The 288,358-nt window shown below is 38.8% G+C and overlaps 1 protein-coding gene across 1 annotated transcript; it reads right to left on the bottom strand.

Annotated features, from left to right (window-relative positions):
* Positions 1–124,131: 124,131 nt before the first annotated feature.
* Positions 124,132–243,259, bottom strand: LOC149141982 (uncharacterized). Its single transcript, XM_089448500.1, has 3 exons — positions 242,420–243,259; positions 242,182–242,311; positions 124,132–124,554 (listed from the first exon to the last, which is right to left on the bottom strand). The coding sequence occupies exons 1-3, from the start codon at positions 242,810–242,812 to the stop codon at positions 124,328–124,330; spliced, it is 750 nt and encodes a 249-aa protein (XP_089304626.1). The 5' UTR covers positions 242,813–243,259; the 3' UTR covers positions 124,132–124,327.
* Positions 243,260–288,358: the final 45,099 nt, after the last annotated feature.

Genomic DNA, 288,358 nt, shown 5'->3' with positions numbered 1-288,358 from the left:
CATAGAATATACAACTCCTGGTTGTTGAGGCAGTATTGGTACCCAACTGTTGGATGTAATTCCAGTTTGACCTGAACTTTGTTGTGAACTCACGGATGGGCATCCTCCTGGAGGAGGTAATGAAAAGGCATACTGCCCCCCATATGGTATCAATCCGGAACTCAAGGGGATCGATTGCCCAGGTTGACCTCCAAATGGATCAATTTGGCGAGTTTCAACATAAGAAATACCAGATGATAATCCGGACGAAGAAATAGGAACTAACCATGTCATCGTCCCTGATGGGAATCCGGCTTGTTGTTGACAACTTGCCGGGACAGATGGTATACCAGCGAACATCGTTGGAGTAGCAGTAGAAGCCTCTGCTGCTACTGTGTCGGACGACACAATCCTAGATGTCGACGGTTGTTCAGACATATCTAGTCTATCCAAAAGATTTCTTAGAGATTCTACAGGAACTTCCACTCGTGGTGGACTAACTTCGAAGATCAACGCGGGAAGGGTGATGATTATTCCACTTAAAATAAATTTTATTAACGACGCTTTTAGACACAAACTTGCTTTTTCATGTTTTAAGAGTCGAGAAAAAGCTAAAGATGACTCTAGTCGCCTTCGATGTATTAACGAGCCCGAAGTGACAAATGCTCGGTTGGACTTTTTCAGTTATAGAGTTTGAAAAAGACCAAAAGAAACTGCTCTGGAGATCTAGGCAGAGGGTGTGCCAAACCTTTCGCGAAACCACAGAATACGTTTTACGGTACGGGTGGTCGATCTTCGTGAATGCTGTGTTCACTGCATCGCGATCAGTAGGGCGGCCGACACGGTTTCCTAAGGATAAAGGATAAATGCCTATAGGGGTCTCCCAATATATACACGACGGTACGTGGGAGCACAAGTCCGTATTAGTGCCACCGACTCTCAGGAGGAATCACCCACCTTCGTAGAGATCGACAGTCACGACGTTTAACGACACCGGAACACGTCTCTACCTAGACCTCTAGATGTTTGCGTTATGTTACAAAGCGTTGTTATGTAAATTGAGTTTATTTTAATGTTGATCTTGCTTAACAGTTTGTCTTTCAGGATCACCACGAGATGTATTGGTACAAATTCCTAAATGCAGCTAAAATGATAAGCAAGCTTTACAATCTTTTTAGCTTTGAAAATCCTAGCTACTGAGGGGAGAGAAAAACAATATCTTTCCACACAGAGCATAAAGCACAAACTAATGCACTTTCTCCTAGATCAAACACACAAACTTATCAAAAATGCAAATGCAAGATGCATGTATTTCTTTTCTTTTCCCTTAATGTTGATGTAAGACAGAAAGGAAACTGTTGTATAATTTTGAATCCGATTCGAAGCGTAAACAAACAAGTTTCGTCTAAAATGAAAAGACACCTTACAGGTACTTGTTTCAACACTAAAAATATATGAATTCAAACCATAATATGAAAAACAAACAAACTCAAACAGCCATGAACAGTAATAAAACTAGCTCTTAAGATCACACAAAAAAAACTTTTACAGTTCAGGATCTAAGAGGCCACAGCTATACTGGTTTGCTTTTCACAATGGGGAACTGTAACTGAAACAAGAAATACTGAAAGAACATTCACAGTTTCATCACACAACTGAGGCGGAATAATGTCAAGGAAAGTGGTCTACAGCAAGTACAATGACCAGCAAGCAATCAGCAAGAAAATCAGTGAAAACAGGGCCAAGACACAATGGGAAAGCTGAGCAAGACAATGGCTAACTGGACCAGCGCAGGTTCTAGTCTGCCAGTTTGACTCTCAGTGCAGTTCCCGAAGGGAGTACCTGCGCTGTAATGCAGACTGCCTGTGGACAGCCTGCACTGACACACGAGAGTTGCGTCTGCAAAGAATTCCGGGTCATAAAAAGCTCAAAAATGCATTGTTTTTGCTAAAATAAAAAGCTATAGGTCAAGTACAGGCTAAGGGATGATCAAGAGGATGAAGATCTATCACAAAGAGTAAAGAGTATTTTGTAGATTAGCTCTTTAAATCTTGAATTTGCTCAGCAAATGAGCAAGAGTAGCAGACCCTCTACTTCGCTTTTGATATAGTCAAAAGCTTTTCGATTTGGTACTCTTTTCTTCAAGCAAAATACTACAAACACCAACAAGATACTAGGTTCCCCAGTGGAGTCGCCAGTTTGTTGTGGGGAAAAGTATCCGATGCGGATGACCCTATCCCTACTCTAAAGGTGACAGTCTTTAGCAACAACTGAAAGTAAAGTTTTGATGATTTCCTTTATGAAAGTACAGAGAGAATGAAGAAAGATTAACCAACCTGGTGTCTTTCGCTTAGTCGATCCTTGTCCTCTCTCTTTGTCTCTTGTTCCCAGCTCTTTGCTCTCTTTGCCGGTCCAGGTACACTTAGATCCTGCACAAAACAAGAGAGCAAACTACAAGATACATGTACTCATAACTGAAGCATGGATTAGGATGAATCAAATATACATGTAAATACAATACATCAATGCAATACAAGTATATAGGAGAACATGCAAAACTTTATTGATAGAAGTAACAGGGTTCTGAGAAGGTTACAACCAATGATGGCTCCAATCCAGCAGCACCTCCCCAGCAGCAAGAACTCTCCTCTTCACCTCTAGTAAAACAATCACCCAATAGCTCTAACTGTAAACCAACAGCACCTCCTTGCTTTACACAAAATTCCAGCCCCCTTAGACCTCATAGAAGAGCTCTATATATAGGAGAGAAGAAGAGAGGATGAGTCAGCTTGAGGCTGGCATAGAGCTGACTAGTGTCCTCTCCCTCTTCAGTTAAACTTCAGTCCTTGAGTCCACTTGGAGATCCTTGCTTACACATGGTGATCAAGTACCTCTTACTCATCACAGGGCGAATCTCATGAACCAAGTGTCAGTTTGGAAGCTTCCTGGGCAGTTGACACCTTGCAGGATGACTGTGCCACTTGGCCAATCTCGCCCAGCGCAGGTAGCCTTCATTAATCTTGACTTCCAGCGCAGGTACAAGGAGGGACAGTTGCATTCCAGCGCAGAAGCTCAGTGGAGCAGCTGACATGATCCAAAATAAGCCTGTTTTGAAGTGTTTTCAGGTGGAGAACTGATTGGAAGTGCTGTTGTTTGATGACCTTGTCCTTTTAGGGGTAAGAACAACATGTTTAGGGACTGAGGATCCCTATGATTATTGACATTTCATGCTCCATGATGCGAGGCACAAAAATGTCTATAACAATTGTCCATAAATTAAATGACATCATGCCATCACATCAGTCAAGTCATCTTGAAATTCAGTCCTTCAAGGTCTCATTAGGTCTTTTAATGTTTTTCAAGGTTTCATTAGGTCATTAGGATTTCCAAGGTTCCAATAAAACTCCATTCCATTGTATAAGACCAGCAAGTAAAGGGTGATCAAATAACCTCTCTTCACCATGTGAAGATGATTTGTAAAGAGAAATGCTTATTTCATCATGTAATTTTGAGTTCAAATGTAATATTTTTAATTTTCATTTTGTAATTTTATGTCATTTAAATGTAATAAGTACAAGGTTCCCAAATTTTTAACACAGTGTTCTGAAGATGCCAGACCATCAAAAGATCAATTTGTCAAAGAAAATAGTCAAGTGAAAGGGTAAAGTTTCAAAGGGTTAAGTGAAGGCCTAAGGGAGGTCATTTCAGCAAGAATGAGACCATTCCAACTCATAAACATCATGTCTCCATAATTTTTCAAGAAGTCTTTCCAAGGGCCAAATCATTTGCCACACATAGGGCCAGTTTTGCTTCCAAGTATGTTTCCAACCAAACAGAGATGAATTTTACAAAAGTGAGGGAGGTTTTTTCCATCATAGGCCAGCGATGAAAAACCTCCTTCAGTTTTTACACAGGTGTTATGGTTTTGGAGAAATGTCAAAACTACATTTGGATCACGCGTTTGACACAGAGAGGGTGCATTTGACAAAGAGAGGGAACTTGTTAAGAGAGGGCACGTTTGGCCATATTGCTGCGCATTTGCCCAAAAACGCCCAAAGATCACCCAAAGAGCACTACATTGTCTCCAAGCTTCAAAATGTGCCACCATCATGCTCGAGCAAGCAAGTAGGTTGAAATCATATCACTCCTCTCTTCCACAGTTGAATTATATGGTGGTTCATTGTGTTTTGGTGTCCTACTAGATTCAAAACCCTAGTAACATAATCTCATTCCTAAATTCCATTTCCTAGCTTCCCACTACCATTCCTACATTTCAAAACTACCCCCTGTTACCTCCCTCATATCACACATCCCATTTTTTCATCTCCTCAATTTCCTCACACCATTCCATACTCTCTACACCTACATTCCATTTCATCACCTCCATAGGGTTTGACTCTAATAACTCATGGCAAAAGAAGAGAATAGAAGTCATAGTGAGGAAGAAAGACAGGAGAGGAGGCTATCTAAGAAAGGAGGGAGAATCATTAGACATGAGCCAACCAACACCAGAGAACTCATGGCATCTCCCATCATTGTGACAAGCTTTAAAAATATGGGTTGTTTTTAGTTTTGTGAGAAAGTGGAAAGGATCTAGCATCATCCTGTGTTTACCATATTATTCATCACGAACCTCCATAACAACCAGGCAACCCTTGCTGGTGTCACCTTCACTATATCTCCTGTTGTCATATCAGAAGCCTCTGGGATCCCAAACGTTGGGAAAAATGGTTTAAACAAGGAGAATTGGATCATTTTAATTATGAGCCATATATTTAACCAAGGTACAAGAATGAGAGAAATAGGATTTTTCCTTTCTCTTACCTCCTAGAGAGATATGTTCCCATGATGAAAACCATCATGAAGTACTTCACATGTGAGGGTAGGTTTTCTAGGATTTATTCCTATCATATTCGGCTACTCGTGCATTTCACAATAGTCAAAATGCTCAATATGCCCTACTATCTTTACCGGGACATTGACAAGATGTCATTCATTGCTCAAAGGAATGATTATGATCATCAAATGCAAAGCATCTTTCACCATTTCCTCATCAAGATGATAGTCCTACACCACCTTGATCAGCTTGACATTGCATGGGACACTTTCATATCCAATGAAATTTTCACAGTCCCACCTATTCAGCATGGCCAAGAAGCACCTTCATCTTCTCATCCATCCACCTCCATTCCTTCACCACAGCCCATACATCATCCATATTCATATGATGAGTCTGCCACACCATCACCATCTCATGAGCCTATTCATTTAGCTGGCAGAGATGAAGCCAGTGACCAAGAACACATTGAGCATGGTGAGAGCAGCAAGCCTAAAGGTGCTGGTCTAGGTACCTTTACACATACCTATCAAAGAGGGCATAGGCAAGTGTTTGCCCCATAGATTGTGGGAGGGGCCTTTCCTTCTTCATCGGAAAAGTAGGTACAGAAGGGTAAGGCAAAAGGTTATAGAGACAGAGATCCAGCAGCAGGAGGAAGACCTCCATGAGACAGAACATGGTTTTCAGTTAGTTGATCCAAATGAACATGATGACAGTGAGATCATAGCCATTGTCATAAAGGAGAAGAATACACTCATAGGAGGGCTCTAGGTCAACTTGCAAAGTGCCAAATACATTATTTCATAATATGAGCAGGAGAACAAATAGTTTGAGGTCAAACATGAGCTCATGAAAATTCATCTCATCAAGGCAAAGATAGAGGCCGAAAAGGCTAAGGCCTTACTTGATGATGCATATGGAAAATATGGTGAAAAGCTTGATGAACAGGTGCCAAGGTGAGCATTGCATGATTTGGATTTGGATATAATTTAGGACTAGAGGCCTAAAGAGAGATTTGGAGCTAGAAAAGCAAAGGGAGGCAGAACTAGCCAATGAGCTCACCCTAAATGAGAAATTTGCCAAAATGGTAAATGAGAACCAGGAACATTGGCTCGAGAGGGTGAACACCCATTTTGAGGGCCTATTAGACAAGGCCAAAAGGGATATTGATATTTAGAGAAGGATGGCTAAGTACTATGCCATGAGAAACAAAATTGCAAGAGCCAAGCTCAAAAGAGCTCATGCAAAAATTGAAGCCTTGACCAAGAAAGAGGAGAAAATAAGGCTAGATATTCTTGCCAAGGCATCACTCCATGCCTCAAACATATAAAAAGCCATCAGCCCACCAATTTTGACAATTTTTCAACAAATTTTGCAAGTTATAATTTTCTGTGTTTTTTAAAGCATTTTCAACAAAGTCAAAATGTCAAACGCGCAGCACCTAGGGTGTTGCGCTCTTTTTTGAGGCATCTGGTGGAAAATGGCCAGTATTTTTGGATTCAGAGTGATGAGGACATGCACCCTATGCATTTTCTGAGTAGTTGGAGGAAAACTGGTCAGCCAAAAAGGTCAAAACCATCAAAAAAATACCTTTTTGCCTCTTTTTTGGCATGGGTGTTGCACGTTTACTAGTCTTGGAAGATTGAGCTTTTGACAGAGAAAATGACATTGAAACTGAAAAGTGAAAGAATATCTGGAAATTAGACTTGAAGGGCTTTCCAACAAGATATATTTGAGCAAATTTGGACACCAGGAAGGCACTCAAAAGCAGCCCTGAAGTTGGAGGGTGCTTTTGACACTGAGAGGGCGTATTTGACAAAGAGAGGGCGCATTTGACAGTCTTCTCCAATTTTCATTGTTTCTCTCCAAATTGATTTTCACCTATGGGAAATTGATGTTTTACTGATGTAATTGATAAGTATGATGTAATTATTATGTTTTTTAATATTATCTAGGGTAAATACATTAGTTAAATGGCCTACATGACTTGTAATGAATCAGTTTGCTTAAGTTAGGGATGAGTCACTTTGACCACCCTATACTCTAGCTATCAGTTCAGTCTTTCTTGCAATTGCTCCTCCTCTCATGGATTCGACCCCTGAGGCTAGGATGAGTTGGTTTGAGGCCTATATTATGTATTTTCTTAGTCATTTTACAAGTTGGACTCTCTTGGATGTTGTAATAGCTTTCAGACTTTGGCATGGAATATATTGGATGAAGTTGTAGCTACTTTGGTGGGATTCCTGTGGCATGGTATTTCGATCTTGTTTCTTCTTCAGTATCATATGTGTGAATGTTTTGTTCCTTTCATGATCCATTTCACTCTAATTATGTTTGATTTTCAAAGTGTAATAAGCAGAATTTATCTTTATATGCTTTATTTTGGGAAAATCATCATAGATTGTTTCATTTCTTCAGTTTAAAAAGAATTCATGACCCTCATTATCTTTTTAGCATCTCACTAGTCTAAACCATCTCTTCACTATACTACTTAGTTTAAATTACCTTTCCTACCTTGCCCCATCAGATGTCTGCAATTCTGATTCACTTTGCCCTAACCTAGTTCATTCTTCTTTCCCAATTCACTCATCCTTGTGACTACCTAACCAAATCAAATTAAACAACCCTCTGCACTTTCCATCTAGCCTAAAACCCTAATCTATCCATCCCTCTTGGTTGTGATCCTTTGGATAGAGCCCTCTCCAGCTTGGTAGGGCTAGCTACCAAGTCAAAAGATTCGTTTGTGGTTACCTCAGCTGGACTCTTCCTCAGCCTTGGAGATCCGGAGGAGTGATAACACCACCTTGCTAGCCATCTGATTTATTTCCTGCAAAAAATATTATGTCAGCTAAACCAAATCACAATAAACCAACATACCTTAGCATAATTCGAGGAGAATACCTTGTCTGCAAGATCATCAAATCAGCGTGATACATGTATAACATAATCATAACAGCATATAGACATATATCAAATAAGTGTATCAATGCATAAACACCATTCTAGCTAGGATCTAGTCATCAATGCAAGGCCATATCAACAATGCATGTTGTGACCTCATGCATGACAACAACCATTACTCCATTGCACACATTTCCACATGCAATTATCAACATGCATAAGAAATGCCTAATCAACTATGCATACGTATGAACGCATATAGTCGAGCATAAGTGATCAATTCTTGTAATCAACCTACAAGACTGATACATGTAATCAAAACATTCAAGAATGCACCTAACATACAAGGATGTAGTCAAGTGACATGTAATCAACATGTAAGCGACATATAACCATATGAAACCAGTCATATACTTCTGACAATGCATCCCACAAAATCAAATCAAGCTCCTAATGACAACTTTACTACAATCATGATCAACATGATGCAATGCAACAAGCACATGGAATGCAATAGTAAGAGACATGCATGAAACTAATATGCATGCATGACCAAGCACCTTCACCCAAGGAGAGTGCAATGACACTCTGATACCAATATGTAATGCCCCCTCCTCCCAGGTCCACCTAAGTAGCCAACCAGTCGGGCAAACATGTGATGAGAGAGGTTACTATAAGGGATTCAATCTCCTTCGTGACCTTAAGGAAATGGAATCGACAGAACTCATCAAACAAACCCATCCACATCAGCAATTACACATCCAGGAGATATGTCAGCCACTCAGACATCATGTCCCTATGTCGCACTGATGTTTTAAGCCTCTTAACCCAAATTCACTCTCATGTTATAGGTAATACAACGACCAGCAACTCAAATTCGCTCTCATAGACCTATGTGCCAAATATTGTGGACTTTTCTCAGCAGACCTATGCTAGTGACCCCAATATTTGAGCCACTTTTCTAGCCCAGAATCCCGGCCTCTGCCCAGAACTTGCTACAACCTTTAGAATCCATCAAAGACATGATAACAATGCTAATAAATAAAAAACCAACCTCAAGACTAGGCCTGAGCATCCCCAACCAGGACTAACATTTTTTCAAACACTTGGCATGAATGCAACCTATAGGTCTAAGATACAAGACAAATCATAAATGACTGAAAGAACTTATTAAACATAACCAGAGGGATCACCACCTTCTCCATTGAACTATTAAACCATCAATTAGGTCTTGCCTCCATCCATTTAACAATTACAAGTAAATACATGAAATATCCATGATATGAACCAATCATATGACCATGTTTATAACCAGCATTAAACCATATAAATATCAGAGATATGACAGACATAAAATCCACATATAAAAAAGTACAAAAGTAAGAGAACTTAGCTTTTATTAATCATAGGAAAATCCAACCAGGTTCGAGACTTCCACGTACCACCCAACCATAGACATGGCTGAACCAAATCCTCTTTTAGCCAATCACCCTCGTGCCATATTCCAAGCATGAATGTGGGATCTCATAGAAAAACCAATCCAAGAAAAAATAATGGAATCCAAAGCTTAAACCACCTCCACCCTCACCAAATCATGATCACACCAAAACTAGTGCTTTGATCACAACTGAATTGAACTTGGAATTTCATCCGAAATCCATCACTATCCTTGAGAAATTTTTTGTCTCCTTGTCTCTCAGGCCTTACCGCAACCCAATCCCAGATCACTAGGCCTTAAACTGATACTAGACTCTCAGGCTTTACCACAATCCAAACCCGGATCACTAGGCCCTAAACCGAGACTTCTCCCTTAGGCTTTACTGTGTATCCATACAAAACCGGTCAAGGGATTCCTAGGCCTTTGGGAATTAACCTTGAGACCACCTCCACCATGGATTCTTAAATCCATCTGGCAAACCAAAGCTCAAAATGGAAATAAACATACCAACACCATGGAATCCGGAAAAAGGCAAGGTTAGGCTCAAAACCACTATCATAACCCAGCAAAACCATGCCACCGACAACAAGAGAACCATACATGCAAAGCCACGCATGTTCAAACCAGGTAGGAAATCACACATGCAAAAGGTTACTTGTAAGTATTCCTGTTGAATTTGCTTGATCCTGCCCTTCTTCCTTGATCCTTGCTTTCCTTCCTTTCCCTTTTCTTTCTTTTCCTTCCATAATCCAAAGCTAGAGTGCTCCAAGAAAACTATAAGTGACCAAGAGTGAGAGAGAGAGAGAATAATGAGAGAGCTCCAAACTTGAACTGACAAAAGGTTAGCAAAAAGCTTTCCCACTAATCCTCATAAGCCTTTTTATTAATGAGGCCTCTATTTTCTTCATTTTCCATTATTTTCCTTCAATTTCCTCCTCATATGAAACCTGTGACATTTTACCTTCCTTTTCTCCTATTTTCCTTTATTTTCATTAATAAATGTGCCAAAACTATCTTTTTTCCATTTAATGCCTTTTCCTTAGCCTTTGCCAATTTTCCTTATCCAAAACACATATCTACTGATGCCCACTAGGATATATTTTCCCAACATTCAGCTTGGAATAAGTATCCCTTAACCATGGTCTTATTTTGCCTAAATTTTAGTACATGAACTTTTCACCACGGTTGTTACAAACAACCTTAGGCCATCTTCCCTCTTCCATTTACTCAATTTTTTTTGAATACCTTCTGACTCGCACCATAGAAATTACTTCACTAGGAGAATCCCCTATTTCACTTAACAAGATAACATAAGGAACTACACTTTTAATTTTGAATTTGTTTGTAATCAAACGCTACTGAATTTTCTCAATTTGTTTCCACTGCATGTCGGATGTACTGTTGGCCCACAGTTCACAACCATAGAAAATCATTGTAATCACTAGTTTCCCAAAAAGAGTTTGAGTAGTTTTCTAGTCCCATAAATCTACCTCTCTACACCTATTTTTAAAAGCATAAAATGCTTTCCAACCCCACAAAGTTCTTTTCTTTCTACAGCCATCACATCTTAGATTTTTGTTGAAGCCAATTATGAGGTATTTGTCATCTGAAAATTCTTTCATAATGTTTCCTTCAAAGTAGAACTTATGTTGTTTATGTTTTCTTTTTTTAGATAAAACCACTACTTTTGTTTTGCTAATATTGACTTGCATCCCCACCCTTCTACAAAAATGCTCACGGGATAGTAAGTGCTCTTGCCAACCAATAGCACATTTAGCAATCAGAATAAGGTCATTTGCATACAAAATAAGTCTTATAACAAACTTTCCCAAATGGATAGCACCACCCCCTTGCGAATTTAACAACTCTTCAAGCTTGTCGATATGTAAATAAAAAGGGGTAGGAGACAATGGGCAACCCTTCTTGACCCCAATATCGCTTCTAAAACTTTAATAAATTCCTGTTGAAGTTATAATTTTGACTTTCACCTCTTCATACAGCCTATGCACAATGGCTCTCAAATGTTTATTAACTCCAAGTTCCTCCATTTTGTGCCACAACTTATCCCTAGGAACTGTGTCAAACACTTTTCTTAAATCAACAAAGAAAAAAAAGGCTTCTTCCTTCTTATCCTAAACTTTTTCAATGATGTGCCTTAAATTTATACAATAATCAATTGTCGAATGTTTAGGTCTAAAACCTAATTTCCCTTTAAAACACTTATCTCTTTCTTCTGCCCACTTGTTGATTTTATTTTCTAGCATGCTTCCAAATAACTTTGCAAACAAGGGGTTTATCATTATGGTCCTATAATTGGAGGGATTATTGACATCACCACTCTTGAAAAGAGGTATTTCCAGACTAGTTGTCCAATTTGTGGGGAACCCCTGTTGTATGATGTTGTTGAAAATTTTTGTAATGTGAGGTGCAAGAATCTTTAAGCCCCACTTTAGATATGTTTCTTGGAGTTTAGCTAAGTCTTTTGCTTTTCCAACACCCAACTTCTTGATACCCATATCTACCTCTTGCACCGTGAAGAGTTAAGTTTCAGTGTTGACCAAGGGGGGAGGGTCAACCTTGGGATCCTACTCATAGAGTTTTCTTGCATAGTCAAACCATTTAGAAGTTGTAATACTATTTTTAGTTTGCATCTTTCTCAGTTGGAGCTCCTTCCAAAATAATTTTGGGTTATTTTTCCCAAGGAAGATTAGTTCTTCCCTCCTTGAAACCATGAAATCGGCCTTTTTCTTTCTTAATACCTACTTGTAAGCTTTTTTAGATTTATGTTATCCTTGTTTGACTCTTTCCACATTCTCCTTGCCTTTTTGCATTCCTTGTCAAACCAAGCAATAAATGGAAAGCAATTTGTTTCAGACTTCTTAATTTTTTTCTCTTTTGCACTCTGCAAGTGTGCTTTGAATTAAATGTGTTAATTCGTGACTATGAAAGCCATGAATTGGGATTTTCTCCTTCTCTAAGAGCCTCTCTAGCGTAATTTTGAAGGTATCACAATTTTCTAGAGTCAAAAGAATTCTTCCCTTTGGGAGATTTTGTTGAACACACTGATTTTTTGACTCTAATTGATTCTTTCCAATCCAAGAGAAACTTAAATAAATAGGCTTGTGATTTTATTTTAAGTCCCAAAGTTGATCTCCAATCGAAACTTCCTCCATTTTCTCACACAAACCATGCGATAAAATTGCATAATATACTACACTTTCTCCATTGTAAGTATTGCAAGTGAAATTACCGGACTTTTTCCACCTAGTCAAACCATTACAAATGACTAAATGGAAGGCCCCACATAGAGTAAGAAATTGTTCACCAAAGAGATTGCATCCCTTGTCCGATGCATTTTTTTCCAACTAATGATTACTCTCTTCTGTAAGCCAAATAGGCTCGCAGTCTTCTTTACAACAAAGAATGCTATCTTGCTCACTTGCAGTCCTAACATTGAAATCACCCACTATAAGGACTTCACCTAGCCAAGAATATGTTGCAATATCTTATTTTAACGTTGCAAAGATATCTTTGTGGTAAAGCCCTCTACTTTTGTATATTTTTGAAACTTGCAGCGCAAAATAGCAAGTTGCACTACTAATGTGATTTCCATTTTCTAATATTTTAAACCAAATGAATTGTTTATTTGAGTCTTCTTTTTCTAACTGGATGAGATGGCCTTATTTTTCCTTCACTAATACCATGATACCCCTGTGTCCTTTTCCATTCCCTGCTGCCTTATTCCACACGGCCATCTTCCTGTATCCTTCAAACAAAGGTGTCTTTCACCCTTTATGCTCATGTGTTTCTATGAGGAAAATTATGTCTCTATATTCTGCAATAGACCCTAACCCGGGTCCTCGTCTCCATGGGTAACCTCTGCAGTTCCAAAAAACTAAACTTAAGGAAACTTGGGTATGACTTGATTGTTATCTATTTTGACATGAAATACTCATAGTTGATTCTTTGTCCCTGCTTTCCCATATTGACCTTGCTTTATGATTTTTTGTTGAAGAATTTGTTGCCTCTTCTTTATTACCATCTTGTTGCTCTGTTTTGGAAGGAAGTCCAAATCGCGCTATCATAGCTTTACCTTTATAAATACATGCTCTCTTTCCTTCATCTCTTTCTTCCCTAACCTTTGACATTTCCTCCCTCCTTTCCTCTTGTTGTCTTACAGTTAAATCCTCTTCTAGAAAAAAGAGAGAACCCCTCAAGAGATTCTTCTTGCTTAGAATGATATATTTATCACGCAAGATAGGCATGATGACTATTATGGGCTTGGCTCTCTCACCATTAAACTTACCCACCCTCCATGCTTGGCATATTTTTCCTTTCCATAACAACTTGTCTTTCAAGAATTCCCTTGTAAGGTCAAGAGTACATCATTTTTCCCATAGTCTTTCACCCCTTTAATAATTATGTTTGCTGCTCTATTTTATATTTCCCTGCTTTCTCTATCTTGCATGTTGTCAACCCGAATTTTTGTTTCTCCTTCCGTATTAGCAGAATTTCTAATAACTTGATCCCAAGTTTTGGAAACTTTTGTGGAGTCTCCTTTCTTTTCTTCTCTTGAATTCTCTTCATGGTTGTCTATTCGGGCAACTACTTTCCCTTTATCCTGGGATGGTTTCACATTCACCACCTTTATACTTTCCACTGCATATTTATTTATGTTTTTCACATCCGCCTTCATGCGTTTCCATTCTGTCTTCCCTATCCTGAGAGCTTCCTGTAGCAATACCACTTGTTCTTTCAAAACTTTATTGATTTCTGCTAAAGCCTTGTTTTCAGCTATTATTATATGAATTTTATGATCTCTTTCCTGCTCTTTAGCTTCTAAAACCTCCAACCTTTGTTTTGCATTTAACAATTCTTTCACATAAAGATCAGATGACCAGGTGAGAGGTGTGGATGTGGGACTATAGAAGGTAGAATCATCAATGACTTTTCCTCTGGGCTTGTTGTTGCCACATGCTTGCAGAGGGGACTTGTTTGAATGTTTATTGCGAAGGGCCTGAGTACTTTCCCTTTGAGACCATTTTTTCCTTGTCTGCTCCCATTTTAGATGGGCTAGTCTTCATTTTAAAATGCCCCGATATTGTTTGGCATTGACCCAAACCAACTTCCCAACTTTAGCGAATGAGGCAATTTTCACTTGTCCTAGATTATTTGTTTCCATAGGTTCTGAAATTTCTTGTCTTGTTGTCATGTTTGAATGCATTTCTAGCTGATTCGATTCATCAGTGCTTGAAACAACGAATTTTAAAATTTTCCCCAAAAAAATTGTTGAATGCATAAGCTTGGTAGTCAACTGCTCATTGCACTAGTAATTAATGGCCCACCACATTGGTAATCAATACACCTTCTGGCTCACTGCACTGGTAATTAACCCTCACGTTATTTTGCTCACGCCTCATGTTATTCTGCTCACGCTCAGGCTCACGGCTCACTAAACGAAACTCAGAGTTTATTCCTCTCACGCCTCACATTATTCTGCTCACGCTCACGACTCACGGCTCACTGAACGAAACTCACGATCACGACTCACGACTCACTGAACGAAACTCACACTCACGACTCAAGGTGGACTAGATTGATCATTGAACCAACTCAATTCTAGTAGTGAATCTACCAAGAGTTTTGTAACTCAGTCATCGCCTTTAGATTTCCTCCACAGATTTTGTACCTAGCACCTTCCAGCAGAAACATAGGGTAAGGTTGCGACCATCGATGACAATGCCCACAATGTTAATATTTAATAGATTTTCAACGAATAAAAATTGAGAATTCTCCCAACTATACCTTGTGTATAATTGGAGTTGATGCATTGTAAATCTCATTGCACAATAGAAAGCTATTAAGAGGTACAACCCTGGATATGATTAAGACAACAAATTTGTGACTGCAAAAAAAGGGTAATCTGTCTTCGAAGATCTAACTAGACATATATCCATGCAAACCATCATTACTCATGTATTCAACTTAAAAGGTTTTTGTAACAACTCGAAAATATATATATATATATATAGATAATAAATAAAATAAAAATAAAAATAAATACATACATATATATATATAAAAGATGTAAAATATAAAAAATAAAATAAAATAAAATAAATATAAATATAAATAAAAAATAAATATAAATATAAATAAAAAATAATAATAATAAAAATAAAAAATAAAAAATAAAAATAAAAATAATGGAAGAGTTACAAAATAATTCTTCGAGATGGGTACATTGAAATTTATAGCTAGACATGAACCAGATCAGCATTGAAGGGTTTGGATGTATCCTGAGTGTCATTCGGAGCATGATGTAAAAGCTCTTAGTTTTCTTCCTCATATTGTAGCAAGTATCCACACAATTCTTCCACTTAACTTGTCTTCTATACATGTAGCACGAGAATATAAATCAAGACTAACCAGACCTGGAGAAAGAATCCTGGCAAAGTTCTAGTACTGGTGGGATTATGAGTGCAATAAATGTGAGAAGAGAGTTTGATACCAAGATATTTCGTTCAAAAATTGACTAGTAAAACAATACACACAGTACTTCAAAATCTTAGAAATATCCTTTATGTAAAATAGGTCAGGACTATGTGCAACTGTAAGATAAAGATGATTATGACTCACAGACATATGAATGATGATATTTTAATAGGGTGAAGCTTGTGATTTTTTGCAGATTGTGTATTTGTGCTTCCCCTATCAAAATGATAATTATATAATGGTAAAAGACTAAACCAATCCTCTCCACAATGCAAAACAATGGTTTGATTATTCGGCTGAGGAAGAGTAGTGATAAAAATGGTATTTTCTTTCCAAACCATTTGTTGTTTCTATGTTCAAGAGTTGTTCTGTTTTTTTTTGGGGGGGAAGCCTTGCATTGATAATGTTCTCCTCAGTTTAGCCTATCTTACATCTTGGAAATTGCTAGGCCTTTCTTGATTCAATATAATCAACATTTTCCTATTCTAGAATATGGTTGATATGACGTATCTAGAGTTTAACAGTTGAAGTTGTTGAATTTGTATTTCTTTCTTTTGGTTTTTCCATAATTATATCGAGAAGGTGCCTAAATTTTCCTGCAAATACAGTTCTAGTTTGGGCTTGCTCATCATGCCTCTATTTTGAGTTTCAATCTCTTATTTCTATGTGAAGACATTGTATTGCTTTTGGTAGACTGCCTTCCTTCACACAATCCCATTGTTTCCTTAAACCAAAAGTTCCTTGAGAGTTCCATCTCATTTTTATTTATTTATATCTAATTATTATTTTTTATTTTATTTTTATTTTTGTTTGTTACTAGAACCTTAGAGATGTTAGGCTTGGTGTTTATGCACTCAATCTGTTTTCTTTTTATACTTAACATATGGTTGTGTGACTTCAATCTTTCTGCAATATCTTGTACTTGATGATCTTGGTTTCCTATTTCAAAATTTTGTATCACAAAATGATAAATTTTCTTAAGTGAATGTCCTAAATGTGCATTTTTCAGTTTCATCTAAGTCTAGCTAGTTTTGTGTCCAAATCGGTCTAAACCATGACTTGGTTGAGTCAGAAAAAATTGGTGACTCGGCAGACTCATACCACAAAATAGTGATTTGGTTGAGTCAGACAGTTTGAGGTCCAAATTAGTCTAAACTGATCGTTGACTCATCTGAGGCAGACAAGGTCTATGACTCCACCAAGTGAGGTAAAAACAGTAACTTGGCTGAGACAAACTTAACTTCTTGAATAAAGTAAGTGGTAAACAACTTGTTTTATATTTTTTACAACAAACATTGGAAATCATTTGTGTTTTGAAGTTTTAAAGAAGGGATCTTAAGGATTGCCCTTTTGTGCATGCTCTCACAACCTTTCCTTTTCTATTTTTTTCGCTTTATTCTTTCTTTTTTTCAAGTGGTGTGAAAGGTTACATTGTATGTATGCTAGTTGTAGTTTTTTTTTCACATGTCATTATAACAGTGGTCTAAATGAGAGCTTATTGTGGCAGTTAAGGAAATTAAACTTCAAAGGGTTCATACGTCCTAGCGACTGAACCTAGTCTCTGATACCGAATGTAGGGACCTTCCCTATGATGTTATTCACACATGTAAGCTCTTTTTTTTTTAATTTTTATAAATCAAACAAAATATAATAGCAACAAGTTATTAGATGCAAGAAATCATGCTCACATTTTAATAACAAATAATTGATGCAATCTAAGTTACTGTACTACAAATAATAAGCAAATAAAGGTTTCCTTTTAAAACTAATCACCCATTAGCAACATCTCAGATAAGAATCACATAATAATTAAAGGCGCATACATCAACGGCGCATAAATTTACAATTATATGTTATATCATTCACTTTTACAATCTCATAATTATATACAGTAAATAATTATGTAGGAGAACTTTACAGAAACCCAAGATATCGTGCACCAAAGGGTTGGAGTCTCGATCTTATCTTTGTTGAATCTTGCGCTCCTTTGATGTTTTCCGCGTACACATGAGAAGGATATTGCATCATGATTGAACGTTGTCGACTCACCAATTGACCTCCCAACCTCCTCCGTGGGTATTCTTCTTCCCCATGGACTCTCGAGTTGCAATGGGGCTACAAGTAGAGGAAGAATACTAGCAAGTGGAGGAGAACATTGTTAGTTTTTGGTAGAAATGGACAATTGTTCTAGTCTCTATGGTGTCTATGAGGCTAAGGAACGCATTTTCTCCAATACCCAAAAAAGGTTTCACAAGAAACACCTCAATTAGATTAATTAGCCAATTATTAAATATTTTCTTACCTCTAACATAGGAAAATTGGTTAATTAAATCAAATTAATCGAGGAAAATTGATTTTGCTCTAGAGATTTCTGGAAAAGTCACTTGATGGGGTCAATATGATCTTAGTCATCGACTATGATTAGATCATGGTCATTGGTTGATTATAAGAGAAAAATGATGGGGCCTTTGGAGACACACTTGAGAAGTTTGATTTACCCTGTTGCAGTGATTAGCAAGGGCACAATTGAAGCAGGGGAGATTTCCATAGAACATTTCCACATATTTTCCAGTGTTCCAGTGACTGGAAGGGAGGCTAATTTTATCTGTAGAGAAGGCATACCAACAGGTGGGAATTAGCTAGTGCACACTGCCAGTTTATCCAGTGCAAGTTGCAGAGGCTATAGATTGTGTTCCACTGTCGGGATTAGTTACCAGAGGAGGTGCGAGTGGATTCAATGAGTAGCAGGAGGCAATGTGGTTGTCAGAATAAATTTCTGGAGGTTGATCGAATTTTCTAGGGCCAGTGATGTCCATTTCCAGTCACTAGTGTGAGCAGCAGCAGGAAGTGTGAGTAAGTTGGGAAGAGACCGAGTTATTTTTGCAAAGGAAACTTCAGTTTCCAGATTATTTTGTCAGTGGAGAAAATTGTATGTTGGATATTTGACAGTATCATGCAAGAAGTTGTATTTCTCAAATTTCTAAAGAATCAATAATATAAACCCTCATCTACCGAACTGGTTTTCCCCACATTGGGGTTTTTCCAAGGACTATTGTCCAAAAATATTGGTGTCCATAATTTTCTGTGTGTATTATTTTCTCAATTCTTGAATTTTATTTGTGAATATTCTAGTAGTGAACTAATCGTTATTTGTCGTAATAATTTCTGAAGACAAATAAATTGCATAAGTTAGAAGATTAATTTTTGGTTGCTACTATTAAGGAAATTTCACATGGTATCAGATTTGATCTAGGCGTGGAGAGTTTGTAGTGGTAAATCACCGCAGGGCACAGGAAGAGAAGAGCGCAGGGGTTTTACCCAATTCAATTTCTCCAGTTTATTTCAGTTCGCATATTTCTAAATATGGCGACAGCAGGATTGAGAGATCAAGATAGGTTGGCTGGAGCCTCAATTTTTTGCGTTTAGAAGGCTATGATGTCATTCCTTTTGGATGGGTATGGTCTAAAGTAGTATGCATAGAATGTAATTATTGTACCAACAGATCAACAACAAATGGAAACCTTCAAAAAGGAAAATGCCAAAATGAAGAGGATGATTCTTGATGGATTCAAGGATCACAATGTTCCACATATCGCAAAAAAGGGGAGAGTGAAGGAAATATGGGATGCCATAGTCAAACTATACCAGGATCCTTCAGAAAATAGGAAAATTATTCTCAAGGAAAGGTTAAGGACCATCAAGATGCATAAGGGTGAGTATGTTACTTCATATCTCGCCAAAGTTCAGTCTATCATAGATGAATTAGTTGCATTTGGAGACAAGCCAAGTGATGACGAGCTAGTGCGCATAGCACTCAATGGCTTTTCCAAGGAATGGCACAAGTTCGTCCAAGTGGTTTTTGGGCAAGGCAAACTTCCAAATTGGGATCGCCTACAAAGTGATTTCACTCAGGAGGATCATAGGCTCAACATAGTTATTGGCACCAATGGCAGCAGCAAGGCACTGAAGGTGAAAGAGGAGAAACAGAATGTGACCCTAGAAAGAAAGGGAAAAGCGAAGGGTCTTAGTAAGGGACAAGGCTCAAAATGAGAGAAGAAGAAGAAGGACTTTTCAAAAGTCAAATGTTTTGGTTGTTGTCAACATGGTCAAGGGCGAGTATGTTACTTCATATCTCGCTAGAGTTCAGTCTATCATAGATGAATTAGTTGCATTTGGAGACAAGCCAAGTGATGATGAGCTAGTGCGCATAGTACTCAATGGCTTTTCCAAGGAATGGCACAAGTTCGTCCAAGTGGTTTTTGGGCGAGGCAAACTTCCAAATTGGGATCGCCTATAAAGTGATTTCACTCAGGAGGATCATAGGCTCAACATAGTTATTGGCACCAATGGCAGCAGCAAGGCACTGAAGGTGAAAGAGGAGAAACAGAATGTGACCCTAGAAAGAAAGGGAAAAGCGAAGAAGGGTCTCAGTAAGGGACAAGGCTCAAAATGAGAGAAGAAGAAGAATGAATTTTCAAAGGTCAAATGTTTTGGTTGTTGTCAACATGGTCACTATCTTAGCTAATGTCCTAACGAGAAGAATGACAAGAAGGGAAAGTAGACAACAGCTTCAGTGAACATTTAGGATTTGTCTTCTAGGATAGAAGATGAATTCACTCTCTTAACTTACCTCTAGCTCCACGTCCACAAGTGTATAGGATATAGACAATGGAGCGTCAAAACGTATGATGGGGGTTAGAGACCACTTCTCAAGTTACAAGGAGGAGGAGATTGACTTCCATATACATATGGGAAATAAGATAATGTGTACTCTAGTTGGGAGAGGCACCATCAACATTTAGAAGGAATCAGGAAAGAACACTAGTGTTACAGATGTGTTGCATGTGTGAGGTTTGGCATGAACCTAATTTCAGTATCTACACTACAGGATAAGGGGTATGATGTTTACCTCGTGAGGTAGAAGGCGTTCATCAAACACGGGAGCTAGAAGAATTTCAAACGGGTTGGGTTTCGAAGAAACAATCTATACAGGTTACAGTTCAATTCTCCAAAGGCACTAGTTAGCAGTAGTAGTAGCAGTGGTAGAGAGTTGGGAGAGGTGTGACATAGGAGGATGGGACACTTACACCATGCATCACTCAGGTTGCTCAGAGAGACTATAACAGGGGTTCCATAATTGAGCACGACATGTGTAGAAGGTGCATACTTGGGAAGTTCGCAAGGACAACGTTCCCAAGAAGTAACAGTAGATCCAGTGGTGTGTTTCAGTTAGTACACTCACACATTTATGACTTGGTGTCCACTAGATCTCTCAAAGGTTACAAGTACTTTGTGACCTTCATAAATGACTTCTCCAAGAAAACTTGGATCTATTATATGAAGACAAAGGATTAGGTCTTTAGTCACTTCCAAGAGTTCATGGCTCTTGTGGAAAACATGACAGGCAAAAGGATCAAGGTGCTTCATACGGATAATGGAGGAAAGTATACAAACAAAGACTTCACATGTTTTTGTGCGAAGCAGGGCATTAGGAGAGATTGGACAACTCTATACAATCCACAGTATAATGGAGTAGTGGAGCGGAAGAAAAGGATTATTCTTGGGGTAGCAAAGGCAATGTTGTATGACCAGGTTATACCCAAGTTCCTATGGGCATAGACATGTCGCACAGTAGTGTACATACAGAATAGGGTTCCTCATATAGCGTTAGGGAAGATAACACCAGAGGATATCTTCACTGGGAAGAAACCAGAGGTTAGGCACTTCAAGATCTTTGGTAGAATAGCATATTGTCATGTGTCAGATGATAAACGCACCAAATTAGATCAGTCTGCAAAGAAGTGATATTTCGTTGGTTACAGTGAAACATCCAAGGCATATAAGATCCAAATTATTGATAGAATGAGGATCATCGTGAGATAGTGCGTGATGTTCCAGGAGGAGAATGCCTTAAGGAGATCTCGCGAGTTACCAGCAGACGATCAATGTGGGCTAGCAGAACCTCCAAAGGTTGAGAAACAGCCACATAGACAGTTGCATGGACAACAAAGTACTAGTACATTTACCAACATGAGCACTAGCTTAGGCAAAGGAGGTCATGCAAGTTCACAACAGAAGAAGTAGTAGGCACAAGATGAGGAGCATGAAGATCCAACCACCACTAGCAGAAGAAAAAGTAGAGAGGTGCTTCAAATGTTGAGAGATGCGCAGGAGTTCATGGGACCTCCTAGATTGAGCATCAAAGAGCACAAACATCTAGACAAGTACAAGGTGTTGGTGACAAAGGTCGTCGACAGGGAGCCTTCCAGTTATCAGGAGGTTTCATAGAAGGCAAGATGCCATGGTGGAGGAGTATAACTTTTTCATGATCAACGGTGTATGGGAGGTCATGCCTAGACCAAAGTACAGGGAAGTGGTCAGCTCCAGATGGATGTATAAGATCAAGGATGTTGCAAATGTCAGCATGGAGAAGCATAAGAAAACATTCATGGCCAAGGGGTATGCACGAAAGGAAAGCATGGATTATGAGGAGACCTTCGCTCCAGTGACCAGATATAGCTCTATCCGGGCAATGATATTTCTAGAAGCACATATGGGATGGCTAATTCACCTGACAGGGTGATATGGGATATGTAGGACATAGGGATACAATAGTCTGACATGTGACATGGAGACCCCTGGAACAGGACCCGTGATATATATATATATATATATATATATATATATATATAGATAGATAGATAGATAGATATTAAAAAAAATTAATAGATGCATCATATTATGATATTACATGTATTCTCAATGATACAAGTAACAAATTCAATCATAGATTCATACATGCACATTGTAAGTTTGTAACATTATGCATACAATCATGATTCATTAATGATACAAGCTTACAATTGGAAATTAACCATAAAAAAATAAATTAACCATAAACTACAACTTTCTCATTAATTCATCAAAATCCAAATGTATTACATAGGAACTTGGTCTTGAGAACTCTTGATTAGGAATGCCAATGGAAAATAGCAAATACAAAACAAGGTAGACACTAGAACATGAAACCAAAGAATCTCATAGGCAATTGGTTGTTACAGTGTTTCTTGTAGCTCAAAGTCATCAACATCGGTACCACCACTTTTCTCTTCTGCATCCTCCTCTTTTATATTCAATGTAATCTTTGCATCTACTGGTGTGGAGGATGACCTCTCAAGAGTATCGTCACCATCAAAAGTGACAGACTCTAGTACTAGGTCATTAAGATCCAAGTTGTCCAATTCCAACTCAACATTGTTGTCCAAAGCCATGTCATCAGGAAAGACATCCCACATAATTTTCTTTCCCTTCAACCACTCCTCCATTTGCCTATAAAAAGACAAAGGCTGGTGTGCACATACACTATTGTCTTTCTCCTGGACTGCTCAAGCCTGCTCTTCTTCGAACTATACAAATTCTCATATGTGTTCCAATTCCTATCGCAACAAGAGGATGAAGTAACCTGAGAGAGGAACCTCATGGCTAACTGTTGTAGAGGAGGGCATGTTTTCCCATGAGTTTCCCACAAAGAATGGGGTTTTGTATCCCTCTGTCTCTAATAACATCATAGCCTGCAAATCACTCAATGCTAGTGAAAAATTCTGCAAATGCATCCTCCACCTCATCAAGGGATGCTCTATATTGAAATATTTGTTATAGACATTTTTGTGCCTAACAGCATGGAGCATGAAATGTCAATAATCTGAGGGATCCAAAGTCCCTAAACATGTTTTTCTTACCCTTAGAAGAACAAGGTCAGCAAACCACAGCACTGAAAATCAGTTCTCCACCTGAATACACTCAAAAACAGGCTATTTCTGGATCATGTCAGCTGCTCCACTGAGCATATGCGCTGAATGTCAGCTGCTCCACTCTGTACCTGCACTGAATGTCAAAACTAATGAAGGCTACCTGCGCTGGGCGAGATTGGCCAAGTGGCACAGTCATTCTGCAAGGTGTCAATTGCCCAGGAAGCTTCCAAACTGACACTTGGGTCAAGGAATTCGCCTTGTGATGAGTCAGAGGGTCTTGATCTCCAAGTGGAAGCAAGAATCTCCAAGTGGACTCAAGAACTGAAGATTAACTAAAGTGGGAGAGGACACTAGTCAGCTTCATGCCAGCCTCAAGCTGACTCATCCTTTCTCCAAATCTCCTATATATAGAGCTCTCTCATGAGGTCTAAAGAGGCTGGAATTTTGTGCAAGGAAGGAAGTGTTGTTGGTTTGTGTATAGAACTATTGGGTGATTGCTTTGAAGGAGGTGAAGAGGAGATTTCTTTCTGCTGGGAGGTGTTGCTGGATTGGGCCTATTATGGTTGTAACACTCTCAGAACTTTACTTCTTCTATTAATAAAGTATTTGAGGTTCTTCTATATGCATGTGTCTCTATGGCGAATCGATGCTTGTATATTTGATTTATTCTAATCCTTGAATCAGTTATGGATGTATGCTTCTTGTAGTTTCCTTTCTTTGTGCTTTTACAGGATCTTGGTGTAACTGGGCCGGTGAAAGAGCAAGGAGCTAGGAGCAAGCAGCACGGAGTGAGGATTGGATCGACTATTAGCGCAAGATAACGGTTAGTAGATCATCCTTCTTTTCTCTCTCTCATCTCATAAAGAAGTAATCTTGAATAGCTTTGTTTTCAGTTGTTGCTGAGGTACTATCACCCTTAGAGTGGGATAGGGTCATTCCGTATTGGATACTTTTCCCAACAACAAATTGGCGACTCCGCTGGGGAACGTATCTTGTTGGTTACTTGTGTTTTTGCTATTCATTTTATAAACAAAGGGAGTGCCGAATCGAACTGTGTTTGAATCTTTCAAATACAAAGTAGAGGGAAGCTACTCTAGCTCAGTTTCTGGGCAAGTTTATAATTTGAAGAGCTGATCCACAAGGACTCTTATAAGCTCTTAGTGATAGCTTTTCATCCTCCTTATCATTCCTTAGTGTGTCCTTGACTGATAGCTTCTGATTTGAGCAAAAACTATGAATTTTTTAGCAATCTGTGACCCGGAAACCACCAGAAACGAAAGTTTCGTTCTTCAGTGCAGGCTGTACAAAGGTTGTTTGCATTTCAGCGCAGTTCCTGAAGGGGCTACCTGCGCTGAAGGTCAAACAGGCAGTGTTCCACCTGCGCTGGACCAGTCTTGCCTAGAGCTGCTGGGGTTTCCTGTTGTGTCTTGCCCTGTTTTCACTCTTGTTTTGCTGTTTGTTACCAGTAAGTAGGCCTATCTGAAACCAACTTTCTTTATCATTATTATGCCTCAGTTGTATAAAGAAACTGTGTTTGTTCTTTGTGTATTTCTTGTACATTTACAGTTTCCCATAACGAAAGTGAACTAGTCTTGTTGTGGCCTCTTAGATCTAGACCTGTGATAAAGTGTCGTTTTGATCTTAAGAGTTAGTTTATTTGTTGTTCATGGCTGATTGACCTTTTGCTTTCGTCATTTGGTTTGAGTTTATATATTTCTAGTGTCGAAACAAGTAAATCTTAAGGTGTCGTTTGATTTTGGACAAACTTGTTTGCTTTCACTTGAAATTGAATTCAAAATTATACAATAGCTTTCTTTTTGCATTTCGCCAACATTAAGAAAGAGAAAAGAAATACTTGCATTGTGCATGTGCATTATGACAGCTTGCATGTTGATTTAGGAAAAAGTGCATTAGTGTGTGTTTTATGATCTGTGTGAAAAGGTGTTATCTTTCTTTTCCCTCAGTAGTTAAGGTTTTCAAAGTTGAAAGATTGAAAAGCTTGCTTATCATCTTAGACTGCATTTAGGAGTGTTATCATACATCTCGTGGTGATCCATAAAGGCAAACTGCTAAACAAGATCAACCTTAAAATAAATTGAATTTACATAACAACGCATTGAAACATAACACAAACATCTAGAGGTCTAAGCTAGAGACGTGTTCCGGCGTTGTTAAACGTGATATCTTAGCGTTGAGTGGTTGGGTGATTCCTCCACGGTGAAGCGATAAGTATCAATACGGACTTGTGCTCCCACATACCGTCGCGTATATATTGGGAGACCCCTATAGGAATAAAGCCTTTATCCAATAGGAAACCGTGTCGGCCGCCCTACTGATCGCAATGCAGTGAACACAGCATTCACGAAGATCGACCACTCGTACCGTAAAACGTATTCTGTGGTTTTGCGAAAAGTTTGGCACACCCTCTGCCTAGAACTCCAGAGCAGTTTCTTTTGGCCTTTTTCAAATTCTATAACTAAAAAAGTCCATCCGAGCATTTGTCACTTCGGGCTCGTTAAAACATCGAAGGAGACTAGAGTCATCTTTAGCTTTTTCTCGACTCTTAAAAAGTGAAAAAGCAAGTTGTGTCTAAGCGTCGTTATAAAATTTATTTTAAACGAAACATAATCACCTCTTATTCCCGCGTTGATCTTAAGTTGAGAACATGGAACGCCCCAACCAAGGAACTCCACATGATGGAAATCCTAGTACATTCTCCTCTTGGGGAGAAGTTGGTGCGCCCCACATGGCCACATTGTTGCTTCCAGGACTGACAATTGGCCTGCCTATTTGGCTTTTCTCAACTAATGTAGTTCAGACCACCATGGTTCCTGATCAGTCGAGTCAACAGTTAGATTAGTCTAGAGCTGCCCACCAGCCTTCCACTTCTTATAACTCTTCCTCTAATCCTCCATCTTCGCAAGGTGAGGCTGGCAAAAGCCAAGCTCCCATGGAGAAGAAGGAAAAGAAGAAGAAAGAGAAGAAGAAGAAGGAGCCTAAGCCGACTGGGGGCAAGCAAAAGACATCTGACAAAAACCCACACACAGCACAGACCGGGCCTAAATCGCCATGTGTCATATGTAGAGGAGACCACTTCCATAGAGATTGTCCCTGTATTCCCTGGATAATAAGGGACTGGTCCCCTCGGTTGCACAATTCGGGAGCATCAACCTCTGATAGCCATGTTGATTGCTTACCGTCAACCAGCGAAAGTGAAGGTTCAAGACGAAGAGGGGGATCAAGATCTCCCTGCAGACTATGTGAAGGCGGTCACGCCATCCACCGTTGTCCCTTCTTAGACGAAGCGAAGAGAGTTTTGGAAGATCGTCCGGTTTCACCGGTAATACTTCCTCTTGGATACAAAAAACTCGTGCCAAGTCCTTCGTTGGTTGAAAATACAGCTGGCCCACTCAAGTGGTCAGCTAAAACGTCAGTCATTGAAAATGAACCTACTGAATCCAGACCAGACGAGAGTCTAAAGGTCGATACGGCAGTTGACCCGGTTCTTCCTTCAGAGGTTTCATCCTCAAATGACACCGTCACTGAAGATTCATCTTCAAATGACACCCTCACTGAAGAGAAAAAGGATGACACCATCCAGATTCTTTTCATCAACACAGATTCTGATGAGCATCAGGGCAATGCGCCCATTCCTTTATCGCAGGAAGGAACATCGTCAGGATCGTATCCGGCCGTGTATTCGGTCCCACCACCAAGCAACCTGGTCGTATCCTTTGATTGGAACCAACTAGGCAGACCCCGGTTACCAGCCAATATACCGTTCAGAATCATAGTCCAAATCTACAGAATGGTAATGGCTGGAACTATCATTGATGAAGGGGCATCTGTGAGTATCCTTTCCTCTATTGCTTGGAAAGCACTGGGTTCCCCGGCGCTTTTGCCTGAGATAAGAAATCTCTCGGGTTTTGATAAAGGAACCAGTCGACCATTAGGGATCCTCCCCAATGTACCTGTTACATTGAAAGAGAAGACCATTCAATTGAATGTGATGGTCGTTCAAGGACCCTTGGATTATAACCTACTCCCTGGACGAGACTATATATATTGCATGGGAGCTATAGTCTCCTCACTCTTTAGAGTAATGTGTTTTCCACACGAAGGAAGAATGGTCAATCTCGTAGACCAAATTTCATTTCCGGGATCACGCATCGCAAATAGTCAAATACCAACCCTGAATGGTCTATTCACCCAAGAAATGTCTCCACCCCCAGTCCTCCTTCCCGATGAGTGCAAGTGATTCGGAAAGATAGGGCTGGAACCCAGGGGGCATGCATCCTGGTCTGCTTCGGGCAGAGGAAACCTTGGGTATAAGGTAGAATTTCCGCGAAAAAGTATGACTGGTCCGTACCCCATCCGTGGATGGAAGAGGGGTTGTTCTAGAACAGGACTCTTTTGTCAAAGTTATGTGTTTGATGATTTTAGTCATTCACCTTTGTCTAAATAGGTAGGCTACCAAGGAAAGAGATTCTATTGCGACAGCAAATGGTAACCATCTTTGGGTAAAAGGCAAGCCTCACCCATTAAAACTAATGTTTTAGAGGATAAGTAGGGGCAGCCTCCAAAGAAAGGGATTCCTTTGCTGCAACAAGTAGTAACCATCTTTGGATAACCTAATGATAGACATCGCCAAAGAAAGAGTTTCATTTGCGGCAGCAAATAAAACCATTTTTTGGATAACCTGAAAGAGGCAAGCCTCACCCATCAAAACAAATGTTTTGGAGGATAAGTAGGGGCAGCCTTGAAATTGTACCTTATACCTGGGGGCATGCAAACCTTTTGGAGTGTAAGCAAAGAGCGGTCATTGATCGTTTCCTAACTTACATAAAGAAAGGATGGGGGGGCAAAGGTCAAAAATTGCCAAATTTAGAGCATAGCTTATGTGAGGTGCAAGCTCTATAAAAATTGGAATCTTGCAGGAAGACATTTCTTATCCTATGACTGGTATATCGAGCAGTTTTACCGCGGAACTTATGCTCGTTAAAAAATAGAAAAGCGAGATCCGAGCAGTTTTAGCGTCATAGTTCATGCTCGTTAAAAAATAAACATAAGCTTTTGAGCAAGAGTTTCCTCCAGAGTTCAAGCTCATTAAAAAATGAACCTATTCCGGTAAATAACCATTGTGATCGTATATTTATTAGCCATAAAAGCCTTGGTCGTGTTTGCACCCGCCACCTCCATTTCATTTGGCCAATCGTTCACCTCCATATGATTGTTTACCCATTTTGAGGAACAGCTGCGAAGAGTGATTTCACTTAGCCATCCTTGTGACACTGCCGTGATTGGAAAATTCCAACCTGTACCTGGAATCTGCTGCTATCCCTGTTTATCACTCGTTCCTCAAAAGACGAGTCTTCTTTGAGCTCTTTTCATTTGACTCGTAAAATATGAAAAGTTTGCCGAGTTTTGGCCTTCCAGCTCGTTAAAGTGACCGGAAGAGCTATCCCTCCTCTAGATTTTAATCTTTTTGGACCTGAGGGATTATTACACAAAAAGGTCGAGCGCTTGTTTTATTCGGCTCGTTAAAATTATCGAAAAATCATCCCTTCTGTATTGTTTTATACTTTTTCGGACTTAAGGGATTAGATGACGAAAAAGGAATTTTGGAGTTAACTTTCTGTACCTTTTCAGACTCTCTAAAAATGAAAAGGACCGAGTTTTCCTTGTCGTTAGACTCGTTAAAATGATTAAATAGCGACAAACTTGTCTTTAGACGAGAACGAGTTTCCCTATCGCTAGGCTCGTTAAAACATAGTGATGGGCTTTCCCGAAGGGCAGGTTATAGAACAAGCATATGTTATCCTCCTCAAGCTTGACAAAAATAAAGAGGTACTGGTCAGAAATGACTGGGGAAAAATTGGGAGAACCTCAAAACTTTAATGGTAGCAAGTCGCTCTTGAACATGACACTTTGTCCTCCGTATCACATCGGGTTGGGTTGTTTCATTCACCGGTCTCATCACCATGGTCCTCGCCAAACCATCCACATTTGGGGTAATGCTACCGATCCATCACATCAGTGTCGTTATATGTTCAAGAGATGTTGTTCAGAAAGAGTCAACCGTGTCCCATCCACTGCCATACATTATCTTTCATCCACCCATGATCGCCACCCTGAATCATATTTCACAGATTGTTTCCACCTCCACTAAAATCATTAGCTCCGTTCCGTGTCACTGATGTGGGATTCATTAAGGCCCTCCTTTGACGGATCGCTTCTTGTCGACTTCAGCTCATTATCCAAGAAGTTGATCTAGGAACAAAACCCCCAGTACTTTGAAGCTTGCATGCCTCAATGGCAAGTTTCTCACTTCCGGCGACAGGTATACATCAATGACCTTCGACCAGAAGATTTTGCGTGGTGTTCGACGCCAAGTCCTTTATTCACATCACGTGAATTGTACTGCAGTACCTTGAGGGTCATTGTCATTATTGGTGATTCCTCTCGCGCTTGTTAACGGTTTACATTATTGACCGGTAATCAAGCGATGTCTTTCCATGTTCGACTTCAGCGTAATTCTCACATGGATCGACTTGTACTTAGAGTGAAGATCGAACGAGATTGAAGACCCCGGATCTAGTTTCATCCATCCGGGCTGCGATATATATTCAGGATATAAAGACATTTGTTATGTACATCATTGCAACAGATGATCATCCTACTCAAAGGATGATAATTTCAGCAGAGAATTATTAGTCTACCATCAGACGATCGTCTGTTCTATGTACCAAAATGAATTTATAAAGCTGAGCATGGGAATGCCCGCCTCAGCTAGATCATGAAAGCAGAATGAAAAATAATGTATTGTATTGTATTTTATTACAGGGCACCTCTCAGCGATTGAATGAACTTCGGATCCTCCTGATAAAGCATTTCACCCGATAAACGACCTCATACTTTAGGGGGCAACTGTTATAGACATTTTTGTGCCTAACAGCATGGAGCATGAAATGTCAATAATCTGAGGGATCCAAAGTCCCTAAACATGTTGTCCTTACCCTTAGAAGAACAAGGTCAGCAAACCACAGCACTGAAAATCAGTTCTCCACCTGAATACACTAAAAAACAGGCTATTTCTGGATCATGTCAGCTGCTCCACTGAGCATCTGCGCTGAATGTCAGCTGCTCCACTCTGTACCTGCGCTGAATGTCAAAACTAATGAAGGCTACCTGCGCTGGGCGAGATTGGCCAAGTGGCACAGTCATTCTGCAAGGTGTCAATTGCCCAGGAAGCTTCCAAACTGACACTTGGGTCAAGGAATTCGCCTTGTGATGAGTCAGAGGGTCTTGATCTCCAAGTGGAAGCAAGAATCTCCAAGTGGACTCAAGAACTGAAGATTAACTAAAGTGGGAGAGGACACTAGTCAGCTTCATGCCAGCCTCAATCTGACTCATCCTTTCTCCAAATCTCCTATATATAGAGCTCTCTCATGAGGTCTAAAGAGGCTGGAATTTTGTGCAAGGAAGGAAGTGCTGTTGGTTTGTGTATAGAACTATTGGGTGATTGCTTTGAAGGAGGTGAAGAGGAGATTTCTTTCTGCTGGGAGGTGTTGCTGGATTGGGCCTATTATGGTTGTAACACTCTCAGAACTTTACTTCTTCTATTAATAAAGTATTTGAGGTTCTTCTATATGCATGTGTCTCTATGGCGAATTGATGCTTGTATATTTGATTTATTCTAATCCTTGAATCAGTTATGGATGTATGCTTCTTGTAGTTTCCTTTCTTTGTGCTTTTACAGGATCTTGGTGTAACTGGGCTGGTGAAAGAGCAAGGAGCTAGGAGCAAGCAGCACGGAGTGAGGATTGGATCGAATATTAGCGCAAGATAACGGTTAGTAGATCATCCTTATTTTCTCTCTCTCATCTCATAAAGAAGTAATCTTGAATAGCTTTGCTTTCAGTTGTTGCTGAGGTACTATCACCCTTAGAGTGGGATAGGGTCATTCCGTATTGGATACTTTTCCCAACAACAATATTTGTCTCAATGCATCCTTCCTCCCCTTTGAAATCTCACCATCCATGTGATGAGGGAATTTGTGTGAAGTTCCACCATTTAGCCATTCATGGTTGTAGTATTTTGGATTCAATGAGTGAGCCAAGAAATGCAAATGTGTGAAATTCTTATCCCACCTACTAACAATAATATCTTGTATGGTGATGAAGAAGGCCTCTGTTGATGTCTCATACTTAGGGCACTCACTCTAAAAAATAATGGTCCTCATGGACTCAATCATGGAATCCCATCCCTCATAAACGTCTCCTAGGATGGGTTGGTCTATATCTGTAAATCACAACAAAGCAATGATAGGGTCCATGATCTTAATAGTAAGATCTACCCTCTCCCACCAAGCCTCATCTAATGCTATGTCCTTGACTCTTGTTTAGGCTACTTGATCTATCTTTCTTAACAAAAGACCAAAACTCTTAGATAACCGTGGACCCAAAAGCAGTCTTGACTTCCCTCAACCTCTTCATCATGATGAATTCAAAGACAAATCGTGTATCTAAAATCTTCAACAATGATAGATGTGTGTACTCTTTTTAGATTGTGATGGAATTGGTATGATTTTGTACAAAGTTGCAGATATGTCATGCATTCTCAATAAGTATTCCAATCCAAGGTACATCAGAAGCAATAGATTTGAGTACTAAATTCAAGGAATGGACAATGGAAAGTGTCTAAAATACTTGTGTATATTTATCTTCCAAACTCATTGATATGGATTTAAATAGGAATGCAACAAATTACAGATATAACCAGAAATACAGAGATGCAGCAAAAATAATATTTCATTTCATTAATGTAAAATATTGAAATATGATTACAAATAGAATGGAAATAAGACTAGCTCGAGCGGTGGTAGCTTATCTCTGAGAAGAGATGTGGCGGCTACATGCCTCCGAAATACATTACAATGAGGCTCGAAGGCCTATTTATTGTTGAGAAACAATGGAAAACCCTAAACATCAAAAAACCCAACCCCAAGAGATGAAGCGCCAAACTATGGGCCCTGTTTTGGGTAAATTGGTACATCAACTTCCCAGGGTCGTAACTTTGGCATATGATCTCTATTTGACACGCACAATACCTCGTTAGAAAGATCTATCCGAGGACTACAACTTTGGGATAAGCAACATCAATCTTTGGACCCATGTTGCTCCTAGTTTTCCCAAAAAATGTCATTTAGGGCCTCAAAATGGCTCCGGAAGTTCACGACCCGAAAAATTGCTAAAAATAGTAAACTGTGCTACAATTAAGGAAACTGAAAAACTGAAAGAGACAGTTGTGGGGGTCCAAGTGGGATAGGTGGGTGGCCACCAACATCCACCTAGATCACTCATGCCAACAGCCTTGCAAACAAGTGCATTGTCTGTAATGATTTGCACACAAGAATCAACACCTACATCTTCAATAACTTTAATGAAAAACTCAGCCATATATTGTGAATCCTTGTATTTTCCAAGAGCATCCACTACTTCCAAGAAAAAATTTCCATTCAAGGAAGACACTATGAAGTTGACGAGTGGATGGTGTGTTACAATTGTCCATCCATAAAAAACAATATTAACCCTAGATGTTGGCCATGCTGATTTGGTAGGCTCAAGCATTTTATCCACCTCCTTCTTTGTCATACTCAACAATGTAGTTCTAAGCTTCTCTAACCGAGGAGGCACATACCCCGATGGAGCCCCTTGAGTTAAAGCTCAGCACATATCAATAAATAAAGTTGATTTTGCAAAATTAAATGATATGAAGTTGAGATAGAAAAAGAAGGAAATGGTGAAATCAATCTCTTCTCGCCTCTCTTGATGAAATATCTCGTCCATTGCACCAAGTGATATTTATGTTTGGAAATTACTGAGAGGGGGGTGAATCAGTAATTTTAAAACTTCAATTTTTGCTCAACTTAAATTTCTTCTTATGCAGCTCATGATTTATGTATATACTCAATTATTTATGGTTTCCTTTTGCAGTTACCAGAGAGAGAAATTTGCAGATATACTTATTCAGAATTCAAGAGAATTCACACAATATTCAAGAAACAACACATGAAGACACCAGATATAAGTGGAAAACCATAAGGGAGAAAACCATGAATTTTTGGCTAAAAGTGATGTGAAGGCAAGCTCCTACTTCCTCATTACATTAGATTTTTGTAGGCTCCTACCTCAAAGGAAGCTCCAACTCCCACAGCATTTATGTAGGCTACAACCCACAGGAGGCTCCTACCTCAACATGCTACAACCCACAGGAGGCTCCTACCTCAACAGGCTACAACATGTTCTTTATCAAGCTGCAACTTGAAAAGAGATTGCAATCTCTCAATCACAATACCAAGTCAATAATTATGGTTACCTTATATAAATTTATGCAATCAAGTCTATTAATATGCTTCTCCTCTTCAATTTTGTTCCTCTTTTGCTATTTCTCATGAACCCTCTCATACAAAATGCATAACACCAAAAAGTTCATTTTCCATTCAACAATGTATATTTTATAAGCATGGCTTATTGGTTGTTTGTATTCTCTGCATGAATATGAAATGAGCCATTGTCTCTTTGTTGCAGGAGCATTCGGCTCAAAAATATCATTGTATTTTAGTAGACATAGGGGGTCTTGTGTTTCACGGAAGTTGGTTTCCTATGCATCAAATTAATGTAATTCTAATGTTTTTGAGTGATTTTATGAGAGTAGGATCTAATTAAGTATTGAGAGGCATATTGTAAATGTTCTCGAATGAAGGGGAACATGAGAGAATCAGGATAGTTGAGAGTTCATAGGGATTGATAGATTTGGAAATTAATTATAGATCTTAGATTAGGAATTGGTTTCATGATTTTGGGGATTAAAGGGAATCCTTAGGATTTAGTTGAGTTGTTGAGATCCCCAAGGGATCATTGAAATATTTTAGGACTTGATGAGCAGATGAAGGATCTGAACCGAAATGGGTTACAAAACCTTTTGTATAAATGTAAGCCTAAAAGGCATAGAGAGAGTTAGTTAGAGAGTTAGTTAGAGTTTTAGGAATTAGAGGAGTTTTATTGTAAGCCTACAGGAAGATAGGGAAACAAAGACCACTGATATTGGAAATCAGGCCTGAGAGAAGAAACTATGTAAATACTTGTTTAGGAATATAGAAATTCGATTTCAAACCTGTGTAGAGTACATATGTGATTAAATTGTAATTATTTATAAACGAATTGTTTTTGCATAAGATATGTGCGTGCAAACGAAATCGAGAAGGATAGAGCATCGAGATAGTGTACATAGAAAATTGGAGATTAAATAGTTCCAATGATGGACTGTAATTAAGCTCAGGAAGGAGTCAAACAGAAGATCAACGACGTAGAAAGTATCAAACAGCAAAGCACAGGAACCGTCGAATCGGCCATATCGATGGATAAAAACAACGGAAGAGGAATAGCGGAGAGTAAACTACGTGTTAGAATTAAGGGTTAATACTGAGATTAAGCGCTAAACCTTTGGTTAAGCGTCTCCCTTAAAGGATTTGATTTGAGCACATGGGCAGTTTTCCAAAGGCAAAAGTGGTATCTTGCGCGGCCTAAAGGTTGTAAGTGGTATTTCAAAATTCTACATGATAAAATGTGGAGGCACCATGTAGCACAGAAAAACAAATTTTCTCGTGTGCTTCTGAAAATTTTATCGGTTGTGCTAGTTGGAGCGCGAGATTGCGTGATATCCGTTGGATCAAGCAGGATTGATCTACGATGGAGATTTGGCCATGCAAAAGTTGAGCAAGTGACGCGACAATCATTGGATCGGATGGAGCAGATCAATGGTAGAGATCGTCTGGGTTAGTTGATGATCGGACGATGCGATAGCCGTTGGATCTGAAGGAAGAAATCAACAGTGCAGGTTGAGCATCGGTAAATGTGCAAATTCATGTGAATCGGCAGAATGGTAAAGTAATGAAGGGTTAAATGGTTTATGTGTAATTTCTATTATACAAGAGTTATAATAGAAATAAAGCGGAATAAATATATTATGGTTAATATGCACGGGTAATAAGAGTTAACCAAAGATATTGAAGGGTCGTATAGTTTCTGCTCAAAGGTTTATTAAGGTTTAGACCTTGGATAGCTAAATCAAACGTTTCCGCTTAAGCATTTAATTAAGAACATTAAACCTTGATTTAAGAGATTTTTTCCTAAGTATGAGATGGAAATTCCTGGGACATGAATATGACATGCATTTGTATGCATACTGTGGATATTTGCGGCTAAGGCTGCATCATTTGGTATCAGAGCTGGTCAAAGCTCTTTTTAATTAAAGCAGAATTGTGCAGAATGCAAGTGTGATTGCGAAAGAAAGAGGAGATCAGGTTATTTGAATCTGATAAGTAGAAGGCATGACATAAGATGAGAGTAAGTGATACTCTTAAGAAGATATTGTAGAAGCATAAAGAAAGCACAGTGATGTTTGTTTTCTTGAGGAAAATGGAGATTCACTCGAATGTGAAGAGTGGATGGAGACTGCTTGTGAAATCATACAGGTATTGTTTTATTTAACTCTGGTTTGAGTTTTGCAGGTTAAAGATAGAGTAAAGATTGATAGAAGCAGACAGACAAGGAAATTTGTATGTGTTCTAAAGAACAAAGTGAATGAAAGACTGGAAAACAAAAGTGGCAGTGAACCTGAAGAATCTGACTGAAGGTTGGACAGAGAGGACAAGAGTGTTCTTAGAAGGAAGCTGAGCAGAAGCATTTTAAAGTGGCCATAGAAATTTGGCAGCAGCAAGCTTTTGAAAGCTTGGAATGATCTTTGTTTTAAATATCATTGATATGCAGGTAACAGTAATTAGTGAAGCATCTCAGCAAGAAGATCACAGCCTGAAGAGCAGTGATGAAGGAAGTCAGTAAGGGTTTCTGAGAGAGAGTGGCCAGAACCTAGTATTTCATTTGTGTTTGAAATACAAGAGGACAGTTGTGTTCTCAAAAGTGCAGATGAGTTGAAGTCTAGAGCATGGAGTGCTCATATGGTTCCAAAGGAGAGAACCAGAGAGATGCCAAAAGACTAAGCTCAGAGGAGAGAAGCTTAGTGAGGTATCATGCAGCAGGGAGGACTTGTTGTTGCAGAGACTTGTGCAGCTCATAGTGAGTGGGTGAAGAACTCATAGAGATGGAGAAGAATATGACTACTAATAGTCATTGTAGAGGTTCGGATAAAAGCCACAAATTGAAGATGCCAAAGAAAATGGCATATGGAGACAGATGAATGATGAAGAATATGAGAGGGAGAAGGCTGAGATAATAGTCCATCTTGAAGTACTGATGGAACTGTTACAGAGGAATGAGAAAGACCAGAGGTGTGGTTTTCTTATGAGAAGAAAGATAAGGTGGCATAAACTACAGAAGAGGAAAGAGCAAATGATGAATGCTTGACTGAAGGAAGAATTACTCAGAATAAATGAGTATTTGGAGGAAGACTTGAAGACTGAAGCTTCAAGTGAGGCCAAAAGGTCACATGATTTTAAATCTGATAATTTGTGTATGTTTGCAGGTGAAACATGTGAAAAAGGACAATTTGTTGATATTGTCGTAAAGGAGGAAGAAGACAGGCAGAATCTAAATTTTGTTCTGAAAGAAGATGAGATAGATAGGTCTCATGTAAATGCCCATACACAGTTGGGGAAAAGTTTTACTTTTCAACATATTGCAAGGACTGAAAGCAGAGGAAGTTTGACTCATGATGATGGCCAAAAGTAGGAAGAAGTGGAGAAGGATATCAAGCAACCAAGTGAAGGACTTGAGGAGATTGAAGAGAAGACCATCAAAATATTTCTGAGTCATGTAGAGGACTTGGAACAGCAGGAGGACTTGATGATTGAATCATCAAGTGAGATCATGAGGTCTTGTGGTTTTAAAACTGACAAGTTGTGTGTGAATGCAGGTATTGCAGAAGACAAACCATCCTATGGAACTGTCTTGAGTGAAGCTGAAAGTTGCCAAGCAAAGTATGATGATGATTGTCTTTCAAATGAATATCAAGTTGAGTTATTACAACAAAAGGAGTTCATAAATTCCTTGCTTAGTGAAGGAAATATCTTCAATAGAGATGAGACAGTTATGTCTTATGATAAGGAATTTGTTATTGGTAAGGACAAAGAGAAATTGATTTTCTTAAATGGCCAAAGGAAGAGTGATGGACAGACATCTAAAAATATCACAAAGATGGAGGTTCAGAATTTTATTCTAATCGAAAAATGAAGTAGTTTCACCAAGAAATTATACTTGTGACAAAGAAGAAGATAGTGAGGATTGTATGGAGCTTTTAGGAGAAATCCCAAGTGAGATGGCAAATTTATGGCATGAGATAAGTCTTTTAGAGAAAAGGCTAGAAAACCAAAGAGTAAGTGTTCAGGTTGTAAAATCATAGCTAAATGAGAATGAAGAAGTTCACTACAGTGGACAAGAGTAGGAAGACATCATTGAAGCAGATGGTGTGGAAGAGAGACTAGCTGACAATCTCGTGAATTCTTTTGAGAATTTAAATCAGCATACTTATGTGCTGACAAAAGAGTTAGAGGAAAACTCAGAACATCAAATTGAGATGTTTCCAGAGAAGGAAAAGGCAATGAGGCCTTATATTTTTAATTCCGATAATTGGTGTATTATTGTAGGTTGTGATGAAGATATTGCTATAAAGACAAAAAAATATTTGGCACAGGAGAACAGTCAAATCAAGGAGGAAAACGAAGATTCCATGATAGTACTTAGCCCATGGAACAAAAACATTAAATCATTGGAAAGTAAATTTGCAGACAAGGAGCAGAAATTAGATGTTGCAGAGGGAGATATCTTCAAGGATATTCAGGAAGTTTGGGTGGAAGAAATATCTACAGCAGTATCTGGAGCAATCTCAAGAGTAATAGCAGAAGCTGAAGTAGAAAAAGCTGAAGAAAGTAATCAACAATTTAAATATGAATGGACAACGTGCAGTGAGATGCAATGGCAGAGTATGTACCAACCCAAGGATGTGCTGGAGATGGAGATTGAAGAATTATGGCAGTTGATGATGAAACAATCCAGATTGAGGAAAATGACAGCAGGAGGAGTGATCAATCAGAATTTGAAACTAATTGAAGAGAGGAAGATGAACCAAAAGACAATAGATATACAGTAGCAGCAAAGGTGCAAGGCATTTGGGCAGTTACAAACTAAGGTTTGGGACCCTGGAGGTTTTTCTATCAACATATGAGAACACATGATCTGGAGATCATGAATGTTTTCAACCTTGGGAGTCTGATGCAAGAGCATTCGGCTCAGAAATATCATTGTATTTTAGTAGACATAGGGGGTCTTGTGTTTCAAGGAATTTGGTTTCCTATGCATCAAATTAATGTAATTCTAATGTTTTTGAGTGATTTTATGAGAGTAGGATCTAATTAAGTATTGAGAGGCATATTGTAAATGTTCTAGAATGAAGGGGAACATGAGAGAATCAGGATAGTTGAGAGTTCATAGGGATTGATAGATTTGGAAATTAATTGTAGATCTTAGATTAGGAATTGGTTTCATGATTTTGGGAATTAAAGAGAATCCTTAGGATTTAGTTGAGTTGTTGAGATCCCCAAGGGATCATTGAAAGATTCTAGGACTTGATGAGCAGATTAAGGATCTGAACCGAAATGGGTTACAGAACCTTTTGTATAAATGTAAGCCTAAAAGGCATAGAGAGAGTTATTTAGTTAGTTAGTTAGGAATTAGAGGAGTTTGATTGTAAGCCTATGGGCAGATAGGGAATCAAAGGCCACTAATATTGGAAATCAGGCATGAGAGAAGAAACTGTGTAAATACTTGTTTATGAATATAGAAATTTGATTTCAAACCTGTGTAGAGTACATATGTGATTAAATTGTAATTATTTATAAACGAAGTGTTTTTGCATAAGATATGTGTGTGCAAACGAAATCGAGAAGGACAGAGCACCGAGACAACGTACATAGAAAATTGGAGGTTAAATAGTTCCAATGATGGACTGTAATTAAGCTCAGGAAGGAGTCAAACAGAAGATCAACGATGTAGAAAGTATCAAACAGCAAAGCACGGGAACCGTCAGATTGGCCAGATCGATGGATAACAACGATGGAAGAGGAATGGCGAAGAGTAAACTATGTGTTAGCATTAAGGGTTAATACTGAGATTAAGCGCTAAACCTTTGGTTAAGCATCTTCCTTAAAGGTTTTGATTTGAGCACATGGGCAGTTTTCCAAAGGCGGAAGTGGTATCTCACGCGGCCTAAAGGTTGTAAGTGGTATTTCAAAATTCTACGCGATAAAACATGGAGGCGCCACGTAGCACAGCAAAACAACTTTTCTCGCATGCTTCCGAAATTTTATCGGTCGTGCTAGTTGGAGCGTGAGATTGCGCGATATCCGTTGGATCAAGTAGGATTGATCTACGATGGAGATTTGGCTGCACAAAAGTTGAGCGGGTGACGCAACAGCCGTTGGATCGGATGGAGCAGATCAACGGTAGAGATCGTCCGGGTTAGTTGATGAGCGGACGACGCGATAGCCGTTGGATCTGAAGGAAGAAATCAACGGTGCAGATTTGAAGCGCAAGTTGAGCATCGGTAAATGTGCAAAGTCGTGTGAATCGGCAGAATGGTAAAGTAATGAAGGGTTAAATGGTTTATGTGTAATTTCTATTATACAAGAGTTATAATAGAAATAAAGCGGAATAAATATATTATGGTTAATATGCGCGGGTAATAAGAGTTAACCAAAGATATTGAAGGGTCATATAGTTTCCACTCAAAGATTTATTAAGGTTTAGACCTTGGATAGCTAAATCAAACGTTTCCGCGTAAGCATTTAATTAAGAGAGTTTTTCCTAAGTATGAGATGGAAATTCCTGGGACATGAATATGACATGCATTTGTATGCATACTGTGGATATTTGCGGCTAAGGCTGCATCACTCTTGGTCTTCTAAAAAATTTCACTACCTTTCTCTTCATTTTCAATTCTGAAAATTTTAATTTTGTAATATAAAATAGAACAAAAATAATATAGCTCAACAATAATTATTGCAAGAGATAAATTAGATTTGTATTGGCTACACTTTCCGACCTTGTACCATATAGTTTTCTAGTTTAATAAAATCATATGTTTTTGAAACTTGTGTTTCAATATATCATGTCTCATTTTTCATGAATGACAACTGACAACTAGTCAGCAATGTTCAACCTTCACACTAAGTATCATAGCCTTTGCACTTGAGGTCACTTTCAGCTTTTTCATTCCAATAAATTTTGTAACAATGGCATTCAATATAAATTAATGTTAACATAATCAGCACCAATCAATTATGACCATTTGACATCAACGCCAACATTACCAACATTCCCCCCCTTTGGCATTGATGGCAACACAACAATTCCTTATCTTGCTTGTCTTGCTTGTCTTGGAATACCTTTGTTTATACCTCTACCTCGATATAAAAAAATACCATTGTTACCTCCCCCTTTGACATCAATGGAAAGGGGTTGAGTGAAAAGGGTAATTCATAAAAACACTCAAGGCCTCAATCCATAAAAGCATATCCATTATTAATGTCAAGTATTAATGCATTGTCAATGTTGGGCAATGTGGTGTTATGTAATTGCAAAATTTAGTCCAAACCCTTCAAATGTAATATATTGAAAATGCTACTATGTTTCTCAGTGCTCTCCAATAGGGATGTCACTATTGTCCATTGTATGAATAATATTGTTTCAAATAATAATTAAGAGAAATAATATGTTGCATTCCAATAACTTTTGGAAAGAGAGAGATAATACATTGCATTCCAATAAATTAATAAATAATGCATTGCTCCATAATATTGAACACACATGAGTGTGATAGACTTCACTGCTCCAGGTAGTGATGTAGTGAAGGTTTTCCATATGGAGATATTATGTATTTTTTGTGCTTGCTTGTTTGTTTAGATGTGTAGGTTTGTTACAACACTGCTTGCAGGCTACTTGTAATTTTAGTTCAATGTTGCCTTGTAGTATGGCTACCAGAATCAACTCAAGGCTATTACCAAATTTTGTCAGCAATATTAACTCCTTGAGAATCAACTCAACGCTGCAGAATCAACTCAACGTTGCCTTGTAATATTGCTACCAAATTGGTGCTATCAAAACGCTACTACCAACACAATATCAATGCTACAATCTTGAGGCTGCTAAGTCACAAAACCCTAAAACAAAATTGTGTGTGATTCCATCACTGCCTCACCACCTACTCATGTTTGGTTCATCAATGCTTTGGCTCAATACTTTTTTCATGCCATTAACACTTCGTGCCAAAGGTTTTTATCAACACTATCATCAACGCTTTGTTCCAAAGCTTTTGAGATGCCACTAACACTTCGTTCCAACGCTTTGTGCCAAAGCTATCGTCAATGCTTTGTTCCAACGATGTATGTCCAATTCTCTAAACATTAACGTTGTATAATGCCAACGATTTATTCATATGACAACGTTGTATAGTATCAACACTCTTAAACATATATATATGCTCATTATTGTTTTAATAAGTGCTCTCCTCATTGTATGTGCATATGCTTTTGTATGCTCAAAATTTGGCCTCAACACATTTACCAATGACATTCAACGTTGTTTTGATTTACCAATAAAGCATTCACACATTCAGTGCTGGAGGATTTGTATTAATGTTGGAGCATTTTATCAACATTTCATGCTATCGTTTTGCCTCTTTAAAAATGGTTGTCCAAGCATGAAGGGGTATGTATTTTCCATTCAACCATATGTTGTGCATTCAAACAATTCTTTGTCCATTAGGGCATAAAACCCTAAAAATTATTCCATTTACAAATATGTGGTTCTAGTGCTAAACGTATTGCATGTTCATGATTAATACATTAATGCTCTCCTAAGTTACAAATAACGTTTCCAATAAACCAATAAACTTTGTGGCTGCCAATATATAGATGTATTAAGGAGAATAATGTTGATACATGATTACAATAACACTGATATCATCATTATAATAGCCCCCTTGTAATAATAACACTATGCCAAGTGCTTCCAAGAATAATGTTGAGCCAAACTTTGAACCAATAATTTTGTGCCAGTGCGTTGAAATATGATAATAAATAGGGTTATTAAATGGAATAATTTTGGAGTAATGATAAATATTAGAGTCAATGCAAATATGTAGAGCCAATGCATAGTTATTCATAAATTTGTCAATAGTTATTCACAAGAATGCCAGTGTTATTCATAAATATGTGTCATGAGTGTTGCTGCAATGTTCATAAGAAGATGCCAATTGTATTAAGAATGCCTCAATATATATGTCATTTACAATGTGTAGAATTAGGGTACACAACCCTAATTATAATATAGTTCATTATATATTCAAATATACTTATCATGAGCCATATTATGATTGACCATTTGCAACAATAACATATTTATGTTGGGTTGTCCATATTCATTATTCTTATGTCTCTCATCTTGCTCTTATTCTTCCTTATATAATGACCATATAGTTGTTATTTCTTCCTTATGTTACCTTTCTTTCAACAATTCATTCTTTCCATTACATATGAGAATTACTTTGAGCACTCAATTCTCTTTGGGCTACCATTTCTTTCCTTGACATGTGAGCTTACTCTCTAAGTTTTCTTAATCTTTTAAGGATATTTTCTTGATATTTTAAGTTTTTCAATGTGTGCAATGAGTCAATTATAGTGGTGCTTCTTTCAATGGCATGCACTAGTGGTTTCTTATTCAATTATTTGATGTTCTTGAAGTTATCTTCAGTATAGAATTCCCTTGCAAAATGTATTTAGCTTTTTCATTTTAGAATGTTGTGACATGACTATTTATTTCAGTGATTGTTGAGAATATAGTTTGCACCATAGTGGATGTGCTTACTATGTGATGGATGAGTGATATTTTGTCTTCTTCCAGGGATATGAAGAATGTTCTCTTCATATGATGTTTTTTCTTCTTCTGCAAATGAATTCTATGATGCATAAGATCTTCAAGGAATTTCTGCTTTGATACTTCAAGCATTCATCTTTTGTATTCGTTCAAATTCCTGCATTCTAATATAGTACAGCATATGAATCTTTTCTTTTACTTCAATCATTCATCTTTTATATTCATTCAAATTCCTGCATTCTAATATAGTACAACATATGAATCTTTTACTTCAAGCATTCATCTTTTGTATTCATTCAAATTCTTGCATTCTAATATAGTACAACATATGAATCTTTTCTTTCATGATACACAACTCAAGGATTTAGAGGAGTCCCGGTGATGCTATGGAATGTAGCATTGTAACTTAATTACTTGTTTGCCTTTTGATTGGAAATCATAAAAGATATATGCATGTGATTATCTTTTACATCAATACAATATTTGATTACTTGCATAAATAATTATCTTCACATATAGGTTGCAAGTACTATGGTTTAGATGTAGATATCATGATGCTTCATGATGAATGCTTCTATAGACCAAACATAAAAATATAGAATCTTCTCCTCTACTTGATGGAAATACATTTTCTTTTGCTTGCATGTATATATATTTGAATGGAGTAGAATTTTCTCCTCCCCTTGATGGCAATACCTTTTCTTTTGTTTGTATATATATATATATTTGAATTTATCTCAGTTTTGTTTTTTTTTCATAGATCAAATGTTAGTTGAATACATGAACTATACATTGATGCATTCCATATACATATTTAAATTCAACTGAAGCAGGAGAATTTTGAGGAAATTTTGTTAATGCCAATATATAATGAGTTAGACTCATATTTCAACATGGTTTGACTAAATATGCTAATGTCTAATTGGACTATGTACATTTGAGAATGTTTATTTACATGCTTATATACATAATATACTTATATATGTACAATTTTGGATAAGAATCCCTTGAATCAAAGAACCTGATTGATGTGGCTAGTTTATGAAGAAGATGATTTGATTAATTTGATGATGATCCTTTGTTCTTGATGCTTCTTAACTGCTTCAAATTCTATACACAATCATATGATTATTGTTCCTTTTCTTTACTCCTTCCTGCTCATGTAGTCTCCCCCTTAGATAGTGCACTCAATTTCATATTTTCTATAATGTTTTAGGTTCTCCTTTTGAAGTCACATTAGTGAGAAAACTCTGCAGGAACTATCCCTAATTTTCTTATCAGATATTCAAATGGTTCTCTAGCAAGTGGTTTGTTCTTTTGTGGGTATGTACTCCATATTTAGTTTTTGTTGAGCCACTTGTTCTTTGAGGAAGTGATACTTTATAGGGATATGTTTAGTTTTTGAATGAAGCACAAGATTTTTTGAAATGCTTATTGCACTTGTATTGTTGCACTTAATAGATATAGGTTCACTGAAATTTACCTTCATATCTTGTAGAGTTTGTTTCATCCACAACACTTGTGTGCAACAAGCAGCAGTTTCTATGTATTCATCTTCTGTTGTAGATAGAGAAACTGATGATTATTTATTGCTTAACCATGCAACCAGAGACTCTCATAAGTAGAATGCACGGCCACTGGTACATTTTCTGTCATCCAAACAACTGGCTTAGTCTGCATCTGTGTATGTTGTCAATGTAAATTCTTTCCCTTTTGGGTACCATAGTCCATAGTCTATAGTCCCTTTCAAGTATCTGAATATCCTCTTTATTGCTAATAGATGACTTTATTTAGGTGTTGATTGATATCTTGCCACTAATCTGACTACCAACATTATATCTAGTCTAGAAGTTGTTAGGTATAACAAACTTCCTATCATAGATTTGTAAAGCTTCTGATCAACATGAGGTGATTCATCATCTACACATAACTTACATCTGGTTGCCATGGGGGTTGAGACAAGTTTACAGTGGTCCATTTGGAACTTTTTCAACATATCTCTTAGTTATTTCTCTTGAGAAATGAATATGCCTCCAGAATTTTTTAGGATTTGCAACCCTAGATAAAAGATAAGTTCTCCAATCATTGACATCTCGAACTCAGACTTCATCTCTTCAGAAAACCATTTTACTAGATGATATTTATTGTTTCCAAACATAATATCATCCACATACACAACCATAATTAGTAATTCATCTCCATCAGCCAAGATTACTATCAACTCCTCCTTTCTTGAAACCAATTTTTTGAAGGTACTTCTCCAGTCTAGAGTACCATGCACTTGGTGCTTGTTTAAGACCATACAGTGCCTTCTTTAACCTGCAAACATAGTTAGTCTTATCTGATAATAAAAACCCTTCAGGTTGTTCCATATATACCTCTTTCTCAAGTTCTCCATTTAGAAAAGAAGACTTCATGTCCATTTGGTATAAGTTGAAATCCTTGTAGCAAGCAAATGCCAAAAACATCATGATTTCCTCCAATATCACAACTGCTACAAAAGTTTCTTCATAATCAAGTCCTTCTACTTGTGAGTACCCCTTGCACACTAGTCTTGTTGTTAGTTCCCAAGTCTTGTTCTTTTAGATTTGGTATAACTCCTCGTTCATAGCGTATCGAGCTTTTCTCTTTACGTGCTTCATCAAAGTTCTTTGGTTCAATTTGTTAGGTCCCTATACTACTAGTGTAATCCCTTATTGTTATTAGTACAACCCCCTTATTATATTGTTGTGCCCATGTAGTCCCTGTATTGTTATTATTGTGCCCCATAGAAGCTCGCTATTGTTATTATTGTGTCCTTAGATTATTATTGTTATGTCGGCTCTGATTATATTATGACCCCTTAGACTCTTATATATAGAAAGGAGGTATTTTCATTTGTATCATATAAGAATTGTTCAGTTGTGTAATGTAAAGGAGGTCGCCCCCTCGAAGAGGCTTATTTCTAAGGCGTTGATCTATCTTTTCTATCTTTTTGTGAGCTGGTTTCATAACATTTGGTATCAAAGCTTTGGATTCTAGGGTTTTCGCTGCTCCAAACAGGTCATCGTGGCATTTTCACTATAAATTTTGTTCTGCGATGTTTCAGAAGCTAAAAAAACCCATTTGAGACGAAATCGCAGTGAAGCTGGCACCTAAATTTCAAATCTTGCGTCACTATATTTTCGGAGATACGTTCTGAGTAATTTAGGGTTACGACATGCTCCCGAATTGCATCCCAAACAGGTGTCCTGGGGAAAATCGTCATAACTGTCTCTCTGAGCATCAGATTGAAATTTTGTAAGAATTTACAGAAAGAGGACGGACTTTGGTTTCATGTGTATATTTTTCAGATCTGAAGGTCAAAACAATGACATGTGGCACTTCCAACAAGTTTTTTCTTCTGAAAAGGTATATAATCTGGTCATGTTGGGATATTGTGCATAACGCTTTCTTGGAGAATCTAATTTCGATCAGACTAGTGGCATTGGAAAGAGGACGCAGAGGGCTACTACAAGTCGCAATTTCAAAACTGGAAGATCCGAAATTACATAGTTATAGTTGTTTCAAGATCGAGCTCCTAAAATCAAGAAAAGGCGATATGAGGAAGTTTGATGGCAAGGATCCGGTAAATTGGATACTACAGATGGAGAAATATTTTGATCTACATGATGTACCACTGTTACAAAAGGTACGTATTGCATCTAATTATTTAGAAATGAATCAATGTTTATGGTATAAAGGGCTTTGTTCTCGTAAACCACTTGTCACGTGGTCAATTTTCACGAAGGAAATGATAGCACATTATGAGGATACCAAGAGCAACACCTTCTTTAACCAATTGATAAATCTCAAACAAAAGGGTTCAATGGAAAAGCACACTGAGGACTTTTAAAAATTGACTATAAGGTTAAATGATATTATAGAGAAGAAAAATAGAAATAGTATTATCTATGCCATGGAAGCTAATATCAATGGTATGAAAGCATATTGGAAGAAAGGCATGGAAGATTTGAAGAAAGACATGGAAGGTTTGAAGGAAGGTGGGACAAAGCTTGTTGACGAGGTAAATCCCCTCTGCGGACAGAGGTGATCCCAGTAGCCCAGAATGGGTCTAGCAACAATCAAACAATGCTAACACGCAGGTTCCTAATTACAAATTAAAGGTAAATGATGAGAGCCTACTTGGATTCCAACGCTAGTGTTGTAGAAGAGTCGACACTCCCGTTCCTTTGCTCCGGCCGGTCACGATCCTCACGATCTCCGTGAATGGACACCTGCACATGCAAAGAACGACACAAATACAAGCATAAAATCCAATAGATGCAATTATATATCGGTCAGAAAAGATATAACTCAAACATCATTACAATGAACAACAAGAGTGGAACCATAATGATAGTCATCTATTATTGATAAACAACAAAGAAGAATACAACCATAGTTCTGACGTCAAATCCTCCTTTGGCTGGGTGATCAGCTACATATGCCTTGCAAAGCTTGTTGGGATTGGGAACAAGCCTCTCTCTCTTTGATTATGAATGCAAAGAAGACTCTTACAGCAATCTCTTAGACTTCTGAAAGTATAATTCTCCCTATGCTCGAACTAGCTTGTCAAAGGCAACAGAACAAGCTTTTATAGATGGAGGAGAAGGAGATAAGATCAATCACACCATCTATGGGATTGGGTTTATCCTCCAAAAGCGATTATGGATAGAGGAAAGGGAGATAAGATTAATCACGTCATCCATGGGATTGGCATTATCTTTAAAAAGCTTCATGAGTCGAAAGGAAAGAACCTTCGTGCGTGCGTTTGTTAAAAAGCTTTCCCAAACTCGGTTGGCGCGAGTATATCTCTGAGACAGAGCGCCAACTGGCACGTCCTCTTTGGAGGATTTCCCCTATTGGCGCGAGTAGTACACTGTGGATCCGCGCTAATGGAAAAAGGGAACTTTTTAAGGATATTCTGCAGGAGATGTCTTCAGGGCATATGAAGTCCATACTTAGAGGAATATAATGCAAGTGTTTTCAAGTTATGTCACTTCTCACAGGTCCCGGAATGAGTCCTTCAAAGTGCGGGAGAGGGGTGACAGGGACGGTGACAAATTACTGTGTAACAGATGCCCCCTAAAGCATGAGGCCCGAGAGAGAGAGGTGTGAAATGCTTTACAAGAACACATGCAACTGAAAATGTTGCCGCCGAAGAATCTGCATAGAGAGGTACAACTGATATCTCAAGTACATGATATATTTGGTATGGCCACAGCCATCCATAATAGAGTACATAATAATCTAGATCCAAGGTATGGGCACAGCCATCCGGTGAGGATCGATGAATAGACTCAGGCATGGTCGCAACCATCCAGTGAATGAGTCATGTAATAATCACAATAATCCACAAAATCGCAGCCTGGATTCCAACAGACAAAATCCAGGGTCTTGCGCTCCAAGTCGGGGCTTCCAAGAGTGCCACTCCGGGTGGAAGGGTAACATCTCGGAAGTCAGGACCCAATGCCCCCAGGACACTGATGAGCCCCAATTTTTGGTACAATTTGGGCTCATATTGGCCTACTTACCTTGCTCAACCATTCATCTTTTATCACTTATGCATTCATTTCTTAGTATATTCGTGTTGTTTGTAGGAAGAAGGGCAGGCATTATATCTATGTGACTAATACATGATGATTTCAGGTTTTTGGCATTAAAGAGAGCAAAAGACCACGTAAATGGAGACAAGGAGACAACAAAGGTGACATTGCGGGTTCATAGGGAGGTTGTCCACAGTCTTGATGACCTTCCTCGTGATTTTCACCTTAACTCCGAGCTCCAACAGCTCTCCCCACCGAGCTTAAAGGCAGCCAACACGTTCTACAGGATCAGCAGTTTTACAGCAGTTTGACTTTCAGTTGGACAGCCAAGCTCCACGAATGGAGGAAGCCAGCTTGATCTTCATTTTGTATAAATATGAAGGTCGTAGCCTTTGTTAGGAGCTTTTTGAACTTTTGGACTCATATTGTAATTTCTGAGCACAGCTCGGTGTTTGTTTTTGTAAGCCAGTTTTGGCATGACATTAGACTTTTGATTATGAATAAAGGCAAGCAGATTTGGATCTAATTCTGAGCTTTTAAGGGAGCTATAGCTCTCAGGTTAGGGCCCAACCTGAGAGCAATAGATCTCCTCTTCTTGTAGTGTTATTTGCCTTTCTTTCCAGCACTTTGTTTCCTTGTTTGATATGCATTTCAAGAACACAGTCTGCTGATTTGATTTCTTTAATAAGATTGAGTAGGATTAGCTTATGGTTAAATCACTTTCAGTTGCTTAGATCAGGATAGGAGGTTTGTAATTCACTGGAGCTCCAAGAAAAGGTTGTTAGTGCCTTCACTGCCATCTCTGTTTAGGGATTGGGGTGCAGTCTATACCAACCACCAAAAAACGCAGTCTTTTCTACTTTTATGCAAGTTGCAACACAGTCGTTTTAATCGTGGATCCTTCCATGCATTTTTCTCTTGAGCCATACTTCTTCCTTACAATTCCATGCACGACTTTTCATCATGATTTACATTGCTGTTCATAGGTTTAATAGCACAGGTAGCACTGGTTAATGGATTCTCATTTTGGTGCAAGACATAAGAAATTTGTTTTATTTACATTGCTCAATATCATTCCACTTCCTTCTTCTTCTTCTTAACCACGCCTAAAGCCACCTACTCGACCTCTGTTCAGCTCGTTCACCTTCCAACTCTTCCATTGCCACGTAGTTTCATTTTTTTTTTACCTTTCGTTGTTTCCATTCTTCTATTCACCAACCAACTCCGTGCTCTCTCTCTCCATCTTATTTCTCTGCCCCTGAGTCATCAAAAGCTCCATCTCCACCTTACCTATCCACCCATACCGCTCCATCACTTCGCCATCACCCAAAACTTCCACTTACAGCACATCCTGTAGAAGGTAGCAGACTTCCTGTAGAATTCCTTAGTTTCCTGTAGGATCCCCTGCAGACATCCTGTAGAAGCCTGCAAACTTGGTTGCCGAGCATCTGAATGTTGTATACTTCTGTGGACTGATGCTAGGGACCCTCTGGGACCTCTCCTAGCCCTCCTGACCTTTCCCAAGCTTTCTCTCCCTTCGCACCACCTCTGCACAGCCAAACCCTAATAAGAAACAAATTCATAATCACTCCATCCACTTAAGCAAAAATACAAAACAATGTTCTTTTTCATGGAAGTAGTTTGAGTTCATGCATTTCACATCATTAGAAGTAATGGCATCATTTTTAGACATTTTCACTCTCACTATTGCACCATAGAGGTTAAACTAGTCAGATTAGGGTTTACTAGGGTTTCCATGCTTTGGTTGGCTTTCAGTTCATTTTTGCAAAGTAGATCAATTTCCCTTGAGATAGCCTTCGTCCATCATTTAGAAAGCTTCTTCTGAGAGCATATAGAAGTTGGCTTGAGCCCTAGCGGACTTGTGCCAGCTGACCAAGTGACAGCTGCGACAAGAGCTAGTACTTGTGCATACAGCACCGTCGCTTCCAAGTTTGTACGAACTACCGGGTTGATAAAATTAGAGATAGGAAGCCCCAGGAGTTGTATCATTATTGCTACAATACTGGAGCCCACCATCTTTTTGGCGCCGTTGCCGGGGAAGCGTCAGAGTATTAGTAATTGTTGCTTTTCTTCTATTTTCTTACTCTTGCCTTCTTCTAAGTAGCTTATTTCATTTCCATTCTGCAAAAGTAGCATAGACATTTCCTGCTTTCATAGATTAGCATTTCCTACTTTCATAGATTATCATTTCCTGCTTTCATAGATTAGCATTTCCTGCTTTCGTAGATTAGCCTTTCATTTCTGCAAGCGTAGACTAGTGTTTCAATTCTGCAAGCGTAGACTAGCATTTCCATTCCTGCAATTTCATTTGAGCAAAGTAGATTAGTTCTTTCCTGCTTTCAGTTTAATTCTGCATCTTTATAGTTAGTTGTAGATCAATCTGTTTCAGTTTTGCAGGTACCAAAGGAAAAAAAAAGCAAAAACAATCAAAAAAGAAAGTCTTTTCCATTTCATGCCTCGTAGGAACCGAGATAAATTAGGCAAATTCCTACCCAACACCCCCACCACATCACTGAGTCACCCTTCTCTCTTCTTTGGTGACAGTGATCCAGAAGAACCTATAGGTGAAAATCCCGAGATATACGAAGATCCTATAGTAGAAGAAGAGTTAGAGACCACTCCATCTGAAACTATGGCTGACAATAGAAGAGAAGATGAGAGAATAGAAGGTGCCTTCCCCATCCGAGAGACCAATGGAGAGATGAAAATTAAGAACATTAGTCCCTCCGCCTTACCTCACTTCCATGGGCTGACTACTGAAGATCCTGATACCTTCCTGTTTGAGTTTTCTATCCTTTGTAGAACCTATGACTATACTGAATGAGCAAAAGCTGAAACTCTTCCCTTCAACTCTTAAGGATGCAGCATTACGCTGGTTCATGGGCTTACCTGGGAATAGTATCACAACTTGGGCTCAGATGTAGCAAGCTTTCAATACCAAGTACAGGGATTATTGTAGGTCTAAGGAAACCAAGGGAGAAATCTTTCGGATGACCATGGGAAATGATGAGTCCTTAGAGGATTATGAGGAGAGGTTCCAACTTAGCTATAAGCGGGCCAGGTGCACACTTGACCCTGAATCCCTCAAGTTGGTCCTGCTCCGAGGAGTCCTTGAAGACCTCTTAGATACCCTTCACATGTTAGCTGGGGGGGGCATTTACCAACTGCCTTATGAGGACATCAAGACTGTGTTTAGAAACCACTCCAGGGCAGCTCGGAAACGAGGTAGAGGAAACCTCCTCTCAACTAGTGTCCCTTTCTCCAAACATGAGCTTGCAAAACAATTAGAAGATCTCAAGAGTGAGGTGAGACAGACCATTTCCATGCAGCTGGACACATTCAAGATCCAGCAGAAGAAAGAAGAAGCTGAGAGAGCCTTGGCTGTCTTCTGCCCTAGGTGCACAAGGAGACACCCTAAGAACGAATGCCCATTGCATTCGGTTGAAGTATGTTTCGTTTGTGAGGAGGACCATCCCACAAATCAGTGTCCAACCTTACCTGGGTTTAAAGCCATGTACCAAGGGACAGAAGCTCCCACTGAACCTCTCTATTACCTCAACCAAAGGAGACCACAAGGATCTAGACCTTATCAGCAGGGGATGCAAGGGGCACCTCAAGCTTATTACAGCCCCAGCCAATCGACTCCTATGCCTTCCTGGGGTCCCCCTGCTCATCCTTCCTAGTCCATGCCTCCTCCATGGTCTTATCCACCTCAGTACCCTACTCAACCTACTTCTCATTCATATCATTCACATGCCCAGCCACAGCCTCAGTGGAATGCACCTCAGTCGGGGTGGAGGCCCCAGTACAATACTCCTCCCGCCATTTTGCCTCCACCACCAGTTCAACCTCAGCCATTACCTCCTGCTCCTCCAAGGCAACCTCAAATGCCTGCTCAACCGAACCCGAACCCCAACAATAGACAGGCCCAGCAGGTATACACTGGGGAAACCTCATGCCCTACCTATGCTGTGGAGATCTAGGAGATCAATCTTCGATCTGGAAAGACTCTACCAGATCGCCAACCTCCTCCCCCAGAGGATGAGGAAGATAAACAAGAAAGTGAACCAAAGGCTATTCCACCCTTTCCTGAGAGACTAACAGCCACCACACAACCCAACCCAGAAGAGGATGAGCTTCTGGGTGAGCTCAAGCAGTTGTGTGTAAAAATACCGCTTCTCCAAGCCATCAAGGATGTGCCAATATACAACAAACTGGTTAAGGAAAAGTGTTTCAAACACCCAGGCAGGCGGAAGAAAGATGCTTCAACCATCAATGTCGTAGGACAACTGTCTGACCTTATGTTAGGACAAGTCATCTGCCCAAAGTACCTAGATCCTGGAAGTCTTGTAGTAGATGTCCACATCAATGGCACCATCATACCTCACACCTTGATTGATCTGGGGGCTGCCATTAATGTGATGACCAGGGACACCATGCTCAAACTCAATCTCCAGGGTTCCTTGAGGAAGACCTCGACAGTACTGCAATTAGCAGATCGCTCCACTGTGACTCTCGAAGGGATTGTGGAGGATGTCTTGGTCTCTATCGACTCTTGGGAATATCCTGCAGATTTCTTGGTTCTGCAACCCAAGGCAAAGCTTACTGGATACCCTCTCATTTTGGGAAGGCCTTGGTTAGCCACTACAGATGCTTACATAAGTTGTCGTGTAGGAAATATGACCATCAAAAATGGTCCTATGTCCAAACAGCTAGTCCTATACCCTCCTGCCCAACCCTCCTTAGAGCATGACTTACCACTCTGGTTAGAAGAAGGAGAGGAAGACGAGGTGTACTCAGCACCTCTATGCACCCTAGATACCACCAGAAGAGACCCCCCAACCGAGGATGACTTGATTGAGACCTTGATCCAGAATCCACCTTCCAGTGCACTATCTTTAGAGAAATTGGTGGAGGATGCCCAAGCTAGCACCTTAGTGGATCTTTGTACAACCAACCCTGTCACTCCCAGAGTCAAGAATGTGGAGTTCGGCCCTGAGAGAACGCTGAAGATCAGCTCCTCCCTATCTCCTTCCTAGGAAAAGGAGCTGTGTATCCTGTTGGCTAGTCACCTAGATGCTTTTGCTTGGAGCTATAAGGAAATGAAAGGAGTCCATCCTTTGGTTTGTACCCATCACATATACATCAAAGAGGATTGTAAGCCGGTTAGGCAACCCCAGAGGAGAATGAATCCAGCCCTTAAGGACATTGTCAAGGAAGAATTGCAAAAATTGTTGGATGTCGGATTCATCTACCCCATCTCAGATAGTGAATGGGTGTCCCCTCTGGTGTTGGTTCCCAAGAAAAATGGGAAATGGAGAATCTGTGTGGACTACCGAGAACTGAACAAAGCTACCAAGAAAGACCATTTCCCTCTACCTTTCATAGATCAAGTGTTGGATGGACTGGCAGGAAAGAAGTTCTTCTCTTTCCTGGATGGGTTTAGCGGGTACAACCAAATCCAAATCAGCCCAGAAGACCAAGATAAGACCACCTTCACTTGCCCTTGGGGTACCTTTGCCTACCGAGTCCTTCCCTTTGGGCTATGCAATGCTCCTGCTACCTTCCAGAGATCTGTTTTGAGCATCTTCTCGGAGCTGGTCCATGATGCAGTGGAAATCTATATGGATGACTTCACTCCTTATGGGGCCAACTTCCAGGAAGCATTGTCCAATCTGGGAAAAGTCCTAACTAAATGCATTGAGATGAACTTGTCCATTAGTCCTAAAAAATGCGAATTCCTAATGACTGAAGGGACCGTGCTAGGCCATACCATTTCTTGCCAAGGGTTGCAAGTGGATCCTAACAAAATTGCTCTCATCAAGAAGGTTCCACCTCCTCAAAAGGTAAGGGATGTTCGGAGTTTCTTAGGATTAGCAGGATATTACCAGAGATTCATTAAAGACTTCAGCAAGCTAGCCTTGCCATTGTTTGGCCTGTTGGCAAAAGATGTGGAGTTTAAATGGACTGACGATTGTTAGAGGGCTTTAAATGAATTGAAGGACAAGTTGGTGTCAGCCCCAATCCTAAGAGGTCCAAACTGGGCCCTACCTTTCCACATCCACACTGATGCCTCGAACAAAGCCATAGGTGTAGCTTTAGGACAAGTTGAGCAAAAACTTCCATATGCCATTTACTTTGTTAGCAAAAACTTGTCCAAAGCTGAGCTGAATTACACTGTAACCGAGAAAGAATTCTTGGCTGTGGTCCATGCACTGAACAAGTTCCGACATTATATTACTGGCTATCAAACCTTTGTACATACAGACCATGCTGCAATTAGATATTTAATGAATAAACCAGATGTGAATGCTCGTATTATTAGATGGTTACTTTTATTGCAGCAGTTTGATTTGACCATTGTTGACAAACCAGGTAGAGAAAATGTTGTTGCTGACTTTTTATCTAGATTGGATTCGTCTGCAGATGAGGATGGAACGGTGGATGACCAGATGCCCGATGAACATCTGTTTGCTATTTCAGTATTCTCTCCATGGTTTGCTGATATAGCAAACTACCTTGTTTCAGCACAGTTCCCTCTGCACCTATCTTCAAGAGAGAAGAGCAGAATCATCAGAAAAAGTGCCTCATTTACTTGGATCGGGGGCAATCTATTCAAGCTTGGCCCCGATCAGATCTTAAGGCGTTGTGTAAGGGAGGAGGAAGTCTTTGATATCCTCCTCACTTGTCATGATGGGCCTTGTGGAGGACATTTTGCAGCAAAGAGAACTGCCTTCAAGATCCTGCAGGCAGGCTACTATTGGCCCACACTTCATCAAGATGTCAGAAGATATGTCAGCCAGTGTGACCAATGCCAAAGAATGGGGAAACCGACCCAAAGGGATGAGATGCCTCTCCAACCTCAGGTGACTCTTGAGCCATTTGAGAAGTGGGGTATGGACTTTGTGGGCCCAATCAAACCTCCTTCGAGGCAAAGGTCTTACATCATTGTGTGCACTGACTACCTGACAAAGTGGGCAGAGACCAAAGCAATCAAAGTAGCAACAGAAGAAAAGGTGGCCGAGTTCCTAAGAGAAAACATCTTCTATAAGTTTGGCTATCCAAGAGAGCTGGTCACTGATCAAGGGAGCCAGTTCACCTCCAACCTGGTTGAAGATCTACTAGCTCATCACAAGATCAAGCATAGGACTTCCACCCCCTATCACCCTCAAGCAAATGGGCAGGTGGAAGTCACCAATAGAGCATTAGAAGGGATCTTGACTAAGGTGGTGAGCAGCAGCAGAAAGGACTGGGCAGATCGCCTGGTTGAAGCCACATGGGCTTACAACACCACTTGGAAGACCACCACCGGCTTCACACCTTATGAGCTGGTCTATGGGCAGAAAGCTTTGCTGTCCATTGAGTTTGAATACAACACTTTGAGGATGGCAGCTCAGCTGGACCTAGATCTCAGCCATGCACAACAAGAAAGGCTATTACAGCTGAATGGCCTGGATGAGCACCGAATGCAGGCCCTCCTTCACTCAGAAGTGGTTCAACTTCAGAAAAAGGTGTGGCATGACCAACATCTCCATGACAAGCAATTTCAGCCGGGATATTGGGCTTTGTTGTCTGACTCCAGATACAAATATTTCAAGGGAAAGCTGAGAACCAGATGGCTAGGGCCATATTCAGTGGAAAAATGTCATGACAATGGATCTGTTCTTATTCGGACCATTGATGAGGAAGCCATCCCCATGCTTGTCAATGGGCATCGATTGAAGATCTACAGGAAGCCTCCCTCAAGACAAGAGTTCATCAAAACTATGGAGAAGGCAGTGTTGGTCATAGAGAAGGGTTCTGCCTCTGCTTTGGGCATACCCTGAAGAATCTAAAAAAAAAAAAAAAATAATAAAGATCCTTGGGTGAAAACCTTTCTGAGGCGCCCAAGTCAGGTGGTAGGGGTGAAAACCTCATTGAGGCACCCCTATTGTCTTTTCAAAAAAAAAAAAAAAAAAGAGATTGGAAAAAAGATCCTTGAGTGAAAACCTCTTTGAGGCGCTTAAGGCAGATGGCAAGGGTGAAAACCTCATTGAGGCGCCCCTGTTATCTTTCAAAAAAAAAAAAAAGAGAGAGAAAAAAAGAAGAAAAAACACAAGAAAAAACAAGGTCAGCAGATTCATTATGTAAAATTGCATGCAGGTGTTCTATGGAGGAGAGGAAGCCTCTCAACTCAAAGCCAAGGTTCCTCATCATGCAGTCAGGACACCTCACCAGCACCTCCTCCAAGAATACTCATTTTCTCCAAGGTATGTGCAATTTTATTACAGCTTGAGTCTTCTACAGGAAGACGCAGATTTTCTACAGGAAGATGCAGAGTTTCTACAGGACGATGCAGATTTTCTACAGGAAGGTGCAGACTCTCTACAGGAACGCAACCTTTCTACAAGAAGCTCTGTATTTCTACAGGAAACTTCCTGTAGAAGCTCAGAACGGGCCAGAATTCATTTCATGAGGAGATCTAACGGCTAAGGATCGGTTTGGACACATGCAAGCCACTGTTGTCACCCTTGCACATTGCTGTTATCTTGTTCCACCATCCTTGTCGACATGCAACAAAGTTACCTGCACCAGCAAAGCAGATCGATGAGTCTCGAGAAAAAGCAAATTGTAAATGAAAAACGCTAGAGATATCACACCATATTCATCACAGTCAGCCAGAAGCTCCGGGAGCATGATCGTGAGGCCATCCATCGTCGTGCAGCATGCACCCAAGGAGGAAGAACTGTTCCAAGACATCCCGCAGGAGTCCTGTAACAGTTAAGCCTGCTAGAGTGGATACCATTCACAGCGCAGGCCATATGCAATGAAACGTGGGCGCATGCAACTGAAGCATCCCATCCATCATCGGCAGCTTGTGAACATGGACCTCCGGGCCTGTGTAAGTTCGCTAGCAGCAGGTAAATCGACTCATCAGCGTCCAAAGAGCCGAAACATCGTGTGCAGCCGCGCAGGTAAGTGTCTCGACCCTTCCTTCCATCAGATTGAATGAATGTTACTTTGATTGATTGCTAAGTGTAAAGGTGAATGGGTTGAGCGACCGTATGGCCATTTGGTCGGCCACGTCGGCCAGTTAATGGTCTAGTTGGATGCGAGGGTGGCGGCCATGACAAAAAGAATGGGCAGCACGCACGTGAGAGCAATCCCGTCGAAAAGAACGAGTTTAATCGAAGAGGCGGCGGCAGATCTGTGGGAATTGATGCGGCAGCAAGTGAACGCGCAGTTGAATGATGGGGTGACGTCACCCAACGGTCCGGCAGGGACAGCTCACCCCCGCGCCACGGATTCCGCCGAATTCAAAATCTAATCGGCTAGATTGCACTCATGCATGTATCAACCACCGTTTTGAACTCGAGCGGCTATCCTGATCCTTCTGCAGTTTGATATGCCGAGCCTTTGGTTATCAGAACGATTGAACGCACGCTGCATTCTACAGGAACGCTGTCATTCTACAGGAACGCTGTCATTCTACAGGAACACTGTCATCCTACAGGAACGCAGTTTCTACAGGAAAGCGGGTGCCTCACATAAAAAGGTGGCCAATTAAAAAGGTAACCCTGAACTCTTCATGCACTGGTTATTAAAGGTGGCAGGATTGTCGTCCACAGTCTGGTCATAGAAAAACGGTGAAATTGTTGTCTGCTATGCCTATACTGTCATTCTACAGGATGTCGAGTAATTAAACTGTGTTAAGTTCCTCAGGGATAAGTTTTGTGGATTATGTGTGTTATCACTTAAGAATTCTAATTTCAAAACCACTCACATTAGTTTGATGGTAAAAAAAAAAAAATTGGTGCTAGTCTAAGTTTGATTTTTGTTTTTAGAATCTTGAGTCAACTAGGTATTCTCATTCATCACCGGTCATTCTCATTCATCCCCGTCTCATAGCCATGTGTCAGTTTTGTTCAAAAATTACTATGTGTCACAAAGCTCCGTAAGTAATTTCGTAGCGTATAAGTCAGTTTTAGGTGTTTTTGCAGCGCAGCATGTTTCTGGTGATTTCGTAGCAAAGCAACACAACCATAGCTCACCCATATCACCTCTGTCTCCTATGGATTCTGTGGGAATATCTGACTCAACATGTCACAGTGCTGGATCTTATCATCAACATACAAATAATACTGTTGTGTTTCATTCTCAAGGTTTTTCCTATAATCCCGCTACATTGGCCGAAGTTCTGGTATCCAGTGGAGGTCAAAATCCTAGCATGCCTATTGTACAGAGTTCTGCTTCCCTCCAAAAATCTGCAACTAGTGAGAATCTCACAGGGGAATATACATCAGGTTACCTAAATTTTCCGTCATCAGATTGCCAAAGAGGAGCTATACATGGTAGTATCTTTGATGAAAATCCAGAATACATCAGGCAATGGCTGCAAGAGTTGGAGAGAGAACTTTTTAGTGATATTGATGAAGCAAGTATCATTAGCCCCGCTCAAAGCACATATATAGACAGGGAATGGGCAGACACAATAGAAAACCTCTGTATGAGGATTCCCCTATGCATTCTCCGATGGAGAGCACAACCTTGAAGGATTATTCTAATGGAAGCATAGATTATCCCAGTGTTGCAAATATCTCTGATTCATGTTCTGTTTCACAAACTAATTCTTTGCAACAAGAAGCATATGCATCAACTGGTCACCGGCAAGATAATGTTCATACAGGGAGCTCTTCCAAGCAGCGGTTAGTTCAATGTGCAACTGCAATATCTGAAGGTAAAGAAGAAATGGTATCACAAATAATCACTGCAGGTTAAAAGAGATAGTTCTGCAAAACATGTAGCATCATCTTCTGCAAATAACGAGGATCAAGGATCACAATCTAGAAGAGGAGTTACGGGGAATTGTTCAAAGGTTAAGGAAGATGAAGGAAGCTCAAGTCACTGCAAGGAAAAAATATATAGTTTGCATTCATGGAGAGAATCTTTGAAGTGTTCAATGGGTACATTGGAAGATGCAAACCGAAAGATAAAAGTAGAAAAGCTGGTTAGATCTTCAGTACCAAGGACTGGTTCATGTGGTAGGAATATTCCCATGGATAATGTTGTTATTATAGATGATGAGGATGATGACACTGGGACAAGTACTTGTGATGTAAGTTCAGATAATGAACAAGATGACCATGATTCATGTATAGAAATTAATTCTGGGAATGTAATTTCTGATACAGAACTAGATGGTGATGATGAAAGCATAGAAAGTGATTCTAGTTCTAATGAAAGTACAAGTTCCTTATCCAAGCAAACTGTAGAGCAGAATCCTAATGCTTGGCCACCTAGTTCTCAATCTACAGATCTTTCTGAGGACGATGATGATTGTCAAGTTGTGTTTGAATATGGCAGCCAACCATCGTTTACTTCAATGAGAGGTACTCAAATACATCGCAAGCAAAGTTCTTCAGGATATTATAGAAATGTTCAAGTTTTGAATACTGATAGTTCTGATTGCGAAATTCTGGAAGCAACTCATGGGGAAATACGCCAAAAGTGGGAAATTTCATGAACAAAGCTTGTATTTGGCTTATGTAGAAACTCACTTTCAGTAATATAATTTGGTTTTACTTCTCAGGATTCATGAAGGATTTCTATGTTCAGAATGTATGATCTTGTCCTTTCCTTAATTTTTACAGTTGTATAGATGTACAATCACTCAGAATTCACTGATTGTGCTCTGATTTCCTGTGTGCATTTATAAACTGTGGTTCCATATGAGTTGTGTTCTGAATATTCAAATGCTAAGTGCCCTGACTTCTATGTAAAGTCAAGATCATTGTTTATTAAGGTGTTGTTGACTCCATAGGCCCAATGGATACTTGTTTAATGTATTTCCAGCAGTCATATTTGTCATAGTTATTCTACAAGAGTTAGCCATCTTATCTTAATCAAAATCATTAACCCATCTAGAGAGAGCCCTCTCAGGTTGAGGAGGCTAAGCCTCAGCCTAAAGTAGGTTTGAAATAGTTACTTGAAGTCTTCCTGGTTTGCAGCCTTCCAGGGCCTGATTTTGAGATAACAATGTGCATGACATTCTACACTCTATCTCAGTAAACCAAATTTCCTCCACAATCACCACCTCTGGTTAAGGAAACTGTTTTATCATGCCTGGTGTGTTTATAAGACGAGAACCCACTGATTCAACCAAGTTGAGGGAAAACCAGGAGGTGGTGGAGCTCTTCACACGGGTTCAATGGATATCTTTTTGTGACAAATTGCAGGGTTACGATGATGAAGTGGCAGAAGAATTTTTGCAGGCTCTGAAGCCAAAATCCAAGACACTGGCCACAGTGAACTTCAGGGGTCTAAGCCTCAAGCTCACCCCGCAATATATCAGTCGAATTACTGGACTTCCGATGGGTTTGCCATGGGATAAGGAAGAAAGGAAGTTGAGCCAGCAAGCCAAGAAAGAATTCTTTCCACCTGAAGAGGAATTCTCGGAGGACAAAAATGGGGTGCGAAGAACCAGCTTGCTGCCACCATGGAATGAAGTCAACCTGCAAATCATGAAGTATATAACCTGTGAAGGCCGTTTTAGCATCATGTACACATATCACTTTCGGTTGCTCACTGAATTGAGGCACCAGATTGATCTTCCTGTAGAACAGAAACTGAGCATCCCTTATTTCCTGTTACAGTCCTTAATTGAGTGTGCCACAAAGTTAAAAGAGGGCATACCAGATCAGGTAGCCCACCATGGGTTGATCAAACTTCTTGTGGAGGATGCGCTTCATTCATATAAGGTTCCCCTCTCATGGGAATCATTCCGGAATTTGACAAGAGATGGAGATATAAAAATGTTGATTGAAGAAACGGGTTCCTCCAGCAGTGAGGAAAAAGAAGCAGTGGCCGAGGGAAAGAAATAAAAAGGCCAGAAGACCCCGACCACAGTGCAGAAGAAAGAACAAAAGAAGAAGCATGAGGAAAAGGATGACAAAGAAAAAGGTGACACACCCATCTTGTCAGCAAGAGAAAAGAGGTTGAAGAGCAGAACGGACAAAGCTGAGGTGGTCCACATCAGCCCAAGTACCTCATCAGCACCTGCAACCAAACCAAAAAGCAAAACCCATGCAGCAAAGCAAGCAAAGGTGGTGACACCCGTGTCTACAGGAAAGCAGAAACAGGCTTCTACAGGAAGCCCGAAAACAGAGAAAGGGTCTTCTACAGGAAGCCCGAAATTGGCAAAAGGGTCTTCTACAGGAAGCCCGAAAATTACCAAAACAGGGGCTTCTACAGGAAGCCCTGAAAAGGTGAAACCCAAAGAGAAGAAGGTGGATATTCTGGCAAGGGAGGCAGCACCTGTATTAGCTGGCCTCAGCACGCCACCTAAGCCAAAAGAAAAGAGGAAGAGGGAGACCCCTCTATACTTTAAAGCTCGAAGAAGTGTTAGGATAAAGACGGGCAAGCCACAGCCTCCGTCCAGCAGCCCGATTGTCATCGAAGATACCCCTGCTTCTCCCAAGAAAAAGTCCCCCTCAAGGATAACAGTCACCTACGAGAAGGGGAGTCCAAAGAAAAATACGTGGCAAGAAAGGTTAGACCTGTTGACTGAAAAAACTCAGCTACAGGAAGCTGAAAATGTTCTACAGGACACTCTGGCCCGGCTACAGGAAACGGAGAAGAGGGAAGGAGAAGGACCCTCATCACCACCAAAGGAGGGTGAGGTAGAGCCACCTGAAGAGGCAGAAGAAGTACATATACCAGAACCCAACCCTCAGCCTAGTCTGAGTTCATACTACACCTTCTTAGAGGCGGGCAAAATCATACCGCAGAAATTTACTGTACCCCTATTTTTTGCATTGGAGGAAGAAAGAGTCCGTACCCACACATGGATGCAGATCGCCAAGTCAAAGGGTGTGGCGGACATAGGCCCTTTACAAGAGCAACTCAAGGAGGTCAGGAGCGAATTCACCATGGCTAAACATGTGGCTAATTGCCAACATGTGCTTCTACAGGAAGAAAATCGGAAGCTGAGATTGCAGCTACAGGAACTAAGGGCAGGGGCAGGAACATCCTCCAAAGACATCACAAAAGAACAACAAGGCAAAAAGGAGCTGACCACCGGTCTCGAAGAGCCAATGACACTTCTACAGGAAGCAGAACAGCAAACAAAAATTGAAGTGCAAGCTCTAAAATAACAGCTGCAGCAAAAGGAAACACAATTGGCCTACATGGCCAGTTGGGCCATGGAGGCAATACAGTGCAGACAACCTGCAAAATCCTATGGTTTGTACTTGAAAGATCAATGGCTGCAGTTCCAAATAAATACCTTGGCACAAAGAGGTATTTCACATATCCAAAACCCACAACAATTTTATGAATTGTGCAGTACTAGTTCATCAGAAGACAAAGCCAAATTAGCAGAGTTCTACCTCCACAATTTGGCTTTGCCTAATGAAGTCTCCTGGGATCCCAATATTGCCTTGGGTGATATGCAATTGATGGCGTTCGCTTCATGGTTGAACCATGAGGATCAAAGAGCAGCTGAAGCAAAATCGGTCATGAACCGAGAAGTGAGCGAGCCACTGTTCATTCGAGCAGAACCAGAGGATCCGGTTGCACTCATCTCAGCCCACCAACAGTTGTCTACTGATCCCACAGCTTCCTTGAGATTTATGGACCAACAGGCCCAAGCCATAGCTCATTTTGAAGACATGGAAAGATTGTTAGGAGAAAGTGCTGCCCAAGCATGTACACGCAGATGGAATACCTTGGCACACAGCTTGAAAATCTGAGAGTACCATACCCCAATTCGGATGAGGGAAGCTTTGGCAAGGGTAGACCTTTACAAGAAATCCATGCAAAGCCTCCAGGCCAGCTGGATTGGCCTTAAACTCAGCCCACCACTACTGTTAGGGTTGACTGAAGGCAATACAGAGGAGGATGACAGTGAACAATGGGAAGAGGTGAACAGGAAAGTAGGGTTTCATATCAGCAAAGAGGACACTACCACAGAGCCTTGGGATGTAAGGGAAGCAGTAAAAGCAATGAAGGATGAAGATTTGGACTAAGTTGCTCAAGGATGAGCAAATATTTTAGCTGGGGGGTGATGATGAGCCCCAATTTTTGGTACAATTTGGGCTCATATTGGCCTACTTACCTTGCTCAACCATTCATCTTTTATCACTTATGCATTCATTTCTTAGCATATTTGTGTTGTTTGTAGGAAGAAGGGCAGGCATTATATCTATGTGACTAATACATGATGATTTCAGGTTTTTGGCATTAAAGAGAGCAAAAGACCACGTAAATGGAGACAAGGAGACAACAAAGGTGACATTGCGGGTTCATAGGGAGGTTGTCCACAGTTTTGATGACCTTCCTCGTGATTTTCACCTTAACTCCGAGCTCCAACAGCTCTCCCCACCGAGCTTAAAGGCAGCCAACACGTTCTACAGGATCAGCAGTTTTACAACAGTTTGACTTTCAGTTGGACAGCCAAGCTCCACGAATGGAGGAAGCCAACTTGATCTTCATTTTGTATAAATATGAAGGCCATAGCCTTTGTTAGGAGCTTTTTGAACTTTTGGACTGATATTGTAATTTCTGAGCACAGCTCGGTGTTTGTTTTTGTAAGCCAGTTTTGGCATGACATTAGACTTTTGATTATGAATAAAGGCAAGTAGATTTGGATCTAATTCTGAGCTTTTAAGGGAGCTATAGCTCTCAGGTTAGGGCCCAACCTGAGAGCAATAGATCTCCTCTTCTTGTAGTGTTATTAGCCTTTCTTTCCAGCACTTTGTTTCCTTGTTTGATATGCATTTCAAGAACACAGTCTGCTAATTTGATTTCTTTAATAAGATTTAGTAGGATTAGCTTATGGTTAAATCACTTTTAGTTGCTTAGATCAGGATAGGAGGTTTGTAATTCACTGGAGCTCCAAGAAAAGGTTGTTAGTGCCTTCACTGCCATCTATGTTTAGGGATTGGGGTGCAGTCTATACCAACCACCAAAAAACGTAGTCTTTTCTACTTTTATGCAAGCTGCAACACAGTCGTTTTAATCGTGGATCCTTCCATGCATTTTGCTCTTGAGCCATCCTTCTTCTTTACAATTCCATGCACGACTTTTCTTCATGATTTACATTGTTGTTCATAGGTTTAATAGCACAGGTAGCACTGGTTAATGGATTCTCGTTTTGGTGCAAGACATAAGCAATTTGTTTTATTTACACTGCTCAATATCATTCCACTTCCTTCTTCTTCTTCTTAACCACGCCTAAAGCCACCTACTCGACCTCTGTTCAGCTCGTTCACCTTCCAACTCTTCCATTGCCACGTAGTTTCATTTTTTTTTTACCTTTCGTTGTTTCCATTCTTCTATTCACCAACCAACTCCGTGCTCTCTCTCTCCATCTTATTTCTCTGCCCCTGAGTCATCAAAAGCTCCATCTCCACCTTACCTATCCACCCATACCGCTCCATCACTTCGCCATCACCCAAAACTTCCACTTACAGCACATCCTGTAGAAGGTAGCAGACTTCCTGTAGAATTCCTTAGTTTCCTGTAGGATCCCCTGCAGACATCTTGTAGAAGCCTGCAAACTTGGTTGCCGAGCATCTGAACGTTGTAGACTTCTGTGGACTGATGCTAGGGACCCTCTGGGACCTCTCCTAGCCCTCCTGACCTTTCCCAAGCTTTCTCTCCCTTCGCACCACCTCTGCACAGCCAAACCCTAATAAGAAACAAATTCATAATCACTCCATCCACTTAAGCAAAAATACAAAACAATGTTCTTTTTCATGGAAGTAGTTTGAGTTCATGTATTTCACATCATTAGAAGTAATGGCATCATTTTTAGACATTTGCACTCTCACTATTGCACCATAGAGGTTAAACTAGTCAGATTAGGGTTTACTAGGGTTTCCATGCTTTGGTTGGCTTTCAGTTCATTTTTGCAAAGTAGATCAATTTCCATTGAGATAGCCTTCGTCCATCATTTAGAAAGCTTCTTCTGAGAGCATATAGAAGTTGGCTTGAGCCCTAGCGGACTTGTGCCAGCTGACCAAGTGACAGCTGCGACAAGAGCTAGTACTTGTGCATACAGCACCGTCGCTTCCAAGTTTGTACGAACTACCGGGTTGATAAAATTAGAGATAGGAAGCCACAGGAGTTGTAGCATTATTGCTACAATACTGGAGCCCACCAGACACTATGCACGACGGCTGCATCACTGGATATAGGCACGGGATAAGTGGCCACGTAGTTGATCTATGGTGGGGCAAATGCAACTGGTGGATGAAAACCAGGAGGGGATGACGACTGCGCAGGAGGGACCCGGGGACGAACGAACGATAATTGATCTATAGTCATGATTCTTCCATCGTGTGGAAAGCAAATCACACGGAAAAGTGAAGAGACCAGGGCCCCCATGGCATATACATAGTCATGGCCAAGGAGAAGACAGAAATCTAAAGCACCTTGGGTAACCGATATGTCTATATAGACGGTTTTGCCTCCCAAAGTAATAGGGAACTTTGGAAGGATCCCTAATGGTTGACTAGTTCCTCTGTCAAAAGCCGTCAGATTCGGTGCGACTGGCACAAGCTGTGGGGAACCCAAAGATTGCCAAGTAGTGGCAGGCATAAGACTAACAGATGCACCTTCATCCAAAACAGTGCCAGGTATCGCCTTATTATAGGCATGTACCGTGACCCAGAAAGGCACATGGGATGGAAGGCGGGAGGTGGTCAAACGACTCCAGTCGAAGGAAACGACTAAACTACTTGGTGGGGGAATCGTATGATTGCCCCCCTGCTCTAAAGGGACCAAAGCAGGACTCTCGGGAGCAGCTGGGATAGGAGAGTCATTTCTGGACTCAGGAGAATCTGAGGAGACGAGAAGAACATGGGAATTATGCTCTTCCGACACAGAGTGATCGACGGGAGGGAAACCCGAGTCGACACTCTTTCCGACCAATGGTTGGTCTGGAACAGGCTTGGCACAGCCAGGTTCGGGAAGAGGGGCCTGGACAAGAGAAGAATTTGAATCAATCTCTTTGTCAACAGGGGGACGATCTCCGGCTGCAGAGAGACGTTGATATCCAACGGGAAGTTGGGGTGAGGGAACTGCGAGACTTTCCAAGACAACGGAGGCTTTATCCATGAGCGGACAAAGGTGAAGGGGATGATTGCCTTCACAAAGTCTACAGGGGATTCGAATCTTCCCTTTTCCCTTACCATTTCCAGCTGATAAGGTAACATCGCCGTGAGCTTCAGAGGACGATGAGGGGCGGGTCGGATCGCGAGACCATACCCCTAAGACCCTGGGAATGCCAGGACAATCGCGAAGAAGGTGGTCATCCTTGCACAATCTACAAGGAAACTTGACCTTCCGCAGAGGAGCAGAAGGTGGCCCGACTTGAGGTGGACTCGGAGGAGTAGCGGCACTTTTAGCCTCTCCCTTCGGAGACTTCTTCTTCTTCGTCTTCTTCTTCTTCTTCTTAGCCACCTGGTTACTCGAATCGAGACTTTCACTAGGCGAAGTAGAAGATGAGGACGTAGAAGCAGGCGAAGAAGGGGAGAGGTCCACCTTAGAATCAACATGATGTTGTTCAGGTGGAGGGACTGATTGACCAGAAGTTGAGACGGCAGGGACCAAAGAGGTTGGGAACAACCAAACAGGCAACCCAACGGTTAACCCTGGGAGGGACAACGTTGCCATGTAAGGAGCACCAACATTCCCAAAAGGAGCGAAATGACCAGGGTTTCCGTTAGAGGGGATCCCTGGGTTGGTGAACCCCGAAAAAGTTGCCATCGAAAAAGAAGCCTACTCAAGCTAACGCAAACAAGATCTAACCGGGTAAATGTGAATCGCGGCCGAATAAATTTTAAGACAAAGGAATTGAACTTGACCTTTTCATGTTTTAAGAGTCGAGAAAAGGACGAAAAGGTGACTCTAGTCGCCTTCGAATGTTTAGTGAGCCCGAAGTGAAAAATGCTCAGGTGAGCCTTTTCTTTTAGGGAGTCCGAAAAGGATCAAAAGTGACTACTCTGGAGAAACTAGGCAAAGGGTTTACCAAACAAATCTGTAAAACTGCATGTACACCTTGGCAATCATATGAAAACCAAGTACTTTCCGTACGGCAGTAAATCTTCCCGAATGCTGTGTTCAGTGCATTATGGCTTGTAAGGCGGCAGACACGGCGTCCTGTGGATAAAGGATGATAACCTAGTGGGGTCTCCCCATATACTCGACGGTATGTGGGAGCACAAATCCGTGCTAGACCACTATTGAGTCACAAAAGGAGGAATCACCCAACCTTAATGTGAAATAACAGTGACTAGGTTTAACGACGCCGAAACACGTCTCTAGCCTAGACCTCTAAATATATGTGTTAAGTTCCAATGCGTTGTTAAGTTTATTCAGTTCATTTTACGGTTGATCTTACCGTATGTAATCTCTCACAATTCCCTAAATGCAAGCTATATGCCAAAATGTATCATTTCATTCGATGAACACTAACTACGAGAGAGTTGAGATCTTTCAATCAAACAAAATGACCATAAAACAATCAACAATAACTCTAATGCAGCTAATGGCAATAAACAAAACTTTTCTTTAAAGTCACTAATCGCTAACAACAACGAAAAGCTCGAATTTCCATTAACTAATTCAAAGCAAAAGAGATTATTCGTTTTCTTTTCAATGGCAAAGTGCACTAAACAAATTTTGAGAGATAATAACAAAGAGTAAAAGAAACAAATTTCACTCAATAAAAACACAATCAAGTCCCTGAAACACCAAGGCAATCTTTCAAACCAAGAAAAATCACAAAAACCTCAATGAGCTATGTGATCTAAGCCCAAAACGAAGCCAAGCAGAATCCAAGTGAAAAAGAAGTGAATCACTTGAATAACGCAATAAAAAGCTTGACAATCACTGAACAAGTGCAAGAGAGTAACCAAAAAGTCGACTGGACCGACAAAAGACCAAAACTCCTAAGGAAGGCTCAATGCACAAAGCCACTAGATGCCCTAGGGCTGAAAATGTGAAATCGGTGGAAAAAAGCAAACATCCAAAGGGTAAAGGCCAAAAACCAATCAAACAAGACTCTAACACATTCAAGTGATTGAAAAATAGTATCCAGACACAAAAAACAAGCTTGGAAGGCTCAAAACAAGCAAACTCTAAAAGTTTCCCTGAGCTGGCGCGAATTTCAGGCTAAAAGTAGCGCCAATTGAGGATTGGCGCGGGCTGTACATTGACAAGCGGCGCCAATGGCACGACTATCATGCAAAAAAGAGCGCCAATTAAATTTTCTATGTTAAAATAAAAAACAAGCAATCCAAGACTAGGCCAGCAGTACCGAGACAGACCAAGAAGCAAGAGACAACCAAAGAATCAACCCAGAAAGCTGACCAAGCAAGCAAAACAAGAGAAACCAAAGAGACAAGACAAACTCCAAGTTGTTTAGTTCGTAAACCAAACCGGAGATTGACTGAAGCGGCGTTGATCTACTTCGCTAATGCATAGCAATAGTGTTTCAAAGGCTATCTGGCCGTACTTCAGGCTCTGTCTAAAGTTTACAAATCAAACAACAAGCTAACTCCCCAGTGGACTCGCCAAATTGTTGACGAGGTAAATCCCCTCTGCGGACAGAGGCGATCCCTACTAGCCCAGAATGGGTCTAGCAACAATCAAACAATGCTAACACGCAGGTTCCTAATTACAAATTAAAGGTAAATGATGAGAGCCTACTTGGATTCCAACGCTAGTGTTGTAGAAGAGTCGACACTCCCGTTCCTTTGCTCCGACCGGTCACGATCCTCACGATCTCCGTGAATGGACACCTGCACATGCAAAGAACGACACAAATACAAGCATAAAATCCAATAGATGCAATTATATATCGGTCAGAAAAGATATAACTCAAACATCATTACAATGAACAACAAGAGTGGAACCATAATGATAGTCATCTATTATTGATAAACAACAAAGAAGAATACAACCATAGTTCTGACGTCAAATCCTCCTTTGGCTGGGTGATCAGCTACATATGCCTTGCAAAGCTTGTTGGGATTGGGAACAAGCCTCTCTCTCTTTGATTATGAATGCAAAGAAGACTCTTACAGCAATCTCTTAGACTTCTGAAAGTATAATTCTCCCTATGCTCGAACTATCTTGTCAAAGGCAACAGAACAAGCTTTTATAGATGGAGGAGAAGGAGATAAGATCAATCACACCATCTATGGGATTGGGTTTATCCTCAAAAAGCGATTATGGATAGAGGAAAGGGAGATAAGATTAATCATGACATCCATGGGATTGGCATTATCCTTAAAAAGCTTCATGAGTCGAAAGGAAAGAACCTTCGCGCGTGCGTTTGTTAAAAAGCTTTCCCAAACTCGGTTGGCGCGAGTATATCTCTAAGACAAAGCGCCAACTGGCGCATCCTCTTTGGAGGATTTCCTCTATTGGCGCGAGTAGTACACTGTGGATCCGCGCTAATGGAAAAAGGGAACTTTTTAAGGATATTCTACAGGAGATGTCTTCAGGGCATATGAATTCCATACTTAGAGGAATATAATGCAAGTGTTTTCAAGTTATGTCACTTCTCACAGGTCCCGGAATGAGTCCTCCAAAGTGCGGGAGAGGGGTGACAGGGACGGTGACAAATGGTGACAAATTACTGTGTAACAAAGCTGCTACAAGAAAGGCCTCCTAATGATGAAAAGGATCAAGGAACGTCAAAAGAAGAGGATATACACCGGGAACCAACCCTAGAGAAAGAACAAATGAATCCAACCATATCTTGTATTGCAATGGCAGGAATTACCACTCCTCAAACTCTCAAGATAGAAGGACATATCAAGAAGAAGAAGGTTACAGCCATGAAATATCAGGAAGAAAAGTATCAAGAAACATCAAAAGAAAAGGATACTCACCAGGAGCCAACCCCAGAGAAACAAGAAATGAATCCGACCATATCTTGTAATGCATTGGCAAGAATTACCACTCCTCAAACTCTCAAGATAGAAGGACACATCAAGAAGAAAAAGGTTCAAGAAGTGAAATATCACATCGAGAAAGAAGAAATGAATCTGATCATATCTTGTAATTCATTGGCCGGAATTACCACTCCTCAAACTATCAGGATAGAAGGACATATCAAGAAGAAAAATGTTGAAGAAGTGAAATATTACATCGAACATCAAGAAATGAATCCAACCATATCTTGTAATGCATTGGAAGAAATTACCACTCCTCAAACTCTCAAGATAGAAGGACATATCAAGAAGAAAAATATTCAAGCAGTGAAAGATCACATCGAGCATCAACAACAAGTTCTCCAACTTTTAAAGGATAACGCCACTTTGGTGTAGAATCGAATGAAACAACAGATAGATCAACATCACAGTGAAAAAAATACACTAAAGGTCATAAGTGTGCTGAGAAGAAATTATTTTACATAGATTATGAAGAGGAGGAAGTAAAGGACAATGCCACTTTGGTGCAGAATCAAATGAAACAACAGGCAAATCAACATCACAATGAAAGAAGTTTTGATGTAGGCGATTGGGTATTTTTACAGCTACATCTCAAGCAAGCAATTTATGAGAAGGAAATGTTGGCAATATTACATGCACTTAAGAAATGGTGACCTTACCTAATGGGAAGACACTTCAAGGTAAAAATGGATCATGATAGCCGTAAATACTTCTTAGAAAAAAGATTATCTTTAGAAGAACAAAAAAAATGGGTCACAAATATGTTGGGTTATGACTTTGAAATCATCTACAAAAAAAGGAAGCAAAATGTTGCTGCAAATGCACTCTCAAGAAAGGATGAGGATGTGGAAGCATTGTTTTGTGCTATTTCTATTATCCAACCAAATTGGATACACGAAGCAAGGGATGAATGGAAAAGGGACGAAGAAGTGTGGCCACTCATTCAAAAGTTGCAGAAGATCCCAGTTCAAACAATATTTCCAGAACTTTACAAGGAAGGAAAAATCATATTGGAACCTGGAGTATTCACATAAACAAGAACCCGACATATAAGGAATCGATCAATTTCAGAGTATCTCATCAAATGGAAGAACTTACCCGCTGAAGATTCCACATGGGAGGAAAAAAAATTTGTACAAAAGCGACAAAAATTTTGTACAGAAGCATCAAGAACTACTCAAGCGTTGAGGACAACACTTTTTGAAGGAGAGGGGCATGTTAGGTCCCTATACTACTAGTGTAACCCCTTATTATTATTATTACAACCCCCTTATTATATTGTTGTGCCCATGTAGTCCCCGTATTGTTATTATTGTTCCCCATAGAATCCCACTATTGTTATTATTGTGCCCTTAGATTATTATTGTTATGTCGGCTCTGATTATATTATGACCCCTTAGACTCCTATATATAGAAAGGAGGTCTTGTCATTTGTATCATCTAAGAATTGTTCATTTTTGTAATGTAAAGGAGGTTGCCCCCTTGAAGAGGATTATTTCTAAGGCGTTGATCTATCTTTTCTATCTTTTTGTGAGCTGGTTTCATAACACAATTTGTGACAACATAGAAATATGAACTATCTGATTTTTTTGCAAGTTGTCTCCTTGTTTGCACTCCTTCACTTTTATCTCCAATAATTTCACTTTCAGGATGATTCTTTTGTGTGTGTCTTAAGGGACCTTTTGAATGAGTCTCTGTATTTTCTAATTATTCATATTGTACTTCATTTTCTTTACTGTCATGATGATGATGATATGGAGGATTGATAAAAACATGTGCTCTTGTTCTTATCAGGTAGCTCTTCATCAAACTTTACATCTATGCATTCCACAATCTTATGAATTATTTTATTATAACTTATGTATCCCTTTATTTTTGATAAATATCCCAAAAATATTCCCTCATTTGATCGAGCATCAAACTTTCCTAGCTTTTCATCATTATTTTTTATATAGAATTTACTCCCAAATACTTTAAAATGTTTGATTGAAGTTGGCTTACCGTGCCACAGTTCATAAGGTGTCTTATCACAGTTTGGTCTGAGATGTGCCTTATTGAGAATATGTATTGTTGTATGTACCGTTTTTTCCCAATAGGTTTGAGGAATGTTTCTTTCTTTCATCATGGCTCTGCCCATTTGTTGAACAGATTTTTTTTGTCTCTCCACAACTCCATTTTGTTGAGGTGTGTCTGCAATAGTATATTGTCATTTTATGCCAAGTTCATCACACAATTCTGTAAACTCATCTAAAGTAAATTCACCTCCTCTATATGACATTATGCATTTTATCTTGCACCCTGTTTGATTTTATGCTAGTGCCTTAAATATTTTGAACTTCTCAAATGCTTCTAACTTATTTTTTATAAATGTCGCCCATGTAAATCTAGAATAGTCATCAATTATCAACATAAAATATTTTTCTCTGCCTAGTGCTTTTGTTTTGGAAGGCCCGAACAAATCCATATGAACTATCCGCAAAGGCTTACTACTTGACAATTTATCTTTGACTTTGAATGATGTTAGTGTTTGTTTTCCCATTTGACATGACTTTAAAGTAGTGTTTTGAGGCTTCCTTATTATTGGTAGATCTCTAATTTCTCTCTTCTTACTAAGCTTGATGATGTGATCAAAATTAGGATTCCCCAATCTCCTATGCCATAGCCAAGATTCATCTTGTTTGCTGACGTAGCATTCTTCAGTCTCTTCCTTCAAGATATATACATTATTCTCTATTTGAACTCCTTTAGCTAGAATCTTCCTAGTAGTTGTTGATCCGATTTCACATTCTTGAGCTCTGAAGAGAAAATCACAACCTTTCTCACACATCTGACTTACACTCAACAAATTATGTTTTAGACCATCTACAAATAGTAGACCCTGAGCCTTTCCTCTTCCATTATTCAGACTAATTGTGCCCTTTCCTCTAATTCTTCCTACTTCATCATTGTCAAATGTGAAATTTCCGTTGTTTTTTCTTTCTTTTTTTAACTAAAATGGTTAATATATTTATAGATCAATGGTTGGGTCGTAGCCTAATTAACCGATATTACAAGGAGGCTTGATTTCACAAATCCATACAACACCTAACAGTCTTTCCTTGTTAAGTCAAGTGAAGTCAGAGTATAGCAGGGTCCGCTGGATTTCATAGACCAACGGACAAGATCGAACCCTGAAGGAATATCGCATCGGTGAATGTTGATTACAAAGTGGCGGCCTTAAGACTTAAAAGGGTGCGATTTGCGATCCCCGAAAAATCGCATCAGAGAAGAGCTGTCTGTGATGTCGGATCATAGACCATACCAATTAGCAATGCGATCGGCGGAACAAATCGCATTGGAGCAAGTCAAGCGGAAAGGCCAGAACTAATGGACAGTCGATATGCCAATTTGCCGATATGCCGATTTCCAATTTGCTGATTTTCCGATTTGCCGATTTGCCAATTTTCCGATTTGCTGATATGCCGATTTGTGATGAGCCGATCAAGCGATGCACCGATAGTCGATGGGTCGGAGATCGGCGATCGGGGCAAATTTTGATCGGCGCATCACTGCTATGTTTACAAAGGGGCGGCCTCAAGACTTGAAGTGTTACGATTTGCGATCACCGAAAAATCGCATCGGGGAAAGGTTTTCGGCGACGTTGGATCATAGACCATACCATATAGTGAAGCAATCAGTGGAACAATTCACATCAGAGCAAGTCAAGCAGAGCGGCCTTAACCAATGGACAACCGAAATGCCGATTTGCGATTAAGGGGTGAGCCGATCGAGCGATGCGCCGATATTCGATGGGCAAATTTTGATCGACGTAGCACTGTTGAGCTATGGTATGGCAATCCACACGGGCTCTTCTGAGTTTTTTTTTAAAAACCCTTGAGTCAGACAGCATCCCTCATTGGCTTTGATATCTGCCTCCTTGTTTGAGCTGCGGAGGATGTGAAAAAAGGAGGAGGAGGTAAAAAAAACCAGCAGGCCCCGCAGCCTTTGGAGAGTATTATTGAGAGTCGGATTGCTAAAGTGCTCCTCTGAGTTTAATGTCTTTATCAAGAGCTCTGAGTCCCTGAAGACCTGAAGAGCTTTGTGTCCATGCTCCTGAGCGATCTGGCAGCCTTTAAGAAGCCCGAGAATTTCGGCTTGATTGTTTGTGCTCTGTCATAGTCCCTAGTTGTAGCTATCTATTCTGGAGTCGTCTGAGAGTAGACCACTCCACCTGCACCAGAGATCCCTGGGTTGCCTTTAGAGGCGCCATCGAAGAAAACAGTTACCTTTCCCTGCTTCCTCCACCATGTTTGGAACTCTGCATCCAATGTTCTAATGTGCCAAGCAGGATTGAATGTGGGGCGAGCAGGTACTTTCTTACTGTCCTAAATGAGAAGAGTTCCCAGCCAACTTCATTCTTTAGTTATGAGGGTATCATCTAAGTTGCTGGAATAGTTTCCTAGAGCTTCCATCAAGGACGCCTTAGCTCTGACTACGACTGACAAGGGAGAGGACATTACATTGTTGAATATCCAGTTATTTTAGGCGAGCCAGAGCTTCTAGCAAATGAACTTGGGAATGGAGTGCCAGATCTAATTCCACAGTGATTATGCACTGAGAGTCCTAGGGTACCTTGCAGTCCAGGTGGAGAAGAGATCCACGACTGTACATTGGAGAGGGCGGGTGCATTGAGACCGTGAAGGATGAGAGCCCATACCGATTGGAAAAAGGTGCAGCTTACAAAGAGGTGGTCCACGTTTTCAGATGCCGATCTACACAAAATGCACCAATGCGGCCCTATAATGCCTCTGTGGGAAAGATTTTCACCTGTCAACACTTTCCTGTGAATAAGTAGCTAAGTGAAAAAATTCACCTTGGGGATTCCATATGCATCCCATGTGCGCTGCCAGATGGAAGGGTTGAGAACTTGATTTTGCATGGATTGTAAGGCTGCAAAGCCAAGCACAGGGGTGTAGACTCCTGTCTTCCCCCATCTCCAAAGATCCGATGCATGTAAGTTAACAGGTGTCGAGCCCTTCAACTTATCCAAGAGAAGGTGCTTTTGGTGAAGTAAATGTGCTGGCAGGTTGGGGAAGACCTAGTCCTCCCAATTCCCTTGACTGTCCCAAGCAGAGATGTCGGCAAGACTGTGCAAGCCGTGCTGGGAGAGCCAGTCATGAAGATCAGCTAAATCCACTGTATGTTCTAGTGGGGAATTGCCCATGATTTTATCTTGCCATATCGAAATATTTGCTCCATTTCCAGGCACCCTGTAAAGCTGGTTTTGGAAGGTGGCAAGCCCTTTTCTACATAGGTTCCAAAGCGGCGTGCCTTTGGGAACACTGTCTGCTTGGAGGTTTCTCAATGAGGCTCCTTTGAAGTATTTATTCCAAAGTAATTGGCTGACTGGATGGTGTTTATTGGAGTAGAGTTGCCAAAGGATTTTTCCACCTAAGGCAATGTTGGCCAGGCCAGGGTCTCTAATCTGAAGACCTCCTTCCAGCTTTGGCCTTTTCACTGTATCCCAACTAACTAAGTGAAATTTATTCTCATTTCCTTTTCCTCCTTGCCATAGGAATTTTCTGAGTAGCTGTGAAATCTGATCCGTGATTGTCTTTGGATCCAGGAGGAAGGAGGCATGATAGATAGGGAGAGAGGAAAGGACAGACTTTATGAGGATTAGCTTGCCAGCATAGTTGAGCCACTACCCACCCCAAGCAACTATCTTGTTTCTGGTCTTGCTGATGACTTCAGTCCAGAGTGAGCCTCAGTTAGCCCCCAGGGTTAAAGGCAGTCCCAGGTATTGTATTTTGTCCTAGGAAGCATAGCCTAGAAAGTCTAGGATTCTAGCAATTCGAAGTATGGTTTTCTCCTCTATATTCCAACTGTACACTGCACTTTTTATTTTATTAATAAGCGCTCCTAAAATGATACAGACGCTTTGCAGGGTCCCATTGAATTCCTTTGTTATTCTTGTGGAGGCTCCTCCCAACAGTAGAGAATCATCTGCGAACAAGGCATGATTGATTGGTTCTAATCCAGTCGTCGGTCGGATGCCCGGGAGAGTACCTTTGTTTCTTTCTGCTATCATTTTCCTGCTCAAGGTGTCTGCCATTATTATGTACAGAAAGGGAGATAGCGAGCATCCTTGCCTTATCCCCCTTGAAGCTTAGAAATAAGAGGTAGGTCGGCCATTTACCAGTGGGGTGATCCAAGGTTTGTCAGTGCAGGCCTTGATCAGGTTCACAAAAGCTGGGCTGAAACCAAAGGAGAGAAGAACTTTGTAAAGAAATGATAATTTTATCTTATCAAAGGCATTGGTCATATCCAACTTGATCAAAATCCCTTGCTCCTTCCTCTGGTGACTGGAGTGCATGGATTCCTATACAAGTATCACATTATCCAATATATGTCTTCCTACTACGAACCCTCCTTGACTGGGAGAAATAAGCTTACTTAGCAGGGGCTTAATTCTGTTTGCGAGCAATTTAGCAAGAATTTTGTAAGAGACATTACATAACGAAATGGGTCTAAATCTGTCAAAGGTAGTTGGATTCACTTCTTTGGGTATTAAGGCAAGAAAGGTGGATTTGGTGATGCCTCCCACTTCTGCCTTATTCTGAGAATCCTTTGCCATTCTTAGAAGGTTAGATTTGATGATTGTCCAACAAGCTCTATAGAAGTGTGCTGAGAAGCCATCTGGGCCTGGGGCTTTGTCAGGCTCCATGTCCCATATTACATTACTGATTTCTTCCTCAGTGAAGGGCTTCATAAGATTTGAGTTATTCTCCTCATTAACCAAGGAAGGGATCTGGAGAGGAAGTCATTGGAGATCGCCTCATCTCCTGTTCCATCCTCTGTATATAACCGCTAAAAGTGAGTTTCAGAAACTTCTTTAACTTGGGAAAATCCTTTGGCAACTGTCCCATCTGCTGAGGTGATTTCTGAAATGTGATTCCGGGAGAGGCGGGCTCTGAACTACCTGTGGAAGAAGGCTGTGTTTCGGTCACCTGCTTTCAACCATAGGCTTCGGGACTTAAGCCACCAAAATTCTTCTTCTTTTCTGAAGGAGCTGAAAGAAGTAAGTTGGGCAACTTGTTCTTTCTCCAATTCTTGCATGGTTATTTCTTTGCCCTCCAACTCCAACTGTAATTCTACTAACTATTGGACAATTTCTTTTCTACATGTGGTGAAGGTGTTGGGAAGCGTTTTGACCCACTCTTTCAGAGCTGCTTTGGTTTGTTTCAATTTTTTCTCCCATACATAACTGGGTGACCCAGTGACCGTGATAGACCAAGCCTTGGCAACAACTTCCATAAACCCTTCCTGCTCTATCCACAAAGGGCTGAAGCAGAACGGTATAGGCCCCAGGTTTTCTTCCTCATCTAGTTGTAAGAGGATGGGTTTATGTTCTGAGGTGAGCTTTGGTAGGATTCTCGATGATACTATTCTCTTATCCATCAAAATAGAGCTTTGCACTAGGAATCTGTCGAGCCAGGTTGAGATGTGTGCTGCCCCTATTCTGTTGTTGGTCCAAGTGTATCTCCCCTTCTTGGGTTTAAGATCAAGAAGATCCCACTGCTGAATTATATCCTCCACAAGGGGTAGCAATGGATCTCTGCTATTGTTACCCCCTATTTTTTCTTTTGGGTCAAGAACGATGTTTAGATCTCATGTGATTACAATGTTCATGGGAGAATAGCTATCTACAAAATCGAGAAGTGTTTGCCAACACTCTTTTTTCTCAAGGTAAAGAACAGGAACATAAAGATTAAACAGGGTGAAAGTGAGCTTACTTGCTTTATGTCGAAGCTCGGTGTAAATCCAATGTTGAGTCTTGAAGGAGTTCTCTAGCTGGAACAATTCCTCCATCCAGACCGTGGCAAGTCCTCCTGAGGTTCCCCTTGCACTTACGGCCATCCCAGCTTTGGTCTTCCAGTTCGTTCTGCTTAAATCTAGAAGGGCTTCCCCTTCAATTTTTGTCTCTTGGAGCATGAGGATCTCTGGGGTTTCTATTTTCATGAGATCTTTAACAGTTGCAGCCTTCATGGGATTCCCCAAGCCTCTACAGTTCCAAGAGACTATACGCATTATTTAATTGGGGTAGTGGAGGAGAGGCCTCCCTTTGGTGGTCGTGCTCTGGTATTTCGACTTATGGACATTTCTAGAGTGGACTGACTTCCTTGCATTTTTTGCCTCTCTGCTTCTTCCTCTCTTGCTTCCTTGAGGGATTTCCTCCCTGCCCGCTTCGAGGGCCTTTCAAATGTCTCCTCTTCCGATGAGCCTGTCAATTCCGAGGGCTTCTTTCTTATCATGTCTGCATAAGAGGATGGCGAAGAGCCTCTTTCTGGGGAGTCGGTTTGGGCGGGGGGAACCCCTGCGTTTCCTTCCTCATTTAATGGGGCATTGACCTATTGTTCTGCATCACTTGCTATAACAGGGGTTTCTTCCTATGTGCTAAGAGCTGCGAAGGAATTTGAGGGAAGATCTGTTCTAGGGGGTATTGCCCCTTCCAGCTGTAGCTCTGTGGATGGCACAATGGGTCCCGCTTGAGCTACTTTCCCTCTCAGTTTGCTGGGCTGCTTTGATGAGGTCGTCTTCTGCATCGTTGTCCATTGATCTCCTTTCATTTTCTCTACTTCTTCCTCAATTTTCTTTTTACAGTTTCTTGCAAAGTGCTCGTACCCATGGAAATGCCTGCACTTGAAAGGAAGTTGCTCATAATCCATTTCTTGCACATGAGACCATTCTGCCGCTGTTAGTTTTATGGCTTCTGGAAGCCAAACTTCCATATCAACCTCGACACATATTCTGGCACAGGAGTATTGTCCCTTCCTGTCTGCTCTATCAATGTATTTTCCAAGGGTGTTTCCGATGGATTCTAAAGTCTTCGGACTCCAACAGTGCAAGGGTAAATGAGGGAGGCGCACCTAGACAGGGACAGCCGAGGGCACATCTTGGGCTGGGTCAAAGTCCAGTGTCCATTTGTTCAGGTACAGACCCTGGGGACCCATGAAGTATGGCCCGTTTCTAAAGATGAGGTTCCTATCTTCAATGCAGTCAAAAATGAAAACGAAATAACCCTTACCGATGAAGTGGCATTTTATTCCTTCTGAAACCAGTGGTCTCCAGTTGTGTTGCACCCACGATTCGATGGCTCTTGGTGATGGCCATAACCCAGTGAACTGGCCGATGAGTCCTCTTTCTGCGATATTCAGTGCAGCTCGACAGGGTTCTTCAGCTGGGAGAGTGACGGTCGGGATTGCTTCCATCTTCTTGACGAACTTCTGCTGGGAGGCTGAAATAGGACGCTTGTTGCAGTCGCCCACCAGCTTCTTGAAGGCCAGGAGCTCAGGAGGAAGGGAGGAAGGAGGCTCAGAGCCTCCCTCTGAAGCCATGGCTGTGAGGAGGGGTCATAGAGGGGCGCTCGCAGAGGTAGCTGCGGCGCGCGAGAGTAGGTCTTTCCATTTTTATTTTCATCTAGGGATACAAACTTGCTTTTATTTCCTATCATATGTCTAGAGCAGCCACTATCCATGTACCATTTACTGTTTTGATCTTGAGCATATAAAACTAGGTCACACTTATCAAATTTATTTTCTTCCTTCTTCTTTCTCCATTGCATGCATCCATCTATTCTATAATTATTCTGAGATGATAATCTATTGTATTTAAGTTGACATTCATATGACTTGTGCCCAAATTTGTGACAATAGAAACATTCAATGATATCAAGGAGAGGGGAAAATGCATTTTTTTCTAGATTCATGTTTGTTTTGATGTTTGTGAATCCATTATTAGCCTTACTTCTCTTAGAATTTCCCAGATAATTTTTTTCTGACATAAGCTCTACAATATATGGATTTATGTCCAAAATTTTTACAGCAGTAACAATATCCATAGAAAAAATATGTGTACTTGGTAGTGGATGTCGTTTAAGGATATAGCCATCTTGACATTTGATAATATTGTCTCCTGAAGAAGTATGGTCTTTGATAGTTTGTTGTTTGATTGTCCATTCCTTTTGTATTTTGTACTTTTATGGCAGTGTTTCTTTGCAGTTGTTCATTTGATGTTGAAGTGTTGCTCAAAAAAATTTTCTCATATTGACGTGAACTATCATTGTCTCCCTTGACAGCTTTTACAAAAGTGATTGTCTTTTTTCCTCTACCTTGGATTCACTGAATTCTCCTTCATAGCCTAACCCAACATTTATGAGTGGAGACCTCTGAGAATTTAATATCACATTCAGTTTTTTAGATCCTTTTATATGTTGAATATTCATGTTTAATTCAATTTCTGTCTTTTCTAACCTCTTTTTAAGACTTACCTCCTCTTCTTCCAATATTTCACACTCCTGGATTTTCTCCTTTATTTTCTACATCAAAATATCTTCCACCTTATTTTCTTCTTCAAGTTCAACTTTCAACTTGATAATTTCTTCTGAATTTGATTATTATTTTACATATTTCAATAAGATCTCTTTCTGCTTTCTATTCTTTTGTTTAAGCCTGTCTATTTCATCTAGGGCACTGATCAACTCCCCCTCAAGATCTACCTCACCTTCCTCTTCTTCTTCATATTCCTCACAATATTTTTCAATTTATTCCAAGGCCATCAACATGAATTCATTAGTTCCATCTTCACTAGAGAATTCATTGGAACTTTCAGATACACTGCTATCTTCTTGAGCATAGAAAATTTTCCTTTTAAATTTTTTCTCTTTCTGCATTTTATTAGACTTGTTATTTTCTTTCCCTTTAGGTTGATTTTCTTCTTTCTTATAAGGACATTTGGAGGCATAATGTCCCACTCTTCCACAATTAAAACACTTAAATGGAAGTTTTCCTTTGTACTTACTTGTACCTTTCTTCAACCTTCTGACAAATTTTTCTTCTTCTTCATTAGAATCTAAGCATGAACATTCATTTTCTTCTATGGACTTCTCTACCTTGAAATCCCCCTCTAGTGACTAGCTTCCCTTTTGGAATTCTCATCCCATATGTTGTTAAGGAACCAACTAGTTGATCCCTATTCAAAGTATCAATTTTTTTTGTCTCTAATATAGTTGAAACCTTAGGATTGAATTTAGAAGGTAATGACCTCAATATTTTCTAAAACTATTACACTTCGTTTGATTGTTTTTCCTAGACCCATCATGACATTTACGACTTCATCAACTCTTAAAAAGAACTTAGTTATATCTTCATCTTCGTTCGTTTTTAAAGTCGCAAACTGCTACTTGTAATTTGGCCATCTTTACCTTTTTATATCCTTCATGAATATTTTCTAATTTAACCCAAATATCTTTAGTTGTTTGAAATGCATTACTTTAATAAATTCAGACTCAAAAATTCGACTCAGAACTGCATTCATAACTTTTGTATTAGCTATAAAATCCAGTTTGGCATCTTTGTCACTAGTTGTTTCCTTTGGTTCTACATAACCTACCATCACAGCAGCCCAAACTTCTACTCCAAGAGACAATAAATATGTCTTCATTCTCACTTGCCAGAAGGCATAGTTTGTACCAGTAAACAAGGGGGCTTTATTTTTTGAGCATCCTTCCTGACTAGCCGTTATACTGACTCAGGAACTCCTTTCATTTTTTAGACTACTACTGAAGGAATCTGCTTTGATACCAATTGATATTTATGTTTGGAAATCACTGAGAGGGGGTTGAATTAGTAATTTTAAAACTTCAATTTTTGCTCAACTTAAATTTCTTCTTATGCAGCTCATGATTTATGTATATACTCAATTATTAATAGTTTCCTTTTGCAGTTACCAGAGAGAGAAATTTGTAGATATACTTATTCATAATTCAAGAGCATTCACACAATATTCAAGAAACAACACATGAAGACACTAGATATAAGTGGAAACACATAAGGGAGAAAACAACGAATTTTTAGTTGAAAGTGATGTGAAGGCAAGCTCCTACTTCCTCATTACATCATATTTTTGTAGGCTACAACCTACAAGAGGCTCCTACCTCAAAGGAAGTTCCAACTCCCAAAAAAAATTGTAGGCTACAAACCACAGGAGGTTCCTACCTCAACGGGCTACAACATGTTATTTATCAAGTTGCAACTTGAAAATAGACTGCAATCTCTCAATCACAATACTAAGTCAAGGATTCTAGTTACCTGATATAAATTTATGCTATCAATTCTACTGCACATATTCTATGCTTCTCCTCTTTAATTTTGTTCATCTTTTGCTACTTCTCATGAACCCTCTCATACAAACTGCTTAACACCAAAAAGTTCTTTTTCCATTCAACAATGTATATTTTATAAGCATGGCTTATTGGTTGTTTGTATTCTCTGCAGGAATATGAAATGAGGAATTGTCTCTTGGTCTTCTAAAATTGTTCACTACTTGTCTCTTCATTTTCAATCGTGAAAAAAAAAAAAACAAAACAAAACAAAATTTTGTAATATAAAATAGAGAAGAAATAATATAGCTCAACAATAATGATTAAAAGAGAAAAACCATAGTTGTATTGGCTACACTTTCCAACCTTGTACCATATAGTTTTCTAGTTTAATGAAAGCATATGTTTTTCAACTTGTGTTTCAATATATCATGTATCATTTTTCATCAATGGCAACTAGTCAACAATGTTCAACCTTGATGCTAATTATCATATCCTTTGCACTTCACTTCACTTTCAGCCTTTGCATTCCAATCAATTTTGTAACAAAGAAATTCAACATAAATTAATGTTAACACAATCAACACCAATCAATTATGACCATTTGACATCAATGCCAACATTACCAACACCAAGTTCCCTTCTTTTTGTTGCTTGACCTACACCCCCATCGAAACTCCCAAATGGATAACTAGCACTGCTTTTCCTCAAGAATGGAAGGGGATCTTCATCCTTGTTTTTCTTAGATGATGCAGCCACCATTGCGACACCAAAATTGACCTCTTTTTCTAATTCTTTCCTCTTAGATGTAGTCACTCCTAAACATGCTCCAATTCCACAAGATGGTAAGCCCAACAAATGCGCTTTCACATGAAAATAGTTTCTCTTGAATTGTGTGTTGTAAAAGTTTCATTTAAAAAGAACATTACCTCATCCCTTTAACTTGTTGTCTGACACTTCATCTCTTGTAACATACTTCCGTAAGGGATATTTACTTTCTTGAGCTTGTTGTCTTGCTAAATTGATGTTTCTCTCAACATTTGAAGTTGTTGTTGCAACCCCACTTCCAACAGATGGAACACTAGCAGACCCTGATGAAATTTAAAGAGGTGGGGGGGCATCACCAATGGGTATATTCCTCCCATTTTTTACCTCTTCCCTATTTCCATTGATTGAGCCATGAATATTGTAAAAAAACATAAATAAATGTAAACAAAATGACAGGCACAAAAAATGGAAGATGAATCCACATACATATTGCTTGATTCACCTCCAAAACACGCCCATCTCCTTTGTTAGCTGCTCCCACAGTCCCACAGCTCTAAAACCACAAATACAAGTGAATAAAAATGGCCCAAATTATCCTTTTATCAAGCACGTGAGTCCCTTTTTAGTAGACGCGTGTTTGAAAATCAAGATTCGCTATGGGAGCGAATCTAATTCTTGTGGGACACAAATCCCAATTTCCAGACATGCAGTTGCCTCAAATCGAACACGAGTCCCTTGAGAATCATGTCTGATTCACTCAATTCATGACATGTGGGGGGGTCTGAATCCAGTTACTTAGTCGGATGGTAGATTCACCTGATGGACATCAAGACTGCATTCTTGAACAGAGTGATAGAGGAGGAGGTGTATATCAAATGGCCAGGGGGTTTCAAGACACATGAGAAACACATATGTGTGAAGGTGGAAGAGGGTAATCTACAGGCTCGAACAAGTTATTAGGGCATGGTATGATTAGATAGACAGCTACTTGCAGCATATGGGCTTAGTGAAGAGTGAGGTAGATTCCAACCTCTATTTTCTGATGGTAGGAGGTGAGCCACTCATCCTAGTTATATATGTGTATTATTTCTTCTTAACAGGGTCATCATGGCTCATATAAGACTACAAGACAGACTTGGCAGCAAATTTCAAGGTGAAGGATTTGGAACTGATGCATTACTTCCTAGGATTGAAGGTATGGCAGATGAACTATGAGATCTTCCTTGGGTAAGGGAGATATGCTATGGAGATTCTGAAGAGATTCAGGATGCAAGACTATAAACCCATGTCCACACCTATGATTACCAACCAGAGGAGATAGATGCATCAGAGGACGCAGATGTGGACCCAACCTTATATAGGCATCTCATCAGATCTCTTATGTATTTAGTCAACATAAGGCTAGACATTTGTTTTGCAATAAACACTCTCAGTCAGTTTATGGTGGAGCCAAAGAGGGTGCATTGAATAGAAGCGATACATGTTTTGAGGCATTTGTGCAGCACATTTGAGTATGTTTTGTGATAAACTCAAGTTGATGGTGTCAGTTTGTGTCGATATACAAACTCAGACTGGTTAGGCAGTTAAGTGGATCAGAAAAGCACCTGAGGGTGTTGCTAGAGTATTGGATCAAGGGTTGTCTCTTGGTGCAGTAGGGAGCAAAATTTCATGGCATTGAGTTCTATAGAGGAGTAATACATGGAATTTAGCATGGCCACATGAAAATATATTTGCCTTCGAAAGCTTCAAGTGGGTTTGTTTGGTTAGCGGATGGATTCAACCAATATCTACTATGATAATCAGAGTTGCATTAGGCTCTCTAAGAATCTAGTCTTTCATGATAAGTTGAAGCATATTGATATAATATACCACTTCATCAGAGAATTTGTACAATGTGGATCAGTACAGCTACAACATATTCCCACAGATTAGCAGATTGCACATATTCTCACAAAGGCCTTGGGTAAGGCAAAGTTTGTCTACTATAGGAATAAAATGGGAGTAGTGGAGAACTCATTCCTCTCTAAGAGGAGTGTTATTTTTTGGTACCAGTGGATAGGTGTTCTAGTCTCTATGGTGTCTATAAGGCTAAGGAACACATTTTCTCTAATATCCAAAAAATGTTTTGCAAGAAACGCCTCAATTAGATTAATCAGCCAATTATTAAATAATATCCTAAGTCTAAATTAGGAAAATTGGTTAATAAAATCAGATTAATTGAGGAAAATCAATTTTTCTCTAGGAACTTCTGGAAAAGTCACGTGATGGGGTCAATATGATCTTAGCAATCGATTATGATTAGATCATGTTCGCTAGTTTCCCAATGAGAGATTATAAGAGAAAATCAATGGGGTTTGTGGAGACACACTTGAGATGTTTGACTTACCCAGTTGCAGTGATTTTCAAGGGCATAGATAAAGTAGAGGGAGACACGAGCAGCAAGGATTTCAAAAGATAATTTGGGAGGAAATTTACCGAGAAAAATTCCATAGATTTTCTAGTGTTTCAGTGACAGGAAGGGAGGTTGATTTTTTTATGTAAATAGGTCATACCAGGAGGTGCAAATTAGCTATTGTGCACTGACAATTTATCTAGTGCAAGTTGCAGAAGCTACATATTGAGTTCCAGTGTCGAGATTAATTACCAGAGGAGCTACGAGTGGCTTCAGTGAGTAGCAGGAGGCAATGTGGTTGTTGGAACAAATTTCCGGAGGCTGGTCAAATTTTCCAGAGCCAGTGGTGCACATTTCTAGTCAACAGCCCGAGCAGCGGGAAGGGGTGCAAGTAGGTTGGGAAGAGGTTGAGTTATTTTTGTAGAGGAAACCTGTGTTTCCAAATTATTTTTCCAATGGAGAAAATTGTATGTCAGAGCTTTTCCAATATCAGGAAAGCATTTGTATTTCTCAAATTGCTGAAGAATTAATAATATAAAACCTCATCTACTGAACGGGTTTCCCAAATTGGGAATTTTCCAGGGACTATTGTCTAAAAATATTTGTGTCCATAATTTTGTGTGTGCATTATTTTCTCAATTCCTAAATTTTATTTGTGAATATTGCAGTAATGAATTAATCATTATTTGTCGTAATAATTTTTGAAGACAAATAAACTGCATAAGTTAGAAGATTAATTTTTGGTTGTTGCAATTAAGGAAATTTCACAAGCACTCCTCGCTCAAGAGTTCCCTCTCCGATGGCCTCCACTTCACCAAAATCACCATAGAATCAGCATTCACTATTGCAATAGCATTATGAAATTCATCCAACGGTAGGGAAAAAGTGATCCTCTCCCATAGCTTTCTCCTTCTTTTATAGGAGTCTTCATATGTGACACTTGTCACTTCATGCACAAGCAATTATTTTTATCAATTTAAAATTTTGATTATTCACCCATCCATCTATCAGTCTCTCACCAAGGCTATCCTAAATTATTTACTTAAATTCTTATTAAAAAGCATAATTTCACTTATCCCAACATGACTCCCTAATTCTTCTCCTAATCTCTTGATACCCCTTTTATACTCTTTATTTTGTGTTCATTACTAAAATCAACTGATATGTCTCAAATTTGGTTCTCCAACTTCACCCTAGTTTATCATAGGTTAAACTCTTAGATGGAGATCTTTGTGTTGTTCTCTTTCCACATGGAGATTCTCTCGTGGAACTAAATTAATATAATTTTAAAATATTATTATTTAATCTCATACACCACCATCTTTTCTTAAGAGGTTAAACTACCCTTGGATTAATGTTAACTCCATGTCCTCTTCCCCTTTTACTATTAGAACACTTATGTACTTGGGAGTTATTTTTAATTCACATTATTTAGCCAATATTTTTTCAAACATGAGAAGGACAGAGTTACTTAAATGTCCCAATTTTTATAATTCTTCCTATTTTCCGTTTATCCCAAGGTTTACTCTTGATTTATTTAATTTGACTCTAAAACCTCTCTTACTACATGGTGTGAATTAGTGTTCATCATTGTATGATTATCAGTTCTTAATTATCTTTCAGTTTTTTCTTCTTGATGTCAAGGGTGCCAAGTCGATCGTTCCCTTCAAGAACTTCACTTTAGATTTCCAAAGATACCACATTGCTTTCCCTTCAAGCATCCTATGACTACGAAGAAAAATCGGGCATGATGATGAAGACCATTATCCTCTCTTGTGTTTCCCTTTATAGTAAAACTAATAGTGTGAGGGATCAAGGAATCTGCCTTGATGTGCATCGCCTAGTAAATCCACGTAAGCAACCTAATCGGGGGTCTGCCATCATGGCATCATGATTTCAAGGTGAAGGTATCCCAACACCTTCCAACCCAATTTATGGCAGGAGTTCTAGCAAATGAAATCAAGGACATTTCCCCACCCCTACCATGAAGTTCCATCTATTTGTACAACCTCGTCACCTATGTGTGAATCATTCGACCAAGAACTTAACTTGTGCATGCAACCACTAATATGTCTCCTATAATTAGAACAATGTATTATTTACAAATCAAATTCTAACATTACTCTACTCAAATGACCAAACTAGAAATTTTCCAACTCATCACACTCATGTTTGTGAAGGTGATCTCCTGCCACACTCAAACAACTATCAGTAATATCTGGTCCCAAAAATAGTCATCCAAGTATATAAACATGATAGAACATCATTGAATTCATCAACAACCATATGTAACATAAGCATCAACGCAATGCAAATTGAAATCAAAATAAATACATCATAATCATCATCACATGGGTTTATAATAGTAAAAATAATCATCGAATCATCAACCCTGATGTCCTCAAATAAAGTAGAAGCCATAGAATTTGTATCAAAATTCCAAGTAAGATAGAAGTGTTAGTCTCATAGTCAAGGTAAAACAAGGCATTACAATAGAGAGAAAAAAAACAATGCTTTAATCACACAAGTTGCTCATGATGAAAAAGTGACTAGTTGGCTTACTCAATTACACTGTCCAGAATAAAGAAACCAACCAAGCACACAATATTCGATAATCCCACAAATGATTACACTATGCAACCAATTAATCAGTAAACTATTTATTATTCCCACCATTTACAAAAATTTGAAAGTGTCATGTAAATCGTGGGAATCGACACAAATAAAGAATAAACTTGTTGATTAGCCACACAAATTGTATGGAGAAAGATGCAACGACAAAGAAGAAGAAGTGTTCATTAGAGAAACCCATCGATATAAATAATGCCTTATGTAGCCTACATAAACTTGGCATATTGGTCGTTGGTCGATGAGGCTTTGGGTGGAATATGATTATTGATCAACTAGTCTTTTTTGTCGGCAAAGGAATAAACTTTCTTTTTTGAGTAGTGGCCACAAATCCTTAATGCGTTTTTCCTTTGAGTGATCGAATTTTGTTGCTTTAAAATCTGTTGAAAGGGAGTCGAATTGGACTATCAGTTTCGCTTATTTTGGGTGATACACTCCAGCATCAAATTCATGACATACAAAAACATCCAACTTTCTTGTACGATCAAATCAATGCCAAGTACCCTAGTCACCATTGCAATATGTTCTATGTTGGCTAAGATTGGAAGTGTACTGAGAAGTTCTACATGGACTGAGTCGATTGGTTGATTTGTTCGACCTTGTCGGCTCGGTCAGTTGACTAGCAGATTCAATCGTGGGAGGACACTTGATGTTAGTCAACTACTAGATACATCTCTTCAATTGTTTGACTACCATAAAAATAGATAATGAATTTTGAATGTGGATAAACCAAAGCGCGGTTATTGGCATTGTCAACCTTGATACACAGCCTATTGGTGTATTAAATATTTTGACAAATAGACAACCATGGAATGGCTAACTTATATTGGAATTCAATGAATGATCCAGTTGACGATAACTTTCTGATGCATGAGCATTTAGCTAAGAAGAATCATTGTATTTTAGTAGACATAGGGGGTCTTGTATTTTAAGGAAGTTGGTTTCCTAAGCGTTGAATTAATGTATTTACTTAGGTTTTGAGTGATTTTAATGAAAATAGGACTTAATTAAGTATTGTGAAGCATATTGTAAATGTTCTCGAATGAAGAGGAACATGAGAGAATCAGGATAGTTAAGAGTTCATAGGAATTGATAGCTTTGGAAATTAATTGTAGATCTTGAATTAGGAATTAGTTCATGATTTATAGGATTGAGAGGCTTCTTATGTTTTAGTTGAAATTATTAAGGATCTGAACCAGAAATTGGTTATAGACTCCTTTTGTATAAATGTAAGCCAAAAAGGCATAAAAAGAGTTCATCAAGTTAGATAGTTAGTTAGTTAGGGAGTTAGAGTGTGAAGAGGTTGACTGTAAGCCTATGGGTAGATTATGAAACAGGGGCCACCGATATTGGAAATCAAGCCTGAGAGAAGAAATTGTGTAAATACTTGTTTATTAATACAAACAACTCGATTCTGAGTTTATGGTGTGCATGGAGTTATGAGTTTTATGTAATTAGTGTAATTCTGCATAGTATATATATGCAGGTGAAGTTCGAGCAGAACACAGAGAAGAAGGGGAGTATGTAGGATCGGGGTTTGATCGATGAATCCGATCAAAGGATCCAAGTGAAGTTCAAGGATGGCAGTGAATAAGAATACACGGAGTTAAGCTCAGGAGGAAGTTGTGATGCAGAACAACTAAAGACCAGAACCCTGGAAGAAACCCGAAACCACAGGAACACTAAGAAATGGCCTAAATGCGAAGTAGGCAGAAAAGAACGAGAACCGTCAGATCATTTAGATCGACGGATATTAATGGCAGAAGAAGAATGGCGGAGGAATGGATCTGGATCGTCAGATCGACAGATCCATTAGATCGACGATGATCAGCAACCGCGGCGGGGGTAGGAGAGCACGGAAACTCTTGATCGTGGTTGGAGACCCGCACTAAATCCTAGTCATCGATCTCAATTTCAAACGCTTACGTCACAGTCAACGGTGGGGGTTAGGCCTATTTTTAACCCGTGTGCTAATTGAAGACCCACAAGTCATAGATTTGATGACCTCGTATATCCAACGGATATCGGGTCATAAAGTGATCGAACGTTAATCTCAAAACTGACCCGAACATTTATAGATTAAGGATTTATAATCCTTATCGGCTCCGTAAGGCCGGGTAAACGTCATGTAAGATTCCTGTGTGATATCGCTGCTGACTGTCGGATCAAGTGTGCCTTGATCAAACGGTGGAGGATCAGCGATTAGTTTCATTGATCGGGTGAACCATCAACTGTCGGATTGGGTAGAAGATCAACGGTAGAGATTGAAGTGATATGACTTGGGCTTGATTGGACCCGAAAAGTTTATGGACATGAGTTTAAGTTTGTTTAAGTTCCGGAAGATGAATGGAAATCGCGCAGCAGCCGTTGATCTGAGGAAGTGAAATCGACGGTGGAAGTTTGAATGGATAAAGGTGAGCGTCGAAAATGTGCAAAGGTCGTGGATTGGCAAAAAGGTAAGGTTAAGTGCGGTTTGTGTTATATTTCTATTATAGGAGAATTATAATAGAAATAAAGCAGATTAAGGGCAATTAACCATGGTATGATTAGTGTTGAGTAAATCCAAGACCAGAGTAAGAGGGTATGGTTAATATGCGTGGGTTTAAGAATTAACCAAAGTTTATGAGGGTTGAATAAGATTCCACTGGAGAGGTTAATTAAGGTTTAGACTATTGAATAGTCTTTGAAACATTTCCGCATGAGATTTTATTAAGGGGCCTTAAACCTTAATTTATGAAGGTTTGACTAGGCAGGGTAAAAGAAATTCCTGGGATGAATGAGATTATGCATTTTAGATGAATACTGTGGGTATTGTCAGCTTAGGCTGGCATCATTTTGGTATCAGAGCAAAATTGTGGTTGAGACATTTGGTAAAGCAACACAAAGAAATATTGTGCGAAATTTTTTTTGAGAAAATTTAGAACAGAGTTATGTGTTAAGATGTGTATGCAAGCAAGAGGAGATCAGATTTTAATCTGACAAACAGTAGGCACATAGGGATAAAGAATAGAAGAACTTGCAGATGCAAGGAAACAAAGGACAATCCATTCAAAGTACAGGTGAATGGTAGAACAAGATCATGCAGAGGTCTTGAAGGTGAGATGTTATGTTTTGTTTTAATTTGATTTGAAGATTGGAGAGTGTGTGGTATTTATATTGATGCACAGGTAGCAGCATAAGAAGGTGAGAAGATTGCAGCAACCTAGAGCAAGGAGTGCTCAATTGGTTCCAGAGGAAAGAACCAGAGAAATGCTAAAAGACTGAGCTCAGAGGAGAGAAGCTTAGTGAGGCATATGTAGCAAGAAGGAGACTTGTTACTACAAAGGTATTGTTGCAGCTCACAAAGGCAATTCCACAGAGGATGTGGGTAGAATTGCTAAGGGATAAAAGAAGCTGGTAAAAGTTTCTGAATGAAAGCAGAATGTGGCAGAACCTTGAGGAATTTCAACAGAGGTTGGATAAAGAGGACAGTTGTGTTCTTAGAAGATGCAGATGAGTTGAAGCCTAGAAGGAGCAGAGAGAAGTGCTCAAAAGAGGTTCCAGAGATAGAGAACCAAGGACTTGCCAAAAGACCAAGTACAAAGGGGATCTTGGTGAGGTAAGTGGCAAAAGGGAGGACTTGATTTTGCAGAGGCTTTAATGCAGCTCATAGTGAGTGAGTGAGGAGCTCATGAAGATAGAGAAGGAGAAAATGACTACTAATAGTCATAGCAGAGGTTCTGAGGAAGACCACAACAGAAGAAAAGTGAAGAAGGAGAATGCCAAGGCAAATGGCAAGAGAATGAGTCAAGAGGAAATTGACAAAGAGATTGTTGAGATGAAAGAACAACTCAATGTATTAATGATGATACTTGAGGAAAGCCAAAGACTAGGTTGGGTCTTGAAGAAAAAGCCAGTGAAGTGGCATAAGTTACAGAGAAGGCTACAACAGAAGCAAGTAAAGTGGCTGATGGGAAAACTCAGAGAAGCTGAGTTGGAAATGGAAGTGTCCATTTGTGAACCAGAGCAGGGTGAAGTTCTGGGTGAAGATGAAGACTTGAAGACTGAAACTTCAAGTGAGACCAAAGGGTCACATGATTTTAAATCTGATAATTTGTGTATGTTTGCAGGTGAAACATGTGAAGAAGGACAATTTGCTGATATTGACATAAAGGAGGAAGAAGACAGGCAGAATCTAAATTCTGTTCTGAAAGAAGATGAGATAGATAGGTCTCATGTAAATACCTGTACATAGTTGGGAAAAGGTTTTACTTTTCAACATATTGCAAGGACTGAAAGTAGAGGAAGTTGGACTCATGAGGATGGCCAAAAGCAAGAAGAAGTAGAGAAGGATATCAAGCAATCAAGTGAAGGACTTGATGAGATTGAAGGGAAGACCATTGAAATATTTCTGAGTCATGTAAAGGACTTGGAACAGCAGGAGGACTTGGTGATTGAATCATCAAATGAGATCATGAGGTCTTGTGGTTTTACAACTGACAAGTTGTGTGTGAATGCAGGTTTTGCAGAAGACAAACCATCTTATGGAACTGTCTTGAATGAAGTTGAAAGTTTCCAAGTAAAGTATGATGATGACTGTCTTTCAAATGAAGATCAAGTTGAGTTATTACAACAGAAGGAGTTCATAAATTCCTTGCTTAGTGGAGGAAATATCTTCAGTAGAGATGAGACAGTTATGTCTTATGATAAGGAATTTGCTATTGATGAGGACAAAGAGGAATTGATTTTCTTAAATGGCCAAAGGGAGAGTGATGGACAGACATCTAAAACTATCACAGAGATGGAGGATCAAAATTTTATTCTAATCAAGAATGAAGAAGTAGTGTCAACAAGAAGTTATACTTGTGACAAAGAAGAAGATAGTGGGAATTGTACAGAGCTTTTAGGAGAAATTTCAAGTGAGATGGCAAATTTATGGCATGAGTTAAGTCTTTTGGAGAAAAGGCTAGAAACAAATGGTGTGGAGGAGAGACTAGCTGACAGTCGTGTGAATTCTATTGAGAATTTAAATTAGCATACTGATGTGCTAACAGAGGAGGAAGAATCAGAGCAGCATACTAATGTGTTGCCAAAGGAATAAAAGGCACAGAAGCCTTATGATTTTTATTTTAACAATTGTTTTATGATTACAGGTTTAGTTGCAGATGCTGGAGAAAATTTGGCACAGATGAGCAGCCAAATAAAAATGAAAGAGGAAGATTTTGTGGAAGTATTTAATCCATGGAATAGAGATGTTCAATTGCTGGAAAGAATGTTGGACAGTCAGGATTCAATACAGAAAGAGATAATCATGAAAGAGGGTAAGGATGAAAGGGAGGTAGTAAAAATAAGCGAAGAAAAAGTAAGCGTAGGAAAAAGAGTAAGTGATAGAATTCGACAACTTCAAAGAGAAGAACAGCAGTTTGAAGAGTTAGTAGACAGCAACAACAACCTGAAACAAAGAGAAAGAGGTAACAGTAAGTGGCAGAGTATGGACCAGCCCAAGGATGTGTTGGAGATGGAGATTGAAGAACTATGGCAGTTGATGATGAAACAGTCTAGGCTGAGGAAAATGACAGCAGGAAGTGTCATCAATCAGAATTTGAAATTGATTGAAGAGAGGAAGATGAACCAGAAGACAACAGATATACAGCAGCAGCAAAGGTGCAAGGCATTTGGGCAGTTACAAAATAAAGTTTGGGACCCTGGAGGTTTTCTATCAACATATGAAGGCACATGATCAGGAGATCATGAATGTTTTCTACTTTGGGAGTCTGATGCAGGAGCATTCAGCTCAGAAGAATCATTGTATTTTAGTAGACATAGGGGGTCTTGTATTTTAAGGAAGTTGGTTTCCTAAGTGTTGAATTAATGTAATTACTTAGGTTTTGAGTGATTTTAATGAAAATAGGAATTAATTAAGTATTGTGAAGCATATTGTAAATGTTCTCGAATGAAGGGGAACATGAGAGAATCAGGATAGTTAAGAGTTCATAGGAATTGATAGCTTTGGAAATTAATTGTAGATCTTGAATTAGGAATTAGTTCATGATTTATAGGATTGAGAGGATTCTTAGGTTTTAGTTGAAATTATTAAGGATCTGAACTAGAAATTGGTTATAGACTCCTTTTGTATAAATGTAAGCCAAAAAGGCATAAAAAGAGTTAGTCAAGTTAGATAGTTAGTTAGTTAGGGAGTTAGAGTGTGAAGAGGTTGACTGTAAGCCTACGGGTAGATTATGAAACAGGGGCCACCGATATTGGAAATCAAGCCTGAGAGAAGAAATTGTGTAAATACTTGTTTATTAGTACAAACAACTCAATTCTGAGTTTATGGTGTGCATGGAGTTATGAGTTTTATGTAATTAGTGTAATTATGCATAGTATATATATGCAGGTGAAGTTCGAGCAGAACACAGAGAAGAAGGGGAGTATGTAGGATCGGGGTTTGATCGATGAATCTAATCAAAGGATCCAAGTGAAGTTCAAGGATGGCAGTGAATAAGAATACACGGAGTTAAGCTCAGGAGGAAGTTTTAATGCAGAACAACTAAAGACTAGAACCCTGGAAGAAACCCGAAACCACAGGAACACTAAGAAATGGCCTAAACACGAAGTAGGAAGAAAAGAACGAGAACCGTCATATCATTTAGATCGACGGATATTAATGGCAAAAGAAGAATGGCGGAGGAATGGATCTGGATCGTCAGATCGATAGATCCGTTAGATCGACGGTGATCAGCAACCGCGATGGGGGTAGGAGAGCGTGGAAACTCTTGATCGTGGTTGGAGACCCGCACTATATCCTAGTCGTCGATCTCAATTTCAAACGCTTATGTCATAGTCAACGGCAGGGGTTAGGCATGTTTTTAACCCGTGTGCTAGTTGAAGACCCGCAGTCCGTAGATTTGATGACCTCGTATATCCAACGGATATCGAGTCATAAAGTGATCGGACGTTAATCTCAGAATGGATCCGAACATTTATAGATTAAGGATTTATAATCCTTATCATCTCCGTAAGGCCGGGTAAATGTCGTGTAATATTCCTGTGTGATATTGCTGCTGACCGTCGGATCAAGTGTGCCTTGATCAAATGGTGGAGGATCAGCGATTAGTTTCGTTGATCGGGTGAACCATCAACCGTCGGATTGGGTAGAAGATCAACGACGGAGATTGAAGCGATATGACTTGGGCCTGAGTGGACCCAAGAAGTTTATGGACGTGAGTTTAAGTTTGTTTGAGTTTCGGAAGATGAATGGAAATCGCGCAGCAGCCGTTGATCTGAGGAAGTGAAATCGACGGTGGAAGTTTGAACGGATAAAGGTGAGCGTCAGAAAATGTGCAAAGGCCGTGGATTGGCAAAAAGGTAAGGTTAAGTGTGGTTTATGTTATATTTATATTATAGGAGAATTATAATAGAAATAAAGCGGATTAAGGGCAATTAACCATGGTATGATTAGTGTTGAGTAAATTCGATACCAGAGTAAGAGGGTATGGTTAATATGTGCGGGTTTAAGAATTAACCGAAGTTTATGAGGGTTGAATAAGATTTCGCTGGAGAGGTTATCAATTAAGGTTTAGACTATTGAATAGACTTTGAAACATTTCCGCATGAGATTTCATTAAGGGGCCTTAAACCTTAATTTATGAAGGTTTGACTAGGCAGGGTAAAGAAGGGGCCTTAAACCTTAATTTATGAAGGTTTGACTAGGCACGGTAAAGAAGGGGCCTTAAACCTTAATTTATGAAGGTTTGACTAAGCAGGGTAAAATAAATTCCTGGGACGAATGAGATTATGCATTTTAGATGCATACTGTGGGTATTGTCAGCTTAGGCTGGCATCACTTTCACCAGGAACGAAGTTCGACTTGCAGCAAGATATATCAGAGGATTTCATCTACCCTAGTGTAGTGGATCTATTTATGTTTTGAATGTAACAATCAACTTGGACGAAAAACAATACAAGACCACACGTAAGCTCGACTATGTGGTACATAATGTATATGCCTATGCCATATTGAGATGGATGGTATCATTGTCATGGTAGTTGACACAAATGATTTGGCCAACTTAGTGGATTGTTCAACGGGTTTTATCTGGGTCAGTTGTTCTAATAGTAACAAAGGAAGTCATAGACAAGGAGAATTTTGACTTGAGCATAATGTGTCATGGTTGAACAACTTGCCTCATCGAGAAAGTGAATGTGGTTGCCTCCATGAGTTTTTTTAATCAATTATGGAAGTTATTATTAATTGAAGCTCGATATCCTAATGTGGCCATGTTCTTTTTCAACGGTAACTATATACAAATATGGTGTACATAAAGCAAGTTATGATACCGAATAAGGTCGAGTCAAATTTGTTGCTCAGATCAACTTGTATTGGCTCAAATGGAAAGAATATGGAGTTAATGTTTTATTGTTATTTTTTTGAAACTAGATCTTTTGAATTATTGTAATGTAATGGAGTCTCGTATAGAAAGAGAAGTTACATGTTGAGTCTATAATTATGATTTTTGACTAAGTTTTTCAGTTACATTAAGCCCTCAAAATTCATATAAGCACTATGAATTTTCCATTAAATGAAACGTTTTTCCTTGCAAATTTTTTCACTTGTCTTAAGAGGTATGTGTGTTAGTCTAAAATGTGTAATTTTTAAAAAAATTATATATGAGCATAGTCTACATAGAGAGAAGTAAGTTTTTCATATTAAAAAATTATTTTTTTATGCAAAATTTTATTTTTTATTATTTTTCGAAGTTGGCGAAGTAATATTTCAATTGCATTTTGTAGACACATGTTCACGTAAGGTTTTTTCAACTATTTAAATAAATTGAAAAACTAAGAGTACCCTTTTGAAGAGGACTCATAAACGAAGATAGTGGTATTTTTTAAATTTTTTCGTTGTGTATATTTTATGATATTTATTTTTTATTCAACCTCTTTAAAATTTTTCAAAAAAAATTCAAACATTATGTTTAAAATAAATTAGATAAAAAAATATTATATGGAATCAAAAATGTCAAACTCATATGCCATTTGATAGAGGGTTCCTTCCCGAATCCAACATGATCAACTCCACCAAAGACAAATTACTCCTCCACTTACAAATTTTGTAAATTTTGCTTGGAGTTTGCTAGGGTACAAAATGGTGTTGCACAAGAGTATGAACTAAAAATCTGTTTTTTAGGACCTCAACAACTCGATCAAGTGCTTAAAACGCTTGATCGAGTGTTTGAAATTCAAATTTCAAACAACTCGATCGAGTATTTCTTAAACCCTTGATCGTGGTTAAACAAAGTCTCGATCAAGCTATCATAATTATCTTTAAAAAATAAAAAATAAAAAAACGAAGCCTCCCAATACTTGTCTACAAGCGAATCATAAAATTTGTTTATTCCACAATTTTTTTTTTATAAATATTCAAATATATTCCAATCTCTAATTTTCCTTAATTGTAAGAAAAAAATCATTATAAGAATATATAGATAACTTTTTTCAATTTTGAAATTCTTAAAAATAATAATTTTTTATTGTTTTGATTTTAAATATAACATATTTTTATACTTAATCATTATATATATATATATATATATCTGTAGAAATTTTCAATAAAAATAAATCAAATTATAATAAATAAATAAACAACAAACTAAACTAAATTAAATTTTATAATATTATTATTTTAAAAATAATTTTATACACACATTTAAATCTAAATTACTCAAATTCAAATTAGTCAAATAATATTTTAAAATTTATGATTTCCTTGTGTTTTTATTATTTTAAAAATATATATTACAAACATAAGTCAGGAGTAAAAATTTCTATATATAATTCACACTTGTGCAGACTGATGACAGAATTGAATTCAATCACATTTTACATGTTGAGAGAGATTTATAACCCCATATACCATTGCATCCATTACAACTATATTAATTATAACTTACAACTATTACAACTACATTAATTATTATTGCACTCTTTTCTTTTCATGAACAAGTGGATATTACTGCATTATATGTGTGTGTGTGTGAGAGAGAGAGAGAGAGAGAGAAAGAGAGATTTTAATAGATATGATTAAATATATATTTCCAGCAACGTCAAATTCACATTTTTGAGATACACTTATTCATATAAAAAAATTATAATATTTATTAAATCAAATTGATAAATTTTCTTATGTTTAATCAATTTATTATTTAAATTGTATTTATAATAAATTTATTATTTAAATTATAACATTGAAAATTTAAATCATATTAAAAACTAATTTTTAAGTTACCAAATTATAAATATAAGAATATTACAATTTCAATTGCAAGTGGGATAGAATCATTTTTCAAATTTATACACCAAAACACTAGAAATGCAATGAGAAATTAATCCACACCATTGTTAATTACCTATTCAAATGTAATTAATAATTAAATTTGTTTTTCTTTTAAACTATGAGTACTTAAAATTTTAAAGTTTGCATATCATTATTGATGTTTACATAAATTTTAAATTTTCCAGCTTTAAGGCTTGATGGAGCTTTAGGGCTCGATTGAGCTCCTAACCTGGGGTTACATAGGAGCTTGATCGAGATTTGGTTTTAATACTTGATTGAGATATTTTTTTAGCGCTCAAGGAGCTCGATCGAGCGCTTAAAAAAGGATCGATCGAGAGCTTAAATGTCTTGATCTAGCCATCATTTTTTCTACCCAAACGCGCCCTCTCTCGCCAAAAAGTGTAACCCAACTCTATGTTTTCACCCTTATGTTATTTAAAAATTCAAGAACGGGTGAAAAGTGGGCATTTTTTAAGGAAAGAAATCCTCTCCACCTTTGTAACTTAAATCAATTTCTAGTTGATAAGATCGGCTTCCTGCCCACACCCATCAATATCAAGTCGATACTTATTGTAAAAATATCAGCAAGCAACAAAATTAGTTTGTCTTAAGTTAATGTTATCCTTCATGTAAATTGAATTGCAAATTCTAAGGCACAAAAAAACAGGAAAAAAAAACTAGCAATGACAAGCAGCAGAACATTTAGTCCACATATAAAGCATATTTGATAGTGCAAAAGAACATGAGATTGATTGACAACCTAAGAAAGAAAGAAGAACCCATACATACCCAAAAAATCCATTGCCACAAAAGTACATATGAATAAGAGAATAATAGACAGAAATTGAAAAAATAGCTAAGCATCAAAGAAGAGAGCATGAATGATCAAGTAAGCATATGAAAAATATTGAAGAAGTAACATTGATTGATAATATTGTAGGAGTATAAGACAGAGGTTCCAAGAAGAATAGCAAAAATTATTCGATTAAGCACTTAAAGCAGGTGATGAGCAATGAAAGTAGTCAAAAACATGATGAGATGAACACAAACATAATGAGCATAAATGAAATGATGATGACACAAGAATAATTGAACTGCTTGAGCCCCCCAATATGAAAGTTTCAGAATTATTACTTGGTTTGTGGGAATGGAAAAGAGTTGGTACGTTGATGTTGTAGACCTTCACTAATTTTATGCAAAAGAACTCACAAGAACAATAGTCATGTGTTGAACTCATTTGTAAAGAGGAAAGGGACCTCCAAATTGGAGAGGAGTTGCCTGATAATTCCTGGTTAGAGTAGTAGTATGTATAATAGAGGAAGCTAAGCACCCTAAGACTGCAGAGAATAATTTAGGAGTCAAGATTTTCAATAAGTAGTCACCTAGCAATTAGAATTCACAATACACCTTGTATATGTACATCTTCCTATCCAGATGGCGGTTGTTGTGGCTGAGTTACCTATGCAGACCAATATGCTTGGTTGATATACATTAAGGATACTTCTGCAAGAGTAGAGGTCCAAGACATTGTTGCACCCTTGCTCAGGATGAGCAAAGCATTGATGGTGGGGGAGATGTTGTAGGGGGCTCTTAGGCCTATGTAAGTCATCATACATAATTGACTAAGTAAATGCGAGTTACAAACAATAAATGTATGAGGTAAAATGAATTATTGGTTGGAGTGAATACAATCGCTCCAACCACATCTCTTATGTATAAATACATATCAAGGATGAATACAAACTCGGCTGGAATTCCTTCCCAAAACTGCATTCTTCTTGTGTAATGTGCATGTTTTCTCTTCTTTCATAATGTAACGTATTCTTTCCTACATGTTGAAGTTAAGCCTTCAACATCAATAAAGAAAAGGCACGCTACTTTTGTCATTATGGTGAAAATAGTCACAATCAATATTATAATACAAGGCTCTAGCATTGCACTTGTGCGTCATAGAGCCCTATCAAAAATGTTTGACAACACAAACAACACAATATCAACACAAATGCATAAGAAAAAAAAACACAAGCAAACAAACGATTAAGTTTTGTGTCATTATGTCCCTGTATTTTGGTTTGAAGTGATTTTCATGTAAGTTTTTCAATTCGTTTTGGAATTTCCTGTTTGGAGCTTGTGAATATATGTTGTTTGAAGATTGTGAGATCATTTGAGTTTAGTAGAGGCTTCTTGGGACCCCTATTAGATCAAAGATAAGAATATTCTGACATTTTTAGTTTTCCTCCAACTCTTTCTTCCAATTTTTATTGTTTACTATGTTTGGTCTAGTATTTACTTTTGGAGGTTTGAGATTCACTGGGGGAATGTTATTTGAGGGTATGGTTCGATCCACCATCACCTCCCTTGGTAGGTCATGCATGTCACGCAAGTGATCATTTTTCCATGACCACATATTTGTGGCAATTCATTGCAGCATGAAGGAACACTTCTTGAACGTGACAGGGAATAGAGATTTGCATTGGATGTAGTCTCCTTTCCCATAGAAAAAATACTTTCTTTTTCCTTTTTTATTAATATTATAATGTGCCTTGTATTTATAGAAAAACATCTACAAACTTCAATACAAAAAGTGGAAGATTATATATAATGAACATCATAATCTCTTCAAAGAACAACTAACATTAAAATATAATTAGAGTAGATAGTGGAGTTAAGAGATTGGGAATCCCTGAACAATATGGTCCCCTTAGCTAGGTGTTGATGGTGTATCTCATCCCACCACCTGTGTCAAAGGGGAAAAAATGAGCTACATTCATTCTCAAAAACAAACTTACACCGTACTTTTTAAAGGATGAACAAAGTTAAGATTCGTACATAGTACCATTTCCTCACGAAAGTAGCACACATAAGAAAAAAACCATCTCCAAAAACTACAACATGCAAATGCAACTTTCCTTGAAAGAGAATTGAATATTAATCCTCAACATGGCTCTAACGATGCCTAGGAAATGGACAATCCCAAAATATAAGCTTTGTTGTCTCCAAGGGATGAAAAATTGGACATAACCCATCTAAAATCACGCTCTTGGCTTAAGGAATCCCCTAACATATCACCAACCGAGCAAAACCTCTCAACTATAATAAATCTGAATAGACCACACGCTATAAAGTGGGCACACCAAGTTATCATCAAATTCAATGGACACCCACCTTTCATTAAGAACTAAGGATAATAGATGTCACTGATGAAAAACTAAATAGAACTACCATGAGTCATACTCGAAAAGAAAGCAACCAAAACTCCAACCCCAATCTCTCCCAAAAGGCCTCGACGTCATGTTTATTTTAAAGATCTAAAGCAAGGCTCCTCAAATCCGTAATAGAAGAATGGTTAGGGGAAATCAAATGAAGGTTTTGAGCAATAAAATACCACTATTTCTAGCCACTAGAAGAAGAAACCCACAAATCTCTCCAAAATACAAATCCTTTCTTACTAACCTGTGAACCTGAAAATGGGCCACCTCTATAAAGCAAGTCCCCAAAACATGCATGCTCCAAATGGACCTACTAGATATATCCCACCTAGCTATAATTCCCTCTAAATGCCAATGGAATAAATTTGCAGTATCCCTCCATGTTGCCCAAGAAATAAGGGAACTAAAGCCCTGAAACAAGAGAGGAGAAAACCAAAAATCCTTTTTGACCCAACAAAAATGTTGACCAGTAATCACCCCATGTTGAAACAGAATCTACAAAGCAATGAAACCCTCCAAATTTCTCACCACCCACTTGGTTACAAGGATGCTATCTTGAGTCACACATTATCAAACCATGTCCCCCCATTGTCCTTAGGCATAGTACAAATGTCCCAAGGCACCAATGTCAAACCTCTTTGGTCACCATACTTAGACCACATGTAAGACTATAGAATATTTTATAACCACCAAAACTAAGTCCTACTAGGGAACCAAAATTTATCATAATAAACTTAGGAAGTCTAAAGAAGATGTTGAATAACAATCAACTTTCCAGTAAAGGGGAGGTCCCTATGATGTCAAACATTAATATTACTCTAAAGCCTCTACAGACACCAATCCTACACTGGTACAAATGATAAACAAACCCCAATTGGGATACTTAGATGCCTCACAATAACACCAATTTGGATGTGTATCCAAGCTACAAGGATCTAATCCATTAATGCATCCATCCTAACCGACCACTAGTTTGTCTTATGGGTATTGACCATTAAACCAAAAACCAAACAAAATGCGTCCAAGCAAGCAAGGGATCCATACACTACCCACCAAAAAACACTCACAAACATAATGAAATCATCGAAAAAGTGGCTTTTAACCATCTCAAAACCATTTTATATCTAGATGTTGTGAACATGTCTTGTAATGCACACAGACTACAACAAGTATCCCATAACATCTCTCATTAATACATATAGATAATGAGACAATGGCCATCGTTATAAAATGGGGCAATGTCACAAAATATATGGGGAGAAAGAATTATTCATTGAGACAAAGGAAAAGGCACTGGTGAAGAGGGTATTCACCACAGCTAAACAAGGGAAACCAAAACCCAAGCAAGTCAGCATCTCGAAGATGAATGACTAGTCCACCCAATAATAAGTTTTGTCAAAGTCAATTTTGAGGAAAAAAAGCTATTGACCAAACTCCTAGGCCCACTCCATACCTTCCCATGTTGAAACCATGGTGTCAAGTATAAATATCCCTTTAGCAAATCCAATCTACTGATGATACACCACATATTGTGCAACTAAATAATTCTGCAAAGCCAAAATCTTGGCCATGATTTAATATGCCACAATGAGAAAAGTAATAATCCATCATCCCCTAATGGAGTCCTCAAAGCATTCTTTGAAATGAGCTTGTTTAGTTCCTGCTTAAGAACCATTGAGAATATACCTAAAGCAAAGTCTTCAAATCCCAAGCAATGAAAATCACCCTAGTGGAATTCCACATGGCCTTATAGAACTCATAAAGAAGGTCATCCATGCCCAATAACCTACTATTCTTCATGGAAATAAAATCAACAAGTAACTCTTCCCACAAAATATCAATATGTCCCAATCACCACTATAGACCTTGTCGGAACCACCCTACTACAAGCATCTTTAGTGGCCACCACCCCATTTGTGAGTGTATAAGGAGAAAAAATATGCTAGAAATGAGAACTTATCATACCTCTACATGAGAAGGGTCCTCTACAAGAGAGGAATATTTGATATCAAGATGAAGCGCCCTATCAACAACCACATTCTATTTGAGGAAGTCAAAATATAATTTGGACCCTTCATCCTCCCCGCCCCTCCAAATCCAATGAAGATGAGAGTGAACCATGATTCCCATGGCAATAATCTCTATGCACTATCATTTCCAATCATATAACCTCTTCCTAAAGGGTATTATTATGAATATATTCCTCCAAAAATATGTGAATCTCCTCAAGCCTAAGTCGAGCCACATGCAACTCCTTGTTCTACTTGTGAACCATCATCCAACCCCAACCATGCATAAAATTAATCATGCAACAAGTCGTTGCCTCACACCAAATTATTCATCCTATAGCTCTCATTAGTTGAGGAGAAAGTCCAAACTATATGAATCAGGTCATAGAAATCTATTAAGTCCAAATAGGAAACATCATTAATTTGTCACCTCCATCAACACATCCATGGAGTGATGTCTAAAAAAAGACATGTCCTCCTAGACTCCATAGAATCAAACCAATCTAGTCTAAACCTAATCACATCCATTTCTAAAGTTTGATTCAAGCAAGCACACTACCATAGATGAACCCCTTTTTTCCAATTGATGGAAAATACATGGAAGGATTCCTTACACATACACCATGTCTGATTTCCAACTCTATAAATCATTATACCTAAGCCACCACATTTGTCACCCTTCCACTCCACCATATTAAAATCATTGCCAATTATCCACTATGCAACTAGAAGAGAAGAAGTCATCCAATGCCAAAGTGTACCACATTATGCATTAAGATTAGAAGCATATCCCACACGCAATCCAATCTATCAATTCTAGATCAAAGGAGTGACACACACTAATCATTTAGACTCGAACCAAATTCAACCACAAAGTTATGCAAATAGGATAGAATGCCAACAACCACCCCTCCATTCCATTAACAATGCTCTACAATCCAAAAAGGGCCATTTCGACAATGCTTCATCCAATTTCAAAGCTCAATATCTACAAACTTGAATCATAGTAAGAAAACCACTCCTGACAAGAAATACTCTAACACTCTTCATACAATCTACATGTCATTAGGAATTGTAGAGAGAGCTTCATTCCAAAGGAAGATGAAGGTCTAAATTATTGAACCTATTATCTATCTCAAAAGCAAGCTAACGATGATCAAGTATGTGAATCATCGTATCCCTATATAACTTCACCCAAGTGTTTCTTCCTTGTTATTGACTTGCATGATTTTAGTAACAAGGGATAACATAAACAAAAAACATAAGTGTAGCAAGTTTTTCAATATTCTCGAGTCCTATGGTGCCCCAAAATAGATAAATAATTGTAAGAGGAAACATCCTTATTCTTGTTGGATTTCACCTCCCAACCTAGCTCAATCTCCATCTCATTAGAGCCAAACAAAGTTGAGCCTCCTTGATGCACGAGACAAGACTAGAGTGACTGGGGGTTGTCCCATCGCAACAAAAAAATTGTTGCTCATAGGCTAATCCACCAATCCACTCACTTTTATTAACTCTATACCCCTTGTTGCAGTACCATTTATATCTAAACTTGAACCACCAAAAACGAAACAACCTGCTCTTACTCTCATACCACCTAAATAGGGACCATCCATGTCTACACCAACAACCACAAAGGTACAACTCACCCCTACTACTCAGTATAATACCATATGTGTTATTGATCCCTATACTATAAGGAGAAATAACACCAACACCAACATCCACATCTACAAAAACACCCTAGCATAAATCATCAAAGAGGGAAATCCCTAATCAAATTATCTTAATCCTAAAGAGAGAAGCAAGCATTCAAAAAAACTAAGATGCAGAACTTTCTACTAATTTATGCCACCAATAGTGCCAACATAAATAAAAGGGGGAAGGATTTTACAATCAAGAATATGAACTTTATGAAACGATTTTGCAAATAAGTTCACAAAAGGGTGTAGGGAATTCTAGCCAAAGCAAGTAGTCAACATGACCATGATCCTCAGTAATAAAATTTTACCTCCAATATTCCACATAAGCAAAGGAACCCATAATTTTCTTGGTACCACACTAAAGCATGTGACATGCAATGGAATCTAAATTAAATAAGAGGAATACATATTTCAATCCCAAGCCACAATAGGAATTCAAGGAAATTCACTTAGCATTTCAAATCAAAATTCACCATTTGTTAAAAGCATCATCATCTGACATATGGTGAAAAAATATAGTATCACACCTCTCATCTCTAAGTGCACCATCCCTCAAAATACTTCTTGGTATCAGTAAGGAAGAAGTTGAAATTCTCTATATATAAACCCATAAAGGAACCAACATTGACTATAGGTTGTACAAACAGTTCTACCTATCACTCCAATTTAGGTTGCAGGAGTGACATTAAAGCAAAGAGCTCCTCACCCATCACCTCACCCAAAGACACAAGAACAAGAGAAGACTCACCAACATGTGAGTTTCGTGGAGGGACCACACCTTTAATACCCAAAGTTCCCACTATCTCCTCCTTTTTTATGTCCATTTCCTCAATAGTAAGGCTTAAACTCACCACAAGCTCCTTGTTATTGGTGACAACAATACACTTTAAAGGAAGAAGGGGGCACTCTTTCCTGTTCTTTCTCACACTAGAAACCCCAACACCCAACTATTTTTCATTCAAATAAAAAACTATTGCCTTGACATATCTATCACTCTTAGCACTAATAAGCACAATGTAGTTAGGAATAGTTCCACCCTAATATTGACCTCACCTATGATAGACATTGTCCCTTCCATATCACCACCAACTCGACCTCTAAAGGATACAATAGATTGATTTCAAGCACAATAAGAAAGAAACATGAAAGGTCGGCATAGGAAGCTACAACAAATAAAGGTACATACATAAGCTTAGAAGTCCATAACTATACAAAGACATAGATTGGTGGTGAGATAGCTTGTAAGGATGCCCATATGGACAAGAATGATAGTAGAAATAATGGTGTCGAGGGTTGTACAACTACAAAGGATAAGCAAGTAGATACAAGTATAGCTATAAGGATGATCCGGATTGGATAATTATATTTTTTGTCATCCATCTCGATGCATTTGGAGTGGAAAAAGTGGAGGAATCATCTCACGAGACCGTTTTTACCGATGGGACCTAGTTTGGCAAAACGGGGTCTGAAACCTTCCAGGATTTTTTTGAGGCATCAAACGAAATTATTTGGGGCTAAAATTTGTTTCTTTAGTGCAGCACTTTTTCATGCTATTCTACACACATAGATCTTTCCAACTGTGCAAGAATCACGTCAATCGGAGTCTGTATGCAAAAGTTATGCCACTCAAACCTTCCTGTTTTCACACCTATAGTTCAAGAGGATCCCACGTCAGCCCCCATTATTTATGGAAAAGGGGCTAGCCATGTGTTTTTTATTTAAAAGACTCTAGAAGAGTCTATTTTGTAACTCTATTTAAGAGTTGATGTAGTCAAACTTAACCACTAATAGGTTATCGGGTTGTGTTATAACCAGGCCACTACACCTATAGTTCGAGAGGATGCCACGTCAGCCCCCATTATTTATGGAAAGGGGCTAGCCACGTGTTTTTTATTTAAAAAACTCTAGAAGAGTCTATTTTGTAACTCTAGTTAAGAGTTGATGTAGTCAAACTTAACCACTAGTAGGCTATCGGGTTGTGTTATAACCAGGCCACTAGGAGGAAGAGGCATTCCATTCTTTCGAGAGAATTTTGTTCCATAGCTGAGCAAAGATAGCCAGGAGAGATAGGAGGTAGAGCACACAGAGAGGATTTGTGCACTATAGCAGCCCACAGGCCACAGGCATTACTTCTTTGTACCTGCAGCCATATTTCCAGACAAAGAAAGAGAGTGAAGCAGCCTCACCTTCTAGTTAGGTTTTCTCCCGAAAGGGTTTCCCATAGAGCATATATTGTATCTTATGTGTGTGTGAGTTTATTTTGTCGTTCTCTACTTTTCTGCATAATTTCCATTCACGTGCATGCACTAATTACAGTAAAATCTACAGATCTACAATTAAATAAAATTGTATATTTTAAAATTTGAGCATTTTAATATATTATTATCATATTTGTTGGGATGAACTGTCCAGTGAAATATCCACAGTAGTTTACGGATCAAAAGAAAGATACAATCACAAGGGGGGATTTTGGTGATGCTACAACCATGACAATTCAACTAGGCATTGGTACAAGTGGATTTGCAAATATCTATTTACTTAAGAATGTGATGGTGACGAAGGTATGCTTGTAAATGGTACATCTTCTAAGAAATATAACAAGATTTGTTCCATGGGGAATGGATTTAGATTTACTAGGTGGTATTATGGCATTGGGGAGCAAAAATATGGTGTTTATATTGCTCTATGGAATTTTCCTTCTTTGAAAGTTTTCACACATAAATCTTGTTGTCTCTACCTTTTCTCCATGTGAGTTATTTTGTGGAGTGCGCTCCTTTGATTGTTTGAATGTGATTTAGTGAAAGTTAGAGATAGAAAATTGCATTGTAAAAAGATGAGTGGAATTACAGACTTGCATCTGTAAAGAAGTCAAATAAAAATTCACACAAGCAATGCCCAGTGTAACATATGCCCTACTATCCCTAGCCCTTAGTAAGGGTAGAAGAAGGCAGTTCCTATGTTGACCCAATCTCCAATGTCCCATTATGAAAATGGGGTCTAAATTTTTTTTTCTTTGGAAACTATCTCAGAACATAAAAAGGATAGCATTGTTGCATTCATCTCGTCAAGACCTTTCAAACGATATAATTTTTTCTCCAATCTGACTTTCAAATCAAAAGATATGGCTAATTAAGGTCTCGGTCAATCAGACAATGCCACATCATTAGGTTTGTTGTTTGGACCCCACATGGTCCCCATGTGGCTTTCCAAGTCACAGGCCTCATGGACACTACTAACCCGTTCATACTCATTAGACCCCTTTACGAGGTCCAACATAAAATGGACATAATATATACATACAAAATATATATATATAACACACAGGCAAGAGCCCTTCTATGGCCATGACACCACCCACATGGTAGAATTTAACAAGTTACGGACTCACTCATACGTAAGACCCATCCAAACAATGAACGAGCACACATATGAGTTTACAAGATAGGTAGGTGTGGGCCCTCTATGGCCATGTCACCCCAGGAAATAATTCCCGACAGGGATCAACCCTACTCCCCATTGGAACTACCAAGGAAATAATCTTACGAGATATATGGCATATGCATCGGTGATAAGCTTCAGTAACTCCACCTTGACTCATACATAGAGCATAAGGCACGCGGCACATGTTCCCACTAAACAGGCCCTACAAGCCAAGTCACCCTGGGACTTCAATCCCCGGCATTCAGCTATGAACTCCATCCAAAATATTCAGGGTCCAGGGTCCGAGGTGACATCACTACTCCTAAACATCGATGCAATTTCATCCCTTGTCACATCCTCCATGTCGTGTTCCACGTAACTGTGGATCCCACCGCAGAGTTATCCCATATTATTTAACTAGGTGGTCTACCTTTCATCGTTTTGTGTTGTACATTCAACTAGCCCCACTACCACATCATCCCAGGGATCTGATCCTAGGAATTTCCCTTAGTGCTCCACTTGAAACCTCTAAGGTACCAAACCTTTGGGGTCATCCAACAGCCATGGTGCTCAACCATCGACAGTCCAAATTTCTTTTGCTTAAGCGCTTGGTCACTGCACCTGGTCACAAGGTCGAAGGGTTGGGTTAAGCCATTTCCTTCTTAAGTATTGTGCTTTGGAATCAAATATAATTCTTTCCCCGCACTTAGAAACTGCTATTAAATGTATAAGGGCCTTCACTCGTGCCTCTGATACATAGTCTATAAATGTACAAAGGTTATTCCTTCAAAGCTTCTCAAGGCCTTGGCCCAATGTACGAATATAGAGATATTGAGATATATACCTATGTATCGAAAACGTTATCCTTCCTGAGCTTATAAATAAACACCAAGGAGATATACAGGCTAATTATGCAGATCATTAAAAAACAGAGAGAGCATTTTAACAGCAAGGATTTTCTCATCCTTCATGCTCATATAATTAGAGTAAATTCAAGCTCAAAGTAAACACAAGAATTGAACCATTCCTTCAACAACGCAACAAAATGATAAATATTACAAAGATCTACCCATCTCTCAATACGCATACCATTTAGAACAATTTGCAGGCTCGGGATGGATACAGGAATAAAACATTCCTAAGAATATATTATAGGCATCTAGAATACATTTCCATGTTAGATGGACCTCCCTGGTCATTAACTTGAGTAAATTAACAGTTTGATGCCAACGTATAATCATCAATACATGAAAACATAAGCAATCATAAATATATCAGTCCTTCAGGGATGAACCATTCCTCATCCATGGCACAGAGCTTAGCATTATATAGGAATTCATTTCCTCAACATATCAATGTATTAAACCAGCACAATGAACCAATATCATCACAGGCATTAAACCCAACACATTAAACATATGCATAACATTCAGAGTGCAAGAGCTTGAGTATACTTAGTTAATTTTGGAAACTGCAATAAAATTCCACCTTGGATAGCTCAAATGACCGAGATAATGATTGCATTGGTTTCCTCTTTTGAAAGGATCAAAATCGACCTAAATATCACCCAATTTGGTTAAGAGGAAGTTGAGTTATGAATTATTTTATTCATACATAGATTATGGAATGGGTCGGCCCTAAGCACATGAGTAACTGCTTAGGTCAGTCTTAACCCCAAGTGATCCCTTAGGAAAGCCCATAAATAGAAGAGACCTCAAGATCATTTGGACACATCTTCTCTTCTCCTTTGTCTTGGTTCGCACAGGTTTGATGAAAGGAGTTCGCTCAAGGGTCTGAAATCACAGGCGAAAGGTTCGCTCTAGGTTAGGGTCTTGTGGATCTCGGTGACTGGCATAGAATAGGGCATTTTGGTCCCTGTTGTAGGAACATAAGCCTATGAGAGCAACTATAGACCCTTGGACGCTGCCACAGAAGCTTATGGGAGTGACTCTAGGTTCAGAGGCAAATTGGAAGGTTCTTGTCCCCGGTCGCTCGCACAGAATAGTCCTAGGAGCGACCAGGACATCAAGGTCGCTCGCACAACAATAGTAAGGGAGTGACTCTGGGTTTTAGTAGTATTATGCCATAGTCACACGCATGAAGGCTTCCTGAGAGTGACTCTATAGTCACAGTCGCTTGCATACAGTATTCGAGAGAGCGACCCAGGAGTTTCGATCACACACAGACAGTTTGGATGAAAGCGATCCAAGTTCAGATCTAGGGTTTGACATCTTGGCTTCAGTTGACTTCAGTGATCTGATAGATCTGGATTTCTCTCTACTATTGTACACATTTGTATATCTGTATATATGATTTGTTAGTTTCTGTTGCAAACATATGTATTGGGCTCATTGACAGTGACAGCAGTGCTCAACAGTATTCAGCATAGTGACAACATTATACAGCAGTTGACATCAATTTGTGACAACACATTACATCCATCAGTATGAGGGTTCTGATTTCTAGTATGATTAGATTTGTTTCATAGATATCATTATTTTTTGATGCATATACAAAGTTATGGATCATTGTACTCTCTTTTGTTGCATCATTTGATGACGATCTAAGAAGAAGAAGAAGATTTGCAAGGGTTTCCCCATAGTGGGTTTTTCCCTAGTCTTGGACCAATCCTAGTGTCTCTATATGTGTGGATGCTTTTCTTCTAATGTTCCTTTTATGTTTCGTTGCATTGATGATGTTGGTGATATTGCATTAGTGGAATTTTGAGGTCTAAAATGGGCCTCCTAAAAAAAATGTACAACAAAAATAAACTTTATAAGAACCAATAGGATTTAAGATGATGATGTCAACCATGGGGGATGATTCACCATTTTTGGAGTAAAAAAGTACAAAGATTAAAAAATAATAAAACTACTTTTTCAACTTATCTCCCTAAGTTTTTACTCAAATTTTGAGCAGGAGTACTCGTTGGATGAAAAATTAATTTCTCATCCAAGGATTACTCATGTTGCATACTTTTGATGGACCATACTACACAAAAAATGAGAAATACATGAAAAATCATGATTGCAAACACGTTTTTCATGTATTTCTCATATTTCATGTAGCAAGGTCCATCGAAAGTATGCAACATGGGTACTCTTTGGATGAGGAATCAAATTCTGCATCCAACGAGTGTTTCCGCTCGAAATTTGAGTAAACCCATAGGGAGATAAGTTGAAAATACGAGTTGAAAAAATAGTTTTGTCTTTTTTCCCTCTAAAATTTGATGATGTAATCTAATCTTATTTTATATTTCCACTATTATTTTATAATTTCCTTAGGAGGCCCATTTTAGACCTCAAAATTCCCCTAATGTTTATTTCTATGTAATTGCATATGTTGATGTATAATGGTGTAGATCTAAATGATGCAATGATGATATGGGGTGAACTTAATGTATTAATGATGAAATGTAACTAGCATATCAAAGAACAATGTTGCCCTATGAAAAATTAACATGGTATCAGAGCTAGGCTGAAGAAAAGTCATGGAGATCACCCCGATGATGACACCTTTGATGGAAGCAAGAAGAGGATGGTGGAGACCTAAAAGAATTATAGGGTTTGAAGATAACCCTAGGCATCTTGATTATTAGGGTTTGATGGATTCTATGAGGTTAGGGTTGAAGAGAAAACCTTGGTTTATGGAAACCATATGAGATATGGAACCTAGTTGGTCAATGTGAATATGCTCAAGCCCTAGATGGGATAATCCCTCGCAGATGTGGTTGGATACTTGAAGACAACATTGGTATATGGACCATGGACAATGATGGCTCTTGAATATTGGTTCAAGAGGGAGAGGATCGCCTCTCATTGAAGATAAGTATTTCTTGACTTATGATGCATCTTATTTTTTATACTTATGGATCTGATGATTATGTTTGTTACTTCCTGCATATGTATTTGAGTATATGGATGTGTCTAACTTCCTTGATGAAATGTGATGAGTAGATCATTCTTGAGGATCATTTTGAGATGCAGATCTGGAAAGAGACAAAGAGGTACTTGATGAAAAGATGACAAAGTGCTTTAAGTGGCCTATGTCTAATGAAAAGGTCCACAGGTAATACCACAAGGTATGCATGGTATGTTTCAGCTATTGGCTCGGTAAGCCCTAAGGTATGATGAGAATGTCTCTTTCTTTAATGGCTCATACATGTATATGAAAGTGACTTGGATCTATGTCTCCTATAATGAAATGTTGCTCCTAGTGATGAACATTTCTGATCTTCTTGAATTCTATAAGGCTATCTAATGTTGATGCATTGGTACACTTGATGTTTGGATAACATCTATGATCTATCTATTGGATATCTTGATCCTATAAAGAAGGCTAGCACCTTGGCTCTAGAAAATTATACTCTTGATACTTGTCATGATGAATTTCATAGAGGAGTATAGTTCATTGACTCCTATACATGAGTTTGTTGGTAATGCTTATGATAAGCATGATCAAATCATATGGAAAGAGCGATTGACACTCTTGTTGTTTTGATAAAGCGTTATTGAATGACCTAACTTGATCATATTGGTCTTGAGGAACTTAGTAACCTTGATGTGAGAAGTATAAGTGTAATATTGATAAGTAGATCTCTTACTAACTATGGTCGTGATGGAGTGACTTGATAGAAAGTGTTATTGTGTTCATAATATTTGAGATATGATATTGCATCTATCTAGTGCTTTGAGTCTAACCTTTGACGAAAGATTGATGTCATGATGTTGATAGCCACATGGTTATGATCTAACAGATCTATTGTTGCATGACTCAAGTAGAGACAAGTTTCTTACATGAATGAAGATGAATGATGCAGATCCCCAGTCAGAGGGATAATCTCTTCTAAATATTATTAGCCTTACTACTATTTGTATTCTATGTTGCTGAAGTATGATTTATATGCATCTAACAATATTGATCTACAACAGAGTCTCAGCCCATACAAAAATTAAGGTTTCTTCTCTGGACACAGTCACAGATCTACGAGGTCTCATCCCTGGACACATGCATGCTAAGGCCTAGATAGCGTCCAGGCATCTAAAGTTGCTCTCATGCTATCTTGAAGGGAGTGACCAGAGGTTTGACTGTTGTTGACCATCATCTGAAGCTTTCTGAAGGTGTTTGAATTCTGAATCAAAGTATCTCTAACATATTTTACCATTGTTAATTGATTTCTGAATTTGTTAGGTTAAATTGTTGATCACATAATGAAGTATTGTCACCTGGAAGATATATGTGTTGCAGATAGCAAGATATGCAAGTAGGAAAAGCTTGAATGTTTGCCATAACATAAACATGTAGACTGAACTTGTGTTTGCAAGTGACCAGGACATACATATAGATATGTCACTATGTTTGTGCTATAAGAGGATGGCATGATTTGGCATTACTGGTATATATGAAAAGTGTTTTGACATGATGTTTGAAAATAACTTTGAATTAATGATTGAGATGTGCTTTGACTATAGATCTCTCTACAATAGTAATTTGGACTAGACCTGGTGTCTAGTGATCCGATTTGACGATTGTTAATTGGTCGTGATATCAGCACTATGTGGGCATGATGACTTATGTGGGTATTTGGATATTGGCCTCCTTGTTCATAGCACAATGGTTGAAACAATGATAGTTGTGATTCGGCATGAAAGTGGAACTTTCATGACTAATCCTTGGTGTATTCATTTGCACCCACTGACAGAAATGACTGGTTTTATGATTATGAGAATAACTTAATAAAGTTTGGATTGATAATGCATGGTTGATGACAACTTGTTGGAGTCATGATTTGATATGAGCTCCACCTGTCTCCTGGTTGAAAGAATTGATAATGTGATATTGATGACTTTGATAATGGTCGTGATCTGGCTTCTAAACTCTAATGAGTTGACTTTGTTGTTGATGGTACAACATTGAGTTATGTAAGGATGATTATGTTGGCTTAGCAAGGCATTATGCTTAGAGAATTGCAATCCAGATATGTCTAGATTTGACAGTTATCTGATGAAGTCAAGATGATGAGTTCCAAGGTATGGCTTTGATATTGATTATGGTTTTGGTTTTATCCTGATGTTTTACTTATGACAGGTGATGAGCCTCTGATGATCTAAATCAGAGGGAGATGGCTTATGAAGCCCAAAATGATGTATCATGGCATGATGAATCGATTTCTGGAATTTGGGAAAGAAATTCCATATTGCAAAGCTATTGGAAAATGTTTTTGAATAATGAAAATTACAAATCCTTGGATACTCTAATTTGAAGTTCAAGATGTTGTTGAACTTGACATGGCATCTCATAATTGAAGCATTGATGTTCTATTTTGAACATCCATATGTATAAGGATGATGTGCATAGAACCTAAATAAATTCATGAGTGAGTTGATTCACTTACATAGATTTTCCGTCGAGCATGCTTTGAAATATCTGCATGAGGTATTCTATTTTTAGAATGAGATATTTCTCCTATGATATGTATTTGCATAGATGTATTACTGATATTTGAGATTGTTTGAATGTTTCTTTAGTATGTGATCTGCCATGATGTCTTGGATGAGAGGTCCATAGCGTGATCGAGGTTGATCATGATGTTGCTAACATGGCTAGTTGTGAGGCAGGATATGGAAGCTCCTTAGAGAGTTGTTTGAGCATGATCTGGATATGACATGGATACGTTGTGATGATCCAATTAGCAGTATGTCCCATATTTATAGTTGGGACCGAGATACTCTCATATATTGAGATAGTGCAATTGTTAGAAAAAAGCTCAGGCTTGTGGTTGGAACCTCCTTAAGAGGGAGGATGATTATGGTATCCTTTTGTGATTTATGTGATTATATATGATTTGACATGATATTTGATTTAGTGTTCTGTATGAACAGGAAACAACTGCTATTGAGACAAGCAGATGGAAGATATTCTCTCAAAGGCATCTTGGTTTTCAGAGAGCATCCCCTCCGGATGAGGGGCAGCATTGATCGAGGACACTGAGCCAACTCTTCCTACCCTGTTTGAGCTCCCAGGGTGAGGAATTGAGATGGAGGGCTCCTGGGGTTGAGGGAACTCTGGACAATAGGTTGTTACCCTATCTATACAAGGAGTTACCCCTATTTTTTACCCACAGGGTTGGAGTTGTAGCTCGCCCTACCTTGGTCTTAGAAAATTATACCCCAGTTGGCATCCTACCCACAAGTAGGGCTTGTTGAGAATATTACTCCTCGTTTGGCCAACAAGTTGAGGGTATCCTTAGGGGTGTACAACCAAAGGCGATTTTGATGCAGGTGTTCTACCACATTACTATTATGGAGCATTGATGAGAAGATCAGTAGGCAATAGGATGGGATGAGATGACCCGATATGATTTCGCGTTGAGGGTATAACTCCCCGATGAAATTCCATGGTTGAGCATTTACTCCCCTGTGTGATGAGGTATCCTATTGCTCAATATGGGTGGAAGCTATTTCTCCCCAATGTGGTTCCAGGTTGAGATATTATCCCTAATGGTATGCTCTCTGATGAAAACATTCCAGATAGCAACCCACCGATAGAGATTCCAGATATCATCCTAATGGATAGAGGGTGGTAGCTTGAGCTCCCCTCTCGGTATCAAATTCTTCTTCTTCTAGATCCGAGAATGTTCAGCATATGAGTAGGAACAATCAAGAGATAAGAAGAAATATGCAAAGGATAGATCAAGATGTACAATGATGATTTTTTATGATGATACACTCGAGATGGACATGGCACAATGACTACATGATAGAGATGATCCGTGATGATACGTGACGACACTCGAAGATTCCATAATGGCATATTGTTCGATGGACAAATATTGGCAGGTGGAATTCTCCCTAGTTGAGAGGGAGTGTTAATTTTGGCAACTGTGGTAAAATTCCACCTTGGACAACTCAAATGACCGAGATAATGATTGCATTTGATTCCTCTTTTCAGAAGATCACCCAATTTGGTTAAGCGGAAGTTGAGTTATGAATTATTTTATTCATACATACATTATGGAATGGGTCAACCTTAACTGCTTAGGTCAGTCTTAACCCCAAGTGATCGCTCAGGAAATCCTATAAATAGAAGAGACCTCAAGATCATTTGGACACATCTTCTCTTCTCTTTTGTCTTGGTTCGCACAGGTTCGACAAAAGGAGTTTGCTCAAGGGTCTGAAATCATAGGCAAAAGGTTCGCTCTGGGTTAAGGTATTCTGGATCTCGGTCGTTGGCACAGAACAGGGCATTCTGGTCCCTAGTCGCAGGCACATAAGCCTATGAGAGCAACTATAGACCCTTGGACACTGGCACAGAGGCTTATGAGAGAAAATATGGGTTTAGAGGCAGATCGGAAGGTTCCAGTCACCAGTCGCTTGCACAAAATAGTCTTGGGAGCGACCAGGACATCAGGGTCGCTCGCACAGCAATAGTAAGGGAGTGACTCTAGGTTTTAGTAGTATTATGCCACAGTCACACGCATGAAGGCTTCCTAAGAGAGACTCTACAGTCATAGTCGCTTGCATACATTATTCAAGAGAGCGACCCAAGAGTTTTGGTCGCATACAGACAATTTGGATGAGAGCAACCTGAGTTCAGATCTAGGGTTTGACATCTTAGCTTCAGTGGACTTTAGTGATCTGATATATCTGCGTTTCTCTCTATTGTTGTACACATCTGTAGATCGATAGACATGATTTGTTAGTTTCTGTTGCAAACATATGTATTGGGCTCATTGACAATGACAGCAGTGCTCAATAGTGTTCGTCACAATGGCAGCAGTATACAGCAGTTGACATCAGTTTGTGATACCACACTATAGCCATCAGTATGAGGGTTCTGATTCCTAGCATGATTAGATATGTTTCATAGATATCATTATTATTTTGCTGCATAGACAAAGTTATGGATCATTATACTCTCTCTCGTTGCATCATTTGATGACGATCTAAGAAGAAGAAGATTTGCAAGGTTTTTCCCCATAGTGGGTTTTTCCCTGGTCTTGGACCAATCTTGGTGTCTCTATATGTGTGGATGCTTTTCTTCTACTATTCCTTTTATGTTTCGTTGCATTGATGATGTTGGTGATGTTGTTTCTTTCGATGTAATTGCATATGCTAATGTATAATGGTGTTGATCTGAATAATGCAATGATGATATGGGGTGTACTTAATGTATTAATGATGAAATGCAATTATCATAGCAAAGAACAATGTCGCCCTATGAAAAATTAACATACTTATCTTATTAAATTTCTCAACAACTGAGATTGGGACTTCAACTCGCCACCCAAACATAGACAAGTTGCAGCCAAGTCTTTCTTACAGTTGTCACCCCTTATCCAGATTCCAAAGCTTGAGGTAGAGTGCTTTCATATGAGTTTAAAACCAATAGTATCAACTGAAACAAGGTGTCTCGAGGCTACCTCACCTCCACCCACCAATTATCAAACAAATAAACACAATAAACCACTTTACTCGCATATAGCCATCATCCACTCGGGGAATTAAACCAATATCATCCACTAAAACAGGTTGTCTCAAGGCCACACAACCTTCACCCACCAGTTATTCAATGATTTCACATCAAACATGGAACACTATCCTTTATACAGAGGGACTTGCAGCATCCCAACATCTCTAGTGATTTAGACATGGAGACTCAATTCAGATGTGGAGATAGATATATAGTTAATAACGTGGAGGTTTTATAAGCTATGTTACCTTGGGAGGAATAAGAGTGCACTTTCCAGCAGCTTCTCAATGGAAATCCCACCTGTGCCAACCCAATCTCATGGAACTACCATCATGTGTTATCATCCCACTAGTCATGGGTGCCTTCACCTCTCAGAAGTTATCACCAGCACAATCTCTAGTGGGTTTATCAACCCTGTAAGGCACAACCATTGCTCAGTGATTATCAGTCAGCAAGCCCTCGTGGATTTCTCAATTGGACTATCATCTAAGCTCACTTTGTGATTATCAACCAGCAAGTTCTCATGAGTTTCTCAGTTGTGTTATTGTCAGAGTTCACTCTACTTCTTGAATTCTCTTAGTCCTCTTATCTTTCCTTCCCTCTCGGCAATTCAGCTTGCTCATCAAGGGCTTCTCGATCTCCTCTTTTCCGTGTTCCCCTCTTCGTTTGTGCACATGAATCGTGTAGCATTTCACAAACCTTCTTGACCTCCTTTCTATATACAACAGAAGCCTCTCATGGCCGTTCTTTCTTTTTGTGCATCGCCTCCATCTCCTTAGCACGTGAGAACATGTCCCTCTAGAATGCTCCCCTCTCCTCCACTTGTTTTCATGCTTTCCTAACAGACCAACCATATGTCATTTTTCCAAAGCTTCACATGTTCAACCTTTGAATAGCACAGCCCATGCTACCTTTAAATTTTTGTCCTCTTCTTGCTTATGGTTGGGGCTATAGGACACTTGGGCTTGTCCTCTTCTTTTCAGTCAAATTTATTGCCCAAACATCCCATTTAAAACCACTCAGCCAACCAAGACTGATATTTAAAACAACCCATTCCTCAAGAAATATATTTCCTCAAGCAACTGGAATTTGTGTCCCCCTTCTCTCAGCCTTTTAAATTATAATTACATAATTACAAGGGGGAATCAACCCGCAGGGGATGTCACACCTAGTCTAAGGTTGGATAATTACTTTGATCTATATTATTCCATGACAAGTGGTGGGTATCCTTGTATTTGACTATCAAGCATTTATGTAAAGTGACAAACCTTACATTTTGAGTGTGTGTGTACAAATTTTTGTATTAATTACAAAAATAGCATTGCTCATTTACTATAGCATTGCTACAACTTATTTCCACGACTGTGGTCATACAAATAGAAGATAAGTGACATAATCAAATGGAAACAAGCACATCATTTCCCTCTTGAAGAACGTTTCCTGACTAGGGGGATCCATATGTTTGAATGATATTTTCCTAACCCATGTAATTGTTATAGTGTAATTATTTCAATAGCATCTCACACAAATATATCTTGATATATTACTTAAAATAATCTCAATTAATGAAAATATTGCTCCTAAATTCATTTGTTGTTATTAGACTTGATGATTCAACATCTAAAAATGATTCAACAGCTAAAAATGCAAGTTATGATAGTTATTTTGGTTGAACATAACTAAAACATTTACAACGAACAATTAACAAGTGTTAGATCAATCAATATTTTTGTTTGGTTTATGTATAAATTATTGCAATACGACAATAATGAACAATCTCCGTGGTGGAATTTTCCACAATTAATTTTAGACCCACAAAATTGAGTATGAAAGTTATATATATATGATGGAAAAACTTATGTATGTTGAAATACGCAACATTCTTTAGAAGTGGATGAAGAATTGAGTGAAAAACATCTTTGCGATTTTTTTTGGAGGAATAAATATATTTAATTCTACCCATATATGGTTTTGTTTCAAAGTGTAAAAGGCATTCCTATTTCTTTGTTATGAATGAGAAATATAGAACTCATTACAATCATTGCTATGTTTAGTTGTGAGCAAGAAAAATCATGTTTATTGTACCATCGAACATAGAGGTATTTAAGTGCAAGGGGTGTGACTAACCGTGACATTGTTATATGTTAGCATGTACGAGCACTATAATGCTAACATGGCAATATGATCAAAATCAATGTGTCATTGCAGTGTTAAAACACATCTTGTTCACGAGATAATGCACCTTGTAGATATATAGTATATGAAGTGGGATTGAGGTTTCCAATTAAATAATGGAAAAGAACTCAATTTATATAACTTAACAAATATTAGTCAAATGTAATACTTGTAAGTACCAATGATCACAACAATTAGTAGTTGTAGTCATAAGTTTTGTTATGTATCTTAGAAGTATGAATGTCACTAAAGGGTAACCAATATAGATCCATGTTAATCCCAGAAATATCAATTGTCAAGAGGGTACAAATCTTTTAGGTGCAAATCTCTTTTACAATGCAAAACTTAAAAAAAGGTTTGCACTTTGAGATATTTGATCCCTCTTGACACTTGATCTGAATCAATGTGTCATTGCAGCGTTAAAATACATCTTGTTCACAAGTTAGTGTACCTTGTAGATATATAGTATACGAAGTGGGATAAGAACCTATAGGTTCAAGGATTAGAATCATCGTCGAGGTCTCCAATTAAATAATGGAAAAGAACTCAATTCATATAATTTAACAAATATTAGTGAAATATAATACTTGTAAGTGCAAATGATCACAGCGATTAGTAGTTGTAGTCATAAGTTTTGTTATGTAACTTAGAGTATGAATGTCACTAAAAGGTAACCAATATAGATCCATGTTAATCCCAAACATATCAAGCGTCGAGAGGGATCAAATTCTTTAAGGTGCAAATCTCTTTTACAATGCAAAACTTAAAAAAAGGTTTGCACTTGGAGATATTTGATCCCTCTTGACACTTGATAGATTCAAGGTTAACATATATATATATATATATATACCATGTGTCAAGTCCATGCTAAGCATGGAATGAATTATGCATCTCCTTCATCTTGACCAACACACCAATAAATGTTTTAACCATAAGAAATTTTTCATCTTCATTTGTTTTATATAACATATATAATATATGGTAGACATTGAAATATCTTACTCAACATCACCATTGATCTATTTTATTCATGATCCACATTGTCCACATTAAAATGTTTTTTTTATTATTAATATATTTTTAAATACATGTCTCCCTAATATTGGGAAGTATAAAGCATATATTTGGGATCCTCTCTCTCTCTCTCTCTCTCTCTCTCTCTCTCTCTCTCTCTCTATATATATATATATATATAAGCTACATTGAATTTCTTTCCGTTATTGGTTTTTTTAATGCAACATACTAACTTTGTACTAAAAATTGAATAAATTACATATTTCTCTCATAATGTAAAGTGAAAATATCATACAAATTTTCATTTCAATTACTTTATCTCTATAGAAAATTATGTTATTTGAAATGAATATTGAAATATTTTTTTTGGACACTAAAATATTTTTTTGGTCATATATACACACCTTATGTCGACAAAATAAGTTACACATTTTCTTCATACTAAATTTTAATATCAATATTATTTTTTAAATACCACATGTTAACTCCATATTGTATTGAATAGTGAGAATTACACATCTCCCTCATATTACTGAATATGAAGTAATTATAGATGAAGCTAGAAATATGTTTCCTTTCAATTATTTAATTTTTCTATATAAAGTTAATATAAAATTAAGATGAAAATTAAAATATTTTGTTTATGATTGAGATATTTTTTTTTTTTATCACAGCCTTTTACATTGTTAATATAAGTATTATTTTATTATTTTTAAATAGATCATCATAAAACAATATCTCCCTGTACTAAATTGTAAAATAACTCTAAACACAATTTATAAAAATAAAAATAAAAATAAAAAATTCAAAAAAAAATACCCATCAAGACAGAGCCTTGAATTTACACTTTTTTGTGCCAAAGTTGAACAACGATTCAATAGAGGTACCGAAATATGGTGTCGCATGGTAATTGGGTAGTAAGGATATGGAATTAGAACTAGTCACGAGATTTAAAAAAATTAATTAGCATAACTAGCTTTTGAATAAAAACTTGAAATGAACTTTATGCGCCTTCTTTCTGGAAATTCTTGAAACATTTCACTTGGGAGGCATGTTCAAAGTGATAAGAAGCATCCCAGTTCATTGACAGTTGTGTGTCTAATGTCTCCCGGCTGATTTTTACACTTCCGTATAAATATATATCTCACGCAAACAAGATTTGCACGCTGCTCAGAGCTTCGAATGATCTCACATCCAAGAGTACTTTATTAAGAAATTTTGCACGCCTAATTAACTTGCAAAATATCATGGCACCACAGAAAATCTTTCCAAAAAATTACAATGCAGAACTAACGCAATCTAGAGTATCAGCTTTCAGCTAGCAAGTATAACAGTAGTTCAGTAGTTCTCAAGACAAATATTGGTAACCACCAAATGAATGATAGATTGTGCTGTAGCGATTTTATTTGCATATAACAGAATTAGTTTTCACAATGCTCATGACCTATGGCTATCATAAATGGGAAAATAAATGATCTTGTACACTTTCTACTCTCTAGTCATCTAATCATCTGTAACAAGATTTTGAGGGCAGAAACAATTCTGAAGATTTCCACTGCTTCAAGAAAGATTCAGATGTATTTATATAATGCATGTCAGTAATTCATCATGGGCCAATCTGTTGTTCTGAGGGAATATATTTTCCACCATTCAGGTAATATTTTTTTATATTCTACTTATTTTTAGTCCACTCATAGTTTTTCCCTTTTATTATTTGGTCTATTTCCATCTTGGGGCCTCAATGCCAATTAAATTGTTACCATTTTAAAAAGGCTATTATCCCAGAGTATCATTATTCTAATGTTTATAAGCTATTATTATTTCTCTAATAACATGTCTGGTTTATCAAACCAATCTATTAAAACATTCCAAAACATCTCATTGATAAAGATCGACTCTGACACTAGTAATTAGTCCAAAAGTAAATTGCTATAGAAGTTGAGACATAAACATTGACCATCCCACAAAAAACTCAGGTGAAACTACTAATCAGAAGACATCTCTCATAAATAAGTTAATAACCCATTGTTTAGAAATTAATCTTGTTATCTTCAGATTGAATGCAATTCAAATTAAGAGACAGTTAAAGTTTCAAATTTTAATCTCTCCAAACTGCTCCTCCACTCAATTAAAACAAGATTATGAATATCAAAATCCAAAGCTGACTAGCTAATGAAAACACAAAAAGGCATACTTGCACCTTTAAGACTGGGTTATTGCAGCTTCCAAAGGTCTAGTTCCCATTATTATACATATAGGAAAACTGTCATCTCCACTAAGAAGCTTTAATGAAGGATGCACATTAATATCCCGTACAAGCAGTTCTTCACCAATGTCCAAATTGCTCAAGTCAATATCGATATAAGGAGGGATAAGATCCGCAGGGCAAAGATATTCAATGGTTTTCTTTATCGTATTGAGATAGCCACCTGCCAGAGAGAGATCAGAACAGAGACCCATTAAATAAAAATATTATTTAGATAAAATTATGGTTTGTTGGAAACTGTCAAACTATATATTCCACAAAATTAATAGTCTTTGAACAGCCATTAAATTCTAAAAGCATATAATGGAACTTTTGTTGCAAAGAATCACCGGAGCTGAGATGATGTCATTCCTTGATGGATTCCCTGGTTACAACCGGGTCATAGTAAAAAGTGATGATAAGCACAAGACAGCCTTTGTTACACCCTGGGGTACTTATGAATATCGAAGAATGCAATTGGACTAATCAATGCAGATGCTACATTCCAAAGCGCCATGGATTATGCTTTCAAAGACATCATGAGAAAGATTATTGAAATTTACCAAGATGATTTGACGGTGTACTCCAAGCAGAGGGCACCCCACATATCTCATCTTAAACAGATTTTTGAGAGGTGCAGGCAATACCATATATCACTCAAACCAAAGAAGACGATTTTCGGTACTACCTAGGGAAAGCTGCTTGGTCAGATTGTTTCCAAAGAAGTTGTAAGAGTGGATCCCAAGCAAATCAAAGGAATCAAAGAAATTGCTCCACCAAGGCACCAAAAATCTCTCCAATCTTTCTTTGGGAAGATCAATTTCATTAGAAGGTCCATTCCCAACTTTGCAGAAATTACCAAACCATTGACTAGGTTATTAAAGAAAAATGCTCCTTTCAAATGGGATGAAGATGCCAAATCAGCATTCAGTAACATCAAAGAAGCCATAATAAGGTCACCGGTAATTGTAAGTCCTGGTGATTCTAGAGATTTCATTGTATTTTCTTTTGCTTCTAATGAAACTATTGCAGGTATCCTTCTCCAAAAGAATGAACAAGGTGAAAAACAACCTCTAGCCTTTATGAGCAACACACCTAGAGACTAAGAACTAAATTGTGCTATTATGGAAAAGTAGGCATATGCCTTGGTCAAATCACTTAAGCATTTCAGAACATATATTGGATACAATAAAATGATTTGCTAAGTTCCACATCCGGCAGTCTCCCGAAGGATCTCTCTCTCAGCAAGATTGTTTGGGAACCCTAGGCAAGTGGGTGTCAAAGATACAGGAATATGATTTGGAAATTAAACCCACTAAGCTCATAAAAGGCCAATGGTTAGCTCAACTTATGAGAAAAGGAAATGTATAAGCATTGGGAATGAAGGATGACGCATGTACCTCAGTGTGTGCCACAACCAACGAATTAGAAGGATGTGGTTGGTACAGCGACATCATTTCTATCTCAAGAACCTTTCATCACCAAAACATCTTCCTCTACATAAGAAAAGGTCATTGAGATTGAGAGCAGCAAAGTATTGTTTGATTGAGCTGGGACTTGGTTGGAAGAATCCCAATGGATTGGTCGTGAAATGTGTCAGTCCAGATGAAATCACCAAGTTGACAAAAGAAATGCATGAAGGCTTATGCAGAGGACATTATTCGGAAAAGAACACCACGCAAAAAATTCTTAGAACGAGTTATTATTGGCCTACAATGTTTACAGATGTCCACAAGTTCATTAGAGAGTGTGTCGCCCATGTCAGTTTTTCACAGGAAAGAAGTTGGTAGCACTCCCTCTTCAACCAGTTGTAGTGAAAGCTCCTTTCCAACAATGGGGCCTAGACTTCATAGGAGAATTCAAGGAAAAATCAAGTAATGGTCACTGACGGATCTTAACCGCTATAGATTATTGCACCAGGTGGGTAGAAGCAATCCCCACAAAAAAAGCAACCGATTCAGTGGTAATGGATTTAGTAGGAGACAGAATTTTCACAAGATTCAGGTTCCAAGTAAGATTACTATTGACAATGTCGTAGTATTCAGTTCAGCAGAAATAACTACATTAAGTTTTGATTATGGCACTGTTCTATCTCATTCTTCCAATTATTACCCCCAAGGTAATGTATTAGTAGACTCAAGCAACAAGAATCTCATGACAATCATCAAAGGAACAGTTGGCGACAATAAGAAGTGTTGGGATAGTAATATTGAAAATGCTTTATGGCTTGATAGAATTACAAAGAAAGACTCCACTGGCTAAAGCCCATTTAAGCTAGCTAGTCTATGGGATGGATGTTACATTTCCCATTCACTTCAAGCTTCCCATATTCAAATTATGCAGTAGCACTTCATTGATTGGGATGGCTTGTAGCAAAGGATCAATCAAATTATGGAACTTGATGAAAGGCAAAGGCATGCTTGTGATCACCTATGGAAAAGTCAAACCAACACGAAGAAGTTCGATAAGAAGGCTCGCCAACATAACTTTCAAAAGGGGGATTTGGTCCTCTTGTGGAACAAGAAAAAAGTGAAAAACCAGGTAAACATGGTAAGTTTGAAAGTTTATGGTTATGACCTTATATGATTGATGAGATTGTAGGTACAAATTCTTTCCATCTATGACATCCGGACAGTGAGAAGCTCCCCTTGCCCATGAATGGATTTGCATCTCCTTAGGCTACATGCTACGTGTCTTGAGGAAAAGAAGGTGTCCATTTGATTCTCTATGCCAAGATGGAGCATTTGTCTGATGCAGTCAAAAAAGCCCTCATAGATATCTAGTTATAGTAGTGGACCCATTTTGGGGACAAGGGGGCTTTCCATGCAGCTTTACACCAACAACATTAGAAGGCAAGTGATGAAGTGGACAAGGAAGATATAGCAAGTAGGTGATATGTACAAGCCAAACCAGCCCAACATTCAAGTCGAGGTGACATATTCAAGCATTTATTCCACACGTGGGCATGATGTCATCATCTTTGGGGCTATTCGATGGAGTAAAGAAGGAATATGAGGGCAAATGATGGAATGTTGAAGCTTAATTGTGCAAATTGGAGCCCCCAAGGGCTAATTGTCAAGTATCAAGTCCAAATTACTCAAAGAAAGGGTCAAGATCCTTCAAGTCAAGTTGGCCACTAGCATTCCAAGGAAGATAAGGAAGCTGAATTCTTCAAGGAAGCGAGAAAGGTCCCTCCAAGGTAGACATTGAGGCATAAAATGAGCAAGTTAGCCCCAAAGGCTAAAATAAGCAAAATAAAGTCAATTCAAAGGTCACGTACAAGCATTATCACTCAAAGAAGGCAGTCTTTAGAGGATTAAGGGCACATTAAGGGAGGACGAGTCCTCTTGGGACAAGGAGAAGCCCTTCTCAAGCAAAGATAATGAAGCATATTGGCGAAGGAAAGCCCCCAAGGGCAATTCAAGCATTCTAAAGTCAAATTCAAGCCTATTTTCAAGCATTTTTTTCTACATCAGCTAGTTGTTTGCAAGAAAGGGAGGTTGAGCCCTCATTTTATGTGCCAAAGGGTCAAAGAAGCCACATGTTGCAAGGTTGAAGCCTTCTACAAGTCAAGTGTGAGGTCCAAAGCAAGGAAAGGTTGCATTTCAAGCAAAATTAATTGAAATTCAAGCAAAGAAGGCTAGCCCAAGGAAATCATCCTCTCAAGCATAGTGGCCAACCCTAGCCCCATCTGTTTGAACTTTGAAGGTCAAATGAGGGTCAAATGCAATCGTTGCACCATCATAGTGGAGCTAATTTTACAAGCAAGCCATCCATGAAAAAACAAGTGGAACGTTTGGTCATTAAGAGTCAAAACGTCCCTTCTTGGCCTCTTTTTATAGCACATTGCCTCTTTTGGGGTTTACTCCGTGTAAGAATTTTAAAATTTTATTTGTTGACTTAGCTTCCAAACATTTTATGGATGGCAAGTTAATTATTTTGAGGTAGACCATAGGTCTTCTCCTTGGCAAATCATTGTGAATTTGTTGAGCTATCTAATACAATGTGATTTTTTTCATGAGAAAAAAGGGTTTACACGTGAATTCTCTTTTTTTGTTTGGTTGATCAATTATTTTTTCAAAGGCAATTTTTGGAGCAACACAAAGTTACTACAAGGCTAAGCTAATCGATCTAAGAAGACTTGGAAGAGGTCTAGGATTCATCTCACACTTTCTCTTAATTCATACAAGGTATTGTTGTTCTCTTTTGGGACATGATTCGCTCTCCCCTCTAGAGGTAAATAACCTTATCTTCTATAATTGTTGGTTGCTTGGTTGGAGGATTTGCTTCTTGGAAGGCCCTCCTAGTAGGATTTTGGTTTTATTACTTGTCTTGTCTTGAATCTTGATGCTGAGGTTGTATCCTCACTGTTCCACTTAACATTCCAAAACCTCAAGCATTAAGATACCAAATCAAGAGAGGACACAATTCCTTGTCCTTGACAATTGTGGAAGAAGGATCATATCCTTGATCCAATAATTTACAATAAATCTCTTTACAAAATCATATCTCAAAATTTATTGTATTTTTGTAAATTTGCAGTTAGCATTAAATATATAAAACCCTAAAAATTTATATTTCATAAAATCAAAATGATTTCTTATAAAAATCCCAAAAGTATTTCAATAGTGAATATCTTCACTAAATTGTGGTTTATATTGCATTTATTGATTATTTCATTGGAAAAATCACCATAAATATTGTATTTGGGGAAGCCCTAAGGTTGTACGACCCCCTTATCTTATCCCATATTTTTGTACTAATATCATTTTCAAGTGTTTTGAAGCTAACTACGAGTTCTGGAAACATTTTACAGCAATTTGAAGTGAATGGAGGCAAACCACTGCCTTGGGATACGTGAAACTTAATATAAAATCTTTTGTATTGATCATATTTGATCTAAAGAAGTTTTTCATTGATTATTATTTACTTTTAGATTACATATTGGCTACCCAAAATGATTTCTGATCATCCTTTTGGGTCAAGTCAATTTTCAGCCCTCATGGTTGTGACCTATTTTCTGGGTAGTTAAGTTGTAGATTGAATATCTCTCAAACTTCTTACGCAAATTTGGTGTTTTTGTGCCCATTGGAAAAGTCTTTTTATAGTACTAACATCTCCAATCAATTCCTTTGAGTTTCAAGTCCATCAAAAGCCATTTTCAGGCCTCTGAAGTAGCCTTCTACTTGTTGGCTTAGTGCACTCTTCAGAAATATAAAAGTTACAGGTCCGAACAGCAAGTATATTTTTTTCTTACAGCCATATAGAACAGGTATAACTCCATTTTATTTTCTATTGTGGTAAGAAGTTCTCATACTCGATTTGTAGCACCTTCAAGCTTATTTTCTTGACATATTGAGTATTTTCCTTCATTGATCTGCGATATAAGTCCGTTGTTATATCATTAATCAGATCAGAATTTTGTTATCATATTAACTCCTACGTCTTCCATATGCTTCATTTAGGCACTAGTCTATTTATTCTTTGGTTGAGATGTTATGTGTAGGGACACCACCCGTGACAGTTTGTAAGAGTTGGCCTAAAGTGAGAATAATACGCTAAGGTGACATTTGGGGCATTCCAAATAGTGCTTACCGCATAGCAGCTTTGGTTGTACCTTGCCAACCCTGCTAGTTTTAGCAGTAACACACCTTGTTTTCCATGATAATTTTAGCTGGTACGTGAATAGAAGATTTGCATATTTTAACTCGTCTGGCCAATATTATGATGAATACAGCTCTCAAACATTGCTCTACCAAGCTGTTAAAAAAGTGGGTTATGGGCAGGAAATTCAGACTTCAGTTCAGGCTAAAATTGTACTTTATGGAGCTTCCAAATCAGTGTCGTTGCCACTTCCACCTGGCTGTCATATACCACATACATGATGCATATATAGCATATTTTTACAGCCATAGTTAAGGAGGAGCATGGATAATTCAGAAGTTTGGAACAGCAGTACAGCCTACCAAACAAAAGGTGATTTTCATCTCACTGATTTAGGAAGAAATTTGTGGTGGGAGTTTCTTTTCAACTTGGAGTAAGATCTACAGCATTCATATCAGCACAAGAGCCAGATCCTATACATAATAGACATCGACTTTGTTGTCTCATTCTTAGAAAATATGTCCATGGTTTTGGTGTTAGGATTTGATACTAGAGGTGGCTCACTCACTACTGTTTCACATGATGTTATGCATACAGGGTTTTTCTATTTCCAGCTGATAACAAAATATCTTTGGCATTATTATCAGAAGAATGCACCCTAATCAAAATATTTTGTTCAGGGAAAAGCTGTGTGAACTTACAACGCCATTTTTACTTTTGGTTATTGACAAAGTTTGAGAAGCCCTATCTACTAGATATTACAGGTTGTATGCAAAACAAAAATTTGCTGAAGTAGACATAGAAAGATATATCGGATGAAAGGCACTAATTAATGGTCAGGTCATCTCTAAAGGACCTCAATCTAAAATAAAATTTCCAGATGAACTTTGAGTTACATCATAGGTTGGCCCTGACTTGATTCTGTGCACATATTTTCAAGGGTTGGTCCTGACCTAATATGGGTGAGATAGTAAGAAAGTGGAACAGATCTCATTCTTCTGAGGTTTGTAGGGCACTTCTCTAGCAGGTCTGACCAAGCAAAACCAACAGTCAAAAGGCCTATAGCAACAACACTGAATGGCAGTCAGCAGAGCTGGTCATTCTTCTTCAGAGATTCTAGGCTTTGCTTAAATTTCCTAACAATATGCAGCCAAAATATCACTACATTAGAACTATGAAGCATTCAAATAATAAAGGGGGATGTCTGAAAATTTATCCATAAAATATCAAAACCCTTAAAGGATCTACTATACTAATGCCCTGTTTCAGATTGAAAGCAATTCCAGCATAGTACATCCAGATGTGACGATTTGCTGATCTCAGGAATAATCAATTCACAGCCTGTTACCCCCTCATTGATGATACACATTACAGACAGTAGTCTATGTAAGAATAGCCAATCCACAAACTGAAGACAGAGTGTTTGCAACAAAGAAGCTCTAGCCTCTTATTACGGCATTACTAATCTCACATCTTCACAACATGCTTTGCTAAGGAGGGAGAGCTCTAAATTTATAGATGAGGCTCTCAACAACAATCCTCATTAGATCCACAAATTTAGGACACTTGTCGTCCACAACATCTTTGGAGACTAAGTCAAAATTATTTTTTAAATTTGCAATGCTTGAAATCCTCACAAAAGGAGGTCGATATGTCATAGAAGAAGGTTGTAGCCTACACAAGAGGGTTGTTTAGGCCTTTTAGGTCCATCGTTCCACAAAAAAATTGCTTGAGTGACCTTCAAAAATTCAAGAATGCTTCCTTTGCTTGAACGCTCCAATACTAGGCCTCCACATTGCTAGGATTGAGGGTAGACCTCCCAACGGCTAGCACATGTGGATGTCTACCATTGGCTAAGGTTGAAACTTGCTTCAAAAATGACCTTTAATTCGACCTTGATTCTTGAACATAACTTAGAAACCTTCCTTTGACCCAACATCCTTCAATTGTGCTGAACGTTCCTTGACTTTGGCTTGAATTCCCCTCCAACGGCTACAATATATGGACAGCTTCCTTGAAAGTGGCTTGAACTTGACTTGTAGATTGATCAACGGCTTGGTTTGTGACTCCCTTGCTTGATTCCTTGAATTGAGATGATGTATTGATGAAAATAGTTTGTGTGGGTCCATTATGTCTCCTTTGGTGAAGTCAATTTGGTACCTTAGAAATAGATGCTCTTTTACTCTTTTCTTGTCAATTTGTCCTTAAATTTATTTGAAGACGCTTTCTTGTTTGCCGTGTTGACTTTCCTTAGTCCAAAGATTCCTCTTGATGAGTTAGCAGGCTCACCTATTGGAGAATACAGTAGGGCAGCTATTAATTCAATTTCTCACTAACCATAATAATTGTGTGTGAACTTATCTTCTTGTGTTTCTTTGTTAGATATTTTCAACAAACAATTATCAAGAGCAAGAACAATAAAGAAAATGGACACAGGTATTAGGCTCCAAGCCAAGGCGAAACCCCTCCAAGGGGAAAGCTCGGAAAGAATCTCTTCTCTTCTTATAGAATTTGCTTCAAATGAGAAAACGAAGACCAAAAACCCTAGACCAAGTCCTCCTCCAAGCACCAAATCAGCCCTCCAACAAAGCCCTTGCAATTAGTCAAAGTCTTCCAAAGTCAACAAGAGTCAACGTCCTTCAAATCAACCCTAATCCAGCTCTTGGCTCAGCAATTCAGATCTGCAACTAGACCTGCAACTCTTCGGCCCTGCAACAACACTGAAACCCTAATTTACTTTGCATGTGTGAACAGAAAAGTCCAAATTTTAGTCTCTTTCCTTCGTTAGGGTCTCCTTTGCTTCTAGTCTTTTTGGCTTCAAATCTTGACCTTCTTGCAACAAGGTTTCAAACCTGCAACTAGATCTGAAATCTCGGCCTTTGTAATAGATGCAGAAACCCTAGTTTCTTCGCACATGTGACAGAATATAGCCCAAAAATAGATTTTCCATGTTTTTGAATTCTCCTTACTTGACCTTTGCTCTAGCTTCCTTGATGTTCCTTGCTTGAGATCGAATTGGTGATGAAGGAGGTCGAAGTTGCTTGTATATATAGCCTTTCCATGAGGTCAAATACCTCTCTCTAGGTTGACTTGTCACTACCAGGGCCGACTTGTGCTTGGAGGCTCATAGGACTTTCTAGACTCAAAATCAATATCTTTTACATGTTACAACTTTCCCAATAGGGTCTTATACAATTGACAAGGACTCTCTTGACTCAAGAAAAATATTCTTTTGACATGACAAACCCTAGGAGCATGAAATGCATGCTTGACCTAGATGACCAATAAAATGAAGCATGAAACCCATGCTTAAAAATAATATTTTTCTTTCTTCTTTTTCTTGTAACATAAGATATACATATTGACATGAGTATAATGACAATTATGAAGACCGAAACTAGTTACATTTTCCAACACTCCCTCTTAACTAGGGAGGTATTCATAATTGTATAACCGGTACAAGGTTATTCTCAAACTGAAGAGTTCTCATAAGAAGAGTCAAATTGGTAAGCCATCTTTAAGCATCAACATCATGACCAGCATTGTCAACATAGTAAGGCCTTAACTTGACAAGCTCTTCTTATATTAGAGCATAATGCTGGGAGGCTTTACGTGAGATACCACACTACCTCTTCAAGGTACATACCCCATCCGGATGTTCACTAGGTATGTCCTTTTAGGACTATTCTTATCTTGGATTCTCAATCCTCAAAGAATATCGATCCTCTTCGACCACTCTTATCTTGGATACCTGTCCAATCCTCAAAGAGTGTCGGTCCACTTCCTATCTTGGATTTTCTATCCTCAAGGAAATCTCAGATGCTTATCCAATCCTCCATTCTCCCTACCATGGCCTTCACTAGACGTATGGTTGTTAGTCCTGGCCTAGTGCATGACACATGATAGAAGAGAATACAATGTCCATCATCACTCCCTCTCAACTAGGGAGGATATCCTCATTCCCACTTAATCAGGGAATAAATCCGTGTTCCTCAAATATTTAAGGAGACTTCTATCTCCCTCTCAAATATAGAGGAGATTCCTTTCACTTCCTTTCAATTGGGAAGTCATAACCACAAGCTCTTTAGCTTGTCTTCATAAGTGTATCAGCTACCAGTTCTTCATGGAGATAGTTGCATGGCTCCTTTCTTTGAGCTTCTTTCTTCCTAGATTTTGTAGAGCGGTTTTCTTCCTTCAATCTTGTGACAGGATTCAGGCCATCAACCTTCCATATCACTTTCCTTTAGTCATCATCAATGAAGGCATTATATTGAGCCTATCAAACTAGAGTTAATCATAGATTCCTTTAAACATGAAAGTGATCTTCACTGAAACATGAACATTAGGTTATCCTCTTATATTGCTACCTTTCAATCCCAAGATGATAATGTGAACATTTTGACTACATAATCCTTTAGGGATTGTCAAGACCATTTACTCAATCCATATCTCCTTTGAATCGAGTACAATACCAACAGTTGAACTTTCCTCAACTATCATTATGTATTTCTACAACACTCTTCTAAGTAGCAAAACAATATGTCAACCATATAACCAATACCAAAATATTAATATTAATATTAGACTTAGCTTATCATGATGGCCCCTTTCATCAAAGTATTTGCTTACTTGTGAGATCAACATCTTCTCGCATGGGCCATCTTCATCTTTTACCAAAGATCCTTATTCACGCTTTGTGATCAAAGTGCCCATGGAATAAACTAACCAGCAAGTTGCAATTTCTTCTTCGGAGTTGTCATTATTAACTCTCTTTCTATTTTCTGGAGACCATTCTTGATGTTGACCAATATCATCATGCTACTTTGTGAGAGAGTCTTGACCTTTAGCCATGTTCAATTTCTTCTTTCAAGCATCATGTAACCATATGGAAGACTTATCGAGCACATTCTCACAGCCAACTCTTCTTGCATGATTCTTGTAGATATGAATTTTACCCTAGAGAGAAGTTACTTAAAATATGCATACCTTTGCTTCCATACAACCATCTAGCCATCCTTTCTTGTACAAGCTACCTTCTTATACTTGTTCAAAGATAGGTTTTTTTTTTCCAAGGAGAGAAAGACTTTCATTATGCCTTTCATACTGCAACTTGACCATTTGCATTCCTTCATCCTTCAAGAGTATTGTTTCCATACTAGATGGAATATATACTAGTCATAATGCTTCTTCCAAGAACCTTCCTAAATGATGGTTCTTCTAGGATCTTGATGATCCATTTTTGCAAAATGATTACCTCTAACATTATGTTGAAAATGTTTGGATGAATTATAATATGCAATATGGTCCCAATCTTCTCATTCTTTGAAAGCTAGAGATTCCTACCAAAGCAACTTAATCACGTAGACTCTAATTCTTCTACTATCAATTGCTTCTTTCTATGATGCCATGCTTTCACAAAAAGAAAAGATTTTCCTAGAGTATACTACAATGCATGCTACTCTACTTTCTACTTAATAAAAGAAAGACAAATTGCATAAAGAACCTAGTATAGATGGAGCTTCCTTCAATAGTAAAGATCCTTGGGATCTTCTCCTTTTGGCTTCTTCTCAGGTTCTCCCTTTTCTTCAGCTATGTGAGCTTCACTTCTTTCCTTTCTTTTGTTGTTCATCTTGTTTGGACAATCCCTCTTAAAGTGTCCATATTCATTGCATCCAAAACATTGAATTTTCGACATATCTGTTTTCTTTTTAGACTTTCCACACTTCCCTTTCTTCATCTTCTTGGACCTTGCAATAAAGGCTTGAGACCTTTCATTTGATCAGTGTTATACTTTGCCTTGATCCTAGATTCTTCTAAGATACATTGAGCCCATAACTCATCAAAAGGTGTAGTATCTTTCTTTGAGTAGATATTAGTTGTGAAACTGCTCCAATCAGGTGGCAAAGCATTTAATACACAAATAGTCATTTCAGAGTCGGAAACAGTTTCCCCAAGCCCTTGCAACTGATCTCTTATTTGTGAGATCTTCATAAGATATGTTGCCATGTCTTCATCCTTTGACTTCCTTATTCTATATAGTTGATTTCTCAAGGATATCTTTTGACCTGATGTACTAATAGAGTACAACTTTACCAACTTATCATACATAGCCTTGGATGTCTTCAAATCAGTAATAAAGGGAACAAGATGATCCTTAATAGATTCAACAATGATTCTTTGTGCTCTTACTTCTCCCTTCTCCCTTCTTGTATTTTGCTAACTCTTGAGTCTTCTCTTTGCCTGGTACAGCCACTTCACCAAAGACATATTCCATGACTTCATTTTCTATGAGTGCCAAGTCAATCCTCTTCTTCCATGCTAGTTAGTTTGTTGATCCAACGAGCTCGTTGCTTTCCTTGCAAAATGTAGCCATATGATCTGTAGATTGAGACATAGAAAACAATATTATATTTCTTGTCAACCAACAGCCCTCCTTCTTGATGATGTCTCCAACTATCTTGATGTTTTTAAGACCTTCAAAGAAACTTTAAAGAAGCCCTAGAATGATGACTTCTAGGATCAACTTCAAAGAGTGGATGGTGATCCTAAGATTCTTTGATGCTTCTTCTTCTTCAAGATGATGGAGTGTACTAGAGAGCTTCCAACGAGAACTTGTCCTTCCTTCCTTCAATGAGAACTTGAACCTTCTTGAGATGATGAAATCCTTGATGTAGTAACCTTCCTTCTAGGTCAATAGGTCCTCTCTTTCTTTCCTTGTGTCCTTTTTGCAAGTGAATCCCCTTAACAAGAAATCCCTTCTTATGTCAACAAGACGATCTTCCAGCAGCCTTTTCTTTCTTCACCTTAGCTCTAATACCATGTTGATGAATACAGTAGGGCAGTTATTAATTAAATTTCTCCTTAACCTTAATAATTGCTAGTGAACTTTAGGTATCTTCTTGTGTTTCTTTATTAGATCTTTTCATCAAACAATTATCAAGAGCAAGAACAATAAAGACAATGGACAATAGTATTAGGCTCCAAGCCAGGGCAAAACCCCTCCAAGGGGAAAACTCGGAAAGAATCTCTTCTCTTCTTATAGAATCTGCTTCAAATGAGAAAACCAAAACCTAAAACCCTAGACCAAGTCCTCCTCCAAGCACCAAGTCAGCCCTCCAACAAAACCCTTGCAATTAGTCAAAGTCTTCGAAAGTCAACAAGAGTCAACATCCTTCAAATCAACCTTAATCTAGCTCTCGACCAAGCAATTCGGATCTGCAACTCTTTGGCCCTGAAACAACGCTGAAACCCTAATTTACTTCACACGTGTGCACTAGGAAAAGTCCAAATTTTAGTCTCTTTCCTTCGCTAGGGTCTCCTCCTTTGCTTCTAGTATGTTTGGCTTCAAATCTTGACCTTCTTGCAACAAGGTTTCGGACCTACAACTAGATCTGAAATCTCGGTCTTTGTAATCGCTGCAAAAACCTTAGTTTCTTCGCATGTTTGAGAGAATATAGCCCAAAAATAGATTTTCCTTGTTCTTCTTGAATTTTCCTTGCTTCCTTGACCTTTGCTCTAGCTTCCTTTGATGTTCCTTGCTTGAGATCGAACTTCTTGCTTGAAAGATCGAATTGGTGATGAAGGAGGTCGAAGTTGCTTGTATATATAGCCTTTCCATGAGGTCGAATACCTCTCTCTACGCCAACTTGTCATTGTCAGGGCCGACTTGTGCTTGGAGGCTCATATGACGTTCTAGACTCAAAATCAATATCTTTAACATGTTGCAACTTTCCCAATAGGGTCTTATACAATTGACAAGGACTCTCTTGACTCGAAAAATATTTTTTTGACATGAAAAACCCTAGGAGCATGAAATGCATGCTTGACCTAGATGACCAATAAAATGAAGCATGATACCCATGCTTAAAAATAATATTTTTATTTCTTCTTTTTCTTGTATCATAAGATATATATATATATATATATATATATATATATATATATATATATATTGACATGAGTACAATAACAATTATGAAGACTTAAACTAGTCACATATTCCAACATCACCAAGCTCCACATGTGTGGCCTATCATGTGCATGTGTCCAGATTCATTGTACCTATTCTTCTTCCTAGTCTATAAAAAAGAAGTAGGTGTGCCGCTGTGTTGGTTATGTTACCCGCCAAAATAACCAGCCAGTCGATCAGCCAGACAGCGAACAACCCCTACCAACCACCATTAGTTGATGATATGTCATACATCTCTGCCACTTGCATCAGCCATGTGCTTCTCACCCATCTAGCATTAGCACTTGGACAAAGGTGGACTGCCATTCAAAAGGTACTTTGATCATTTTGCAATCGGGTGCTTATACTTGTTTGTTTTTGGGCATTTAGTATGGATTATGGGGTGATATGGAAGATTGACAGACCTTGACCATAATCTTGTTTTCTCACCTTGCTTGGGGGGTTAATCTCTTATCCTAGTCTAATATGACCTCCCTTAAGGCCATTTAAATTATAGGAAGGGAAATACCTGGAAAGCAATGATTGAGATAGTGTGTTCCATCTTCCCTATATCATACTTGACACCTTCCATCCTACATTACAAGCCCTATTTATCACCTCCATTCTTCGGGTACAACTTGTCATTGGTTCTTGGGGATTTGACACTCATATGTTCACATACCTTGAGTAGGGCCCAAAAACTTTGCGTTGCGAGGTTGATGCAGCTAAGAGAAACAGAAAAAGCATATCATGGCCATAATTAAATAAAAGAAAGAAAAATGAAAATGCAAAAGATGGTCAAGACAATAAGAATTAGCACATGGGAAAAAGCCTAGCATGAGCTCTACTTACCTCATATGGTCATCACCCAATTCCTGAGCACATGTTGCTACAATACATCATAAGAAGGAACCCTTGCATGTCCCAACCCTGAGGAGCAATAAACTGACTCATCTTAAAGGGGTAATAAAACTGCTACATCATACAATGCAAGCTCTAACCCTTGAGCTCTATGCAATAATACAAGGCAAAATCAAGAAAAAGTAAAAGGCGCAGAAGAGGGGTGGAAAAACCAAGGTCGAGTTGGTAACTCATGCATCCATGAATGCTCCCTCCTCACATCTATACACAGGATGTGGGCAACCACATTAGCTAGTCACTTTGGTCATCGCACTTGGCCATGAAGTTTTCTCCCCTCTGTTACCACATTATTACTCACTAAAACCTATCAACTGTAGCATGGACCAAAGAACTGTTACTTTCCCCTTAGGGGCTGGAAGCACCTAATAAGGTTAACCTTTAGCCACCAATACCTAGGGAGAAAACACCTTTGCAAGATCAGGGTCCTAAATTTAGAAAGGGATCATTATTTGAAGTATTGAATTGCCCTTGACATTCAAGTTTGGTTCACTTAGATGCATTATTGATCTTGGTCCCTAACAACGGGTTGCTTTCACTAGAATTCATGTTTTTCTTGTCAGGTGGTTCAACAGCCTAGGCCTTGGGCACCTACTCTACAAGTATCCAAGCCCTTCAGAGGAGTACATTGACACAAACAAGTGAAGCGTTGACAATCAGGAACCTCCTAGTAGCATCATCAAATGACACATGTCCCAAAGCACCTAGGACGTTGGTTGACTTTGACCTAGATTTGAGGAATCTTCAAGATGACATAGTAAGACCCAGCATGCCCCCAAGCTGGCCTTGACACAACTTGATGGGAAGCAACTAATTCAGAGCCCAAATGAGGATGACCTCACACTAAGAGACTATGGAGACCACTTTGTTGCACCTCAGCTAGATCTTGGGACCTCACAAGAGGTAATGAGGTGAATTTGAGGGTCAACCTTCAAATCATGGATCTCACGGGCATCTACCCCTTCTTGGAATCCTCATCACCCTTGGAGGTGGTATTTGGAGCATTTATTGTTGATGATGTCAGCATGACAGAGCTTACAGCTCACACGTGTGGGCGAATTAGGGCATATTTTGATAAAGTTTGTGGGTTGGCTTGAAACCCAAGTACATTTTAGCATCAAGCTCATTTTAGGGGCTTTGTTAGGCTAATTATTAGTCCTAAATTCCTAATCCTCATATAAATAGAGGATAGGCTCATTGTATTGGATCATCATCACTTGTGACTTCTTTCTGTTGAGAAATGTAACTATGCTCGGTCTTCAAGATTGTCATTATACTTGTATTATTGTATATTTAATGTAAAAAGAATAAGAAGAAAAATTATTATAAGCATGGGTTTCATGCTCAAGTCAATTAGGTCGAGCATGTTCTTCATGCTTCTAAGGCTTGTCAAGACAAAAGAATTATTTAAGAATCAATTTCATGTATATAAGACCCTAATGGGCATTTTGTGTCAAGAAAGAAAATTTATTTTTGTATCTCAAGTGTCAAAAGAATCCTCCAAGATCAAGTCGGCCTATCCTGAAGAAGTCGGCCTAGAAGGCCTATTCGACCACATGAAAAGGTATATATAGAAGTGAATTTCATCCTCGTTTGAAAAAAAAAAACACAACCTACAAGTTTGATCTGTAATAGGAAGAAGAAGAGAAGAAGTGTGAAAAGGCTAGAAGTCAAGGAGAAACCCTAGCAAAGGAAGGAGGATCCATTCTTGACTATTCTTGCTCACACATGCAAAAAGGACGAGGATTTCAAATCTGTTGCAAGGCCAAAAGTCGTAGAATGTGAAAATTTGGAAGACCCAAATTTCTACTGCAACAACTGATTAAGTATCTTCTATTTGTTAAATTACTAAACAAATTATTTACTGCATCCTACAGCAAATACCGAAACTAATACACTGCAGCCTTCACCAATTATATTAAATATGGAAATAAGAAACTGAGCAAGAAAGAAATACACAACACATGACACCGTTATTTTTGGACAAATGTCCCCAGAAAAACCCAATGCAAGAAAACGGTGCAACAGCTGAGGGTTTGTATTATTAAGCAGTGGTTTTCTTAATACAATCTTTGGATGCCTTGTTGGCTATCTAATACACAGAATCTAACTGTCAAAAGATTAGTGAGAAATACCTCACACTATCACTGGTGATCCGACACTGATCCAGGCCCTAGATAGTTGGCCCCACGCTGCTCTGCGCAGCTACTGCGTCAACCTACACAATTCTGTGTCAACTTCTCTGGGGATCTGCATCACCTCTTCCCGGATCTCCTTTTGTCTGGAGCTTCGTTCCTCTGTCTCTCCAGTCTCACACCCTGGCTCAAGAACTCAACTTCCCAGCTAAATTTCGGACTCCCTTTGAAGCTTTGCGCTGCCTCTACATGAGCATACGCTGCCCAGCGTAGCCTCTGCGCTGCCTCTTTTGGATCTCTCTCTACCTCCTCTGCAATGTATTCCTGGATCAGGAAATCTCCCTCTGGAACTATCCCTACCCCTCACTGCAAGAAATCACTTCGATCTTCTCTCTAGCAACTACTGCGCTGCCCTCTCTGAGAAATTCGATCTCTTGATCTCTCTCCGATGTGTTTTCCAAATGCCCATCGAAGTCCTTATAATCCTCCAGTTGAGTAATCAACGACCCAGATTAGATTCTAATCAATGGCTCAGATCATTTGGACTCGATCTTCGTCTTCTTCTAGAAGTTTCACCCTTAGTTTGATTAATACCCTTTAATTATTTTAATTTCCTAAGTTTAGACTTAGGCACCCATTAAAAATAATTAATTATTTTAATAAAACTGTCTCTGGGTGGAATTTCCCAAAACAATTTCTGGGTATTCTGGAATACATGTGTACAAGCCTCCCTACAAACTTTGAGGCTTAGATCACATTCGATGCTACCAGAAATCAACACTCCCTCTTACCGAGGAATGTGCTCTAGTAATGCAACTTGTTAAAGCATCAGCCTTCTCTGTAACATCTCCCTCTATGTTGCTGATGTCTGACATCACTACCCACCAACTACTACGGAATGCTGCATCTGTACTATTGCTGACCCTGCCACTGCCAACACTGCATCTGTACTGCAACCCTTGTAAATGTTTCATTTGTGCTGCTGCTAGCCCTGCCACTGCCAACGCTGCATCTGCACTGCAACCTCTCCAATTGTTGTTGTTATTGCTTCAGCAACGGAAAAGCATCCAAAATTACTAAACATGTGTTCAGTATGATGCATCTGTTGCTGGAGTTTTGACTGTTGCTAGTCTCTACGTTGTTACTGAAGCCACTGCGTTGCTGCTGACTCTGCTCTGTGCCAACTGCACTACTGCCAACACTAGTTTTGCGTTGCTCAAATTATGGCACTCCTAGCCACTGCAAATGTTACTCCAACACTCCTCTACACCAACTGACCTGGTCCATCTTGCTACTTCTGATTTGGGCTCCCGTAGCAAGGTTTTGATCCAAGAGGTGGACTCATCAAGGATCCTGCCCATCTGTAGTTCTTTCGAACTTACAGTTCTAGATCACCCCACCTCTCTCCTAGAGGTATCTAGGCAACCATGGCAAACTCTTCCTCCTCGATCTTTGCGGATGCAGCCTTCAGATCATATTTCTCGTCCTTGCCCTTCTTCTTGAGAGGGCACTGTGTAGCGTAGTGACCAAATTCACCACACCGAAAGCACTTGATCTTCGAGACATCTTTCTTCTTTCTTCGTTGCTCCTACTGCCCCTTTGATGCAAGGGCTGCATTTTCTTCCTCCTCCTTGGGCTTCGTCCCACTACTGCTACTGCTATCAAGTTTGCACTTGACTAAGTCTCTCCTCATCTCTTCCTGTTGAAGAGCAGCCCACATTCCTTCCCAATCCGGCAATCTCTCTCTGCCCAGGATACTCTGGACAAACACTTGCCATTCTTCTGAGACTAAATTCAGGGCCAGCCTCACCATCTCGGTAGGCTGAGGTGTTGACCCCACAGCTGCCAACGAGTCTCGGATTTCCTGAAGCTTCATTAGGAATGGATCAATGCATTCCCCCTTCTACATCTGCGTGGATCTCATCTTCTGCTCCAAGTACATCTTTCATTGCTCAAAAGATCCTTCGTATAGCGTAGCCAATGCTTCCCACATCTGTCGAGCAGTATCTTTGCCGGCAATGTGACACACTACGTGATCTCTCACTCCGTCAAGGATCAATCGCTTGGCCTTTTCCATCTCACCCTTGTACTTCTTGAGTAGATCTGGATCCGCGGGTACAGCTACCACACTATCGACATAGGTTTTGAGATCGTGCTCATCTAGAAGACATGAGATCCTTGCCTTCCAGATCACATAGTTGGATGCACCATCCAACTGATCTTGATCTCTTAACCCACTAGATGCCATCTCTGCCAATGAAATGTCGAACTGCCTCCTCTCCTCTGCACAGCACTAGGCTAGCCTACACACTCCCTGCTGGAGTTAGTAGATTTGCTCCTCTTTGTTGCTGCTCAGCAATAGAGAAATTGGACTTCTTGGCTGGAAGTCCTCTGAGGAACAATTCCATCAAAATAGTGTCTCCTTCTCTCTTTTAACGTTTTCCTGCCCCAGAAATTGCTGCAGAAAATTGCATCTCACTAGAAAACTGCTTTGCGTTGATGCTTCTGCGTTGCTCCCTCTAACACTGGCAAACTTCGATCTGGAAATCTTTCTCTCTGTCGACTCACTCAGAGAGAGATTTTCCCACGAAAATTTTGCCCTCTTGGCCTGGACTACACAATCCCTCTGGGGATTCGATTTGCTGCCTACGCAACACTTCGACTTCCCTCCTCTTTAGCGCTGGGCTCTTCTGGCTCTGCTCTCTTGCTTCACCTGCGCTCCAATACCATGTGAAAATTTGGAAGACCCAAATTTCTACTGCAGCAACTAATTAAGTATCTTCTATTTGTTAAATTACTAAACAAATTATTTACTGCATCCTACAGCAAATACTGAAACTAATACACTACAGCCTTCACCAATTAAATTAAATGCAGAAACAAGAAACTGAGCAAGAAAGAAATACACAACACATGACACCGTTATTTTTGGACAAATGTCCCCAGAAAAACCCAATGCGGGAAAACCGGTGCAGCAGCTGAGGGTTTGTATTATTAAGCAGTAGTTTTCTTAATACAATCTTTGGATGCCTTGTTGGCTATCCAATACAAAGAATCTGACTGGCAGAAGATTAGTGAGAAATACCTCACACTATCACTGGTGATCCGACACTAATCCAGGCCCTAGATGGTTGGCCCCACGCTGGATCTGCACAGCTACTGCGTCAGCCTACGCAGTTCTGTGTCAACCTCTCTGGGGATCTGCGTCACCTCTTCCCGAATCTCCTGTTGTCTGGAGGTTCGTTCCTCTGTCTCTTCGGTCTCACACCCCGACTTCTGACTCAGGAACTCGACTTCCCAGCTAAATTTCGGACTCCCTCTGAAGCTCTGTGCTGCCTCTAGGTGAGCATACATTGCCCAGCGTAGCCTCTGCGCTGCCTCTTCTGGATCTCTCTCTGCCTCCTCTGCAATGTATTCCTAGATCAGGAAATCTCCCTCCGGAAATATCCCTACCCCTCACTGCAAGAAATCACTTCGATCTTCTCTCTAGCAACTACTGCGCTGCCCTCTCTGAGAAATTCGATTTCTTGATCTCCCTTCGATGTGTTTTCCAAATGCCCATCGAAGTCCTTATAATCCTCCAGTTGAGTAAACAACGACCCAGATTAGATTCTAATCAATGGCTCAGATCATTTGGACTTGATCTTCGTCTTCTTCTAGAAGTTTCACCCTCAATTCGATTAATACCCTTTAATTATTTTAATTTCCTAAGTTTAGACTTAGGCACCCATTAAAAAGAATTAATTATTTTAATAAAATTGTCTCCGAGTGGAATTTCCCAAAACGATTTATGGGTATTCTAGAATACATGTGTCCAAGCCTCCTTGCAAACTTTGAGGCTTAGAGCACATCCGATGCTACCAGAAATCAACACAGAACAAGTTGCAGACTTGCAGTTGAGGGCAGAAACTCTGAGTTGACCAGCAAATGAGAAGTTTGACTTCCATTGATTTTGTTGACATGGACTTATTTGAAGAAGCATTTCTTGGAAGGTTGACTTGGTGCTTGGAGGGAACATTTGTCTTGGTCTAAAGGTCTTGAATGTCTCATTTTGTCTTGGTTCTATAAGAAGAAGAGAATTTTGAATGGGTTTTCCCCTAGGAGAGGGGTTTTTCCCTAGCTGAGAGCCTACATACTATGTTCTATTATTCTTGTGATCTTCATGCTCTTTATGGTTTGATAGTTGCTTGATGAAAAGAAGACAAAAGAAAATATAAATTAAAATTATCACATGCTATTATCAAAGTAAGAAAATATTTTTTCTGTCTTTTGATTTTCTAACATGGTATCGAAGCTAAGGTGAGGAAGGAAAAAGGCAGCTTGAAGATCATTTGCTCTAATCATTTTGGAAGGGATACAAGGAAGGGTATAAAGAGAGGCTCTTGGGAAAGAAAGGCTACTTGGGAAAAGACTTTTGAAGACATCTTGGAAGAAGCATCTAGGAAGATCTTTTGAAGGCTCTTAGAAGACATCATTTATCATTATCTTAAAATAAGATCTCTTTCTCTTGAAGGATCTTATAAAAGTCTTTTGGGACCATCATTGAAGAAAGAAGTATCAAGAACCTTTGGAGCATCATTAAAGAAGGAATAACCAACACTTTAGGACTATTATCAAAAGCAAGCTTGGAAAGAAGCCTATTAAAGACTACAAGAGATCAAGACCTCTACAAGAATGACATTAACAAGTGTACCAATGGCATCATCAATGAAATCAAAAAATAAGCTTCAAGGAGCTTCAAATTTTAGAGCCTAGAAGACAAGGATGGATCTTATCCTTGCTAGGAACAAAGTCTTGGACATTGTGCAAGGTAAAGTTAAAGAACCTACAGATGATGCTGGATGTCATGTCCCTTCCTAAATTATTTTGGAGCAATATTAATTTCTACATTTTGGGGCCAATTTTGGACGTGATGGGGGGCCATTCGATTTTATTAGGAGGCTAGAATTAGGAGAAGTTATTTCGATGTGGTTAAGTATACGTGGGGGCCACCCATACTAGGGGAATACGCATTCCCTAGTTCGATTTGCATGGAGGGGAAATCGATGGTTAGGTGAGGGACCCACGATGGAGGGAAAATGGAGGGAAAAGTGCTCCACGAAATCTATATAAGGAAGGTAGCTCTCCTCATTTGGATATCTTATCTTTTGACATATTGAACTCAATCTTAGTTGCTCGAGTTGCTTAGCCGGGTTACTATGTTATTTAGCACACGAGTGTCTCCGAGCAGAGATCTCAACCCTTGCTTCGGTGGACTTCGAGTGCCAGCCCTAGGAGGGAGTTCTTCTTCATCTCAATTCGTAGCAGCAGCAGGGGGACGAGTTACAGTAGCTGTAAGTCGAGTACCAGCAGCAGGGGGAGTAACAACAACGCAGGGATTGCGCAGTCACAGCATGAGGCACTCCGAGAAGTTGGGGAGACAGGAGCATCCTTTCATCATTTTCAGGAGTATAGAGGGCAACTACAGACAAAAGGGCCATCCTACACGCAGCTCTCATTTCATCACACGCAGGACTATGTCATCTCCTCCATGACTGTGCAATCATTGGAGTGAGACTCTTTGGGGCAGCAACATCCGGGGGAGTTTGGAGCTGGGGTGCTAGGAGATCATTTGGAGGGCCATTTGAGGAGGATTGTTGGAGTTGGGAGAGTAGAGATTGACAAGATCAGTCACAGCAACAGAATTCGAAATTGGAGAAGGGCCAAGCTGTGAAGAGTCAATTTTTTAAGGTTGGAACCACTTTCTGGGTTTTTTTGGGTTTTAGGCAAGGATCACACTCCTAATTTTATAGAATTTTCTGGGCAGGTCTGAGGGGTCAAATAGAGGTCTCAACTCAGCCAGCAAGTAGAGGAGCTAAGGGGAATTTGGGCAAAAATTCCAAGGTCAACATTTGGCCAATTCCTTCGTGGGTTATTTTGGGTTTCTTGCGTAGAGGTTGGGATTAATTTCCCAAAATTTTCTGAGCAACAGGGAAGGCTCTAACAACAGATCATTTCAGGCAACAGCACCTTTCTAGGCAGTAACAATGCAGCTTTTGTGCCGGATTATCGACAGATTTGAGGAGGGTGTTCCATTGTTCATTTTGGGGCTTTTGTTAGCTTGCCTAGAGCAAGCCCAGGTGCACACATTCCAGCTCCTTGTTGTACACCTCTTTCCATTTAATAAAATGAGTAGACAACGCAGTTTGGTCTCCAATTATGTGGTCTAATGGTCAGATTTAATTTTATGGTGTTGTTTTTATTGTTCGCTTTGCATAGCACTATTTTTCCTAGTTTGGAACATTATAGTGGTATCAGAGCATGATCTTGGCCCAACTGTGGGAAATTAGCCAGAAGATCATGGAAGCTTTGGGTATGAGTGCACAGTGACGGGTGAAACCGAAGACAAACCCATGGCTCAAGGGAAATCCAGTATGTAGAAATTATGGGGTAGAATTCATTGGGACGATGAGAGGTTGGCCCAGTTGAGGAGGGTGATAGACCAAACCCATCCTCACCCTTACAACAGAGACGTTAGAGGTGAGCAGGCCGTGGGGGTGCAACCATCTACATCATGTGGGGAAAGCCGACTAGATCAGGGCACCAAATCTCCTGAAAAGGAGCAGGCAGGACAAAGACGGTTAGAGGGTGAGACCAAGGGGCGCTTTTGCTAGTGGAGACCTAGCTTTAGATATCAAGAGCCTGAGGAGGAGGTTGAGCATGATGCTAAGAGCCCACAGGATGGTGAGGAGCACATCGATATACCCGGTGTGGCACAGGAGTCACCTTTATTAGAGACCTCTTTGATAGCCTCAGTTGACACCTTGGTGGAGAGGATAGAGCCTACACACATAGAGCCATCTGTTGAGGAGTGCCACCCATGGACGAGATGCCAATAGTTGTTGAGGTATCTAGAGTCGTGACCAAGTTTTCAGGTGATAGATGCCCACGACGGTTCCATCAGTTTCAGGCTGACCTTCTAGCATTAAAAAGGAAGGTCACGTTAGTGCGAGAGGCTATTCTGCAGCAGAATGAGGAGTTGGAGGGCATGAGAGCGATTTGTGCCGAGTCCACGACCAAATTGACTCACGTTGGGGAGCAGTTGGATTCCCTACTAGTGCAGCTAGAGTGCATGTTGGGGCGTGAGAGCAGCCCTCTTCGAGCATACATAGATGGGGCTGGCAGCACTGTGAGGTTACCTTTACCCATTGGACAGAGAGAGACAGAGCGACCTAGTCAGATTTCATGTGTTGACCAAGGTAGCGAGATGAGACAACCTAAGTTGCACAGGGTGCAGCACCCGCATGTTGGGGTTGTTCTATGTGCGGGAGTTCGTGCATTCGATCCCTCTCTTGGGGTTGGATGGCGAGAGATTCTGAGTTGGTACCCTGTGGAGTGGGCTATGGAGATGGTGGTGGACCTGGGTGTAGCTCAGCAGGAGCTTCCAAGCACTGGGGATACCAGCAGCGCAGACTGGCATTGGGTTCCGAGTGGGACTACCTATCATTTCCCAGGTATGTCGGTTGACTACAACCGGGATGGTGCAGTTGACCTAGCAATTGAGCATGCACATTCGCTAGGGGAGTCTCGGTCAACACCAGTGGCCGACCAGTTTATGGACAGACTCTTTTGGTTTTCTTGGTATGGCATTTGTACACGGGATCACTAGGTGATCAACATACTCTAGCAGGAGTTTGTCGGAGGAGGTGCCTTGTATGGAGCTGGGGGCTCTTCACTTTTGTGTGGGGCACAGAGGACGCAGAGGAGCGGAGCAGTGGTGGCATCACTGCTGACACATAGGGAGAGTCACTTCTCAGATCCCTTAGGGGGGATTTGGAGGGAAGATCCATTCATCGGCAAGGATAATGATGCGATGGTGGAGGTGATGATACTAATTGGGTGTGGCCTGACACGTAGAGACATAGCTCTAGGCCATCACATCCAGGGATGTGTGGGAGCATCTAGCATTGAGCAGTGGTCTACCGGTGGGCATGGAGATGCATGGTGGTGTGTTGTAGTGTGTTGGATTGCGTTGTGGAGTGGGAGTGCCTCACATCGTATTGAGTACATACAGGAAGCAGGATGGTCATTGGTACGGGATGGCATAGTTATAACCAAGGGTATCTAGTAGTGTACAGGGGTAGGTCGCGATGTACAGTGGCATGTCCAGGAGTACTGGGATGATCGGTGGTAATGCAGAGATGTATGGCGCTGCAAAGCGAGATCTTGGAGTGTTGCCTCCAGGGGCACCCATGGACGGAGATATCAGGCATACATTTGGGTGTAGTTCAGCCAGGATCGAGGGGGACACAGACGAGCGATACTTGATGGTATCCGCAGAGACTCACATGCCTAACCCTCTTCTACATCACTTACACGAACGGACGACCTGGTTGTTGTCCTTTGACAATCTGTGCACGAGCAGCAGAGGATGGGGAGCTCACCCAAGATATTTGGATGACACTTGGTGCGATAGAGGGGAGACTTCTCAGCGAGGGGATCGAGTTGGTGCACAAGTTGACAGCCACAGATCGAGGGATGAGGTGATCACCAACAGGGATGACATATCATTCATCACTAATCCTATGCCTGTGGAACTGGTCACAGGGGAGACGTGTCACTCTTTCCACAGGGCATGTTTGGACCATGCATGAGCAGAGGATACCGTGTACGGCTGAGATAGTTGTCCAATATGTATCTGGGTTCCTGACATCATATCGGCACATTCTCCACAGGTAGCCGAACCAGTGGCGATGGTTGGCAGGAGCATGATGGATCCGCATACACTGAGTCGATTGCACGTATCAGATACCCATCTATTGGTTGCATTCGAGAGGTAGTTATTTGGCACACGTGGTTTCCAATGGTCATCAATACTACACAGTGGCAGGCACAGGACAGTTTAGCATGCCTCAGATTAGTTCATGATGTATGGAGCCTATATATGGGTGGCATGCAGGGACTAGAGATGAGGGCCCGAGGGATTCCATCGGTTGTTAGGGCGATGCCACAGCAGGTCTGGCAATTTGATGCATGGATTCAGTTGATCGATAGATCACTCGTGATGAGCGAAGTCATGGCAGAGAGTGATATAGTTCGCTCTTGGGATGACACATGGGGGTTCACAAAGGGTTTCATCATATGGGGAGGCAGACATTTTCTGTTGTTGCATAGGTTTGGAGTTAGATTTGGATGGGTAGGCCTTGGCGCCATGGAGATGCCCAGGCAAGATGTGTCTCGCCTCTTTCAGTATTCCACCATCGGGTTCCAGGAGAGGAGGATATTGTTTGCGCACAATGGGGAGTATGACATAGTCAGAGTAGCGCAGCGTCAGCATGGTGGCAGCACTCTGGGACTAGCAGGGAACTGGGGCATCACAACTCAATAACCTTTAGGGATGCGCCGGCTACTATAGGGGGAGATCATACAAGTCTTCCATTGGGCTTTAGCGAGTCACTGATGGAGCAGGGGACTTCTGGTACTTGCACCGGGCAAGATAGTGAGTGGAGCGAGGGGAGCTTCATGTTGGACAAGATGGCATGGGATCCTGGTATTGAAGGCTTCTTTCATATCAGGATAGTGTTGAGGTCAGGGACAATTCAGTGGCACATTTGGACCCTGGCACAAGTTGCAGTGACAGTGGGGAGCAGCAGTTAGAAAGGATGCTCGTTCAGGCATTGCTTGAGAACAAGTGATTTTTGGTACGTTGGAGGACCTTGCCGATTGAGAATGATACTTGGGAGGGCGAGCACATACTTGAGCATCAAGCACTAAAGTTGCTTGGGAACAAGCAACATTTGGGAGGAGAGGACTGTCATGTCCCTTCCTAAATTAATTTGGAGCAGTATTAATTTCTACATTTTGGGGCCAATTTTGGAGGTGATGGGGGCCCATTTGATTTTATTAGGAGGCTAGACTTAGGAGAAGTTATTTCGATGTGGTTAAGTATACGTGGGGTCCACCCATTCTAGGGGAATACGCATTCCCTAGTTCGATTTGCATGGAGGGAAAATGGAGGGAAAAGTGCTCTCCTCATTTGGATCTTATCTTTTGAAATATTGAACTCAATCTTAGTTGCTCGAGCTGCTTAGTCGGGTTACTGTGTTGTTTAGCACACGAGTGTCTTCGAGCGGAGATCTCAACCCTTGCTTCGGTGGACTTCGAGTGCCAGCCCTAGGAGGGAGTTCTTCTTCATCTCAGTTCGTAGCAGTAGTAGGGGGACGAGTTACAGCAGTTGTAAGTCGAGTACCAGTAGCAGGGGGGAGTAACAGCATCGCAGGGATTGCGCAGTCACAGCGTGAGGCACTCCAGGAAGTTGGGGAGACAGGAGCATCCTTTCATCATTTTCAGGAGTATAGAGGGCAGCTACAAACAAGAGGGCCATCCTACACGCAGCTCTCATTTCATCACACGCAGGACTGTGTCATCTCCTCCATGACTGCGCAGTCATTGGAGTGAGACTCTTTGGGGCAGCACCATCTGGGGGAGTTTGGAGCTGGGGTGCTGGGAGATCATTTGGAGGGCCATTTGAGGAGGATTGTTGGAGTTGGGAGAGTAGAGATTGACAGGATCAGTCATAGCAACAGAATTCGAAATTGGAGGAGGGCCAAGCTGTGAAGGGTCAATTTTTGAAGTTTAGAACCAAGCGAATCCCTTTCTGGGTTTTTCTGGGTTTTGGGAAAGGATCACACTGCTAATTTTATAGAATTTTCTGGGCAGGTCTGAGGGGTCAAATAGGGGTCCAAACTCAGCCAGCGGCTAGAGGATCTAAGGGGAATTTGGGCCAAAATTTCGAGGTCAAAATTTGGCCAATTCCTTCGTGGGTTATTCTGGGTTTCTTGCGTAGAGGTTGGGATTAATTTCCCAAAATTTTTTGAGCAACAGGGAAGGCTCTAACAACAAATCATTTCAAGCAACAACACCTTTCTGGGCAGTAACAGCGCAGCTCTTGGGCCAGATTACCAGCAAATTTGAGGAGGGTGTTCCATTGTTCATTTTGGGCTTTTGCTAGCTTGCCTAGAGCAAGCCCAGGTGCACACATTCCAGCACCTTGTTGTACACCTCTTTCCATTTAATAAAATGAGTAGACAACGCAGTTTGGTTGCCAATTTTGTGGTCTGATGGTCTGATTTAATTTTATGGTGTTGTTTTTATTGTTCGCTTTGCATAGCACTATTTTTCCTAGTTTGGAACATTACACTGGAAAAGAAAAATTCAAGGAGAATGACATTATAGCCATGAGCCTCATTGTGGATTCAGTCAAGGACAATCTGATTCCCTACATATCCACTCAAGACACCTCAAAGAAAATGTATGAAGCTCTCTCCAAACTATTTACAATCAAAAATATTGGCCAAGTAGCAAGCTTAAAGAATGAGCTTCGAACTATCAAGATGACAAAAGATGATACTATATCTTCATATTTTGTGAGAATCTCCCGTTTAAGAGATGAACTCCAAGCAATTGATGAAATTATTCCTGATAAGGAACTTGTAATATCAACAAATCTTGGAATGCTTTTGCAGTTGGTATTAATAGTTGGAAAGAGGCTCCATCTTTTGAAGAATTATGGTCTGCTTGTACTCAAGAAGAAGCTCGACTTGCTCTAATAAGAGGAAATCAAGAAGAGGAAGAAAATGCTATCTCCAATGCTTATTCAGCTCGTTTCAAGAAGAAAGGAGGAAATAAGAAACCTAATAAAGGTTCAAAGAGAAATCATCACAAGAAGACTGACCTATCAAAAGTTCAATGTTTCCAATGTCACAAATTTGGGCACTATAGAAACCAATGTCCCAAGAAATCAAATGATAACAAGAAGAGAGAAAGAGATCATGCTACTATTGTTGATACTGATGAACCATCAAAGAAAGCCAAAGGAGAAGATTCTGATGTCAAAGATTTGTACTATTGATCAAGAAAAGACTTGGAGTCTTAAGGATTGTTAGTATATCCCTTGTATATAACTCTATTTAGGCTTTTAACTTTAGGTTTTGTGAGAAACCCCTTATAGGATCATTGTTGATTTTAGTTGTAACCTTAGATTATGTCCTTGTTCTTTAAGGTTTTTGATTTCTAGGGTTTATGAACCTAGTATAATCTAATAAGAGAGATTGCCTAGAGTTTTGGTCAAGACCCTAAGATAAGTTGTTAAAATAAAGAAATACCTCAATGATGTCTAGATCAATTCAAGATCAAGAGGGAGCCACTGCTATTCACAAAAAGATAAGTATTCTATTTCTTTTTCTTTCATTGCATTGTTGTTGAGTTCCTCAGTATATCTAGCTTTATTATCACTTGATTATAACCTTTTATGATATTGCTGAAAAAGATTGCAGGTAAATGTAGTCAAAAGACTATGATTAGATTCAAAGGGAGCAGTTCAACTCTCAAGTTTTAAAGTTAGCAGTTAGAATTGCACATGCGGGTGAATTGATAAAATAAGTTTTGGAATCTTTGTTAAAAGCAATCATCCAGCTAGGCATCTAGATCACTTTAGGCAATATTATGGCATCATAAGGATCACATGGATCCTCTACTAAAATGGAATTGTAGCATGAAGTCTCATAAGAACAATCGAAAAGGAAATAGAAGATTATTTTAGGTATGTTTTCTATATTATGTCTTTGTGATTATTTGAAAATATTTATGTAGAATATCTATGAGGTTTTTAAAGCTATTTTGTAGATTTTTGAGAATTTAGGGTTTATTGGTATTTAGGGTTTCCGAACCTTAGATGAAAGTAAACCCTAAAAACAAAAACCCTAACCCTAAATGTTATTTCTATGAAACCCAAGTTCTTTGGATATGACATCTAGGGTTTGCTAGCTAAATATTTCTTTGATAAGTATCTTGAAACCCTAATAGAGTTTTGAGTAGGGTTTTAGGGTATGTATTAAACCCTACCTAAAGTTGAGATGAAGATGGATCTTAGAACCCTAGGACCAAATGTTTCCGTTGTAAGAAGAAACCCTAAACTAACAGAATTGACACCATGCTTGGTTATTGAGGTACATAAAAAAAGAATAAAAGTATCCATGCCTATGAAAGATGTTGAGCATGATGTAAAGAGGGAGTTGTAAAAGAAGCTTGTTGATATTGGTCAAACATCTGCTATAATAGAAAGGAAGAAAAGGACCACTTCCATAGAAGATATATATTCCCTCTTGGATCAGGTATCTAAAGTTTGTTGACTAGTTCGTTCCAGGAACATGATTGATATATGCACGCTCAAGATCTCTAGATCGATGTGAAGTTGAGCTCTATAAGGAATCCTTGACTTCCAAAGAAGCAAGCAACAATAGAGACTATCATGTTGACTTGGCATTGTTGAACAAATATTAATAGGACATGGTTTTGCTACCCGTAAAGATATATTGCAGGAATGTAGATGACAGAATAATGTATGAATTAAGTAGATGACATCATCATTGAAAGAACATGTGACTGTAGACATGAGGCACAAAAGGTAGAAAAACTCGAGCTGATAAAAATAGTTCACTTTCCCAGATGAATAAAAGAAGCTTTGCTCTATATTGGTATCTTGGCAGGTAACCTAGATGATACCTAGATGTTTGTTGGGTTGGTACCTTGGCAGGTGGCCTAGATGGTACCTAGATCCTTGTTGGTATCTTGGCAGGTAGCCTAGATGATACCTAGATGTTTGTTGGGTTGGTACCTTGGCAGGTGGCCTAGATGGCTAGATCCCTGTTAGTGTCTTGGTAGGTAGCCTAGATGACACTTGGATCCTTGTTGTGTTGGTGTCTTGGCAGGTAGCCTAGATGACACTTGGATCCTTGTTGAGTTGGTGTCTTGGCAGGTAGCCTAGATGACACATGGATCCTTGTTGAGTTGGTGTCTTGGCAGGAAGCCTAGATGACACCTGGATCCTTGTTGAGTTGGTGCCTTGGCAGGTAGCCTACACGACACCTAGATCCTTGTTGAGTTGGTGCCTTGGCAGGTAGCCTACACGACACCTAGATCCTTGTTGAGTTGGTGTCTTGGCAGGTAGCCTAGACGACACCTGGATCCTTGTTGAGTTGGTGCCTTGGAAGGTAGCCTACACGACACCTCGATCCTTGTTGAGTTGGTGTCTTGGCAGGTAGCCTAGACGACACCTGGATCCTTGTTCAGTTAGTCCTAGACGACACCTGGATCCTTGTTGAGTTAGTGTCTTGGCAGGTAGCCTAGACGGCACCCGGATCCCTTGATGGGTTGATACCTTGGCAGTTAGCCTAGATGGTATCAAGATCTCTAGCATTATATATGTTGATTGTGATACTCTTCTTAGAACATTTCAACTTAAGGTCATTCTTGTACCATTTGTACAATTATGAATACCTCCCTAGTTAAGAGGGAGTGTTGAGAAATGTAACTATGCTCGGTCTTCATAATTGTTATTATACTTATATCATTGTATATTTAATGTAAAAAGAATAAGAAGAAAAATTATTATAAGCATGGGTTTCATGCTCAAGTCAATTAGGTCAAGCATGTTCTTCATGCTTCTAGGGCTTGTCAAGTCAAAAGATATTTAAGAGTCATTGTCATGTATATAAGACCCTAATGGGCATTTTGTATCAAGAAAGAAAATTTATTTTTGTATCTAAAGTGTCAAAAGAGTCCTCCAAGACCAAGTCAGCCTATCCTGAAGAAGTCGGCCTAGAAAGGCCTATTCGACCACATGAAAAGGTATATATAGAAGTGAATTTCGTCCTCATTTAGAAAAAAACACAATCTACAAGTTCAATCTATAATAGGAAGAAGAAGAGAAGTTCAAAGAGGCTAGAAGTCAAAGAGAAACCCTAGTAAAGGAAGAAGGATCCATTCTTGACTATTTCTGCTCACACGTGCAAAAAGGACGAGGGTTTCAAATTTGTTGCAGAGCTGAAAGTTGCAGACCTGCAGTTGAAGGTTGAAACTCTGAGTTGACCAGCAAAAGAGAAGTTTGACTTTCGTTGACTTTGTTGACTTGGACTTATTTGAAGAAGCATTTCTTGGAAGGTTGACTTGGTGCTTGGAGGGAACCTTTGTCTTGGTCTAAAGGTCTTGAATGTCTCATTTTGTCTTGGTTCTATAAGAAGAAGAGAATTTTGATTGGGTTTTCCCCTAGGAGAGGGGTTTTGCCCTAGCTGAGAGCCTACATATTGTGTTCTATTGTTCTTGTGATCTTCATGTTCTTTATGGTTTGATAGTTGCTTGATGAAAAGAAGACAAAAGAAGATAATATAAATTAAAATTATCACAAGCTATTAACAAAGTAAGAAAATGTTTTTTCTGCCTTTCGATTTGCTAACAATTTCGGGCCTCTTGGAGATTTTTGGCCTTCTTGTTTTCTTGTGGAGATGTGACTCTATGGTGTATTTTTCCATTTGGAGCTATTTCTTTGGTCTTGGAGATGTCATTTTGGAGCAATAAAGGCTTGTTCATGCATTATATCTTGTAACTGTAACTTCGATTTGATGAATCTGTATTTTTGCGTCTAATGTATGGAATGGTTAATTATCTAAGGTTTCTATTGTGTTAGTTATTGTTAAAATTCATTGTATGGAATCTACATGATAGCATTGCATGCATTACTCACTTATAGAATGTCATGGTAATCCCGTTGGTGAACCTTTAAACTAGCTCTCCTAATTGATTTTGCTCCCTCACAAAAGTGATAGCTAGGGTTTTGAAATCTAGGGTGTCATTATTCCCTTACTCCTTACCAAGATTTAGCATATTTTACACTCCCATAGACTCCATCATCCCAAGGATTAGGCACTAGTCTTGGTCAATTTGTTGATCATCCACAAAATTTCACTTAAACCTCATTTTCTCTCTTAAACTGATGTTCGGATCCTAAAGGATAAGCCACTAGATAGGGCTAGGGCACAAATTGGACTATGGTTGAAGTCGTTGGCTTGTGGAAGGATTCAACATTGGAAGGAGTGTTAGTTGCCTCAAAATCAACCCATTTTAGTGGCTAATCCATCCATTTCAAAGTTGTATTCTTTTTCCCTAGTTAGATCTGACCCTAGAAAAGCCCTAGTGTGCCCTAGGCTTCAACATGAGGCTTATTGACAGCGTCTTGTTCCATTGGTTGCTAGTATTCATTGTTTGGAAGCCTTTCTTGGCCTTATGGTTCTTGGTTGATCATTTTGGCTTGTTATTTACCAAGCCCTAGATTATTTGTGCCCTAAATAGGATGCATTGGAGGATGTGAATTGCCCTATCATACTTGATGAGCCTTGTCCTTAGAAAGAGTTGTCCTCTATAAGCCTATCTTGTCACCTTATCCCTTGGACTTAGCATATCTCTCATAGGTGACATACTAAAGGGAAGCCTCCCTAGTGGTGAAAGTCCACAAAAGAGCAAGAGGTAGTGGTTGTGGTGATAGTGGACCACACCTCATTGTTGTCCCTTGGTCTAGTTTTTACCTTGTGAGCTATCCTCACAAGACCTGCTAGATTTTGAGGCAACATTTTTGGCACCATGTCCAGGGAGGATTTGAGTCAACCTCCTCATGAGTTTGAATATTAAGCTTCACCCTCTTTGAAGAGAACATTCAAAACGACAAAACAGATTCTCTTCTAACGACTCCTGTGTTGAAAAAATGTAAGTAGGTTCGGTCTTCATAATGACATATGTAATTGTGATTTTATGTAATTGATGTAAAGAAGAAAATAAAATTATGTTTGTAATGCTTGTCTCATGGGTTTCATGAGCAAGGAATTTTATTTTAGTTATGGCTCCCATTGTGAGCCCTTAGGATTGGTCATAAAGTCAAATTGAGTCAATGTCATGTATGAAGGACCCTTCTTGGGCATGTTACATATTTGTATGAGTCATTAAAAGAATAAAAAGGCCCTCCAAGACCAAGCTAAAGCATCTCCTTCAAGTCGGCTTCAAGATGGAGTAATGGAATTACACCAAAAGACATGTCGGCTCACCCACAGTTCAGGTCGGCTTATTTGATGGGCAAACCACTATAAATAGGACAGCTCAACCTCATTTCAGAGATAGAATTTCGGTCAAGGAGAAGTCTGCAATAGGAAGTGCGAGAATCACTAAGAAAGGAGTCTCATAGCCAACAAAGAAGAAGGAAGGAAGAACGAAGTTGTTTGGGTTTGTTTTTAGGGTTGATATCACTCCACACGTGCGAGATTGCAGGATTGTCTACTGCAGGAAAAGGGCCGAGGCATTTTAGTCATCTAGGTAACCGAATTAGGAGAAGGACAAGTCAAAAGAGAAGCCGAGTCAAGCAAGAAATAATCTCCCACCAGAGAAAAGAAGATCAAGGGTCAAATTTGGTCAAATCACATGTGCTAGGTTTTCTAAAATAAGGTCGAGAAGTGCAATGTTGAACCAAGGGACCGAAATCAAAAGGATAGCCGAGGAAGAAGAAGCAACCAACAAGTTTGACTATCGTTGACTTAAGGAAGAGGAAGAAGCTTTGTGTCTTGGTCTTGGAGTGGCAAATAGGTCAAGGGTCTTGATCTTGGTATTCGTCAATTGTAGTCTATAAGAAGAAGAATTCGTTTGGGTTTTCCTCTCAAGTGGGAGATGTTTTGACTTTGGTTTATCACCTATATTTTGTGTCTCGTCTCTTTGTTGTTTATGCATTGGTAGTTGTTTGATGAAGAAGAACATTATAACAATCTAACTAAAGAGAAGATCATAATCTAATGAAGTAAAAAGCATTCACAAGCAGTTATCAAAATAAGAGAAATCACCTAATCTTGATGCCCTAGATTTCTCAACATGGTATCAGAGCTAAGGTGACAAAGTCAAGGAAGGGCATCTTATCAAGGGACACTCAAGGATCAAATCTCGAGAAAGGCATCAAAGCAAATCTAGAAGATCATCTTGGAGTCAAGATCTACAAAGAAGTGTCAAAACACTAGATCGAAGAAGAAAGTCTACACCAGCAAGAAGTCTTGGAATCCTCAAGACATCTCAAGAGACCACAAAGACCCTACTCAAGTTGAAGGACTTATACATCAAGTTTCTTTCTAGAGAAGCAAGATCAAGGACGTTGTCATCATCTTCAGAAGTTCTAAGGCAATTTCCTCTCGTTGAAGCAAGGACCTTACCATTATAGAAGGTCATCCAAGAAGCATCAAAAAGTCATCATTGATCATCATCAACAAGGGCATCTCCATCAAAGGATCTAAAGTGATCTCCTTCTTTGTGAAGTCAAGGATCACTCTTGAAGAGATCTATCCTCATCAAGGAGAAGTTCTCTATCATCTATATTATCATCAAATTCAAGGAGGCAACGAGTGGAAGAAGCATCTTCACAAGTAAGTATATTTATGTTTGAATCTGTCAAAATGTCTTTTTGCAAGGAAAGCAACAAATTGGTTGGGGCTTCAAACTATCTTGCATGGAAGAAGAGGACAGATCTGAATCTCATTGAAAATGAGGTTATGGATCATGTCAAAGGATCTATCACCAAACCAGCGAAAGAAGATGCTCAAGCACTTGTAAAGTTTATGAAAGGGGAAGTGAGGACTCAAAGGATTCTTTAATTTCTCATAGAATCCATCAAATATCCCCTTATTCCATATGTATCTAAACTCGACACCTCCAAAGAAATATATGAAAAATTGGTAGAGTTCTTTTCTGTAAGCACTGCAAGAGAAGTTATCTCTCTAAGGCAAGAACTCTACAAGCTAAAGATATTGAAAGAAGCGAGAATAGCCTCATACATTATGAAGATATCTGAGATAAGGGATAAACTTCAACATCTAGGAGAAGTAATGTCTGACAGGGAGATGACCACTGTAATACTAAATGCACTACCAAAGGAATGGGGTAACTTTACTTCAAGCATCTACTACTCCATTCCAGGATCTATGGTCATTATGTAAGATTGAAGAAACCAAGTTGAAGGCTAAAACTGATGTGGGATCCAGTGAGCAAAATCAAGCATATGCTACTATGACAAAGAGAAGAGGAAAGTCTAGGAAATTTGGTTCTCAGAATAAGAGAAGGAACATGGCTAAGATTCAATGCTATGGATGTCAAGAATATGGGCATTACAAAAGAGATTGTCCTAAGCTCAAGAAGGACAATAACAAAAGAGGTAGAGAAGAAGCCCATATCACCGAAGAAATGGAGGAAGCTGAAAAGAAGAAGTCCAAGAAAGAGGAAGTAGGAGATCTCTACTATGATTGAGATAGTCTTCCTCACCTAGTTCTTTTCAAGTTCCTATTTTCAAGATATGGCTGTCACTAAAGAAAATGATAGGATGCATCATGGCATCATAAAAGCATTAAAAGCAAGAGCTCATGACATCATCATAGAGAAGCATGAAAGATAGCTTAAGTCTATGGTAGTCACCCATGGGAAGATATAGCTCTTGGAAACCTCATAAGTGGTACTTATGGGAAAATCATCTAGTACAAAGCTCATCATACATCAATCAAAAGGAAACATTTGTTGGATGAGGATACTCAAGATCCTCTATTGGAATCTTCGTCGGAAGGTTCACCAATCAAAAGGAAGCAAGGGTTTCATCAAGAATTCCAACTTGTGGAATTCATGGGATGATGGTATGATGACAAAAGAGGTGAAGTAGATCAAGGAATTGAAGTTATTTCAATCAAGGAAGTTGCTGAAATAAAGTCTAAGATGACCTAAAGGAAAATGAGGTATGTATGCTTGTATTCGATATTATAGAGTCATGTCATATGGTTGCAGGTAGCATGGATAAATGCTCTATCTCGAGAGCATAATCAAAAGAAAGGATCTCCTCCTTTGAAAGGATGCAAGAAGGCATGGGTCACACATTGTCTGGATGAAATCAACATAATATGTCCTCATATGGAATATGAGGTGGTTGACAGTAATTGGAGGAACTCTGATTAAAAGTTCCTGGGAAGAAAAATGTGTGAAGAAAGAAAGGAAGAGATCATGAAATATGCAACTATGGAAAAGGAAATCAACATCCAAGGACTGAGAGATTTGACTAGGATATCTCCATGAAAGATATAAAGACTTTGATGAAGACCCTTGACAGTATATATCTTTTGGAGATGTGTCAATATGTATGCAGGATGCTGATGCAAACTAGAAGATGTCATGATGAAAGACCATCACAAAGGTAATTTTGATTTAATGTTCATTCCTTTATTTTTGAATGATATCTGGATGGGCTTATGTAGGGCTGCCAAGGGAAGATCTATGGATATCTTCCACCCATGATGTCCATGAAGTAGGATGAAAGATCCTTAAGGAATCATGGCATGAAGGAAGCCAGATAGGAATTGATGGATCACTTTCCGATAAAAGGAATAATGACATGATTGACTCATGGATGAAAGTGATGGATGGTCTGTGCCCTACGAAGAAGTCCCAAAACATGAAGACTCTTGAATAAAGAAGAGAAGTTCATGACATCGTGAGGAGGAGTTCTTCAAGCAGTTGGTTGTCCCATCATCTCCACCTGAGGAGCTGTTGTAGGTCCCTAATTAAGAGGGAGCCTAGAAACAATTTTCTTACTTGGTAGAAACTTGGAAGCAAAATTCCTAAGCCAAGAGGGAGCTTAGGTACATTCCTTCATTGGAATAGGTATGTCCTCCCTAATTAAGAGGGAGAGATAAACACATCATTCTTGTCTTCACTTGGGAAGACAGAATGGAGGATTGGGTAAACATCTGGCATCCGATGCTCTTTGAGGATGAGTTAGGGCGTCCAAAATAAGAGCAGTTGTAGAGGACCGATATTCTTTGAGGACTGGAAATCCAAGATAAGAATAGTCCTGGTGGAACACACCCTAAGAAACCGGGTGGGGTATGTTTCGAGAAAGACAATGATGAGGGTGTCTATACATCATTGGTCTCGCCAGCATTGAGCTCAGATCTTGTGGAGAGATAGAGTTGTCAGTCAAGGCCTTGCTATGTGACAATGTTGGTTGATATGATGCCATATAGATGGGTTACCAATCTAAATCTTCTTATGAGAATTCTTCAGATTGAGAATGACCAGGTACCATTATGAATACCTCCCTAGTTATGAGGGAGTGTTGAAAAATGTAACTAGGTTCGATCTTCATAATGACATATGTAATTATGATTTTATGTAATTGATGTAAAGAAGAAAATAAAATTATGTTTGTAATGCTTGTCTCATGGGTTTCATGAGCAAGGAATTTTATTTTAGTTATGGCACCCATTGTGAGCGCTTAGGATTGGTCATAAAGTCAAATTGAGTCAATGTCATGTATGAAGGACCCTTCTTGGGCATGTTACATATTTGTATGAGTCATTAAAAGAATAAGAAGGTCATCCAAGACCAAGCTAAAGCATCTTCTTCAAGTCGGATTTAAGATGGAGTAATGGAATTACACCAAAAGACATGTCGGCTCATCCACAATTTAGGTCAACTTCTTTGATGGTCAAACCACTCTAAATAGGACAGCTCAGTCTCATTTCAGAGATAGAATTTCGGTCAAGGAGAAGTTTGTAATAGGAAGTGCGAGAATCACTAAGAAAGGAGTCTCATAGCCAGAGAAGAAGAAGGAAGGAAGAACGAAGTTGTTTGGGTCTGTTTTTAGGGCTGATATCACTCCACACGTGTGAGATTGCAAGACTATCTACTGCAGGAAAAGGATCGAGGCATTTCAGTCATCTAGGTAACCGAATTGGGAGAAGGACAAGTCAAAAGAGAAGTCGAGTCAAGCAAGAAGGAATCTCCCTCCAGAGCGAAGAAGATCAAGGGTCAAAGTTGGTCAAATCACATGTGCTAGGTTTTCTGAAATAAGGCCGAGAAGTGCAGTGTTGAACCAAGGGACCGAAATCAAAAGGATAGCCGAGGAAGAAGAAGCAGCTAGCAAGTTTGACTATCGTTGACTTAAGGAAGAGGAGGAAGCTTTGTGTCTTGGTCTTGGAGTGGAAAATAGGTCAAGGGTCTTGATCTTGGTATTCGTCAATTGAAGTCTCTATAAGAAGAAGAATTTGTTTGGGTTTTCCTCTCAATTGGGAGAGGTTTTGGCCCTGGTTGATCGCCTATATTTTGTGTCTCTTGTCTCTTTGTTATTTATGCATTGGTAGTTATTTGATGAAGAAGAACACTATAACAATCTAACTAAAGAGAAGATCATAATCTAATGAAGTAAAAAGCATTCACAATCAGTTACCAAAATAAGAGAAATCACCTAATCTTGATACCCTAGATTTCTCAACATCCTGAATCCAACCCTATCAAGTCCCCTGGTAGTTCTTCTGACGATACCATATCTCCAAGGAAGAGGAAGACCACTGAAGCTCCTACATCTTCGCTTCTACATCTCCCATTAACCCTATTAGTTCAGTGGTTAGGAAACTCTTTGCAAATAACACCACCCTTTTCACCATGGATACGCCATGGCTTGTAGCTACATTCAGGCCTTTGGATTTAAGCAAACTCCCTAATGTTGTACATCCCTTACCTGAGAAGTATTACGAGTGGCTGCCCAAATTCAATGGTACTGATGCCACCACTGCAGAGAAACATATTCATGAGTATTATTGGGCAGTGAGTACAAAGCTAATAATGGAGGAAGATATAGTCATGATGTTTTTTTGCTTTAACTTTTGATGGAAATGCTAAGGACTAGTATCTTAGCTTGCCCTAAGGTAGTATTACTAATTGGGATACCTTCCATGATGCATTCAAGAAAAGGTGGGCAACAGCTTTAGATGGAGGCATCCTTCTTGAGAAGTTCCTTCAAGCCATTAAAACTAACAATCATTGATGGAGTACACTCAATGGTTTGAAAACCTCCTTAAAAAGGTCCCCAAGAGATACAAGCCCACTGATGACACTATCCTTGATAGATACATTAGATCTCTCAATGGACATTTGACCTATGCCCTTAGAGACAAAGGTCCTAAAGACTTAGCAGAAGCTAAACTTATGGTTGTTGAAGTGGAGAAAAATATAAACATTGCTAGAATTCACTTGTTCAATTATCTTAGGGATAGAATTGAGCCTAAGATCAAACCTAGTTCCCAAGTGGATCCAGCTTTGCAGGGTTTTCCCCAATAGTTTGATAAGCTTATAAATGAACTAATTCAGGGTCAAAATCCATTGATGAACAAGTTTTCCATAATGGAGAGAGAAAGGGGATCTCAGTCTAATTTTTCTCTTGAAGCGTGATTCAACAAGGACAAGTCCCTCAACAAAAAGGCACTTGAGGGAGTCTAGGCCAACCAACAAAGTGTTCCAAACACACTTGCCCCAACCAATCTAGTAGGGCAAGAGGAGTCCCCATGGTGTCATCCTTGTGAGGAGTATCACCCCCAAGAAGAATGTCCTTACAATCAGGTGGAGGAGGAAGAAATCCCTGAGCACTTGAATATTGTAAATGATAGTGCTCCTTTCTACATCTTGCGTGGTGATATTTATTTGCACTTGAATATTGTAAATGATAGTGCTCCTTTCTACATCTTGCGTGGTGATATTTATTTCCACCAAGGGTGTGATCAAGTCCATAAGGAAGATGTTAATGTCGATGATCAAGTTGAACCAATTATGATTGAGAAGAATAGTGGAAGGTTCAAAGGTCTGCAATATTCTAGGAGAAATACCAACCAAAACCAAGCAAGTTGTAGCTTAGGCAATCCATCCCAAAAGAAGGACAATTCCCAAGTACAAGCTCAAAACAAACCTAAGCCAAAACCTAGGAACAATGATGTTGCATTGGATGTGGATATGACAAATGTTTTGGCTAAGGTTAATGTGCAAGTCCCTCTTATGGAGATGGCAAAGCTTCCTACTCAAAGGAGGCAAATTAGGAAGGCATTTGACTTTAAAGATGACCTGTTATTCTACAAAACATGTACTTTGATAGGAAAAATGGAGGTCATGAGCCATTCTTGTTATCCCTAGTGATCAATAATCTTATATTGCATAATTGTATGCTTGATTTAGGTGCCTCAACAAATGTCATTCCATTGAAGGTCATGCATCAGTTAGAAATGGACATCACTAGACCTTACAAGAATGTATGTGGTTTTGATTTCAAATCTATCATTGTCCATGGTCTTGTTGTCACCTGAAGTGTATACCTAAGGCGCAACGCTCAGAACAAGGATTGTCACTCTAAATCCATATTCACTCTATTTAGACTCTCTCCTAGCTAAGTCAAGGGGGATAGTCCCTAAAGGTAATGATGAAACAGAAAACTTGTTGGAACAACAAGTTCTAGGAGATTAAGGGCAAGGCAATTATTATTAATGTAACTTGATTATTAATTAAAGCAAGTGTGACAGTTTATGAGAAATGTATATTAAGATAAATGCAATTGGGATCAATAAGGCAGATTCAAAATGTAACAAACCAGTGCCTTTACAATTCTCAATGGAAATTTAGAGACTTGCAAGAAATAGGTACTCAAAGTTACAATAACAACAATGTTGCAAGAAGAGTTAGAACAGAAATTTAAAGACCAAGATAACCAGATATATGAGCAATGAACCAATAAATTTGCAAATTATAAATTTAGCCCACAATTCCAATCACCAATGATCAACAAGGAATGAATGCAAGATCTAAGCTAATGTGAAATGCAAAATCTTGGTTGATTTTAATTAAGATGCCTAATCTAGATGAATCCTTCCTCCTAGCTGTTTTGAGGCTAGTCTCTAGAGTAAGTTGTGGAGAGAAAGCAAGGGGAAGCAAGCTATGGCTTGATTAACGATCCCTCCCCTTGAGATCTAACCACCCGATGCCTCCGGCGCTGCAGAGACTGTGGCTCTGATGACTGCAAGGTCACCGTGTTAACCACTAAAGAGGGTCTATCCTTCACAAGCTACAAAAAAAAGGTGGTCCTAACTTTCTTTCAACCAAGCTTAGGCTTGGAGGTAAATTTTAAGGATGCAATTGAGATGCAAGATGCAAAAATGCAAGATCATAAATGCAATTGCTTCACTGAGATGAAAATAATATCAAGATGTTTCAACAAGATAAAGAGCTAATTCGCTTATGATATACTTATGAGCACAAGATGATTAGCTGACACAAAGATTACAATTAATGAAGCAACAAGGAATACTCAATGAAACAATGACAGTTAGAGAATGTTAAAGCAAGATCTCACAATGCCTTAGAATCAAAGTGTTCTTATAGTATTCTTTACTTAGACAACTGAAATAAGCAAAGATCCTTTAGCCAAATAAACACTTATGGATAGCGAATGAGATTGCTAATGAAAAGAGAATCACTTACTTAGATCAATCAATTATAACCAAGTGAAACTAGATCAAATAGCATTCTTTTAGAGCATGTGAGTTAGGAATTAGATTAGGTTGCTTTTATTTAAAACACTTATAGCCAAATGTCTGCAACTTATGAAATGTCACTTTAAACAAACTTTTTCCGTTGATATGCCAATAAATATGGCTTTGGTTTCCTGCTCAGAATTGTTTATTTCACCAAATAGCAATTAGGAACCAGTGAAAACTTAAAGGTATGCAAACATAATTATTCAGAGATTGCTAAAAGTGATTTAAAATGATGAAATGCAACACTAACCAAACCATGCAATGCAAAAAATGCAATTGGAGTCTAACCATGCAACTATGAGCGGTGCAATTAGAGAAGCAACTATGTAATGGAATGCAATTTGGTTAAGAGAGGAGACAGAGACAGTTAGCAATCTAAGAAAACAAGTCTATCTTCAATGCTTTGGCGAGACACAAGAGAGCAACCACTGTAAATTCAATACACTTCCAGTGCACAAGGATACACAATGATCCACCTTAGAAATGTACCAGACCTCAAGATATATCACAGTAATTGGATCAGCCCACTGTCAATAGAAAATCAGACTGCGGTAGCTATTGTTGGAGTAAGTCAGATCATAATTATCACAAGTCCACAAGATACCAGTGAAGCACTTTAGGACTGTGAATCTGCCTTAGATATGCCACTTCAAAGCTCAATTGCTGCAGCCTCTTTTTAAGTATGTATCAGTCCTTAATCAATCTTCAAATCTTTCACAAAATGTGAGCAATCATACCAGAATTCAATAACCAATTCAAATACTGAATGCAAGGCAAAGATATAATGTAGATTCAAATCAGACTTTAATAGCATGTATGTTAGTCACCAAATGATGAAGACAGACAAACTAATGACCAAGCCTTAATTTTGTTTTCAGATCTGCAAATTGAAAGGAAAATAAAAAAAATACATATACAAGAAAATAAAATTTATACACAAAAGGACAAAAAGGGTTAGTAGATATATACAAATTTACAAATCTATTGGATCAAAGGAGTATGAGTACAACTCCGCTCCTTGATCAATAGAAAAATAAGCTCTATATTAGCAGATCTATTCGACATGCACAAACATAATTCAAATAGATGATGGAAATAAATTTTTATGGTGAGCAATAGCCAAAATCCCTACAAATCAAATCGTTAGATAAGCCATGAAATTTAATCAGATGGGCTCTTGAGTTTTCCTGACTTGAGAGTGGGTTGGTCTAACCAAAGACTTCCCCTCATGCCCAAGATCTGAATACCTGAAGTCTCTACACACTTAAAATCAAATTATTAGATCAATAGAGGCATAGATAACAAAATAACCTTCAAAATCTAGAGATACTTGCTAGATAAATCAAATTAAAATGTTTCTCTAAAACCCATCAACTAATGCAAGATACCTGTGTAAATAGTTGATCCAACAAATGGCTAAAGAAATAATAATTTATAAAATTTATTCAATAGAGTATTAAGAACATGATTCAGAAAAATATTACCACAAGAAGCAAAAGAGGAACACCACCATGAATAAACCCCAAAGACTTCTTTATTATTTCCAGAGAAATATTAGAACGGCAGAGCTTGACTCAGAGATTCTTTACAAAATTTTCGGTATCAAATGAGGAGCAAATAGCTTCCTTATATAGAAAATAGAGATATCTAGATCCCCTCCAAGTGGAAAACGGCTAGGTCCAAGAAGTTGCACATGTTTTACCAGATCTTGTATAATAACAGCTACTTGGTGCTTGATCCATGCCAAAAATAAATCTCGTCCCTTGATCTTGATGAAGAAATTTGAATTCCATAATAATTCTCTTTTTTCCAGGTCCACCTTTTTTCCTCAAAAAATCATTTTTGACTTAATCATCATGGTGTTGAAGAATGTGACTAGGTTTGGTTTTCATAATTGTATTTGAGTCACAATGAAATGTACTTATGAAAAAGAATTTTATTATTATTATTATGACTTATTAAAGCATGAGTTTCATGCTTGGGTCATCATGTTTTAGGTCAAAGTCCCCATTGAGGACTTCTAGGATTTATACTGAGTCATTAGAGTCATTGTACATTTAATGAGACCCTTCTTGGGCTTTTGAATCATGTAAAAAGAATTAATATTGAGTCAAATAAGCTATTTGTCACCTCCACACCAAGTCGGCCTCAAGGAGATCAAGTCAGCCTCAAACTGGGTAATTCGACCTCACCAGAAGCCTATATATTGGAGCAGTTCGAATTCATTTGGAGCACACACACTCACTCACTCAAGTTCGATATCCAGAAGGAAGAACCGGAAAAGTGCGAAGAGATAAAGAAGGCTAAAAGGAGTCGAAGTTGGAGAAGAAAGAAGAAAAGATCAAGATCAAAATTTTGGGCTATCTATCTCTCTCTCGTGAGGATTCCTCTAGGAGATCGAAGTCTCTTTTGTCAAGTCGAAGTTGTTGTTGTTGCTGCTGCTGCCAGTTGTTGGGTCGAAATTGTTGCTGCAAGTTGTTGCTGCTAGGACTAAGTTGTCGCTGAAGGGTTATGGTTTGCAAGAAGGACGAAAGGGTTGACTTGGTGTGGAGGAAGTTTGTGTCTAGGTCAAAAGTCTTGGATTATCTCAAGAAGTTATTAAGAGTTGTTAATTGGGTTTTCCCCTAGATAGGGGTTTTTCCCTGGTTGTCTGCCTATATCTGTTGTTTGTGATATTTGTGTTATTGTTTTCATAATTGCTTGATGAACTAAACGATTAAAGAAGAACATAAAGATAAGAAAGTCAAAAGTAATTATCTATATAAAGAAAATCTTTCTATCTTTCTGATTTTCTAACATGGTTTCAGTGCTAAGGTGAAGAAGGAAAAAGGCAGTTTGAGGATCTACTGAAAGGAGTCTAAGAAACCTCAAAAAGTTGAGCAAGGATCATATAAGGAGATCTTATAAGGAAAGAAGCTTACTACCTTCAAAAACAATGTCTAACACAATAAAGGGAGAGAACAAATTAGAAGGAGGATCATGGAAGAAAAGAATTGATCTCATTCATGAAAAGAACAAAGTCTTGAATTTGGTCAGAGGAAAAGTGAAGAAACTTACCGAAGAATCTAGTGATGCAGATAAAATGAAGTTTAGAGAGTCAGAAATATTGGCTATGACACTAATGGTAGAAGGTATAAAGGACAATCTTGTCCCATACATTTCCAACATAGACTCTGCTCAAGAAATGTATGAAGCCTTATCAAAATTGTTCACTATCAAGAACATTGGTCAAGTAGCAAGTCTTAAGAATGAACTAAGGACCACAAAAATGACAAAAGATGACATTGTGGCTTCCTTCTTTGTAAGGATAGCTAGAATTAGAGATGACCTTCAAGCCATAGATGAGATTGTACCGGAAAAAGAGCTAGTGATTACTGCATTATTGGGATTGCCACCTACTTGGAGTGTTTTTGCTTCAAGAATCAACAACTGGAAAGAAACTCCTTCATTTGAAGAATTATGGAATGCCTGCAGCCAAGAAGAGATGAGAATCTCATTAGTAACCAACAATGAAGAAGAGAAAGTTTCAAATGCCTACTCCGCTCATCACAAGAAAGGAAACTTCAAGAAGTCAAAAGGGCCAAGAAGGAAGGTAGACATGTCCAAAATAGAATGCTACCAATGTCATAAAATGGGTCACTATAAAAGTGATTGTCCTGACAATCCGAAGAATAAGAAAAGGAACAGGGACCAAGCTAATGTTGTTGAAGAAGGATCTCCAAAGAAGAATAAAGCTGAAGAATCAGATATAAGGGACTTACACTACTAAGTCCTTTGCTCACTTTAGTTGTTTCATTTTTTATTTCTAGTATTTGTAGGTTTAACATATTTTGGAAAAACATTTTTGAATTGTTTTTATAAGGTTATAGGTATCCCTCAAGTTTGGAGGGAGCCCTCACCAACTTCCAAAGATAAGTATCTTACTCCTTGTATTACCTTTTCATTTTTGGTTTCCCTTACTTATCTAAGTTTGTTTGTATTAAATATTAATCACATTTCTATTCATATTTTCCTTGTTTAGGAAAGGATTGTTGAATACTCAAGGATTATGGAAGAAGGCCTCACAAGACAAAGCATTGGAATTACAAGGTTTGTTAAGAAACAAAAGGAAAGGCTTGTTGAATACTCAAGGATTATGGAAGAAGGCCTCACAAGACAAAGCATTGGAATTACAAGGTTTGTTAAGAAACAAAAGGTATGCCTTAGACTATAAGTTTTGCTCTCTTCATGATAAAGGTATATTCATTCTTGATAAACTATTCTACATTACTAACATTATTGTGTCTAGCTCTCTTGAATCATAAAGATTCTTGATTGGGTGATTCATCATTAGATAAATCTACCCTCCTCATATCTTTGATTATTATTGTGGAACCCTAAAAAGGTTCTTTGTAAAACCCTAACTTAAGGGTATGTCGAAGATAATGTGTGAAACCCTAGCCTACTTAGGTTTATTGTTGAAGTCTAAAGAAAATGTTTGATGCTTTGATGATGTCATGTTTAAGGTTTTGGTATGGTTATAAAAACCCTAACTTGTTAGGGTTGAATGATGATGTCTGAAATCTCAAACCTTTGAAGTATTGATAAATTAGGGTTTGTTGTTGAAACCCTAGATCTTTAAGGTTTGGTACGGTTTATGAGATAATTTCCTAGGAATGAAACCCTAGGCATATGTTTGTCCATCTAATCAAATATGTTAGATGTTTGAATGTGTTTGTGTCATTGAGTTTGACTAACATATGTTGTTATGATATGCTTGTGCATGATGATGAAATCCTAGATATATGTGTTGACCTAATTGTTGATGGTCATAAGTCCTAGGGTTTGGAACTAAGCCCTAGTCGAAGTTTGATACTCTAGGATGATAGTGTTTATGAGTTCTAGGGTTTTGTAACTAAACCTTAGTAGAAGTTCAATTCTCTACAGTGTGATAATCTGAGATTTATGAAAGATTGTTGAAATCTGAAATTGAGTTGTGATTGGTTTTGATTATTGAAGCTTAATGGTTCATGTATGAAATCTAGGATCTTGCATTAAATCTTAGTAGAAATCTAACATATGAATTCAGAAAGATGCATTGTTGAATTATACTTGTTTGAATTGTTTCTAGGGTTTGCTATATGTTATAAAAGAATTTGTCATATCAGATATTGTGGCCCTAGATATAATGAGATTGATATCTTGTCTAAGCTACTAATGTGATTTAGGGTTTGTAACAAAACTCGAGCAAGAAGTTGAAGTATGTGTCTCTTGTTGATTATGAACCTAACTAAGGTTAAGTATCTAGTGTCTAAAGTCTAAAGTCTAATGCTTCCATTATTATATGATTCTGATATGGTTAACTTCATGCTTCTATGTATTTGGTTGTACTTGCTATCTAAGTTGTGTAGGTACATAATCTTCAAGATGCTAAAGATATTCATAAGTAAAACATGATGAAGGAAGTTATATGAATGATGATGATCAAGAAGGATGGAAGCCATGAAAAATTCTCCGATGTCATAGAAAAGAAGTTGATCTCCCTAAGTTAAGAGGGAGCCTAGAAAAGAGTATATCTCTCGAGTTGAGAGGGAGGGCATATTATAGTCATGATGGATACCTTGAAGAAGAAATTGGAGAATGCATATTGAGGTGTTGCTGAAAGAAGGAAAGTTGGTTTTGGTTGTTGCATGTGAAGTAGGAAAGGAAGTTGAATGATTAAGGAAACCTTTGTCAAGTTTTGTTTGGGAAACCTCAAAGTCCTATTGTGATGAATTATGAGGCAGCATCAAGAAGTCGGAAGACCTCGAAGGTTTGTGTTTACTCATGAGTATTTGAAAGGTTGTTACTAATTGGGGTTGTGACTGTTCAGGTAAATCTCTCGAAGTTTTTGAAAAAGCATGCTTGAGGTTAGAGAGATTTGATGTGTTGAGGCTTTGTGTGTGAGACACATTGCCTGGGAGGACATCAGGCCGGCACTATGTGTTGATGTCTAGATCCCAAAGTAGGGAGGGTGGCATTGGTCATAGAGCTCTGACCTCAGATACGCACCTAGATCCCTGGGTTGATGGTTAGCAAGTAAGCCTGATGGTACCTAGACTGGCTGAAAGCTTTAGTCCATCTTAGTCCCACCCGAATAGATTGCCCTGGTCAGGAATCTAGTCCGTGGCACTATGAGTGCCTAAACTATTGGAGGACCTTGGATAGATTGCCCTGGTCAGGAATCTAGTCCATGGCATTGCAGTGCCTAAACTCTTCATAGTTCATATGTTTTGAGATCTTCCTTGTACTTGTTATTATGAATACCTCCCTAGTTAAGAGGGAGTGTTGAAGAATGTAACTAGGTTCGGTCTTCATAATTGTATTTGAGTCACAATGAAATGTACTTATGAAAAAGAATTTTATTATTATTATTATGACTTATTAAAGCATGGGTTTCATGCTTGGGTCATCATGTTTTAGGTCAAAGTCCCCATTGAGGACTTCTAAGATTTATACTGAGTCATTAGAGTCATTGTACATTTAATGAGACCCTTCTTGGGCTTTTAAATCATGTAAAAAGAATTGATATTGAGTCAAATAAGCTATTTGTCACCACCACACCAAGTCAGCCAAAAGGAGATCAAGTCGGCCTCAAACTGGGTAACTCGACCTCACCAGAAGCCAATTTATTGGAGCAGTTCGAATTCACTTAGAGCACACACACTCACTCACTCAAGTTCGATATCCAGAAGAAAGATCTGGAAAAGTGCAAAGTAGAAAAATAAGGCTAAAACGAGTGCGAAGTTGGAGAAGAAGGAAGAAAAGATCAAGATCGAAATTTTGGGCTATCTATCTCTCTCTCGTGAGGATTCCTCTAGGAGATCAAAGTCTCTTTTGTCAAGTCGAAGTTGTTGCTGCTACTGCCAATTGATGGGTCGAAATTGCTGCTGCAAGTTGTTGCTCCTAGGACGAAGTTGTTGCTGAAGGGTTATCATCTGCAAGAAGGAAGAAATGGCTAACTTGGTGTTGTGAAGATAAATCCCTTCTATGGACAGAAGCAATCTCTCTAGTCCTATGAGAGGATCTAGCAACAAACCGGACAAACTAGTGCAAGCTTTCCTAGTTTATGTTGAAAAATGCAAAGTGAGAGAGAGAAACCTACCTCACTTTGATGCTAAGCGCTCAACCTTTGATGATGATCTCGATCCCTTAGCTTCTAGGCTCGCTCCTCGCTATTCCTTATGTCCGAATACCTGCAAGAGAGATCAAAAGACAACAAGAGATACAAGAGCATACATAGTATAATTCAAACATAAACTACATGACAGATCAAGGAGCATCATGCTAAATGAATAAAGATTTATACATTTATGGAAAGTAAACACCAGATGTATTTATTAATGAATCAAAAAGGGAAGCATACAACCATTGCCTTGATGTTGGAGACCTCCTTTGTAGTGGATTTCCAAGTCCAAGCCAAGACCATTCAAGCACTTCTCCTTAGTTAGATGGGCAGCATTTGGGCATAATTTCAGCATAGGAATGCAGGCAAGCAATGACCAACCCATTGAGGAAAGTGAAGAACGGATTTATAGTGAGGGAGAGGGAGTTAGAGATCCACCAAAGGGGGAAGAAGGTCCTTATCCCAAAGGTAAGATCCCTAAAGGTAGGATCAAGGGCTCTAAATGGGAGTACTCGACCATATCTTCATCCAACAACTACCAGCTCGTCGTTCTCGAGGCTTCTAGTAAGAGAAGCTTCTACTCCATTTTTGGAGAAATTGCCTAAAGAGGACCAGCGCGGATTTTCCTATCAAAAGTCATGCTGCCAGCGCTAGTCACTAGTTAGACAAAAGGGTACCAACACGGGTTTGCCTGCTAAAAGTAGTGTTGGGCTTGCAAATAGGGTTTTTTGACAAGCTCTTCCAGAATTACGTCAAGGCATTTCTTCTTCTTTTCTTCAAGGATGCTTTGATCAATGTTTTTCATGGTGAATTCATTGACATCTTTTGTCACTTTACGACATTTGTGTGACAGTGGCACAAAGGACGACAGCTCAGGGTATAAGACAGGGAGTGCGACAAAATTACTGCATAACACTTGGTGTGGAAGAAGTTTGTGTCTAGGTCAAAAGTCTTGGATTATCTCAGGAAGTTATTAAGGAAAAGTTGTTGACTGGGTCTTCCCCTAGATAGGGGTTTTGCCCTAACTGTCTGCCTATATCTGGTGTCTGTGATCTTTGTGCTATTGTTTTGATAATTGCTTGATGAACTAAAAGATTAAAGAAGAACATAAAGATAAGAAAGTCACAAGTAATTATCTACATAAAGAAAATATTTTTGCTTTTCTAATTTTCTAACACATGGTCCATAACCTCAATTTTTATTAAAAATTTGATTTTTTTTCTTGATAAAGGGCCTTGGAAATTGAACTTCTTTTGGACCCATGAATATTCTTCAAATAACTCAAGCCAGAAAATATGATTTTCATGAAAAAATAATTATTTTCTGGTCCCAAAGAATTTCTTGTGATTTTTTCACCTTGGAATTGGGTTTGTCAATTTAATTCTTCCTTGGAAATGACCACTTTCTCCAAAATTCATTTTTCCACTTGGAGAGAATTTTATTTTCTCTCAATTTTAATTTTTTTACCATTTTTTGGCTAATATTTTTGCCACTTTTTGCCAGAAAACCAAAAATAAAAATAATTATTTTTTGACTCAAAATTAATTAATTTTCTGGCTTAGGATTTTAATTTAATTTAGCTAAAAAAATTAATAAATTGACAACAAAGGGTACTAATAAATTTTTCCACCCTTAAATATTTTAGCCATGGTGTCTAAATATGAAGGACCATGCACCAAAATATTTTTACATCAAGATATTACAATTAATTCAACCCTTGAAAGGGGAAAACACCTTTAGACATAGACCCTTAATAATTTACCCAATTCTGCGACACAATATGATCTAGTATAGACCAAGTGTGTTTGTAATAAAATAATTTAGCCAAATGTGCTTAAATTATTCCCAAACACACTTTTACAAAAGACTCGATATAACACTAGGACTCACCTAAGACCTTGTCAATGAATTCCACCCTAGCTTTGGGGTTTAAGCTGGAAGAAAAACTCTACTGATTATCCGTGTTTAGAAACACACATAATTCGGTGAGGTTAAAAAACTTCCTAGGATGAAATCCTTTGCCAAAATCAGAGGCTTACCTAGGTGTTGTTACATAATTAAACAGTCATATTACCATCCTTACAATAAACTTGCAGAATTTGGGTTTACAACTCTAATAGACTGACGAATGATGATGATGAATCTTGGATATCTGACTACTCGAACATGATGGAATTCCTTTGCAAAAATGTGTATTGTTATAGGGTAGTTGACACAGAGTGGTCAACATCTGGCTCTACTTGGGGACATATTGCTTCACTGAAGGAATGTGAGAATCCAAAATCTGCATCCAAGCAACACACGAAATCATATAAGTAGCGTCCATCCAAATATAATCCAAAAATCATCATATAACATTTAAGTTCATGAAATAGAAGCTCCATAACATAAATTATTCTACTAACATGAAATGTAAATCTAATCTAAAGACAAAAATGAAACTTAATCTATGAAACAGAATGTTGAAATGAAAACTACTCTAACAACAGAAATAACAAGGAGTAGGGTTAGAAATACAATACAGAGGATGCCCTATGGCATCAGATGTGTTCAATGAAGTCCTTCTTGAGCATCTGCCTACTCTTTGGCAAATCCATAGGTTGTTTCTTTGATGTGCCATGTGCAATCCTAATCATTTTAGGACTTTGACTTATCCCAATGTTGTGTTGTATATGGACATCAGATTTATCAGGCTTCTTTCTTTTTCTCTTTTGCTTCATACTTTTCTTTGTGGTGGGCTGTGATGTTGATGATGTAGAACATTTTGCTTGATCTTGAAAATTTTCAAATGAAAAATTTGAAGTATCCAAGATATTCATGACATGCTTCTCTTCAGTTTGCATCTGTTCTGTTAAGGGTGATGGATTAACCTTATATGTATTAACCTGATTTCCTTCAGTTTCCTTTTTATCCAAGTCGCCTTCATTTAGCCACTTTTCAATGGAAGAAACAACCTCCCCATAATAAGATGGAGCTTGCTTCAGCAAAAATGAAGGCATGTAATCTGTTGAAGGCTCTTTTCTCCTTTTCGATTCATTATTTTGCTAAAGCTAGAATTTTTGAACCTGTAATCTTTCCATTTCTTTCAACTTATTCTGAAAGGTGTCGATTTGATTTGAATACTTAACCTCCATAGTATTGATTTCCTTGGCATGATTTTCTTCCATAGTCTTTATCACTTTATCATTATTCGCTTTCATGGCCATCAAGCAATTTTGCATAGAGTTCATTTCTTTGACATGATTTTCCTCTATGGTAATCAAATGATTTTGCATAGTGGTTATCTAATGAGAATGATTAACTTCCATGGAACTCATTTCTTTAGCATGTTTTTCCTCTATAGCTAACAACCTGTTCTGAAGAGTGATCTGATTAGCTTTCATGGAACTCATTTATTTGGTGTGATTTGCTATTAAGTTCGCTTGATTAAGTTCCATATTCTTAATTACCTGTGCTTGATTCAGTTGCATATCTTTAACCATTTGAGTTAATTCCTTGATAAGATCATTTTCAGCTTCTTTAGTTTCCTTTACTTCGGCTTTCACTTTGACCTTTCTCTTATCTCCATATTTATCTTCAAAGGCATCAATGATTGATTGTAAAGAATCAAAAGTGTTATCAGGGAACTCAGTGAACCAATCCAAAGCATCTCCACCTAAGGTGAGAACGAAAATCTTCATCTTCACATCTTCATGGTTAGAATATGGGCGACACTTGCTTATATAGAGGCTGAAATTCCCAAGGTGGGTCTCAGCACTAAAAGCATTATTATCTTGAAAAGGAGGGAACTCATCGATGGCTTCACCGACTTCATAAGAATAATCATGCGGAGCTCCCAGAATGTTAGTAAAATCACAAGGAGCAAACAAGTCATCCATGATGCCCTGCTCACTTGACCTTGAAAGAGCAAATGGATACTAGAGAGAGGCTCCTGTCCAAGATTAGCAAGAAGTCTACAAGAAGAAAGCTTCATGCAAAAATCCTTGCATAAAATGAAATAAGTGGAGTCACCACTTGAACAGGAATCAAACTCCAAAATCCAAAATGCAAGAACCGAAATGTTAGTTGAAAAACCAGGAACGGAAAAAACTCTTCCCGAAGAGAAGATATATATATATATATATAAAAATCAATATAAAATATACGAAGAAAGTGAATAAAATAAAAAAACTAAATAAAGGAATCAAAAATCAAACAAATAAAATTAATGCTCATGATAATAATGAAAAGTAACTACAATTGATAAAACGAGAGAATTATGATTTTAAAAAAAGCACACAACTACTAATTTTCCACCCGTCATCCCAATTCCGCGAATGAGACTTTTTTTGTATTTCGATGGTAAACCGAAAACGTTAGCCCAAAACTAATGATAGTTCTGAATGAAATATCGAAATGCCGAGAACAAGAAACTTATCCCCGGCAACAGTGCCAATAAAAAGTTGTCGCCTAAAGTGTACACCTAAGGCACAACACTCAAAACAGGGGTTGTCACTCTAAATCCATATTCACTCTGTTTAGACTCTCTCCTAGCTAAGTCAAGGGGGTAGTCCCTAATGGTAATGATGAAAGAGAAAATGAAACAATAAGTCCTAGGAGATTAAGGGCAAGGAAATTATTATTAATGTCACTTGATTATTAATTAAAGCAAGTGTGAGATTTTATGAGCAATGTATATTAAGATAAATGCAATTGGGATCAATAAGGCAGATTCAAAATGTAACAGACCAGTGCCTTTACAATGCTCAATGGAAATTTAGAGACTTGCAAGAAATAGGTACTCAAAGTTACAATAACAACAATGATGCAAGAAGAGTTAGAACAGAAATTTAAAGACCAAAATAACTAGATATATGAGCAATGAACCAATAAATTTGCAAAATATAAATTTAGCCCACAGTTCCAATCACCAATGATCAACAAGGAATGAATGCAAGATCTAAGCTAATGTGAAATGCGAAATAAGATGTTTAATCTAGATGAATACTTCCTCCTAGTTGTTTTAAGGCTAGTCTCTAGAGTAAGTTGTGGAGAAAAAGCAAGGGGAAGCAAGTTATGGCTTGATTAACGAGCCCTACCTTTGAGATCTAACCACCCAATGCCTCCGGCGCTACAGAGACTGTGGCTCTAATGACTACAAGGTCACTGTGTTAACCACTAAAGAGGGTCTATCCTTCGCAAGCTACAAAAGAAAGGTGGTCCTAACTTTCTTTCAACCAAGCTTAGGCTTGGAGGTAAATTTTAAGGATGCAATTGAGATGCAAGATGCAAAAATGCAAGATGATAAATACAAATGCTTCACTGAGATGACAATAATATCAAGATGTTTCAACAAGATAAAGAGCTAATTCGCTTATGAGATACTTATGAGCACAAGATGATTAGCTGACACAATGATTACAATTAATGAAGCAACAAGGAATACTCAATGAAACAATGGCAGTTAGAGAATGTTAAAGCAAGATCTCACAATGCCTTAGAATCAAAGTGTTCTTATAGTATTCTTTACTTGCTTAGACAACTGAAACAAGCAAAGATCCTTTAGCCAAATAACACTTATGGATAGCGAATGAGATTGCTAATGAAAATAGAATCACTTAGATCAATCAATTATAACTAAGTGAAACTAGATCAAAAAGCATTCTTTTAGAGCATGTGAGTTAGGAATTAGATAGGTTGCTTTTATTTAAAACACTTATAGCCAAATGTCTGCAACTTATGAAATGTCACTTGAAACAAAGTTTTTTCGATGATATGCCAATGAATATGCCTTTGGTTGCCTGCTCAGAATTGTTTATTTCACCAGATAGCAATTAGGAACCAGCGAAAACTTAAAGGTATGCAAACATAATTATTCAGAGATTGCTAACAGTGATTTAAAATGATGAAATGCAACACTAACCAAACCATGCAATGCAAAAAATGCAATTGGAGTCTAACCATGCAACTATGAGTGATGCAATTAGAGAAGCAACTATGTAATGGAATGCAATTTGGTTAAGAGAGGAGACAGAGATAGTTAGTAATCTAAGAAAACAAGGCTATCCTCAATGCTTTGGCGAGACACAAGAGCGCAACCACTGTAAATTCAATACACTTCCAGTGCACAAGGATACACAATGATCCGCCTTAGAAATGTACCAGACCTCAAGATATATCACAGTTAATCGGATCAGCCCACTGTCAATAGAAAATCAGACTGTTGTAGCTATTGTTGGAGTAAGTCAGATCAGAATTGTCACAAGTCCACAAGATTCCAGTGAAGCACTTTAGGACTGTGAATCTGCCTTAGATATGCCACTTCAAAGCTCAACTGCTGCAGCCTCTTTTTAAGTATGTATCAGTCTTCAAATCTTTCACAAAATGTGAGCAATCATAACAGAATTCAATAACCAATTCAAATACTGAATGCAAGGCAAAAGACATAACGTAGATTCAAATCAGACTTTGATAGCATGTATGTTAGTCACCAAATGATGAAGACAGACAAACTAATGACCAAGCCTTAATTTTGTTTTCAGATCTGCAAATTGAAAGGAAAATAAAAAAATAAATATACAAGAAAATAAAATTTATACACAAAAGGACAAAAAGGGTTAGTAGATATATACAAATTTACAAATCTATTGGATCAAAGGAATATGAGTACAACTCCGCTCCTTGATCAATAGAAAAATAAGCTCTATATTAGCAGATCTATTCGACATGCACAAACATAATTCAAATAGTCTAATAGATGATGGAAATAATTTTTTATGGTGAGCAATACACAAAATCCCTACAAATCAAATCGTTAGATAAGCCATGAAATTTAATCAGATGGGCTCTTGAGTTTTTCTGACTTGAGAGTGGGTTGGTCTAACCGAAGACTTCCCCTCACGCCCAAGATCTGAATACCTGAAGTCTCTACACACTTAAAATCAAATTATTAGATCAATAGAGGCATAGATAACAAAATAACCTTCAAAATCTAGAGATACCTGCTAGATAAATCAAATTAAAATGTTTCTCTAAAACCCATCAACTAATACAAGATACCTGTGTAAATAGTTGATCCAACAAATGGCTAAAGAAATAATAATTTATAAAATTTATTCAGTAGAGTATTAAGCACATGATTCAGAAAAATATTACCACAAGAAGCAAAAGAGGAACACCACCATGAATAAACCCCAAAGACTTCTTTATTATTTCCAGAAAAATATTAGAGCGGCAGAGCTTGACTCAAAGCTTCTTTACAAAATTTTCGGTATCAAATGAGGAGCAAATAGCTTCCTTATATAGAAAATAGAGAGATCTAGATCCCCCTCCAAGTGGAAAACGGCTAGGTCCAAGAAGTTGCACATTTTTTACCAGATCCTAGATAATAACAGCTACTTGGTGCTTGATCCATGCCAAAAATAAATCTCGTCCCTTGATCTTGATGAAGAAATTCGAATTCCATAATAATTCTCCTTTTTCCAGGTCCAAAAAATATTATTTTGACCTTTTTTCCTCAAAAAATCATTTTTGACTTAATCATCATGGTCCATAAGCTCAATTTTTATTAAAAATTTGATTTTTTTTTGTTGATAAAGGGCCTTGGAAATTGGACTTCTTTTGGACCCACGAATTTTCTTCAACTAATTGGACCCAAAAAATATAATTTTCTTGAAAAAATAATTATTTTTTGGTCCCAAAGAATTTCTTGTGATTTTTTTCGCCTTGGAATTGGGTTTGTCAATTTAATTCTTCCTTGGAAATGACCACTTTCTCCAAAATTCGTTTTTCCACTTGGAGAGAATTTTATTTTCTCTCAATTTTAATTTTTTGACCATTTTTTGGCTAATATTTTTGCCGCTTTTTGCCAAAAAACCAAAAATAAAAATAATTATTTTTTGACTCAAAATTAATTAATTTTTTGGCTTAGGATTTTAATTTAATTTAGCTAGAAAAATTAATTAATTGACACTAAAGGGTATTAATAATTTTTTCCACCCTTAAATATTTTAGCCATGGTGTCTAAATATGAGGGACCATGCACCAAAATATTTTTACATCAAGATATTACAATTAATTCAACCCTTGAAAGGGGAAAACACCTTTAGACATAGACCCTTAATAATTTACCCAATTCTACGACACAATATGATCTAGTATAGACCAAGTGTGTTTGTAATAAAATAATTTAGCCAAATGTGCTTAAATTATTCCCAAACACACTTTTACAAAAGACTCGATATAACACTAAGACTCACCTAAGACCTTGTCAACGAATTCCACCCTAGCTTTGGGGTTTAAGCTGGAAGAAAAACTTTGTCGATTATCCGTGTTTAGAAACACACATAATTCGGTGAGGTTAAAAAACTTCCTAGGATGAAATCCTTTGCCAAAATCAGAGGCTTACCTAGGTGTTGTTACATAATTAAACGGTCATACTAGCATCATTTACAATAAACTTGCAGAATTTGGGTTTACAACTTTGATAGACTGACGAATGATGATGATGAATCCTGAATATCTGACTGCTTGAACATGATGGAATTCCTTTGCAAAAATGTGTACTCTTATAGGGTAGTTGACAGAGAGTGGTCAACAGGTCTTATTAAAGATGTGAAGGTATTTGTAGCAGCTAACAAGGATATATTTGTGTTGATAGATATTGTAGTCATTGTTGTGCCTGATGCTTGAGGTGTGTTGCTGTTAGGAAAATGTTGTGCTTCAATAGGTGGCCAATTACAAATGGATTTATCATATGCCACCATTCCCAATTCTGATGGTATGCCTTTTGTCTTGTATAGGGAGCCTCAAATTCCTGATCATGTCGAAGATATTGAGCCCTTCCCAACCCCTACCTCAAATAACAAGGCCATAGTTGGTAAGAGTCAAAAGATTGTGAGTTAAAATCCTTCTAGTGGGCCCCTGAAGTCAAATAAGCCTCCTAGTGCACAAGAGGTCTACCACATTAAGAAGTCTAGCAGAACGCTGACAATCACCAAAAAGCAGTGGGTCCAAAGACCAAAGAGGGAATATCAAGTTGGTGACCTTGTATGGGTTGATAAAGACCCTGTTCCTGTTAGGATCCATGGAAAAGTGGGTGTTGGGTATTTTTACATAGCTAAACTTGATTATGAACTTTTATCCTCACCGGTAAAGGGGAGCCACCTAACTTTGTTTGATGGAAATTGATTTTTAAAAAATGATAGTAGTTAGTTGCATTATATGTTGTGTGAGCATCCTAAAATCTTGCATTTTCATATTATGTTTCATGGTAGATTAGATTGCATTTACCGTAGCTTTTATTTTCTGTATGGATTTATATCTTCATATAAAACATAGGTGATACCCTACACCCAGTGCACATGCTCTCAAACAAGTTGATTGGAATATGCAGGTTACAGGTCTGCGAGCCCAGGGATTGTTGGAGTTCTCATGAACTCCCCATTTGAGCTATTGAATCATGCGCTCTATGGTGAGCTCATGTCCCCAAGTTGGAGCCAAATGTTACCCACTAAAATGGGTAACCCCATAGGAGAAAACTTCCAACATTTGACAGCTAGTTGATCAGCCAAACAACCCTTGCCAACCACCATTAGTTGATGATATGTCATACATCTCCACCACTTGCATCAACCATGTGCTTCTCAAGTTCTCACCCATCCGACATTAGCATTTGGATGGAGGTAGGCTACCATTCAAAAGGTACTTTGATCGTTTTGCAATCAGGTGCTTATACTTGCTTGCTTTTGGGCATTTAGTATGGATTATGGGGTGATCTAGAAGATTTACAGACCTTGATCGTAATCTTGTTCTCTCACCTTATGTTGTCGCTTTCTCTAGCACCCGTAGCACAAGTGCTTCGGGAGACATAGAAAGCTTCCTAGAGACAGCCTCTGGGTTGATTGTAGACCAGTGCCTAAGACATCTTAGATAGAGGAGTGCATGGAAGATTATCAATGGGGGCTTTCGGTTGCACTCCAATTGTCACAAAGTTTAAAAATATAATAAAAGGGGGTTTGGTTCAATCGTCTTTCATCAAGGTAAACTCAAGCTAATACATGGATCTGAATGTTCAAGGGGTAGATCGGGTTGATCTGAAGGAGGAATGTCTTGTTTTGGTGGCCGACACACAACAACAGGCAGCGTAATATTGAGGTTGCGGTAAGTGAAGAGGAGGAAAGGGAGGAGGGAAATCGGTGCGTAGGGCTGATTGCAATGCAGAATCATAAGCCAAGATGTTCCAGCAGAAATATGGAAGAGGGAGGAGCTGAACTGGTAGAAACAATGGAGCGCTTATTAAGGTTTCATGCCAGATAGATCATGGGTACTTTTATCGCCAAACAGCATGAGTAAAACTGGGCTCACACGCGTACTGCAGGTTAATCGAATAACATAAGTAAATCTGTCTTGTACACATGTACTGCAGGTTACAGACTAACAGAAGTAAATCTGTCTTAAACACAGGGACTATTCGCTTATTTAGTAGCCTAGATAAATCCATGAATCAAAGAGAAACTGACCGCTTCATTACACTGTTTCAGAGAAAGAAAAACACATGAAATGAGATTTACAAAGAGGAAACATATTGCACATTGATCTGCTTTGAATCACCAGAATAGTTTCATTAATACTCAAAGGGTCCAAATAACCAATCCATTACATTCAGCATGTATATCGCTTTGGTCCCTCATGAACAAGCAATTAGAACCAAAATAGAACCAAAGAATTTGGACCACTGTGGGTGCAAAATTATGGAACTTGTATTAAGTGTTTCTCCCCCTTATTTATACAGAGAAGGGGGGCTTTGAATCCACATTTACAAAATATCTCAGCCAAGGGCCAACTGTCTGATTGACCAGCTGTCTCAGCCTGCGATAGTTCTACTGCCCGAAAACAATTCTAAAGGATTCGATTCCTTTCTTGAAAATACATAAAAACTATAGAATAAATAGAAATGACAGAAAATAGAAACAAGGGAAACTAAATGATGATGGAGGAAAATGTCCTTCTGTTGTCCCCGTGAAGCCCCTTGATCAGGCCACGTCTCTGTGTTGATGTGCCTTTCCCACTGCTCGGTCGCTTTGGCCTTCACTATCTGGCTTCACCACTCTCTGGAGTTGGTAGTGATCGACTGTGTTTGCTTGTCACAGAGTAGAAGCAGAGTTTGTCCGGGCAGTCCTTTACATTTATGACTAAGTGGAGCTCCACGCTGAGGCATTAAGTCTTCCTGAGTCCCCATACTGATTTACCGTTGCACCATGCCTTCATTCAATGTCTCAGTTGTCGACCCATACGCCTTCAAAGCTCTGTACCACGCTATCGAAACATCACCGCATCGGGACTCTTACTCTTAAAAGCGTTACAGACAGCGAGTCCTGATCTCCTTTGGCCCCCTTTGGTTTAGCCCCTTTCTGCCTTTCTTCTCATCTGACCGGGGGGCTGTGACCGGGTGCTTGGCCAAATATTGGAGCTCCTCGATCGGTAGATCGCAATCGGGGTTTTTATATTGGAGTCGCAACTTGTTTGTGATCTCCGATTGCGATAGCCCTTTAGTGCTTAGCCCTTGGTTCCTCGACCCTTTATGTGATCGCGGGCCAGCCCCCTTATCGGAGCCCCTTTATCGGAGGTTCGCAATCGGCGATTCCTTTTTGATGCACAACACAACCGTCGATCGTCAATCACCCTCCATGCTTAGCCCCTGGTTCTTTTAGCTCTTTATGTGACTGTGGGCCAACCCCTTTATCGCACTTTCCCATGTGTGCACTGCGTTACAAAGTGCCGATAAGCCTCAACCTTCGATTTGTGATTGTCGATGTGACGTCATCACTACCACGTGGCACTTCCTGAGTGGCGACACGTGTCACCCGAATATGCCCTCTTTGGACCTTTGAAAATGCCAGATCTGCATGCCACGTGTCCTCCGTACTGCCACGTCATGCTGACGTCAGCGCCACCGTGTCTTTACCGGATCCAATAATATTTTGCCACGTGGCCTCCTGGAGGAGAGAGAAAAGGCCCATCCGCCCTTGGTTTTTCGTTGATTTCCTTTGTAAATCGCTTTCGGCCTTCCCAATGCTTCAACACTAACATATCGCAATATTTTAGAGTTGTCACCCCGCTAGCGCACCGATAAGCCATGATGTTCTAAGCGCGATCGTCGATCATCGATTGCCATGGACCCCTGATTTGTGATTTGTGATATATATGTGTTGTTGCGATCACCGATCTCCAATTCACCCCGCCGATAAACCTAATCCGCCAATTTGCAATTTGCGATATGTTCTCGAACCTCCGATCTGCGATTCTTTCCTTCTTTAAAAGGTGACAAAACCCTCATCTTTAACAGGCCATATCTTCTGATTTCGGGGTCCATTTGAGGAGTTCCATATATCGTTAGAAAGCTCGTTACTAGCACTATGCAATGGAGGGGGCCGGTTTAGCTTTGAGAGATTTTGTGGCTTGGAAGATGGCTTCAAACTTCACTGCTCTTTTGCACTTCGGGCAACTGAAAACACATTTAGCAGTGAGTGACAACATTGGCTCCAACTGGGGACAGTGCCTTGCTGGCAAGGTGCTGAGAACTTGCAAACCAATAGCCTTCACCATTGGGCATGGAGTTAAAAATATAATGAACTTATACAACCATAAAATCTCCATGAAACTTTATTCGCAGAGAGTCCTTTCCTCATCAAACTGAAATGCAGAAAAATAAATTCTACCAACTGGAAAGTAAATGCTCAGCTAGTGAGCTTATTTATATACAACTCCTACCTACGTATAGGGCTCAATTCACCTAAGTGAGTTCAACCCTCCAATGGAGCCAGGCCAGCATTTGGGTGCTGGACCTAATGCCTCCCTGTTGCTGAAATTTAAAAATTAAACTAAGCATGCACCATGAAAAATCTTCAAACAAAAAACTTGATGCATACTCCAAAAACAACCTTTGATGTTGACCAAAGAATGTGCTCATGTAATCAGCTACAGGGTCATAGGACCGACAAGAAGAATTTGCAGCTGCCTTATTTCCATGAAAAGTCTGTTGACTGATATCTTCTTGGTCAAGGCAGCCGCAAATACTGTTCAGCTCCTCAGCCTTAGATTTTTCAAGAAAAGCTTGTTGCTGATCTTTTGCTACCCATTTGTCAACGGGCCAACCCTCTTGGAAATCTGCAATAGAATCTTCAGTTTCTGAACTGTAAGAGTCATAGACTGGAGGGCCTACTGAGAATTCCCGGCAGGGACCTTTCTGCAATAAGTAATCACAAACACTGCTTGGTCCTTCAACTTCGGGCTCTTCTTGAAAAATTTGTTGCTGGGAGCCTTCTCCCCACTTGCTGGTAAACAACTCCCTTTGAACCTCTGCGGCTGTCTCATCCTCCTCTAAATAATATGAATCATAAGTTGGAGGAGGTTCTTGAACTTGTTCTCCAGGCGAAGGCTGGGAATCGTGGCCTGGAGCCTCTTCTTTCTGTGCATCTTCCCATGACTGGGACTGTTGTAGTTCAGCGTCGCTCGACTTCCCATCGGAGTCATACTCATCATAAGAAGGAGAATCATCAAATTCGGTTGAATAAGATCTCTGAGGGTTTATTTGCAGCTCAATGATGTTTCCTTCTTTGCTTTCTTGACCACTGGGCAATGCTTCCTGATGTGAGTAGATATCTTCTTGGAATGGAGTCTCACAAACATCTTCAGCAAGATCATTACCCTCAGGGATATTTTCAACATTAAAATGTGTGCAGCAATCTTCGAACAGAGCATTCGGTGGGTATAATCTTTTGCAATAATGATGGAATGCTATATGAAAACATTTTAAGGAGGATATGCTGCCACGAGGTATTGTTCTGTACCAAACTCTAAAATCCTCTTCTAAAGAGTACATGAACAATTTCATTTGCACATCTTCAAAAATAATACCCTGTTGCTCCATGCATTCATGAAAATCTTTGAGGTGTTGGTCAGGCCTTCTATCTGTGTTCCCACTGAATCTAGGCAAATAGGTATTCCATTCATGAAATGAAGGGACATGATTGGGATAACCAGCAATAGAAGAAAAATCCAGTGGGGCAAATTGGTTGGCCAGGAATGCAGGAATGGCCATTTTGAAAACCCCCTAGGTGAGTGATCTCAGTTTTAAAGGTAGGGAAAGCTTTCGGCTACTTTAGCATTAGAGTGAGTATGAGGCTGCTTGAAAGCCAAGACGATCAAATAGAGATATGGACAGTGGAGTCGCTAGGATGTTTACCATAAGATTGAAATAGTGGAGTCGCTAAGGTGAGAGATCTTCAACCCACACTTCCCTTGCTCACCTGACAGAGGGAATGTAAAAATTTGTCGTACCCAGGGAAAAATATTCTAATCTGTTCCCCGGCAACAGCGCCAGAAAGATGTTGTCGCTTTTTCTAGCACCCGTAGCACAAGTGCTTCGAGAGACATAGAAAGCTTCCTAGAGACAGCCTCTGGGTTGATTGTAGACCAGTGCCTAGGACATCTTAGATAGAGGAGTGCATGGAAGATTATCAATGGGGGCTTTCGGTTGCACTCCAATTGTCACAAAGTTTAAAAAGATAATAAAAGGGGGCTTGGTTCAATCGTCTTTCATCAAGGTAAACTCAAGCCAATACATGGATCCGAATGTTCAGGGGGTAAATCGGGTTGATCTGAAGGAGGAATGTCTTGTTCTGGTGGTCGACACACAACAACAGGTAACTTAATATTAATGTTGCAGTAAAGTGAAGAGGAGGAAAGGGAGGAGGGAAATCGGTGCGTAGGGCTGATTGCAATGCAAAATCCTAAGCCAAGATGTTCCAGCAGAAATATGGAAGAGGGAGGAGATGAAATTGTAGAAACAGTGGAGCGCTTATTAAGGTTTCATGCCAGATAGATCATGGGTACCTTTATCGCCAAAAAGCATGAGTAAATCTGGGCTCACACAGGTACTGCAAGTTAATCGAATAACATAAGTAAATCTGTCTTGTACACAGGTACTGCAGGTTACAGACTAACAGAAGTAACTCTGTCTTAAACACAGGGACTATTCACTTATTTAGCAGCCTAGATAAATCCATGAATCAGAGAGAAACCGACCACTTCATTAAACTATTTCAGATAAAGAAAAACACATATGAAATGAGATTTACAAAGAGGAAACATACTGCGCATTGATCTGCTTGGAATCACCAGAATAGTTTCATTAATACTCGAAGGGTCCAAATAGCCAGTCCATTACATTCAGCATGTATATCGCTCTGGTCCCTCATGAACAAGCAATTAGAACCTCTGTTTTAAAAGCCGGTCGGCTCAGAACCGACTCGGCCGAGTTGGTCCGAGCCAGCAAAAAAAATTCTGACCTGGCCTTCGAATCGGTTCGGCCGGCCAAGTTAAGACCGAGCTAGCCGAGTCATGTAATGACTCGGCCGGCTCGGTCTTAACTCGGTCGCCTCGGCCGAGTCCGTGTTAACCCGGCCGGGTCACTTCCTGTGGCCAGCAAACCAAAAAAACGTAATTTTTTTATATTTTTTTATGATTTGGCTGAGTGTTGGGGACTCCAAATTGTTTTATTAATTGGTTAGTTGTCTTTGGGGTCCATTCCCCTCTCCCAAACCCTATTTAACCCACTCAACTCCTCTCATTCTCTCACAGCCATCTCATGCATTTGAGTGAGAACTTCAGTGAGAGTTTGTGAGGAGTTGTTGAGTTTGTTTTTGGAGCAGCAGTGAGGAGTCTTGGGCAAGCATTGTAGCTAGAGTGAGGAGCTTCTTGGGCAGCCATTTGGAGCAGCATTGAGGAGTTGATTTCTTGGAGCAAGCTTGAGGAGGCAGTTTGTGCCTGGAGGTATTTTTTTTCACTTGTACAAATCTGTTTTTGCTTATTAAATTTTAGGTGCATATCTAGAAATCCTAAAGAGTGTTTTTTGTGAAAGAAATGAACATTGAATCAATGTTTTTTTTTCATTTTCAGATTGTTTGCTTTCATTTCCTAGTCAAAAAATGGCACCTAGAGTGAAAGATGTTGCTTGGGCATATGTTGAAATGGTTGATAGTCAAATGCATTGCAAATTTTGCCAAAGGAAAATTAAGGAAGGTCTTGGGGGCATTAATAGGCTGAAACAACACTTGGCGGGGATTAGAGGCCAAATTACTCCATGTACCTCACCAAAAATTGGGGAGATTAGGAAGGAATTGTTAGCCAGCTTTGAGAAGTTTAAAGAAGATAAGGCTAGGCAAAAAGAGTTAGAGGCTGGAATTGGGAGGAAGAGGGAGATACAAAAAATGATGGCCCAGGCTACCAACCCCCATTATGATTTTGAGGGTTCTTCCTCTATCCCTCATACTGATGCATTCAACCCTTTCTGATATGTTCCTCCCTCTTTTGGTTCTATTCAAGATAAGGGAAAGGGTAGAATGAATTTGAAAAAGGGTGATATCAAAAGTTATTTCACTCCCTCCTCTCCATCAAATGCACATGGTCCTCAACCTAGTAAAAGTCAAATGCAGCCCACTTTAGATGACCATTGGAAGAAAGAATTGAGGGAGACTGCTTGTGATTACATAGCTAGATGGTGGTATGATGCTGATATCCCCTTCAATGCTTCCCGTTCACCATATTATGAGCCTATGTTTGATGCCATACATGCTGCTGGAAAAGGCTTCAAAGGCCCTACTATGCATGAGCTAAGGGGGTATCGTTTGCAGAAAGAAATTTCATCCATTAATGAGTATTTGAAAGATTTCAAGGACTCATGGGCAAGAACAGGATGTACCATCATGTCAGATGGATGGACTGATCAAAGAAACTGTACCATCATAAACTTTCTTATCTTCTGCCCACGGGGAACCATGTTTTTAAAATTAGTTGATGCATCTGATAAGGTAAAAGATGGGCAATTGTTGTTTCAGCTATTGGATCAGGTTGTTGAGGAGGTGGGGGTGGCTAATGTTGTTCAAGTCATCACAAATAATGCCTCTAACTATGTTCTTGCTGGTAAATTGTTAGAGGAAAAACACAAGACCATCTTTTGGACCCCATGTGCTGCACATTGCATAGACCTCATGCTTGAGGATATTGGAAAATTAGATTGGGTCAAAAACACTGTAGATCATGCCAAAAGCATAACAAAATTTATCTACAATCATTCATGGATTTTGAGCCTCATGAGGAAACACACTGGGGGCAGGGATATTATTAGGCCTGGGGCAGGGATATTATTAGGCCTGCCATCACTAGATTTGCTACTCATTTTTTGACATTGCAATCTATGCTTTCCCAACATAGAAACTTGCAAAAGTTGTTTTCCAGTGATGAATGGAATCAAAGCCAGTGGTCTCACAAACTGGAAGGCAAAGAATTGAAAAAGAAAGTTAATGAAGAAATATTTTGGAGAAAGGCAGCAGAGATTGTGAAGCTTGCTGAGCCACTGGTTAAGGTGTTGCAGTTGGTGGATGGGGAAAGATTGGCTATGGGCTTCATTTATGAGGCTATGGATCAAGAAAAGGAGCAAATAAAGAGGGCATACAAGGATAAAGTGGCTAAGTATGGGCCCATTTGGGCAATCATTGATGAAATATGGAACAATCAACTCCATTGCCCTATACATGCAGCTGGGTATTTTTTGAACCCACGGTATCATTATAAAGCTAAGGAGTCAGGAGCTTTGAGGGGGGAGGTTAGAGATGGACTGATTGACTACATTGATCGCATGATCCCATTGGAGTCTGATCAGCTGGAGATACACCGACAGGTCACGACCTTCAGCAATGCCTCGGGTACCTTTGGGAAGAACCTAGCAAAGATTGCAAGAGAAGCAGATGAACCAGGTAAACAAAAATTTCAATTTTCAAATTCTTAATAGTTTTTTTAAATTTTGTTAAATCGTTTATAATTTGAAAGTTGGATATAATTTGTAATTTTGTTGAGCTAACTCATTACACTCCTATGTTTTTTGCAGCACAATGGTGGGAGGCTTTTGGTGGCCATTGTCCTGAATTGCAGAAGTTTGCAATTCGTATTTTGAGTCAAACTTGCAGTGCTACTGGGTGTGAGCGCAATTGGTCTGTCTTTGAGAGGATTCACACAAAGAAGAGAAATCGTTTGGATCAAAAACGGTTAAATGATCTAGTGTATGTCCAATACAACCTCCGGCTCAGACGCAACCAATTACTGAACAAAAGACCTGATTCAGATCCCATTGTGTTGGAAGACATTGATCCAACATCAGATTGGGTAGTGGAGAGTCATCCAGCAGAGTTTGATCCTGATGAGGATCTTGATTTTGATTTAGATATGGAGGCATCACTCGAACATGATGTTCAGTTGAATGCAGATCCCGATCCACTTGTACTACCAGCCTCAGCCTCACAGCCAGCAAGGACTCCAGTTGCAGGCGCTTCCTCTGCTCAGCCACGACAGAAGCGCAGCCACATATCTACTCTATCTCAACTTGCATCTGCTGCACAGCTTGTTAGTGCTACCACTTCTACAGTTGCAGTTGGAGATGATGATGAGGAGGAGCCATGGGGCCCCCTGTCTGACTCTGATGATGATCCAGAGATTGATCCACATGATCTTGGCTCCTCTGGCAGTAGCTACTAGCCAGTGGCCCAGTAGTACTGGACCCTGGTCACAGTTTACTTTTGTTGTAGAGGCCATTTCTAGCCTCCTTGGTTATGTGTTTTTGTTTCGATCATGTATGTATTGGACAGTGCACTGGGTGCCATTTTGATATAATGGATATATTCATGAGCCTACTTTGATCATATGTTGTCTTCCATCTATATTCTAATTTCTAATGTTGTGTGTTTGAACTTTGGAAACATGAATGAAAATCTTTAAAAATATGTTTTTTTATAAAAAAATAAATATTTAATGTATTTTTTACAACGACCGAGTCATTGAAATCGAGCTGGCCGAGTCGATACCGAGTCGGAGTCGGAGTCGGAGCCGACCCTCGACCGAGTCAGAGTTTTAAAACATTAATTAGAACCAAAATGGAACCAAAGAATTTGGACCACTGCAGGTGCAAAATTTTGGAACATGTATTAAGTGTTTCTCCCCCTTATTTATACAGAGAAGGGGGGCTTTGAATCCACATTTACAAAATATCTCAGCCAAGGGCCAATTGTCTGATTGACTAGCTGCCTCGACCTACAATAGTTCTGCTGCCCAAAAACGATTCTAAAGGATTCGATTCCTTTCTTGAAAATACATAAAAACTATAGAATAAACAGAAATGACAGAAAATAGAAACAAGGGAAACTGAATGATGATGGAGGAAAATGTCCTTCTGTTGTTCCCGTGAAGCCCCTTGATCAGGCCATGTCTCTGCGCTGATGTGCCTTTCCTGCTGCTCGGTCGGTTCCTGTCGCTTTCGCCTTAACTGTCTGGCTTCACCACTCTCTGGAGTTGGTAGCGATCGACTATGTTTGCTTGTCACAGAGCAGAAGCAGAGTTTGTCCGAGCAGTCCTTTACATTTACGACTGAGTGGAGCTCCACACTAAGGCATTAAGTCTTCCTGAGTCCCCATAATGATTTACCGCTGCACCATGCCTTCATTCAATGTCTCAACTACCGACCCATACGCCTTCAAAGCTCTGTACCACGCTATCAGAACATCACCGCATCGGGACTCTTACTCTTAAAAGCGTTACAGACAAGGAGTCCTGATCTGTTTTGGCCCCCTTTGGTTTAGCCCCTTTCTGCCTTTCTTCTCATCTTGACCAGGGGGCTGTGACCGGGTGCTTGGCCAAATATCGAAGTTCCTCGATCGGCGGATCGCAATCGGGGTTTTTATATTGGAGCCGCAACTTGTTTGCTATCTTCGATTGCGATAGCCCTTTTAGTGCTTAGCCCTTGGTTCCTCGGCCTTTTATGTGATCGCGGGCCAGCCCCCTTATCGGAGCCCCTTTATCGAAGGTTCGCAATCGGCGATTCCTTTTTTATGCACAACACAACCGTCGATCGCCGATCACCCTCCGTGCTTAGCCCCTGGTTCTTTTAGCTCTTTATGTGACTGTGGGCCAGCCCCTTTATCGCACTTTCCCATGTGTGCACTGCGTTAAAAAGTGCCAATAAGCCTCAACCTCTGATTTGCGATTGTCGATGTGGTGTCATCACTGCCACGTGGCACTTCTTGAGTGGCAACACGTGTCACCCGAATATGTCCTCTTTGGACCTTTGAAAATGCAAGATCTACATGCCACGTGTCCTCCGTACTGCCACGTCGCGCTGACGTCAGCGCCACCGTGTCTTTACCGAATCCAATAATATTCTGCCACATGGCCTCCTAGAGGAGAGAGAAAAGGCCCATCCACCCTTGGTTTTTCGTTGATTTCCTTTGTAAATTGCTTTCGGCCTTCCCGGTGCTTCAACACTAACATATCGCAACTTGCGATATCGCAATATTTTAGAGTTGTCACCCCGCTGGCGTGCCGATAAGCCATGATGTTCTGAGCGCGATCGTCGATTGCCATGGACCCCCAATTTGCGATTTGCGATATATTTGTGTTGTTGCGATCGCTGATCTCCAATTCACCCCGCCAATAAGCCCGATCGCTGCCTAATCCGCCAATTTGCGATTTGCGATATGTTCTCGGACCTCCGATCTGCGATTCTTTCCTTCTTTCAAAGGTGACAAAACCCTCATCTTTAACAAGCCATATCTTTTGATTCCGGGGTCCATTTGAGGAGTTCCATATACCGTTAGAAAGCTCATTCCGAGCACTATGCAATGGAGGGGGGTTATTTAGCTTTAAGAGCTTTTGTGGCTTGGAAGATGGCTTCAAACTTCAATGCTCTTTTGCACTTCGGGCAACTGAAAACACATTTAGCAGTGAGTGACAACACCTTACTTGGGGGGTTAATCTTTTATCCTAATCCAATTGGACCTCCCTTAAGGCCCTTTGGGTTATAGGAGAGGCACTTCTTGGAAAGCCAAGATTGAGATAGCGTGTTCCATTTGTTGAATTTTGTTGCTATGGTTGGTCTTCATAATCTATATTTTTGGCCTTGTAACAAAAAGAACTTGTAAGACATGTTCTTCATGTCATTTTGATTATTTAGCCCTTAAAAGAATTTATATAAGACATGTTCTTCATGTCGGATTTAAAAGAGAAATTTTTGAAATTTGAAATTTGAATTTTTGGCTCCAAGATAGTCAAGTCAGCCCTCCCTCAAGTCAAGTTGGCCCTAGTGAAGAGACACACCCATTTGTGAAGGCAAAACACTATATAAAGGCATTCAACCTCCTCCACAAAGGCACCATTCGACCTCTCACAAGCAAGACAGTTTTTGGGCATCCAAGCGAAGGACAAGAAGGACAAAGATCATATTTCTCTATCTCCCTCTAACTCACATCTCTCTCTCTAGCTAAGCAAGCTGAATTTCTTGGTTTCTGGACAGTTTCTGTGAGACCGAATTTCAGCCTAGGGCAGATCAAATCAAACTGAGTTGCAGGGCAGATTGGAGGCTTGACTTGAGGGTTGTGGACCAAGTTTGACCATAGCTTGTTGGATGTCATAGTTGACTAGCTGCATTAGATGTATCTCTTGTTGAACTGAAGAATTTCTCTAAGAAAAAGGTTCATGGGTGTTCCCCCCAAGTGGGTTTTCCAAGGGTAAATCTTGTGTTCTCTTTGTGTATTGTGATATATATTGTCCGTATGGTTCTATGGTTGAATTTATGAAGTGTAATTGCTTAATAATAAATTGGAATTGTTAAAAGATCTATATCATTTGAAGTAATTATCAGTATTTCAGAAATATTGTGCTAGTACCTATTGCACTTAAAAACTCAACACCATCTTCCTTATATCATACTTAACACCTTCCATCCTATATTACAAGCCCTTTTTATGACCTCCATGTTTTAGGTACAATTTGTCATTGGTTCTTGGAGATTTCACATTCATATGTTCACACGCCTTGAGTAGGGCCCGGAAACTTTGCCCTAGGAGGTTGATGCCGCTAAAAGAAACAGAAAAAGAATATCATGGCCACAATAAAATAAAGGAAAGAAAAATGAAAATGCAAAAGATGGTCAAGGCAATAAGAATTAGCATGTGGGCAAAAGCCTAGCATGAGCTCTACCAACCTCATATGGCCATCACCTAGTTACTGAGCACATGTTGCTAAATTACATCTAAAGAAGGAACCCTTGCATGTCCCAACTAAAATCAGCGATAAACTAACTCATCTTAATGAGGTAATAAAATTGCTACATCATACAAAGCAAGCTCTAACCCTTGAGTTATATGCAATAATACAAGGAAAATCAAGGAGAAGTAAAAGGAACACAAGAAAGGTGGAAAAACCAAGGCCAAGCTAGTAACTCATGCATCCATGAATGCTCCCTCCTTACATCAATATACTCAGGATATGGGCAACCCCATTAGTTGGTCCATTTGGCCATGGTACTTGGCCATGAAGTCTTCTCCACTCCGTTACCACATTATTATCCACTAACACCTATCAATTGAAGGGTGGACCAAGAAATTGTTACTTTCCCCTTAGGGGTTGGAAGCACCTAATAGGGTTGACCTTTAGCCACCCATACGTAGGGAGAAAACACCCTTTGCGAGATCAGGGTCCTAATTTTGGAAGGGATCCTTATTTGAAGTATTGAATTGCCCTTGACATTCAAGTTTGGTTCACTTAGATGCATTATTGATCTTGGTCCCTAATGATTGGTTGTTTTCACTAGAATTCATGTTGTTCTTGTCAAGTGGTTCAGTAGCCTAGGCCTTGGGCACCTACTCCACAGGTACCCAAGCCCTTTAGAGGAGTACATTGGCACAAACAAGTGAAGCTTTAAGAGTCAGGAGCCTCCTAGTAGCATCATTGGATGACACATGTCCCAGAGCACCTCCAGCACCCAGGGCATTGATTGAATTTGACCCATATTTGAGGATTTTGAGGATTTGACGTTGGTTGAATCTGACACAACTTGATGGGAAGTAGCTAATTTAGAACCCAGATGAGGATGGTCTCACATTGAGAGACTAGGGAGGGCTTGTGGCACCAGAGGAACCCCTAATGTTGGAGCAGAGGAGGACTCATTTAGCAATTGGAGACCCATGGAGACCACTTTGTAGCACCTTGTTGATTTTTCTTAGGGCTATATTGTTCTTTGATTTAGATAATTGCATTTCATCACTTATGTATAGATTGAATTCACCCACAGCATTATAACATCATCTACGTCATATACAATTACGTAGAAAGAACAATATCATCAACAATGCAGTGAAACATAAAGGAACAATAGAAGAAAAGCATTCACACATAGAGACACTAGGATTGGTCGGAGACCAAGGAAAAACCCCACAAGGGGGAAAACCCTTTCAAATTCTTCTTATTATTAGATTGTCATAAAATGTTCAGCAAAGAGAGAGTACAATAATCCATTTCTTCATTCACAAGACTATCCAGCAAAATTAACCAAATCATATCCCAGAGATGAACCCAGCAATAATACTAATCAAAACCATGATTCAGAAGCTTGTGGTCAACTATCAACATCCGTGGTCAACTATCAAAATTTGTAGTCAACTGTCAAATGAAACTCTAGGTCCTAGCCGCACGGAGAGAGATATGTGTGCGCCTAAAACTTTCCAGCCGCACGGAGAGAGAGATATGTGTGCGCCTAAAACTTTCCAGCCGCACGTAGAGGCTTGCGTGCGCGCGGCTGCAACCAAAATTTTCTTGTGGCAACCCTACAGTTGCGAACCCTATAATTTCATACTTGTACGAACGAATTCATCACGAACCAATTGCAGACATGTGCAAGCCAAAACAAAAGAAGAGAAAAGAAGAATGCTTGATGATCTCCAAATGAGGGTCACTTGACTTGTATTTATAGCCATCCAAGGGTGTCCAATTTTTCTTTTGGGCCGACCTATCCTTTTGTGCACATGTGGGTTTCCATATTAAAAATATATTTTTCTTCAATCAAATTAAATTCTTCCAAGGGCTAGGAGGGGTATTTCTTGATGAGAAAGATTGTCCAATGGAGGGAATTTGTCCCTGAGATGCCAAATTAACACTCTCTCAGCTAGGGATAAATTATCGACTGCAACATATTACCCATCACAAATATTTCATCAACAAACATCGTCTTTGCTCATCTCCACTCATTTGTGCTCATTTTTGCTTATATTTGCTCATCTTTGCTTATCTCTGCTCATATGATGAACACTCGAGAACCTAGAAGAAGAAGAATTTGACATCGGAGGGGAGCCCAAGCTACCACCCTCTATCCATTGGGGAGCCACTGCTACCATTCGGAATCTCTGCCAGCGGGGAGCCCAATGCTACAACCCGAGAAACTCGTCATCGAGGAGCCAATGCTACCACTTGGAATCCAATGACAATGAGGAAGGTCCTATGGGACACTATCACCTCATGTCTGCGACAATGGAGAATGTCTTATGGGACACTCTCACCCCATGCCGAGCAATAGGCGAGATACCACTTGTTGTATGAGGTAAGGATCATAGCCATCCTATTGCCTGTTGATCTTCCCAGCAATGACCTTTAAGAGTCATGTGGTAGAACACTTGCATCATAATTCGAGCTTGGGTGAGATACCCGACTTACCAAAGGTAAGGATCACACACCCCCAAGCCTCCTCAACCTGTTGGCCAGACGGGGAGGGACAATCCCAACAAGCCCGACTTGTGGGTATGATGCCAACTGGGGTATACTCTGCTAGACCAAGATAGGGGGAGATACCTGACTTGTCAAAACGGACAAGGATCACGCACACCCTATGGGTGACAATAGGGGAGATACCCGACCTACTACAAGAGTAGGGATCACGCACACCTATTGTCCAGAGTTCCCTCAACCCCAGGAACCCTCAACACTCCGTTCCCGCCTTGGGAGATCAACCAAGGGGGGAAGAGTTATGCTTGGTGTTATCGATCATCCCAAACCCTTACTCAAGAGGGTCACATCCATCAATCCATGTTGCTCTTTGTAGATCAAAAACATATCAACGTGCTCATATCTGGTACCAGCTCAAATAATTCACAGAAGGGTTCAATCATACTACTTTATGCAGTTCTTTCGAGCAACAATCCTCTGTTTTCCTGTTCATATAGAACATCAAATCAAATATTATGTTAGAGCAAATACATGTCATAAAAGGATACCTTATTCATCTTTCCTCTCATGGAGGCAGCAACCACAAGCCTAAGCTTGTCTCATACAACAGCACTGTCTCAATCTATGAAGATATCTCTATCCAGCTATATATACAGGATTCTTTGCCAATCGAAGCCAACTTTTGTCGCAATATATCATTGCCATATCCAAAACCTGCTCAAACAGCTCTCCAAAGAGCTTCCTTAACCAAATTGTCTCGCAGATAGCCATGCTAGCAACAATGTACTCAACCTTGGTTATGCTTAAAGCTACAGACTTCTATTTCCTGCTCATCCAAGATGTCATGGCAGATCCCAAACTAAAGCAGCACCCAAATGTGCTCTTTTTATCAATAACGTATCAGTCAACATCAGTGTATCCATGCAATCGTACATCTCCAGTAGAATGTTTCAGACCAAGATTGATCGTCCCATGTAGATTATTTCAAAATGTGCTTGGCAGCAACTCAATTTGTACTCAAGGTGTTTATTGCAAAGCATATACCAGACGGGTGTTCTCAAGGAACATCAATGCCTCAATCAACTATCGGTACTCAAAGGAGTCTGCCAAGTTAGGTCCAACAACATCTCTGCATAATTCAATTCCATCGGGGTGTCCAAGGATTTGCATTCCGTCTTTCCAAATCTTTCTACTAGCTTCATGTCATATTTTCCTTTTCCAAACTTCTAATCCCAAAAAGTAATGCATCATGCCAAGATCCTTCATCTCGAACTTTGAGGCCAACTCCCTCTTACTTTGATCATCAAAGGCTCATTACTTGTCAAAAATAGATCGTCAACATATAAAAATCAAAATCAAAGGCATACCTTGGACCACTTTGAAGTAGAGGTTCGGATCAACACGACTTCCAAGCTTCACCAGGTAGCTATCAATGTGGACATACTAAGCTTGGGGAGCTTGCTTCAAGCCATACAATGCTTTTTTTGCAAACATAACACTGACCAAACCAATATACCAAGCTTCAAACAAGTCAATACTATGCAATCAAATCAACCAAGTCTGCTTATCAAGCCTTAAATGCCAAACCAAAACTAATATCAAAACCATGAAAGTTTCTACCAATATCATTGTTAAACTTTTCAATCCAAGTCCCCAAGTACCAGGTTACAACCTTGTCTATTGTCATAACAACAACTGTCATTTACCAAGCAATATCAAGCCAAACTTCATCAAACCATCCACGTGATCATAATATGAATCATTTTTGTCGCTAAATGTAAATGCATACACCAAGGACAAGTCATATAAGTTTCTGCCATCCATTTACTATGAAATCTCTATAATAACCAGAATAGAAATTACTACATACTGAGCATAGTTTTCAAAACCGGCTGGTCTGAACTAGAAACCGGTCAAACTGGCCAGTTCATTAGCCCTGGCCATCAAACCAGTTGAAAAACTCAGTTTTTTGAGCGGCGCACCGGTTTTTTGGTCTGACCGGCCATAAACTAGCCAATTTATGAAGGACCCGACCGGTTTTCCCATATACCGGTTGGTTTATTGCCAGGCCAGCGACGAACCCCACAAAATGCAATTTTGTGAGTTTTGATGTCATTTTGAGGGAAATTTGGGGTTGTTTCCCTCCAAAAACAACCCCTCTAAGAAAAGCATGCCTCCCCTCTCATTTGCCTCACACATATCAACCCTAGCAACACTAGCAATCAATGGTAATGTTAAATTCTTAAAGTAAAAGTGACATTTCCTTTATTTTTCATTTTCATCCTTTTACTTAAATTTTTAACATTACCATGAAATGACTCAGGATGTTTGAGAGTGGTTTCGACCTCATTGGATTTCATATGGAGAAACTAGAACTTTAAAGTTCACTCAAAATTCAACAGACTTAACGGTTTTCAAGATTTCATGGTTAGGGGGTTTGCAATGTTTCCATTTGATTCTATCATGCATGAGGGTATGATATTGGTGTTTGATCAAGAGCATGAAGCCCTTTAAGAACCTTGATGTTGGTGGCATTGATTTTTGAACTTTGTTGATGTTGGTGGTATTGATTGTTGAACTCCTCTACCATGGCCTTAACAAGAATGTACCCTTCACTCAAAGGAAAATAATTGGTTAGGGATGCTAAGCTTTTTCTACCACATAATAAGGCTGAGGAGATGAACCCTTCACTCAAACCAAAATCACTAGTTAGGCATGTTAAACTTTTTCAATTTCTATCATATTATAAGGTTGAGCAATCCAAGTCTGAAGACTTTGAGCGAGATGATGTTTATGTATCTCTTGTCGATGATCCCATTTTTAGTAGCACTGAATCAATGATGAGTTTCATGAGTGATCATGTTGATCAGTGATTTGTAGTTTTGATGTCTATTTTTGTTGCTACTACTAACACTATTACTAAGGTTGCAGAGGAATTTTAGGAGTCCTCAAACACTCAGCCAGATTATATATGTAGATCATGTTGATGATCCCTTGTCTAGTAGTGGTGATGAGTTTGATCATGATGAGGAATGATCATGTTGATCACTGACATGTAGACTTGTAGTAGGCCAATGACCCCATAGCTTATAACATTGTTTTTGGACTCTAGAAGCCATTTAGAGCCTCATTGATTATGTATTTTGTTGCTGATATATATTGCACTCAGTGCCAATTTGATATATTCACCTTTACCTGGTATAGAGCAAACTTTGCATATTTTATCTCTATTGGTTTGGAATCATGGTTTTAAATCTTAAAAATTGTTTTTTTCATTAAAAACTAATTATTTCATGTCTTTTTTTAAAGACCAGTTCATTGAGATCTGACCAGTTCTGGTTTGAAACCCGGTTTGATAGGTGGACCGGTCCGGTTAGTGGTTCCGATTTTTAAAACTATGATATTGAGGAGCAATCATTTATCGTCATACTAGCTCCAATGATCAAATCAAGACAAATAACATAATGATATGCATATTATAGACCCCTGCAAACACAAGATGAGTTAAGACATTCACATTTCCTACAACATAAAGATCTCTGCATAAGACAATAATCATTGAAATTCTCCTCAAGATTCTATTTGCAATGATTCTCTATAATTCAGTCTTGTCAACACAAGTAAGAGTAGATTCCAAAAGGTAGGTCACTTCACATTTTCTAGAGAGGTCTTGCTATTAAACAACCTTCATTCTGATCCTTGCAACAAGTCAAACATTATGTAGATCTTACTGTTCATTTTCTGTCCATAGAACTTTCTATCATGCGCTCCTGGTTTCATGCATAAGGTTTTAGATTTTTGTATCCTATAGGCTCAACCGCACCCATAGTGTTAAAATTGGCAACTAGGGCCAAACTCCATGTTGGTCATCTTATTTATGGCAACTGATATTTTTCTTGGATCCCTCTCATCGAGAGGTGTAGGATTGATCTAAAGATCATCCGATTCCGATAAGTATTCATGGAGTTATGAATTTATTTGTGTTATAAGACAATTCGTTAAGGTCGGCCAGCAACCAAATAAACCCCTCATGTGCTCAACGTTTTAGTATAAAAGGAGATGACTTGATAGTCATTTAGACACACACTTCACTCTTGATTTCTCTCCACTTGTTTTGGGTTTTAGTGGCAAGAGAAATCTAAGAGGATGAAGCCCTAATCGCAGGTCAAGAAGGATGCCCTAGCCGCTGTTATAATGATGCCCTAGCCATACGTTGTCCAAAGAAAGGTCTAAAATGCAGACATGAAGATGATAATGATGCCCTAGCTATACGCTGTCCAGAGGAAGCCTAAAACGCAGTCATGAAGGAGATATGGTCGCAATAAAGAGGCTCTTATACACAACCTAAAAGGGGCTCCTATACGCTGCCCAAACCTGCCCTTATATGCTTCCTAAAGGATGCCCTAACCGCAGCAAAGAAGGGAGATCTACCACTGTTTAGGAGAGCTTCTATACGCAGCAAGATCCGCTATCATGTGGAGGCCTTAAAGAGCCCTAGCCGCAGGTCTAGTAGACTTAGCCGCAGCAAAGAGAAATGCCCTAGCTGTAGCAAGGAGAGACAACTTAAGGACAGCGTGGGCATTCCTAAAGGGGAGGCCGAGTTGCTGAGGTACAGCAGACTGTTCTAGGGCATGTTTAAGGGTTGTTTCTAATGCGTTGAAGGGTTGGTTGATGAGCAGAGAAGGCCGCAGGGCTGGAGGTTAAACCGCAACTGTTTAAGGACTATTTTGTGTGGGATAAACCCTTGTGAAGGCTGTCGTAAACCTACAGGATTGTTGTGTGGTAGGCCGCAGGCCATACCACCACAGCCAAGGGTAGCGTAGGCAGATTTGAGGGCTATCTTGTGCCCTACACCTTCAACGAAGTGGAGAACACCTACACAAGGAGGACCGCAGATTTTAGGGTTGTTTTGTTGACTATTGAAGGACTGTTACAGCAGTGTTTGGTGCCCTAACCAGTCATCATGGTCACAACAACTAAAAGGTGAAGAACAGCAATATGAAAGAAGCAGCAAGACATAGTGCTGCAATATCAATTGGGGCAGCAACAAGCAATAGTGTTGCAATAGCAATTGGGACAGCAGCAAGACATAGTGCTGCAATAGCAATTGGGACAGCAGTATGGTAAGCAAGGTGCAGCAAGCACATGGTGGCAAAACAAGGTGCAGCAATGGCACATGATAGTACATGATGCAGTACAATGATGGGTACTGTCATGATTGATGAAGCATGATAAGACGAAGCATTGTGATGATGGGCGCAGCATGGTGAGGTGCAACATGATGACGAGATGCAGCACTATGATAGGTGAAGGAGTCACCTTGGAGAATCAGTTGAAGCAGCATCTCTTCAACTGATCTCATGTATCATCTTCTTAGAGAAGATCTATGCTCTTATCTAGATAAGTCAAAGTGTTGACTTCTGTTGTAAATGTACTATCTTTCTCTCTCTCTCTGCTGAACTATTGAAGAACATATAAGAAGAATTGATCAAGGGTTTCCCCACATTGGGGTTTGTCCCTGCCTAGCGCGACATCTTGTGTCCTCTTGTCTTGGATTGTTTTCTGCGATTTATGTTTATGTTCTATCTGTAGTTTACTTTGATGATGATGTGATTGCTAATCTGGAAAAGATATTGAGCTAACTGTGAAAATTAAAATAAATTGCTCTAAGCATAGAACATACCTAAACTTAACATGGTATCAAAGTTGAGGTGAAGACAAACCCAAGCAAGAGTGAAAGAGCAATCACCGAAGGCAGTTGGGAAAGGACAAAAGGATCAATGGATTCCTCATCCCTCTTCAAATTCACCTAGGGTGAAATTGAAGCAGAGAACATTATCAGAATGGCGCAGCGGAAGCTTATGATGGCCTACCTAAAGATCACTTCATTGGGAAGTCCGGATCTAAGGGTGGAAAGAAAGGCAGATGACTTGTTCGGCCATTATGCGAAGGAGTGTCTGAATGGAAGGGACACATCACTTGATGATGATAACAATCATTCCAGGGACATCTTCAATGATCAGAGGAATGACAGGTAATGCAGGTCATCAAGGAAATGGCCGACTCTTCAGAGAAAGTTGTTTCTGACAAGATAAAGTTATCTCGTATTGGCCCTCTCCTCCAGATTCTGTGGGAATCTGGCTTATTGATTATAGTGCTTCAAGGCACTTCATCGGATAGAAGGATGCTCTCTCGAATTTGGTAAGAGATGGAAACAGTCGTGGGATTATACTTGGAGCCGATGCCACCTATCCCAGAAAGGGTGTAGGAAATGTTACCCCTCAATTGAATGAGGGTAACTCGACTCATTTACAGAATCTTTTTTATGTACCTGATCGAAAGAAGAGCCTAGTGTCCATTTCGGCAATGGAAGTCAAAGGTTTCAGGGTGGCATTCATCGATGGAAAGGTACGTATTTGAAAATAGAATTTTCAAAGATGCTTTTTGAGTTCAAGGTTGGTGTTTGTATCAAGTTGCAGGATGGTCCATTGGGGACCATGTCAGTTGTCACATCTCATCTATAGCACCGGAGGTCTACTTATTATGGGGCGCTACCCGATGTGAGTCAGATGGTGACAGGGATGCCTGAATTCAAAAAGAGCATGAAGGTACATGTCTGAGATGTACCGAAGGAAAATCTTACAAGGGGACCATTCCCCTCATATAGCAGGTCCACAGGTTTGGAACAACCCGAGGGGTTTGAGATTCATGATTGGGAATCTCATGTATGCAGGTGGAAGAAAGCCCTCTATGGCTTGAAGCAAAACACCCCGGGCATAGTATGAGAGGATTGATAATTGTCTGATGAAGTTGAGATTCACTAGGAGTGAAGCTGATCCAAACCTTTGCTTGAAGGTTGTGGATGATAGACCTCTCATACCGGCACTTTCTGAGGACGACCTCTTTCTGACAGGTGCAGACCCTCTCATTTGTAGAAGTAAGAGGGAGTTGGAATCCAGATTTGGAATGGTAAACTACAAGCCCGTGACTACCTCGAGGATCTTAACTTTCAGAAGTTATATGGTGATGATGCCGAACCAGATTTGGGAAATGCCTCTGAGTTTCATAAACTCATTTGCATTGATGTTCTTGGTGAACTTCCGTCCAGACATATGTTTTGCAGTTAGCATGGTGAGCTCATATTTGGTTGAGCCTCACTGGATTGGTGCCAAGAATCTTCTGAGATATCTTCAGGGCACAATCTCTCATGAATTGAGATACACTGCCGGAAATGTGAAGCTGCATGATTATTCAAATGCTGACTAGGCAAGCAGTGTGGAGGATCGCAAGAGCACTTCTGAGTGTTGGTTCTCTTTGGATTCTGCTTCGATATCATGGATGAGCAGGAAGCAGAAGTCGTTGCTATAAGCACCGCCGAGACCGAATACATAGCTACGAGTATGATCTCGTGTGAAGCTGCCTGGTTGTGGAAGCTCTTCAGTGAGCTGTTTGTACACATGATGAATACCACTGTGATTCTCTGTGACAACCAGGGGGGATTCGATTGTTGAGGAATCCCGTATTCTATGATTGCTCCAGCAGATAGACATTAGATACTACCTTATCAGGGATATGGTACGTCGATGAGCGAGAAGGCTCCATCGCATTGAGACTGATGTACAGGTCGTCGACATTTCTGACAAAGCCCTTGAGAAAGGTCAAATTCTTGACTTTCCGAGAACGACTTGGTGTCGTTCAGAGACCCTCTTATGAGGGTCATGTATGATGCACACATTGAGCTCTGGGAGCTCCAGGGGGCGCAGGGTACTTCTTGGAGCGACATACGACCACAGGGCGACTCACCCTCCCCTGGTGGTGCGCTATGTACAGGGTGACAGATTCAACCTTCCCTTGTGATACCCCGTGGCGACTGTGAAATAGGCTGATTAGTTCTCTTGTGGGCCAAGATGATTAGTTCTCTCGTGGCGACTGTGAAACAGGATGATTAGTTCTCGTGTGGGTCGGGATTATTAGCTCTCCCATGGTAACTTTGGGACAGGATGATTAGTTCTCCTGTGAGACAGGATGATTCGTTCTCCTGTTGAGTCATCCTACCCATGCAGTCTGGGACTCATGGGAAGTACCTCTCATCTGATCAATGAGTAGGGAAATGGGGTTAGGGACCATTAGTAGTACTATCGACGGACGCATCATTGTATCTACCGTACAACCTATGCTAGGATGACTTCCATTGATCTGGAATCAATGAAACTGATCTGGGATCAGTATGAGTGGTTTGAGACACTCTCGTGTGATATTGATCTGGGATCAATAAAACTGACTTCGGGTCAATAGAGAATGGTATGAGACATTCTCGATCAATTCTTCTTCTTCATGGTTCAGCAAAGCAGAGCAGAGCAAAGCAGTGCAAGGCACTGATAGCAGAGATACTACAGTGGGACATATGGATCAGCGAATGGAGTTCTCCCTAGTTGAGAGGGAGTGTTAAAATTGGCAACTACAGCCAAACTCCGTGTGGTCATCTTATTTATGGCAACTGATATTTTTCTTGGATCCCTCTCATCGAGAGGTGTAGGATAGATCTAAAGATCATCCGATTCCGATAAGTATTCATGGAGTTATGAATTTATTTGTGTTATAAGACAATTCGTCAAGGTCGGCCAGCAACCAAATAAACCCCTCATGTGCTCAACGTTTTAGTATAAAAGGAGATGACTTGATAGTCATTTAGACACACACTTCACTCTTGATTTCTCTCCACTTGTTTTGGGTTTTAGTGGCAAGAGAAATCTAAGAGGATGAAGCCCAAATCACAGGTCAAGAAGGATGCCCTAGCCGTTGTTATAATGATGCCCTAGCCATACGTTGTCCAGAGAAAGGTCTAAAACACAAACATGAAGATGATAATGATGCCCTAGCTATACACTGTCCAGAGGAAGCCTAAAACGCAGTCATGAAGGAGATCTGGCCACAATAAAGAGGCTCCTATACACAGCCTAAAGGGGCTCCTATACGCTGCCCAAACCTGCCCTTATACGCTGCCTAAAGGATGCCCTAACCACAGCAAAGAAGGGAGATCTACCACTATTTAGGAGAGCTTCTATACGCAGCAAGATCCGTTGTCATGTGGAGGCCTTAAAGAGCCCTAGCCGCAAGTCTAGTAGACTTAGCCGCAGCAAAGAGAAATGCCCTAGCCGCAGCAAGGAGAGACAACTTAAGGACAGCGTGGGCATTCCTAAAGGGGAGGCCGAGTTGCTGAGGTACAGCAGACTGTTCTAGGGCATGTTTAAGGGTTGTTTCTAATGCGTTGAAGGGCTGGTTGTTAAACTGCAGTTGTTTAAGGACTATTTTGTGTGGGATAAACCCTTGTGAAGGCTGTCGTAAACCTACAGGATTGTTGTGTGGTAGGCCGCAGGCCATACCACCACAACCAAGGGTAGCATAGGCAGATTTGAGGGCTATCTTGTGCCCTACACCTTCAACGAAGTGGAGAACACCTACACAAGGAGGACCGCAAATTTTAGGGTTGTTTTGTTGACTATTGAAGGACTGTTACAGCAGTGTTTGGTGCCCTAACCAGTCATCATGGTCACAACAACTAAAAGGTGAAGAACAGCAGTATGAAAGAAGCAACAAGACATAGTGCTGCAATATCAATTGGGACAGCAGCAAGCAATAGTGTTGCAATAGCAATTGGGACAGCAGCAAGACATGGTGCTGCAATAGCAATTGGGACAGCAGTATGGTAAGCAAGGTGCAGCAAGCACATGGTGGCAAAACAAGGCGCAGCGATGGCACATGATGGTACATCATGCAATACAGTGATGGATACTGTCATGATTGATGAAGCATGATAAGATGGAGCATTGTGATGATCGGTGCAACATGGTGCAGCACGGTGAGGTGCAACATGATGACGAGATGCAGCACTATGATAGGTGAAGGAGTCACCTTGGAGAATCAGTTGAAGCAGCTTGTCTTCAACTAATCTCATGTATCATCTTCTTAGAGATGATCTATGCTCTTATCTAGATAAGTCAAAGTGTTGACTTTTGTTATAAATGTACTATCTTTCTCTCTCTCTGCTGAACTATTGAAGAACATATAAGAAGAACTGATCAAGGGTTTCCCCACATTGGGGTTTGTCCCTGGCTAGCGCCACATCTTGTGTCCTCTTGTCTTGGATTGTCTTCTGCGATTTATGTTTATGTTCTATCTACGGTTTACTTTAATGATGATGTGATTGCTAATGTGGAAAAGATATTGAGCTAACTGTGAAAATTAAAATAAATTGCTCTAAGCATAGAACATACCTAAACTTAACACATAGGCCTTCTTCCGTGCAGCTGGGAGGCCTGTAGCCGCACCCTTAAGCCTTTCTCCTAGCAGTTGGGGCTTGGACTAGGAGAAACTCTCTCAGCTCAAATCAGAACTTGTCAAAACTAACAACATCAGATGATCATCTATTCATGTCCAAAAACCTTGCTTCAACAATCAAGAGTCTTCTATTTATTTACTGCAAATAATAATGGGTGTTGGAATCTCATTAGAGTTTCTCTCTCTGAATGGAAAGTCTCTTCAATCATCATTCAAGACATCAACCTGTCTATCATAATACTGTCATGTATCAACAAAACTAGCAGATCATGGATTCACAACTATATCAAGTTTTCAAACATATATGCATCATAGTCATAACAAATCGTCATCAACTGCTTCATTATCACAAATGAACGTATCATCAAAGGTTAGTGTCATATAAGTGTATCTTCATACTTCAAGGATCATAATCACAACATCACTTCTTTACATTGCTTCAACCATCAAGTCAGGGCATCCAATTTTACCACTTGTCAGATTTACTAAGCTTAACAAAACCTAACCAAGATCAACAAGAGTATCAATCTTATTGTCACACTTTTATCATCAGGGTTACCATGCTTATCACAAGCATTAATAATAATATCAAGTTATCAAAATCAATGTTTCTAGCCAACTTTATAAAATCAAGAAATCCACCATGTCTTGCCAAATATCAAGAGCACCAATATATCACATGTACCAAAAATCAAACTTACTTTCATATGCATGCATGAGTCATGCATGAGTCATTCATGAAGGTGATATTCAACAGACCTTAAGACTTAATTTGCCATCCAATCTTGTAGTTAAATTATAACACTAAAACAATATACTACACATACCTTGAAGTATTCATATACCTTTGCAACTTGTAACACTCATTTGTCATTTGCAGTTGTAGTTTGCATATTGTAATTTCCATATGCTATTTTGAAAACTTTCAAAAACTTTCTATGGGTACTTTCCAGCACCAGCACCAGCTCTTCTCTTCCTACACTAGTTCTCTTTTCCTGCACCTTAGATGATCCTCAAGAAGGATTTGCTTTTCACATCTCATCTAGAGGTTAGAAGTATTCACATACTCAAATATTCATGCAGGAAGTATAAGCAATAATCAAAACAATAAGTCTAATATCACAAAGAAATAACATAAATCTAAAAGGTACTTATCTTTAACGAAAAGTGATCATCTCCCTCTTGAACCAGCCTCCAAGAGTTAGTTACTGTCCATTATCCATGTAATGTTGCCTTCAATATTTCCATCGACTTCATCAGCAACCAAGCCTAATTGAGGCTATCCCATCTAGGGTTTCTCACTGATCAAAATTGCAAAACTCAAGCCTTTATCATATTCCATGGTTTCAAACCCTAACCTCATGTAATCCATCAAACCTTAATAACTAGATTGCCTAGGGTTTCCTTCAAACCCTAGAATTCTTTTAGGTCTCCTCCATCTTCTCTTGCTTCCATCAAAGGTGTCTTTTCAGGGGTGATCTCAATGACTTTTCTTCAGCCCAGCTCTGAAACCATGTTAATTTTTCTTAGGGCTATATTGTTCTTTGTTTTAGATAATTGCATTTCATCATTTATATATAGATTGAATTCACCCCACAACATTATAACATCATTTACATCATATGCAATTATGTAGAAAGAACAATATCATCAACAATGTAGTGGAACATAAAGGAACAATAGAAGAAAAGCATTCACACATAGAGACACCAGGATTGGTCGGAGACCAGGGCAAAACCCCACAAGGGGGAAAACCTTTCAAATTCTTCTTCTTATTAGATTGTCATAAAATGTTCAACAAAGAGAGAGTACAATAATCCATTTCTTCATTCACAAGACTATCCAGCAAAATTAACCAAATCATATCCCAAAGATGAACCCAACAATAATACTAATCAAAACTATGATTCAAAAGCATGCGGTCAATTGTCAAATGAAACCCTAGGTCCCAGCTGCACGAAAAGAGAGATATGCATGCAGCTGAAACTTTTTGGCTGCACACAGAGGCTTGCGTGCGTGCAGCTGCAGCCGAAATTTTCCTGTGGCAACCCTGCCACTGCAAACAAAAAACCCTAATCACATGTGCGAGCTTCGAAACCTATAATTTCAGACTTGTACGAACGAATTCCCTACGAACCAACTTCGGACTTGTGTGAGCCAAAACCAAAGAAGAGAAAAGAAGAATGCTTGATGATCTCCAAATGAGGGTCACTTTACTTATATTTATAACCATCCAAGGGTGTCCAATTTTTCTTTTGCGTTGACCTATCCTTTTGTGCACATGTGGGTTTCCATATTGAAAACATATTTTTCTTCAATCAAATTAAATTCTTGCAAGGGCTAGGAGGGGTCTTTCTTGATGAGGAATATTGTCTAATGGATGGAACGTGTCCATGAGTTGCCAAATTAACACACCCCAGCTAGATCTTTGGACCCCATAGGAGGTAATGAGGTGAATTTGAAGGCCAACCCTCAAATCATGGATTTCACAGGCATCTACACTTTCTTGTACACCTCATCACCCTTGGATATGGCATTTTGGAGCATTTAGTGTTGATGATGTCAGCATGAGAGAGCTTACGGCTCATATGTGTGGGATAATTGAGGCATGTTTTGATAAAGCTAGTGGGTTAGCTTGTAACCCAAGTATATTTTAGCATCAAGCTTTTTTTAGGGGCTTTGTTAGGCTAATTATTAATCCTAATTCTCATATAAATATAGGATAGGCTCATTGTATTAGATCATCATCACTTATGACTTAATTCAGCCCTCTTGGAGATTTTCAGCCTTCTTGTTTTCTTATGGAGATAGATGTATCTCTATGGTGTATTTTTCTATTTGGAGCTATTTCTTTGGTCTTGGAGATGTCATTTTGGAGCAACAAAGGCTTGTTCATGCATTCTATCTTGTAAGTGTACCTTGGATTTGATAAATCTTTATTTTTGTGTCTAATGTATGGAATGGTTAATTATCTAGGATTGCTATTGTGCTAGTTATTTGTTAATTTTTGGTATGTTCTATGCTTAAGAGCAATTTACTTCAATTTTCTTGTTAGCCCAATATCAATGTCCAGTTTAGCAATCACATTAGCATGATATTAAAATGCAAATAGAACATAAACATAAACAGTAGAAGACAAGCCAAGACAAGAGGACACAAGATGCAGCACCAGCCAGGGACAAACCCCAATGTGGGAAACCCTTGATCAAATCTTCTTTAGTCTTCAATAGTTCAGCAGAGAGAGAGATAGTACAAATATACAAATCTGAGAATTTATGACAACAACAGTAAAGCCTAGATCAGAAAAGTCAATGCTGATCAAACAAGATGGAAATCTTCCTCTAAGTGACTTGGTCAAGCCCAGTCAACTTCAATCTTCAACAGTAAGCTCAATGCATCCTTCTAGCTGCTTGGAAGATCCTCCACATGGCAGCAACAGGCTGCTGCAATCACGATTCAATCTGGTCAACACATTGACCCAACACTCCTCCACAAAATGTTGTTGTCCTCCATTGTTTGCTTGTTGCTCCTGCAAATCTGGTTAGGGCACAATATGTAGCCCTTAACCCTCTATGTTGTCAGCGAACTAAATTTATATGTTGTCCTAAGGGCTCCTACAAGTAGCCCATCAAACTGACTCAACACCTACAAGATGCACTTCAAAATGTGTGCACTAGCTCACTGTTCTAGGGTAACTTGGTTGCTGCAATTCTAAACTGGTTAGGGCACCCAACCACAGTCCCTAACAACCCTCAAACTAACCCAGATTTGCTTCCTCTTGTTGCGGATGTACTCCAATAGGGTGTTGCCCTCCACGCTGCTCCTTTAGGGCAGTTTCAAGCCCAACGCACAAACTTGTCTCCCCAAAAATGGTTGTGGCATCCTATAGATCCTTCACTATGCCTGCAACAGCTTCTTCAGCAGTTTCTTAGCAAGACTGTTCACCCTTCAACAAGGCTCTAAGACAGTCCACTCACCCTCAGCCTTCAAGATCAAGACTGCGGACCTCAAGATAGCACCTCGGCCTCCTCAACAATGCCCAAAACAGTCTTCCATCCCTCGTTGTCATGTCCTTAACTTGTTGTGCGTATTAGGGTCTCTTTGCTGCGGAATTAGGGCCACCTATTGACAGCGGATTAGGACATCCTTTGTTGTGTATTGGAGCTCTCCTTAACAGGGGGTAGATCTCCCTTTAATCTGCGACTAGATCTCTTCTTTAACTGCGGCTACGACTTCTCCAATTCGCACTAGGACTGCGGCTAGATCTCCCTCTTGATCTCTCTTGCCACCAAACCCAAACGAGTGGAGAGGGATTGTAACAGCACAAAATAAACATGTAATTAACCAAGAAATTTATATTAAACATGCAATTATCACTAATTAACTTCAAGTTGAAAACTATGGGTAGCACCCTTACCTGTGATTTCGGTTGAAGTCTGCTAACTGCAACAAGGTTTTGTGGACGACTCTCCACCCAACCGTAGGCTCAATTGCGCAAGGTCGTGCTACAACTAGCCACCCCCGAGCCCTCAATCAACGTACTACTACCAGTGAATCCTCTGTCTTAGAACACTATTCTCCCAAGAGAATGAAAGATAGAATCTTGGAATGATGGATCCTCTCATCTTCCTCACCATCTATTAAATAGAGCAAACATTAGAAGGGGAACCACATGCACACACTCCATGTGTCAACATGCAACTTACTGCTTTCTTGTTTTATTCTTTTGTTTTTACTTTTTGATAGTTTTACTGATTTTTACTATTTTTCTTGTTTTATTTCTTTTGTTTTTACTTTTTGATAGTTTTACTGATTTTTACTATTTTTCTTGTTTTATTTCTTTTATTTATATTTATTTAAAGCATGTAATTAATTTATTATTTTATTTATTTATTTATTATTATTTATTATTTTATTTATTGTTTATTATTTATTATTTTTATTATTTATTATTTATTATTAAGGGACATTACATACTCTCCCACTTTAAGGAACTTCGTCCCGAAGTTAAGTTTTTTTTTCATTATTATTTATTATTTATTATTAAGGGACATTATATTTATTTTGTTATTTATTACTTCATGTAACAGTCCCTGCACCCTTTGCTGAACTAGTATAACCAGCAGGCATCGAAAGTTTCACAACACCCGGGAAATCCCAAGGAATCTCTGTCCTTTTTCCCACTTTCGGAATCAAGCATAAGCCTTCCACTTTCGAAATCAAGCATAAGCCTTCCACTTTCAGAATCAGGCATAAGCCTCCTCCGTCTGTATTGTAGTCCAAGGCTGGCCCCAAGGCTCGCGCCTGACTCAGACCTCATCTACCCCAAGGCAGGCATCCGGTATGGCACTCAATGACTTCGGGCATCTCGCAAAGCTGGCCCACTCCCTCCACAACTACTAAGGCGCACAGCCCCAGGCATCAAAGTCCTTACACCCCCACCAAAATTCGGCATCCCAATACAATACTAGGCACCTGGCCTAGAACATCAGGCACTTGGCCTCCTCAAGATGGTCCCATAGCCCTTCCAGAGCTATCCATCAAGAGCTACACAAGACAAAGGAACCACTGGCATATGTAGTGTTGATTGAGTTTGTCCCCAGCCCATATGGTGTTACTTATTCTCCCTCGTGCGTATGGGCTCGCACGAAATCATCAAATAAACCGGCCCTCTTGGCCCATTCGTGGAGTCCTGTCAATCATCACACCTCAACATGCAACCAATGCATTAGCTATACCATCATAGTATCATAGAAAATAATCCACATGCCAAGTCTTGCATGTCATCATGAGAACATTCATCATTGTTAATCGTAAAATAACAAACTGCATGCTCATGCATGTCATAAATTTTTATGCAACTATCACATGCTTCACCTCATGAAATACCATCATAAGTTATAACATCAACATATTTGCATCAAAGACATATCATTACTTCACATAATAAATGAACCACATGTCAATAAACCTCATATTATAGCATCATAATTCCTATGCCATGTTATGCATATCATATGAGTATTCAACATTAAATACCTATCATCACGTAGTAAATGAATATGTCAATATACCTCGACATAACATCATAATCATAAGGATACATCATCACTATGTGCATCATTATATCACGAATCCTCATGTAACATTATAAACTAAACTGAAATCATAGTGTACGATTTAGATGTATCATAAAGTTTAAATAATAAGACATGATCTAGATGCTCCATAAAAGTATCTACCTTAGCTAAGTTATGCACTCCTATCTAGTTAATCAAATAGATAAGGAAGGTCATTAAATAACATCTGCATCTTCCCAGGTTGCTGACCCTGGCTATATTGGTCCCACTGGACCTTGACTTGCTCAAACTCATGATTCCTAAGTCAACGACCCCGATGGTCCAGTATACAGAATGGTTCGACCGGAAGGATTCCCTCCTTGGGAATTCGCAGATTCCAAAACGGTGGCTTGGTGCTCATCCTGACGATGGTTTACAATGGCATGAATTCGATGTTGGGTCTGTGGTTTTTCTCCTTTTTCTTGATGTCCTTGTTGTCTCAACCCAACTTGATACTTCGGACAATCCCTTTTATAATGTGGACCCCCACATTCCCAACATTCTAATTGATCTTGATCCCCTATTTGTCCTTGTCCACCAAATCCTCTACCCCCACCATTAGTTCTTCTCATGTAGGGGTGACCCCTACGTCCTTCTGGAGGCAGCCCAGAAGTTGCACTAGCAATCCGAGAAACTTTGTTTTGTCTTCCCTGGAATCCATATGGGTGCCCCCCTGATCTATTTACCCTCATTGTGGGGTGTTCCTTCTCTGTATTTCCATCAGCTGCCATTCGCTTTTTCATATTTATCGTCCTCAGGACTTGTTTGGCTAAACTAGTGGTTGCTGCCATAGTGGTGGGTTTCCACATGACGACTTCTGCTCGGACCAAGGGATCGAGTCCATGCAAGAATCTTTCAGCTTGACGTTTATCATTTGCCATATAGTCCACGTGATGGACCAACGCATAGAATTCAGCTTCATAGTCCTCGATAGATCTACCATTCTGTCACACTACATGGAAAGCCCCTACTTGTTGGTGTTTGTACTCCTCTGATAGGTACCTAGTTCGGAAGGCTTCCTCAAACATTTCCCAAGTGACTTGCAATGGGGTGACTTGCATCTTTGTTTCTTCATTTACCCACCATAATAGAGCGTCTCCTTTTAGTAGACTCATTGATATTTGGGCCTTTTCCCTTGAAGTGTATGCCTTAAAGCTAAGTGCTCTTTTGACACCAATTACCCACGCTTCTGCTTTTGAACCCCCCTCTTGTCCTGTAAACTTTGGTAATTTGGATTTTTGGACTTCTTTCATAATATCGAGGGTTGTTTGTCCATCTCTAGCATTGAATTGAGAATTTAGGTCTTGCCTCTGTTTTTGTTCCAACTCCCTTCCTTTACCTTGATCATTTCCTTGATCTTGTCCTTGGTTTGTGACCCAATCCTTAAAGATATTTGTCATTTCCCCAAGGGAATGTAATATAGCTTGCTCAGTTGGGGTTCCAATCTCTGTAGTGGCGGGAGGTGGGGTTTCCACCTCAGGGTTGTTTTGGGTTTGACTTCGACGTTTAGGAGCCATGATCTCCCCTGTGTTTAATCAAGTTGAATTTTTACATCACTTCCAATGTTATACTTACTCATGTGCCAAAAGCTAAAATAAATCTAGAATATACCCTGATTTTAGAATATGCAACATATTCCACACAATTTATTTTCCATTCATCCAAAGTTATTTGAAACCATAAATTATCAATAACCACTAATTTTATAGTATTATATGATGTCCGAATAAAACTTAGAAAGTTGTCTCAACATAAAATCAAAATTCGAATGAATATAGAACTTGAATCCTGAAAAGAAAATTTATTCACCACTGTCTTTTGAAATTATATGTCACACCATTCACATATAAATTTGATGGACCATCACAATATTAAGTCTACATATTCATGACCTTTATGTGCTAGGATAGATTGAAATTTTGTGCTGTAGAGTGAAATATTTTGAGTATCTGGTTAAGCAATCATAACTTTATGTTAGAAGAAAGATGTTATGTAAAATTAAATTGATTGTCTTTCACAAAATAAAATAAATCGTTATAACAAATTTATTGAATGTATCTCGAGATTCTTATGGCCATTAAATGATTCCTCTAAGGGGCTTTACGAAATTAAAAAAAAAAAAAAAAAATTGACAGTTAGCCATATCAAACAACCAAAGAGAGATTCCAACAGAAACACACCATAAACAATAAGAGACACCGCCACCCGACCCATAACCAGATCGGATGACTGGGAAGGTTATCCCTCCCCAAAACACAAAATAAAATCATTTTATTAATTATATGGCCTGCCTGCAAGCGCACCTGCGAAGGCAACACCAAAGCTTTAATGGCTACCAGGTTTTACATTCATCAATTACCTTTTCACTTCTAACAAAAACTTCTTTAAGAGTGAGGATTCAAAATCGAATCGAATCCCCGTCCTTTGAGACCTACTATACACAATTTTCCATCAATTTACCACTGCAGATTTCGAGGTCTCGAAAAATAAATGTCCAAGATTATACCATGACAATGCTCTCTAATCCTCTTGAAGATCAAATCCGAAGCCTGCATTAAATAAACTGCGTCCGAATTCAGCGGTAAACTTTCATGTGTCTTTATTTCTGGATTATCCCATCATCACATGGAAAAAGGCCCCTGGCCCCTCTGATTTCGATTGCAAGTACCAAATACCCAGTTCTCCAGAAAAGGCATTTATGAGCGATAATAACAACATAAATATCGATAATAGTTAAATAATTCCAATAAAATTTCAAACAGAAAGTTTGAAATAATTCAATAATATATTTGAAAAATAGTGAAATAATTTTAACATAATTTAACGGAAAGTTTGAAATAGTTACACATTAAAAATTTACATTAACTAAACTATCCCTAATTTTCTAATATCTCAAAACAAAGATTCCCGTCTTATAGATGAGGACTTTAATTAACGCTTACTCTAAATGCATTATAATGAATTGTAATATGTAATTGAATAGCACAATGTGAAAACCAAAGAAAGAAAACCAAGGAAGATGAAAAGGATGACTCTAGGAAATGAGATAGTCCACGTCCTAGGCGGCGATTGCACAGAGTAGATCAATGAACAAGCAGATCATGTAGAAGGAAGCTTCTAATGGCAAAAAAAAAAAAATAGTTGTAGAAAGAAAATATCTGATTGATGTGCAAATAGCAACAACGAGAAAGAGGAATGCGTGTTTAGAGAATAACGATTATCAACATTTCACAAGTATGCAGTCTCCTTTAAACACAAAAATATATAAGGAATGTTTAAAAAAGCAAACATCAATTCAGGTGCAGAGGCGGATTTATTCTGAGGAATCTCAATCGCAGAATCCTTTAAAGAGAACAGTAAGTCCACCAAGACAAATAAACGGCAAATTTCTATGTCCTCCAGTGTTGCAACTTGTAATTATTTTTTTCAGAAAATAGTTATTAGCTATTGAATCATCGCACTATTCCTCTATTGCGAAATCGACTCCAAATGCAGTGGCTTGAAACCGAATTTTATGCAGTTATTTTTTTTTTAATTCAGCACCATTGGTAGCAAATCCAGAGTATTAAATCTCCATTACTCTAAATTTCCCAGTGCTCTGCCCTCAAGCTTCATCGTAAAGTACATTGCGGTTCTATATCCTAGACTTGAGCTCCGAGTTAAAGCTCCGGCAGGAGCTCGTCCAATGCGCCCTTTTCCGTCACAAAATCTCTCAATTATTTAACACCTCGAAGCTCAAGAAATAGATCGAACCCTAGGCCTTCAAGTTCAAAATGAAATTCGAAAATAACATTTAAATTCCACAGAAAGTTCCTTGTAGAGAACAGGAAGCATACTAAAATGTAAAGCATGCGAAAGATCGAGATTCTGAATGACCACAGTGCAGGCACTTACATAAAGAATAAATTATCCTAACAGAGACCGGAAGCCATGAGAATGGAACTCTTGAGCTTCGCAAATAATGGAATTTTCGGCACTGATCTCAAAGCACCTCTAACTAAGCTTTAAACGTCCCCCGACCCTAATTATTCTGGCAACATCCTGCAAAATTCGGAGCATCTTCGACTAAATCCGAACCCAAAAAAAATATACATGGTTAGTGTTAAAATTAAACCACCAGGTGCACCCTGGAGGTTTCGCACAAATTCTCCCGGAAGGTTTGCATCAACATAAAAGCAAAGTTCAATTCCTCTGAAATAAATGCAATCTTTAAAAGAAAAAGAAAGACAGATCAGTATGCAAGCTTAACCTCTGGTGCGCTGCATAATTAACCAGTGTGATTTAGAAACCGACTCTTCTCAAAGGCTCTAACACAAAACAAGCACTCAACGATCTTTCTACCAGGTCTAGCATAATAGCAGATTTATCGTTGATCATGGATGTCAAGCATGTCGGCTGCTTGTTAGCGCTCGAATTTGCCTCAGGCTGAGGAAGGCAACATCAAACCACTTAGCCTCGTAGCTAGCCCTACGAGGACAGGAGAAGGCTCTCTCCGGGTCTATCTCGGCAAGAGGTCTTCAAAGGGGCTGAGATGACCGATATGAATACTGATTTTAGGCTAGTAAATTGATAAGATGGTTTGATTTAAGATTTTTAGGGTTTTGTTGGAAAACAGGGAAAGGCAATTTTGGGTGCGAGGATGTGACACAGTTTTTGCAGAGGTCTTTTTGGGGCAAGGTAGGCAATCCTCCTGATGTCTTTAAAGGAATTGAATGGATAGAAATGACTGGTGAGGAGCTAAGGAGAGCGAGAAAATTTCAGGAGTTCTCCTTAAACAGATGAAAACATAGATATTAAACAAACTTAAAGGCAGAGCATACAAGATTATGAATTCTACCTTAACACTTCATTTGTTTAATTTGCAGAAGAGAATAGTAGGAAAATGATACACATAACAAACTTACAAGTACATGAGAGAAACACACCATCAACACAAATAACCACAGGAATCCCAAATAGTGCTGCAAAACCCTGGTCTTTCCTTTGCCAAAATTGCAGAGATACAAAGAGTAATACAGTCTAAGCTTATCCCTCAAGAGTCCAACCATGAAAATGACTAAGAAAGTACATAATAGGGGAAAGCTAACACATTTCCTTGCCTCTAGGGGTCGAGCTCATCATCCTAGGATCTGTTTCAACCAATTCTAAACTGAGCACTACAATCTAGGTAGTCAAAACAACTTGCCTCTATAAGTTAGGAAACCAATTCATTCATTAATTTTTTGCTATTTTATGAATGAATCTTCTAGAATAGGTAAAAAAGTGTCATATCATCATGAAAATATATTAGTTACATCAAAGAGGGTGAAAAATCCCATGAAAAATCAAAACTAGTCAAAAGTTGCGTTGTCCTGAGCTGTAGATGAAAAACTGGCAAATTTCCCTGATGCGTAGCACACCATTTCTCTACGCGTAGCGCAACTTTGAGCCCACTTTTGGGGCACTTCCCGGCATCCAAATGAGGCTCAAGTGGGCTTGTTGGAAAGGTCTGGATGTCTACTCTCCAGCCCAAGTGGAATTTCTCAATTTGGTGCCCATTTGCCCCTCCAAAAATGCAATCTCCCAAGACTGCTTCCTGTGTGTCCAAAAAGTGGCAGAAGGTCATTTTTTGCTTGTTTTTTGACCTTTTGGGGGCCCAAACCTCAATGAAATGTCTTGGCAGTGGCTGAGCAAGTGTAATTTGTCATGACAAATCCAAAAATGCAAAGTTTTTGTGAAATGGACCTCCCCATCTTCAGGGTAGCGCGCGGCGCGCTACGCGTTGAGGGCAAAAACCTGTTTTTAGCAACAAAAAAAAATTCAAAATTGACCAAAATTGCTCCAAATTTTCTGAATTTTGAGCTGGGGGTGTATCATTGAGCACCATGCTCCTTCAAGGAGGCTTCGGCCAAAATCTGAAGTGGATCGGGCCTTTTCCTCCGTTTTAGTGCCTTGGCCAATCGTCCTTTGAGTACCTTCATTTTCGCTTTGCACACATGCATGCGGGCCCAATAATGATTCTTCATGTGGCGGAGCATATCTTTGTCCCTGTTTGCCTTGGCTAGCAACTTCTCTAAATGAGTGTTCACCCGGATGAGCATAGACCCTTGCTCAATAGGTGTCAAATCACCGGGTCTCTTGCGGGCCAAGTTTCGGTCTTCTCGGATTCGCCGCAACTCATCAAGAGTGTGTTCATCTTCTAGCTGCTTGTTACGCTGCTCCAAGTAGTTGATTGTCCAATTGGCCGTTTCCAATTTCTGTTGCAACAAGCGATTTTGAGCCTTCTGTTGCTGAATGATCTCCTTTAGCTTCGAGCTAGGAGAACTGATGTCAAGGTCAATAATGTCTATGTCCGGATCACCTGATGGTCCCTCATCAATCATGGGCTGCTTGCCTCTCTCCTGTACCTGTGCTGCTGTCGAAAACGAGGCCCCTTCCACCTGATGTGGAGATAACACTCGCTGTGCTGATGAAGAAGGCGAGACCCCTTCCACCTGGTGTGGAGATAATACTCGCCGTGCAGATGCAAATAAGGCCCTGTGGCCTCTCTGATATGTAACACATGCTGGAGTGCTGACATGCTCGGGCTCTGGAATTTGAAACTGATGTGAAGGCCCTCCCTCATCATGGACAATCTCAGGGGGTGGCTGTGGCACCGTGAAGAAGTCGCGAGAGATGAAATCCTACCAAGCAATACCCTGCTGTGCCAACTGATGCATCACTATGATCTCGATCAGTGCATAATGATATATACTCTTGTGTTGCTGTGCGGGGTTCTTCCTTTGCACTAAGGGCACCATCCTCTCTATATTTCGGCACATGAAAAATGGAATGTTCATCATTCGTACCCGGGTGAAATGCATCAACAAACGGATATGGTACGAATATAAACGTGAAAATCTGCCCTCACAAGTGAAATAGCGCATAATGAGCCTCATCAAGGGTGCATACTCATCCCTTAGGAATCTGAAGGGAAAAACAGCAGTACTGATGGGACACCTAATCATGAAATGCAAAGAGCTTTGATCTCTGGTGGAGGGCTACTAGACAGTCTCTAACATTGGCTCCGATGGGGATGGTAGCTCCTTGGAGATGCCAAGAACCTCAGACCTCTGGGAGAGCAAACCAGTGCGTTCAACCATTGGGCGATGGAGTCATTATTTACTCATTTGACACAAACTTTGACAGTTCTGGTGACTACAAAGTTGACTGAAAACTGACTGAAACTTAACTGAAGCTTGACTCAAACCGACTTATGGCAAACTGAAATAACTTGAAAAAACTCACTCAACAGATCAAACACAAATGACTCATGACTGACTTAAAACAAGACTTTACAAAGCTTTTGAAGGGCAGCGGTCCATCAAGATTTGAAATCATGATGACAACCACCTGTGTTTCTTACAAGACAATATATCCTCAAAATATATCAAAATGCCTATGCAACCAATCAAGAAGATGGCTTCTTGACTGATCCTTCTTATCAGATCTTTTGGTCAACAGTACAAACCTATCACTGGGCATCCAAAAACATAGTTGACCATGGCTGCAACAAAACACTGTAATAAACACTTTCACTGCTGGCTGCAACAAACTTGCTAGAGGATCGTAAAAAACATGAAGATTTGCCATTGCCACCTCCTACTGAAAGATCAAGGTGTCCTTTGTTTCAAATTCTGATTTGCCTTCATCATGTGCTTCGGTAAAAGTATGCTCATGGGCTTCAAAAAACTCTGAACAGGTAGATGAGCAGATCTCTTCTTGTAAAAACATTTCAACACATGAGACATATGAAGAATCTGAAAGGTAATCCTGTATGCTATGATCTTCTATAGTCTGACAATATGGTAGGTCATCTTTATATGATATCACAACCAAATTATCAAGTTTCTTATTACATTCTTCAATATTATCAAGCACAATATTATCATTTATATCGTCTGCCACAAATTCACTCAAAGAAACTTTTTCACTTGCTTGAGCAAAGATCTCACCTTGCTGTTCATGAGCTGACTGAATGACCTCCTCATGAAGACTCGGTTCTAATGACAGACTGGCAACACGACTGAGAACATTTGAATCCATACCGTTGTCTATGATCTCAACAACAAAATTCTCCTTTTCAGGATTCAGCACAAGGTATTCTTGGTCATCATGATCTGAATGTTGATCTGAAATAGCTGACTTGACTGCATCACATTCTGAAATTGAATCTTGACTACCCTGCACGCTGTCTTCTTCTGTGGGCAGATCTGAAACGACACTTTCTCTTTCATTATTTTCAGCCATATGACCATCTTCAGCCCGCTGATCTTGATTCTACTGCAAAATGTCCTGATCATCTGGACAAGTATCCTCTAAGTTTTCTTTATGCTGCTGAAATGGATTCTCATACAGGGCTTCCATGATCTCTTCATCCATGAAATTATCATCTTCATAAAACTTCTCAAGGCTTTCAATAAAACTATAAGCATGCTTGCAACAGTCTTGAACTAAATTTAATGATGGATAAGAGTCCTTATATCTTTCAATGAACATAGCATGAAAATCCTTTAAACAGTAAATACAAGCAGGCGGCAAACTTTCATACCAGGATTGGGCTTCACCTTCCAGAGTAGCCAGGAATATCTTCATAAAGCAATCTTCAGGAAAATCAACTTTCAACTTGCGAATATGCATGTGAAATCTAACCAGATGTAAAGCAGCGTCCTTCCTACCATCATCTTTAAATGTAGGCAAATTCCTTGACCAATCTACCTTCGGAATTTTATTTGGAAAACCAGGGATGTGATCTCGGCTCATGGGAGCATATCTTCTTGTGATTCGGTCCATCTTGAAAATCTCACAGCTACTGATCTCTCTGCAGTGAAGTCACCATGAAGCACAGGTTGCTGGATTCTTCATGAAAGGAGTCGCCAGGTGAATGATTTCAGCCTTGCCAGTGTCTGATCGTTGTCCACCATCAACAATCAGATCTAAACTTGAGACATGTACTAGGGTAATTAACAAGTTAAATGTCACGTTTACAAGCTAGACCGGAGATTGACTGAAGCAGCGTTTATCTACTTCCACTAATGCAAAGCAAAAGCGTTTCGAAGGCTACCTGACATAACTTCAGGCTCCGTCTGTAGCTTATAAAACAAATGACATCAACAAGCAAACCATTTGTTCTTCCCCAGTATGGTCGCCAATATGTTAGCGCTCGAATTTGCCTCAGGCTGAGGAAGGCAAAATCCAAGGCAACATCAAACCACTTAGCCTCGTAGCTAGCCCTACGAGGACAGGAGAGGGCTCTCTCCGGGTCTATCTCGGCAAGAGGTCTTCAAAGGGGCTGAGATGACCGATATGAATACTGATTTTAGGCTAGTAAATTGATAAGATAGTTTGATTTGAGATTTTTAGGGTTTTGTTGGAAAACAGGGAAAGGCAATTTTGGGTGCGGGGATGTGACACAGTTTTTGCAGAGGTCTTTTTGGGACAAGGTAGGCAATCGTCCTGATGTCTTTAAAGGAATTGAATGGATAGAAATGACTGGTGAGGAGCTAAGGAGAGCGAGAAAATTTCAGGAGTTCTCCTTAAACAGATGAAAACATAGATATTAAACAAACTTAAAGGCAAAGCATACAAGATTATGAATTCTACCTTAACACTTCATTTGTTTAATTTGCAGAAGAGAATAGTAGGAAAATGATACACATAACAAACTTACAAGTACATGAGAGAAACACACCATCAACACAAATAACCACAGAAATCCCAAATAGTGCTGCAAACCCCTGGTCTTTCCTTTGCCAAAATTGCAGAGATACAAAGAGTAATACAGTCTAAGCTTATCCCTCAAGGGTCCAACCATGAAAATGACTAAGAAAGTACATAATATAGGCAAGCTAACACATTTCCTTGCCTCTAGGGGTCGAACTCATCATCCTAGGAGCTGTTTCAACCAATTCTAAACTAAGCACTACAATCTAGGCAGTCAAAACAACTTGCCTCTATAAGTTAGGAAACCAATTCATTCATTAATTTTTTGCTATTTTATGAATGAATCTTCTAGAATAGGTAAAAAAGTGTCATGTCATCATGAAAATACATTAGTTACATCAAAGAGGGTGAAAAATCCCATGAAAAATCAAAACTAGTCAAAAGCTGCATTGTCCTGAGCTGTAGATGAAAAACTGGCAAATTTCCCTGATGCGTAGCGCGCCATTTCTCTACGCGTAACGCGCCTTTGAGCCCACTTTTGGGGCACTTCCCGGCATCCAAATGAGGCTCAAGTGGGCTTGTTGAAAAGGTCTGGATGTCTACTCTCCAGCCCAAGTGGAATTTCTCAATTTGGTGCCAATTTGCCCCTCCAAAAATGCAATCTCCCAAGACTGCTTCCTGTGTGTCCAAAAAGTGGCAGAAGGTCATTTTTTGCTTGTTTTTTGACCTTTTGGGGGCCCAAACCTCAATGAAATGTCTTGGCAGTGGCTGAGCAAGTGTAATTTGTCATGACAAATCCAAAAATGCTGAGTTTTTGTGAAATGGACCTCCCCATCTTCAGGGTAGCGCGCGGCGCGCTACGCGTTGAGGGCAAAAACCTGTTTTTAGCAAAAAAAAAAAAAATTCAAAATTGACCAAAATTCCTCCAAATTTTCTGAATTTTGAGCTGGGGATGTATCATTGAACACCATGCTCCTTCAAGGAGGCTTCGGCCAAAATCTGAAGTGGATCGGGCCTTTTCCTCCGTTTTAGTGCCTTGGCCAATCGTCCTTTGAGTACCTTCATTTTCGCTTTGCACACATGCATGCGGGCCCAATAGTGATTCTTCATGTGGCGGAGCATATCTTTGTCCCTGTTTGCCTTGGCTAGCAACTTCTCTAAATGAGTGTTCACCCGGATGAGCATAGACCCTTGCTCAATAGGTGTCAAATCACCGGGTCTCTTGCGGGCCAAGTTTCGGTCTTCTCGGATTCGCCGCAACTCATCAAGAGTGTGTTCATCTTCTAGTTGCTTGTTACGCTGCTCCAAGTAGTTGATTGTCCAATTGGCCATTTCCAATTTCTGTTGCAACAAGCGATTTTCAGCCTTCTGTTGCTGAATGATCTCCTTTAGCTCCGAGCTAGGAGAACTGATGTCAAGGTCAATAATGTCTATGTCTGGATCACCTGATGGTCCCTCATCAATCATGGGCTGCTTGCCTCTCTCCTGTACCTGTGCTGCTGTCGAAAGCGAGGCCCCTTCCACCTGATGTGGAGATAACACTCGCTGTGCTGATGAAGAAGGCGAGACCCCTTCCACCTGGTGTGGAGATAATACTCGTCGTGCAGATGCAAATAAGGCCCTGTGGCCTCTCTGATATGTAACACATGCTGGAGTGCTGACATGCTCGGGCTCTGGAATGTGAAACTGATGTGAAGGCCCTCCCTCATCATGGACAATCTCAGGGGGTGGCTGTGGCACCGTGAAGAAGTCGCGAGAGATGAAATCCTCCCAAGCAATACCCTGCTGTGCCAACTGATGCATCACTATGATCTCGATCAGTGCATAATGATATATACTCTTGTGTTGCTGTGCGGGGTTCTTCCTTTGCACTAAGGGCACCATCCTCTCTATATTTCGGCACATGAAAAATGGAATGTTCATCATTCGTACCCGGGTGAAATGCATCAACAAACGGATATGGTACGAATATAAACGTGAAAATCTGCCCTCACAAGTGAAATAGCGCATAATGAGCCTCATCAAGGGTGCATACTCATCCCTTAGGAATCTGAAGGGAAAAACAGCAGTTAGGTGTCTCATACACCCGGGTTTGATATATGGTTCATAATGAAATCTGTCTAGTTGCTGGCGCTTGTTCCACTACTCCCCAACATTTGGTATCCCGGTGGCTTGAGCAACAATTTCGGGTGATAGGGTGAAGTCCACTCCTGCAAGGTTCACCTGACCATTGTGCAAATGTAGGACAAACACGCGGACTAGTTCTCTGTGATGTTGAATTTGCGAGATCCGCTCACAATATCCAAAGCATGATTGATACTGAAAACATGTCATTGCAAGTGGACAAGCTTGCAACTGAGCCAAAGAAGTGGGCTCCTCCCTGACATGCCGACCACCTTTACCACCCTTATGATGCCTCCTTGGCACTTCTATCTCCGGTGTCGAATCACTGTCATAACTCTGCTCATATTCTGATTCGGTTTCAGACATGGTTTTGAAGGCAAGATGGCTGAAATGTATTGCTGACTTTGCACCCAATTAACTGTTGTTTGACTTTTTCAAATGCTGTCACCAAGGGGACATAAATACAAGGGGATTGTTAGGGAAAGGGGAACATGAGGGAATTAGGGACAATAAACATAAATAAGGAATTTAGGGAAGGCAACATGGGAAATCATAATATTGTGGGATTTTAAGGGGAAGTAGGGTTTGGGAATTTAGTAGGTCTTAGGGATTTTAGAGAGGAAGATTATAAAATTTTATGGGAAAATTTGAAGGAGAATGTTGGTGAAGATGAGGGAAAAGAGGGATCAAAAATGGGCAACCTTGGACAGCAAAATACTTTGAAACCCTAGCACAACTAAGTCTTTAAATTTTCCACAGCAATGTAGGGTTTTAATTTCTCATTTTCATGGCATTTTTAACATATTAATTTCTCATTCATCTTGCAAAACCAAAACTAGCCATGGAGGAGAGGCCTACCTGAAATTTGCTTGAGAGAAAAGAGGATTTGGTAGCTTGCTGGCAGTTTATTGGGCGAAAAACCCAACGCGTAGCGCACCTTGCCCAACGCGTAGTGCCCCTCTGGTGCGTAGCGCCTGAGTAAAAATGCACTGGAAAAGTCGCGCTGATGCGTAGCACGCCCCTGAAACTGCCCAATTTGCTCAATGACTCTTGAAATCGCCTTTACAAGGATTCACTTGGCTTGTGAGAGGCAAATGAGTTGCTAATGAAGAGTGATGTGCTTTTATAGGCTCCTTTTTTATTTTTATTTGCCCAAAACCCACTTTATAATGTTTGAGTGTTGACACTTTTTGAATTAATTGGCTCTGACTTCTGGTTTCCTTTTTTTTGAAAAAAAATGATTGAAATGATGATTTCTTCTGAAAATTTTTGCAGGGATGGCTTCTGAGATGCTTTGGCAAAGGAGACCAAGGTTGCGCTTCAACATTTGGAGAATTTGAAATTTTGACAATTTTTTACAAAAACGAGATAATGACCTTTGTTTTTCAAAAACAGAGTTTTGAAAACAAGGTGAAAATTTAGCTGTACAATAATGAGAATTATTGAAATGATGTTTTATGAAGGACATCCCTCTGGCCTGCTGGTCCTTTATGACCTCTCAAGACAAAAATTGACTCAACCCTAGACCTAAGACCTCGAAATTTTAAAACATGATAGTTAATGACCCTTTGAAGATTTTATTTACTTAAACAAACCTGAACCAGCAGTGCCAAACAGGAGGGGAATAAAAGCCACAAACTCCTCCACCAGAGTTATGGCATGCCTAACGGAATGCAACATGATCACACTGATGGGACACCTAATCATGAAATGCAAAGAGCTTTGATCTCTGGTGGAGGGCTACTAGACCGACTCTAACATTGGCTCCGATGGGGATGGTAGCTCCTTGGAGATGCCAAGAACCTCAGACCTCTGGGAGAGCAGACCAGTGCATTCAACCATTGGGCGATGGAGTCATTATTTACTCATTTGACACAAACTTTGACAGTTTTGGTGACTACAAATTTGACTAAAAACTGACTGAAACTTAACTGAAGCTTGACTCAAACCGACTTGATGGCAAACTGAAATAACTTGAAAAAACTCACTCAACAGATCAAACACAAATGACTCATGACTGACTTAAAACAAGACTTTACAAAGCTTTTTGAAGGGCAGCAGTCCATCAAGATTTGAAATCATGATGACAACCACCTGTGTTTCTTACAAGACAATATATCCTCAAAATATATCAAAATGCCTATGCAACCAATCAAGAAGATGGCTTCTTGACTGATCCTTCTTATCAGATCTTTTGGTCAACAGTACAAACCTATCACTGGGCATCCAAAAACATAGTTGACCATGGCTGCAACAAAACACTGTAATAAACACTTTCACTGCTGGCTGCAACAAACTTGCTAGAGGATCGTAAAAAACATGAAGATTTGCCATTGCCACCTCCTGCTGAAAGATCAAGGTGTCATTTGTTTCAAATTCTGATTTGCCTTCATCATGTGCTTCGGTAAAAGTATGCTCATGGGCTTCAAAAAACTCTGAACAGGTAGATGAGCAGATCTCTTCTTGTAAAAACATTTCAACACATGAGACATATGAAGAATCTGAAAGGTAATCCTGTATGCTATGATCTTCTATAGTCTGACAATATGGTAGGTCATCTTCATATGATATCACAACCAAATTATCAAGTTCCTTATTACATTCTTCAATATTATCAAGCACAATATTATCATTTATATCGTCTGCCACAAATTCACTCAAAGAAACTTTTTCACTTGCTTGAGCAAAGATCTCACCTTGCTGTTCATGAGCTGACTGAATGACCTCCTCATGAAGACTCGGTTCTAATGACAGACTGGCAGCACGACTGAGAACATTTGAATCCATACCGTTGTCTATGATCTCAACAACAAAATTCTCCTTTTCAGGATTCAGCACAAGGTATTCTTGGTCATCATGATCTGAATGTTGATCTGAAATAGCTGACTTGACTGCATCACATTCTGAAATTGAATCTTGACTACCCTGCACGCTGTCTTCTTCTGTGGGAAGATCTGAAACGACACTTTCTCTTTCATTATTTTCAGCCATATGACCATCTTCAGCCCGCTGATCTTGATTCTGCTGCAAAATGTCCTGATCATCTGGACAAGTATCCTCTAAGTTTTCTTTATGCTGCTGAAATGGATTCTCATACAGGGCTTCCATGATCTCTTCATCCATGAAATTATCATCTTCATAAAACTTCTCAAGGCTTTCAATAAAACTATAAGCATGCTTGCAACAGTCTTGAACTAAATTTAATGATGGATAAGAGTCCTTATATCTTTCAATGAACATAGCATGAAAATCCTTTGAACAGTAAATACAAGCAGGCGGCAAACTTTCATACCAGGATTGGGCTTCACCTTCCAGAGTAGCCAGGAATATCTTCATCAAGCAATCTTCAGGAAAATCAACTTTCAACTTGTGAATATGCATGTGAAATCTAACCAGATGTAATGCAGCATCCTTCCTACCATCATCTTTAAATGTAGGCAAATTCCTTGACCAATCTACATTCGGAATTTTATTTGGAAAACCAGGGATGTGATCTCGGCTCATGGGAGCATATCTTCTTGTGATTCGGTCCATCTTGAAAATCTCACAGCTACTGATCTCTCTGCAGTGAAGTCACCATGAAGCACAGGTTGCTGGATTCTTCATGAAAGGAGTCGCCAGGTGAATGATTTCATCCTTGCCAGTGTCTGATCGTTGTCCACCATCAACAATCAGATCTAAACTTGAGACATGTACTAGGGTAATTAACAAGTTAAATGTCACGTTTACAAGCTAGACCGGAGATTGACTGAAGCAGCGTTTATCTACTTCCACTAATGCAAAGCAAAAGCGTTTCGAAGGCTACCTGACATAACTTCAGGCTCCGTCTGTAGCTTATAAAACAAATGACATCAACAAGCAAACCATTTGTTCTTCCCCAGTATGGTCGCCAATATGTTAGCGCTCGAATTTGCCTCAGGCTGAGGAAGGCAAAATCCAAGGCAACATCAAACCACTTAGCCTCGTAGCTAGCCCTACGAGGACAGGAGAGGGCTCTCTCCGGGTTTATCTCGGCAAGAGGTCTTCAAAGGGGCTGAGATGACCGATATGAATACTGATTTTAGGCTAGTAAATTGATAAGATAGTTTGATTTAAGATTTTTAGGGTTTTGTTGGAAAACAGGGAAAGGCAATTTTGGGTGCGGGGATGTGACACAGTTTTTGCAGAGGTCTTTTTGGGGCAAGGTAGGCAATCGTCCTGATGTCTTTAAAGGAATTGAATGGATAGAAATGACTGGTGAGGAGCTAAGGAGAGCAAGAAAATTTCAGGAGTTCTCCTTAAACAGATGAAAACATAGATATTAAACAAACTTAAAGGCAGAGCATACAAGATTATGAATTCTACCTTAACACTTCATTTGTTTAATTTGCAGAAGAGAATAGTAGGAAAATGATACACATAACAAACTTACAAGTACATGAGAGAAACACACCATCAACACAAATAACCACAGGAATCCCAAATAGTGCTGCAAAACCCTAGTCTTTCCTTTGCCAAAATTGCAGAGATACAAAGAGTAATACAGTCTAAGCTTATCCCTCAAGAGTCCAACCATGAAAATGACTAAGAAAGTACATAATATAGGCAAGCTAACACATTTCCTTGCCTCTAGGGGTCGAGCTCATCATCCTAGGAGCTGTTTCAACCAATTCTAAACTGAGCACTACAATCTAGGCAGTCAAAACAACTTGCCTCTATAAGTTAAGAAACCAATTCATTCATTAATTTTTTGCTATTTTATGAATGAATCTTCTAGAATAGGTAAAAAAGTGTCATGTCATCATGAAAATACATTAGTTACATCAAAGAGGGTGAAAAATCCCATGAAAAATCAAAACTAGTCAAAAGTTGCGTTGTCTTGAGCTGTAGATGAAAAACTGGCAAATTTCCCTAATGCGTAGCGCACCATTTCTCTATGCGTAGCGCGCCTTTGAGCCCACTTTTGGGGCACTTCCCGGCATCCAAATGAGGCTCAAGTGGGCTTGTTGGAAAGGTCTGGATGTCTACTCTCCAGCCCAAGTGGAATTTCTCAATTTGGTGCCCATTTGCCCCTCCAAAAATGCAATCTCCCAAGACTGCTTCCTGTGTGTCCAAAAAGTGGCAGAAGGTCATTTTTTGCTTGTTTTTTGACCTTTTCGGGGGCCAAACCTCAATGAAATGTCTTGGCAGTGGCTGAGCAAGTGTAATTTGTCATGACAAATCCAAAAATGCAGAGTTTTTGTGAAATGGACCTCCCCATCTTCAGGGTAGCGCGCGGCGCGCTACGCGTTGAGGGCAAAAACCTGTTTTTAGCCAAAAAAAAAAATTCAAAATTGACCAAAATTGCTCCAAATTTTCTGAATTTTGAGCTAGGGGTGTATCATTGAGCACCATGCTCCTTCAAGGAGGCTTCGGCCAAAATCTGAAGTGGATCGGGCCTTTTCCTCCGTTTTAGTGCCTTGGCCATTGAGTACCTTCATTTTCGCTTTGCACACATGCATGCGGGCCCAATAATGATTCTTCATGTGGCGGAGCATATCTTTGTCCCTGTTTGCCTTGGCTAGCAACTTCTCTAAATGAGTGTTCACCCGGATGAGCATAGACCCTTGCTCAATAGGTGTCAAATCACCGGGTCTCTTGCGGGCCAAGTTTCGGTCTTCTCGGATTCGCCGCAACTCATCAAGAGTGTGTTCATCTTCTAGTTGCTTATTACACTGCTCCAAGTAGTTGATTGTCCAATTGGCCATTTCCAATTTCTGTTGCAACAAGCGATTTTCAGCCTTCTGTTGCTGAATGATCTCCTTTAGCTCCGAGCTAGGAGAACTGATGTCAAGGTCAATAATGTCTATGTCTGGATCACCTGATGGTCCCTCATCAATCATGGGCTGCTTGCCTCTCTACTGTACCTGTGTTGCTGTCGAAAACGAGGCCCCTTCCACCTGATGTGGAGATAACACTCGCTGTGCTGATGAAGAAGGCGAGACCCCTTCCACCTGGTGTGGAGATAATACTCGCCGTGCAGATGCAAATAAGGCCCTGTGGCCTCTCTGATATGTAACACATGCTGGAGTGCTGACATGCTCGGGCTCTGGAATGTGAAACTGATGTGAAGGCCCTCCCTCATCATGGACAATCTCAGGGGGTGGCTGTGGCACAGTGAAGAAGTCGCGAGAGATGAAATCCTCCCAAGCAATACACTGCTGTGCCAACTGATGCATCACTATGATCTCGATCAGTGCATAATGATATATACTCTTGTGTTGCTGTGCGGGGTTCTTCCTTTGCACTAAGGGCACCATCCTCTCTATATTTCGGCACATGAAAAATGGAATGTTCATCATTCGTACCCGGGTGAAATGCATCAACAAACGGATATGGTACGAATATAAACGTGAAAATCTGCCCTCACAAGTGAAATAGCGCATAATGAGCCTCATCAAGGGTGCATACTCATCCCTTAGGAATCTGAAGGGAAAAACAACAGTTAGGTGTCTCATACACCCGGGTTTGATATATGGTTCATAATGAAATCTGTCTAGTTGCTGGCGCTTGTTCCACTCCTCCCCAACATTTGGTATCCCGGTGGCTTGAGCAACAATTTCGGGTGATAGGGTGAAGTCCACTCCTGCAAGGTTCACCTGACCATTGTGCAAATGTAGGACAAACAAGCGGACTAGTTCTCTGTGATGTTGAATTTGCGAGATCCACTCACAATATCCAAAGCATGATTGATACTGAAAACATGTCATTGCAAGTGGACAAGCTTGCAACTGAGCCAAAGAAGTGGGCTCCTCCCTGACATGTCGACCACCTTTACCACCCTTATGATGCCTCCTTGGCACTTCTATCTCCGGTGTCGAATCACTGTCATAACTCTGCTCATATTCTGATTCGGTTTCAGACATGGTTTTGAAGGCAAGATGGCTGAAATGTATTGCTGACTTTGCACCCAATTAACTGTTGTTTGACTTTTTCAAATGCTATCACCAAGGGGACATAAATACAAGGGGATTGTTAGGGAAAGGGGAACATGAGGGAATTAGGGACAATAAACATAAATAAGGAATTTAGGGAAGGCAACATGGGAAATCATAATATTGTGGGATTTTAAGGTGAAGTAGGGTTTGGGAATTTAGTAGGTTTTAGGGATTTTAGAGAGGAAGATTATAAAATTTTATGGGAAAATTTGAAGGAGAATGTTGGTGAAGATGAGGGAAAAGAGGGATCAAAAATGGGCAACCTTGGACAGCAAAATACTTTGAAACCCTAGCACAACTAAGTCTTTAAATTTTCCACAGCAATGTAGGGTTTTAATTTCTCATTTTCATGGCATTTTTAACATATTAATTTCTCATTCATCTTGCAAAACCAAAACTAGCCATGGAGGAGAGGCCTACTTGAAATTTGCTTGAGAGAAAAGAGGATTTGGTAGCTTGCTGGCAGTTTATTGGGCGAAAAACCCAACGCGTAGCGCACCTTGCCCAATGCGTAGCACCCCTCTGGTGCGTAGCGCCTGAGTAAAAATGCACTGGAAAAGTCGCGCTGATGCGTAGCGCGCCCCTGAAACTGCCCAATTTGCTCAATGACTCTTGAAATCGCCTTTGCAAGGATTCACTTGGCTAGTGAGAGGCAAATGAGTTGCTAATGAAGAGTGATGTGCTTTTATAGGCTCCTTTTTTATTTTTATTTGCCCAAAACCCACTTTATAATGTTTGAGTGTTGACACTTTTTGAATTAATTGGCTCTGACTTCTGGTTTTCTTTTTTTTGAAAAAAAAATAGTTGAAATGATGATTTCTTCTGAAAATTTTTGCAGGGATGGCTTCTGAGATGCTTTGGCAAAGGAGACCAAGGCTACGCTTCAACATTTGGAGAATTTGAAATTTTGACAATTTTTTACAAAAACGAGATAATGACCTTTGTTTTTCAAAAACAGAGTTTTGAAAACAAGGTGAAAATTTAGCTGTACAATAATGAGAATTATTGAAATGATGTTTTATGAAGGAAATCCCTCTGGCCTACTCGTCCTTTATGACCTCTCAAGACAAAAATTGACTCAACCCTAGACCTAAGACCTCGAAATTTTAAAACATGATGGTTAATGACCCTTTGAAGATTTTATTTACTTAAACAAACCTGAACCAGCAGTGCCAAACAGGAGGGGAATAAATGCCACAAACTCCTCCACCAGAGTTATGGCATGCCTAACGGAATGCAACATGATCACACTGATGGGACACCTAATCATGAAATGCAAAGAGCTTTGATCTCTGATTCTCTGGTGGAGGGCTACTAGACCGACTCTAACACTGCTCACAATGAATATTCATGTCCAGTGATCATACAAGCTAGGGAGTCAAATAATGAATTAGGATCTCCTGGAAAATTTTGCAAAGGATTTTATTTATTAAATCCCTAACGGCCTGCGATTGAGTTAGATTGGCTTTTTAGCTTTCTTTCTTTTTTGAAAACCCTGAAATAAAAAAAAATTACGTGTACAGCGAGGGTTTGTAGACCAAAAAGGGACATGCGGCCTCCCTGAGGTAACGATCCTGTAACTTTCAAAACAAGTCTAGTTAAAAAAAAATTCCATAGGCCCATAGGCCCTAAGGGTTGAGCCTGCTCTAATACCATATGTAATAGCCCAAAATAAACATGTAATTAGCCAAGAAATTTATATTAAACATGCAATTATCACTAATTAACTTCAAGTTGAAAACTATGGGTAGCACCCTTACCTGTGATTTCGGTTGAAGTCTGCTAACTGCAACAAGGTTTTGGGGACGACTCTCCACCCAACCGTAGGCTCAATTGCGCAAGGTCATGCTACAACTGGCCACCCCTGAGCCCTCAATCAACGTACTACTGCCAGTGAATCCTCTGTCTTAGAACACTATTCTCCCAAGAAAATGAAAGATAGAATCTTGGAATGATGGATCCTCTCATCTTCCTCACCATCTATTAAATAGAGCAAACATTAGAAGGGGAACCACATGCACACACTCCATGTGTCAACATGCAACTCACTGCTTTCTTGTTTTATTCTTTTGTTTTTACTTTTTGATAGTTTTAATGATTTTTACTATTTTTCTTGTTTTATTTCTTTTGTTTTTACTTTTTGATAGTTTTACTGATTTTTACTATTTTTCTTGTTTTATTTCTTTTATTTATATTTATTTAGAGCATGTAATTAATTTATTATTTTATTATTATTTATTTTATTTATTTTATTTATTTATTTATTATTATTCATATCTCCATAAATACATGTCGGAATCGGATGATCTTTAGATCAATCCTACACCTCTCGGAGAGAGGAATCTAAGAAAAATATCAGTTGCCATAAATAAGGTGACCCATATGGAGTTTGGCCCTAGTTGTCAATTTTAACACTCCCTCTCAACTAGGGAGAACTCCATCTGCTAATCCATCTTCCAGTCTGTGCTATCTCTACCATCAATGCCATGCCTTGCACTGCTCTGCTCTGTTGAACTATGAAGAAGAAGAAGTGATCAAGAATGTATCATACCATTCTTTACTGACTCAAAGTCAGTCGCATATAAAGAGAGTGTCTCATACCACTCTTACTGATCCAAAATCAGTTCCAAATAAAGAGTGTCTCATACCACTCTTACTGACCCAAAGTTAGTTCCATTGATCCCAGATCAATATAGGTCATCCATAAATACATGTTAGAATCTTAAGATCTTTGGATCAATCCTACACCTCTCGGAGAGAGGAATCCAAGAAAAATATCAGTTGCCATAAATAAGGTGACCCATATGGAGTTTGGCCCTAGTTGTCAATTTCAACACTCCCTCTCAATTGGGGAGAACTCCATCTGCTAATTCATCTGCCGGTCTGTACTATCTCTGCCATCAATGCAGTGCCTTGCACTGCTCTGCTCTGTTGAACTATGAAAAAAAAGAAGTGATCGAGAATGTATCATACCATTCTCTACTGACCCGAAATCAGTCCCATATAAAGAGAGTGTCTCATACCACTCTTACTGATCTGAAATCAGTTCCAAATAAAGAGAGTGTCTCATACCACTCTTACTGACCCAAAGTCAGTTCCATTGATCCCAGATCAATATAGGTCATCCTAGCATAGGGAGTACGGTAGTACACGATGCGTCCATCAGTAGTACTATGGTCCCTATCCTCATTTCCCTACTCATTGGCCAGATGAGAGGTACTTCCCATGAGTCCCAGACTGCATGGGTAGGATGTCTCAACAGGAGAAGGATGAACCACTCATCCTGTCTACATGTCGCCATGGGGTATCACAGGGGAAGTTTGAACCACTCACCCTATACACAACAAATTACTAGGGGAAGGCTGAAGGATGAAGGTTGGACCACTCACCCTATGATTGTGTCTCAGCAGGAGAAGGATGAACCACTCATCCTACCTACATGGCAGACCACAAGGGGAAGGTTGAACCACTCACCCTATGGTTGCTCATCGCTCCAAGAAGTACCCCCAAGCCCCCCGGAGCTCTCAGAGCTCAATGTCCATATCATACAGGACCCTCAGGAGAAGGTCTCTCCACGACTCCTAGTCGTTCTTAGAAAGTCAAGAATTTGACCCTTCCCAGGGGCTTCGTCAGAATATTGGCGACCTACTCATTAGTGCCAATGTGTTGGAGCCTTATTGCTCCTCTTTGTACCATATCCCGAATAAAGTGGTACCTGATGTCTATGTGCTTGGAGCGATCATGAAATACAGGATTCTCTGATAATCGAATCCCACTCTGGTTGTCGCAAAGGATCGCGGTAGTATCCAGCACATATCCAAACAACTCACTAAAGAGCTCAACCAGACAGCTTCACAAGAGGCCATACTCGCAGCTATGTATTTGGCCTCAGCGATGCTCAAAGCAACCGACTTTTGCTTCCTGCTCATCTAGGATATCGAAGCAAAACCCAAAGAGAAACAACACCTAGAAGTGCTCTTGCGATCCATCACACTGCCTGCCCAATCAGCATCAGAATAACCATGCAGTCCCTCATCTTCGGCAGTGTATCTCAGTCCATGAGTGATTGTGCCCCGAAGATATCTCAGAAGATTCTTGGCACCAATCCAATGTGTGTGATGAGGCTCAACCATATATTGGCTCAACATGTTAACTGCAAAACATATATCCGGACGGGAGTTCACCAAGAACATCAGTGCTCCTATGAGTTGACGATACTCAGAGGCATTTCCCAATTCAGGTCCGGCAGCACTATTGCATAACTTCTTAAAGTTAAGCTCCATCAGGGTAGTCACAGGCTTGCAGTCCACCATTCCAAATTCGAAATCCAACTCCCTCTTACGTTTGTAAATGAGAGGGTCTGCACCTGTTAGAAAGAGGTCATCCACATAAAGTACCAGTATGAGAGGATTATCATCTTCAACCTTAAAGTAAAGGTTTGGATCGGCTTCACTCCTAGTGAATCTCAGCTTCATCAGATAGCTGTCAATCCTCTCAAACCAAGCTCGGGGTGCTTGCTTCAACTCATAGAGAGCTTTCTTTAATCTGTATACATGAGGTTCCCGGTCATGAACCTCAAACCCATTGGGTTGTTCCACATCTGTGGTCTTGCTATTACTTGTAAGTTTTCCCTCGGTACATCCCGGACATATACCTTCATGCTCTTCTTTGAACTCGGGCATCCTTGTCACCATCTGTCTCATATCAGGTAGGGCCTTGTAATGAAGATGGGCAAACCTCCGGTGCCATAGTTCAGATTGTAGAGATGTGTTACAAGACATGGTCCCCAATGGACTTCCTGCAACTTGATACAAAGTGCCAACCCTGAACCCAAGAGTAAAAGCATCTTTAAAATTCCTTTTCCAAACATGTACCTTTCCATCGATGAATGCCACCTTGTAACCTTTGTCTTCCATTGCCGAAATGGACACCAGGTTCTTCTTGAGATCAGGTACATATAGAACTTCTTGTAAATGAATCAAGTTACCCTGATTCAATTGAAGGGTAACATTCCCTACACCCTTTACGGGATAGGTGGCATCGTCTCCAAGAATAATCTCCAAGTTTGTTTCCTTCTCTATCAGATTAGAGAGCGCTTCCTTGTATCCGGTGAAGTGCCTTGAAGCACCACTATCAATAAGCCAATTTCCCAAAGTGTCTGGAGGAGAGGTAGTGGTGAGAGTCAATATAAGATAATACTCCTTTTGCTTATTGTTAACAACATTTGATTCTTCATACCTGGAGTTCCTTGCTTTCTTGGAGGGTTGACCATTTCCTTGATGTCCTGCATTCCTTTTTCCTTTGCCATTGTACTTGTCATTCCTTCAATCATTGTTATTGAAGTTGCCCCTGGAATGATTGTGATCATCATCATGTGATGTGTCCCTTCTATTTGGACACTCCCTCGCATAGTGGCCAAACTTATTGCAAACAAAGCACCTGCCCTTCCTTCCACCCTTAGATCTGGGCTTTCCATTGAAGTGACCTTTAGACCCTGCATTATTTCTCCTTTTGGCATGAGCGGAGAATGCAGTAGGGTTGCCTTTAGTAAAAGGCATTTCTTGCTCCACCATCCTGGTTTCTTCTTGAATGCATCTCGACATCAATTCTTCAAACCTTGGAATTCGATCATTATTGAGAATAGTGGTTCTAAATATGTACCACTCGGGTGGGAGTCCTCCAAGTTCCCTGTCAGGAATGACTTCTCCAATCGATAGAAGATCATTCTTGATCTCAGTGATCCTTAAGAAGTAGGATTGAATATCCTCGTCCTTGCCCTTCTTAATATCCTTCAGCTTATTTTTGAGAAATAAAATTTGATTTGCATCACTAACCTTGAACATGCTTACCAATCTATCATAGATCTCCTTGGAGGTGTTCAAATCGGAGATGTAGGCCACTAGACGCTTGTCAATGGAATCTCTAATAATCTTCTTCGCTTTGACTTCACCCTTAGTGTACTTGTTCTTTGTAGCAGCCAGTGCATTTGATGGAGGCTCGGGGATTTTACCCTTCACATAGTCCAACACTTCTTGTTCTTCCAATGTCAAATCAAGAGACATCTTCCATCCGTGATAGTCAGACTTTTCACGGAGCTTATCTTCAGCCGGGAAGTGGGATGAGGAACCCATTGAGCCTTTGACCTTGTCCAACTATCTTCGGTGATTGCTCTTTCACTCTTGCTTGGGCTTTGTCTTCACCTCAGCTCTGATACCATGTTAATTTTTGGTATGTTCTATGCTTAAGAGCAATTTACTTCAATTTTCTTATTAGCCCAATATCAATGTCCAGTTTAGCAATCACATTAGCATGATAGTAAAATGCAGATAGAACATAAACATAAACAGTAGAAGACAAGCCAAGACAAGAGGACACAAGATGTGGCACCAGCCAGGGACAAACCCCAATGTGGGGAAACCCTTGATCAAATCTTCTTTGGTCTTCAATAGTTCAGCAAAGAGAGAGATAGTACAAATATACAAACCTGAGAATTTATGACAATAGCAGTAAAGCCTAGATCATAAATGTCAATGCCGATCAAACAAGATGGAAATCTTCCTCTAAGTGACTTGGTCCAACCCAGTCAACTTCAATCTTCAACAGTCAGCTCAATGCATCCTTCTAGCTGCTTGGAAGATCCTCCACATGGCAACAACAAGTTGCTGCAATCACGATTCAATCTGGTCAATACATTGACCCAACACTCCTCCACAAAAATGATGTTGTCCTCCATTGTTTGCTTGCTGCTCTTGCAAATCTAGTTAGGGCACAATATGCAGCCCTTAACCCTCTACGATGTCAGCAAACTAAATTTCTATGCTGTCCTAAGGGCTCCTACAAGTAGCCCATCAAACTGGCTCAACACCTACAAGATGCACTTCAAAATGTGTGCACTAACTCACTGTTCTAGGGTAACTTGGTTGCTGCAATTCTGGACTGGTTAGGGCACCCAACCACAGTCCCTAACAACCCTCAAACTAACCCAGAATTGCTTCCTCTTGCTGCGGTTGTCCTCCAATAGGGTGTTGCCCTCCACGCTGCTCCTTTAGGGCAGTTACAAGCCCAACGCAAAAACCTGTCTCCCCAAAAATGGTTGCGGCATCCTATAGATCCTTCACTATGCCTGTGACAACTTCTTCAGCAGTGTCTTAGCAGGACTATTCACCCTTCAACAAGGCTCTAAGACAGTCCATTCACCCTCGACCTTCAAGATTAAGACTGTGGCCCTCATGATAGCACCTTGGCCTCCTCAACAATGCCCAAAACAGTGTTCCATCCCTCACTGTCCTGTCCTTAGCTTGTTGTGCGTATTAGGGTCTCTTTGTTGCGGAATTAGGGCCACCTTTTGACAGTGGATTAGGACAACCTGTGTTGCGTATTGGAGCTCTCCTTAACAGCGGATAGATCTCCCTTTAATCTCCGACGAGATCTCTTCTTTAACTGCGGCTAGATCTCCCTCTTGACCTCTCTTGCCACCAAACCCAAACGAGTGGAGAGAGATCATGAGAGATGTGTGTAACAAATGACTCAAGGTCTCCTCTATTTAAATGCAACGTTGAGGATAAGTTTGGGGTAATTTGCTTGCTGACCGACCTTGACAAATTGTCAATAATATGAATAAATTCATATCTCCATAAATACACGTCGGAATCGGATGATCTTTAGATCAATCCTACACCTCTTGGAGAGAGGAATCCAAGAAAAATATCAGCTGCCATAAATAAGGTGACCCATATGGAGTTTGGCCCTAGTTGCCAATTTTAACATTATTGTTGAAATTCATTGTATGAAATCTAGATGATAGCATTGTATGCATTACTTACTTATAGAATGTTAATGGAATTCCGATTGGTGAATCTTTAAACTAGCTCTACCAATTGATTTTGCTCCCTCACAAAAGTGATAACTAGGGTTTTGCAACCTAGGGTTTCATTATTCCCCTACTCCTTACCAAGATTTAGCATATTTTACACTCCCATAGACTCCATCATCCCAAGGACTAGGCATTGGCCTTGGTCACTTTGTTGATCATCCACAAAACTTCACTTAAATCTCATTTTCTCTCTCTTAAACTGATTTTCGGCCCCTCGAGGATAAGCCGCTAGCTAGGGCTAGGGCACAAATTGGACTAGGATTGAAGTCATTGGCTTGTGGAAGGATTCAACATTGGAAGGATTGTTAGTTGCCTCAAAATCAGCCCCTTTTAGTGGCTAATCCATCCATTTCAAAGTTGAAAACTTTTGCCCTAGGTAGATCTTGCCCTAAAAAAGCCCTAGTTTGCCCTAGGCTTCAACTTGAGTCTTATTGAAGGCTTACTGTTCCATTGGTTGCTAGTATTCATTGTTTAGAAGCCTTTTCTTGACCTTGTGACTCTAGGTTGATCCTTTTGGCTTGCTATTTACCAAGTCGTAGATCATGTGTACCCTAAATAGGTTACGTTGGAGGATGTGAATTGCCCTATCATACTTGATGAGCATTGTTCTTAGAAAGAGTTGTCCTCTATAAGTCTATCTTGTCACCTTATCCCTTGGACTTAGCATATCTCTCATAGGTAACCTACTGAAGGGAATTGGTGAATTTGTCTCATCTATCAATAGGTAGGTCTGTGATGGAGCAAGGGGAATGGGAAATGAAAGATCGAGGGAACCGATGTTTTCCCAAGAGTTGCTGCTGCTGCCCACTCTATTGATTATCATGTTAAAATCTTCCCCCAGTTCTCTAGCAAATGTATATCGGTTCAACCAACTATACGTGAAAACCACATAGAACTTTATATTATGGCAAATAATGTTGCCATAGAATGACCACATTTTCGATATATCATAATATTTACAACTATTCATAAGGTTGCTGGTTTTCTGAACAAATGGAGTAATCTAAAGTGACACACCAATCCCTGGCCTCTCAGAATGAAGCAGAGTTATACAATCTTATGGTGGTATACTTCACTGAAATTTTCACAACTAAATATAAATAACTACTCTGCTGTTGCTGCTACTACTACCGATGTTGACTTCGTGATGGGATTTAGCATACCTTTTCTTAATCCTGGACAAACATCCTCTCCTTTAAACACCAGAGGCACGTCCACTTTCAGTTTAGCATGCTTGGGGGCCCAAACAAATACCACGTCGAGAATTTCCTCGGTGCCAGGGCGCCGGTGAACCTTGCCTCGTGATTATATTTAGATAAGATGTCAGAAAGAGTAAGTTATATTTCAGAGTCTAGGGTTCAGGGCAGCAAATGATTTTGATAGGAATATAAGAGCGATTACCTTACGCGGCACAACCCTTCCTCTCTCAAGTAAATGGCTTGAGCGAGGGCCCGCAAGCACCTCGAGCTCGAATGTGCGAGACAGGAAGAACTCTTGGCCAATCTTATTCACAAGGCCATGGATTTGATCCCTTTCCACGCTCAACAGCCTTTTGCGCCGAACAGCATCCAACCCATTCTCCTCCTGTTCAAAAACAACGCTCGGCACTAACCCTGACTTCCTCTCCTTTGAAGCGAAGAATCTACCCGCCCTTTCTCTAGGAATCGCCTGAATAACCTCTGCCTCTGCCTCGGCTACTCTGCTGTAACTCAAACCTGTAAACAATGCGCATTCTCCTCGCCCCTTCGCCCTTCCCCAAATCCTGTTCGCCTGCTTTACCCAAAACATAACCATCTTACTTTAACATCCAGGCACTATACATTCCTCAGCCTCAACTCTTTAACAGCATACCATGATCATACTTTCACAGTCGACCATTCCTCGTCCTCAACTCTTAAACAGCATACGATGATGCCACTCTCAGAGTCAGCCACAACGTAGCTAAGTATGACTATGAGTTCATTGCTGGGGAATGGGATGAACAGCATGAAGTAGCCGAAAAGAGGTTGATGAGTGTGGGCTGCGTAGTATTGGGCAGATTTAGATTTACTCCAGACAAATATTCATTATAGTACATATAGATGAACAGCAACAGACCCATTGCAACGCAGGGCACTCGCTGGCTTTTAAACAAATGTAGTTCTTTTAACACGGCCATCAATCCTCGTTGTTTACAAATGATTTTGTAGATAGAGTAGTAATGATCAAATTCCATTCCAAATGGAATGGTAATAGGATTAGGACTAGCTTCTTTTTCATTTCTTTGTTTTTCTATGGAAGATTTATTTGTTGTGTGATTTAATCAAGCTTTGGATTTCCTTTCCGAATAATTTAATTTTCCACAAAATTTTGAATAATTTTCTCTTCCTAAACTTCACATAAACTAATTATTATTAATGAAAATTTTCATATTATTATTTAAAAAAAAATAAAAGATTTTTTTGTCTTTGTCTTTGTCTTTCTCACCTAAGTTCAACTAAACAATTCTTGGTAAAATCACTATTTTTATTTATTTGAAATGCATTATGGAATGCATAAATAAATTCAATTAAATTGTTGTTTTGAGAAATTTATGAAATAAAATAATTGATTTTAAGATGATATAAGAAAATTTTCATTAATATGTTTAAAACATTCTATGTTTTTGTTTTTTTTACATCTCTTATTATGAGCTTTGCCCAAAATCCAACCAAAAAATATTGGAATGGTGGATTATATTTGTTATATATGTATAGGCTGACTGCCCTAAGGGCTTTTCAAGGCCATGAATCTGCTTCTACATTAAAAAAATGCATTTCAAACAATAAAAAATAGTGATATCATCAAAAATTGACAATAGTGAGAAAGCCAAAAACGTAGAGTAGTTAGACTTCACCAAAATTAAGAGTCTAAATGTTCAATATTTTTTCCCTTTTCTGCGCATATTGTCCAATGAATTTTGCCTCAAATCTAGCCAAGAATTATGGGAATGGCAAACCAGAATTGTTAAATATGTGTGAACTGAGGGTGGCCATAGGTTTTTAATGACATTCAATCCATTTATGCGTTGCATTTGAAACAATGAAAAATAATGATGTTGTATTGCCAAATTACAACAAGAAAGACAAAATAGTATAACGACCAAACTTCACCAATTTAGCACAGTCTAAACATTTTAAATTTTTCTCTTTTCTAGGCATATTTTCCAACAAGTTTTGCTCGAAATCCAACCAAAAATTGTTGGAATGGCATATTTGAATTGTTAAATCTATACAGGTTGAGTGTCCCCTAGGTTTTTTAGGGCTTTGAATCCATTTATACATTCAAAATTGCATTGCAAATAATGGAAAATAGTGATCTCAACCATAATTGCATAAACAAACTCTTATGAGAAAGGCAAAAATGTAGCACAATTAAACTCCATCATTTTAGCATAGTCTAAACATTCTACATTTTTACCTTTTCTAGGAATATTTTCTAATGAGTTTTGTCTGAAATCTGACCGAAAATGGAATAGCAGATTAGAGTTGTTAAATTTGTACATAATTAGTGCCTCAGTGGTTTTTTTAGGGTTCTAAATCCGTTAATTTCAAACAATGAAAGAAAGTGATCTCACCCAGAATTGTTTCGTTGAATTTCAAAGATAAATGAAAAAAAATGTAGAACAATTAGACATTGTCAATTTAGCATAATTAAACTTTCTACATTTTTGCCCTTTTATAAGCACATTTGCTTATGAGTTTTGCCCAAAACCCAACCAAAAATTGTTGGAATGGTAAATTATAATTGTTAAATTGATAACTATGTACCCCAAGGGTTTTTCGAGGCATTGAATCCATTTATGCATTTCAAACAATAAATAATAGTAATCTCACAAAAGAATTGCATTATTAGTTTCTAGCAAGAAAGGGAAAGATATAGAATTATTAGACTTCATCAATTTAGTAGAATCTAAACGTTTTATGTTTTTCTTTAAAGGAAAAGGACTCGCCTCTCCTGACACTCCAACTGCTCCCAAAAATGTCTCAACCTCTACCTAATTTCTCTCATTGTTACAGTTTTGGATCATAGCAGCTCTTCATGGAGCGTTTTTATATTATCAATTATGTTTCTTGTCTTTATGTTTAGACAACATCACAAACATTGCTTGTTTTTTGTTAGTTTTTAGACAAAATTATTGTACTTTCACCACTGGTCTGGTTACCCCAATGGCAAACCGCAGTGGGAAAGATCTTGACTTGATTGCATATGATGTAATTTCTTGATTCAACAATAGAATTTGAAGCTTACAAAAAAAACTTTAAATTTTTTCTTTACAATTTTTTTCTTTTTTGTTTCAATTTTGGAATAGAGTTGTAGTCTTAGCTTCCACCTAAACCCTAATTGATCTAACCATATGAATGGTAAAGTGTGAAATAGAAGTTTTGGAGAGCTTTTGACTTTGTGCAGTTGAGCCATTAGATCTCTAGGATCTACAGAGAGAACCCCACTTGAGTCATAGGAGAACTAACTAGAAGCAAGAAGAGGGTTGGTGAGGTGATAGTGGCCACCTCTAAGGTGCAGTGGAGCTTACACTTGAGATTTTGGACTTTATCTCTATAATTGCGAGATTTTGTTGTAACATGGCTATAATTGGAAACATTTCTTAGGCATGTTGAAACCAATAATCGTAAGGAACCCAATTCTATGTGTTTTGTTCCTTATTTTGGATTGATATCTATGAGAATTTACTAGCCATTTAATTTATATCACTGCATTAGTTATAATCTAACAATTACACTTAGTAACATTTCTCATTTGAGTTTTTCTTATAAATTTGTATAAAATTAGATATAATTTTCAAATAATTTATTTTTAATTAATTTAAATAAATCTTTTTCTTTTTATAATTTAATAACCATTATGACCAATCTAGCTAGACCACAACATTAGAGAGACATTCGATATAACCCTTTCATGGTACCAATTATCGAAATGAGACTTTAGATGAAAACAATTCAATCAAGCAAGCTAAAGTCACCCCTAATTTAGGTTACACAGACCGATCCAGAGATAGAAAAAAAATTCAAAGAACCCTCAGATCTTTGGCTTAGCAAAACATGTGAACTAGCACAGATTCTCTTGACTTCCCTGCAAGATTCCCTTAATTAGGCATAGTTAAAAAAATTCATAGCATTAACTTAATAAAACGCATAATTTCTTTTATACAATTATATATGGTTTAACAGTAAGTTTTTGTGGTGAAACCATTGAGACCATGGTTCAAATCCCATTGAGTATATGGACTACTATGATCTCGGCTCAAGGAGTAGACTCCCCTTATCCGAGAGTCTTGGCTCTTACTAAATAGTAAGATCTGGTATATCTAGCTTTTAGGTTGTTGGATATACTCTTAGTGTTATAGTGGCAGCCATGAGGTTTGATCTTGGGCCTGACCCAGATTAGTCCAAGGAGTTACTGATTCCACCATGGTTAAAAAAAAAGCATAATTTTTGTTAGTGTTATCCTTGGGTTTCAATGTTGGTTCTTTGTAAATCTCATTGTACCTAAATTTCCCAATAAACTTGATGTCACCTCTGATAGCTAAGATCTAAAATTATCTAAATATTGTATTATATTAATAATTTTGTGAGAAGACACACATTCGAATACATCACGCCTCTACGATATTTTCAGTTTTGTGAACAACCATATGTGATATTGTCAAAGTATTTATTTTTACAATGCAATGTTTAACATTGTCAACACATTGTTAATGCACTTATGACAATTATCCCCTATTGTTCATTATTGCAAAATAAATAAATTATGATATGTGATATAAATTCATTAAAATGTAAAATAATTAAAGAGCATTTATTAGCCTTTAGGGTTAGCTTAGTTGGTCGAGTCCCCGTGGTTAAATTATCTTTGTTATTGAGAGGTGACGGGTTCAATTCTCTTGACACTCTCGAGGTTAGGCTCCATGTTTGAATCAGTAAGAAGTGATCCTTTCAAGTAGATCTGTTTGGTACAAATATTTCATGGATGCAGTTGTCACTGATCTTTGGGGACCGTCAACTGCATGAAAAGAGAGAGTAAAATTAAAGAGCAATTATTCTCTTGTTTGTCAATTTCATTATTTCATAGTCCCACATTAATATATGGTCATTTGGAAGAAAAAAAATTATCTTTATTGACAGTGAACGCATTATGAAATAATGACATGGTGTTTGTTTATGCAAAATAAAATTCTCTCATGGTTTAAATATGGTTGAAGAAACATAATAATGCTTAACATGATTACACTTTATCTCTAGGAATGATATTTCTTAGAGATCTTTTAGGCTAGAGACATGTTCCAACATTTCATTATGCATTTAAAACTATGGTTTGGGAAACATAGACTCGAGGATATCAAAGACTTCAGGAGGCTACCCATTAAGCTTAAGACTCACCTTGTTGGAGGTCTAAGTAACCCTTGTTGGTACTCATTCAAGCAGGATTGCATTAGATTTACTTGAATATGGAAATCACTTCCACATATCTTAAGTATATTAGAAGTCTCCTAGGCCTCTTGAAACCATTCATTCCATTACCTAACTATTATATTGTACCGAAAACAACGTTCAGGAAGATTACCGTCTTGTACGATGGTAATCGAGTAATATGGCCAAGGGTACAATCTATTCTTCTCGGTCAGTGCTCTAAGGGATTGGGCCAAGTACCACTATTCGAGCCATGTCAATATATTTGAGGGACATAGGATATGGAAAACCCTTTGTCTATGAGAATATCAAGCCCATAAATTCAAAAATTTAATTTGTGTTATTTAACTAGAATTTACACTTTTATTGTGGAATCAATAATTAATAGATGCATTTTTCATTTGCTACAAATACATTGCTTAAATCATATGGTCAGTATGTTTTAAACACTCCACCACCAACTTGCACCAATAATCATTTGAATAATTACCAATTAACATTAAACCATATTCTTTTAGAACAAGTTAAAAGTTTACTCCTAGCCATATTCTCACTCATACTACACAATAGGCTTGGGATTAAAGCATAGGGAACCCCCCTTTGCTTAGGAAACCACTCTTAGACCTAGAAGTGTGGGACAAGGTTGTCAAGGCTATAGTGGGTAGCTTGTCGAATATTTCCTTAGACTTTCCCCTTGGTGATGTTAAGACTTTTCTTCTAGGGAGAATTCGAGAGATAACATATGGGGTTGAAGAAAACATAATAATGTCCCTCTAAATTCATCACCCCTTCATTTTTTTCACTTTTTACTTTTGATTTGTCAAAATTTCTTTCCATTGCATTTTTTAACTCTAGAGATATTACAATAGAATATTATGCATTCACATTTATGTTAAATGCTCCATAAAAATGAAAAATTTGATGATACTCATTATCATCATCATCGAAAAAAAGGTGGAAAAGAGAGCCTACAGAACTAGTATCCTAGTAGAGTCAAATCTGGTAGTCATACCTGATTTTTCAGACAACAAAACACAACAAAATTGTTAGATTGGTAATGGTAAGTTGTAACTCATTGGATATTGTGCAAAAATGTCCGCAAGACTCTAATAGAGTTAGTCACAGACTTGCAATTTGTAGCTATCTTCCACACCCGAGAAAATTTGCAGCAAAACACTATGCATCGACATTTGTTTTAAAGCCTCCATAAAAACAAAGACAATGATGCTACTCAATAGTGAAATGCTCCATTATTCGTTAATCTAATTGAAATTCATTAAGAAATGGTGAAAATGTTGTCCAACATATGCAATCCTCTTAAAATTCCTTCTTAGTCATTATGCTTGTAGCCTATTGATATCTTCATATTAATTACTGTCTATCATCACCCATTGCCCTCCTTAATTGTTGTGACCCATATATCACCTATCAATATATACTTATTATTTATTATTTAACATTTCCTAGGGCCCTCCTCAGTTGTTGTGACATGCCTATTAATTAACTGCATTATACCAACCCTACTTAATCACCATTTCATTGTCAAACTTTTAATGGGAATAGTGATATGGGTTGTAGGCAGCAGGCATAAAGGAGTGACTGTATGCTTGAGCATTGAGAATGGATAGTGGCTTGTATATTAGCTTGCAGGCTTCATGTATGAGAGAATGAATGTGGGAATTAGGTATGAGAGGCTAGAGTATGACCAATGGTGTGAGATACGACTATGAGCAAGAATGTGGGTAGGAGCATGAATGATAGTGGACGAGCATTTTAATTGCTTATATTCATAGCTTTGGGGATTTGTTTATTATTTGTCATTACTTAAAATGCGTTTAAAGGTTAATAATCTTTGACATCATGATGATATGTATGTAAACAAATGCTTAAATAATTTATATTGAAAGAATAAATTAAACAAAAATAATGTCCAACTTCATTACGAGTCAAAAGGTTGGAATTTAAACAATTAAGTGTGATTTTATAATGCTGGTAAGAATTTGAATATGTCATTTTATAGTGTACATATTAGGAAGTTCTCTTAGGAATGTTTTGTAATTTGATTATGGTTGGGTCAAAATGTTATTTGGACTTATCTCTTGACTTTAAAAAGATCAAAATAATGATTTCTTAAGGGGTTTAAGATTTTGGTGTGCTTAATTTAATAATAACTCGGTGTGCATTGCTCAACCCAACACCCTTTGTTGTGTTCCTCTCTTTGTTGAAGATGGATAAGGGTTCGGGAGGACCCTTGTCTAACCCCTCGCCACCCCCTACAAACATAGCAGCTTTCAACGCCCTTGTTGTTGGAGGGTCATGTTTCCATAAGGCCAAATACTCCAAATTTGTGAAGAATATCAATGACATAAGAAAGGTGGAGGTTCATGCCTCTCAATCCAAATCAATGGCCTTGAAGCTTGCAAATCAAGGGCTTATTAGTCAATTTATGGGCTTATGGTCGTCTCTTCGAGCAATGTGGGCATCGATCAATAAGAAATGGATACCTAAGATTAAAAATAAGGTTTCAACATCATTTTATGGACGAGGTTTTTACAGCTCCCTATATGAAGACAAAGTAGATTAGGATCTCATCTTCAGGAATGGTCCATATTTCAGGGGGGGCCAAAGGTTATATCTAGACCGCTAGAGTCCATATTTTAATCCTAAATGTTATGTTTTGATACCAGTCCCAATATCAGTCAAGCTTCCCTTCTTCCCACTACATTGTTGGAACGAGGAAACTTTTAAGAATATAGGAAATGCCCTTAGAAAATACATCGACCGACTTGAGCCACGAGAACGATTACAAGCCTGCACTAGGATTTGTGAGGAGGTGGACCTAGACAAGGGTTTACCAAGAATAATAAATCTAAACTTAGACAATTTGTTTCACATACAAGAAGTTGATTACAATCAACTTCCATTTGAATGCAAGTTTTGCCATGAATATGGTCATTTTGCATGTAATTACAAGAAGAATGTGTTGACATATGTGTGTGTGTGTGTCTTTTATACTAATTTTTTTTATGATTTTTTTCTTTATCCATGATCTCATCATTAAGCAAATTACACATAAGACATCAACATTATAACATTTAAGATAGTAAGGATCATAAAGAGATAGCCACCCAAAGAACACAAGAATTTACTCTAGTAAAACCCACATGGGAGAAAAACCTTTTCATTAGAGAAATTTTCAAGTCAACAAAGATACATCTTAGTTAATAACTACGTCATACCTGGTCCATCCTCCTAGTCACATCATATGACCTATGAATAGGTTTGTTTAGAATTATGCCTTATGCCTATCACAAAACTTGATTCTTCCATAGAAAATTCAATCCCTTCATAAAGACTTGGTCCAACATTTCATCCTACTCCTTTTGTCCAACACAAAAATTTTGATTCAACACTTCATCTATCCCCTTTTCATCCATCACAAGGATATGTTATTTCCATAGAGCATAGAAAGGTTTTGATCCCTCAACAGAAGTTTGATCCTTCTAAATTCGCCTTTCAAACCTCAGACTCATCCTTTTTTTTTTGGTCTCAAAACATCTGAACTGTCTTCAATAGAGAGATGTGAATTACCTCAGAGATGTGAGATTCTTTCACCTTAGAGGAGGACGAAAAGTCACATATAAATAGTCTATTATTGAGTTGAATGGTTGTGTCCTTTGAGGGAGGGGTGACTTGACTAGGAGGAGGCCGACTTTTACTTTTTGGAGCCAATTTTTTTTTTTTTTTATAAATTCAAAATTTTCCTTTTTACAACCAACATGAATAACATGTCTAATATAATTTTCTTTTTGTTTTCTTTTGAATCAAGCATGAATAAAATGCCTACAAATACATCAAGGACAAAAATAATAATTATGAAGACCAACCATAGTTACAAAAATCAACACTTCCTCTTAACTAGGGAGGTATTCATAATGACTATCTAGATGTTCTCATGTTGAAAATTTTCTCTAAGAAAAGGTACAACTCATTGAGAGGATTTTCATCTAGGTCAATACTCTTGACCTACACCAACATCATCATTATCCAATAGGTACCACAATCCAGGTTAGCACTTTCCAACCAATGGCACTCACTTAACTAGTCACCATGATTTGGTGGGTGCCTCACCTCATGGTACTCCAACTAGTCCAGGTTACCATCACCCATGTTTAAACCCTAGGGACACCCATGTCCCAACTCCAAAGGCATAACTCTAGGCCATGATGTTGAAAAGGCACCCACTCCATTGAGTGTCCAGGCCTCAAGGGCCATTCCTCTCAAGAATGTGTATCCCTCTTGTTATCTCACCAACAATTCAAGTAATGCTCATGTTATCACTAATAGTTCGAGCCATACCCTTGTTGTCCATGCATCAATAGTCCAAGCCATGCTCATGTTATTACTAATAGTTTGAGTCATACCCCCGTTGTCCCCTCATCAACAGTTTGGGCCATGCTCCAATTGTCACTAATAGTATGAGCCATACCCCTGTTGATGTCACATCAGTATTCCCTCTCACTAATAGATGGGTTCTCCATAAGTCCAAGCTTGTCCCTGAAGTATACAAACTTCACCCGAGACAGAGGTTTTGTTAGCATATTAGTTTTATGTTCAACGATGGAGATATAATCGATTTCACTGCTCTCATCCTATACCACATATTTGTACTAGATCTCAATGTGCCAGTGGTCATCTACACCTAATCAAACAATCCTGTAAGTTGGAGCCATACTGCTTCTCAACTTGCCAACCAAGATACAATATACTCGGCCACTGAGTGCAACAAACATTTGCTTCCTACTCATCTAAAAGATTATAATGGAGCCCAAACTAAAGCAATATAGAAACTTTATTTGTCTTCAACACTCCTTTCCCAATGTGAATTCCATGTTGGTACCAATTGTACCAACTGTACCATGTTGGTACTCCAACACATGTTGAGTTGCATTCCTTGGCTCAAGCATAAATTGATCTACTTCCTTCACTTTATCCATCATCTTGGATACATCGATTACCTAACTGGGTATATATCTTACCATGGAAATCTTGATTTTCTCCCTTTTCCACTGATGCTATCAACTATCTAGTCAAGATATTTCATCTTGAATTCTAAGATTAACTCCCTCTTAAGCTAAAATAACGGTTCTCGGAGGATCCTTGACTTCTCCCTCTAGAGAAAATCTTTTGGTCAATGTAACTCCCTATGACTCATGAGCTCTTCTACCTTTTTCAGAAAACAAATCATATAGGATCAATCTTGATCCATCAACCCAAGAGGAGTTTGTACAAAGCCTTCCTTATATTTCACAAGCATAAGATTTCTTCATATACCTCACAAGCTTGAGGTAGCTCTTACATACACTTCTTCTTTCATCTAAGAAGATGATCTCTATATCAATCTGATATATTAACAGAAACCATAGAGATAATAAACTTTCAACAGAAGTGTACCAAACAAAATAGCCTTCACCCTCTTACTAAGGTAATCCTTTATACTTCTCTTAAGTTTCCATCTACTTGGAATTCACCACTAACTTATTTTTGGCATAAATCAAGACATATTTTAATCTTATTGATTTGTCTACTCCCTCTGAACTCAGATCCCAACTAAATAATATCTCTCAACGCAGATCCCTTTTTTGGGAAGGTCCTCTTATCATAGCTTTATTCTTCCATATGTTGCTATAGACTAGGCAACCATTAATATATATATGTGTGTGTGTGTGTGTGTGTGTGTGCAACCCTTACTAGGAGGCCATGGAAGAACAATTACAACCAAGCAAAGAATATAAAGACAAGAGACTATTTACTAGTAAGATATCAATAATCAAACAACTTCGAGAGTTAGCTTAGTTGGTCGAATCCCTTGTCATTAAAAGCACCTTTGTTAGTGGTGGGTCACATGTTCAATTCCCTCGACGCCCTCAGGGCCAGTCTTTGTGGTTGAGCTGGCTGGAAGTGATCCCTTTCAATGGATCTACCTAATACAAATATTCCGTGAAATGTTTTGCAATATTAAATTTGAATATAGAGACCGTTTTACAACGTTGAGGCCTGTTAGCTCTGTGTTGGACCACTGATTTGTCATTATAATTATCATTCATTGACATGTATTTCATCCATTTCTATTGTTCTTTTATCACGCCATTTATCATAATTTATCATATAATTCCATTTCATAATTATTTATGCTCTTATGGATAAGTAATGTTTGTTCTCCTTTAGTGTGTATATATTGAAGCTTATTATGCATGATTTTGATAATGATGGTTTATGAATGGATTTGTTATAACATCACTCACGATTTTAGTCTCCAATCTCTCTTCCAGATTGCAAATATGAGCTCCAACTCATAAATTTGTTGGATAAGAAGCGATGATTTTGAGTTGGATATTACAGGAAAATGAGGACGAATCTAGAAATTTCGCGACATGGGTTTTGTGAAGAACAAGCCAATTTAGTTTTTCTATGATAATTTTTCCAAAATTAGCTCTGGATTGAGAGAAACACATGGTTCCCCCAAGGCAATTTTCCCATATTTGTTATTGCAGCCATTTTCCAAATTCTCCCAATTACAATACCAAATTCAACTTGTTTCAACTGATTGATGGTAGAGAGATATGTCATATCTCAAATTTCTTATTGAATTTTTGTAATCAATCTAAAATTGTAATGGAAATCATCTTGTAATCAGTTTAGTTGTAAATTTCCCCTTGCTTTGTGTGTATTCGAATGAAGACAAAAATCAGAGAGGGGTGGACAATTATTGAATTAGAGGCAGAGCTCATAACCATGTTGTATCAATTTTTATTTTTTAATTAAAGGACCTATCAATGGAATTTAATAATTGTCTACTTTTAATTTGATTTGAGTTTTTCTTAAGGCAAATTGACTCTCGGGCAGTCGAGCCCGCTCCCTTGGACGAAGTGCTGCCTTGAATATGTAAAGTATATCCATTTGGTATGTGTTGTATTTACATAGATTGTAGGTTGTTACTTTTTATTCGTTGTTACTTGGTGTGAATAAACAATTGTTACTTTGAGTTTTGATGGTGTGTGATAACTCTAGTGTTAATACAATTTGTTATATCTCTTTTATGATTAATGTTCTTTAGATATTCGATTATTGTCCCTTCGAATTCGTGTTGTTGTTCTCTAAAATAATAATTGTTGTGGTATGTAATGATTTCTGATTTATTTTGCAATAGCTAATGGTATTAGATTAGCATAGTAGAGTTGAAGATTTCTGTAGGTTGAGTTTTAATTTATGTTGCTCATTAAATTCGTATTTTTGTATGCAAGTTTGATTCAATTAGAAATAGAATTTACTTTCGGTTATGTCATTTGCTTTCTGATTTTTACTTTCCTCATTCATTATGGTTTTCTAGACTTGAAATACTTTAAGAGTGTGCATAGGATAGATATGCTTTTAGTTAGTATATGTTGAAAAGATCATAGGAAATCTCATGTAGAACCAGTATTAATTGTTGGCAGTTGTTTACATATATTTTGTTGATTGCCTTGAAATAAAAAGACGCTCCTTGTGTTGATAATTAATTTCTAGGTGATTAGTTGTTTTTTATTAAGTAATTAATTTCCCTAACACTCTACAGATTCTGACTCGCCCCTTATTCATTGTGCGTTGTAGCGCAAAATCCTAGTGGCCCTACCAGTGAGGTTGACGTCCCTCCTGAGTTACCTTTGTTTAAATATTCTCCCCTATGCCCTTCTCCCTCCTGCATATTTCTCCCTCCTTTTCACTCCTCTAGCCTATTGGGCCTGAATCTGGCTAATTGGTCGACCATGAACAATCCTTCCTCCCCCCTCCCTTGGACCAGGAAATTATATCATTTAACTCCCTAGTTTCAAATGGGCCAAAATTTCATAAGGCCACAAATGCTAGATTTGTGAAGAAGTTAGATTAGATCCCCAAAGTCGAGATCTCAACTCCACAAGCTAGACTCTGAGCCCTCCAACTTGTGGATTTGGGTCTTGTAACCAATTTATGGGCCTATGGCCCTCCCCAAGAACAATATGACAATGGATTTAGAATAACTAGAAACCATTGATAGAAGGAGGTCACCTCATCATTATGAAAAAAAGGTTCTTTGAAAAGAAATCAGATCAGGATAAGATTTTATGCAGTGGTCCTTACTTCATGAGGGTGCAAGGGCTATACTTGGATCAGTGGAGCCCTAATTTTAATCCAAATTGTGGCGTTCCCACTTTTGTTCCTGTATGGGTTAAGCTACCTTTCCTTCCCCTGCACTGCTGGAATGATGCCACTTTCAGAAAGATCGAGAACACTCTTAGGAAATATGTCGATTGTGCTGAACCTAAAGATGATCTCTTCTCTTATGCAAGGATATGTGTTGAATTTGATCTGGAAAAGGGACTCCCAGAGGCAATAAACCTTATCATGAACAATTAGATTCTTATTCAAGAGGTGGATTACGACTAGTTGCCATTCAAATGTAAAATTTTCCATGATTATCAGCATTTGCCAAAAATTTCCTTAAAAAACCTAAATACCTACAAAAGCAAAGTGAGCAAGGGGATCAATGGAAACAAGCCAAAAGGAGGAAAGTCTCTCAAAAACAAAATCCAAATCAAATTCAAAATCAAGCCCTAGCTAAGGATTTAGGACCTTATTCCCCTAAGAACAAATCAACATAAGAGGGAGAAGGCACAAGCAATGCAGGAAATGTGGAAAACTCTAGCAACAAATATGAAGCATTCACAAATGAAGAGGAAGAGGGAGAGAATCCTCAGCAAATTCCCTAGCTCGTTGATCCATCTACTAATCTCGTGGATGTATAAGGCCCGATAGAGGGATCCATAGGTGTTAGACTACATGAAGAAACTGAGCACTTACAAGTTGATTCCACCGAGGATGAGACAAATTTTCTCTCACCAAGAGAAGGCACAACAGGAGCCCCTTTTTCCAACTCTACAAATAAAAAATAAAAAATAGAAAAAATCAAGGAAATTGACCGAAGAACATGTAGATCTGGGAGGAAATCTAATAGAGAATTAAGAATCAAGCAAAGAAAAAATGAAAAATAATTAGGACATTAACCAACCCTCAAAAACATTCAAATGGGTGACAATGGAAGTAAAGGAAATAAGAGAAGTTCCAGATCTGCCACACCTAAAGGGGCTTCCCACACCAAAAGTAAGCAATTATTGTTCTCTCTTGGAATTGTAGGGACTTGGGATCTTAAAAACCTAATTTGAAGTAAAATATCGCATCAAGAAAGAAAGACCCTCTATAGCCCTTCTCCAAGAGACTAAGCTTGAAGATCAAGAAATTATAGCTTAGCAATTCAAGTTGTGGAATGGATGTAGTATCTCTCCAGTCAGTGCTAAAGGTGGCTCGGGAGGATTATGCACTCTATGGGTTCCATCTTTGGTTCATCTCCTTAACTCCTCCCAATCAGTTCATTAGCTTGCCACCACTTTCTTAGTCCTTTCTTCCAATCAGGTATGCACTGTGGTAAATATATACATGCCAGTTCTTTTTAGAGAAAAGCATGATTGTTGGGCCTCTCTTCACAATCTGATCGATTATGAGTTTGGAGCTTTTCGTATCTTTGGGGGGGATTTCAACACTACCCTAGGTAGTGGAGAGAGAAAAGGAGGCTCACTAGTTCGAGACCCCTTCCAGGAATATATGGAAGATTTCATATCACAAATGAAATTCATGGATATTAAGCTTATGAGTCTTAAATACACTTGGAACAATAAAAGGGTAGGCCCAATCACATTAAAACCCGATTAGCTCGCTTCTTAGTATCTGATGACTTCCTCAGATGCAACCTCCTCATCAAATCTTTCATTTTGTCATGGAATGGCTCTAATCACTACGCAATCCACTTGGATCTCACCCCTCTTGTCAATTTCAAGCTTATCCCATTCATATTTAGTCCCATCTGGATCTAGCACCTTGATTTCCATGTGATAGTTTCTCAAATTTGGCATCCTTGGGTGTATGGCAACCCTACCAGCATATGGGAAATAAAGGTTAAAAAGAAACATTAAAGATTAGGCAAAATCCTCATCGCATCCTAGCCAATCTAAGATTCAAGAGATGGAAAAATATATTGGCCAGCTCCACACATCCATGGAAGAAGAATTTGTATCTACAAAAATGACGAGGGAAGATAGGCTCCTATTTGAAAAATATCATTCATTACTGAAAGATGAATAGGTATACTAGAGGTTGAAATCAAGAAGCTTATGGCTTTAACGAGGGGATACAAATACTAAATTATTTCACAAACAAGCAAAAAACAGAGAAAGAGAAAAAACCATCTAGGAAATTGTGGTGAATAGTAATAAGGTTGGAGATTACCAAAAAATTAAGGAATGAGTAGTGGCCTTTCACAATAATCTTTACTCTTAGTAGGACCCTCCCTCGGAGGAATTATATCTCTATATGTTGTATCATATCCCACATGTGACTAGGGAGGAAATGAACATGAATTTCTCCCTCCTTCCCACTGAAGAAGAGATTCGAAGAAGTGTTTTCTCTTTCCATCCAGACAAAGCCCTAGGGCACGATGGTTTCTCAACTCATTTCTATCAACATTTTTGGGATATTATTAAGTGTGACTTCTGCAAGATGGTAGGTTATTCACTAAAGAATGGTTGCATGGGAGGAGGGATCAATTCATCCTTTCTAGCTCTTGTTCCCAAAGAAAATAACCCATCCTCATTTCAAATATTTCAACCTATATATTTGTGCAATGTTTCCTACAAAGTGATATAAAAAATCCTAGCTGAAATATTAAAGCGATTTCTTCCAAAGATTATATCAAATAGCGAAGGATGTTTTGTTCTAGGTAGAAAAATCTCCGATAACATAATTATGGTACAAGAGGCTATTTTCTCAAGCGGAGCGAGATCAAACAAAGGGATGGGCATTAAGCTAGATATGGCCAATGATTTTGATCGAGTCAAGCACAATTTTCTATTCAAAATGATGAGCAGGATGGGCTTCGGTAATACTTTTATTAAATGGATCTCTCATTGCATCATCTCCCCATGGATTGCCCCCTTGATTAATGGAAAATTCACAAAAAAATTTGAAGCTTCTCGGGGTCTGTGATAAGGTTTTCTTCTTTTTCCATTTTTGTACATCCTTATTGTTAATTCTCTCATCAAGGGGCTTGAATTTGAGGGCAACAATTATCGTCTTCCAATCCTTAGATTCGCTTCATCCGTCAAAAGTGCAAAGCACTCTCAATTTGCAAATGATACTATTTTTCTAAGAGGGGAATAAATGACTATAGCCAAGAGATTGAAGTTGGCACTAGATCATTTTTTTATTGCTTTTGTAGGTTTAACAAATTTAGCAAGTCCTAGATATTCACATGGAACATCTCGATGCCCAGGAGGCTTCATATAAGAGCAATATTTTGTTTCAATACCACAGAAGGATGGAAATAATTTAAATACATGGGCATTCCCATTTGTCTAAAATCCCTCTCCTCCCATGCATGGAAATCAATTCTATCAAAGATAAAATCCAAGCTCAAATCTTAGGGAGCTTGGTGGATCACTCTTGCATGAAGAATTGTCATCATCAAGTTTGTTCTTTCATCCATTCCAATTTTCAAATTCTCTACTTTTCTCACCCCTCAATTTATTTTACAATCTTTGGGAATAACAATACGAAAATTCTTATGGGAAGGCAGTAAAGGCACCAAGAATAAATTCCACTTGATTATTTGGGCCACAATCAGTGTGTCAAAAGCTCATGGAGGATTAGGGGTCAGAGACACAACCTTCATGAATAGAGGCATGGGTACAAAGTTTGTCTAGAAAACGAGAACTCAAAGGGAAGCTTGGTGGGTTCAAGTTCTATCAAGCAAATATGCTCAGACGGAAGGAAACTCCCTTCCCCTAATGTGTCCTTGTTCCCTTATATGGAAGCTAATTGCCTCATCTACTGAACTAGTTAACAATAATCTCAGTTGGACTTTGGGGAATGGCTCATCCATTCGTATATGGCAAGACTCTATTTTGAGTCGACCTCGAATCCATTATAATGAAGATATCTGACCTCTCCAACAATATCTATCTAACTAGGGAATATCCTTGCTAGCTCACATTTCCAGATGGAACAAAGTGAATGATGGTATGGAGTTTAGATCATATCCCCCTTGCTTATGTTGACCTGGTGAACAATTTTAAAATCCATTTATTAGGAAGCACCCCCTTAAATCATCACACTGAGGATAAGTTGGGATCGAAATATCATGCTTATACAGTAAAGGTGGGGTACGGAGATTTGCTTTTCTCGACATATATCCCTCCAGAATCCTCCATGTGGAAGAAGCTCTAGGTAAACAATGCCATACCTAATGTTAAAACTTTATGTTGGATACTTTTTCACAAGAAAATTCTGACAACTGAAAATCTCCAGAAAAGAGGAATTGTAGGACTGTCACACTACCCCCTTTCCAACCATCATGAAGAATCTATACCTTGTTTGTTCCTTTTCTGCGCTTATTCAACTTAGGTATGGGCTTCATCTTTGGGATCCTTGTTCATTCGTCCTAACATGCTTACATATATTTCAAGGTTCTTTAATAATTGACAAAAGCAGTACTTTGGGTCATTAGTGGGGAAGCCTTGCTTGAAATGGATTTGGAACTCCCTCCCGAAATACATCTATTGGCAGATTTGGTTATCCAAAAACAATTTTATCTTTAAGGATGTCCCTATATTTCTACTAGATCAACAATTATGGAATCACTCTCCCTTTGTGTGGAATTCAATTAAACTAAGCTAAAGAATGGAGACTCTACCCTCGATAAGTTAGAGAACTGTTGGGTGGACATGCTCATCGATCCACTAGGAAATCTACCCCATCTAGCTCAAAAGCACCACATAACAAAAGAGAATTGGAAGCTTCACTTTTCAGATAATGAATTTAAAGAATGGGTAATTAAGCAAAATAAATGGATGCTTTTATTTAAAGGAGCTTCATAAAAGAATCCAAGGGTGGCAGGAGGGGAATGGATTCTTCTCAATCCCGAAGGAATACAAGAACTTAAGTATGCCTAGGGTTTATGTCTTAAATAAAACAACCTTGCCGAAATATACAAGCTTTATTTCAGCCTCTAGTTGGTCAAGGACATGGGGGCTTCTTCAGTTGCATTAATAGGTGTTTCTCTCATCACAATTAGGCATCTCCTCAAAGGATCTCTCCCTTCCAATAATCAATTATCACTCCTTCTTTGTATAATTAGAATCACTTTGGAATCCTTCTCTCAGAAATCATATTATCATATTCTTTGGCATCAAAACATGGAAGCAGATGCTCAAGCAAATAGGGCTTTCCAGCTAGAAGTAGGGAAATATGAAATCAACGGACTGGAGGGGATGCAACATATACCATGATATCCCTCCATATGAAAAAAAGGTCTTATTATTTCAAGTGGATGGATGAAATAAGGTTCCAAGTAGCGCAAAAAAGTGCCTCCATAGGGTGCACTCAAGGTGGCATCGAGATGTCATCACCCACTACAAGGTGGTGGGCGACTGGATCACAAGACATGCACAATCTTTCTTATCCGAGATGGAGAGGACATAACCTAATTTAATATGTGTCATTCCTTTTAAATATGTGCTTACTTTGATGAGTTACACAATGTGCAACACCATTTGATTATTGTTAAAACCAATCGTTGAAGTGTGGGAGATTACAAAACCTCGTGTAGCATTCAATGGAGATCAAATCAAATCAATCAATCTGAAGATGTTTCGAGATGCAACCGAGGAGAGAAATATTGGTATTTATGCAGAGAGGAGGAAAGATCCTCATGCCTCCATAGGTTCCACTTGCTTCCTAGAGCAGGGCAAGTTTTGTTCTCGAGGACTGCAGAAGGTGTGCATTCTCATCCTTTGGTGCCTCGATATGCAAGAATTGTGATAATCATCTTTGTGGATAGGAAAAATAACTTTCTCTCAGAGAAATCAATAAGTTTTTTATTTGCAAAGGTCCGTAGTATGAAAATTCCAATTGCAGGTAGAAATGAGTCTCTATCTCTTCATATTAGTGTTAATTCTCCCTAAAGGGCCTACCTTGGACATTTGTAGGATCTACTTTTATCTTTCAAATTTCTTCCCCATGGGCTCTTGAACATTATACTCAACGTCTCTTCTGCATCAATAGTTTGGATTCCTTGAGGTCTCCATTCGAGTCCCATATTTACAACATCCTCTAGGAAATAACTCTTTGGAGGCACATTCATTTGGACAACACGACGAGAAGAGGCCTTCTGGTCCTCTCTCTTTTAGTCTTCATTGAAGGAATCAAGAAAATGTGGTTGGTCTAAAACCTTTCAATGTCTCAACTTAACATGGAGAACCAAGATAACTCTAGCTCAGGATTAGGACGTCTGTGTCATCTCTGGCCTCACCCCCTATAGGCAACAATGAAGGGGGTAATGAGATAATACATCAATTGAGGTAGGAATAATACTCCATCTTGTTCCTCCTATAAGAACAACATAAATTATATTCCAAAATGTAACAGTTTGAAGAGGAACTCTAGTGGATTCGAAGCCTTTTGGAGGAGATGCACATTCAGTGAAATTCTGGCGAGAATAGCAACACTGCAAGCAGTGCTTTAGGAGGAAACTTGGACACGATGTCCACCGATCCCCTATAGAAGATATATGTCTTATTTATGCAAATGTATTGTGTTTTGCGGTCAATTCTATAGAGTCTATAGTTGTAGTTATTTCTACAAATGTTTTGTCCAAGATAGTATGGTAAGAGTCAATTTTGAAACTTCATATATGATCTCAGAAGAAGATCTTTTGCCTCTGTAATTGAATGTAATTCCACAGTTTTCCCACTACAATCCGGACACAAAATTAACCAAATTCCTAAGCAATTTTATCAAAAAAAGATAGCAACATTCAAACAAGAGAGATATAAAATACTTATGTTTTGAGAGGAGAGACAACTCACTCTTGATCTTTAGAGTTCTTGCATCCATATGAAACTTTTTCAGCTTCATCCACATAATTATTATGATGGAATTCCTTTCTTGTTAGGGTTAAGGTTTCTTCTTTCAGTAGAACGTACAATCCTAATAATTTTTCCATAAACCCTAGGGATTTCTTGTTGAACCATTTTGCATATTAGGGTTTACAAACCCTAGAATTTCAATTTCACATTTTAAATACCAAAACCATGAAATTCATCATTATCATTAACTGAACAAGGATACTTTTTCCACTAATTCTTCTTGGTTCAAATAACCTCGCTTTCTCATAATAATTGTAGTAGTAACAATTTCAATATGTAAGGAATGACTCCATCATTCTATAGTACCCAAACATAATAGTAGATGTAAGATATCTTTCGTGGCATGGACAACAAATTTAGTCAAAACTTCACGTATTTAGACATTTTTTCATAGTACTTGATCTGCAAATGGCTTCATCAAGAAGGATCTTGAATTTCTAATCTTGAAGAGGGACTTGGCCTTTCTTTCTGACAACTAAACCCAAGATATCTTAAATGGATCATCTTCAGATTTTGCAAGCTAATTTCCAGGCTACTTTAATTCAAAAATATGGCATTTTAGACTTAGAAACCAAGATGATCTTGTTTCAACGACCTTCCTGAATTCCAAAAGATCATCATGATTCTTAAAAGGCAACTCGGTATATTTCCCATTGCAAGCAAGTTGACAGTGATACCCTACTTTTTTTCTTTCACAACTGACCATTCATAAGTCATAAAATAGATGTTGATTTTCAACAATCGTTTGTAATGCAGGATTTATGACATATATTGTACAAAGCAATTTTTAAAGGGAGGCATATATTCGATACTTCAATCTATCATAACCTAAGAAAAAGGGTCACATACTTCTCTTATGTGGCCATGTCTTGATTTGAGCCACAACTCGAATTGTAATGTTGTGATTAATTCTTGCCATATCAAGACAATTTACATACTAATAATATTTCCTTGAGGATTATTCATCAATGAAATGAAACATTGTATTGATGAGTTTTTCAATCTTCAAATTATAGAGATTCAACCTTTCATACAAGACCTATACTTGATCTTGACAAAGTTCCTTAAAGAGATCATTGAGATGTCAACTTCAAATTTTTGTAGTCTTTTGTTGATCTCTTTATGAAGTTTAATTTCTAGTGCTTTAGCTCATTGTTGTACTATATACAGAGTCATACTTCAACCTTATCACACATGTCATTAAATCATTCTCTATTTTTTAGTACAGTTCGTTCCATAAAGGATAAAGAGGTGTGCAAGTACAAGAATATTTCAAGACTTCTCTCTGTGAAATTCTATCTTTAATCAACCTCTCAATCTTCATCTTTGACTGAGCTATTCTTGGCCCTACTGTAGAAGTAATCTGAGGCTTTCAGACTTGTAGACATGATTGACCTCCCACAATTTCCTTTTTCCTCTGAGGTGTTTTGGATATTTGAGACCATGATTGAAAAAGAACTGAGACATTCTTTTCCTTTACTGAAACAAAGATTCTTATACCATCTCTGATTATTAGAACAAAGACTTATACTAGAATAGGAACATAGACAATCTTTGGCGTAATCCTTAATGCTCCTCTTGAGAAAACCTTTGAGGTTTCTTCGGTCACAAACCTTCAAGACTTCGATCCAAGGTATCTAAACAAATTGCAGACTATGATAAGTTAACCTCCTAAAGAGATTTGAAGCATATAATTTATTAAAGAGTCTCAACTTCCCATAATAGGTTAGATATGATACATTTGGCCTACATGAGACATAATTCTAAGGATTCATGGTGTGGATTGACCCTTGATAGGGTAAGAGTTATTTAGATAATTATTAGGTAAAGCTCCAATATGTTTGCTTGATGAGCAGAGAATACATTCAATAATCCAAATCAAATTGTAGACGAACATTTCATTGGTTGAGACAACACTTGCGATTTCCTGAGGCTCCTATAGTAGACTATGATATTATTCTTCCTTTAAATAATATCTCTTCCTAGGATTAGATTCTACCTCCTAAGATTTTTGTTCTAGATGGACTAAGGATTTCATCCTATAGGATCTTAGAAAATTTTGAAATTCAGAACACATATTTAGAGTATTATTTAAGGTTGAAAACCTTTTAGGGATACCTTATTAATTTGACCTATTTAACAAAAACATGATTTGCTTTCTAGTAGAGGACCTAGGGCATTCTCCATAACAAATTCTTGGATCTATTGAGGTGCTCGATTTAAATTTGTCTTTCTTGTTGCTGAGATTAGGGATTCCTTTTTCTTCAAGATTAGAGCTCCTCTTTCACCCAAATATATGCTACCATGTTGATGTGTGTGTGTGTTTTCTATACTAATAATTTATTTTGATGATTTTAATCCTTTATCCATGATCTCATCACTAAGAAAATTACATATGAGACATCAACATTATAAAATTTAATATAGTAAGGATCATAAAGAGACAACCACACAAAGAATGCAAGAATTTAACCTCGAAACCCGACAACCTTTTCAATAGAGAAAAAATTAAAGTCAACAAAGATACATCTTAGTCAATAACTAAGCTAAACATGCTCCATACTCCTAGTCAATTCATTTACCCTATGAATAGGTTTGTTTAGAATTAGGCTTTATGCCTATCCCAAAACTTGATTCTTCCACAAAAAATTTAGTCCCTTTACAAAGACTTGGTCCAACATTTCATGTTGCTCCTTTTGTCCAACACAAAAATTCTGATTCAACACTTTGGCCTCCCCTTTTAGTCCATCACAATGATTTGTTCTTGCCATAAAGCACAAAATGATTTCAATCCCTCAACAGAAGTTTGATCCTTCTAAATCCATACTTAAAACCTTAGACTCATCCTTTTCTTCTAGCCTGAGAACATGCAAATTGTCTTCAATAGAGTGATGTGAATGGCTTCATAGATGTGAGTTTATTTCACCTTGGAGGAGGACAAAATGTCACATATAAATAGGTTATTCTTGAGCTGAATGGGTGCATTCTTTGAGGGGGGCTGACTTGAATAGGAGGAAGCTGAATTTTACTTCTTGGAGCCAAAAAATTTCTTTTATAAATTCAAAATTTTCCTTTTTACAACCGACATGAATAACATGTCTAATATAATTTTCTTTTTGTTTTATTTTGACTCAAGCATGAAGAACGTGCTTAAAAATACATTAAGGACAAAAGTAATAATTATGAAGACTGACCATAGTTACAAAAATCAACAAAAGGAAGAAGAGCAACTAAAGTAGCCTAATATTTGAGAAAAATGGTAGCAACAGAAAAGGAGAAGAAGCCACACAAGGTCGAACAACCAAGATTATTCTTAAGCAACCATAGGGCACAAGGGGAAGGGCCCATGTCTCAAAAAAGTACTGGCAAGCTCCTAGAGAGGGAACCTCTGCTAGTAATAACAAAATATTCCAATATCCAAACAATAAATTTGATATCTTGAATCAATTGTTAGACTAAGGGGGAATTCCAACTATTGTAGTGATAAAGAAGAAGGCCATAAGCCTCATTAAGCCCTCTTCTCTTACAACATCAAAAGGGGTGCCTCCGTTATAGGAGGCCCCAATGGGGACTCAAGGAGGTGGTTTAGATTTCGAAGAAAAATTTCACTCCCCCGCGACCTCAAAGCTTAAGGTAGAGGGTTACCAACAAGCTTTGCAGATGAAAAATCAGATGTGGATGGAAAAAGGAAATAGATCGTTTGTAAAGAAATGTAGAGAGGAAGACAAATCAAAAACTTTGGAATGAAAAAATTGAAAAATATATGGAAATGGGGATCCAACTGATAAAAAATCCATCCAAAATGGTCATTAGAAATGTCAAGAAAAATAGGCCTAACCTCCATTCTAGAGGCATCGAATCACACAGTGAATAATGAAGTTCCTCTCTTGGAATTGTAGGGGCGTTGATCGTGCTATAAGCCGCCAACAGTCAAAGGGTCTTCCTGATATGAAGTCCTAATTAGAGCTCATGTTGTTTGGAGTAGGATGCCCAACCAAAAAACTAGTCCAGTTGCCATAGTCTTAAATATTTGTCTTAGCTGCAATAAATGACACAAGAGAAACACACTAGCAAGTTACCTTTGTGATGTATTTAATTTCAAAGTGTATAATTTTCTTTCATGGCATGGAAAGGAAAGGAAAGGAAAGTGAGTCTTTAAGATAAAAGTAACAATATTATCCTAATAAATACACATGCATATATCTGAAAGAATCGTTAATAATCTTGCGAAATAGTTCACAAAGAAATAACGATCATAAATGAAAAAGACACACAATTCAAAAAATGCATACTAAAGTCAATGAAATAGTTAATTTTCATTAGTGTTTTGAAACATAAACATACACCACAAACAATGAAATAATAATCTTACAATCATTCACAACATATGTATGAAAAGTGTGTCGACTCCAAGAGCTTCAATTATAAAGTGAAAGTCCCAAGGTACACAATGATACAACACTAGTTCCAATAGTGGAACGTTAAGCAACTACTTGCTTCTCAAAAGACTAATCTTCTCTCCTATGCCTAACTTGAGAAGCCAAGGTGAAAAGTATTTTGCTTGAGCTATGAGGGTGTATATATAACAAATGAGGTGACTCTCCACCTCCCTTGTGACTTTTGAGCTTCCCTCATGACTCTTGAGCTCCCATGTGACTTTTCAAATTCTTATCAGACCCTTGAGCTTCTACATGACTCTTCATATTCTATGTGTGGCCCTTAGGCTTCAAAACATTTTTACATTTCTCATTTTTTGAAAATTGCATAATTACATCCATAAATGATGTTACAAAATACAATGACACACAAGACTCTAATGGAGGCACTTGGACAAGCCATGACTTGGAAATGATGACATGGAACTTAATTGTGTAGTGCTTATGTGAAGTTTCTCTCCTTGCTTCCATCTTTGTATCTTCATGATAAGCCTTGCATGTACTTCATCTTCATCCTCCAAGAGGCTAGGATGATGTCGAGTCTTCCATGCGATCTTGATCTTCCTTCTTCTGTCATAATCCAATGTTTCCTCATCTCTTTGCTTGATGATCTCTTTATGATTTCATCTTCACAAGTGTCTTCTTAAATGATCTCCTCGACATCCTCCTTGAGTACCATCCTGTCATGTTATGGTACTATCACCTACAAGTTAAATTCACTCATGACAAAATGACATCATTCCCAAAATCTCCTAGGCTATCTTGTTCTTCATGCAACACACTGAGTGAGCTGGGACAAAGTGTAGGATTTGGGAGGAAGCTCAAGGATTGCGTAGTGTGTAGGAATAGAAAGAAAATGTGAGGGTCTAAGCTGTAGGAATACATAATGTGCAGTGACTAAGGGACAGGAAGGTAGGGTTGCACAGTTGAGGGAGTTAGGGATTCAATGAGGCACGCTTGTTCACTGTGATTTCGCAATGGGTAGTTGTGGAGGCAGTGACTGTGTAGTTGAGCAAGCCAAGGACTGAGACATGGCTTGACTACTGACTGAGAATGTGCAATACATAGTGGAGGCTTGACTGGTTAAAGAATTCACTGTGAGCAAGTGTAAGAGGTATAGACTGGGCACAATGGCTGTGCAATGTGCAGTTCCAGGAGGTAAGGATGGCTAATTGGGGCTTGATACTACGCGGTGTGTAGTTTAGGAAGGCAATATGAGGAGTGGTTGGTCGGGCTAGTTGCGAAGACAAAACTCTTTAGAAATTGACTAAGTGTGGGATCAGTGAAACAAAATATGAGAGAAAAACATGTACCAAGACTTGAAAATGATCACACATTCATAAACGATTAACCACATGACAATGAAACACTTAACACTAAAATCAACATACATCCATTGAAATGACAACAAAACAACACTTTCCTCCAAGTGCGACACTTAAGATACACCTTGCGACACTAGTGTCGATTGCAATGAGAAAGTGCACAGTACTTTGGCAATAAGTATAATGCATATATCTATTATAGATAGAACCCATTAGTACAAGAGAAAAAACCAAAGTTATTACTCCCTTTCTCAAAGAGAAACACTTCCCTTAACAAAGAAAACACTTGGAATTTCTTCACAAAGGGACTTGGAAACTTAGAGAACAAGTATGGAATGTCTTTAAAAACTCGAAACAATAGTTTGCATGGTTACAGGGAGTCTCCATATAGGCAAAATTTTGGAGGTTGTTGTAGCAACAACAAAACTTGGCGATTCACTGGAAGAACCCCCAGCTTCTCTATTCTTGTCTAGCTTTATGCACAGGGTCTAGTCTTTCAAGAAGTATTGATTCACTGTGTGGATCACACTAGCTTCCTCATTTAACCCAATTATAGATGTAGTCTCTCCCATCCCCTTTCTTGGTTAAACACATTTACAAATATTTCCATATCACAATTTTTTTGATCAGGATAAGGGTGATATGTAGTCACGAGTTTGAGATGATCATAGTTTTAGTTCCATCTCTAGTGTTTCTTCACTACTAGAAGGCTTGTTCAATATGTTGATGGAGTCACTACAAGAACACAAGCATTTCTTTGCTCGAGCGAGCATGTTTAGTACCCCGATGAATTTACTTGCTTCACCGCCCTGTGTAGGAAGCATTTCTCTTCTTTCACCCCTAATTTTATTTTCATTATGCTCATTAGAACTTTATTGGTGTTTATATCACCAAGGTGGAAGAGGATCTTGACTTATTGAGAGCAAGAGAGGTTGTTCCTTCAAAGACTATTATATACCTCTAAAATTAATATGCTCTCCATTAGTTTTCCCCTTTCACTTCTCTACTTGATTCAATCGACAGGCAAACACCATTTGATTACAGCACCGAGTCAAGGAATGAATATCCTAACATAAATATGGGTATCATGGTTTTGCTCAAATATTTTCATTTTAATGGATCATATTTTCCATTTATACATCATTGGCCTTAAAGATATTAAACCAATACAAGCAAGAGGGACTGAAGGTTAACCAAGTGTTATTGTATGTCACAAAGCCCTTTAAAATTTTCAACACATCCATTAGAACCATACAAAACACTTTCACACAAGGTTTTATTTACAGAACCAACAAAACAAAAGACGATAGAAAAGACACAACATGACATGAACGAAACAAACAAACAAAGGACAAGGAAATAAATATGTACATAGGTAGGGACACAACCCTAGGTTGTTATTGGAAATAATGTTTGAGATCTTGGCCATTGACAGGAAGAGAGTCCATCTTCCCATCTAAGGATTGAAGATGATAAGTATGGTGGCCAAGCTTATCATGCACAACAAAGGGTCTGATCCACAAGGATTGGAATTTGGTGTGTTTACCTTTCTCTTCATGGGCTTTATCCCACTTCAATACTAGGTCTCCCACATTAAACTCCTTGTTCCCCACAATTTTCTCATCAAAACAACACTTGAAACGACTACGATGAATAACAATTTTTTCTTTCGTTTTCCGCCTTTCTTCCTCTAATTTCAAAAGGGTGTTTATCCTGCTCTGAACAACAACACATGGTTTACCTCAAGATTCTTAAGAAAGGTTAACGTTAAATGTTAAGAGGAATGATAACTTCCTTTCCATACACGAGGAAGTAAGGGAAGTCTTTAGAGAGGGTTTTGGTGTGACATGGTCAACCCACAAAGCATTCACAATTGCATTATTCCAGTTCCTATGCTCAGAGTAAACAATTTTCTTGATGATGAAAATTAAATTCTTGTTAGACTTAGGTAAATTGTTTCCCTGAGAGTAGTAATTAGATGAGTGCTTTAAAAAAATACAATTTTCTAATGCAAAATCATACAACTTCAACGATGAAAATTATGTTGCATTATAAAAAACAAGTGACATAGGAACGCCAAACCTGGTAACGATATTCTACTTAAGAAAGTTGATGGCTTCCTGCTCGTTCACTTGTTTCAATGGAACTGTTGCATCCCACCGAGTAAAATAATATGTAGTGGTTAAGATATATTAATGTTTCTTTGATGAACGTGGAAATTTTTCTCCAATAACATCCAATTCCCCATGTTGAAAAGGTTCTTCAATGACAATGGGTTGCAATGGGGTGGTTGACTTCATATCGCGACGAACACATCTTTGACAAATGAGACACTTACAGGCATAGGCATGTGCATCCTTAAATAATGTGAGCCAATAATAACTAGCATGCATGACTTTATGTGTAGTGGCACTGTGTCCACCAGCTAGCCCATCATAAAGGTGCTTCAATACCCTTTCTGAATCTTGTGCTTCTAGGCATTTGAGTAGGACACCATTTGGGTGCTTCCAACCATGTACAAGTTGATAAGATATACATTTGAGTCGAATATCCCTCTTTTGCTTCATTGATGAGTGTGACGGCAAGGTGTCATGCTCTAGATATCATCGCACATCAGTGTACCAAGACATGGTTGTGTTTTTAGGGGTAGCTTGCTCGATATTTTACATTTTTATTTCTTGTTCCCATCCAAAAGATTCATCTTCTAGTGAATTGACCACTTATGTTGCAATCCTACAAATACCATGGCCTTTTATCATATGAATTGGCTTGAAATCTAGATAATACTCTTAAAGGATTGTCATATAATTCCCTCTCCTCTCACCCAACTCTTGTTGCACAAAAATTGTTTTAACCGCTGGGTGAGGCATAAAGATGATAACATGGCTTTTGAGGAGGTAAGGCCTAAAGTGCTTCACTGCCTTGTATATTGTATAAGCATGTTTATCAATTGTGGGATAGTTCAGTTCAAATAATTGTAAGTCAACACTCATAAATGATATAGGCCACTTGTTTCCTTGATCGTCCTTTTGTGTGAGAACGTCTGCAAGAAAAATATTAGAAGCAAAAGTATGTAACAAGAAATCTTTGCCAAAATCCAGATTATACAATGTTGGGGCTTCGACAATGGCTTGTTTAATCGGGTGAAGGAATCTTTCTCCCTTCGATCCCACTTGTAAAATGCATCCTTATTGATCATCTCTTGTAATGACTTAACAATCTATGCATAATCTGAGATGAAATTTCGAAGAAATTTGATTTTCCCCAAGAAGGAGTGCATGGATTTCTTATTCACGGGAAAGTGATCCGAGCAATAGTCTTGACCTGTTTGGGTCCACTTTAATTATGCTTTTATCTATAATGTGTCCTAAGAGGTTGCCCTCGGACACTCTGAAGATGCTCTTCTTTGGATTTAAAAATATACCATATCTTTGACGCTGCTAAAAAATTTGCTTTAGATGATGAAAGGGATCAGATCTCTTCTTAGAAAATACCGTAACATTATCCAAGTGCACCACTACAATTTGTCTAATCAAACCTTGAAAACACGATGTCCATAGCCTGCTAAAAGGTGGCACCTACATTAATAAATCCAAAAGGCATCCGCTGTAATGAAAATTTACGCTATTTAGTCCTGAATGTGGTTTTGAAGTTGTCGCATTCTACTACTAGAACCTAGTTGGATCCAGAAAATCCATGTAATAGCGAAAACATTATTGACCCAGATACCCTCTGAAGTAATTGCTCCATAGATGAAGTGGGATAATTATCTTTATCTGAATCCTAGTTCAGATTGTGGAAATCAACAAATATGAGAACTTCTTTAGACTTCTTTCTCACAAGAACCAAATTAGAAACCCAAGTAGAATGAAGAACTCTGAATATGATTTGAGCATCCAAAAAATTCCTCAGCTCTTTCTGAATGAGGGGTTCAAGCGTAGGATGAAATTTTCTTAACTTATGTTGAAAAGGATTTACCCTTCCTTGATGGGTATCACATGCTAGATAATTCACGTATCATAAGTTTTCAAGTCATCATACATCCACACGTACACATCTTGATATTTCTTGAAAATACTGACAAAGGCTTGTCGCTCTTGGGGAGAACAAGAAGTACCAAAATTCACATGTTTCATATCTTCTTTTGTACACAAATTTACTTGTTCATTTAACAGTGTAGAACTATGGGTCTTAACATTGGTCGGTCCCTTAAAACAATTTTGTAGGTAATAAAGCTTTTCCAAAGATACCACACCCTTGGGCATGGGGTTCCCTTTATGTTCGTGAGCTAATTCCTGCAAAGCCTTTTCGTGCTAATATTCATTTATGGTCGCATCCTTAAATACATCAACGTTTTCCATAAAATCTAGTATCTACTAGTCATCATTGAAAACATGAAAATTAGTAACATTATCAGGCACAAATGGCTTATAAATAATCTCAATTGAAAAACCATCTCTTAATGGTGATAACCTAGCAACAACATTAGCTAATGTGTCTATGGCTACATTATGAATTTTAGGAACAAAATTCATATTAAAATCTTGAAAGTATGAAACAAGACACCATGCCTCTTGTTGTTAGTTTCTGAGATTAGGTGACACACAATGAATAGTATTGTGTACCTGGTGCATGACAATTTATGAGTCACTTATTACCTTGAGCACTTTCACTTTGAGGTCTATGACTTTCTTTAAACCCATGATGGTGCTTCATATCCGACAACGTTGTTCGTGCACTCAAATTCCAATCAACATGGGATCAGATATTTGTTCTTTCGTGGTTCTATCAAAATACAACCAGCTCCACAACCCTCCTATGTTTCGAACCGCCAAAATACAAAGTCCAGATGTTAGCAACAATAGGGTTAGTTCCTACAATAGTACTATTTACATCTATATTACAAAAGTCATAAGCACCAGTTGGATTGCAAGGAAGGAGTTCCAACTGTGTATCTAGTGGTATAGAGGATGGTTGCGCAAGATAACATCTATGGTCAACTTCTAGAAAAAAATTTCCGAAGATTACTTGCGCATAACTAATAGGCTCGTTAGGAGCTTCAAGCACCGTGATGATATGCTTCATGAAAGGTTCACTCTCTACTCAGATCTAACTATTCTTGACCTTATACGAAAGGCACAAATGTGACCTGTCTGTAGTAGAATATCCTTGCAACTTTCTAGACCAATATCTACTCAACAACAAGCCATAAGCTTCTCAGATGTCCATAATGACAATATCAATACATTGGTGAACTCTGTCGTCTGATGATAAACGAATTATAACATTATTAAGCTCACCAATTGATTGTACTAAAGATCTATCTAATTTTATGATTCTGGCATTAGACTTTTCCCATTTAGCATTGATTTTCCTTACAACAGATAGAGGCATGACATTTGTAGATGCACCAGAAGCAACTAGGTAATTATGGACATTATAATTAAAATGTTTAAAATTTAAAAGAAAAGCGGGGTGGGGGGCAAGTGGAATCGTGGATCTAGAAATTACATTAGTTGAATTAACGACCAATTCAAGAATAAGTGACTTACGCGATGATGCTTGAGAAACAAAAATTGTTCTACGTAACAGAGGATGAGATGAAAATGCTTGAATGATTAACTCATATTGCCCTGCCAACTTAGCTAGCTCATATATGGAAATATTCACACAAGTCTTCTTCATGTCCTCAAGAATATTGTAATTAATATCTTCATCTTGAGTAGGGTGTGTTGAGGTGGTAGGTGGTGTGACTTTGTTTGATGCCTCAGGGGTGACAGACATGTTCTTATATTTTCCGGAAGCGTTCTTTTGAGGCTGTGTACTTTCAGATTTGTTTTGAGTGCCCTAAGCAAGATTTCTAGTAGGTAATATATTTCTTAACAATTGCTTTCTCACATCTTACTCAAGCACCGATCCTTTGCTCAAATTATATTGCCTAGCAGGTTGTTGAGGAGGAGCATCACCCGCTGGGGGCTCACCAACACCTTGTTGACCGTTAGTCAATATGAGATCAAATGTGAAAATTGAATCACTTGCATTTTATTTTTCCTCTATTAAGGCAGGTTCACCAGTCCCTTAAGTCTACTCTGGATGCTCTTCCGCTGAAAAACTTTCTATAACATTAGACATGTTTTCTCTGAATGTGCTTCTTGATGAAATATATAGTAATTATGCATGCCCATGTTCTCAACATTAAATACAAAAATGAGCTCTATGCAAACTTAGCCGATTGAATAATGTTCTTCTTGAAAAACGATATAAAATACTTGTTATTAGTAGAAGCATCACTTGACTTCCCTTGAGTTTTGATACTTCATTGGTTAACAACTTCAAGGATTTAGTAAAGTTGTCCATGTCAAAAGGATCTTTCTCTTTAGCTTTAGCGAAGGAGGCTTGGGACTTTTTAGCAATGTCTTTGGAGTCCTTTGAACCTTGTTGATCAACAATGACCCCAATAGACCTTCAGTCCTTCTAAAAAACAATTGCTTTTGCAAAGTTAAGAGCCAAAGTATCTTTTGCAATGCGCTTGGAAAAAACAAAATGTTAGTGGGCAAGGAAACAATATAATAATCTTTGGTAATAGAATCATGTGGTTGTACATCGATGGGGAATTTGTTCAAAATATGAGTAAACCTTTGATTGAAATCCTTAACCTTTTCTTTATCCCCCATCTTAATGTTTCTGAGTTCCTTAAGTAACATGGATGGAGTTTTATCATCAACAAACTTTTCTAAGAATAACTGCTTAAACTCCCTCCAATTATGGATTAAATTTGGTGGAAGGCTTTGGTACCAAGTTGATGCTCTACCTTTTAGGGTGTACAGAAATAATCTACAAGAAACATCATCAAAATGTACCTCCCGCATTCGTAGATGCAAGTATAAATCATCAATGTGATCTTCGACCCTCGATTTCTTATCAAGATCATACTTTGTAAGTAGCTTTCTAGGTGCTTGGTAAGCGATGGAGATTGCCTGAAAGAGAAAGAGGCCCTTGGACCATCCAATCCAATTGGTCATCGGTCATGTCTTCGTTCTCCTCCTCCTCCTCACTCTATGATTTTGAAGACTCTTCTCCTTCACCATTTAAATTCTCGTTATTATCTGGTTGTTCGTATTCCCTTGGTTGTTCTTTGTCAAAAAAATGAAAATCCTCCCCGTCTCCATGCAAGTTTTTCCCAATGAGTGGTGGAAGGTTCCCTTGCTGAAGAATTCCTTTAGAAGAGTTAACTAAATCTTCAATGGTGGCATTAACCAATTCTTCCACTAAAGAAACCAACACATGATGATGGGTTGTTTCTTTCTTTGTTTGCTTATGAGGAAGAAAGGATGTGACAGGAAGCAATCCAAGGGGTTTAGCAAACTGATGAGTAATAGGTCGAAGTTTTTGAATTTTCTCCTAAGTGACTTCGTATGCATGCTCTAGACCTTGATGATATGACTCTTCTTTATCATATATATGAGTTGGATTTGGGCTAAGACAATTACTACCTTGCACAAAGGTTCTTTGTGTGAATGTGGTGAGTTTTTAGCCATAAAAAGCCTTCCCTCCTTCTAGTCCAAGAACTGTTGACGGTGCTAGAATCCGCCAATAGTTAGAGGGTCTCCACGATATGAAGTCCCAATTAGACCTCACACCTTTTGGAGTAGGATCCCCAACTAGAAAATTAGGTTGGTTGCCAAAATTTTTAAAGATTTACCTTGGCCGCAATAAACGACATAACAAAAATGCATGTGCTTTCAAGATAAACAAGTAAGTTAGCTTTGTGATGTATTCAATTGCAAAGTGTATAATGGTTCTTTCACATAAAGGAAAGGAAAGTGAGCCTTTAAGTGAAAAGTAATAGTATTATCCTAATAAATACACACACATATATCTAAAAGAATCGTTCATAATCTTGCGAAATAGTTCACAAAGAAATAATGATAATGAAAGCAAAAGACACACGATTCAAAAAATGCATACTAAAGTCAACAAAATAGTTCATTTTCATTAGTATGTGGAAACATAAACATAAACTGCAAACAGTGAAAGAATAGTCTTACAATCGTTCATGACATATATATGAAAAGTGCGTCGGCTCAAAGAGCTTCAAATTATAAAGTGAAAGTCCCAAGATACACCATTATAATGATACAACACTAGTTCCAATAATGGAACGTCAATCAACTACTTGCTTCTCAAAGACATGATAAACATGAGAGACATGACTTTCTATTTTTAGAAAGTCACTCCAGAATTGTCAGAAATGAATTTTTATTTAAGGAAATTCATCCCTGAGCTGCCAATTTTCAACATGTTCCTAGGCGAAAAATATTTCTTGCACACCAATCTAGCAATAAGCACAATCTGCCAAAAGGCTTACAATTTGATTATAGAAAAGAAAGCTCCAAATAATTATGGATCACTATAGTAAGTTCATAATGGATATTGCCATGGATTTTTTCAAGTTGCATTACCATAAATGAATGCCACATACGTTGAACCGAATTTGTGATTGATATTACCTGATAATACTTGATGATAATATCATAGGTATCGTGTTTCTAACAGTTTCATCAAATCATAATTTTCACCAATTGCAGGGTTCATTATCTTACATCCATTGTCAAGGAGGTAGTTTCAAAAGACACAACGACAGTTACAATATATCTCCGAAAGAAGATATGATGATTCTGTTACAGGATACAAGCTTTAATATTGTGTGGTCCCTTATTCAGTTTTATATTTTTACTTATGGTTTATGTTTATGCAGGATGGTGGAGAAAACAAAATTGTAATAAAATAAGGCATCACATAAGAAAATAAATTCCATCACAGGTTTTATTATTACCATACTACGTGTGTAATGCCACATAAATGCGGGAAAAATGTAGAGTTTGAAACATTTTCAGATGGTTAACAGGAAAATAATTTGGATATATACATCCAATAGATCATGGATACCTGCCTAAAATAGTGGGCGCACGGAAAACCAAACTCAAGGAAAATCAAGTTTTATGATGCCTTTGCCTAAAGTGTTTGTGGAAACCGTCAAACTAGAGGGCAGAGGAAACACATGGCAACACATTTCCATTCATTCTCATCGCAATTATAGAAGAAAATTCCAACACATATGTATAATAATACAGAACGATGGGTCAATCAAAGAAGACCCCACTCTTCCTCAGCATAGATTTTTATTTTTATTTTACAAGTTAAAGTTTTATTAGTTTTTAATTTAAGTTAGTATTATTACACGTTGGTTGAGTTTTTTTTCAATTAGATTTTAATTCTTTTTAGTTTAGTTTTTGTTTTTTTAAGTTTTATTATGTTTACTGTTTACAGTGACATATAAGATCATCTCATCTGTATTAGTCTACCCCATGCTCAGTTATTTTTTTTTTACATAGTTGACATTAGTATTGTATATAAAACCTTTTGATTACATCAACCCTGTCACTACACACCTTGGATTTAATGCTTGAGAAATGACACATGATTTTTTGTTCACGTGGTTTTGATGAGATGTATGCCCTAAGTGTTTTAAATGCTTGCTTGCACTATAAACATCGTGAATCGGTATAAACTCAAGAAAAGTTGACACAATCGTTTTCGATTTGTGATGGCTTGATATAATGGACATTAATACTACATAAACAATTGCTTATTTCCTATAGCTAAAAATATAAGTGATTGGTGTTGAAGTTGTCATTGATGGAAATTTACTTTAAAACCCTATCCCTAATCCTAGAACACTAATCCTTGACAAATGATCATTGACAACTATGATGATGATGTTTTGTCTAACGCCCAAAAAAGTAACAACAACTATAATTTTCGTTGGCAAAGGCACTCCATACGCAAAACTAATATTGTTGTCTCATCTAAGGACGATGCAACCAATGTTAATTACATCAACAAAGAAGTTGTAGCCGTGAATAATGAAGATATTTTCATTAGCGTTAGTTTATTGGGATGAGGAATCCATCTAAGGAAGGAGGCAATCTTTGTAAATGCCATTATACTGAAATGCAAACATGTCAAAGTTTAAATATCCACAGAAAAATTCAAAATATATAGTATGCATATGTCAACCCTCAAGTCAGCTTTATTTAAATCAGACATATCTCTTCATATTTATCAAAACCACTATAAATATAAGTTTGGTGTGATTCATTATGTATCAGATTTCAATGAAGAAAACTACAGAAGCAGTTCACAACTCGTGAACTAAAGTAGTAGTTCGTGGAGACAGAAAAAGTGCAAGTTTTCTCTGAGGAATGAAGGCATTTGTATTATGTATCTGAGGAAGACATCTTAATCGTATATATATGTGTGTGTGTGTGTGTGTGTGTGTGTGGAAATGCATCCAAATTGTGCTCCTCTTGAAGGCATCCAAACTTTGCCTCTTATTTCCAGTGAAAGACATATTTTGTTAAAGTCTTATTTTTGTAAAAGGCTATCTGATTTTTTTTATGGAAGGCTCTACAATCCGAAGTTTTGCACCTTGTTTAAGACAAAAATTACTACTGTAGAAAGTTGTGGTATGTTACTGTTAAAAACTGAGCATTTTGTTATGATTCAGAATTGTTACCTGTGAAGCCTAAATCAGTGTGTGACAACAATTTGGATATGCTTAGTCTTGTGGAGACACAAGTCCTTTTTGAAGAAATCTTGAAGCATATCTTGAGCAGAGATCCTAAAGTATAATTTGGAGCATCCTTGAAGAAACTTTGAAGACTGGTTTGAGAAGTACTGATTGCATACATCTACAATAGATGTGTTGAAGTACCATCAAAAGCAAGCTTGAAGATCAAACATCTGATGACGATTGTTCAATGAAGATGATGTAATGGTAAGATTGTAATCTTGGTAACATTTTACACTCGGGTTAAAGCCATTCAAAATAGGATTGGAGTCCTTAGGGTTGGAGCCCTAAAAAATTTTTTACAAGTTGGAGATTGTAACCATTGTAAAGAGGATTGGTGTCTTCATCTATTTTTTAATAAAGTTCCTATTTACTTTTTGGTTTTAATTGTGAAAAATATTAACTAGCATTAATAATAACAATTGAATGAAATACTAGTTCACCCCCCAGTATTTTAACAATTTGAATCATATCCAGCTTCTTCATAATCAGCTTAACAGCTGGAAGAATGATTCCTAGTCACAATGACCAGTAAAGATGTAGGAAAAATCCCTCAATTTGATGGAACAATTTTTGCTATTTGGAAGGTTAGGATGAAATTTTATTCGATGTCCCTTGGACTAGAAGTATGTCAATTAGTCCTAGATGGTTATAAAGTTCCACATTCTCCACCAAAAGATTAAGATGGAAGAAAAGTTTATATAGTGATGAATGACAAGGAAGATATTGCAGTGTATTTTCTTCGAGTGGATGAAGTTGTCAACTCACTCAAGGGTCTAGGTGAAAATATTGAAGAAAGTACAGTTGTCCAAAAGGTTTTGAGATCACTTGCAGAACGTTTTGATTCCAAATTTAGTACCATAGAAGAAATAAAGGACATGGATACCCTAACAATGTACAGAATTCATGGGATTCTCATTGCATATGAAATGAGAAAAGGAATCTCAAACCCTAAGGAAGCTGCATTCAAGGTTTCAAAAACATCGAGAGGAAGGAAAAGTTGTAATTGTAGCAGTGATGATTCTGATATTGAAACAAGATTAGCACAATTTGTGAAGAAACTAAGGAAAGGGTCCAAATTCAAAGATAAGTATCCTCCCATTTGTTTTAAGTGTGGTAGAATAGGACATTATGCTGTAAAATCTGCTTTCAAGCATGATAGCAATGGCGAAGACGAATACAAAAAGAGGATATTCAAGAAGAAAGGGTCAAATAAAAAGAATTTCTTCTCCAAATAAGATGACTCTAGTGAATATGAATTCAAGATGACAAAGAAAAGTTCAACTAAAAAGACCTTCATGCTCAAAAGGGATAGTGAAGAGTCTGATAAAGAAGATGACCATGCTGGAAGAAATGAAGTATTATTCATGGCATTTATAAATGATGATGAATCTGAAGGAGAAGAAGAAGGAAATTTGGATGAATTACTAACTAGTGTTGTTGAAGAAAATGAAAAATTAAGAAGGTCATTTCTCTCAAAACTGAAAAGGAAGAAGCAAAAATGAAGGAAGAGTTTTTAAACAACAAATTAAAAGAAAGAGAAGAAATATGTGAGAAACTTGAAGGTGAAATTGTATCACTAAAGAAAGAATTGAATAAGGTCAATAAGAGTTTGCAAAGTTCTCAGACTCTTGATATCATCCTTAATACTCATGGACCTCAACATGATAAGACATGAATTAGTTTCAAAGGCGAGTCATCAAGTTCAAAGAAGAATGCTAATGAAGAAATTCAAAAAGGCTATGCTGACATCCTTTGCAATTATCCAAAAGAAGAGAAGTCGTTCCACCTAGAACAAAGATCCACCTACAACAATCCAAGGAATGAAAGAAAACTATCTCCAGGAAAGAATACTACATCAAGTCAAGGCTATCCAAACAGGTATCAAACTATCTTTCTTGGTTATTGTTTCTACTGTAAAAATTTTGGTCATCAAGCTAAGCATTGCAAGGCTTATAAGGATAATAGCTCAAGGAGATATAAGACCAATAATCAAAATAAGTTGCTTGGTTCAAAAGAACAAGGTCAAATCAAGACCTATAATTCATTTGATCCTTTGTCTAAGTATGATCTAGAATGTTCCAAATGCAATAATTTAGGTCATGATGCACAAAATTGTCCACTTATGTCAAAAAGGAAAGAGTTGGAAAAAGAGGAACCCACTACAGATAAATGTGGTCTAGCTTTATGTGCACAAAGTGATGAAAATCAATGGTTTGTAGATAGTGGATGTTCAAGACACATGACAGGTGACCAAAAGAAGTTTATCTCATTAAATAAAAAGGATGGAAATGTATCCTTTGGAAGTGGATCTGCTAAGATTGTTGGAAAAGGGATAATGGCTTTTGTTAATGGAAAAGGCAAAGCACAAAACACACTACTAGTAGAAGGGCTCAAGCACAATCTTCTTAGTGTTGGCCAAATTTGTGACCAAGGACATAATGTTATTTTCAGTACTAAATATCGTGAGATAAGAAAATCCGCTTCAAGAAAACTTGTGGGAAAATAGGAAGAAAAATGCTACACGAGTCAAACAGATGAAAATTGGCCATGGAACAAGTGATTAGGACATCTAATTTTGACAATTTGGTTAAAATCAGAAAAACAAATGCAGCAAGAGACATTCCAAAAACTTTAAAACCGGAGCAAATGGTTTGTGGCCCATGTCAACATGGCAAGCAAACTAGGACTTGCTTCAAGACCAAGGAATTCTCAACATCAAAGACTTTGGAGATTATACATGCAGATTTATGTGGACCAACCAAGATTCCATCTCTACAAGGTGAAAGATACTTTGCTCTATTTATAGATGACTATACCAGAATGATGTGGGTATTTTTTATAAAATTTAAATCATGCTCTTGAATGTTTTAAGAATTTCAAAGCTCTTGCGGAAAAAGAAAAAGAATCAAAATTCAAGTGTCTTAGAACAGACAGAGGAGGAGAGTTTACTTCAAGAGAATTTAATGAATTTTGTGAAACACATGGAATCAAAAGAGAACTTTCTGTTGCTAGAACTCCTCAACAAAATGGAGTAGTTGAAAGAAGAAACATAATTGTACAAGAGATGGCAAGAACAATGTTGCTTGCAGCAGATTTACATGCCAAATTATGGAAAGAAGCAGTTGGAACAACAATGTATACCTTGAATAGAGCTCAACTCTGAACAAATAATGATAAGACTCCATATGAATTATGGAAAGGAAGACTTGCTTCAATAAAATATTTTAGAATTTTTGGAAGTAAATGCTTTATGAAGATCAATGATAACTCACCAGGCAAGTTCGATTCTCGTGTTGATGAAGCAATATTTATTGGATATTCTACAAGGAGCAAAGCATACAAATGCTACAATAATCGATTGTGGAAGGTGGTAGAAATTATTGATGTAAATATTGATGAGGAATTTCCAAAAAATGAAATTGAAATTCTTGAAGAAGATCCTATTCTTGGAGAATCTGAAGAAGATACTACAAAGGAAGAAAAGGATCAGGAAAGTAAAAAAGAACCATCTCAAACTCCATTAAAAGTAAAATTTGTTCAAAAACATCATCCATAAGAACATATTATTGGTGATGTAGATGATGGAATACAAACCCGAAGAAGGATGACAAATACACCAAGAAAAGGTGATGTTTCTCTACTGTATATGATAGAACCAAAAAGCTTTGCGCAAGCTAGTAAGGATGCTCATTGGATAAAACTATGGAAGAAGAAATGTATCAAATCGAAAAGAATGAAACATGGGAACTAGTACCTCGTCCAAAGGATAAAAATATTATTGGAACCAAGTGGGTGTTCAAAAAAAAATGAATGAAGATGGACAGATCATTAGAAATAAGGCAAGGCTGGTTTGCAAAGGATATTCACAAGTTGAAGGAATTGACTTTGAAGAAAAAAATTCCCCTGTAGCTCGGTTGGAAGCAATAAGAATGTTTTTGGCATTTTCTTGTTCGAAAGGTTTCAAAGTTTATCAAATGGATGTAAAATCAACATTTCTAAATGGTGACCTAAAGGAAGAAGTTTACATGGAGCAATCATAAGGTTTCAATCTAGAAGAAGGAAAAGATTTTGTTTTCAAATTAAAAAAGGCGTTGTATGGATTAAAACGAGCTCCTGGAGATTGGTATGCAAGATTGGATCATTATCTACAACAACAAGGCTTCAAAAATGGAGCGGATGGAAGTAATCTCGACATGAAGATAGACAAGGATAGACTACTAGTCACTCTTATATATGTTGATGATCTGATTTTCGCTAGCAATAATGATGAGATGAGTCATGAATTTGTTCAAAACATGTATAAGGAATTTGAAATGTCTATGATTGGTGAATTATCTTATTTCTTTGGACTATAGGTAACTCAAACTAAAGTAGGCGTGTTCATATCCCAAACAAAATATCTTAGAGACATGCTTGAAAGATATGGGATGAAAGAATGTGCTATTATGAGCACACCAATGACTACATATTACAAATTAAGCAAAGATGATGAATCCCCTTCGGTAGACGCAAATATTTATAGATCAATAATTGGAGCTCTTATATTCTTAACTGCTTCATGATCCGATATTATGCAAGAAGTAGGAATGGTGGCAAGATTTCAGTTGGCTCCTAAGGAATCCCATTTGATGGCTGTAAAAATAACTCTCAGATATTTGAAAGGTACTCCTTATTTTGGCCTATGGTATCCCAAAAACAAAACTCTTCCATTGACAACATACACCGATGTTGATTGGGCTAGAAGCATAGACAACTGAAAAAGTACTAGCGAAAATGCATTCTTCATGGGAAATTGTCTTGTTTCTTGACTCAACAAAAAGCAATCATCTATATCTTTGTCCACAACTGAAGTAGAATACATAGCTGCTGCAAATTGTTGTACACAAATATTATGGATGAAGGGAGCACTAAAATATGTCAACATAGAAACAAATCAACCAATTACTATCTATTGTGACAACACTAGCGCCATCAGTCTGTCAAAGAATCTAGTGATGCATTCAAAGACAAAACATATCCCAATCAAATATCATTTCCTCTGAGAACAAGTTGCATAACAAAATGCTAGATTGGAATATGTCAATACAAAGGAACAAATTGTAGGTATTTTCACAAAACCCCTACCACAAGAAGCTTTTGAATACCTTCGTAAAAAGATGGGGGTCATCTATCTTACACCACATTGAAGCATCACATTGACAGGGGGAGAATAATATGAAGGAGTTGCCATTGATATTAAAAGGGGAGGAAACATTGGAAGAGAAAGTGTATTGCCATCAATGACAAAGGGGGATATTGTTGAAGTTGTCATTGATGGCAATGTACCTTAAAACCCTATCCCTGATCCTAGAACCCTAATCCTTGACAAATGATCATTGACAACTATGATGATGATGTTTTGTCTAACTCCCATAAAAGTAACAACGAATATAATTTTTGTTGGCAAATGCACTCCATACGCGAAACTAAGACTGTTGTCTCATCTGAGGACGATGCAACCAACGTTAATACATCAACGATGAATTTGTAGCCATGAATAATAAAGATGTTTTGATGAGCGTTAGTTTCTTGGGGTGAGGCATCCATCTAAGGAAGGAGGCAGTCTTTGTAAATGCCATTATACTAAAATGAAAACCTGTCAAAGTTTAAATATCCATAGAAAAATTTGAAAATATATAGGATGCATATGACGACCCTCAACTTGGATTTATTTAAATAAGACATATCTCTTCGTATTTATCAAAACCACTTTAAATATAAGTTTGGTGTGATTCATTCTATATCGTATTTCAACGAAGAAAACTGTAGAAGTAGTTCGCAACTCGTGAACTAAAGTAGCAGTTTGTGGAGATAGGAAAGTGCGAGTTTTCTCTGAGGAATGAAGACATCCATATTATATATCTAAGGAAGACATCTTAATCGTATGTCTGTGGAAAGGCATCCAAATTGTGCTCCTATGGAAGGCATCCGAACTCTATCTCTTATTTCTAGTGAAAGACATATTTTGTTAAAGTCTTATTTCTGTAAAAAACTATTTGATAGTTTTGTCAAAGGCTCTGCAATATGAAGTCTGCACCTTGTTCAAGACAAATATTACTACTCTAGAAAGTCGTGGTATGTTATTGTTGAAAACTAAGCATTTTGTTATGATTCATAATTGTTACCTGTGAAGACTAACTCAGTGTGTGGATAGCAGTTTGGATCTGCTTAGTCTTGTGGAGACACAAGTCCTTTTTGAAGAAATATCGAAGCATATCTTAAGCAGAGATCTCGAAGTATACTTTGGAGCATCCTCGAAGAAACTTTGAAGACTAGTTTGAGAAGTATCGATTGTATACATCTACAACAACTGTGTTGAAGCACCGTCAAAGGCAAGCTTGAAGATCAGACATCTGATGAGGATTGTTTAGTGAAGATGATGTAATGGTAAGATTGTAATCTTGGAACATTTTACACTAGGGTTGAATCCTTTCAAAATAGGATTGGAGTCCTTAGGGTTGGAGCCCTAAAACCACTTGAAAACAAGGATTGGTGTCCTTAAGGTTGAAGCCCTAAAAAAATTGATTTTACAAGTTGGAACTTGTAACCATTGTAAAGAGGATTGGTGTCCTCATTTTTTTTAATAAAGTTCCTTTTTACTTTCTGGTTTTAATTATAAAAAATCTGAACTAACATTAATAATAACAATTGAATTTAATACTGATTCACCCCAAGTATTTCAACAATTGGAAATAATACAAAACATATTTAATATCTTGCGATTACATGTGATGGGCACATGACACAAAGACATGACTGGTTAACTCTACACAAACTGTCCACATTGCCACATAAAATAATGGTTAGCGACTATTTGCAAAATTACTTTACTATAATGGATTTAATTATGATGATGGGGCTAAAGTGAAACTAAAATAATGGATATATCTTGGGATCATGAAGAACATAGTTTAAGGATGATGGGGCTAAAGTGAAACTAAAATAATGGATATATCTTGGGATCAGGAAGAACATAGCTTAATATGTTAGATTTGGATTTTCCTTGGTCATGTATTTATGAGGATCTATATTTTTATAATGAACGCATATTAATGATGTAATCTCTTACTAATAAGAGTAACACTAATGCACATTTATATCTTTCACAAAGTTTAAGAGACATCAAATTTATCTAAAATAAAGAAACCTAGTGCATGCGACACATGGTTCAACACTTTGATGCAGTTTTGGAAAATGGATGTGCATGTCACACTCATTGTAAATATCGTAACAAAATAACACAATGAATTGGCATAATGGTTGATACAACCAGAAAAATCACGTCGATTTTTGATGATCAAACACTGCCATGTATAAATAAATAATAACATAATAAATAAAATGTGTTGGTAGAAGTGTTTAAAAAACTTAGAGGAGCAAAGTTTAATACTCAAATGGATTATTTTTCCACTGTCTCTCTCTCTCCTTTTCTCGCTAATAATCCACATGTTGATGAAAATGTATAAGGAGCAAAAATATTTCAATGACATTACTTTCTCAAAATGTAGAGATAGGATTCTTTTAAGAGGTTGTTTGTGTTGCCTTGAGGCGTCGAGGTTAGAAAGTGATTAGTCAAAAGCTCTTTTTTCGCTCTTTTGTGGTTATTATATACAAAAATAACACGAAATATTTAAAAATATTAAAATAATAATAATAAATATATATCTACTACGGTTATATATGGAATTCATTTTTATTTTTTCCTTAAATTTATTATTTTTGTGAGTTGAAAAAGTTTTTTGTTTTTTGTTTTTGTTTTGTTTTCTAAAATTAAACATGAATTTAATAAATTATATGCAAAATTCCATTAAAATTTTTATTTCAAATTTTATTGAATGTGTAATTTTCTAAATATATTAGTTTAATTGAAAATGTCTTTTTCAAAATAAAAATCCTAATAGATGTATGATTTTATGTAAAATTGTATCAACCTAAATTTTATAGTATAATTTTAATAGATATTTGGGGATTGTGATCTATTTAAAATCTCTTTCTTCCTGAGCTTAGTAAGGAATTATTGTGAAATTCAAGTCCAAGCTACAACACTGGGGAGCGATTTGGTTGAATTTAGTGGGGCATCAGGTTTTTATTAAAGCAATATTATTAGTTTTTCCTCTTTACCAGTTCACAACTTTCCTAGTGCCAACTAGGACTCTTTGCAAACTAGCTAAAATTATGAGGAAATTTTGATGGGAGGGTGGTAAGTAGGGCCATACAAATTTTCATCTCATCAAATGGGTTATGGTAAAATCTCAAAAGTCTCATGGTTGCCCGGGGAATCGAGATACCTCCCTTATGAATATTTCATTAGGTGCCAAGTTTGTTTGGAGATACATTTCAAATCATTGTGCTCGTTGGAAAGAAGTTTTGTGGTGTAGATACTTTCAACAAAGTTAAGGTTTTAACCTCAAGGCTCCCTTAGCTCCAAAAGGAGGTTTGTCCATCTGGAAGCTCTTTTATTAATCTACGAATTTGATTAAAGAGCATCTTTCTATATATCAAGGGGATGCAAACTCAATAAATCCATGGTCGTACTGAATCCTTAATAAGTAGACTTTGGAAAGTCATGTGGATCTAATCCCCTCAAGAGATTGGTTGTCTCTGAAAGAAAATTCACAATATTAGATATTTAAAAATGGGATAGCTATGGTTTGTGTATTTGCTAGGACCTGGGCAGTGGGATGTCTTCTACACCAACTCTCAACTCGAGTTAGACTCTTGATGTCGTTGTTGGTTGGATGCACCCCTAGGAATCAGTCCTCTATTGATCATTGGGTATGGCTACTCTTTTTTATTGTTTCAAGCAGGACTTCATCTAAAGTCTTACATTTGATCACGAGTTTAGATTCCCAACTGTCCACCGAAACTCTACTCCTTTTGCTAGTTATTAACACAAGGTAAAATATTGACAAGAAGAATATTAAGAAAAGAGTAATGGTTGGCCTCTCATGTTGTCCTTTATGCCTAAGATAAGAATAAATGGTTTTTTATCTATTTCTAAGTCATTCCTTTGTTTCTGAAGTATGGGAGTTCATTATTGCTCTTCTCTACTCTATAATTCAACTGCCTGACTAGCCTGCCTCCCTCTTCCCTTCCTAGGAAGGTTTATACCATGGAAAATTCAAAGGGAAGAGATATTTGAAGAAAATATGGTTGGTCTTTCAAAAATTTGTATGTCCAAAGTTTTGGATAGCTCAAAATGACAACATTTTTTATGAGAATTGTTAGAAAATCATAAAAGGCAGGAATATTTTCTTATATTGATAATTATTTGTGATATTATTGAACTCTTATTAACTTTTATTTATGTTCTTCTTTTATATTATTTTAATCAAATAATCTTAAAATAAAAACATGAATATCATTGACACCAGGTATAGGCACTCAACCAGGGCTAAAATCCCTCTC

The sequence above is a fragment of the Pinus tabuliformis genome, chromosome X (genome assembly GCF_031772625.1).
Source record: "Pinus tabuliformis cultivar Carrire ecotype Pingquan chromosome X, CPIR1, whole genome shotgun sequence".
NCBI lineage: Eukaryota > Viridiplantae > Streptophyta > Pinopsida > Pinales > Pinaceae > Pinus > Pinus tabuliformis.
Note: the sequence above shows the minus strand (reverse complement) of the source record. Positions and strands in the feature narration are given on the sequence as shown.

Coding starts and splice junctions, on each gene's coding strand:
- LOC149141982 (XM_089448500.1), bottom strand. CDS start 242,812: ATGGTTATGTTTTGGGTAAAGCAGGCGAACAGGATTTGGGGAAGGGCG. Junction 242,312..242,419: donor GAAGGGTTGTGCCGCGTAAG/GTAATCGCTCTT, acceptor TCACGAGGCAAG/GTTCACCGGCGCCCTGGCAC. Junction 124,555..242,181: donor TTGTCCAGGATTAAGAAAAG/GTATGCTAAATC, acceptor TCTCTCTGGCAG/GTGGCTATCTCAATACGATA.